The sequence below is a fragment of the Triturus cristatus genome, chromosome 12, assembly GCF_964204655.1.
Source record: "Triturus cristatus chromosome 12, aTriCri1.1, whole genome shotgun sequence".
Taxonomy (NCBI): Eukaryota; Metazoa; Chordata; class Amphibia; order Caudata; family Salamandridae; genus Triturus; species Triturus cristatus.
Genome location: NC_140595.1, coordinates 92,203,266 through 92,429,310, shown reverse-complemented (window position 1 = coordinate 92,429,310; position 226,045 = coordinate 92,203,266). Strand labels below are relative to the sequence as shown.

Sequence of the window (226,045 nt, the reverse complement as noted above, 5' to 3'; positions counted from 1 at the left end):
TGTCCCCGACCGGGACTATGCTTGGGGGGGGGGGGGTTGGGGGGGTGTCGGAAGGCGCCTCCTCTCCCACCCCGGCCGTCCCCAGACTTACCTGTGTTGCCTCCCTCTTGTGTCCTACAGTCCCCGGAGAACCGAAGAGGAGCCACTCCGACCTTACCGGAAGAGAAAGAAGACCGCTGGCCATTTCAGACGTGGGCTTCCCCGGCGGAGGAGAGACACGCCCCATATGACGACAGAGCACCGGATTGGCCAACCATCCAGAGAAAGGACACGAACACGGAAGACGAAGAGAGAGCGGAGAGGAGGAGAAGCAACGGAGCAGGAGGACGGAGACCGGAGCATCGAGAGCCGGGAGCCGAAGAAGCCGAGAGAGAGCCAGGAGGCGAGGACCGCGCTGCGCCCTGCCAGGGACCCGGAAGTTCCTGGCTACAACAGGTACGGAGTCGTATCCTGGGTCCCAGAAAGCGGGTTTGCGCTAAAGCGGGGGACACCTCCTGGTAGCCCGCGGACAGTTCATCCACGGCTACCACCCTGTTGGGCTACTGTTTGGTGTGGGGACTTTTGGTACACGCACGCTCCTTCCTTTTTTTTTGCGGTGTCCCTCACATACCCTGCCCCAAGACTGGCAGATCAATTCTTGAAACCTGAGAGCGCTTTCTTTTTTTTTGTTCTATGTGCCGAGCCTACCTCCCCCACCGGTGACGTAACCAGGGAAAACGGGAGGGAACCTTGAGGACCGAGAACGGAGGCGAAAGACCAGGACACTAACGATCCAGCAACCCCTGGAGGACTGACCAAAAGCTCAGAACCCCTGTCAAGCCTTTACATTAAAAACAAGTCACTCTAACACCACAGGTCTAACGTCCTTATTTACGCTGCCCGGGGAGGGAGAACCCCACAACTTATCAAGTCTTACCATGATTGAATGTCTCTCAGAACGATAAGCTGTTGGATGTCCTATCGTTATTGCTTCCAAGTTCTTTCAGCATCAGGGACCCAGCGTCAAGTGGACTGTGCATAGCAGAAAATATCTACAAAGATGTCACCCATTTGCACACCTCCCATTGAGAACGGAAAGTCAGGCAAGGCGGCATCTTATTGTAGGGATAGGGGGAGGGGGAAAATGTATAGCACCAGCACCTCAACTGGTTCAGAAAGGAAGAGGGCCTCATAGTGCAATAGGATCATTGTTCTTTTGTTCATTGCCATGGAGGACGGACTACTTTACATCTCAAAAGTACACCACATCATCACAAATTAATTCTACATCTCATAGATGCAATGAAAACAGAAAACAATTCTTTGTTGGTTTTCCGCTGCGGCTGGATTTTTTAAATGTTTTAGCCATGAATGAAAATGCAAGCTAGGCCTATTGGCTTTGAAAATGCTTGTTCTGACTGCTGAGTCAGTGAACTAGCTTTATTGCTTTTAATTTCAAAACATCTCAGAAATGGACAGGTAAATGCTCCGATATGCGTACTGTAAATAAATGCAGGGAGGCTATTTTGTAAATCATTTTTTCTGTCCACCTCCTTCCATACACAGGCCACTCAATCCACTTCACAACCAAGTAGTTTTTACATCTGCTGGTGAGGCTTCCCACTACTAGGCCAGTGACCTTCAACACCAAGAAATATAAACCCTGGACTTCCTTCCTGACCAGCCTTAGATGAACCGTTAAATAGCCAATGAGAACCTAGGTATATCTTACTATGACAGTCCTAGCATGAGCAGATTTGGCATTAAATTAATCATATTTATAAAACCATGCTTGTATTCTTTCTTTTTTTTTCCAGTCAGGATACTGGGGTTATATAGGTGAACCAATGGTAACTTGTCAAATGTAGAAACAGGAGCCAAGAGTTTTAGTCTCAGCTTTTGCATTGGACTACTTTGTATGTCCCCGACTAAATCACACCAGCCTCCAGTTCCTCCCTTCCCTTCTTTGTCAGAATTGAGAGGAACACAGGAATGCAGATGATGAAGGGATACATGGCCCATTGCTTCCTTCTTCCACCCTGCTGGACTTGGATGTCCGGGGCAGGCCAGCATATGGCAGTATGTCACGTCATCGCCATCCTCCATACTTCTCCCAGACGATAGATTTGTATTGCAGGTTTCCAGATCTCATCGCCACACTGCAGAGTCCACACACTGCTCTGTGTATTCACCATCCTACAGGGTCTCTTGTTCACATTGGGATCTCAAGCTATTAACGACACATGGTCAGCTGGTGGGGAGATGGAAGAGCGAGTGAGGGGGGGGGGGCATTTCACAATGGGATCTCTTTGTGAAGAGATGGAACATCTCATCCTCTTGTTCTTCTTGCGTGGGCAGCTTCGATCAGAGCTTTCAAATGTTGCCTTCAAAGTCTTATAATTTGGTGCAATCTTGCAAGTCCGATGTGTCCCTGTCAGAGCTTAAATATTTCATCCTCCCGGTCCTTCAGAGTGGCAGTTAATGTGGTTCTCGTTAGAGGTACGGGACCCAGCAAGGAGCGCTGCTGTGTGTGGGGAGAGACTGAGTGGCTGGTCCGAGGGCGCTGTGAGCTGGATGCGCTGCATGATCCGACAATAGTCTCGCCTATACCTCTGCAGGGAGAAGAAGAAAATGTATGGTTTCAAATCTTGTAACTTATGGCAATTTTGCGCATACAAGAAAAATAATCAAAATTCATTGTTTTCAAATGCTCCAAAGCATTTCACTGGAAAGCCTCATAACTATACACTGTATTTTATGGCTGTCATTCCGTAAGGTTAGAGAGTAAATCAATGAAAACTTTGGATGTGTGACAACTACTATTGCTATGTAGCATACATGGCTTAGTAAGTCATAAGTAGGTGAAAGCTAATGTGACCAAGAGAAAAAGACCCCCACTGGTTTACTTGTCGAATTTGGATCAGGAGACAGGAGTTCCAATCACACCTTTTCCATTTAACCCCATTCTGTTCCCCTGGCAAAACTACATCAGTTTCCTGTTACTCATTTCCCTGCTCTGTCAAAACCAAAAGTTTTTGGGAGTAACACCATATGTAGCTCTATAATAATGACCTTTTGATTCATTGCGTGATGAGAAATTTCCAAACATAATGGCCCAATGGTACCCTTGCTGTTACTAAAACCTTATATGAAGACAATTCACTCGCTGACCAAGACCATTCCTGTAGAAATAACATATTCACCACCTCTACACCGACAACTCACACCCAGGTACATCACTCATTACCCCTCTATTTGTTTTTAAACCAGCCACATACATTCACAGTATACCCATATGTGTGAATGTGTTTGGTCATGCAGCAGAAGCTGCTGGTGAATCAAGTGTTGGGTAGTTGCTTTCAAAGCAGCAGGCCCATCGCCACATTTAAGCCCGCACACAGCAGACACCTGGCTACGGTGGGGTAGCAGGGAGACAAAGCAAGACTTGGAGTCTGATGCTACGGTGGGTTCTCCTCAAGGAGTCCAGGACTAGCCGCAAGCTTTTGCAGAAACAGTCTGGTGACAAAACAGACTGTGCATATGTTCTATGTAGGACGCCAGAACCAGGATGGCTCGGCTCTGGAATATTCACAACCGAAGACAGTGTGTTTGACTTTTAGAAGCAAGCCTTCATATTGGCTGGGAGCCAGCACAATCTACAGTTGAGAGCAACCATGTCACAAAAACAAAGACACCAGTCACATACAGGGCACCTTATGCACCACGTCAAAACATTAAATACTCTTGTTACATGACACTGCATCTCTACTAGTACAACTCCCTGTAACCTTGTTGGATAGAGCACCACAGGGTGCCAGAATGTGATGTCTAACTTAAGTATGGTAAGTCACACATTCAGATACTCCAAGAACCCAATAAACACACAACGAAAGTACCAATATCTTTAACTAAGTCAGGCAAAGGGATGACAAAATGTCAATGCCTTGAGTGCATCAAGGAATGCAGTACGCTAGGCAAGAGGTAGTCTCCAATATGACAGACTACAAATCAGTACACCATATATAGCAAGAAAGGCAGCCTGCTGATCAACGAAGACATTTTATTCCTGTTGACCATAGAGAAACTCTGCTCTTTGGTCAATATAAATCGTGGGATTCATTTTTAAGAACTGCTAGACAAGCAGCACAGAAAAAGAGGTGTAACACCCCTGTCCCCAAAACAAGAATGTGAGATTTTAATGCAGTCACCACCAAAAAGGCATGGAAGAAGCCAGAGGGTGTGTAGCAACTCTCACCCAAAATAGATCTATTGGGGATAAAGCAGACCGATCCAAAACAAGTTTCTCAACCCAGGAGAAAAGTAAGTCATTGATGTTTTATTCTCGATAGGAGGCTAGTAAACCAAATGGAGCATCCTGAAATACATTTTTATATCAAGCATACATCTTTTCATGAAGACATTATACCTGTAAAGATGGCCACTGGTTTACAAGTGAGAAACCTTTGACTTTGGACACTATACTCTAGAAATAGATAAACATTGTTGTGTAAGTGGCTTTAGTCACTAACCATGACTGAAAGAAGATCTCATGTGTAAGATCATCTATCATTATTACAAAAAAGGATACACACTATACCAAACAATAAAATATAAAAATGGTGACATATGTGTCATTTTAGTCTAAAAGCCCCTTCACTCATTGGTTTTTATAGACAAACTAAAACCCTATACTAACTAATCTATACTGTACTTCTTAATTAGATGTTTGGGATTATATTAGTAACCATTAACAACTCAGACAAAGCAAGGCACTTTAGTGACTATCACACAATCTAACCCATCATACCCTGGAAATTGTAGGTACACAGGTAAATCCACTAAGATTGGTTATTAGAGGTCTTCGTGGGAATGGCTCAACCTCTATCATTAAAATAATCCATTCTCTCAGGTCCTTGGCTCAAGATACTGCACCTAATTCAGAGAAAACTGTGCTAGTGAAAGCTGCAGGCTTTCTCGGTAACCCTTTGGAATCATTCCAAGCAGCATCCCGAGGATACACATAGCAGCCCCTTGGCCAACCTTCACACCCTTCTGCAGACTCCAAAAGACTTGGGTTTATAAAGAGGATTCGTTCCACTCCCACATCTGATAAGACAACATACACACTTATAATTGGTCTACTTCAAATTTAGATTCTGATCAAATTAAAAATCAAGAAACAGATACCCATTTTATGTTCTTACCTAGACATACTCTAAACTGTGGTTATAGGAACAGACCAATTCTACCCAGAAAGAAAGAATGAGGCAAGAAGACCTCTCTTTAAATCTTTCTTTTCCTCATTAACTGTATAGCTTTTCACCTAATGTAAATTACAAGATGCTTTTTTGTTCTGACATACATGCTTCTGAAATGAATCTAAACATTGGCTGAGGTCCCAGACTCTTCGCCATCCAAGTGACCTTGGAAGGCAGCCAGGTCCTTGCAGCCAAAAGACAATCTTCTGAAGCGCTGCCAATACTGGGGCTCTGTTCTAACATCAGAAAGTATTAGAATATTAGCATTGTAGGTTAATGCGCTCCAGACCACACAAGCAACAGTTCTACAAATTAGAACTATATGCATAAAATCAAACTTGTAAAGACAGACGTTAAAGCTGTAGTAGCATCAACAAGCGAATTAACAAAGTTCACAACAGGTGTACTAGCCAGGGAGATGATATATTTTACATCTCAAGCCTAGGCCAAGGCTAGAGCGGAAATCTGAATAAAAAACTTGAATTGCAAAGTTTTAATTGAAGCTAGAAAAGGCGAGAAGTTCCACTGAAATACAACACTTTACAGTTTGGATTTTCTACACCATAATTTTAAGAACCACTCGAGCTAACCACACCACTCCAATAGGCTTTAATGGAATAGTCATGGCTTACTGCACTGGCACGAGTCATAACCTGCAAGCTGTAGCTCAGAGGGGAGGCTAATATGCCTTTGAGTGCTTGATTGCAAATGGTGGAGTCCAAGAGCAGTCATATAAGTGCCCCTTAAGCCCATTTTCATTTTCCAACTGCAATGCCCATCAGAGTTGGGTAGTTAAAACGCTAACCTCTGCTGATTCTTCAAGGAAGCCTGAGAAAATGGCCTAGGTCAGCAGTCTGCGAAGATGGCCGTCGATGGCAGCCTGAGAACTAGGCCCTGTGTGGCAGCATGATCAGCCAGCTCGTGTCAGTACTGCAAGTGGCTGGCACTGGTCGAAAATGTGAATGGTTGGCAACAGAGACGAACGTGTGAATTTCATATGGGTGGAAGTGAGAGCCAATAGGAGAAGACTGTGGGTGTGGGCAGTGTAAGAAACAACTGGTGGAGACTGAAGTGCCTGAGCATTATTAAAAGCCATCACTTGATGGTTGTATGACAACTTGTGAGTATCAGTGGGCAGTGAAAGAATCTGCCACTGGCGAGGATTCAAAGGAACTTGCTGCTGAACAGTAACTGAAGCAGACACTTTTGGTCATTGCATGGAGCTTATCATCACAGTGGTGAGCAGGTCTTGAGTTGGGACTGTGGTCGGCTCTGTGTACAGGAATTAGTGATCTAATACAAAAGATAGGCACTGAAGCCAAGTGCACATCAGCCACAGGCCAGTACTCCGAAAAGCTCCCAATGGTGGGCAGTTTGAGAAGCTCATATTGCAGTCCTGTGTGAGAGGCTGCCAATTATTGGCAATGTAGCATGATTCCTGTGGTAGGAAGTGGAACGCTCACTCTACTAAGACAGACATTGGCCTCCAATGCACTCACTTCAGCATCTGTTACTGTTAATAAATCCAACCTTGCGATCAAAGTCCACCTAGTTTTAGCTAAATTTTAATTCGAACACTGGAACTGAGCTTGGTTACATAAGTCTTCAGGCTGTGTGCCAAATCAGCAATCTCTTCATTCACTTTCGCACCCGATTCCTCTATGCAACTCATTTTAATACATTCATATATCCTTTGTAACACTCCAAAACGCCTCTATATAATTCCCGGAACGTCAGACAACATCCCACAACTCTATTTGTATCCCCAGACATGACATCAGCATTGTCCCTCTCCACCTTCCATTTTCACTCATCTGTGGCTTTTTCACTCAACTATAAAGCACAAGGACTCCAAACAACCTACTTAGACTCCTCTACTAGCAATCGGGGGGGGAGGGGGAGGCAAGGAATAGATGAACTGGATTGGTGGAGGAGGGGTCAACATGAAACTCCCCAGAGGAGCCTGTATTTCAGGGGGGAAGCAGCACAAAATGAATCGAGCAGACAGCACATACACTCATGGAGTGCTAAAGGAAAAAGAAAAAAAGTAGCTCCCTAAGAGTGTGCAATGGAAGGATACGTCACTTAAAATATTGGTTCAAAAAAGCTGAGGTCCATGGGACCAAAAAATACAAGAAGATGAAGGAAAAACACTGAATAAGAAGCAAGCAAATGAGAGTGACAAGAAAGCTGCCCAATGGTAATCACGGGGCTGGCACTAAGTCCGCTCTAAGTGTTGATATGATCCAAAAGAGGTCTTTCAACGACAGACTGCTAAAAGCGGTCTGTAGGCAAGACATAATGCTGATTCTATATTAACGGTAGCAAGTGCAAATGTACCCGTGTGCAGTGGCGACTCCTCCGCTAAAGCGGAAAGTCAGACAACATCCACTAAAGCGGAGGAGCGTCACCTCACTACTCAAAAGAAAAACTAAAATGATAATAACGTATCATTATTATCATTTTAGTTTTCAGTGACTCTAGGGCTGGGCTGGTGAGAGCACGGAGGAGTGGTTTGCACTCCTAAGTGCGCAGGACTGCTTGGCCACCCCTCTTGGGCCGACCAAACAGTCATGCGCACTCTGCATCTTCTCCACCAGGCTTGCTTTACACAGCCTGGTGAGGAACATGCAAAGGCTCCCTGTCCTGGTCTGAGCGCCGTGGTTCAGAACTCAGACCAATCACAACACTGCACTGCAGGCTCAGGGGAGCCTGGGAGACCGGAGACTTCCTCCTGTGGGACCAGAGAAAGGAAGAAGAGGACGGAGGAGAGGCAGCGGCCAGCCGTCAAAGGTAAGTAGTTTTTTCGGTACTTTTTTTTTTTTCATCCACAAACCACCACTTGGGTCCGAAAGCAGCAGCTATTGCCTGTGTGTTTTACTTTTGAATGCATAAGTGTACACCAGTTAATCTACAGATGTACATACTTAAACATTTGAGTACTCTGGGTCAGTTTCCCAGGAATATACTTCCTAAAAGAAAGGATAATTACTGTATTTAAATAATTAAAAAATGCAGCAAAGCAAAAGTAAAAAGCAGCACCAATGGGCACAAGCCGTTTCAAGAAATCTAGTCAAAGAGAAAGGTCAAACACAACTGTAGTGCAAGAGAGTAGATCGATGTGCCGCGTGCACCGTTAACCAGCATAGTGAGAGAATTCTTGAACTGGACAAGGAGGCCCGGAGGCCAGTCACTCAAAGTGATGAGCCCTTCAAAAGGACTAGGAGTATGTGGTATAAGATAGTTCAGCATGCTGACAGATTTCAAAAGACCTAGAGGCAAGAGTCCATAATCACTGGTTGCAGGAATCGAAAAGGCAGAAGAGACAGGTGGGCGATTACCCAGTTCACAAAGATGTCCAAACAGAGTAGGGGACAGATGGCCAAATCAGCCTGAATGCGGAGAGACGACAAACAGGGTCAGAAGGTGTGGCTCCCACCTTGTATGCATAAGTATGGAACAACACTTGGAGGCAGAGCACAATACAACCCAGTATGCAGGCAGATAGAACAGGACCTGAAGGCAGGAGTATGGTCGCTCACCGGAATACAGATCGCTCTAAGGAGACGAGGACACATGATTCTGAAACCCAGGAGGGAGAGAGAAAGAGAGAGAAGAGAGAGACAGATAGGAGAGAGAGAGAGAGAGAGAGAGAGAGAGAGAGAGAGAGAGACAGACAGAGACAGAGAGAGAGAATGAATCCTGTCAGCATTGGTAGACATGCATCATTGTTGTCTAGTATGCAGTCAGATGCAAAAGCACCCGGAAACAGGAGGCCCATAAACTAGTAGAGCGATAGACTCAAGTGAACAAGGAGATGGATGTCTTAACATTCAGGTTGCAGCGAGATCTAGGCTCCAAGGAGCTTCCTAAAAGTAGCATCAGTGTTCATTATGCTGAGAGATTTAACAATACTATGAAGCAGGATACCCTTGCACTATGTATGTTGAGATAGCCAGCAGCACTTGAAGCAAAGGTCCCCATCACAAATACGCACACAGATCCAGCTGGACTACCCGGTAGCAGGTATCAGCAGGCAGAGAGATCTGACTGCTATACCCGACTTAGAGGCCCATTTAAGTCCTTGTGACTCCCCCGAGTATAATGCCCAATAGACGAGCACGTTTTAGGACCAGGCAGCACGAACGACTCTCAACCAGTATTCAGAGAACCAACAGGACAAGGAAAGATCAAAGTCCATTGTGGAGAAATGTCATTAGTACATAGAGATCTCTATTAGAATCGTTCTATATTAACATTTTCATGAAATGTACTCCTACTCTAAACCTGTATCCTTGCACTACAGCAAAGTCTTCTGAGGCGGACAGAGAGCCAAATTATTGGTGACTCGAGGAGCGTTCCAGGGCTTAATTGTAAGGTGATAGAAGGAACGTAGAACAAAGCATTTTGTACATATTTATCAAAACAATATCTTTTCAGGCTTGGAGTGACCCATAAATTATGCCTTTGGGCAGGCCCCGAGCCGAACCACCCTTCATCAGCACTTCTCCACTGGGCCTAGCCTGCACCAAAAATCTCAGCGCACCCAAAGCACATTCTCTGACCCTTTTGTTTATTTATTATTTTTTCACATCTTTTTCTGGGACCTCGCACTCGCAGTGCAAGTTTCAATCACATGATACAGCAGTAAGGCGCAAGCTTCCCCAAGCAAACTTGCATCATACCTTGGTACCACAAAGCAGAAGCTTGCACAGTACCCCACAGGAGAGTCGTGCTGGGTCTTTCAGAAATACAGCAGTACCATTGGTTCAAATTTTTTATTTAATGACAGTGGGGATTCATTCAGTTCCTCTCCACTAGTGCCTGGAGGTCAGAATGTCCCTACCATGAACACTTAGAACTTTTTATTTTTTGCTTTTCGGGACGTGCACACTGAGTTCCAAAGTTCTGTAATGACCACTGCAACATTTTCCCACCTTGTTGCAGCTAGCCAATCGGAATGTAAGGTATCTCTGTAACGGGGTACCCCATCAATGATGTAATTTGAGATGGCATGAATGAAGTCATCAATGATGTCAATTAACATGGCATGAGTGATGTAATATGTGAGGTTACAAGAAATGTATGGGTGGGGTGCATTCAACACTGTCTGCCAACACACCCTACGCACATGCCTTCACGACGCTGGGATCCACGACAAAGCCCTGGACTGGACCACCTCCTTTCTCACCGGCAGAACCCAGATAGTCCGCCTTCCCCAATTCCGATCGGAAGCCACCAAGATAACCTGCGGCGTCCCCAAAGGATCATCCCTCAGCCCGACCCTTTTTAACATCTACATGGCACCGCTCGCCAACATCGTCCGATCGCACGACCTCAACATTATCTCATACGCCGACGACACCCAGCTGAACCCTGGGGTTCATCCTGGACTCAACCCTATCAATGACCCAGCAAGTCAACGCCGTCTCCTCCTCCTGCTTCAACACCCTCCGTATTCTTCGCAAGATCTACAGATGGATCCCCACCGGAACCAGGACAGTCATCAAAGCCCTGGTCAGCAGCAGGCTGGACTACGGCAACACCCTCTACGCGGGAACCACGGCCAAACTCCAGAGAAGACTCCAACGCATACAGAACGCCTCCGCACGCCTTATCCTAGACATCCCCCACCACAGTCACATCACTGCCCACCTCAGAGACCTGCACTAGCTCCCCGTCAACATGAGGATCACCTTCAAGCTCCTCACCCACGCTCACAAAGCACTCCACAACACTGGACCAACATACCTCAACAAACGACTCACCTTCTACACCCCGAACCGCCAGCTTCGCTCTGCTGACCTCGCCCTCGCCACCGTTCCACGCATCCACCGAACGACCACCGGAGGTAGATCATTCTCCCACCTTGCCGCCAAGACATGGAACACCCTCCCCATCCACCTGCGACAGACCCAGGACTTGCTGACCTTCAGGAGACTTCTCAAGACCTGGTTGTTCGAACAGCAGCAGCACCCCCACCCCTCCTCAGCGCCTTGAGACCCTCACGGGTGATTAGTGTGCTCTACAAATGAATGATTGATTGAGTAAACTATAACCGGTGAATTGAAGTGTTTTATTTGTTTTTTTTAAATGTGTTTTTATATAGTTACAATGCCTAACAAGAACCTCACCTTTTTTTTTTCTTTCAAAATACTTTATAGATTTTCACAATGTCAGACAGAAAGCCTGTAACAGGGTTAGCATGAGATATCTAAGGCAAAGTTAAACAATTATTGTCAAAAAGTGAGGGTAAGGAGGAGGAGCCTAGCGCGCAACCAAGATGGGCGCGTAGGTGCGAGGCTCCCGAGGACCTCCGCAACCTCCTACGTTTATCCTGTCTTCATCCTGCATCGGTTGAGGGGACTGTGTCGGTGAGCCTGAGCCGAGGTGGTACCCGTTTCCCGTTTTCGAATCGGACCTCGGGTGCCGGAGTGAGCACCGATTGAAGTTTGCGGCCTACTTCTCTCCTGACCCCGGATTCGCGTTTGGGGGCGACCCAGTGGCAAAGTGAACAACAACGGCGGGCTGGGCCTGGCGAGTCGTGTACCCCACACTTTCACTTTCACTTACGCGCCCCCTTGCCGTTTTCGCAAGTGGGATCGCGGCGCTCTTTGTGTTGGGGTGGCCTCGCTGGGAGACCCTGCCTGCCTGCTGTGGCCCGCTCTGCCGTCCTGGGGTGGCCCCCCGGAGCTCGTGGCCTTGATTGCTTGCTCTCCACTGCGTGGCTGGTGCGGGTGTGCGACCCGCGACGATGGCCACGAAACAGGATGGGGATCGGTCGAAGGCCAAGTCGACCCGGCGTGGCGCCGCACATCAGGCCAACATCATGGACCGCTACACCCTCCCGAAGGGGTCTCCCGGCGGACCGCACAAATCCTCTGAGTGCCCCCCGGATGCCCCGGATTTGCCCACGGATCTGACTCTGCAAGACGTCATGGGCGCCATTGCTGAGATGAAGGCCTCGGTGGGCCAGCAGTTCGACACTTTAGCGCACAAAATCGACGCGGTCCTCGATGTCAACCTTGTGAGAGCTGCTCTCTCTAAGACTAACGACCGGGTCGATTCTTTGGCCCACACCGCGTCGGGCCTCACGACTGAGGTGGCGGCCCTTCAAACGGAGGTGCACCAGCTCCGTCAGGCGAGTGCGCTCATGGATCGGCGCCTGGAGGACTCCGAGAGCCGGGCCCGGAGGAATAATATCCGCATCATCGGAGTACCCGAGGGACGGGAGGAGTCGGCGGCGGATCTCTTTGTGGAGGACCTGATAACTACCCATCTCCAGCCTCGGGGACGGAGTAAATTCTTTGCCGTGGAGAGGGCCCATAGAGTTCCCGGGGGAAGACCGAAGGTCGGAGCCCCTCCGCGGCCTCTTATTGCCCGTATTTTTAACTTTCGGGAAAGGGATGCGATTTTGCAAGCATCCAGACTGCAAGGGCCGATTAAGCTGGAGAACATGGAGGTGAACTTTTATCCTGACTTCACCCAAGCGGTCCAGAAGCAGAGACTGAGCTTCCTGGGCGTCAAGCGGCAGCTTCGGGGCATAAACTTAAAATACGCCATGCTCTTCCCGGCCAGGCTGCGGGTGGAGGTGGATGGTCGCACTCACTTTTTTGACCGTCCTGAAACGGTCGGGGACTGGCTGGACACTTTGTCTGGGGGTCATGATCGGGATGGCGGGGGGGGGGAGGCTGCGGGAGGAGACGGCCCACTGGACCGGGTCTGAGGTGCTGATGCTGGGACTCACTCCGGACGACGATGCTGCCACTTTCGGCCAAGCTTAGGGTCTTTCGTTTGCTGTACTCGTCTTCCCTCCTTTGGAGGCGGTGCGGGGTCTTGAGGGGGTACTCTTTCCTCCTCTAGGGGGGTCTAACTAGTTCCAATTATATAGGGGCGACAGGCACACTGCAAGTTGGGGGGGCTGTCTGGGCTCATGCAGGGGTGCAGGGAGGGGGGAGTTTTGTTGGGGCGGTTGGGTTGGGGTGGGGTATTGTTCACTTGTACCACAAGGCAAAAGTATTGTTGAACTATTCCTAAAGTGCTCTCGGGGGGACGATTGATCGCTTTCGGCTATGATGGGGGGTAGGGGACTGAGTCTTTTGTCCTGGAATGTTAATGGACTGGGGGACAGGATAAAACGGGGTGTGGTCCTGCAGTTCCTGAAACGAATTTCACCTGACATAGTTTTTCTGCAGGAGACACACCTCATTGGCAACTCCTTTCGTGCTATGAATCGACGGGGCTACCGCCTTCTGGCCCATTCGGGCTTCACGTCTGGTTCAAGGGGTGTGGGCATCATGGCCAAGACCTCGCTCCCGTTGGAAGTTGATGAGGTGCTCCATGAAGACAGGGGACGTTACACGGTTCTGGTGGGTAGAATGGAGGGCAGAGTGATTGTTTTTGTTTCTGTCTATGTCCCGCCAGGGTTGCAGACGACCACCTTTGCGGATCTGGGGCGCCTCCTCCTTGGCCTTCCGGAGGGGATTCTAGTGGTTGGGGGGGGATTTTAACGCTGTGGTTTCCGGAACTGAGGACCGTCACCCCCCTAGGGATCTCCCCCGTGCCCAAGCGGGGTTGTCTGGCCTCTTGGATACCTTGGGGCTGGTGGATTGTTGGCGTTTGAAACATCCTACGCAGATACAGTACACCTTTCATTCCGGGGCCCATGGCAGTCTCTCAAGGCTAGATTATGTCCTGGTGCCGGCGGCGCATGCGGGGAGGATCGGGGAGGTGCGCCATTTGGCGCGGGGTATTTCAGACCACTCCCCGCTCTTGTTGCACTTCGACATTCTCCCGAGGGGAGAGGGTAGGGTGGTCCCGATTAATCCCTGGTACCTGCGTGACCCCACCATTCGCACAGAGTTGGTTAAGTCCCTTAAGCGATATTTTGACGATAATGTGGGGTCTGTGTCATCGGCGGTCTCTCTGTGGGAGGCGTTCAAGACGGTACTTCGGGGGGAGGCCCTGTCCCTTATTTCCCATTCCCGGAGGCGCGAGCGGGAGGAGGTGACCCGTGTTGAAACTGAGATAACCGAGTTGGAGGGTGACCTAGAATGTGGGGTGACGGATGACAAATTACATGTTCTCCGACTCAAGCAGGCGGCCTATAAGGCCCTCGTCACGGAGGCGGCCAGGGGCCTCAGTAGAGAGCAACAGGGGAGACTGTATTATGTGGGTGATAAGGCTGAGAAATTGATTGCGTGGCTGGATAAAAAGGAGAGAGCGAGTCGAGTTGTCCCGTCGATTGAGAAACTGGATGGTGTGTGTGTCACTGAACCGGAAGAAATTGTTGATTGCTTCGCAGAATATTTCCGTGGGGTGTATTCCCCGGTGTCCTCCCGCTCGGAAGAGGATTCCCATCCCCTGCTTAGGGATATCGCGCTGCCTTCCCTTTCGGAGGAGGACAGAGTGTCGTTGGACGCCGCCCCAACCTCTGAGGAAATTGCCCTCGCCATACGTTCGGTCGCTTCCGGCAAGGCCATGGGTCCTAATGGTCTTCCCATCGAATTGTACAAGCTGCGACCGGATACGCTGGCGCCGCATCTCCGTGCTATGTTCCTCGCGGCCCGTTCGGCGGGTTCCCTCCCGCTAGACCAGCGTCTGGCTACTATCGTGGTTATTCATAAGGAGGGGAGGCCGCGGGACCGGGTCACGTCCTACCGGCCTATTTCGCTGCTGAATGCGGAACCCAAAATTCTCGCCAAGGTGTTGGCCAATCGGCTGGTTGGCGTGGTGTGCGATTTGATTCACCAGGATCAGTCCGGCTTTATCCCTCATCGCAACACTGCGCTTAACCTGCGGCGCTTGCATGGGGTGCTCGCGCGTGTCCCGTTCATACGGGAGCCGGCCATTTTGGCGTCCCTGGACGCCACTATGGCGTTTGACACACTTGAGTGGCCATATATTTGGGCGACACTGGCGAAGTTTGGGTTTGGCCCGGGATTCATCGGTTGGGTGAAATTGTTGTATTCTGGACCGCTGGCGCAGGTGGAGTGTCGGCTCCGTTTGAGCTGGGCAGGGGCACGCGGCAGGGCTGCCCGTTATCACCGCTCCTCTTCGCGCTTGCCTTGGAGCCCCTGGCGGAGTGGCTGCGGTGGCATCCTTCTATCCGTGGTCTCCGATGGACCCCCGAGTATGAGGACCGCGTATCTCTTTACGCTGATGATATTCTTTTGTACCTGGCATCCCCACGTAAATCACTGATAGTACTGGTTGATGTATTGCACTCATTTGGCCTCAACTCCGGCCTTGTCATCAATTGGGCTAAATCGTGTGTGTATGTCCTCTCTGGGGAGGTTCCTATCCTTCCGCGGGGTTGTCCTATCCAGTTCGCCCCGCGGGGATTTAGGTACCTGGGTGTCTTCATTACCCTGGACGCGGAGGCCCGATACAAACAGAACTTGCTTCCCCCCCTCCAGCGCCTGAAGGAGGATGCCGCGCGTTAGAGGAGCTTGCCGCTCTCGCCGCTCGGCCGGGCTGCATTGTTTAAGATGATGTCGCTGCCACGTTTCCTGTACGCTTTACAGAATACAATGGACGTTGTCCCGGCGCGCTACTTTCGCGAGGTGGAGAGTTTGCAGCGCCGCCTGTTCTGGGAGGGCAGACCGCGCATCGCCCTGGCGAAGCTGATGCTCCCGTGGTACGACGGGGGGGTTGCCCTCCCAGATATCAAGCGATATTACTGGGCCTCCCAGCTGGCTGCGATAAATCACGGCCTTTACGGGCCCGCTCTAAACCCGGCCTTTGAGATGGATAAAATGTTACTGCCGGGTGGTGACTATAATCGGGCGCTTTATTCTAGCTCGCATGACGCACGTCTGACGGGCCCCACGCGGGTCATGGTACGAGTGTGGCACGCGGCTAACGTGGCGATGGGGTGGAAGGATCGTTTAACCCGGGCGACGCCACTATACGCATCTGAGCGGCTGGACTCCCTGTGGACCTCGAAGGGCTTTGAGAAGTGGGACATGATAGGCATCAGCAGGGTGGGCGACCTCTGGACGAGGGGGGGATTCAAAACGTTCGATGTGCTGCAGACGGAATTCCAGTTGCAGGACAGGGAGTACTTTCGAGATATGCAGATCCGTCATGCGTTGTGCTCCGTATTTCCGGACGTTGCCTCCATCCCGGAGTACTCCCCTCTGAAGGATAGAGTGCTAGATGGGCATGTACCGGACGGCACGATTTCATTAATTTACAAAAAACTCATCAATGATCGCTCGGGACTGCTGACTAGCCTTCGTGAGGCGTGGGGGGCTGATGGATTGGAGCTGGATGACGAGGACTGGATGTCTGCGGTGGCCTCCCCGAAAGAGGTGGCCATACCGGCTCCCCTTCGCTTCGTCCAGCTCAAGATACTCCACAGGGTCTATGTTACGGGGCCGAGTCTGATGCGTATGGGCTATGCTGTGGACGGGTTGTGTAAGCGTGGGTGTGGTTCTTTGGGGACCTTTCTCCATATTTTGTGGGAATGCCCGGAGGTGGCGCGATTCTGGCGTGGTGTGCATGAGGTTTTGCAGGCAGTCACGCATGTGCCGCTGCTGCCCGAGGCGAGGAGATGTCTTCTGAATGTGTGGGAGCCAACCGACTACTCAGTGCCGCAGACGTGGTGGGTGACTCTGGGATATATGGTGGCCAAACGTGACATTGCGCAACTGTGGGGTTCCCAGAGGTCACCGACTGTCTCGGCGTGGAAGGACAACATGGATTGGTGTATGTTTCGGGAAAAGGTGGTGTATGTTGCGAGAGGTAAGCCTGGGAAATGGGTGAAAGTGTGGGGCCCCTGGAACGCCTACCGTGGGGGAATCTGTACCCCGCCGCTGATGCCTGATCCGTCACCGGCCCCGTCTCCTTAGCCTGTTGGTCTTCCTGGTTCTGGGCATGGAGTCCACTTTGTCCCCGTCCCGACCTATCCCCCCCCCCCCCCCTCGATATTCCTATGGATCGGTAGGGTCCCCCCCCCTAGGGGAGCACATGCTGTTGTTTCCGATTGTGGGTTGCCTTGTGGACTTGTTTTTTGTCGTTATTTATATAAAAATGAAACCGTTGTGTGGGGTCCGGATGGTGTGGCTGCCAACGCTTCTTTCAACTCCTGTGATCTCTCTTCTGCCGCAGCGTGTGTTCTACTGTTTGTATTATATGCTCCTCCTGTTTTCTAGCGGCCGGCCTGAAGGTTGTAGGCCCATCTTTGTATATCTTTTGGATTCTGTAATAAACGGTTTAAAAAAAAAAAAAAAAGTGAGGGTAATGTGCCTATATGGGTAACATGGGACTAAACCAACAACATTGGTGGTAGAGGCACTCGCTGAAATATAATTCAAATGGAAGAACAATGTTTTACTCGTTATGCTGTTCTTTAAGATAGCGTGCTGTGGAGTGGCATCAAACAGTCATGGATCCCTAAAAATGCAAAACTCCAATTATAGGGCCTATGGGGCCCTGGTCTCCACGCACATTTGCTCACAGGTGAAAACCTTGGGAAAATTCTCGTAATAGTAAACAGACTGTTCTTAATTTAAACAAACTCAATCCAACTTGTGGTGAAAAATAAATGAAATGTCAATTCAATCTGTCATTAGTTGTCGCAATTTATTCATTGCAAAAATGTTAATTAGATATCCATCCTTTTCTTCATACAAATCCAAATCTTTAAGAAGTTAGCTTTGTAAATGCCCAATGCATTTCGAGCCAAAAGGCTCTTCTTCGGGTGCTTGGTATCTAGTAAAGTTTCCTTGCAAATCTGACGCTTTTACATCCTGTATCAATGCATATATTTCTGAAGCTTGTTCTGTTGTATAAGCTAAAGTACTCGCTCTGTTGTCTGTCAAACTTGAAATGGTGTCGAATGACATGATTGGGTGCTCTCTTACCGATTGACTGTAAGAACTAGAACAACAAAATTGGTGGTAGAGGCACTCGCTGAAATATAATTCAAATGGAAGAACAATGTTTTACTCGTTATGCTGTTCTTTAAGATAGCGTGCTGTGGAGTGGCATCCAACAGTCATGGATCCCTAAAAATGGAAAACTCCAATTTTGCAATGAATAAATTGCGACAACTAATGACAGATTGAATTGACATTTCATTTATTTTTCACCACAAGTTGGATTGAGTTTGTTTAAATTAAGAACAGTCTGTTTACTATTACGAGAATTTTCCCAAGGTTTTCACCTGTGAGCAAATGTGCGTGGAGACCAGGGCCCCATAGGCCCTATAATTGGAGTTTAACATGAGACTAACCCAAGTGATCAATAGTAAAAGAAGAAAGTTTTTCCAGTGAATTTCAGGTTTTTAAAAATCCTATTAATCCAACTTTCGCACGGATCGTAGTTTTTTGCCATGCGCGCTGTGAGGCAGCAGTTTACGTCAGTCAAGCACAAACTAGCAGAGGAAGGACACTAATAAAGCAATTAATCTGCAATGGGTCCATTCTCCATCAAGGGCAAAAAACATGAAGAAAAACTGAAACTGGTGCGCGCTAATAAGATGCAAGTAAATGAGAGTAACAATGAAGCCAATCAACGATAGGTAATGGTTGGGCTCAAAGCCCTTTTTAGGTTAAATTTAAGAAACAAAAGTTTTCACAAGTGAGAGCGAATGCGCTGTAACAAACGAGACCGAAAAAGTAACTGTGTAATTTGGTCCAATATATTATTGTTGTTGAGGGGTTCTGGTGACATCATCAACTATCAAGACAAACACCGAGTGGCTGAAAGTCACCTGAACCCCAAGATGGCAATACAGGACCAATTTACATGTTGCCACTTATTTCTTTTTATATTATATTTTTTAAAGTGCTTTTCTTCAATGTGCAGCTATCAACAGGACTGGAATTCAAAGGTTTTACCTGTTATCAGTGCATTTTGATAAAGCAATGGGAAACAGTGTGGATCTGTGGATTTATGCGATTTTGTGGCTGCAGCTTTTATTTTCTAATTATGTATCGATGAAATTTGAAAAATAATTTGCTGCCGTTTTTTTGCACAGATGAATAAAAACAGTGCAGACGATGCTTTTGGATCTGCTGAAAATTGGCAGAGCGAGTTCAAAGAGATGTTGAAGGCCTCTGTGGAAGAAGGTGCATCTGAAGATATGCATAACATTGCTAAAATGTATGATGGCAGACGCAGAGTCCTTCAAATAACGTGCACTTCACCACAACGGGCCAATGAAAAGAGGTGATCAGGATAAGGCAAGCCAAAGATTTGCATCTGCTGAAGGTGCTACATGAGGTAGGAAGGAAACCCAAAACCGAAAGAATTACAGTTGCATAAACTACAAATTGGTAACACTTCAAAAGAAACAAACAATTTTACGTGATAATCAAAGAAGGAAAATATATCCATTCGATTAGACTGTACTCACCTGCTAGACAAACAAGTGGGCTGTCAAAGTAACCTAAATTCTGAGCGGCGATTCAAAGTACAAGGGGAGCGCCTATTTCTGCTGGACATCAGGCAGGGATCAAAACAAGGAAAAAGCTGGAAAAATTAGCATCTTAGCCTTGCCACAGTTTAACTTGAGCAAATTTGTGCTCGGCCACAACTGCTACACTAGAGGCACAAAAGCTTAAATGAGTACTCTCAGTCTCTGATAACAGACAATAATTGTGTGTCTTCATTGTATAACATTAGGAAAATGACTTGAATAACAAGGAACAATGTTAAGATTAAAAAGGGTCGAGCTAAGAAAGGACTTGAGGGACCCACAAAAGGAAGAGGTTGAAGTACATAAGACAGGAATGATTCAAGCGAGGACAGAGCTTGGCCCTGAATGCCTCCTTCAAGCAGGTAACGGGAAAGAATGTCATGGGACAAAGTGCCAAAATCTGCATAAGAGACACTAATGCAGCTACTTAAGTGAGGTGGATAACTTGAGGTATCACTGGTGGAAGCCCAACATGTAGATACCCAAAGGTTTCCATTGGCTGGTATTGTACAGTCTGTGGATTTTCCCAGTAGAGGGAGGCTTATGATGGGCCACAGTTTCGATAGCCAATTTGGTCTTGTGAGGGTTTTAATTAGGGCATTGTATTTAAACTAATTTTAGTGAATGAGATTAAGTGCCTTGAAGACGACACATATGGATATCATGGCGACAGAAGAAGTTACATTTCAAGAACTGCATTCTTTATCAAGATGGCTGGGAAAAATGAGACCTTGCGGTCAATAAAGAGAGGAATGTCTACGTTACAACAGGTTTAAAGCTACCCAATCCTAACCAGGGACCTGCTCCATATTAAGTAAGGTCATGCCCCTTCCTTGGAAGATCCCTTATCCTTATAAAGAAAAATCCCTTCCCCTTTCTATGTACAGCCCTCCTGCTCATAAGGTAAACCCCTGCCCCTTCCTACGCAGAGCCCTGCTATTTATCAAGCAAGCCCTGCCACTTCTGGTACAGATCAAAGTACGATTCCTAAGCAGAGCTCTGTCCATCCTAAACTTATTATAAGCAATTTGATTTGACTTTACGACTAACATACAGTGCCCCAGATGTGGGAATATTCTCCCTCTCCTGAAACACTCAGAAGATAATTGGTTATGCAATGGTATTCAGGGTTTGTGTTTAAACTCACAGGACATCGCAGTCTTGAAGCTTCTTCACCGCTGCAGTCTTGGACACACTGATTTTGGAATCCAGGTTCTTTAGGAAGTCAGTGGCGGACAAATCCTGGGGCCGAGTGGCTCCATCTTGTGTCTTCCCTGCTGGATCGCAGGCCGCCTTCTTCCCCTCATCCGTCAGTCCTTCTGTGGCTGCTTCTATTCCCTCTGGGTCTCTCAGTAACTCTGTCGCTTCCTCCTCTGGGCTTAACCCATTGGACAGCTGTTTAGGTTCAGTCAATACTGGGATATACAAAATTTTCTTTAAGAATATGGAGTCGTTCGTGTATAAACGGTTGGCTCGTTTAATTTGCTCAGTCTACAAAGAGAAACATAAAACAGCCTGTTAAGTCTTCAGTCAATTATTTATTGATTCAGCTACAAGTGAATATAAACAATTAGCACCCAACAGCCACAGGATCCTCAGCCACAGTATGCCTGATATTAATGTACGTTGGACGTTTACTACTCTCCTTCTGTTTAAAGCAATCCTAAAACTACTACTCAGGACCGTCCAAATCTGGGGTTCAGCTTGCTCTGTGAAAACACAAATTTCTCAATCCCAATGCAGATTTTTAACGTTATTTTGACATTTTGAAAATTACCGCAAGATTTTAGACATTTTCCAAATGTGTTGTAATGGAAATTCGAAGGAGTCCCAAGCTGGGCTGGAAGTGTTCACAGCATAGGCGAGTCTTTGCAGGAGTGCCACCACAACGAGTCCCTCAAGTCACAGCAATCACCCCACCCACCAAGCCTGTGTTCTGTTCACGATAGCTGAATGTGCTTGTGTGATCTTTGGGATATAAACTGCTAAGGGGCTTGCTGTCCACTGAAGGTGTGTGTGTCGGGAAAGGGATGCAGAGGAGAGGAGATCAAACCAGAAAAGCTGACAACAGATGTTTATTGTGGCGAACAGAGATCTTGAAATGAAACTGCCAGTGGAGAGCTAAGGAGAAGTCCTCATGTTTGGGGCCGCGACTAACATCTTTCAATTCGCTTGATTTAGAGACATTCAGAAATGTTAAAAATAAAAACTGTGAATGCATTTTTATGTAGTTTTTACTGCTTTTGACATGAAATTGTGGAATTTATTTATGGAGAATTGAAAACAAATTCTGCATATTTCTACAGGCGTTGGGCGGCTTCTGGCCCTTTCATGTGTCACATACATATAGGGTAATAGCCATTTATATACACTGTCAACTTGCCAATGCTGCCATACAGTAGTCCCGGCCCACTTCCTGCAGACACAAATCCAGGACATGAGAAGCATAAAAAAAAAAAAAAAAAAAAAAAATCGAACACCAAATCATTTCTAACATCTCAAGTAAAGAAGACTAAAAAACCAAGAAGAATGTTGACAAAATTAGACCAAAGTACGACCATAGTGGTTTCCACGGCCAGACATGCACAGATTTTAAGAATTCTGAGACACTTTTGACAGACATGTTAAGAATAAAGGCCGGGTAGCCAAGTCACACCAAGAACAGAACTTGTATATCTGAATAAAACAACTGTACATAATGGATTTAACACTAGACCCGAAATGTCATCATAATCCTGTTGCCAAGAGCACAATGTGTTTTCATACAATTTTGTTTTCTGCATGGCAGCTAATGTATGGTTTCGAGATAGGAGCCATTAAGGGAGGAGAGCTCTAAAAATAAAGGTATGATCTTAGACTCCAATGTGTTAAAGATAAACTGTGCAAGGAGGTGGCAATTTAACTATGCAACTCAAGTTGTGAAGAAATGTTAATTCGCACACAGCCAGAGAAAAATAAACGAGCAGGATAGATTTTCTTGAAATCTAAGAGAAGCAACGGAGAGATTTATAAGATGTAACGGTACGTTTGAAGCAGAGCGTACTAAGGTACAATAAATGGTATTCAATAGACATGCGGCATGTGTGGTCTATCCTCCACTGCTCACTGACAACAACAACTCCACTGCTCACTGACCACAGCTCCTCCACAACTTACTGACCTGATCTCCCCACAACTGACGGACCGCAGCTCCGCCATCACTCACGGTCCATGTCTTGTCTTTGTTCACTGTGAGAAGTTGGCCTGGTATATGATGTCCACTAATTAAAGTGACCACCTTGTACCATGCCAAGCAACCCTTATGGTGTGGTTGTAAGTCAACCTTTTCGGACCAGCTGCCCTAGTGGTAGCGTAGGCTAAGCAGTCTTTTAGGCTAAACTCGTTTAGGCATGTTAAGCAAGCTGTTTTACCATATGTAACCCCTCTTTATACCAATGAAAGGACACCACACAGATATATATTCAAAATATATATGTATTTATTACTCAAAGTATCCCCTCGTTTCTCCATCGAAGGTTTATTGGTGGAACGTGTTGCAGGCAGCGTGGCTATTGGTGAAGATCGCCCCAGCTCGGCCAGCAATTGGTAGGAGGCCAAAGCTCTGATTGGTGGTGGGATCTGCCAGGCTGGGTGGAGTGATTGGGAGAAGGTTCTCACACAGCCCGGCCGCCGGAAAAGAAAGTGAAAGGATATCCGAGGAGGCATCGTTTATGGCAGCCGGAGGGGGCTGGACAGTGGTGATGACGGTTGCATTGTGCCACAAGGAGTTGTTTAGCGACAGGGCCAAAAGTGGCGGTAATTAGGGAAACGCAGAAGTACAACAGCCGCGCTGGCATGGTAGGAATTGTTTCGTTTGAAATTGGACTTTTGGGTAGCAGGTGTGACTGAGGGGTTTATTTCTGGGACTGACTCCCAATTTATGTTAACAGACACTCTTGTGTGGCGCTGAGGGGGAAGTACTTTGGACTGCAGGAACAGTAGTGAAGTAGCAGGAAAGCACCCTGACCGCAGGAGTTGAACTGTCATAGGATGGGTGGCATCGGAGTAGAAGGGGCAGGTCGGAAATCACAAGGGCAGTAGGGCATTATTGAGCCATACAGGTCAGTAGTAGTGCATCAGAGTCTCTATTCCTGCAGTATTTTAATTTGTATAGTGATATCTCTAATTCGCGGTCATAATTCCTCGCTTGTTTTTTTTGGGTGGGTTCCACCCTCCATTCCATGGCTGACCTCAGTACTTGCCAGTGCCGGTCTCTAGTTGAGTGACTTGTGTGATGCAAGTTTTTGACAGCTGGAACATTTCCTCCCTCTACCCTCACATTTTCCCTATTTAGCTTGCATCATAGGGCACCCCACTGCCATCCTTTATATAGTGCTAAGTGCAACGATTTGTGCTCCTGTGCTCATAAAGGAGCACAGGAGCACAAATCGTTAAAACAAGAAAGTATCACAATATACAGAAGTTGCACTTTATATGGATAGGCCCTGGTGGCCGCTCAAACCATGTACTAAAATAGTGGTATAAGTACCACGAACAGGAAAGGGAGTAGGCCTAGGGCCTCTAGAATCGCTGGGCCTACAAGGAGCTAACTTTAGTTAGTGACCAGGAGGTCCACGGGTCGCGTGTGCAGTGAGGAAAGTTACACGCGGGCTCCCATAGGTTTTCAATGGGTGCGTAAATGTTCAAAAGTTACTGCTAGAAGGGTCTTCCGGTTGGACTACGAATTCAAGACTTCAAACCTAGACATTAGAGATGTTACTCTACACTTGTGCACCGGAGTGCCAGCTTTACCTCACCCACAGGAAGCGGGTGCATAGGGCTCGAAGTGCGTCGGGTTTCGTCTATCTGTTCAATGGAGCCTGACGACAAAGATGCTGCAGGCGGTCGGTCCAGAAGAGATGCGGTGGATCCAAGGATGGATCGGAGTTGTAGAAGACCTGTAAGCAGAGGGGACAGTGTTCACAGTCACTAGCCAGTGACCGGCTGTTATGGCAGGGTTTTTGGCTTTATTTAGCAGTGATAATAGATCATTATTCTTGCTCGCATCTAGTATAGGCATTCTTAGCCTGTGTTGGCCCTTTTAAGCCCTTTTTCCAGACCTAGAAGAGGATAGCTGCTTAATATGCCTTTATTCTTGACTTTAACCTGTCTATTGCCTATTGGCTTTGACATATTAGACATATTGGTATGGTTCATGTAGGTATTCTGACAGAGCTAAGGAGCATTTCACCCCTTTCAGGCCTACAGGCCTAGAGCTAGAGAGACTCCATCTTGATGGAAGCAGAGAGGCTTTTTAGGGCAAAAGCAATGTTTATAGTTATAACTGTTGTTCGCCCTAAGCGGACCGGAGAGAACCGGCCAGAGCTGAATCTAATCAGGAATTGTTCCCGGGCTCAGGTCTCTAGACGAAACAAGCAGACTGGTCACTGTGGGAGCGTCTAGCGCAAGGAGCCTGGTGCATGGGATTGGTGGGAAGAAGCTGCTGGCTGGAACTTTCCATGAGGAAACAGCATTCTATATCAGTGAAGTGCAGAGGCGGAGTCAGTCAGTCAGTCAGAGGGCAGTCGAGGAGAGAGTCCAGCAGAGAGGAGAGCAGTGGAGTGGAGTTGGCAGAGAGAGAGAGAGAGAGAGTTCAATCTGGAGAAGAGCTGAGTTGAATAGTGAGCTGGAACTGAAGGAAGCAGTCAGAAGCAGTTGCTTATCAGGAGGAGGTGTGAATAGCTGGAGTCTGAAGTAATGCCTTTTAGAAGGGACGGAGGAGAGATCGTGGACTAACCTATGGGAGCAGATGGAGTTAATTGGACATTGGCGCAGAGACAGAGTGAATAAGCTAGTGGAATGAACAGTGATCAGAGCGGCAGGAACCATTAAGATTGAAGCTGGAAGGTGGAGACAGTTCGTGGGGGAGAGGAGTCCAGTGCAAAGCGATCAGCGCAGAGGTGTACCCAAGAGTGCAGGAGAGAGAGAGAGCATGAGATGAGCCAAGGCACAGACGAGAGAGGAACCCAGATGACAGCTAGAACAAGATTTCACACTAATCAGGTGATAGCGCTTTCATCACATTAGCTACACTTAATCTTTTCCCTTTCAGCGGAGTGTTCCTGTTATGTGTAATCCTTCTCTTTTAAGTAGTGTGTTCTACCTATAGCCTTTGTTAGATTTGTATTAATGTTTATATTACTGTAATAAATGACCCCCAGTTTATAACAAACTGGTGTGTAGCCCCTATTCTTGTTCACTGAAGGTAAATGAAGCTCCTAGGTGAGCACTAGGCGCGTGAATGGATGAGTAATCCCAATCAGGTAAGTGGTGATCACATAAATAGGGAGTGAGTGGACCTTTGATGCCAAGAGCAGGTAATACACAATAATCTGGACCCACATTCAAAGTTATTATTGTAGTTTCATCCCGAGTAGACAGCTGAGATAATATCCCAATATATATATATATATATGTATAGGTGTTCATAGGAATGTGGTCGTCGTTGATATGCGGCGTTAATGAGAGCACTGGGGGGTCGAACCAGTGTGGATACCCACAAGATTGTGGCTTGAGTAAATGAGAGCACTAGGTAGTGGAACTAGTGTGTAAGTTTCGCAGGATCGCGAACGGTTTGGAAAAGGGAGCATTGGGTTCTGCAGGCCCGTGTGTAGCAGATCTGCCCTAGGGTAGAACGGTCTGGGTCAGGGTGGCCGCGAGACCAACTGATGTGAATAAGTGTGGTGTAGGGTATGGATATCCCTAGTAATCAGTGAGTATTCTTAGTATCCCTATAGATTTAGTGGTGTTCTTAATAATATGAGCTTGTATATTGCGAGTTCCCTATCCTCAGGTAGGTACCAAGGTGCCTGGATATAGAGGAGTCCTGAGGACGGAAGGTGAGTACGTTTTGGCTGGGTCACAGGGGCCCCTGGGGGCTGATCCCATCTAAACAGAAAATCCAGCCATTACACCGGCGTGGCACTAGGTAGGTACCAGGCGATGTCGGGTGCAAACAGGTGAAGAGGTGTAGCTTGTCTCTGCAGCCACGTGGTCCCTGAAGGTCGACGACGTCCAGGAGTCGGTTCACGAGCTGTCCCACGCAGGCTCTTGCCGTCGGCGGTGTCGGCGACTCAGAAGAAGCAAACAAGCCTTGGCAAAAGCAGGAGTCGCAGGAATCGAAGAAAGCTGTTAGCTCTGACCAGCAAGGTCAGAGGGGCTGCTCCTTTGGAGGGAAGCAGGGGCCAGTCTGGAGCAACCAGACCAGCGTCGTAGTTTTCAAAAAGGGGACCGGGCAGGCGCGTCGAGTCGCAAAAGGCAGGGGGGCCACACGCAGATCGTGGAGATGCTGGAGGGCTCACCTTTGGTGCAGATGCTGCTCGGATGTTGGGCTTCTCAGGACCCAAAGCACAACTCGGAGGGAGCCTCTGTTGTCGCGCTTGCAGCTTGTCGAGTGTCTTCCAAGATGGCTGGCTCCACGTGTCTCGGTGCCTCCACGGGTTCCTTCTTTGCAGGGACTGTGGATCGGGCTGTGAGAGGTCTGGAGGTCCAGTTCTTGTCGGTCTCTTCTGGGGTCGGGCTCCGGCGGGAGGCGGCGGCAAACCAGACGTCGATTCGCTGGTTGGTGCTTGCGTTAGCAAGATGGTCACTCCCTGACCATAGGGGAGAATTCCTTCAGTCTTCTGTGCAGCAGAACGTCGAAGTTCCCGTCTTCTTCTTAGTGTTAAGTTGATTCCAGGATGTCTGAAGTCTTAGGACACAGCTCCTACCTTTAAGCGGATTCTAGGGGCCGGACTACCTGCTAGGTCCCTCCCTAAGGGTGGGACCAGGAAGGGGGGTGGTTACACCCCCAATCCTTTGTCCAGCTCGCCCCAGGTCTGGGGCTGGTGTGCCCCAGGACCGGTTTGAACTGGCATATGCACCGAGGCTCCTTGTGAGCCTCAGGCATGTCTGATTCTATTCAAGCCCTACCTGACCAATACACAAAATCCTGTCTGGGGTGGTGCTCGCACCTCCCCTGGCAGGAAACCCTTTGTCCACGTCTCCCAAGCTGGAAGGACTCCCAGCAGCAGGAGGGCAGACTTGTGTCTGTGGTGGCAACGTCCATTTTGTGGAGCTGAGGCTATGTCTGATTTTACCCGGGTTTCAGGTTCTGTACATGTCGTGTCCCTCTAGGAGGGTGGAATGCTAGCCCCGTCGCCAGAATTGGCGAGGGGTTAGTATTCCAATTCGTATGACACCTTACTCGACATGTTTTGATAAAGCCAAACCAAAGATAGCATTTAACCGCGAGGTTCATAATGCACTTAAGAGTATATGGTATGGTGATATCTGGAAACGGTAGAAGGAAGTTGTTCCGACCACTGCAGACAGGCTCAGCTCATGCCGGAGCACCATCTCACATGAAACCAAGCACTCTGCCTTCAGGATTGTTAAGGTCTGCCATAGGAGTGACTTATAGGTTAACATGTGTCCCATTTAAGGTTAGGTATAGGCATACTACACCTAAGTAAGAGGTGGATACACCAACTTACCCCAGCTGAGTGATCAGCCAGTTGTGTCAAATTGGAAGGCCAGACCAGGGGTGGCATAATACATGCTGCAGCCCCGGGGAGGCCTAGGGTACACCTATGCCCTGGGTACCTAGGGTACACTGTACAGGGTCCAATAAGGTGATCCTTACCAATTGTGTATGTACCTAGGGTACATAGAGTCCATTTTAAAGAGAGAGCAGACAGGCTGAGATCCTGAATGGCAGGATCTCAGGCCAACTAAGTCGAAAAACCAGCTAGACACTAGGCAAAAAGTTGGGGGTAACCATAGTCAGATATCCACCTTCCTACATTCACTCCCAGGAGTTCCACCACCACTCACTGCTAAGAACACCACCACTGCTCTCTGACCACAGCTCGTGCCATTTACTGATCACAACTCCTGTGCCACTCACTTACAACAACTGATGTGCCACTCACTGACCAGAGCTCCCCCATCTCTCACTGACCAAAGCTCCCCATCTCTCCCCTCTCACTGACCAAAGCTCCCCATCTCTCCCCTCTCACCAGACCACAGCTCCCCCCACCTCTCACCAGACCACAGCTCCCCCCACCTCTCACCAGACCACAGCTCCCCCACCACTCAATGACCATACCTCCCCCACGGCTCACTGACCGCAGTACCTCTGCCGCTCAATGACCGCAGCAGTATCTCTGCCGCTCACTGACCGCAGTATCTCTGCCGCTCACTGACCGCAGTATCTCTGCCGCTCACTGACCGCAGTATCTCTGCCGCTCACTGACCGCAGTATCTCTGCCGCTCACTGACCGCAGTACCTCTTTCCCTCACTGACCACAGCTCCTCCACTGCTCACTGACCAGAGCTTCACCACAATTTACTGACCTGAGCTCCCCACCACTCACGTACCACAGCTCCTCCACCGCTCACAGTCCAGGTCTTCTCACTGTTCACTCCCAAGAGTTCCACCACCATTCACTGCCAAGAACACCGCCACTGCTCTCTGACCACAGCTCTTGCACGATTTATTGATCACAACTCCTGCGCCACTCACTGACCACAACTCCTGCCCCACTCACTGACCACAACTCCTGCCCCACTCACTGACCACAGCTGCCCCGACCCTCACTGACCACAGCTACCCCGCCCCTCACTGGCCGCAGCTCCCCTGCCCCTCACTGGCCGCAGCTCCCCCACCCCTCACTGGCCGCAGCTCCCCCACCCCTCACTGGCCGCAGCTCCCCCACCGCTCACTGGCCGCAGCTCCCCCACCGCTCATTGGCCGCAGCTCCCCCACCGCTCACTGGCCGCAGCTCCCCCACCGCTCACTGGCCGCAGCTCCCCCAACGCTCACTGGCCGCAGCTCCCCCAACGCTCACTGGCCGCAGCTCCCCCACCGCTCACTGGCCACAGTTCCTCCACTGCTCACAGCTCCTCCTCCCCTCAATGACCACAGCTCCCCCACCCCTCACTGACCAAAGGCCCCCCACCCCTCACTGACCGCAGCTCCCCCACCCCTCACTGGCTGCAGCTCCCCCACCGCAGCTCCCCCACCACTCACTGGCCGCAGCTCCCCCACCGCTCACTGGCCGCAGCTCCCCCACCGCTCACTGGCCGCAGCTCCCCCACCGCTCACTGGCCGCAGCTCCCCCACCGCTCACTGGCCGCAGCTCCCCCACCGCTCACAGCTCCTCCACCTCTCACTGACCGCCGCTCCCCCATCTCTCACAGCTCCTCCACCACTCACTGACAACAGCTCACCAACAAATGCTTCTACATCACTGACAACAGCTCCTTCACCGCTTTGACTAAAGCTACTCAACGAATGAGTAGCCAAAGTTCACCCACCGCAGACGGTTGCGCACCTCTACCATTCACTTACTAGTGCTTCTCCAACCAGACCCGGCCCAGTGCTCTCCACCACTCCCTTCACACAGCTCCTCAGCCACTCGTTGCACACAGCTACTATATATGCCACTCTCTCTCCTGACAGTTCCTCCTCCGCTTACTGAGCAGAGCTCCTCTACAACTCACTGTTCCTCTCTCTCTTTAACCACTATGTTTGGCATTTTGGAACAGTGCTGAAGAATCCAAGAAGGGGTTTCAGCAGGAATGGAATAGGGTGAGCAAGTTCGTATTTCAAGTTCTGGGTTTTGCACACAACCCGTGCTGAGATAGGGATGGTTTATGTATAATGATCTTAAAGTGCCTGGCTAGAAATGGCCATCATAAGAACACAGTTAGAACCTTCACGAGTCTCGGGGTAGGCTGGCCTGGTGTGAAAGGAACCGTATGTTACCTCTTTACAGACGCCCATTGCCAACGGCAGATAAATCACATGTCAACCTTGTGCCTTTAATTGGTAGAGGGAGGCAAACCGTGGCAGACCTTTTTGCCTGTAAATATCTGCAGTTACAAAAATCTGGATGTCTGACTCGCCTTTCAGAGTCACAAACCTATGGCGAGTGGTTTCGGGTTGCGCCCGTGTACGGCTTCTGCAAGATACTTACGGCTACTGCGTCAGGCCCGTGTGTCTGAATGGCTTTTGTGGCTGCGTGACTGCGTCAGTAGGTCGGTCGGTCAGTCAGTCACAGTTAGGCCTGGGCCTCTGAAATTCACAGACACACGCACTGTAGCCTCAGCAAATACAGACACTGGCAAAGGCAATAGGTTTGACATTTTTAGTCAGTGCAATTGGCTTTACTAATTTGTGCTTCTATAGTAGTGCACAATCGTGCTCAAAAGAATCTGAATATTTTGATGCTACACAAAAACAAGCATTTGTACAGCCAATTGGTCTGGGTTCAATGTGCTGAAGCATGCAGCTCTGGCACATTAAAGCGAGACACACCTATAATTTGGACTTTGAAGCGACTGCATGTGCCATATACTTGCATGCAATGCCACGTATGGCCTTACAAACACAATTATTGCGGAACATAACCACCATGCTTAGCTTGCTAATTACACTATTAATCTCCACACTGTCCGAGCATTAACCGGACAAGTCAAGGACTTTGTCTCTGTCCAGAACTCACATGTTGCCCATGCAAATGCCGGTGACATTTGAGACCAACGTCAAGCCCACTGACCTGGTTCAACAGGTGATTAGACCGGTCTTTATCCTTCCAATGGCCCCAGTCATCTTTCCCTATTTGGATTTACTTCCTCAGGGTGACCTGAGCTCGACTCCACACAAGTCAGCAGTATTTGTGCAACAGTGGAAATCTCGCAATGATCAAGTCTGAACAACAATAAAAGAGGGAACTGGTGGATACAATTCTGCCAACAGTACTAAAAATCCTGGGGAATGCCCAAAATATTCACAGAAGCTTTAACCTGAGAACTAAGTATAAGGAAATTCAAATATTAAAACAAAATTCAATGCTTCACAGAAAATAAAAAACATCTAAGAAGCTGCAGTAATAATGAACACCAGCACTCAAAAGAAAATAAAACTGCAAAAAGTTCAGATTCAGAATTTGACATGTTCCTATAATGCCTTAAAAGAACCTCTTTGAGATAATAAATCGCACAACGTTTCTCATTTCCTGGCCTAGTCTCGAGCCCTGTTTATCTCAAAGTGATTAAGAAGCATGTGGGTGGTGCAACAAATTCAATTACATTTTCATTTAATTAAGCCAGTAAATCCCATCCAGGCCAATTTTTTTTATTTTTACCTATACCACCGCTAGATCGATGAGCAAAGACCCACAGCTTATCATAGAAACAAGCATAGGTGATCGGACGGGCACCCACGCCCACCCTCAGAAGAGGGCACTGACCAGCAGTCTTCATAATGGCTAACCACAGAAATGCTTCAAAAGCCACAGCACAGGTCAGGTGGAAAACTGTGAGGCTCTGTTTTGTCACATAGTATGTGCACAGATATAAAGTGCTATGCCATACAGAAATTGTGCTTTGCACACGCTTATCAATGATTAGTTAATTAAACACTTGATCAATTTTCCATTCTACTCCAGTGAGATTGGGAGCTCTCTTTGCTTCTTTCCTTCAGAAGTGCTATGAACCCGGGAACAGTAGTAACCAATTCCCTTCGGAGGCAAGTTAAATAAGCAAAGAGCCTAGGTTGTCTTTCTGGGGTTGTTTAAATGAACACCAATTGGCAGTTTCGGTCTACATCTACCTTCGAGGGCCAATTGAAAGCTTCTCATCCTTATGCAGCCAACATGAAAATCAAATGTAAACTGCACAACTTTCTGACGCATGTTTGAGCATCAACTGTCAATTGATGATCAAATGGCAACCATCTCCCTTCTGACGAGGCGATTAAAGGGCCAACTGTCTGATTCTTGTCCTGTTCATGGTGTGAGCTTGAGGACAAACTGTTAGTATCGCTTACTTTTGATGACGTGTGTGGTGTGTCTGTGTGTACCCTTCTGATGTATGTGAACCACCAACCAGCTTTTCATAAGCTTGACACAATTGAAACCAACTGCAATCTTCTTATAACTAGGTTTCGTTCAAAGGCAACGGATGGTTAGAAATACTACGGAACACTTTATTTCATAATCTAAACAACGAACTTGGAAACCGTGGGTTTTAGACTCTCAACATAAATTGAACATGGTCCGCAAAGCCTCTACATTCTTCTTTCATTCTCAACAAGAGAAAACCTGCTTGGGAGTATTTCACAAACAGAAACAACAAGGAAATTGTAAAATGCAATAGTAAAAAGGGATTACTTTAGTATTATTTGTATCAAACTTTGGCTATTGGTTGATCTGTGAAATGACTAACCTCTATGCCGATTCAATTTAAGTAAAAAGCTAATGCAATACATATTTTAGGAAAAGATGTCCATCAGTTTCTCACACTTAGGGGGAAAGGTAGTGTACCACATGGCATTTTATATATTAAAAAAAACTTCTACAGTATGTGTGGTGCTGTATTGTTGTTTCTTTATTTACTTGTGACAGTTGACAGGGAATGCCACCCACATACATCATACACGTTCACAGTCAGTTCATACGTGTAATACTACATGCCACCAGCACACAGATCTAGTAGATAACATTTAAGTTTCTGAAACAAGCAAGTGGTCAGTACTCACCGTAACACCATACTTGAGTGCCAGACCCGGCAAGGTGTCCCCGGCTGTGATCTGGTGCTCGACCCTCTTCTGCCGGACCGGGGAGCAGGCTGACTGCATCAGACTACCATAGGAGCGTGTCCGGGAACCTCGGAGGAGCCCGGACCCTCCGGAGGAAGACTGTTCCGAGGGGGTGGCCATCGCTGCCTGGTCGAAGCCGAGACCGCTCGTCTTGACCACTCTAGTCCCTCCTTGGCATCTTCTAGGGCAGAAAGGGCGTTGCATTTAGCACTATATAAAGGATGGCAGTGGGGTGCCCTATGATGCAAGCTAAATAGGGAAAATGTGAGGGTAGAGGGAGGAAATGTTCCAGCTGTCAAAAACTTGCATCACACAAGTCACTCAACTAGAGACCGGCACTGGCAAGTACTGAGGTCAGCCATGGAATGAAGGGTGGAACCCACCCAAAAAAAAAACAAGCGAGGAATTATGACAGCGAATTAGAGATATCACTATACAAATTAAAATACTGCAGGAATAGAGACTCTGATGCACTACTACTGACCTGTATGGCTCAATAATGCCCTACTGCCCTTGTGATTTCCGACCTGCCCCTTCTGCTCCGATGCCACCCATCCTATGACAGTTCAACTCCTGCGGTCAGGGTGCTTTCCTGCTACTTCACTACTGTTCCTGCAGTCCAAAGTACTTCCCCCTCAGCGCCACACGAGAGTGTCTGTTAACATAAATTGGGAGTCAGTCCCAGAAATAAACCCCTCAGTCACACCTGCTACCCAAAAGTCCAATTTCAAACGAAACAATTCCTACCATGCCAGCGCGGCTGTTGTACTTCTGCGTTTCCCTAATTACCGCCACTTTTGGCCCTGTCGCTAAACAACTCCTTGTGGCACAATGCAACCGTTATCACCACTGTCCAGCCCCCTCCGGCTGCCATAAACGATGCCTCCTCGGATATCCTTTCACTTTCTTTTCCGGCGGCCGGGCTGTGTGAGAACCTTCTCCCAATCACTCCACCCAGCCTGGCAGACCCCACCACCAATCAGAGCTTTGGCCTCCTACCAATTGCTGGCCGAGCTGGGGAGATCTTCACCAATAGCCACGCTGCCTGCAACACGTTCCACCAATAAACCTTCGATGGAGAAACGAGGCGTGGCGCAGTTTTCAATAGAGAACTTCATCTCCCAGGGAGACAAGGGAAGGTAGTGGGGACCTACAGAAGGGGTACTCTTAAATATCTGCGGGTTAGTACTTGTATCGGGTGCTAGGAACTAAATAAAGACTGTATCGGATATGCATAGAAAGCGTATCGTGTCGCAGGCCCGAGGTAAGGCCTGGCTGCCATCTTAGAAAACAGTTCATTTCGGTTTATTAGGCCCAGTGCTGCCGTAACCTGAGAGAATTCTTTATAGTTAATAACTTTACAAACTTTAAAGATTAGATTTCAAAAGATTTGCTACTGCAGAGGCTAACACTGAATTATTAGTCACACATGGAGAACGTATAAAAAAAGTATGACGAACACTTTAGTAATTTGCTTACTGTTCCGAAATCATGCAAACTTATTGATTTTTTTAAATTGAAATAAACTTATGAGCTGTGCCTTCAATGGTATCTTCCCGTTCCAGATAGCGGGGGAGGGCACCGTCGCTCCGTTTGTTTTAGTCCCTCTTTCGTTTCTTAGACCGCCGAACACCTCCGTAATTGGCATGCTGGGAGGTGTAGTCGTCAGTGTTATGCGAGTCGTACGTTGAGCTTCCTGGTAAACTGAGCTCTAAGTGGCAGGCGGGGTGAGGAGACCGGCCAGCATTAGCCGTGAGAATAGAAAGAAGAGGCTATGTCTTTTAAAAGAGAGGGAGACGACGGCAGCCAGCTCAATGTGCTGAAGGTATGTTTACCGCCACATAGTCTTGCAGCGGTACAGCCTCTGCCCCAGAGTACACTAGTACTTGTGGTCCAGATTTTTAAATAAACTAACCATAATCATCAGTGTTGGGACACCTTAAAGCTGGGTTTTGGTTCCACGTCATTCTGCGACCGCCACAATATAATTGATTGTGACCTTGCACGTTTGTTTTGTGGATCCGTATTATCTCTTCATCTACTTCATGTTGGTCCTCAATGGTGGATGTTTTTTTAATGAAAAATAGCCGTTTCACGGGCTTAAACATGGTCAGTTGACTCAACGTTGATCACTTGGATGACGTAAAGGTGGCTATTGAGTTTACTTTATGATGGCTGCTTCATTGCTTTGAATACTGCTGCTTCATTGAAATCAAAAGTTGGCTTCCTCCTGCGTTCATCCATCCGTCTTTGACTTAAATATGGTTGTTTTATGGATATAAAAAATAAAAAGACTAACGTTTTATAGACAATAGCTACTAAGATGTATCACAGATGGGGACTATTTTGACTCAAAGAATATAATTTTTTGGTCTGTCCTACCAGCCACCTTTTAGATGTTTGTCGGCAAAGGGTTTTGCGGATTTACTAAAACCTTACAGCAGGCTTCTAGCCCGCCCATTGATTACCATTGGTTGCTTTATTTTCACTCTGTTATTTGCTTGCTTTTTATTCAATGGCTTGCCGTACTCTTCTTGTGTTTCACCTTCCCCTGGCAGCATGCCCTCTTTATCATTGTTGCGATTTGCTGGCTTGTATCCTTCCACATTTAGGACATTACATTTTCTTCGTCTGTATTCACCCCTTGAGAGTGCATTTGTTTTCTATCTACCCCTCGTGTGTCACTTCCACCACGCCCGCCCCCCCAAACAATGCCCTCACACCCCCCTCGCGTTAGGGCAATGTGTAAAGTATTTATGCAGTACTAAAACAGTAATAAGTCAAAATGCAAAACAATAAAAAGCCCAAACCGAATAAGAAAAATTGAGTAAAATTGAATAAACAAAATGACAAAACCCAATAAGGGGAAAGGAAAGATGATTTTTTTTAGGCCAAGAAGCACAATGTGCCAGTGGTACTCGATGGTCGTGGCAGACTAGAACCTAAACATAATTTGAGGCTGACCGCGATGAAGTGCATTACAAAATGGCCAACAGGTGAGGAGCTCCGGCTGGAACTCCCGGCCAGGGATAGCCTTTTTGGCTCAAATCCCCAAATTTTCCACCCCCTTTTGGTCCCTTCTACTCACCTGGTGGTCGCTCGTCTGCAGCGGTCTCCGTTTCTCCTTTGTCTCCCATCTCTGGACGTCGGACGATTTCAGGATCTTTACTCAAACCCGGCGGAGCCGAGCAACATGGCCGTTGCCCGATGGAGCTGCTTCACCAGCTAAAGGGGAGACTGCAGACATGTCCCATCTTTCCTCCGCTACTTGTCTCCCTCCCCCTGTACTCCAGTGAATCGCTGATGGGTCGGCTGACGAACGAGCCAGTCTCGACGGTGATTACCCCTCGCGGAGCTCCCTGGATGGTTGGTGAAGAGCAGGGACGAGGCTCACCTCTCCTGAACATCCCCCGGCCTCTCCGAGCGCGACCGCAGTTTCTTCCCATACTGCCCACCCTCCAGCTTCGCCTCAGATGCGACATCAGGGACACGTGAGTGAAGTGGTAGGGAACCTACTCGGCGCTGCGGCGCGACGCTCCCGGGCTTTTCCGTATCATCCTGAGCCTGGGAGGTGCGCGCCCCCCTCCCAGACTTCGCTGCTGCCTCCCTAACTTCCATCTGGCTTCCCCGGACCTTAGTCTGCGGATCATCTACACCAATGCCCCCATGGTCCAGAGCCTGGGCATGCATCTTATAGCCTCCGGTCGCCTTGGGTTTTGTGGCTGTGTCCCCCCTCCGACTGAACTCTATGTAATCTTGCTCTCTGGGTTTTTTACTTCTGGATTTACGATTTCCATGACTTTTGTGCATCCCGCCATCTTTGGTGATGGTCTCCGTAGATTCCCTTGATCCGGACCCGCCATCTTGTCAGACCTTTGCCCGTCCCTTCTTCCCTCCTGACGACCCTCAAATGCTTTTCTCTCTTTCGCTGGACTGCCTTTACTCCCTCCCCCCTCAGGTTCCTTTCTCTCCACTCACCTATTCTCTGACTTCTATTCTTGTCCCCCTTTTCCTTCTCTGCCTCTTATGATTTTCCATTTACTGTGTAATTTCTGTGCAACAAATATTTTAATTATTATACCTAGTTACTCGCTATGTTGTTCCATATGTAAAGCGCTCTGATACCTCCGGGTCTAGCCAGCGTCATGTAAAACTCTAGATAGATAAATAAATAAGGTCAGGTTGGATACACCAACTAGGTTCCTCCTGGTCAATGATTTTATGTTCTTACATAGCCCTTTGAGTCCCAATCCACCACAAAAATACACTTCAATAGCCCTCCCAGGACCCACGGGTAGGCACTTAGAGGCTCACAGAATGACAGGCAGAGGCCAACAGAAGGGTTCAGTTGCCACTGGTCAGCTCGGCTGTTGCAGACAAGGGCACCTTTAGCTTGTTGTTTCCCTGTAGCTTGAACAGGAGGTCAACCTTAGGATACTTGGATTCCACTTTTTTGTCCAGGGTACAAGAGGTAGAAGATCCAGTCATTCAGGTATCTTCTCAGGTGAGACAGCACGTCCAGTCCCTTTCTGTCAATCCTCAGGGCCAGGAGTGTTTGTAATTGGTGCCTGAAAATGCCATATTTATGCCTGGCATGAGCTACTGGGTTGGAATGACTCCTGGGCATCCCCTAACTAATGGGGTAAAAGTGGCTAGAACCAACCTGTTGTATCGTAGGAAGGAGTTCCAGTAGACCTGGTTAGGTTACAAATGATATACGTTTATTGTTCTTAGATGATAAGTAGGTTTTCCAGTGAAGATGTAGAAAAGGCCCACCAGGAGCAGCTTCTCTGCTGCTCAGCCCAGGATACAACTAACACTCTACCTCACAGCAATCCACACATTCCAATGACATCACCATCCACACCAACATCCTACCCATACCATTCATACTGGCGGAGCGGCAGAGAAACAGGGAAGATGTAAGGTACAAAACCTTAGATATAACACAACCCTACCCACTTTTGGCCAAGATGGCGAAAGTCTCTGGCCACACTAAACATGGGCTCTGTGTGTGTGTGTGTGTGTGTGTGTGTGTGTGTGTGTGTGTGTGTGTGTGTGTGTGTGTGTGTGTGTGTGTGTGTGTGTGTGTGTGTGTGTGTGTGTGTGTGTGTGTGTGTGTGTGTGTGTGTGTGTGTGTGTGTGTGTGTGTGTGTGTGTGTGTGTGTGTGTGTGTGTGTGTGTGTGTGTGTGTGTGTGTGTGTGTGTGTGTGTGTGTGTGTGTGTGTGTGTGTGTGTGTGAAGAGCTTGCTATGGTAATCCTAGTGTACTCCCACATCTAATACCAAAATCTAGTTTGAAGCAGTCGCGGCACCGCTCCACCCCCACAATAAACCCAAAGGCAGAAAAGTCTGGTAGAACAAACCAGTGGTCATCAATAACCAGACAATGGTTACACAAGAATAATTTTACCATCTTGTCCTTTGCCATTCAAGTGTACCCCGAAATGGTATATGTAAGCCCAGAAGACCTGTCAAGCAGGACTTGACACTGTAATGTCAAAAAGGATGCTCGCAGCCCCCACCCTGAATATTCTGTGAGGTTCAGAGGAGTCATTCCTACTCATTCAGGTCAGCATATTGTTTGCTGCTGGAAAGCATTTCACACCTATTCAAATGCTAATCCCTAACTTCCAGCTGGCTTCCCTGGACCTTAGTCTGCGGATCATCTACACCAATGCCCCTGTGGTCCAGAGCCTGGGCATGCATCTTACAGCCTTCCGGTCGCCTTGGGTTTTGTGGCTGTGTCCCCCCTCCGACTGAACTCTATGTAATCTTGCTCTCTGGTTTTTTTACTTCTGGATTTACGATTTCCATGACTTTTGTGCATCCCGCCATCTTTGGTGATGGTCTCCGTCGATTCCCTTGATCCGGACCCGCCATCTTGTCAGACCTTTGCCCGTCCCTTCTTCCCTCCTGACGACCCTCGAATTCTTTTCTCTCTTTCGCTGGACTGCCTTTACTCCCTCCCCCCTCAGGTTCCCTTCTCTCCACTCACCTATTCACGGACTTCTATTCTTGTCCCCCTTTTCCTTCTCTACCTCTTATGATTTTCCATTTACTGTGTAATTTCTGTGCAACAAATATTTTAATTATTATACCTAGTTACTCGCTATGTTGTTCCTTATGTAAAGCGCTCTGATACCTCCGGGTCTAGCCAGTGTCATGTAAAACTCTAGATAGATAAATAAATAAGGTCAGGTAAGATACACCAACTAGGTTCATCCTGGTCAATGATTTTACGTTCTTAAATAGCCCTTCGAGTCCCAATCCACCACAAAAAATACACTTCAATAGCCCTCCCAAGACCCACGGGTAGGCACTTAGAGGCTCACAGAATGACAGGCAGAGGCCAACAGCAGGGTTCAGTTGCCACTGGTCAGCTCGGCTGTTGCAGACAAGGGCACTTTTAGCTTGTTGCTTCCCTGTAGCTTGAACAGGAGGTCAACCTTAGGATTCTTGGATTCCACTTGTTTGTCCAGGGTACAAGAGGTAGAAGATCCAGTCATTCAGGTATCTTCTCAGGTGAGACAGCACGTCCAGTCCCTTTCTGTCAATCCTCAGGGCCAGGAGTGTTTGTAATTGGTGCCTGAAAATGCCATATTTATGCCTGGCATGAGCTACTGGGCGGGAATGACTCCTGGGCATCCCCTAACTAATGGGGTAAAAGTTGCTAGAACCAACCTGTTGTATCGTAGGAAGGTGTTCCAGTAGACCTGGTTAGGTTACAAATGATATAAGTTTATTGTTATGAGATGATAAGTAGGTATTCCAGTGAAGATGTAGAAAAGGCCCACCAGGAGCAGCTTCTCAGCCCAGGATACAACTGACACTCTACCTCACAGCAATCCACACATTTCAATGACATCACCATCCACACCAACATCCTACCCATACCATTCATACTGGCTGAGCGGCAGAGAAACAGGGAAGATGTAAGGTACAAAACCTTAGATATAACACAACCCTACCCACTTTTGGCCAAGATGGCGAAAGTCTCTGGCCACACTAAACATGGGCTCTGAGGGCTGGTGTGTGTGTGTGTGAAGAGCTTACTATGGTAATCCTAGTGTCCTCCCACATCCAATACCACAATCTAGTTTGAAGCAGTCGCGGCACTGCTCCACCCCCACAATAAACCCAAAGGCAGAAGTCTGGTAGAACAAACCAGTGGTCCTCAATAACCAGACAATGGTTACACAAGAATAATTTTACCATCTTGTCCTTTGCCATTCAAGTGTACCCCGAAATGGTATATGTAAGCCCAGCAGACCTGTCAAGCAGGAAAGACACTGTAATGTCAAAAAGGATGCTCAAAGCCCGCTGCTGGAAAGCATTTCACACCTATTCAAATGCTAATCCCTGACTGTGAGAAGTTTGAGAGCAAATTAGCCTCCAGGACCTTCATGCACAGAAAAGGTAACTTTCTAGAAGTTACTTTTTAAAAATATATATTAAAAATCTGAGTTCACAATTGAATTGGATTTTTATTACCTATTAAAAATAGTTGTTTAATTATTTTTGTAGCTGGTCCCATTCCCGAGATACAGTTGGGGGTTTTAATCTATACTCTGGTTTTCTACATAGAACTGCTTGTTGTGCCACAGTAACTAATCACTGTAAGAGCATGTTAACATTCAATTTCTACATTTTCTACTTTTAAATACCATGCACCCAGCCTTGTGAACTAAAAGGCCCACATAGGGGTGACTTATTAATATTTAATCAGAGGTTTTGACCAGTGTTTAAACTGTCACAGTTGGGCTACAATGGTAGGGCGGAAGCCATGTTTTACACTGTCACTGTAGCGGATGGCACAAAAGCTGTTTCCTTTCAGTAGTGACATTTAACTTGTAGACCCTGGGATTTATATGTAAGTTAAATATACCAGCTAGGAATATTCCAATTCAACCATGTGGAAACGGGGAGAACATGCACTTTACTACTGGTAAGCAGGGATTAAAATTAATCTGATTCTAAAGCCTGCAAAAATATAGGTTCTACCAAAAAGGTGAAAAAAAGATGTTACCATGCAGAAAAGGCACATTTCTGTGCTGACCCTATTACATGAACATCTTAGGGGCTTAAAATAGGAACAATATGGGCTGAGAGTGCTGTAAAAAAATACCATGGCATGACCCCCTAACAAGGTAGGCATTTCACTTGTGTCGGTAGAGACCGCCATTAGAATTAATTTATAATCCTTAATTTACCACCCTAAGCATGCTGGACATGAATATTGAATTATAAATATGTGCAGGGTCTAAAATACAGCAACATCTCCCCTGGGAAGATAGTCTCTTGGCTCTTCCATGGCAATCACTGACATTTCAGCTGTGGGCTAGCTGTAACCAGTGGAACAAAAACATATGGTTGTTATTCCCGGCCTGCCAATCTGGCTAACTTGTGTGCCTTCAGGCAAATAAGAACATATTCCTCTGTATACATCTTATACAGTATTTGGTGCATTTAAAGTAAATCTAAAAGTTATTGGTAAGTTTGTGGTAAAAAGATTCTGCACTAACCCTCCTGTATTGAAGTGCCTCCTTCCTAGCCAAAGACAGGCACCTTTTTTACAGCTCATAGATGGGTAAAAAAAGTGAGACTATGGACACAATTCCAGGCAGTTCTAGGCGTCCTGTCGGGAAGCAAGCCATCCGCATAAGAAAGCTGCACATTTGGCATTACGCCCTACCTGACTGCGGATAGCAGAACAAACTACTCAAATGCGAGGCAATGCCACAAAAAATGGGACATTTGGCCACCCTAAGCTGCTTTCAGGATTTGAAGAAGGCCACATCGTTAATGTTAAGGATATTGACTCTTTTGCAACTATCCCGTTTTATTTGCCTAAAAATGGCTATTTCATTCACTTAAAGATTCCCATTTCAGTGGTTTAAACATGTCCTATTCATTTATTTGAAAATGGCTACCTTTATGTCGAGGACTAATTTCTCTTGTTTTTTTAAGCACTTTTTTCCTAGAAGACTGTCTACTCGCACATAATCCTTCTGTTCCAGCAACATACTTGCCATTCAACACCCTTGGAACGGGCTCTGTTTTGGACTTGTCCCAAACATTCCCTTCAGACAATTTAACCACATCTTTTCACAAGCGAAGGACTCTAGAAAAACCTATACAAACCCTTATCTAAGTTTATTTACACATATCCAGTCTCCTTGTTCAAACACCTAATTCAACTGTGTTCTCCTAACAGTCTCATCACATCATGCTGTTTTATTTTTCTCTCCACAGTCACTTTTCTGCAGCCAAATAAGCTTCAAAACCCCCACCCCCATTTGCCCTGCCCCTCACCATTTACTTTATATGTCATTTCACCAGTCACTATTTTGGGAGTTTCTGAATGCCCACACCAGCTTGTTAATAGCCACTTTCCTAACAGTAACTTAATTCACTGCCAATTGAATACTTTCTTTAATATACTATTCCACCTTTCTACCAATCTTTTCCCTTCCTCATTATAGATTGAGAACCAGGTGTGATGAAACCCACGGTTTGCTAACATGTCATTTCATTGGAATAGAGCTAGACTCCATTTCACAAGAGTACGTACACCCACACATACAAATAACTCCCAAAACTATTCTTTAGGGACAGCAATCTGGTGATACACTGAAGACTGTTTGCTGGATTAAAAATGGATGCTCCCATCTAAACAGCTAGCATCTTGTTTATGGTTTAATAATTTCCCCCTTTGGATGCTATATTTAAGACCTTTTTTTAAAGAGTGTAGGAATGTTTCTAAGTCGTCCAACTTTTCTATTCGTAAATTGAAGGAATTTGAGGATGTGCTTCTGAAAACAAGTTGGGTGCCACAGATTACCTTTGTCCTCCTGGGCTGTTAGAATATTGTCATACAACAGCAATTCATACAACAGCAATACCTATAATAAGAGAACAAGTGTAGCGGTCTTTAGAAGATAGTTTTGGTTCCAGATGAATAGAGAAAGGAAGTAAAACCTCTTATTAAAGAAGAGGAATTTAGAATGCAGCAATGTAGCAAATTATAGGCCAATTATGGTGCTGCTGTATATTCGTAAATTCACCAATTAGATTGCGGCTTAGCAATTTTCTGCTATTTAGAGCTTCTAAACCCTTGGAAACTAGAATCCGGGGCAGGGAGAGGCACATAAACCGCTCTTGCCTTAGCTATTGGAGAAATCAGATCTATCACTGACCAAGGAGACACCCCAGTCGTGCTGCTTCTTGATTTTCTGAAGCTTTTGACACGGTGTATCATAAAATCTTAATTAAAAGTATAGAAAGCTCCAGAACTAAAGGGCAGGTTTTATCATGGTTAGTTTCTTGCTTTAAGACAGGGCCAGGTAGAAGTCCTATCTCCCAACTGCTCTCACGAACAAAGCATTTCATGTGGATTACCACGGAAATAGAGTTGTCACCCGTCCTCTTCAATATTGATATCCAACCCCTGATTGATCTGATTAAGGTTCACAGGTGCACTGTGGTTTCATATTCGTGCGATACTGTGAGAAAGTGGGTTTCTGTTGCAGTAACCCCCCCCCCCCTTTTTGCCTAATAGCTGATGCACTTTTCCTTGCTGTGCCCTGGGCTCCTGCCAATCAGGTGCCCAGGGCCTGTGTTCCTTCCCTAAAATACAAACTCCCAATTGGCAAACCCTGGCCACATGTCAGCCCCTAGTAAATGGTACCCTAGGTACCCAGGGCCTTGTGACCAGGGAAGGCCTCTAAGGGCTGCAGCACTCATTGTGCCATCCTTCGAGGCCCTGTGCCCTTACACACACACACTGCCTTTGCAGGCTGAGTGTCTGGGTGCAGGACAAAACAAAGAGTCGACATGGCACACATCTCTGTGTGCCATGCCCATCACCTACACTGCCAAGGCATATGTCAGCCACCCCTCTGGCTGGGTGCCTTATTCCTATGGTGTGGGCACAGGAGCAGGAGCCCTGTGCCCCTACAGTACCCAGGTCCATTCCTGGGCACTGTAAGTACAGTGCTGCCATGTACGAGTACATGGTGCTGAGAGCTCGTCAAACACGAGCTCCACAGCACCATAATGGCAACACTGAAGACTGGGAAGTTTGGTATCAAACTTCTCAGCACATTAAACCCACACTGATGCCAGTGTGGGATTTAATGTACTGAGCACCCCAGAGGGCATCTTAGAGATGCCCCCTTACAGCTAACCTACAATCCACGTCTGCTCTGAGGCTGCCCAGGCTGCCACACAGCAGACACGTTGCTGGACCCCTGGGTGGGAGAGCTCCTGCTCTCCCGGGCCTGCAACAATGCACATCCTGGGTGAGGTGAGAAATCTCCTCCCCCAGGACGAGCAAAGGGAAGCTTCAAAGGCATGCCGCCATTTGGAGTTTCCCCAGGCCACTGCAACCCCCCACTCTGGCGGGAAGCTTGGCCGGAAACCCCATACAAGGACAGGGGATGTGCCAGCCTGCCCACCCCACCCCTTAGGTGGGGGAGGCGAGGTGAAGCACATCTCCGGGCTCTCGCCATCTTGAAGATGGGAGGCCCTACCCTATCAGGATTAGGCTACTGCCCCCCTCCCACAGGAGAGAGGCAGGATAGGGGGTGTACCCACCCCAGGACAAGGACCCATTGGTCCCTGGCCTTCACCTACCTGTAACGCCCCTAAATCTAGTATTTAGGGGCACCCTGAACCTTCCTTCCTCAGATTCCAGATAGAAAACTACAAGAAGAGCAAGAAGAACAAGGACCTGCCCTGCAGCTGCTAAAAAGAGAAGAAGACACCAACTGCTTTGGCCCCAGCCCTACCGGCCTGTCGACTCTCGAACCTGCACCAGCGCGGCATCTCTCGTGGCCAGCAACCTCACCAACCCCGGAGGACCTGGCTACCTTTTGTCTCTAAGCCCATGGGACTCCCATGAGTAGAGGCTCTACTCAAGAAACCTATTTTTAACCCCTGGCAGCAGCCCGGAACCGCGGACCCAACACACTCTGCACCAGCCAAGCCTGGCCAGTGCCGGAGTGGACAAAGACCCTGAGGACGACCCCACGGCGACTGTGACCCCGAGTCCGGCACCCAAGGACCCCCCTCGACATTCCGGAAGAAGCCTGCAGCCTCAGAACAGAGTGCCACCCCAACCGCGATCAACAAGAGGGTAAGATTTCCGACATCAAAAGGCACCCCTGCACCCGGCGCCCTGCGGCCCCCTGTGCCCAATCCCGGGGTACCCACCTAACCTACAACTACCCAACTTACCTCTCGAAGTGGTGGTGGCACCTGAAGCATCCTCGTCCCCGAGCTTGCAGCCTTTTTCCAAACCGGAACATTTCCATTGATTTCCATTGAGCGCCCGAAGGCTCAAAAGCACCCTGCACCCAGCCGCCCGAGTGGCCCTGGCAGTGCACTCTCTACACTAACTTACTTCCCCACTTGCCCTGAGTAAGTGACCAGGAGCCCAGCTCCCACAGCCGCGTGGCTTGCCAGACAGCAGCCACCAACCAAGGCCCCCCTATCCCTCATAGGATAACATTGGGCCTAACTCTCTCTGCACCCGGCCGTCCTGAAACCGCTGAGGGTGAACCAACTGTACCTACCTGACACTGGGGGACCCCTGAGTCTATGCCCGGAATTTCAACTCTGCCAGTCGTGTACTTACCCTTAAACCGCTAACTTCATTTTCCTCATAGGGTAACATTGACTGGCTTTTTCTTCAAAAATCTTCTAAGTGTGAACTTTTCAAAACTGCAAATATTCACCAAAAATCAGCCAAGTGACAAAAACGAATTTACTCACCTGCTCCTAGGTGAGCTCCCAGTGCTGGATCTTGGTGCCCAGCCCTGACTCTGAAAAGTGTCCACAACTATACTTACCTCTAACTCATTTTTCTCACATAGGAAACCATTGTCTGCTTTTCTGTGAAATTTCTTCTAAGTGTCTATTTTTGCAAATTTGAAATATTCTTTTAAAATCGTACCATTTCTGCAAACGAAATTACTTACCTGTTTTTGATAAGGACCCCAGTCCTGGGTCTAGGTACCCAGTCCTGGATTACTAAAGTAACGATAAAGTACTCTACCTGCAATTTGAATTTCTTGCCATAGAGATCCATTGAATGTTTTCTTTGAAATATTTTCTAAGTGCTAACTTTTGAAATAGCTAAATATTATTTAAAAATCATTAGTTATTAAGTCGACTTTCATCACTTGATTCTGAATACTGACCCAGAGCTGGATCTAGGAGCCAGACCTGGAATTCCAAAAGTAATCTGAAATACAATTTATTACAAATAACCTGAATTTACCATTGAGCTCAATGCATTGTTATGTTTAGGAAATAGGATTGTTTATTGCAACCAACTGTAACTGTTTACAAAAATGTATTGCTTAAGACAAAAGTATTTATATCCAACCTCTCATTCTGAGAAAGTATATTTTTATCCCCTTTGTGGTTCTAAAAATAAAACGAGCATATATTTTATATATATAAACCATTGGCCTGGAGTTCAGTTATTGAGTGTGTGAAACCATTTGCTGACTGAGTGTGTACAATAAATGCTTTACACTGTCCTCTGGTACTGCCTTACTGCTCGACCAAGCTACCACTTTTGAGAGTAAGGTCATACCTAACTTTGACCTCTATCAGCCTCTGGGGGACTGTGGACTCTGTACACCCTGTACCTATTAGGGAACAGTATATACAGAGCCACTTTCTCACATTGGTGGATCAGCGGTGGGATACAAACTTGCATTTATTGGACTACTTGGTTACCATCTGATCACACGACAGAACTCTTAAAAATTGCCTTTAGAATTCTGATTGGTTTTTCCAAAATTACTAAAAGTCTTGCTAGGGCCTTGCTTAAGTCCCATTAGAATTTTAGAAAAATAAAAGTCACTATAGTCAGGGTAGAGGGTTAGAACTGTCAGGTTAGAATGTCTCAAACAAACCCAGCGATTAGTGACAATAATAACATGGACCTGGTGGAGGAGCTCGACCTCACACCTTACTTACACTTGTCTTTCAAGGAATTGAGGTCCTTATGTAAACTCAAAAAATTACAAATGGGTCTGCATCCAACCAAACAAGGGCTCCAGGAGCTCCTGGCTGAGTATGCTAAAGACCACCCATCTGAACATGGTGATGGCCAGTCAGATGAGGAAAGGGAAACAGGGGAGGTGGACAACAACCTCCCCCTACTATTCCCTAGGGAGGAGATGGCACCCATACCCTCCAACTTAAGAATTAGCATCTGGGCACCTAGAGACCACACATTTGGCTCTGGTCCCAGAGACAACACTGGGGGACCCCCCAGTGAAGAGGACAGCCTTGTGAGGCTGGCCAAAAGATTAGATCTAGAGTCCAGGCTCCTGGCTCTAGAAAAGGAAAGGAGAGAGATGGGTTTAGCACCCATCAATGGTGGCAGCAATAATAAAAACAAGGATAGGGAGGAAACTTCTGACCCTAAAATCCCAAAAGGGATTGTCGCTAAATTTGAGGAAGGTGATGATATCACCAAATGGTTCACAGCCTTTGAGAGGGCTTGTGATATCAGGAAAGTAAAGAAACCTCTCTGGGGGGCACTCCTGTGGGAACTGTTCTCTGGTAACTGCAGAGACAGGCTTCTGACCCTCTCTGCGCCAGAAGCAGGATCCTATGACCTCATGAAGAAAGCTCTGATTGAGGGATTTGGATTCACCACTGAGGAGTATAGAATTAGATTCAGGGGGGCTCACAAAACCCAGACCCAGTCCTGGATTGATTTTGTAGATTTCTCAGTGAAGACACTGGATGGTTGGTTAGCTGGACATGGTGTGCAGGATTTTACTGGATTGTACAATTTATTCATGAAGGAACATATTTTGAGTAACTGCACAAATGAAAAGTTGCATCAGCATTTGGTAGACCTAGGTCTAAAATCACCCCAAGAATTGGGAAAAAAGGCAGACCACTGGGTCAAGACTAGGGTGACTAGGACGTCCACTGGGAGGGACCAAAACCAAGGGGTCCCAAAGCCTCCCCAGAAGAAAGAGAGTGAACCCCTTGTGGATAAAAGAAAGGAGTCCCAGGTAGCCCCCCAAAAACCTGACCAGGAGGGTGGGCCCAAAGACACCTCACAAACTAAACCAGGGTACCAAGGTAAGAATTGGGATCCCAACAGAATATGGTGTTTCAACTGTCAGAAGGCTGGACACCACACCCAGGACTCTAGCTGTCCTAAAAATAAGGTTCCTAGTACAGCTCCAGGGGTGACTAGTGTAGCCCCAGGGGTTGCCAGTGTAGCCTGGGAGGGAGGGTCCTCAGATGAGGAAGTCCTCCTAGCTTTCAACTGGGTAATGGGCCCAAGAAGCAAGCTGGAGATCCCAGAAGGAAGTAGACACTTCCACCACCTACTGGTGAATGGAATCCCAGCCACTGCCCTGAGAGATACCTGTGCCAGTCACACTGTGGTACATGACAGGTTGGTATTCCCCCACCAATATGTCCCAGGGGAAACAAGAAGGGTAAGAACTGTCCCAGGGGGAGTCACTGTTAGGCCTGTGGCTATAGTGCCCCTAACCACAGCTGGGTCCCTTAGATGGAGAAAAGTGATAGTCAGTAAAAACCTCCCCCTTGATTGTCTCTTGGGGAATGATCACTTAGATGTGGAACTGAGACAAAGAGAGGTGCTGGCCCAATGCCAGGCCTCGCCCAAAGAACCTGTGGGGGCTCAACCTGCAGTCAGTGCAGCTGAGTCCCAAAAGGTTGTGAAGAAACAGGGTAGGAAAGGTGGGCAACTGTTAGCCACAGTTCCAGAGAGCCAGGGAGATTCTATCCCAGTAAGGGAAAACTCCCACAATGGCACTGGTAAAGCCCCCCCTAGCCAACCACAAGACCTGACTAGTCAGGCAACTGTCCAGCCTGAATTAGTGGCTCCTCAGGTGGCAGAACAAAGGGTGGAGAAGGGGTGTTCCCTACCAAGAGTAGGGACCCCCTATCCTCAAACAGACCAACAGCCAGGACCCAAAGAGAACTATAAAATAGCCCCCTCACTTGCCAGTCAGGAGCTAAAGGTGTGGTTCTGGGCACTGACAGCTGTCAGCAGCCTCTGCTGGGTGTTAGCCTTCATGGCAGCCCTAACCTTGGCATGGTGGCCTAACCCCCTGCCAAATAGCAAGTCAGGCCCCCTGACCTTTTTGGTCATGGTGGGGTTGCTCAAGCTGTGGGTAGCCTCTGTGGGTAAGCTGGGCCTAGCCCTGGCTAAGTTAGAAACTACCGAGGTATACGCCTCTAAACCCAAAATAGAAAGATGGGACAAGGACAGTAAAAGACAAGGAGAGGAGCCTTGGGAGTTAGGTCCTGAAAATAATAAGACAGGCCTGCTCCCCAAAGGGACTGACCTAGGCAGAAGGATGTAAGGCAGAGTAGGCCTTGCAACTTTCAAACCACTTCCCCAACTCTTCCTCGCCTGAAAGACTGGGTAGACTCACCCAGCTTTGGCAGAAATCTCCTGGCCTTTGGGCTGGGGGGGGGCTTGTGTGAGAAAGTGGGTTTCTGTTGCAGTAACCCCCCCCCCCTTTTTGCCTAATAGCTGATGCACTTTTCCTTGCTGTGCCCTGGGCTCCTGCCAATCAGGTGCCCAGGGCCTGTGTTCCTTCCCTAAAATACAAACTCCCAATTGGCAAACCCTGGCCACATGTCAGCCCCTAGTAAATGGTACCCTAGGTACCCAGGGCCTTGTGACCAGGGAAGGCCTCTAAGGGCTGCAGCACTCATTGTGCCATCCTTAGAGGCCCTGTGCCCTTACACACACACACTGCCTTTGCAGGCTGAGTGTCTGGGTGCAGGACAAAACAAAGAGACGACATGGCACACATCTCTGTGTGCCATGCCCATCACCTACACTGCCAAGGCATATGTCAGCCACCCCTCTGGCTGGGTGCCTTATTCCTATGGTGTGGGCACAGGAGCAGGAGCCCTGTGCCCCTACAGTACCCAGGTCCATTCCTGGGCACTGTAAGTACAGTGCTGCCATGTACGAGGACATGGTGCTGAGAGCTCGTCAAACACGAGCTCCACAGCACCATAATGGCAACACTGAAGACTGGGAAGTTTGGTATCAAACTTCTCAGCACATTAAACCCACACTGATGCCAGTGTGGCATTTAATGTACTGAGCACCCCAGAGGGCATCTTAGAGATGCCCCCTTACAGCTAACCTACAATCCAAGTCTGCTCTGAGGCTGCCACACAGCAGACACGTTGCTGGACCCCTGGGTGGGAGAGCTCCTGCTCTCCCGGGCCTGCAACAATGCACATCCTGGGTGAGGTGAGAAATCTCCTCCCCCAGGACGAGCAAAGGGAAGCTTCAAAGGCATGCCGCCATTTGGAGTTTCCCCAGGCCACTGCAACCCCCCACTCTGGCGGGAAGCTTGACCGGAAACCCCATACAAGGACAGGGGATGTGCCAGCCTGCCCACCCCACCCCTCAGGAGGGGGAGGCGAGGTGAAGCACATCTCCGGGCTCTCGCCATCTTGAAGATGGGAGGCCCTACCCTATCAGGATTAGGCTACTGCCCCCCTCCCACAGGAGAGAGGCAGGATAGGGGGTGTACCCACCCCAGGACAAGGACCCATTGGTCCCTGGCCTTCACCTACCTGTAACGCCCCTAAATCTAGTATTTAGGGGCACCCTGAACCTTCCTTCCTCAGATTCCTGATAGAAAACTACAAGAAGAGCAAGAAGAACAAGGACCTGCCCTGCAGCTCCTAAAAAGAGAAGAAGTCACCAACTGCTTTGGCCCCAGCCCTACCGGCCTGTCGACTCTCGAACCTGCACCAGCGCGGCATCTCTCATGGCCAGCAACCCCGGAGGACCTGGCTACCTTTTGTCTCTAAGCCCCTGGGACTCCCATGAGTAGAGGCTCTACTCAAGAAACCTATTTTTAACCCCTGGCAGCAGTCCGGAACCGCGGACCCAACACACTCTGCACCAGCCAAGCCTGGCCAGTGCCGGAGTGGACAAAGACCCTGAGGACGACCCCACGGCGACTGTGACCCCGAGTCCGGCACCCAAGGACCCCCCTCAACATTCCGGAAGAAGCCTGCAGCCTCAGAACAGAGTGCCACCCCAACCGCGATCAACAAGAGGGTAAGATTTCCGACATCAAAAGGCACCCCTGCACCCGGCGCCCTGCAGCCCCCTGTACCCAATCCCGGGGTACCCACCTAACCTACAACTACCCAACTTACCTCTCGAAGTGGTGGTGGCACCTGAAGCATCCTCGTCCCCGAGCTTGCAGCCTTTTTCCCAACCGGAACATTTCCATTGATTTCCATTGAGCGCCCGAAGGCTCAAAAGCACCCTGCACCCAGCTGCCCGAGTGGCCCTGGCAGTGCACTCTCTACACTAACTTACTTCCCCACTTGCCCTGAGTAAGTGACCAGGAGCCCAGCTCCCACAGCCGCGTGGCTTGCCAGACAGCAGCCACCAACCAAGGCCCCCCTATCCCTCATAGGATAACATTGGGCCTAACTCTCTCTGCACCCAGCCGTCCTGAAACCGCTGAGGGTGAATCAACTGTACCTACCTGACACTGGGGGACCCCTGAGTCTATGCCCGGAATTTCAACTCTGCCAGTCGTGTACTTACCCTTAAACCGCTAACTTCATTTTCCTCATAGGGTAACATTGACTGGCTTTTTCTTCAAAAATCTTCTAAGTGTGAACTTTTCAAAACTGCAAATATTCACCAAAAATCAGCCAAGTGACAAAAACGAATTTACTCACCTGCTCCTAGGTGAGCTCCCAGTGCTGGATCTTGGTGCCCAGCCCTGACTCTGAAAAGTGTCCACAACTATACTTACCTCTAACTCATTTTTCTCCCATAGGAAACCATTGTCTGCTTTTCTGTGAAATTTCTTCTAAGTGTCTATTTTTGCAAATTTGAAATATTCTTTTAAAATCGTACCATTTCTGCAAACGAAATTACTTACCTGTTTTTGATAAGGACCCCAGTCCTGGGTCTAGGTACCCAGTCCTGGATTACTAAAGTAACGATAAAGTACTCTACCTGCAATTTGAATTTCTTGCCATAGAGATCCATTGAATGTTTTCTTTGAAATATTTTCTAAGTGCTAACTTTTGAAATAGCTAAATATTATTTAAAAATCATTAGTTATTAAGTCGACTTTCATCACTTGATTCTGAATACTGACCCAGAGCTGGATCTAGGAGCCAGACCTGGAATTCCAAAAGTAATCTGAAATACAATTTATTACAAATAACCTGAATTTACCATTGAGCTCAATGCATTGTTATGTTTAGGAAATAGGATTGTTTATTGGAACCAACTGTAACTGTTTACAAAAATTTATTGCTTAAGACAAAAGTATTTATATCCAACCTCTCATTCTGAGAAAGTATATTTTTATCCCCTTTGTGGTTCTAAAAATAAAACGAGCATATATTTTATATATATAAACCATTGGCCTGGAGTTCAGTTATTGAGTGTGTGAAACCATTTGCTGACTGAGTGTGTACAATAAATGCTTTACACTGTCCTCTGGTACTGCCTTACTGCTCGACCAAGCTACCACTTTTGAGAGTAAGGTCATACCTAACTTTGACCTCTATCAGCCTCTGGGGGACTGTGGACTCTGTACACCCTGTACCTATTAGGGAACAGTATATACAGAGCCACTTTCTCACAGATACTCATTCAGTTTTTCAGCTTCAGCAACTTTCCCTTGGCTGAGAACTACCTAAGAGCCTTTTGGCAGCTCAAAATTCGATGTCACAAAATGTTCTCCAACTAAATGCACACAAGCCAAAGCTACTATTGGTGAGACGTTGTCCAGAAAGATGGGCTGGAGCTCTTTGGCTTACGGCGTTGGGAGCTGCACCCCTATCCGTAACATTTGTAAAATCTTGGTGGGTTAATTTGAGCTCAAAATTATCCATTCTCCATTAGTTCAAGGCATTGACTTATCGATGCTTGTATTAACTGAAAACCCTGAGCAAGGCATTTTGCATTGGTGAACATCAGGAGGCAGATCCTGTTGCCGCTGCTGCTATTGAGGCTCTGAGCGCGGAGCCGGTGCTGTGTGCTGTTACCAGGGCCCAGCTCAGGCTGCCTTGTCCTACATCATCTAGGGTCAACGCTGATTGAAAAGAACAAGCAGACAATTTAAATGTTGCTATAGACCTATGTCAAAATTATAGTCCCATGCAATTGAAATGTGATTTGTACTAATAGGGCTAATAGTACTAGGAGTTCCTACCTGAAGTCGGTTATTACTCTAACATTACCATCAAAGGTCCATTGTCTGTCATTGCAGATACACTGCTTACCTAGATATTTACACTTTATCGGATTACTTTGCGTTTATAAATAAATATTGTATAATATGCAGGCCTATTTAGAATAAGTAAATCTTGATAACAGAATCATTTTTCTTGCCGGTGTCTTCCTTTTCTGCATTACATCAATGCCATCATTCTAATTTTATCATAGATCACAGGAATAATAAAGATTAATTCCAAAGGGTATTTGTGGCACCATTGAGGCGAAAAAATAGTAAGTCTTCCTCTGATTTGATTTTTGTTTATCCATCCTGCTAGAGTCACGTTCATGTTGTTGGTTCATAATTGAGCAGTCTAGGCTTCAGAGGGTTATACAGGCTCTCCTCCTTTCGCCAGTACAAGCTGCCTTGTCCAGCAGCTGCGAGCCTGGGCAAGGGCAAGGGGCTCGCGGAAGCCACCACACTCGCGGCTCGATCTGCTGGCAACCTGTGACCCATAGCGGCCACCTTGGCACGGAATCCGACATGCCTCAGGTACCAGCACTCTCCTAACCTCAGCAAGCCACGGGCAGGGGGGGAAAGAAGGAGTGCCCTGATGACCCAGGAGCATTTTGGGGAGCAACAAGGCAGAAACCAACGCAGCCGGTGAGTGTTGGCAAATTGAGGTTAGTTGAAGGTGGAGGTGGTGCAGTGGTGATTAGCCCCACTGCCCTTCGGAGAGCCCCAAGTCTGTGAAAGTGACCCAGCTATGCTGGGTTCGGCTTGCGGTCGGGCAAGCTCCCCCACCCCCTCTGCATCGAGGCAAATACCCCACAAGGGGGGTGAGGTGGCGCTAGGGAAGGGCGTCAATTAAGCTCATAGTAGTACATTAGCAGCCACTGAAAAAATGCTTGAATGTCAACGGCAAAATGCAAGGATTTACAAAACCACAAGCTTACTCCAGCCAGCTTTTGCTAGCCTCTGTTAGGCTTGCAACTGCTATCAGCTACCAGCCACTCAGTTTCACCGACACACACTCACCCATTGGGGTGAGTCATACCACTGGAAAATACACAGGCAAAGTTTTTAATATCTCATAATCTCTCAACCCTTGCATCCCCCTCTAATCCTGACAAGAGAAAAAAGAGCTTATTAGCACGTCCTTACGCCTTAATCCTCCGTAACAACACCTCTCGGCAATTAGGCCACACATAGACCTCAGGGTAACTTTGAGGCTAAGGCGAATTAGGTCAGGGAAGGTTAGGGGACCGATCCCCCTTCAGGTCTGCAAAGAAAAGACGCAAAAGACAAAATATATCACCAGTACTATTACAAACAACAAACGAACCACTTCTTAACATAACTGAAATATAACCTATGAACCAGCCTGGAAGAAGTGCAACCGAAACTCACAACTCGAAAGCAATATCATTGGAAAATCTTCATCCTGCACTTTTCATCCAAAAATATACACAAAGTTACATTTTTTTGAAGGATGCGGGCTCCGCTCTCTTCTCCAGCAATGAAGGACTTGGCAGTCTGAGGACACCATTGCTACCGGAGGTAGTAGCAATCCCTACTAGAATGGGCCCCGGGAACCTCTGTTACCTAAAGACCTCTTGATGTCAGTGTGCACTTCTCGAGGAGCAGGTCAACTGCGGGAGAAGGGGCTCTTTCTTCCGAACAGGCTCCCCCTTGGACCAAGCAAGAGGGGCTAAATGAAGTATCCAAGGGTGAACCAACTGACTCAGACCATGGGCAGTCATTAGGTCTGGCTTATTGTCCTCTTTACCCAGCAGCAGCAGACCCACATGGTGAAGCCAAAGGGAGCAATCATATGGGCCCTAGTAACCCAGAGGGGAGTTGTAACTCTCATCCAACTGAATCGCAGATCCCAACCCAGGAGGCACACAAGTAGACTATAAAACTTGACCGACCCACAAGCAAGCAAACTCATTCATCTCCCACCAGCAACGGAAGAGACAATTCAGACCTAGAGGACCCCGGAAGGGGTTCAAGGGTCATGCAAAGACTTCTCGTACCTTGGAACTCAGGAATGGGAGGAGTTGCTTGCATCATATACGCAAAGTATCTCCAAGGTTCCCGCCCAGGCTGCTGGCCACAGTGCCCTGTAATTGCACCAGGACCCGAATATGTACCAAAAGTAAACAGTGTTTGGCTATCTGTCCTGAATACTGTACAGCTGTCAGTTGAAGCACTGCAATACCAATCTAATAAAATGGACATCTAGCTGTCATTGCTCAACACGCTGGCTGTCTTCATCTCCGACATAAATGAAAAGCTCAGCAACCTAAACTCACTCATTAAGGGTGCCCAAACAGATACTTTGTTGGCGCAAACAAGCTGCTCTTGTACCCTGATTGGGGACAAACTGTCCACACTTCTCACAATGTTCAGTGATTTTCTTACAGACCTCAAACAGCCTTTACAAGGAAGGCAGCTTCATACTTCAACAACCCCTATCACGGAAACACACGACGTGCAACAAAACAATAGGCCAACATCTTCTCCTGAGACCAATTCAAACCACAACACCTGCAGACCTCCCAAAAGGGCTCCACAAGGTCCTCCAGTCGGGCAGGCAGCAGCCACAACACTGGAGACTTCCTTAATACAAAATAACAATGCCCGTAATAGATGGAAGCAAAGAAGGAAATCAAAATAATTATTTATTACTCATCCCGCCGCCCCAAGAATCGTCTGCAACATCCAGAGTGCGAACAGGCACATTCTGCCAGAGGACCACACAGCAAACATACGACAACCTAGCATCGTTGGAAGACCCTGAAGACACAAAAGTAATAACTTTCAGGCCAGAGTATAAAAGTAAAGGCAAATAGGGAAAACATACTATGGTTACTAGCACTAATACCGAATCTAGCTGACCTAAGGTCAACTGACCTTATATTGATAGAATTTGTTTGCACCCAAAACCCTTCTGAGAGCGAAGTAACCAATGCTTTTTGGAGTACAAATGCTATTGTCCACTCAGTGCTGATGGAATGGTCGACTTTCAAATGATGGGGAATTAAGGCCCCCCCCCCCCCCTAATACGAGCCAGACTATTGTTCACTCTTTCTGCTTTCAGATCAAACTAGGACGGACGCTTGGCCACAAAAATCTACCTACTCTATGCTCAAGAGGGCACTGGGAATTCACCTTTGAAGTGGGCTGTACCTAAAGAACAACATAGGCCAAATGCAAATATATCCAGGCCCTCCTCTCACGACTCGAGATGGCTCTCACGGACATAAACTGCACCCCGAGAGCCCATGACAGAACTTAGACAACGGTGCACCCATCAAGGCCAGGCAAGGCTCCCTACGTCCTTGTTCCTGGAACATAAATGGCCTCGCTAGTAAAACATTAGACCCGGATTTCCATCAATATATGCTATCTTTTGACATCATCCTTTTACAGGACACGTGGCTTCATGAATTTCTTTGTGCCATCTAGCAAAGAAGCAGAGGACGGTCATCTACTGGGCGAATTGGCAATTTACATCTCCGCGACAAGCTTAGGCTCAGCAAAGGTTTTGCAATCCAAGTCTCTGGCAATTAACACCATCAAAATCTCAATTCAGAACTATAAAGGTACCGAACAAGTGGTAATCATGAACGTTTACATCCACCCAAAAAACAGATCAAAGGCCTCAAGGTTGCTCGTGTAGGAGATTTTGAGCCTTATGGAGGAAGAGGAAACCTCCAACTTGGTGGTCTTGGGTGATTTCAACTTACATCTCCTTGGTCCCCCTCTCCAGATGAGCTTGCATTTGCCCATTTCCCTACATTGGGATTTGCCAGTCCAGGGTACCAACAGACACAGCAAACCAAATAAAACCGGCAGAAAACTCTTGGACGACCTAGAACATTTGCGTTTTTGAGCCCTCGCGGCAGGTTCATTGGGGACAACCTGCCAGGAGCATCCTTTTATTCAACTACAAGTAGCTCGACTTTGCATTATACCTTCATGACTCTGTCACTACTTCACAGGGTCCACTCTTACTATCTAGGGGTAAAGGCAGATATTGCAGCTAGATGTGGCCTTCCCTGCACTCGACCTCCCAGTAGAGGCACCTGGCTCTGTGCATATTGTCAACTAAAAGAGAATCAAATTCTCTTCATCTACTATAAATGACCTGTCAGCAAAGGCGAAGGAATTGTTACAACAATTAAAGGCAACACCCATCAGTGCTCTAAAAACAGGGGAGAGTTTCGCTAAAGGGCTCGTAGACAGTTTTGCTCTACCAATGAAAACATGGCCCCACACAAATCACACCGGGCAACAGGGCAGCATACAACTGATGCAACTAAAATCACTTCAAAGGGCAGCAGAGGAGAGGATGTGGCCTCGCGGCTAGAGCTTTCAACCTTGAATCTGGGGACCTGGGTTAGAGTTTCGGCAGAAACGCTCAGCATTCTCTGATTCTGGGCAAATCACTTAATCTCCCCGTGCCTATCAAAATGAATGTGTCCATCTGTATCGCAACTGGTGCTCATGTAAAGCACTCTGATACCTTCGGATCGAGTTCGCACTATATAAAAACTCCCTGGTATTGGGCTAAAAGAAGGATTGATTCCGCAGAAGAATATAAATAGGTGGGAACAATCATTGTCAAAAATTGATCATTCATCCCCCAGAAGGAGGCAATAAAGCAGAAGAGTTTGGCACTGACCATAATATTTAACAATCTTAAGAGGAAACTGGCGGGACCAACACACTCTTCTTACGGTGGCGCAAGTGAAGCTGCTGCCACCATAACACATGGAAGTGAAGCACTGAGAGGAAGGGATGTCACCATAATGGACAGTTCAATGACTAGAGCGTACAGACTAATTTTCAACCTCCCGAACGACACCTCTCCAGCACAAATCGGGCTCGGATATGGCCTGCAAAGACCGACTCCGATCAGACGTGGGGGGGGGGTTCTACATAACTTGTTGGAAAAAGATCAGGAAGGCAGACTCAAACACCTGAACTATCACCTTTGGCATGAGCTGCAGAACAGGGACTCCTCAGCTGCCAGAGATTACCTTTGAATTGTTATTATTCACTGGGATAACACACATTTGGGCAATCCTCACCAGCCATGTAGTCATTAAAAAAACTGTCCAGAAAATCAATAAAAACTCTCTCATGCCTGGATGATTCTAAACTATTACAGCACAGCGGCACCTCAATAATACTTCCATGCAGGGTATACCAACATAGTCAAGGAGAAATGTTCAAAGTATCGTTTAGGTTTACCTCCTTATCAATTACTATTTGTGTATTATTTGTATTTTATTGTCTGTTCAGATTTTGCAAAGGTTTTAAGTAACTGAGAAAATTTAACAAACTTGTACCTTAAAACTAAACAAGGCATTGTTTTTTGTACCTAGAATTCTGCAGCAACGGGTCATCATTTCATGTATTCTGTTGAGAATTGATTATTGCAATATGCCATGTTTAGCGAAGCCAGATTCTGCTTTAATACTACTGCAACGTATTCAAAATTGTGCAGTGGTAGTTCTGCTTGGACTTAGGATAAGATATTGAAGATCAAAGAAGAAACTGAGTAATGTCGTTCTCTGGGTGGGCGTGGGTCTTGCCCACGGGCTGTTGGGCCGCAGACGCCTTATAGTTCTTGTTTTGCTAGGTTTATGGGGTGGGGGGGGGATCCCTTGGTGTGAATTCTGGGGGCTCCCTGTTGGGGTTCCGCTGCTTTTTACACCGCAACAGATGCTCCTTGTTTCTGGTAGTATCGGGTGGGGGGATATCCGTGCGGATGTGTTGTTGTTTTTTCTTGTTTCTTTGGGTTTTTTATGTATGCAGACAGTGGTGCTTCTTTTTAGCAGCTCTTTTAGCGGGTATTGCAACCCCCATAACACCCGGTGCTGAAAGCTCCCTCGGGGACCTCATGGTGGTATCATGGAATGTTCGGGGGTTACTGAATAAGGTGAAACATGGAGCCATCTTGCGACAGGCGAAGAGGTATGGGGCAGACATCCTGCTTTTACAAGAAACCCACTTGATGGGTACGAAGGCCACGTGCCTAGCTCGCTTTGGGTTTTGTCACGTCTACCACTCAGGGTTTACGAGAGGCTCTAGGGGAGCGGCGATATTTGTACATCGTAGAGTTCAGTTTACGTGCATTGCACATAGGGCAGACCCTGGATGCAGAATTCTATTCATCACGGGCACGATCTGTGGCGAACAGATAACTATTGGTAGCGTTTATGCCCCTCCCCCACTAGGAACCACCTTTATAGAAAAGTTACTGGGGGTCTGGGGCTCCCGACAGGTTTGACCCTGCTGGGTGTACACTGGAATGATACAATGGGGGCCGCTGGCCCGCCAGCAGGTTGGTAACATCCCTCAATCATCGGTTTCAACCAAACTGTATACCCTGACCAACAATGGACTGGGCAGACATATGGCACGAATTCCACCCTACTGAGCGCGACTACACATACTTGTCGACGGTTCATGGGTCCCAGTCCCGCCTGGATTATTTTTTTGTCCCCAAGGTTTTTCTTCACAGATTCTCTCAGGTACAGCATCGACCCCGGGGTCTGTCCGATCATTATCCGGTCACAATGCAATTCCATACGTCCTCCCGCAGGCCTCTGTTCCGCTGGAGAATGTCCTTGTGGGACCTCCGCAGCCCGGCCTATCGCGATATGCTCAATACAGCGATTACTACTTATTTAGCAGAAAACAGCCCCTCGACTCACTCAAACATTACCCTCTGGGAGGCGCTCAAGCCAGCCGTCCGGGGTTATGAAATTAGCTATCGCACACAGGAGAAACGTACACGTTGTGCACAGCTCGACACCCTAAAAATGCGCCAGGCGGACTTGGCTTCCCAACTCCGTACCAATCCCTGCCCCATTAATCGTCGCAATCCGGTCCTCGCTCAACAGGCATTGCGCCAATATCTGCTAAGCGAAGCCAAAGAGATCTGGGAGGCTTCGCAACATCGGATATATCAGTGGGGGGAGATAAGTCCAGTACAATGCTACACAGATTGTGCCAGGTAAACAGTGCCCCGGCCGTCATGCCCACTATTTGAGGCTCAGACGGGTCCTTGCATACATCGCCGGCGGGGGTAGCCGAAGAATTTGCAAATCACTTTACTTCACTCTATGCCCGGAAGAAGCAGATCTCTGCGGAACTCATAGCGGAATTCCTTGTGGATATTCCACCTCGTAGGCTCTCAGACTCCGTCCGGGAGTGCCTGAAGCTTCCAATTACATTGGAGGAATTAACTGGCGCCCTCAACGCGATCCAGCTGGGACGTGCCCCGGGTCCCAATGGGTTCCCCATTCAATTTCTTCGCTCTCATATGCCTCTCTTGGGGCCACATCTGCTGGCGACCATTGCAGAAGCTTCGGACATGGCAAGGCTTCCGAGGGACTGGCGTCACGTGGAGATCGTGCATTTTCTCAAACCTGGCCGGCCCCCCGAAGACCCGTCTTCCTATCGTCCCATCTCCCTGATAAATTTCGAACCTAAACTGTTAGGGAAAGTTTTGGCCGACCGCCTTCGGGGTGTATTACCGACTTGATTCACCCTGACCAGTCGGGCTTCATGCCGCAGATGGTCACTAGACATAACATCAGAAGAGTTCATAATGCTATCGCGGCAGCCCCCACGTTATGCCGTCCAGCTGCCCTATTGCTAGCCGATATCGATAAAGCATTCGACTCGCTGAGCTGGGTCTACCTTTTTCAGCTGCTCGAAGCTATCAACTTTGGACCCCGGTTCCTGTCATACGTACACCTGCTATACGGCATTGGTTCGAATCGCGGGACACCGCTCTCGCCCCTTCCCGATACAGAGGGGTACATGCCAGGGATGCCCACTGTCTCCATTGCTGTTCGCTCTGGCGGTCGAGCCCCTGGCGGACTGGGTCAGGAGTGACCCAGTGCTCAGGGGATTCGAGTGGTCCCGCTCACGATCAGATCGTATTGCATTATATGCCGATGACGTCCTTTTCTTCATGACGGACCCATGGTATTCTGGCCCTCGTATATTGGAGATTCTCAGGGTGTCTGGCGGCACCACCGGCCTCCACGGCAATCCTGCTAAATCTATCCTGTTCCCAGTATGTGGACACCAAGTTTGTGAATCGTGGGCTGTACAATTATCCCGGGCCTCAGAGGGTTTTAAATATTTAGGGATCTTTATCTCCCCGTGCCCCAAGATTTCATGGACACAACATCACCCCACTGTTGACCAGCCTCAAAAACGAAATGACGATATGGTCTGCTCTTCATTACCCAAATGCTCAGCCATTTTTAAAATGGTTTCTCTGCCTCGGATCTTATATCGCCTCCAAAATGTCCCTTATCCTATCCCTCGCACGTGGTTTGCCCAGGTAAATGCCATACAAAATAATTTTCTATGGGGCGGGGGAGCTGTTCGCGTGGTGCTCCACACCTGCGCTCAGTCTACGTATTGTGGGGGGATCGCGGCTGCAGACATTTACTCATACTACGTTGCATCACACATCCTCGTAATCAAAGAACTTTGGTATAATTCTGCCACCAATGCGGCCTATGCTATCGAACAGGACGCAATGGAACAGGTCCCCCTGCTTCATTTACTATACAGCTACACAAGGCTAGATCATTTACCGTCTGCTAGTAGACAAGTTATCCAGTTATGGAGGGCCAGGACCAGACAAATGGGATGGAAGGGGCGATTTACTAGACAGACCCCCTTGTGGCATGGTACGTACCTGAGAACTGCTGACACGTTGAGAGGGTTCCGAGGTTCGGACCTGGTGGGGATCTCTACCCTGGGTGGTGTTGTGAAGGGCACGACCTTAAAATCATTCCAGCAACTACAGACCGACATCGGCCTCCACAAATCGCAATTTTATAAATTTTTACAGCTCCGACACGCACTCTCTCCCCAGATCCGCAATATGGAGGCCCTCCCTGAGTTTCAACCCCTTGAGGGTTGCCTGTTGATGGGGGACCCTGGACTGCACAAAATCAGGCAAATATACCAAACGTTAACGACACACACCTCCACCATTCTGGACAATACCCGGCTAGCCTGGACGGCAGACATTCCCGAATTGACGGATGACGATTGGGCGGAAGCGATCGCAAGTCCGCGGGGCGCGGCTGTCTCCACCCGTTACAGGCTCATCCAATTAAAATACTTACATAGAGTTTACTACACGAGGGTTCGACTGTGGCGAATGGGGGTCATTCAGTCCCCTGAGTGTCTGCGGTGTGGCAGAGAGGATGGATCATTCTACCATACGGTGTGGGCTTGCACAGCTCTACATCCCTTCTAGAACAGACTTAGGATGTGTCTCAATGAGGTGCTGGGGTGGATGCTCCCACTGGACCCACGGCTGTTTTTGTTACATTCCACTGACAACATTGGGGGGAATAGATACAAACCGCACCTACTGTTCCTCACCCTTACTATAGCCAAACGGGACATAGCGCAGGGATGGAAGGCATCATCTCCTCCGACTATAGGTAAATGGAAGTCTGAATTGGATAGGTGTATGGGAGCTGAGATTGCTGTATTTGAGGCTAGGGGCTGCCCACGGAAACATCGCAAAGTATGGGCGCGATGGGCAGCTTATCGTGGAATTGACTTGCCCCCCGTCCCTGAGGATGACCCCTGAGTTGCTCTCTCTGCTCTTTGCCATGTGTCCCCCAAGGTTGTATCGATGGACTGCTTTATTATTTCACTGGGTTGTATACTGTGAATCTGCTGAATCATGTATTATATTTAGACACCGGTCCACTGTCTGCATATTTAGATTATTATTTTACCTGCATGTTCTGCAGGGTTTGTTTCCTTTCATAGAAATGGTTATTGATGCACACATTGTTTAACTGCTTCATTGTGCCATTGAGGGGCTGCGGCCCAATGTATCGAAAAATGACCAAATAAAATTTGTTATTAAAAAAAAAAAGAAGAAGAAACAGAGGAGGGTAAGGAATCACCTGTTCAATGTATGCCATGAAGCCAGTATAATGAATGTTCTACATACCAAACAAGCAGTCTTCAGCACCACCCGACATCCTCCAGCTGAAACACCAGCAAACATACACGATGCAGATCTGTACATTCCCCACTTCCAAGAAACAACTTTTCCTAGGCAAGTTGTTGAACATTATTTGCGCGTGGCTCATCAGTACTACATCATTTCTTTCGTCAGTAATAACAAGCCCCACATTTTTCACTCCAACCATCAATCAGACATGGACGTATCTGTTAGAACCCCCCACATCCAGTAAGTCTCATTCTTTCAGGGCCAAACGTACCCTTCAGAAGTGGGCAGGGAGAAGGCTACCACACCTGAACCCCATACTGTACCTTGATAATTAGTCCTGATGTGTGGAGCGGACGAGGGCGCTTCTCATTCTTGATTTTGTTGCTGTTTACTTTGGCACAGTGCCGATGGGTCCCCTTGCCAGGAGAGGCGTATTATTTCCCCCCCCCCAGTGAATTTACATTGGCAGTGAAGGTTCCTTTCAAGGAGGTAGGGCAGCTTAACTTGGTAATACTGGGATGGAATGCACAGGTATTGAAGTGATGGCTGTGTTCAAAACACAGATATGTGGCCATATCTATCATGGACTTGATTTTGTTATTTTTTTCTTGCAGAAAAGACGAGTTGCTGATCTGCTGGCAAGCTTTATACCAGAGGACGAGGCAATTCTACTGAAAAACGGGAGGTAAGTTTCCTAATTCTTATTGGGTCAAACCCAAAATTATTATGAGAATAGAAAGCATGACCAAACCTTTAAGATTCAGACCTACTCTAAATACAAAAAAATTATTTGCCACGCTTGATATTGTTGGGTTGCAGCTTTACAGTTATTGCCTGGATAGAGACAGTGGCACATGTCATGACATTGGGCTACCATGAACCAGTTCATGTTCTCGGTGACAGAGATGTATTTCTTGAGAGAACTAGGAATCAATTTCATGTCCTATGGTCTATACGCCCTGTCCCATAGTGTCATAAATTGTGTTTTTTGGGATAGAGTACAGTGTCACGGCCTCTTAGATTTAATGTCAAATGTCCAATTACTAAGCGATTAGATTGCCATTTTCCATAGCCTTAGGAACAATGTGGCACAATGACCAATGTCTATCCTAAAGAATACACGTCCTAGCTTAAAGTCCTACTCTCAGGGATAGAGGGATATATACATAACATCCATAGTAGCAGGCAACATATTTTGATAACCCTATATAGAATTGTTTTCAATCCATGCTAAGTGTCTTTGGACCCTGAATGTCTGGAGGATTAAAGAAGTAGATCATTCATAGGATGGACAAACTCCAGCTATGCCCATGACCTTGATGCGCTTACGACTAATCATGGAGTGAACACAACACTATCCTCTGGTTATTAAATTACACACTTATCATTGTATATACAATTTGGTGTTGCTTAAGATCTTCAAATATCTCTCTAAAAAGGAGAACTACTATCATCTTTTTTGATTTTACCAGTATGTTATCTATAATTATCCCTAAAGAAGCAGGAGAGCAATCCCGCAAAACACATGTTCGCTGTCCTTAAATGATAACTATTTGAAGAACCAACGTCTGAACTTGTGAACACAACGTTATGCAGCATATGTGATCCAACCTGGAGAACGTCCGCCAAAACAATATACATTTGTGTGATATAGATAGGCTTTCCTGTTTTCAGTTTCTATTTCTGGTAAATTCTGGTGGGTTTTTTTTCCAGTGTTTTCAAGTGATTTCAATACCTTAAAAAAACAGTCGTTATCAGTGGTTACACATTTTCGCGCCACTTAAAACAACAGAAAAAGTGTTTTTTCGGTGCTTATGGAACATTTCTCTTTTAATATTGCTTGCTTTCTGCACTGATAGAACATGGTATATAGACAGTGCACGTTTAGTGTATATGAGGTCCAATTAGATTTTTGCAAATTAAACTTATTGTAGTACACCATACAATACTTTTTCAGCGAGTCTTTGGTCATGTGTGCTCGCTCATTCCTTCCCATGTAACTTTCTGTGAAAAGGCCCTCTGAACATTGCCACTTGAGAAGGGCAATGCCAAAACAGCCAGTACACAATTTGTTAACTCTGGCGACTGACATAGCTTTCCATGGCAATACTGGTGAACTTGAAAATTGTGATTCTCAGGGCAGGTTCTACAACATTTGCATTGAGCTGGGCGCTTATGCACTCTTATTGAAGCGGTCAAAAATGAAGCAGCACTGTTGAAACTACGGAGGAAATTCCCCTTTACTGAAGGGATCTAGAACTTGCACAGAGTAGCACAGTGAGATTTCATTGACTATAAATGCCATTGGTGGTGAAGGAACATTTCTATGCATCATTGCAAGCCATTTCTCATACATTGTAAAATAAATGTTCCTGAATTGCTCAACATTGCTTTGCTTACCAAGTGGCAAGCACTCTAACATGGTACATGTTGCAGTGCCAAAGTCACTAAAGGTGTCACCCAGCCTACTCTCAAGGGGATGTTTCACATCTACACCAATTATGCTGAACACTTGGCAGACACGGGTTTTTCAGACTCTAGTTTTTTTTTATTATGTCCACTACAGAAGTTATGTTTTCCTGTAAAAATCTAATAATGCAATAGAGTGTAATTTTTTCACATCATTATCAATATGCCACCAAAGATCTCACATTTCTTGCCTTTGGCATTATCACTCACCAAAAATTCTGCAAACGGTTGCCACATGGATATTATAGCATTCCTAGCCCCTTCGACTGAGAACCATCAGCTGAAGGACACAGTTGGGGGGACTCTTTCTTTGATGCCACACAAAGAACGAAATGATAAATATTTGCATTTTAGTTCCTGCACATAAGAAACAGTGCACCAGAATATTTGGAAAAATCAATAGCATCCCTCATTAACTCTGAAGATTGCAAAGATGCTTTCAGCATACCATCTAACAAGTGGCAAGGATCTCCTACAGGGAATCACTTCAGCTCGGCTATCAATTTTGACAGGTCATCACACAACTTTTTCATATACGTAGCTGAATCACTGCAAATACAAACAATATCACTCCAATCTTTGTTGAACTCGGAAATAACCTTTTTTGCAGAGCATTCAAAGTGACACTGCGTTCCATGTTTTCCAAAAGTCTGGTGTCATGTTTTCACCACTATCCCAGATGCTTGGTGATAGCGCTTTTTATACATATACTTGTCACTATACCTTGCATTGAATGTTTAAAGCCTGAAGTGTTGGCAATTCACTTACTATCAATACTGACCCACTAGAAACTGTGGGCTGATGTATTAAGGGTTTTTACCCATTCTCTGTGGGTAAATGTGATGACACATATTAGGAAAGATTCTTATGAAACCAGCCATTTTATCAGTAAAAGAATCAAACGCAGTCAAAATATCAACTATGATTTTGATATATCCTGATTCTCTAAGTTAATAAAATAATTAAACAAGACCTAAACATGCTTCTGAACCCTGCATCTTTAGACCAAAGACCACAAAAAGGAAGAAGAAACAATATTTTAGTGGCATCCCTAAACAACAAAACTCAACCAGAATAATGTTAGACGAGTCTTATTTACTGCTAGCTTGTATAACAAAGTTACATTGTATTGGCCCCTTCTGGAAGAAAAAAAATGACTTTCACTCTCTTTTTCCTTTCTTTGAATGGCATTTAGTTTGGGGTTGTGCAGGTGTTTTTCAGTGTTTATATGTTTTCCTTGGTGAGGGCTATTTCTCTTTCAGTGGGGTTTTATCAGCTATTATAGGTTTAAACCTAAAACCCCACAGCCTAGATATAGACCTATTGGTCTGTAAGAAGAAACTTTTATGAGATTGTGAGAAAGTACCATCTTTCTTGCATGGTATGCCCCCACTTTTTGCTGAATTGCTGATGTACTTTGACGGAGTGTGCCCTGGGCTCCTGCCAATCAGGTACCCAGGGCCTGTGTTCCTTCCCTTAAACTGCATTGAAGCCTAAACCCAATTGGCATCTCTGGCCACATGTCAGCCCCTGGTAAATGGTACCCTAAGGGCTGCAGCACTTGATTGTGCCACCCTTAGAGGCCCTGTACCCTGACACACACACACTGCCTTTGCAGGCTGTGTGCCTTGGTGCAGAGCAAAACAAAACAGAGAGTTGACATGGCACACATCCCTGTGTGCCATGCCCACTACACACACTGCCCTGGCATACCTCAGTCACCCCTCTAGTTGGGTGCCCTATGCCAGTGGTGTGGGTACAGGTGCATGAGCCCTGTACCCCGGTCCATTCCTGGGCACTGTAAGTGCAGTGCTGCCATTAAGAGTATATGGTGCTGGGAGGTCGTCATCACAAACTCCACAGCACCATGATGGCTGCACTGAAGACTGAGAAGTTTGATATCAAACTTCTCAGCACATTAAACCCACACTGATGCCAGTGTGGGATTTAATGTAAGATGCACGACAGAGGGCAACTTAGAGTTGGCCCCTGAACCTAACCTACAATCCACGTCCTGTCTGAGAGGCTGCCTAGGCTGCCACACAGCAGACATGTTGCTGGACCCCTGGGTAGAGAGCCATCCGCTTTCCTGGGCCTGCAACAATGCACATCCTGGGTGAGGTGCTAGGTCTCCTCCCCCAGGATGGGCAGGGGAAGCTTCAAAGGCATGCCGCCTTGGTGAGCTTCTCCAGGCCACTTGCTGTACTCAGCAACTGGACCCCACCGGTTCTGACCCCCACTCTGGCTGGAAGACTGGCGGGAAATCCCAAGGGAGGAAAGGGGGTGTGCCAGCCTCTGCCAACCCCACCCCTTCCGGTGGAGGAGGCGAGGTGAAGCACATCTCCGGCCTCTCGCCATCTTGAAGATGGGGAACCCTGCCCAATCCTGACTAGGCTCCTGCCCCCCTCCAGAGTGGCAGAATAGGGGGTGGACCCACCACAGGGAAGGGACCCATTGGTCCCTGCCCTATACCTACCTGTAACGCCCCTAAATTTAGTATTATGGGGCACCCTGAACCTTCCTTCCTCAGATCCCAAATCTAAAACAAGCAAGAAGAACAAGAATAAAGAAAACCTGTCGTGCAGCTGCTAACAAGAGGACGACACCAACTGACTTGGCCCCAGCCCTACAGGCTTGTCGACCCTCGAACATGCTTCTGCTGAAACCCGGCGTCTCCAGTGGTCAGCAACCTCAAAAACCCCGGAGGACCTGACTACCTTGTGATTCTAAAAAGACTGGGACTCCCAAGAGCAGTGGTTCTGCTCAAAGCAAGTAACAAGCCCCTGGTGCCAACCAGAAACCACGACTCCTGCACACTCTGCACCCGCCAAGCCTGGCCTGTGCTGGAGTGGACAAAGACCCGAGGACGTCCCCCCGTCGACTGTGACCAAGAATCCAGCACCCAAGTACCCACCTTGACGCTCCTGACGACGCCTGCAGCCTCAGAACCAGGGACCCTCCAACCGCGACCAGCTGAGGGTAAGATTTCCAGACGCGAAAAGACACCCCTGCACCCGGCCCCCTGCGGCCCCCTGTGGCCAGCTCCTGGGTGCCTACCTAACCTACAACTTCCCAACTTACCTCTCGAAGTGGTGGTCGCACCTGAAGAATCTTCGTCCCGGAGCTTGCAGCCTTTGTTCGTTATGTAGCTTCTCCATTGGAATCCATTGAGCTCCCGACGGCTCAAAAGCACCCTGCACCCAGCCGCCCGAGTGCCCCTGGGAGTGCAACCTCTGTCCTATTTTTCTTCCCCACTTGCCCTGAGAAAGTGACCTGGAGCCCAGCTCCCACAGCCGCGTGGCCTGCCTGCTAGCGGTCACCAACCAAAGGCCCCCTGCCCGCCATAGGCTAACATTGGGCCTAACTCTCTCTGCACCCAGCTGCCCCTGTGCAGCTGAGGGTGTAACAACTGTACCTACCTGACCCTGGGAGACCCCCGAGTCTATGCCTAGAACCTTAACTCTGCCAGTCGAGTACTTACCCAAAAGCCAATAACTTACTTTTTCTCCATAGGGTAACATTGACTGGTTTCACTTGGAAATTCTTCGAAGTGTCGAGTTTTGAAACTTTAAAATATTCACTAACAATCAGCCGATCAACAAAAACAAAATTACTCACCTGCTATCAGGAGAGATCCCAGTGCTGGATCTTGGTGCCCAGCACTGACCCTGAAAAGTAATTACAACCGTACTTACCGATAACTTGATTTTCCTCCATAGGATAACATTGCCTGGTTTTTGCCAGAAATTCTTCTAAGTGTCGATTTTTGAAACTTACAAATATTCTTTAAAAATCGCCTGTGTAAGAAAAACGATTTCTTTCAACTGTTTACAGGAAATGCACCAGGGTTGAATCCTGGATCCAATCCCGAGTAAGAAAATCATACGTAAAGTAACTGAAATTGCATTTACTTAAAAAGTCCCATTGAGCTCAATGTTATAATTGTGTTTGAATTGTGTTGCCTATTGCAACAACTGTATCTATTGCGTTCAAAAGTCTATTGCCTATTGAAAGTATTTAACTAAAGCATCTCATTCCGAGAAAGTATATTTTGATACCTATTGTTGGTTCTTAAATAAAACAACTATATATTTTTATATACAAATCATTGGCCTAGAGCTCAGTTCTTGAAGTGTGTGAGACCATTTGCTGACTGAGTGTGTACAACAAATGCTTTACACTGTCCTCTGATACTGCCTTACTGCTCGACCAAGCTACCACTTTACAGAGTAAGGTTATAATCTAACTTCAGCCTCTGCCAAACCTCTGGGGACTGTGGACTCTGTACACACTGTACCTATTTGGGGAAAGTATATACAGAGCCTTTTTCTTACAGAGATGGATTACCAACTATAGAATTTCATTCAGTTCTGTGATCACCACATTTGGATTTTTTTTTCTTCCAATTCTGGACCATTATTTGGTCCAATTGCACTAATCTGACTTACTCCTAACTAGTTTGTTTTTATTGAAACAATACATATGCAAACATATTGTTAAAAAGTTTAAGATTGATGTTAATTGTGGTCGCCACAAATGTATCATTTTTATGCATTTTATATAGTTCAAAGATTACTGATGGTTCAGAGTAAAATCAGTGGGGCATCCGCTATACAGCTAGGCCCCACCAACACTTCCGTTATACCCTTGTACACTTTTCTGTAAGGTCTAAAGTAGCCTGTCACTCGCTACCCTGAGAGTCAAGTTCGGAAATTGCTATACTTGGACCAGCTTGTAGAGCCATAGTAGTACTGCTCCCGAGAAACGGGAGGCAAATGATGTCAACCACCATGGTTGGGGGCAAGTAACCCTTGTCTATCCTGTGACCCCACGAAATGAGGTGATCTGTATCACATGCTCCGTGTCACATTTCACGCCGTAAAGAATACTGTGGTATATAGGAGTCCTGAGGATTTTGTCACTGACAATAGTCAAATAACAAAGGCTCAATATGGATACCCAACACATCTGAGGTTCCACCGTAATTGAACTAGCTCTTTAAATCAAAGTATGGTACAGGTGATTTCGGGAAGTTGGTCTAGTGATCATGCTGTTAGGCATTTGTGGATGTTATGCTGTAGTAAGACATGGTAGATTTCACTGCACTGTTGATATAGTGAAGTTCACTACATTATTTTTTTTCCTTTGCCTTTATTCCCCCAGATATGCCTGCACTGTATGCTTTCACCGTCCAGTCTTTGACACCCTAGATATGCTGACCGTTCACCGGAGTGGCAAGAAGCATGTCACCAGTAAGTTTGCAACTTCACCAGTAATTGTGCCGCAGAACAGGCTGCATAATGCTAGTCACCAGCATGTGTGCCTCAGGAGAATGGCTGAATAGTCTGCCCGAGAAGTGTGCCCCTAACCCTGGTTAGTCATAGGTAGATAAATAGTTATTCTCCATCAGTTCTAAGGTCCATCACCAGCTAAGCCCTCATTTTGAGTGGTTGCTGCTAAAACAGTTCAGTTCCCCAAATCTGCTTATTGTATTTCCGCAGTTCATATGGGCTGATTCCGCATCTTTTGCACTATGTGTGGTATAACTAATGCTCACTATGTTTACTGTTCTTTTTCCAAATGTAGGTTATCTGCCACCAACATTTTAGCGGTGGTGATATCACTGTGTTTGTGTCGTGTTGCTGCATCACTATTCTAAACTTTAATTCATGTTAGGTTTGCTTGGATAGTGCAAGATGGGGCTATCTCTGCCAACCATTTGTTACTCCGTTTCTGCTTCTACCCGGTGGTCCCACTTTATGCGCTTCACTCTGCCCTGCCCCCCTGCATGCTGAAGATGCGACGCCATGGTGCCATGCCTGGGTTCTGTTTCACGTTCAAAGGCTGCTTCATTTACCCCTGTCCACATTGCTCTGCATGTCTTTGTCCCCTCTTCTTTTTTTCTTTCCTTTTTTTATTTTTTAGTTTTATTGTTGCATTGAATGACAGTAAATTATCGCTTGCAGGTTCTTTTTTGTTATCCTGTCTCTTTGCCTTTAGTCATCCAGTCACGTCCATCATGCATTACCCTCTAAGTTGTCCCTGCCTCTTGTTCCACACCCCTTCTCCATGGACTGACAGCAGGAACAGGCTTTTTCTCTTTGATTCCCCTATCTCTCTTCATCTTACCCCTAACCAGTGCTCTTCAAATAGGCTACCCCTGTCGCAAACTACAGTCACTTTGTTGTGTCACTATTCGCACTCTGTTTTTATTCTGTTCAGCCCTAAATCACTGCATCCATCCTCCACCACCCACATCCTCATAGGGTGTCACTGTCCCTTCCTGCAGAACATTTCACAGTGTTGTTTGAATGGGCAGTGATTGCTTTTTTCTGGTGGGCACCTCCACCTGTCAGATGATATGCTCAGGGCCTTCCCTTTTCACACCCTCACTCCTCCCATCTCTTTGTAATCAGCGGTTTAAACCCCTGGAGAAATTTACCAACTTGAATCTGTTTGCATATATATATATATATATATATATATATATATATATATATATATATATATTTTCTTTGCAGAAACCCCACTTTTATAGATTGATAACTACAAGCAGAAGTTTATTGTGCAAACCTACCCCTGTCCTTTTCCCTCTCCATAGGTGCATTCGTGCTGACCCCAGCCCTTGGGGTTCTTCTGACAGGTATCACGAGACCAGTCAATCTGACGGCTAATATTTGAGGTGATCCAGCTCTGCTGGACAGGTTGCACTCCGCCTGCCTCGCAAGCAGTCTCGCAAGCAGCTGCACTGCGCTTCTCTCCATGGCCTTGGCAGCTGGCACTCTGCCTGCCGTGTAAGCAGCTGCATTTCGCTTCTCGCCCTGCAGCTGGCAGTCTGCCTGCCGCGTAAGCAGCTGCATTGCGCTTCTCGCCCTGCAGCTGGTACTCCGCCTGCCTCGCATGCAGCTGCACTGCGCTTCTCTTCCTGGCCTAGCAGCTGGTACTCCTTCTGCCTCGGGAGCAGCTGCACTGCACTGCGCTTCTCTCCCTGGCAGCTGGCACTCCGTCTGCCCCGCAAGCAGTGGCACTGCGCTTCTCTCCCTGGCAGCTGGTACTCCGCCTGCCTCACAAGCAGTGGCACTGCACTTACCGCCCTAGCCTTGCCAACTGGCACTTTGCCTGCCGCCCAAGCAGCTGCATTACGCTTCTCGCTCTGGCAGCTGGCACTGCTCTTCTCTCCCTGGCCTTGGCAGCTGGCACTCCGCCTGCCTCGCAAGCAGCTGCACTGCACATCTCTCCCTGGCCTTGGCAGCTGGCACTCCGCCTGCCTCGCAAGCAGCTGCACTGCACATCTCTCCCTGGCCTTGGCAGCTGGTGCTCTGCCTGCCTCGCAAGCAGCTGCACTGTGCTTCTCTCCCTGGCCTTGGTAGCTGGTACTCCTCCTGCCTCGCAAGCAGTGGTACTGCACTTCTCACCCTAGCCTTGGAAGCTGGCACTCCGCCTGCCTCGCAAGCAGCTGGACTGCGCTTCTCTCCCAGGCCTTGCCAGCTGGTGCTCCGCCTGCCTCGCAAGCAGCTGCACTGTGCTTCTCTCCCTGGCCTTGGTAGCTGGTACTCCTCCTGCCTCGCAAGCAGTGGTACTGCACTTCTCGCCCTAGCCTTGGAAGCTGGCGCTCCGCCTGCCTCGCAAGCACCTGCACTGCGCTTCTCTCCCTGGCCTTGCCAGCTGGTGCTCCGCCTTCCTCGCAAGCAGCTGCACTGTGCTTCTCTCCCTGGCCTTGGCAGCTGGTACTCCTCCTGCCTCGCAAGCAGTAGTACTGCACTTCTCACCCTAGCCTTGGAAGCTGGCGCTCCGCCTGCTTTGCAAGCAGCTGCATTGCGCTTCTCGCCCCGGCAGCTGGTGGTACTCCTGCATCACAAGCAGCTGCACTGCGCTTCTCTCCCTGGCCTTGGCAGCTGGTACTCCTCCTGCATCACAAGCAGCTGCACTTCGCTTCTCTCCCTGGCCTTGGCAGCTGGTACCCCGCCTGCCTCGCAAGCCGCTGCACTGCGCTTCTCTCCCTGGCCTTGGCAGCTGGTACTCCTCCTGCATCACAAGCAGCTGCACTGCGCTTCTCTCCCTGGCCTTGCCAGGTGGTCCTCTCCACTTGTCTCCAAGGCAGTGGAACATGGCGTGCTTCTTTGATCCAGCACCAATGGCTCATGACGTTTTACTCCTTCGACAGACTTGTGGATATGGCACCGTTTCTTTTGCCAGTAAGAACATGCCACAGTGCGCCATTCCTCCCTGGGCTGAGATATATCACTTGGCTTCCTTCACCAGCGTTGGCCTTTGACACTCCACTCCCCACCGCACACTCGCACATGGCTATGCTCTTCCCACAACATTCCCCCTCTCCCAAGACACCATAAGTCCCACCTTCCAGCTACGGTGCATTGCTTGAGCCTCTCTGATGATATTTTCTTGCCAGGTTTACAGAAACACTATGGAAAGAAGCGAGAACTAGCGAATGAGATACAGAAACGAAGGCATGAAGACTTCGTGAGAGCTGAGGAGACCGGCCAGAAGGTGGGACATGGATGCTGTTAATGAAGCTAAGGTTCCTACCTCATTCTAGGCAATGGGACACATTCTGTCCATAAGGAAAAAATATATAGTTATATTTTATGGTTTTTATAGAGTGCACGGCTTCTGGTATGAGTGTTCTGCTGCTAAGGTCCGGTACCCAACCGTCAAGAGCGGAAGGAAATGTTGAATCTCAGAATTTGCACTGTATAGAGAATCGTGATTTTATTAAAGACAAGTAGGCTAGCATTATGCATGCATGAACCGTTGGCTGCTTGGAAGTGGCAATAAAAGGTTTATGCATGCATAATGCTAGCCTCTTGTCTTGCCATAAAAGTAGAAGGCCTGGTTGAACAGCCAAGTTTTTAGATCTCTTTTTAATGCAATCTAAACAACTATATGGCCCAGGGCCACTCGATGTTAAGAGACACTGTTCCTGTCCAGTAAAAGCATCACCTGCTTGTGCTTTCACACAAAAACTGTGCTGTGGATGTCAGTGTTTCTAAATGATGCTGACATTGAAGCACTTCATGATGAAAGTGTTATACTGTTTGACCCTAACATTGTCTCTCAGGTAAATATAAGGGACAGGATGACTGATGCAAAAGTTTAATTAATGCCATTGTATCCTTCCACTCCTGTTTTGTAATTTCAATTCTTTTTGCGCTTGGGCACAATCTAGCAGTCCTGCTAATCTCAAAACTTGTATATCTTATTTTTTCTACAGCCTGATACAGGACCAGCCCCTTTGCTAGCCCAGACCAGGAAAATCACCCACCACGCTTTGCTGAAAGCTGCTCCCTACACCAGCTGCTCCGGGAGGAACAGGTAGAGTCCTTGTAAGTTCTAAACCTTGTGTGGTTCCAGAAAAAGAGTCAATGGATGTTAAAAGGTTAAAGCTAGACTATTTAGGTCAATAGAACATGTTTAAAGGCCACATGGCCTTGATAGAATGGAGTCCTGCAGGCACCATCACTGGTCCAGTGGAGCATGACCAGTGGGCCAGGAGACCAGGGGGCACTGGACCAGGGGAGAATGACCACTATGACCAGAGTACAAAGTCTCTTGGATAGGGGTTTGGCTAGTGCTTGAATTAGAGTACATTGTTTGGACAGGGACACATGTCGACTAGGGTTCACATGCTTGGGGTGGGAAGGGGGCCATAGACGCAGGCTCATGGGGCGCAGACAAAGGCTTGGTGGGGAGCAGGAAAGACTGGCTTTAGGGGGGACGGTGACACTAGGAAGCAATGGATGCAGATAAGGAGAAGGCGAAAACAAACCAGTTGATCGGACACTGTTCCGTAGGACACCGCCCACATTCCTGCATATTCGGGATTCGCGCAGAGCAACGAGACTGTCCGCTCTGAGGCTATACCGCTGGAAGATGTGTTATACATACACCCTGAACTAGCAAAGGGGCATCAAATGTCACTTAAAAGTTAACTCTCTGTGAACAAGACCTAACCAAAAGTAAATTGGGCCCTTCTAATTAGGTACCTCCTTTCGCCTGGGAAAGAGCAGATTTCAATCTCACAGTGGAAGCCAGAGATAAAATACTAGTAGCTTTATCAGTTGGCTGTATAACCAGATGTCCCCTTTAAGGCAGGTATTCCATCATGTTCTTTTCCACTAAAGATATTGCACAAGAAACACCCAGCCTGTCTGGACAAGCCTGGGGAATCCACATTTGTTCCCTGCTGATCCGAGGATCGACAGCCTGTGTTGCTTTTCTGCTTTTGCGTCTCTGCCTGTTAACATGGAAAGAAACCAGCTGCTTCTTACTGGGAAGTCTGGAAATTCCCTTCTTCAATATATACCCTCTTGCCTTAAGTTGCATCCCAAATTCTTCCTGCTGGCAATCACATTGACCTGACTTGAGAACTGCAAACTATCACCCTTGAAATGTACTTTCCTTTTACCATGTGGGGCCTTCCGCCTACTCCTTTTTTGTGGAAAAGTCTGGCAAGATGTGTTCTTCTTAGCCAGGGTTTTGAACTGGTAGGCCGGTTGATTGGCCCTACTTTTGAATCAGCGCCCTCCATTTTAAATGAAACCTGGGCCCTTTGACCCAACGTGTTATAATTGTGTAGGTCTCTGAAGCTATGCTCTTCCTGCACACAGGGATGTCAAATCAGGAACAAGATGAATTCTGGAAACAAGCCTCAACATGAGAGGAAGCTCTGCTGCCGTGACCTGCTGTAGATGAAGCGTAAGCTGTACTCGCCGTTGGGGAAAGATGTGCTGCCGGCCTTGATGACAAGAGCAAGGCCTTGTAGACCAAAGCCTAGTTGGAGACTGTCCAGCATTCAAGCTGCCCAGCAACCAGAACTGTGAGGCCCAGCTAGTCTCAAACAGATTGAAGAGGTTTGCTTGGATCTGTGGGACCCTTTACTAGGACTGTTCCTGTGATTCACATGCACCACTGAGACCCGTCCCATCCTTTACTCCGTGGGAGCCCTTATTCCCCATTTCACGGCCAGGCCAGTCTACTATGTAGAGTTATTTGTTGTTTTCACACTAGGCCTTCGTGTAGTGCCTTTAGGGTGAGGCAGGTAGCCTCCATTCTGAGCTATTCGTGGCATCTCCACCACTTACTTATTTGTCTAGATTGTGGTTTAAACCTGCATCTGGGGCCTATTCTTCAATCTCTGCTCCCCAATTGTTGGCTTGAACGGATGGATCAATTTGGGGAGTGAAGTCTATTTTTGAGGTTCTGGTGCAGCCAGTGGTTTCGAAGAAGTATTGTGTGTCAGATCTTCCATTTGTCACCGGTGTCCCAGGGCTACCAGTAGTGCTATACTCTGTTTGGACGACCAAGGTTTCAGTTGGCACTTGCTCCTACAAAGGTAGCGAGGTTGATGAGTTAGCTCTTGTGAATAGAGGCAGGAGTTAGAAACACATTTACAACATAACACAGTAACTCCTATTCAGGGTCTTCTAGCCAGTGCTGGGTCTTCAATGGAAAAAAACAGTAAACAAGAAGGAAACATACAAATATGACCTAAGCAAAAAAACAAAAGGTGCAAGCACCTCCTGGAGCAGAGATAAAACTCCCAGCTTTTGATATAGTAATTACTCAATTAGATTTCAGAAACACAAAGTGATATTATCTGGAGAACCATATAGGCTAGAAAGATGGTTCAACCGTTTTTGAATGGGGACATCTGCTCCAACTTTCTAAACCAGACCCTCCATGACTGGTGTGAATGTTTGAAGCCTTTGGGTCCCTCTGGGACCAGGAAGGCGCAGATATGGCCACATTTTGTTTATGTGGCAGGCTCATACGGTAGATGCAGGATAGATCTGTGAGGCTCCCAATACATGCATTGCTTGTATGTGGCCTTTTGTCTTCTTCCTGGCCAGCTGAGTTGCAGGGATATCCCTACTGGTGTATTTTTTTCCTCCATTGTTAATCATCTTGCAGGGCTGGACATATTGCAGCCCGTCCCGTGCCAGGACCGCTCCTCTCCTTACAGGTCCTATCTGGCTTCTCAGGTCCTCTAGTTCACAGGATTATGGTCTTCCCGCAATTCATATTTGTTCCCAGGGCTTCCTCAATATCCAGACTGACTAAAGGGGGGGTGCAACATTTTCTAACTTGGGAGCACAAGTAAAAAGCAAATTTCTGCTTTGTTTTAAACGTAAATTTCTTTTTCTAGTTCAACCATATCAGTCCTTCATTTTTGCTGGATGCTGTACCAGACAGTCCAAGGTCAGACCAAGATGAGCTGGTCTAGTAGACGGCGGATGACTTTAAAGCCTAACCCTAGAGAAGGCACTACAACTAGGTAACAGCTGTCAGTACGAAGGCTTGGTGTAAGTTTTTTTTTGTAGCAGCTAAATCTTACAAAGAAGAAAGGTGTGGGAATGGCCCTTCACCTGCCTCCCATCAAGTATGACAGGTTTCGGGAAGGAACAACATGTAGTCTGTTGCGGTTACCTCAGACAAGGGTAGTCTGTGTAACTATCATTTTGTGAAAACCTAGCCACAGAGTCCATGGACACCACCATTCATTTATTTTTCGTAAAGCCTGCATACCCAAAACGCACCTGTAAACTGCAGCAACTTGAATGTCAAGAACGAAAGTTGTGTAGCAATCTAGGGGCATTTAAGTGAGAGTCAATGGGTAGCTTTCTTTGTGGGTACAGGTAAAAAGACCTGTGTCCCTAAAACGCTATTCTGCTGACAGCAGTGCTGGTCACCTCTTTGCCTTGATAAAGGGGCAGTAGCTTTCCTCAGCCGGGTTTGTGTGGTTCTTTTTGCGTACCCACTGTCATTAGAGCATGACTTTGCAGACAAATAACACAAAAAAAATATGGAGTACCTTCAATGGACTTGAAGAGCGTCAAGATTTGGGTAGGAAAACCCATGATTTGCCTGAAAAGAGGTGACAAACCTTTCTCAGTCTATACAAAGAACTTTTGTCCCAATGCCCAGTTCCTGCAACCCAGAAATTTTGACCAGTTTGTAGTTTGCCAGTTTCATAACTTTTTTCACATACGTCAACGGTGGGATGAAACTTGAAATTTTACAAGGATGAAAAGGAGTTGCCGATTTGACTTTGGATGCTTTGAGAGGTAAAATTAGGAGGAGTGTTGAGACAAGTTATTTTCTCTCACTGTGTTTGCGTGACATTTTCTTCAAACATCTCATTAGGATGATGATATTTTCAGTGTCTGCTGCCCTCAAGTTCCTGACCCATGCATACAAAGCCCTACACAACCGCGGACCCACCTACTTGAACCACCGCCTGCACTTCCATCAGCCCAACAGACACCTCTGCTCCGCATCCCTTTCTCTAACCCTCAACACCCACATCCGACGTAGCAGATGCGAAGGTCACTCCTTCTCCTACCTAGCAGCAAAGACATGGCACGCTCTACCCTTTAATCTGCGGACCTCCCCATCTCTTTCAGAGCTCCTCAAGACCCGACTATTCGGCTAACCAACTGGACCCTGCCAGCGCCTGGATACCCTCACGAGTGACAAGAAGTGCTCTACAGATTGATTAATTGAGGGGGGAATCAGAATAATGGTGAATGGTAACTCCCAATGCTGCCTTTAAAAGTCCCAGCAGTCCCACGTACTGATTGAAGAGAACAGAAGCTACATTTGGTTTCCAGGGAATGTTGCTGGTCTTTTTCAAAGGATGCCATATGGTGTTACATGAGCATTAGAGGAAGTCATTGAAGAGCGGTGAGTGGAAGGGAAGATCACCTCTTCCTGCACCTCTTAACTGTGCATGCCTCGGGTCTGCCATACCACCACACCATTCTTGGAGCTGTGCAATGTGTCCAATACTAGCCAATGAGGAAACCCATAGGAGCTGTTGCTTCTAAACTCGCTTTGCCACCTGGACAAAAGTTATGTGATTTTGTTTAAATAGTTTAACATCAAATTGTAAATAATGTGTGATGCAATGGTTTAATGTAAAAAATGTATTTTAAACCCTACTTGATGTACGCTTTGTAGAATCGCTTCACAACCACTATAGTGGTAGAGCACATTTGCACTCCCCAGATTGGTTTGTAGTTTATAAATGCATATACATGTGTAACACCTACTTGTCTGAAGAGACCAACATTTTGTTTCAGGACAGAAGCAAAAAACCAGGGTGAGGAACAGCCTGAGACTTTCGTGATTCCATTGGTAACCTGCGAGCCTGGTCACTCCAACCAGTTGGAGAGAAAACCTTGGGAGCCTGCTGAGAGAGATACACTGGAGAAATCAGCTGTAAAAGAGACAACCTCCAGTCCTGCTGCCGAAGAGAGGACATGTACGCTCCCACTTCCTGTAGGAACAGTAGGTCCATCAGGTACAAACTGTGAAATCAACAAATGTAATTGTGCCTCATGCAGCAACTTGTGTGATGTTCAATAGGCTTGACTTGTCCAAGGAGGAAAACATAAACTTCACTTAATTAGAATAGTGTACAATACAGAATAGCACCAACCAGGAAGCCAGGCACTCCAACGTAGCAACCTTTAATATAAGATTTTGACAGGTTTCACTGTCTTTGAATATTGGGGAGGTGTTTTGTTTGTAAGCACTCACGTTTTTCTACCACCATCGTGCAGGATCGTGAAAAGAGAGAGTGTGTTTCCAGATGCAAGTAAGACTTGAGTGCTGCTTCCCAGTCGCATATTGTAAGTCGCAGGTTTGGGTAACTTGTATCTGTACCCGTGGATGAAGAACAATTAGTCAAATTAAAGCAAACACTCTTTTCCCAACTCCTTGCGTATTTAATTTGGCCCACATCCTTCCCTCTCTCTCAAAATATGCCCTCTTTTATGTGGTTGCAAACACTTGAATACAGCCACTAAAACCCTATCACTCGAAGAAAGTGTACACATCACTCAGCCCCACCCTCTTCAACGCATACATAATCCTTTGGCCAACGTCATCCACCACACACATCAACATCCTCTTGTATGCCGACAACATAAACTCATGCTCTTACTCTTGGACAAGACCGCCAACACAAGAATCAAGTTCACCGCCTGCATGATCAAAGTCGCCAACTGTATGATCCCCAACTGTCTCCAGCTCACCACGACAATACAGAAATCGTGACCTTCGGCAAGATCACCTCGCCAAAGGATGCAGCGGGGGGGGGGGGGTGACTAACTCCGACCCACACCCGGCAGCCGCTCCGGGAATCTCGAAATAATCATTGACCGCAAACTTGACAAGACCGTACAAGTCAATGTCGTCACTGCATCCTGTATCAACAACCTGAAGATGTTGAGGGAGAGCTTCAAATGGCTTCCAAGCAACTCCAGAGAAAATGTCACTCTCTGCCTAGTCATCAGCAAGTTCTCCTACAGGAACACCCTCGATGCCGGGATCACCAAGCAACACACCAGAAGACTACAAACCATCCCGAACTTGCCAGCCAGACTCCTCCTCAACCTCCTCCACAGAACTCGCATCATAACAGACCACATGGAGCGCCACTGGCTCCGATAACTCACCCGAGTTCATCTGAAACTCTTCACACACACACACACACATTCAAGACACTATAAAACTTAAGCCCCACCTACCTGAACAGTCACATCTCTTTCCACCAACCACCCAGACACCTCCGCTCCACAAGATTCCTACTTACCCTAATCCTATGCATACACCGAACCACATTAGGACGACACATGTTCTTGTACATCGCTCAAAGTGTTGAACGGCCTCCCACTCCACATCAGAGCAGCCTTCTCTCTTCTTAAATTCTGCAAGAAGCTAAAGACCTGGCTTATCAATCATATAAGGTAAATTGTCAACAAGGGGAGAATTTATGGAGTTATTTTAAAATAAAACAGGTTGGTGTCAAAAAGAGTTAATCTACCAAGTACAAACAAGTGTACACAAACTGGATTTCAAGAGGAAAAACTTATGTTGTGTTTAATTTGAATCAAAATCACAGCTGTAAGGTTCTTTGAGCTCACATAATTTATGGTCCCTGAGGATGGTTTCACGTACATGTGAGACAAAAGACTGAAACGTCAACGCCTGCTCCACTTCTCACACAGTAATCATTGGATCACCGAATCAACTGATGTGTACTAAGGACTGATTCCATTTATTAAGAGAGAGGACTTTACATACATTGATCTATGATGTTCAAAGGAGGACTTTAATTTTATTGTACATGATTAATGTATGTTGGGTTACGCATTCTCAAAGAACCCTACAACTGACTTTGATTCAAGTAAAAAAACAACATAAGTATTTCCTTTTGAAATCCTGTTTGTCCTTTTTTTAATTGAGTTATAGGATTAATTATTTGACTTGATATGTCTTTAATTTAGCTCTTTTTTTGACACCAACTTATTTTGGTTTTTGACCAAATAACTCCATAGATTAATCCCTTGTTGACAATCTACCTTATATGATATTGATACCCTGGCTCGCAAGTGGTTATTGGGTTGCCCATCGCGTAGCACTGGCTTGTCAATTAAACAACCTGCCTGAGGCAGGGCTACATATACACACACCTGCTCACCGCCAGCATACCCTTAAGGGCAATAGTGCACTTTACATATACACATAACAAAGTGCATGACCAAATTCATCAATACATTCCTCGGCCAGAAACATATGGATCTTATCCACTGGTCAATTCTAGCGCCTAGGACACTTGATTTTGTATTCAGCTTTCACTGCCCCCGCTCAGAGCTCATATTCACTTCAAGGGCTTCCCACACTCATAGATTGTAAATCGTTCTCATTTGCTACTGTGAGGCAAAAATCTACTCTTACCGTCAATAAGAAAAGACCACGCAAACAGCTTTTCTAAGAGAACCAAGTGGTTCGGCAAAGACTGGAGTTGACCTGAAGTAACCCATACAGGATAATATTAGCTTATAGGGCTCAATCTGAGTCTGTAAGCCCTTGCACCTCCTGGGAAAATCCTTGAGTTCTCTTCCTCATGACCTTGAGATAGTCCAATCCCTGAAGAGAGCAGCTTGGCTGTGTACTTTACAGTTCACCAGTATTGTGGCCAAGGAATCGCAGTAGTAAACCACAGGACACCTCGCAGTGATCTCTGACTGCTGCAAGACCCTAAGAAATTACCTCACAGAGACAACGCAGTTAAGGCAGAACATGCTCCCATAAAACAGAATATAAATTGGCTGTTTAACTTACTAACCACCCCAAGCCTTTCTGTGCTGCGTCCAGAGTCAGTGACCTCTGCTGTCCTATTGAGCTCAGGATATTTGTCGCCTTTTCTCCCCCACTCCCTACCTGTAGGGTCCTCTAAAAACACACAGTGATACTGTCTGTCCTCTCTTTCTCACCTTCGAAGCCTGCTGTACATGACCCCTCCGGTAACCTGAGGTGACCTCCTATCAATACATCAAGGAGAAGCCCTGCACAGCCCTGGTTTCTTAAATCAGTAATTACGGAGTTACCAATGCACTCCAGCAGCAGAGGATATTCAAAATTATGCCTCGCTCTGCAAATGTCGCAGCCAAAACTCTAATCGAGCGGACCATTGCACATTCCCACATTCCACGTAGACTAGAGCTACAAGTGCACAGAAAGAGAGACACACCAGCTGCAAGACACCACCCACATATACACACATCATCCATCACGAGAGAGCCTTAAAGGAAGCCTCCTGAGCTCAGCCACCACTTCTCGACACCACTGCCGACGAACAAAGATTCATGGGTGTGAACACTCTATACTTGTTCCCTTAAATGTATTTTAGTTAAAAAATGTACTAGTTGTTATCACCATTCCCTACCCTAAAATAAATACATCGCCTCAGAATGTGTCCACCTCAACTCACAAGGGTCTCTGTGTTGCACATTAAAGTTTCATTTTTTAGGTCGCGCCTGGGCAGCGAGGCATGTTGTATTCAGGTATGGACTTGAAGCTCCAACCATCTTTTCAATTTGCTCCTGTTACTGTCCGTTCTAAATGGTTGCTTTTGATTCATGAATAGGCTTAGAGGTCCATTCTTAGTAACGCCTTGTTTGCATTTGTAACCTCCCATAAGGACTGTAATTTTTACTTGCGTTGCTACATGCTCTGTTTTATCTACGGTCTGTAAGCACTATTTTCTTTAATGATTTTCCCCTAAGCTCTATTGTAAACAGGGCTGTAATTCCTGCTCTTATCTTGCCACATTTGCTGTGCATTCAAAGACCTAGGTCGGTATCTTCTCCCTTGTTTCTTGAAATTGCTTTTCCAGCAGTACATTTCAACAGGAAATGTTACATCGTTTTCCTCAACCTGCACGGAGGTTAATCTCAAAACGAGTCCCTCTCTTCAGAAAAATAATAAGTCATAAATCAGGCCTGAGCGCATTTTAACACCCAGGACTCATCTCTTCTTCTTGTGAATGAAGTACCAGCATTCCACAGTGACAAGAATACAGGGCAAAGCACAGGACAAGGGTGTGCTGTGTTCCGCAAGCTGCAGCATTTTACAGCACAACACACTGTCCGAGGATCCGCGACAGAGACCTGTATTTGGGGCTTTATGAAAAACAGAACTGTCCAGAAAAAAACAGGACCAAGCAGCCTCCAAGCTGGTTAGAACATTTGCAGCGAGGTCACGTGATGTGTGCTGTAATGTTGTGTCATTCGGAACATATTTCCTGGAAGTGCTTTGGCCAAGAAATCTAAATTTTAATCCAATTCTAAAGGTCGCGCTCATTCATGCATAAAGGGAGGTTTGTGTAGGCATCTATTCCCGCCTATTCTACTCCTCCCTTCCCCTCCCCCACCCCCGCAACATAACAAAATACAGTGGACTAAAGGCTGTATAGTTTGATCGAATCGCCGACTACTATAGGACAGAGACGAACGCTTTGTTATTTAATACAAATATTATTGAAATTGACACATGAGCTTATATAGTAGCAATTACAACATGTCCGCCACATGCTCTTGATTTTCAGCCCACTCCAATTTCTGCCATTTCTCCAATATTGCTCAGATCTGTGAACATGACAGCTTCGAGACTATGGGACGCACCAATGAACTCTTTTCCCCAGCCCACGTTCACTCATTCTATCCACCACGGGCGCTACACGTCAACCGTGAGCTTCAACCTTCAGTTCCTCTCAGAGCAGCAGGAAGCATTGTTCTCAGAATCCCGAGATTGTAGGTGGGCCTTTGTGAACACAGAGGGCTTTGGTCTAGGACTGCAGATGTTAGTATGCTAGGTGTGTAACACAGGACCTCACCCACCATTGCCTCCATTACCACATGGAAGGCTGAGATACAGCAAACGATAAGAACCATAACACAAATTGCAAGTCATCTTGCAAATACGAGTTTAGTGAGCAGCACCGATAGTCTGTGGGATGGCATAGGTGGCCTGCCAACAAATTCCCTTAAGCGCACCTGATCTGATGCAGTGGAATGGTTGCAAGGGAACCTTGTGAGGCAGTAGCAAATGGAAATAGCATGTTCTTTGCAGGAGGCATCTTAATCCTCTGTGATACCTTAGCATGAGTGGAAACAGCCACTAGATAAAACTCCCATCTCTGCCCAGCAGGAACATTAACCACCAAAGTCACCTTTACATTTTTCTTGTCGCCTGACAACCTCTGGACACACAAGGACATGTTCTTTGCAGCAGACATCTTAATCCTCTGCGCAACTTTAGCATGGGTGGAAACAGCCACTAGATAAAACTTCCATCTCTCTCCCACAGAAACATTTAATCGACAAAGTTACCTTTACATTTGCTCCGTCCCCCACACCTAGTCTCTCAAATAAAATTAGTTTGTTCTGCTCGCCGGCCTTGAAATCTTAAGAGCTCAACCCAGGGACCCTCTGAGCAGGCAGCATGCAAGGAAATAGGCAACTTGCACAGCACGCCTTCCTAGCTATATGTAAGTCACAGATGGTTTACATTTTAGTATTTACAACATGCTGTTAACATGCTTTTCTGGCACAATCATTCAAGAGGTACTTGGCACGGTCATTTCTTTTTTTTTTTTTTTGAAACCGTTTATTGCAATCTCAAATATATACAGGTATGGGCCTACAACCTTCCGGCCGGCCGCTAAAGTGACAGAAGCAAATGACATACATACAATGAGGCACTTGGCTTTGCAGAGACGCTAAAGCAGGAGGTATCAACAACGTGGGCCACATGACTCTGAGCCCACAATACGGTTTCGTTTTATACAACACAACAACATAAAACCACACCCGCAAGGCAACCCGCAATCGAAAGTAACAACACGTGCTCCTCAAGTGGGGGACCCCAACCATCCACAGAAATCCAGAGAGGGGAAGGGGAACAGATCCGGGACTGGGAGAACACTGTGCCCGGGGCTGAGGGAGGGGGTCAACTAGGGGGATGGAGCTGGTGAAGCGGGAGGCAACAACGGCGGCTCGCAAATACCCCCGCGGTAGGCGTTCCAGGGGCCCCATACCTTCACCCATGCACCAGGCTTACCCCGCGCCACATACACCACCTTTTCTCGGAACATGCACCAATCCATGTGTTCTTTCCAGGCCGACACCGCCGGGGGCCTCTGGGATCCTGTTATGGCAGGGTTTTTGGCTTTATTTAGCAGTGATAATAGATCATTATTCTTGCTCGCATCTAGTATAGGCATTCTTAGCCTGTGTTGGCCCTTTTAAGCCCTTTTTCCAGACCTAGAAGAGGATAGCTGCTTAATATGCCTTTATTCTTGACTTTAACCTGTCTATTGCCTATTGGCTTTGACATATTAGACATATTGGTATGGTTCATGTAGGTATTCTGACAGAGCTAAGGAGCATTTCACCCCTTTCAGGCCTACAGGCCTAGAGCTAGAGGGACTCCATCTTGATGAAGCTGAGAGGCTTTTCAGGGCAAAGGCAAAGTTTATAGTTAAGGCTGTTTTTCACTTGGAGAGAACCGGTCTGGGCCAGCCCTTATCGGTAGGCTGTATTATTCTCTGTGTAGAAGACACAACAAAAGCCTGGCCAGCTGGGAAAGTGTCCTTGATGCGAGGTGATGCAGAGACCCGGTGGGCGGCGGGCTGATGGCTGGAACTTTCCATGGGGAAACAGCATTCTATATTTGTGAAGTGCAGAGGCGGAGTCAGTGAGTCAGTCAGAGGGCAGTCGAGGAGAGAGTCCAGCAGAGAGAGAGAGTTCAATCTGGAGAAGAGCTGAGTTGAATATTGAGCTGGAACTGAAGGAAGCAGTCAGAAGCAGTTGCTTATCAGGAAGAGGTGTGAATAGCTGGAGTCTGAAGTAATGCCTTTTAGAAGGGACGGAGGAGAGATCGTGGACTAACCTATGGGAGCAGATGGAGTTAATTGGACATTGGCGCAGAGACAGAGTGAATAAGCTAGTGGAATGAACAGTGATCAGAGCGGCAGGAACCATTAAGATTGAAGCTGGAAGGTGGAGACAGTTCGTGTGGGGGAGAGGAGTCCAGAGACAGAGCGATCAGCGCAGAGGTGTACCCAAGAGTGCAGGAGAGAGAGAGCATGAGATGAGCCAAGGCACAGACGAGAGAGGAACCCAGATGACAGCTAGAACAAGATTTCACACTAATCAGGTGATAGCGCTTTCATCACATTAGCTACACTTAATCTTTTCCCTTTCAGCGGAGTGTTCCTGTTATGTGTAATCCTTCTCTTTTAAGTAGTGTGTTCTACCTATAGCCTTTGTTAGATTTGTATTAATGTTTATATTACTGTAATAAATGACCCCCAGTTTATAACAAACTGGTGTGTAGCCCCTATTCTTGTTCACTGAAGGTAAATGAAGCTCCTAGGTGAGCACTAGGCGCGTGAATGGATGAGTAATCCCAATCAGGTAAGTGGTGATCACATAAATAGGGAGTGAGTGGACCTTTGATGCCAAGAGCAGGTAATACACAATAATCTGGACCCACATTCAAAGTTATTATTGTAGTTTCATCCCGAGTAGACAGCTGAGATAATATCCCAATATATATATATATATGTATAGGTGTTCATAGGAATGTGGTCGTCGTTGATATGCGGCGTTAATGAGAGCGCTGGGGAGGATTACCAGCGTGTAGGACTGCCGGATTGCAGCCCGTGTATAAGTGAGAGCGGCGGGAGGGATACCGCCGTGTAGGTTTCGCAGGATCGCGAACGATTTGGAAAAGGGAGCATTGGGTTCTGCAGGCCCGTGTGTAGCAGATCTGCCCTAGGGTAGAACGGTCTGGGTCAGGGCGACCGCGAGACCAACTGATGTGAATAAGTGTGGTGTAGGGTATGGATATCCCTAGTAATCAGTGAGTATTCTTAGTATCCCTATAGATTTAGTGGTGTTCTTAATAATATGAGCTTGTATATTGCGAGTTCCCTATCCTCAGGTAGGTACCAGGTGCCTGGATATAGAGGAGTCCTGAGGACGGAAGGTGAGTACGTTTTGGCTGGGTCACAGGGGCCCCTGGGGGCTGATCCCATCTAAACAGAAAATCCAGCCATTACAGATCCCCACAGTTGAGCAATGTCACGTTTAGCTATCATATATCCCAGAGTCACCCATCGCGTCTGCGGAACCGAGTAATCGGTCGGTTCCCACACATTCAGCAAGCATCTCCTCGCTTCAGGCAACAGCGCGACATGCGTAACCGCTCGCAGGACCTCATGCACACCACGCCAGAATCGCTCCACCCTGGCACGGTCATTTCTTGAGATCCAACAAAGGGGCAGTACACTATCTCCGGACCATTTTTTCACTTGTGTTTCTAATTCTAGGCAGCCGGCGACAGCACTCTCACAAAACCAAGAGGAAGAAACAAGAGAGAGCAGCACAGCCGGCAGTAGAAGGAGACGCGGAGAGGGCGCGAGTGATGGCGCACTACCTGCAGCTAAGAAGGTACGCGCAAAGGCCTGTAGCATCAAGCAAGGTCAACCTTTAGGTACGCTACAGAGTGGAGTTTCTGGAGGTGACACCATCCCTTTTCAGGATGAGAAAGTAGTTAGAATCAAGAATGAGTGTTTGTACAGCATAGCCTCCCATCCCACAAACTGAACATCCAGCCTCAGTCTAGAGCCTGGGGTGGGATTTTCAGTTTTTTTAGCTTGATCCTGGAAAAGATGTGATGTATTAGTGAACATCATTTTTGACTTGGGGCTCTTGATGAAAGGCACAAACATTTGGTCTACGCTCATACGCGTTAACAAAATCAAGTATGGCCTCCTACCTCTGCCCAGAGTATCTTGTGTTAACAGAGTTATGTTTTAGGTAGGATCTTCTCTAGGCAGTTCCTACCTTTCTCTTTCCGGGTAGTTTTACAGATCTAGAATTGCCCGTGTTGGTCATTGGGGAACGTTTTGCTACAGTGGTGTGCATTACAAAGAATCATACTTGTCGTGTTCATCGTTGAGTGAGAATGGAAGCTGCTGGGAAGGCCCATGCTTCTCATGCCATGCTGATAAAGAACCCCAGTTCCCATCCAGTCTGCCCTGTATCTATAAACTATCAGTTCTATCCTTTTTATTCTACCCATTTCCTCCAGGTGAAGACCCCTGGTCCATCCAACATGTCCTTTATCTGTTAATTAAAGTTGCCAGACAATAAAATTGTAATTGTCTTTATAGCACCAGCATTCGTGCCGCAGCCTCTAGACATGTATGGACTAAGACATGTATCTGGGAAAAAATCAAACCTCCACCAACACTAACCCTTATAGGCAACATTGATTTAAGGCAATTTCTCTTTCTGAGTGCATACACCCTATCCCGCACCCCCACCCTTTATATTCCTTTCCTCAACCTCTTTGTTTACTCTCTCTGCTTATATCTTCTACTCTTTCCACTTTGATGCTTTTGAACCCGGTCGCTCTGTCCTAGCTTCCGTTTAGCATTAATGACCTTTCATCTACTATGTACTTATCTGTTCGACCATGTGCTGTTGTTTTGACGATTCTCAAGTCTCCAATAAAAATATTTTGAAATGTTTTTAAAAAAAAAAAAAAAGCTAAGAGACCTATCAACTCTACAGTTTTTCTACAGGTAGCTCGCCCTGGGTCCATCCAGGCAGCCATTTTAGAACTAAGGACTTACCGGCCGAAGCATTTTGGCCAACTCCAACCCATTCCTACCACTGTTGGCCCTACTTGAACTGCTGCACTGTCAGTGAAAGTTTTCTTTGCAGTACCTTTAAAAACAGATGAACTTTAACTAAATATTAGAATATTTTACTAGTGTAACCATACATTGGCATGGAAGTAATCAGAGTCACAGGTCTTAAAACATATGAAAAGAAGATGTGCTTGTGGAGATGTATCCTTTGATGCCTAGAAGGAAGCGAGAGCCCAGTTTTCAGGCTGTTTCCAACTCTTAGAAGAGGAGTATGATCTGGAATAGGGCATGTGGTCTGTGGTGGCCACCGCTCCCTCTAATGTCCCTGATGTCCCTTCCTTCACAGCTCCGGCTGGATCCAGGACGGCACCGGCAGATGGGTCAAGGATGAAGGCGTGGAATTTGACTCCGATGAAGAGGAGCCTCCTCCGTTGCAGGCGCCTTGAGGCCCCCCCAGATCCCCTGCAGGCGGCCTTCAACCTGGGCTATGCCGTGCGCCTTGTAAGGCAGAAACTGTACTATGAGCACCCTGAGGCCGCGGTGACCTCTGGAAACTTAAATCTGGCGCCCGGGAACTTTGACTCATCATGGCTACCCCAAGCGAACCCCAGAAACCACAGGTTCAGTTTTAGGGAAATCCGAAAAACCTTATTGTGACACTGTCTTTTTTCTGCCACCTATTCTATACAGCAGACATATTAAGACTGATTTTAAAGACAACAAGAGCTTGCTGATTCCCGTGGTGGGGAACTTGTAAGTCTGCTATAGACACACTGGGACCCCTAAATGCCCATCCGGTCACCGAAGACCCATCCAGGAACCACGGGAGCCCAAATCTTGCCACCCTGCACGACCACCCTCTGAACCGTTCCACCATCTCCCCACCCAGAGCCACGCTTACCACTCTGAACTGGGAAGCGGAGAGAGCGTTAATAACACTCATGGACTGAAACACCCTGTGAGCTGCGGTGTGTGGGCCATTCTACGAATATTTGCAAGGATAAGATTGCATGGGTTTAATAAATATATTTTTTTAGGGATAGTCCAAGGAGCGAACACAGCAGAAAATAAAAGGTTAATTTCTGTTCATGCTTTGTTCTTTTTGAACCCTGTAAAAAGGAGTAGCGATGGTAGTCCTGGTTCAACAGATATTTTAAATAATTAATCAAAATGTGCCCCGAAGAAGCTTCACTGCGCACCCTTTGACATCCACCCAGCGATATCACAAAGTTGACCCCTAACTCTTCTTTTATTCCTTTGATCTTCCCTCTTGTAGTAGGACATAACAGTGACACCCCAGGCAGGAGCTAGCAAGGGCAGTGCCAGGTATGAGAGCCACGCGGCCTGTATTTCCCAGCCTGAACAACATGTTTATCTCCATGGCATTAAAAACGAGCATTGGCACAGCCAAATTGTCTTGCCTTGTCATGCCTGGTTTGTTTTTTTATTTTTTTGCAAATATATGCAATAGACATTAAAAGTTTAAAAATAAAGGCAAACATGCCTCTGTTTACATGTGGCATGCATAGATTTGGAAAAAGCGAGTTCAAATTGCCAAAATAACTACAAAAACAATGTTACTAAAGCAGACCGTAATGGAGGGGTTGAAATACTAAGTGCCATTCTTTTTAAGTGGATGTGTACATGTGCAAGAACAAAGTATCATTTTCAGTGAATAGTCAATGGCTTAAAAGTGGGCCAACCAATTGCCCACCTGCTTTAGACTGGTGCAGCTGGAAGCAAATCATGAAAGACATCTGAACATGACAAATGGGTGAAGATGGCTGGCTGAAAGACCCCGTACGCATTTCAGGTCAAAGTTTGTTTGAAAACATGGAGCGGATGATGAGAGATCGAACTTTCTCTTGGTCAAACTTAAAAATTGTGTGAAGCGGTGAAATCCATTATTTTTCCCCATTCAAAATCTATATCCGCAAACACATGAAGAAATAACTGAAAGGTATTTATTTGAGAGCTGTCTAAATTAGTTCTAAATGGTTATTAAAGCAAACAGAGGTATAACGGACACGTTTCACGGAGTACTCAGAATTTTACACCAATTCTTTTCCAAATTCCACCTAGAGCAAACAACTGTTTAACCCTGGCCAGTCCGGATTGTCGTAAATGTACCCTGGCAACCCAACTGACACCTGTAATAACGTAGGAATAGCACTTTTCCGGCCTGCCATTAGGTGGCAGCAGTGACCGGGTCTTGAACGTAGGCGACAGCGCGCTGAGCAGAACCATGTGCGTGAAGGCGTAGTCTTCGTTTTAACTGTTTCCCTAATCAATGACAATAAATTGCGTTATTTGAGTCCCAGCGTGACGCGGGCAGTAATAGGGCCGAGCTGGTGCTGCGAGTCCCTCCACACTTCTGTGTAAAATAGTAATTTTACAGGGCCGAATCCCATCTTTAGGCAATTTTCACAGGGACCCTCTCAACCATTTTAAAAAGATATATTTTACATATTAACCTTGCCCCAAAAATTTGGGAAGCTCACTGTGTAAAAAAAACAACAAAAAAACAGCTTGTCTAATAAGCTTTTTAGTAAAGGGTGCCATGATGTGCCCTTGAGTGTGAAGCCCCTGCGTAGTAAGCCCACTAAACATACACATCCGTGAAGTCTACTGCACGGGGTCTAGGGGGCAGGCAACGGGACGAAGATGACTTTTACTGCCAGGGTGGTGCCCGGTGTGGGTAGGGAGCCTGAACTCCACTCTCCCAAGCACCAGTGGTCGGTGTGAGAAGCTCACAGCGGGTGGTCATTCGAGAGTCTCCTAATGGTGGGAACTAGTCGGGTCTAGGGCTTTTGGTGGGTGTGTGAGGTTTGCACTAACCAGGAGTAGGTGGACTTTGCACTAACGACACCTGCGTGGATTTGCACTGATAGGAATTATGCGGAGGCTGCACTGTTGCAAGTGTGAGAGGCTTGTTTTAGTGGCAAGCGAGGGCCTTGCACTGGTGGAAAGTGTGAGTATCGGCACTGCTGGACGGTGTAAGAATGCGGTCTGAGTTTTGCCCTGGTGATTAGTACGAGGAGTGGCCTGATGGACAGGAGGCGGAACTTGCACTGGTGAGAAGTGTTTCCAGTGGAAAGTGAGGAAAGCTTGCGTTGGTGGGGACCGTAAGTAAACTTCTTGCTAGTGGGTAGGATGAGAATGTTGTATTGGTGCCCAATGTGCGAAGCTGGCACTTTGCGCAGATATCACGGGTCATAGTGTGAAGAGCTTGTATTGCTGATCTGTATGAGGGTTTATACTGATGTCTGAGGAGCTAACAGCATGCGCCAAGATTTTATACTGGTGGGCAGTTTCAGGGACTTGCAGAGGCGAGTTGTGCGAAGAGCTTACACTGATGAGTGGGGTCAGGTGCTTGCAATGGTGGACTGTGCAAAGACCTTACACAGATGGGCGGTGTGAGGCGCTTGCAATGGTGGGTTGTTTGAAGAGCGTACACAGATGGGCGGTGTGAGGCGCTTGCAATGGTGGGTTGTTTGAAGAGCGTACACAGATGGGCGGTGTGAGGCGCTTGCAATGGTGGGTTGTTTGAAGAGCTTACACTGATGAGTGGGGTCAGGTGCTTGCAATGGTGGACTGTGCAAAGACCTTACACAGATGGGCGGTGTGAGGCGCTTGCAATGGTGGGTTGTTTGAAGAGCGTACACAGATGGGCGGTGTGAGGCGCTTGCAATGGTGGGTTGTTTGAAGAGCGTACACAGATGGGCGGTGTGAGGCGCTTGCAATGGTGGGTTGTTTGAAGAGCTTACACTGATGAGCGGTGTCAGGTGCTTGCAATGGTGGGCTGTGCAAAGACCTTACACAGATGGGCGGTGTGAGGCGCTTGCAATAGCGGGTTGTGCGAAGATCTTACACTGTTGAACGGTGTCAGGTGCTTGCAATCATGGGTTATGTGAAGAGCTTACACTGATGGGTGGTGGCAGGCACTTGCAGTGGTGAGTTGTGTGAAGAGCTTACACTGATGGGTGGTAGTGGTAGGCGCTTGCAGTGGTGAGTTGCGTGGAGAGTTTACACTGATGGACGGTGACTGGTGCTTGCAATGGTGGTTATGAGAGAGAGCTTACACTGATGGGTGGTGTCAGGTGGGCTGTGCCAAGATTTTACACTGATAGGCAGTGTCAGGCACTTGATATGGTGGGTTGTGCAAAGATCTTACAGGAATGGGAGTTGTGAGGCGCTTGCAACGGTGGGTTGTGCAAAAAACTCACACGGATAGGCAGTATCAGGCGCATGCAATGGTGGGTTATGTGAAGATCTTACACTGTTGGGCGGTGCCAGGCTTGAAATGGTGGGTTGCGCAAAGATCTTACACTGATGGGCGGGTTCAGGCGCTTGCACTGGTGGGTTGCGTGAAGATCTTACACTGACGGGCGATGTCAGGCGCTTGCAATGGTGGGTTGTGTGAAGAGTTTACACTGATGAGCGGTGTCAGGGACTTGCAGTGAGTATTGTGCGAAGACTTTAGACTGATGGGACAGTCAACTCCTTTTATGCATGAACAAACAATATGAGCATACAGAGATGACACTATTACAGTTGTAAGGATATACGTCGTCGGGCCAGGGTACATCTGAGAGAGAGAGACATGCACATTACTGATCTCAGCTTTCCAGGGGGAGATTTGGGGGTGGGGAAGGGAGTGGAAACGTACTACTGTTTTGCTCAACTTGATGGATGCTACAGAATGAATTCAATAACAGCACTCACTATCACTGAAAACCACGAGTCAATAGGCTGCATTAAATGCAGCTTTTACCCACAGTGCTATTTGAGTGAGCTAAATTGCTTTCTGCTAGGGCTTCCTAAGAAATTCTGCCCCGAAACCCATGAAAACTTGCCTCTCTCTTTGTTCAGTCGATCCTGTTTGAAAACCAGGACGCGCTAAATTTACTGGAATGCGCCAGGGCAGATGGTGAAAAACTGTGACTTACCAGCAAATCCGGGATTCACTGCAGGGTCAACCATTCAAAAGAAGCAAAAACATTGACCACCTGTGACTGGTTCTCAGGAGAGGAGATACTTTTAAAAGCAGGATTAAAAAAGTGCATACTTTGCACTTCACATGGGAAAATTGAGAAATTAAGCCAGGCACAAAAAAGAATATGAAAGTAAGGACAAAATCTGTCCAGTTTTATGCATTAGTCTTTCCAAGTAGTGACAGGCAACGGTAAAGATTTTGGGGTGGTGTGTGGAAGTCGCTAAAACCGTTTCAGTCATCCAAACTTGATATCCTCGAGACGCATTAGTAGGAAACCTATTTTGAGAAAGACGACATCGGATCCACAACACTCTTCCAAGATGTCCGCCCTCCCCCCATGCCATGGGACAGGTGCCAGCCAGTTGAGTCTAACGAGCAGAATATAGAGCACTTCCCAGGCCCAGCTTACATATTAATAGCTTAAAAGGGCAACACAAGCTTTTCGTCTTTGCACTACTAGTTCGCTCCCTGGGGTGTTAACACCCCACACTGTTGTTAAGTCTTACATTTTATGTCACAGAATTCGCTATATGTCAAAAATCTTAAATTCTAAAATTGCAAAGTGGATTGCAACGTATCACTAAAATCAACCGCCTAAGGAAATCTAAATGCAACCACACATTGCTAAATCAAGAATTTCACAACATTATAATAGACAAACAATCACCTTAATTGACAGTTTAACTGCAATAAAAAGGACAATCGACGACATACAATGTTCAACGTCCAAGGGAAATTGCAAAGTGCTTTGCTTTTTAAAGTTCAAACAGCAAACTCATGAAATTGAACATCAAGTTCCAACACTGATTGCGCAGTGGATGTTATGAGGCTGTTAAAATACTTGGAACTAGATGGGTTCTAGTCATTAAAACTGAGAATAAACTACTTATAAAATAAATGGTGAATTGCTAAGTGCATATATTCAAGGCATTCCAACAGACAGCGGATGTACGGATATTGTAATTGCATTTATATAGTGCTTACTATCACTGACTAGGCATCAAAACGCTTTTTTTGGCAAGTAGCATGCTACTTTGGAACCCAAAAAGGGTTAGTGGTGAATTAGTATAGGTAAATATGAAATTCGTTTGAGCGGTAGACATGTTAGTCTGTTATTAGGATTGAAAAGGATAGTGGAGGGATACAAGAGGGAAGGGTTTGCATCTATATAGCGCTTGTTACCCCTGATGAGGTGTTGAAGCGCTTTTTGGTGGGTAGCGCGCTAATCCGGAACACAAACAGGGTTAGTGGGGAGTTAGTATAGAGGAATATGAAATTAATTTGAGGGGTGGACATGTTAGTCTGTTATTTGGATTGAAAAGGAATAGTGGAGGGATAGAACAGATTGAATTTTGTGATTGAAAATTTCTTGTGGATTGCTTAATGATAAATGACAAATCAGTGATTCTCCAGCGGTGTGCAAGATACTTAAAATTACTGTTTGGATTAATGACCTTGTGTTGGATTGTAGATCAGTTGGTTATATGGTATCCTCAAATGGCTTACCACCTGCAGCTTTACCAAAGGAGAATTCCAAAGTGAATATCTTTAAAACATAAACAATGACAGTAGACAATCCAGGGAAATGAAGGACCACTGTCGATTGCAAAGTATATACCCTCAAGCCATTAAGAAAGATTGTTTACCTAATAAAATAAAGGACCAATTGCAAAGTGGACATTTTGATGGCAATAAAGCGAATCCTCAATTACTTGAAAACAGGCCACATTACAAAGTGGATTGCTTAACGGCGAAAACATGGACATGCCATTACCTGCAGAAATCAATGTCCAATTGGGGATTGAAAGTCAGAGGTGTCATGACATTAAAATGTAAACTCCGGTGACACTTCTGGAAATCCATCCAGACTGCAGGTTAGAGGCAGATCATTTCAGGTCGTTATAAAGCACAATCATTGAAATTGAAGGCACGACCAGATTGCACAGTGGGTTTTTTCATCTAGTAAAAAAGGACTACGGACAACCCACGGATTTGCAAGGCGCATTGACTTATTGTAAAGCACATCGTTACAACCAGTGAAAACGATGGTTATTGACTTCTGGAAATCTAGCTTTTTTGGTCCCGCTTCCTCAGGTCTTTGAAGGTCCAATCAAGGGACTCCTTGCTTCCCTAGAACCGACATAGTGTGACTTATCTCAGGCCCACTGGGATCCAAATATAGGTCTATTTAATAAACATGTACCACTTACAGAACAACGCATACAATAAATCGTCAAGCAGCACTGGATAGCTCTAGGGTCCTTATCTGCTGGGAAAGGAGCAGCATGGATCGGTCTGGTATCCTTATTTTCAGGGAAAGGATCAACAAGATGGGCATAGACCAGTGATAAAGTACGGCCCGGTGGCTGCCTGCGGCCCTCCTGACCTTCACATGCAGCCCCCGGGTTAACAGCAGCACTGGGCTGCTGTTCACTTCAGAGAGCACTAACATTCAGAGAGATGTTTAATAAATGGGGAAGCTTTTATTTACAAGCTAACTGAAGTAAAGCAAAAGAATCTAATAAAGTATTCTGCAACCTTTAACCACCCACAAAGCCCAACTCCCATCCTGCTAGCATGAGTGCAGCCCTCGGGCCCACCACAGACCATAGTTTGTAGCCCCTCGGAAAATGTTTGTGAGTATGGCACAGACGGTACTGGGATATAAGCAGACCTGAGAAATGGGAAAAACAGATGGCGGCCTAAGTTGACATCCAGAGGTAATGGGTTTTGCTGGATAAGTATGGTGGTCAAGAGCTTACAGGCCCTGGCAGACTGGAAAGGGCTATCAAATCTGGTTGGCTTCATCTGTCATCACATCCTTTAAGCTATGAACTTGCAGGTCATTCATTGTTCAAGAAGAGGCGGGCAACAGATCGCGAATAGTAACTTGATTAGGTTTTCTTTGAGAGAAAGGATCCTTTTTAGGACAGAGTGGAAGCCTTTTAACCAATGTGAGCCAGGAGTCTTCATCACAGTACCTGGAAATGAACAAGCATCCTGCGGCTTTTCTAATATTCTCTTTATTTACAGTAGGAATTAAAAGACATGGTGTTCTAATTCCAGGTTAAAAATTGACCTGAGAGTCCCAAGTTGTAGAGGAGGGAGAACAAAGGGCCCCACGACAGAGGCAAGTTGGTAAGGGAAAAGGGTAGGATTTAAATAATCCTGGATGCTGGAACACCAGGCGGAGGTGGGGTCTGTGGGTGTAGGAGGAAGTCAATGAGATTGGCAGCTCTTATGTTTTCTTCTGCTTGCGACCTGGAAAAAAAACAGAAAAAGGTTTTGGAGTGAGGATGACAGAGTCCTGTATGACAAAGATTCCTTGGTGGTGGATAGTGTAGGTGTGGATGTATATATGTATACATATGTATATTTATGTGTGTGTGTATATGTATGTGTATGTATATATCTACATCTCAGAAGCTCAGCCCGGGCCCCGTCAGATCCCATTTCAGAGAACAGAGTAGAATAAACACTCCCAACAAGCTTGTCTCACGTAAGTAGCGTACACATTAGGCAAGTTAACATACCTTATTATTCATCAGCATAACCTAAGGTCAGATATCCTCTTAAGTGTAGTTCCACCACGACAAGGTAACAGCACTATACGATCATGCATCAATAAATGAACGCATGCTCACGTGTCTCGTTGTTTCTGGTGATGGCCACAGAGGCACGGGCGCGTGGTCCCTGCTGCGTGAAGTGGTAGCCGAAGCGAATGATGGACGGGCAGTTCTCCAACATCGATGCCATCTCCATCTCCACCGAGTCACCCAGATTTTGGCGCTGGAATGAAAGACAAATGCCACGGTCAAGCAGGCGATACCATTGGGTGCCCCCGGGGTACAGGTGCCAAAACCAAAAAGAAAAGCATGGAGCTTTAATGCTTCCATCTTTAACAGAAAGTCAAAATACTGCTGTTTCACCCAGTCCCCAAAGCTTTCACCGATTTACTCTGGAGAAGATCTCAAAGTGGAATACCTGGTGTCAAATTAGAATTGGTTTGTGATGGAACTTCCACAAAAAAACTATCCACCTTCATCTGTTTTTAACCCATTTGATAAAGGGAGAGGAAGGCTTTTGAACCAATGGCTGAGTGTCCACTGCCCTTCTGTTGGATTCACCAGTGGGTGGTAGCAACACCAATGAAAATGGTGACAGACAAGCCACCTAATTGAGCCAACATTGGCAGCCAGGTTTGCAGAAACCCCTCTCCATGGAAGACCTTTGGGCGAGGCATGGCTACTTTTCAAACAAAGCCCTCAAGTGTTCATGGTGGACTGGAAGAAAACTCCTTGCACTTCAGGGACTCTTGTAACGTGGGTACAATTCAATACACAGGCACAGTGGAGTTGTTGTAGGAGTTCTTCTACCGAGTGGGATCCCGCAATCGTAGTGGAAGCCTCCACGGAACAAAAAAAACTCCTGCCTCTAGGGTGAACTTGTGTTAATACAGCAGATATTCTGTTTTTTAGGCGGGGAGGATAGCTCCCACTATGGTGGATTGAACTTCTGCTTCAAATGGCCTCAATGTGGCCATTCGTGGCAAACATTCAAGGAAATATAAATGGGGACTCATGATTGGCAGAGGCGTTGAAGACGTCTGATGGGCCTCATAGCACACGGAGAAACACCATTTTAAGGGAGACAGTCTTTACAACAAAACTATTACAACGCATGCCATTACATCGCATGTTGTTGCAACGCAAAAGGTGTGCAGCAGTGGGTAGAAGGTGTTTGATTTAACTCCAACACCTTCCCTACTGTTGCACACACTGGAGTTGGAATAGAAAATGAATCTATTCCAACTTCCAGCGTCCCCCCCGACAGAAAGTCAGAGTAAAAGTTTGCGTTGCAACAGCATGCGATGTAATGGCATGCGTTGTAACGTCACATACTCCCATTTTAAGGCTCAAGTGTCTCCAAGTTTAGAAAGGTTTGTATGTCAAGACATCATCGTCTATGTACTGCAAAAATATCATATCACCTACCATTTTATAGTCTAGGTAAGTACATATTTATTTTAACAACACAACTACTTAGCATGATGGTTGTCTGCTTCACCTGGCTTCATTTATTTCACAATATTTTACTTTCCCAAATGTAGAAGTGAACATATGGGACTCTAAATTGCCTGCAGTAAGGAGCACTCACTACAAGTGCCTACGTGATACGGCTAATGGGCAATATACTGTGTCCCAATGGTACATTTTGGAGACAGCGACTTTGTGATGAGAAGTGAAGAAGGCACAGTCCCCTTGAGACAAAGAATGTCGCACAAGGTCCTGGTGGTGCAGTGTGCTGGGGGGTCCGTAGCGTGCTGTGCCCTCGACATCCATAGATATCTTATTTTAGGGTCCTGAATCATGATGATTTTTGCGGCATCAGTCACGCACACATGGTGATGCTGCATCTACGCGGCATAGTGACCTAGCAAGGTTATGCTCTTGCATAATCTGGATATATGAACTGCAAAGGGTTGTCATGCTGAGGCAGTTTGAAGGCGGCATATAGTAAAGTAGGCTCAGTGTCTGGCGCAGTAAAGCACCCGTGATGTGGTGTTAGGATGGTGGTGTGTTATAGGGCAGTGAAAACAAGAAGCTCTTTGGTGTCCCAGTATCGCAGTGTTCGGCTCTCATCTTTGGTAGTCCATTCTGAGGTCCGACAGAGCTGAGCTCTCGTGTCTTTGATGAAAGATATAAAGATGGTGCAATACAATGATGGCGCAGTGTCTTGACAATGCAATACCCTAGTGATAAAGTGACCTGGTGCCCTAGAGTTAGGATGGTACAGAGCCTAGGAGTGAAGTGTCCAGGTGATGCTGTGAATGAATGGCATAGGCCTCAGGGCCCTTGTGTGAAACTTACAGGCCCCCAGTAACAAACCCCACAGTGCCTGCTCTTGCTGGCAGTGTTGAATTATTTGATAAAAGCTGTCGTCATAGTGCAGCCTCTGAATGGTGCAGTACCATAGTGTCACAGAGGTAGGAGGCCAGAGCATCGTGATGTCATACTACTTTCTCCCTTCCTTCTGCAATTTCTTGTGAGCAGTACCCTGGTTCAGCAGCGTTAGGATACGTAAGAGTTCCGGAGTTGTTAGGAGCATTATCCCGTTGCATGCTTACCCTTATAGGTCCTGTACCCAGCAGCACGATGAGTAGCCCCAATACCTGGTTGTCCACTTTGAGCTCCAGCAGGGTTATGTTGTCCTTCATCGCCTTGATGACGGCCATCATGCCAGCGCTGGTGATGAAGTTTGATTCAATGTTGAGGCTCTGCAGGGTCTTGTTCTCTTTTAGCATTTCTGCCGCCGCCTGCGAACACCGCAGAAAATAAGGATTCACATTAAAAAGAAGTTAAAGAAGCCAATGATGACCCCCAACATGTAAGCCCTACAACAAATCAATCATTTTAGATCCAGCCACAAGGCCCCAGAACATACAGAGATGCATAAAAGGAGAGTAGAAAGGACAACAATCTCAGATTGGGATCCTTAAAACCCTCACCGTCATGAGGCCCTCCTCAAAACTCATAAGCTTGCGAATCCTAATAGCAGCATTGGAATCGCCAGGGTTTCCAGGATACAAGCAAATATTTAGAGTTTGTCAAAACACCAGATGGGTAGTTTCAACTCCATGCATCATTATGTCCTCATAAGGGAGGAGGATGTTTTATATCTGTGTCCTATGCTAGGTGTCTGCTCAGCCTGTTCGAGTGATGATTCGCAAATGGAATGAGGTGCGTGGAGTCTGTGGAATGAGGGCAGAGAGAGTCATTTGGGTCTGAACGTGGAGCAGGTAAGTTCTTGCTCTTGTAGAGGTGTCCTAGCTACAGCCTACATACTTTTTTCCCCTGGGGCATATGTGGAACTTGACATTCTAAAGAAGTATTCTATGTGAACTTGTGTGTCCTGTCTCATTACCACAAACGTACTTGGATTACTACAGACGGTGCTTAATTTTAGCAGATAGTGGCAGGTGGGGCCAACCGGCACTTTTGTGGGGGGGCTGGGACTTATTTTTAATTGTCACTATTAAGTGCCATTTAACGACACAAAGTAGGTGTTCTAGGTGTGCTTGACATATGTATGGTAAATTCACCAGTGACGTCAGCATAATGGAATAGGTATGGATTGTGGTAGTATGATCAGTCCTGACAAAAGCCACAAGCATTTGGAAACATAAGTGGTAGAAACATGTTCACCCTAAGAGGAAGTAGGGGTAACTAGTGCCCCGTAATTTCTTTTACTTTTACCATTTTTAATCATACCAGCTGGTGCCTAAATGAAAATGTTAGGGCAGGACCAACACAAAAACTAACTAGCAGACTGCGACAAGTGTGACAATTTAGACACTGGCGTAATGAAAGTTGAGGGGGGCCCCTCCAGAATCAATCAGGAGCTTTCGGCCAGAGTACTGTGCTGAGGGGCCCCCCTGGAGCTTGGACCTCCCCGCACTGTGGGGGCCACGGAGGTCAGTGTTACCCCACTGAATTTAGACTATTCCAGGCCCCCAAAGCTTTAAAAAATGGCTTGGGCAGCAGGTATTAGTTGTTTTTAATGTATACTGAATTAATAAACAATTGCTGTTCTGCTCATCTCTAAATTATAGAAACAGCGCCACCATGTGGCAGCGGTCATAAGTGCCAGTGTTGACAATTTAGTGCCAAGCACCAGAAACCACCAGCTCAAATTAAGCACTGGCTACCAGGCAGGTATTTTTTAATGAGTAACCTTACTCTCAATCACTACTATATTCCTTTTCCAACAAAGTGCTCCCGTGCATCTCACAGAATGTAGCATGTCCCATTCCTCAACGGAACTCTATGATGAAGCATGCCACCAAAGGGTATCCCTGGTGGGTGTAAGTTCTTTAAAGCAAAAGGATTATTTTCCCCTTAGGTCGACGGAATGGTTCTTAAATTGATCCAATCTAGTTCGGCTCCATAGTTTGTGTAAATTACAGATAAATATGGGCGTGGCCAGCAGCATGGCGGACTAGACGTGTCCAACCGGAGCTACGTGTGCCTGCCAATGATCCTGTTGAAAACCTGGGCTCAAAATTGACATCCTGGCCCGCAATAGCGTGGGTGGAGTGTGCGGACAATACGCAACAATGGCGAAGATTCCTGACTGCGGAAAATCGCTGTAACGCGGTTGATAGATAGAAAGGCTGTGCGGAGGACTTGGGGACAGGATGGTGACGCTGGTGATCGTGCAGACTTCGGTGAGGCGGTGCACCCTGGCTGAGGGACACTCATCGGGGGCGCCTCACCAAGCACGGAGATAGTGATTTGGTGAACCCTGGGGGTCGGTTCCGGGCGGGGCGGTTTTGGGTGTAACGAGCAGCGCTGGAGGGCCGGGGCTGTGCGCGCCGCCTCCTGCCCCCAACATTGCCACTGTGGGAAAAGCGGCTGCGGGATTCTCTCTGCATAAACATCCCATTTCCCGGCAGTGTCACCGAAGACTGCCCGTGCGGACCCAGATCAGGAGGCGGTGGCCCTGTGGCGTCAGGTCATCCGCGATGTGGTTGGTCAGCGCTGGGCCTCCCGCGACTGTCGTGTTCGCACTGGGGGCCTGGAGCGGCAGGGCAGGCTCTCCGGATCCATCACCCGGTGAGCCCACCAGGGAGTGAGAGCCTGGCAGGATTGGTGTACGCGAGGCCGGGGAGGCAAGTGAGGCCCGTGCTGGATCCTGAGGCGACCCGCAGGGAAGCGAGTGGATCGAAGGGACCTTCCGGGAAGAAGTCGGGCCTGAGTATGCCCCGAGACGGAGACAAACGATCACAAGGAGCGGTAAGGAGGTCCGGCGGGGGGACTGGAGGGTGCAACCCCAAAGGGTGTGGAGGCAGTCTGGAAAGAACTTGGAGCGCCCCCCACCCCTGCCCATTGTGCTCTCGCTTCATGCTCGGAGCAGCGGGGTGAACATATACCCGAGGGCCCAGCCATTGTAGCACTGAACACTTTGAACCTTGCCGTTGATGTGTGGTGGTTCTCCTGTGCCCATGGGGCGGCACCCCTAGTTGAGTGACCTGGTACCGGGACAGCACCGGGGGGCCCCCAGCGAGCGCCACCGTGAACTGCATTGAGAGGGGGCCCCTCCCAAAGACTGAGAAGAGTCCTGAGTCACCCGGGCTGCTGCGTGAGACTGTGGGGGACATCTGCGAACGGTCAGACGGCGGGCAGTCGCCGCTACGGACCAACAGTGGTTGGGCACCCCGTCATCAAGGGGACACACGGGCTCCCGGTGTGTGAAGATACGTACGCCCAAGAGATCACGGATAGAGCAGGGAAGACATCTCCCAGGTGCAGTGCAAGTGGGCACACATGAGGACACCGGCTGGATTCACGGCCCGACACCAGCACGCCCACTCAAAGTGCAAAAACTACGGGCCGCCGGCAGCCCCACGGTCCATGCAGGTTCTGCGGTCTTGCCGGAACGCCCAGTAATAGTCCTTGATGGCACGAGACAAGGACCCAAAACCGCAGCGTCAGGGGAAGATGGACAAGTTTGCCAAAATCCTGCCTGCGTCGTAACCCCCCGACTCCGCGGACGCACCGGACAAAAATGCTGCAGGCGATTCAGTCCTCCAGGGAGGCACTGGAAGGTAAAATTGACGCAATTAAAATTGATGTTAACCTGCTCCGTCAAGACCTGCCGAACGTCTCTGAAAAAGTCACACACGCTGAGCAGCGCATATTGGAGGTTGAAGACACTGCACACACACTCCGGGGAGAAGTCACGGCCTTGACAGCGACCATGAAGGATGTACTATGGAGAGTTGACGATGCTGAAAATCGAGCCCGGAGAAACAACCTCCGCTTTCTTGGCTTTCCGGAGACCGTGGAGGGGTCGGACGCTGGTGCCTACCTGCGTAAGTGGCTGCTGGACGTACTCCCTGGTGCACAGTTTTCACCCTGATTTGTAATCGAAAGAGCGCACAGAATACCGGGGACCCAACCACCACCAGGGGCCCCAGCACGTCCGCTGATTTCAAGGTTTCTTAACTACCAAGACAGGGACCTCATCCTCCGGGAAATCAGAAGCAAGGGGGAAATACGGCTGGACAATACCAAAATAATGGTGTTCCCGGATTACTCACTAGAGGTGCAAAAGCAGCGCAAGACATTCAACTCCGTGAAAGATAAACTACGGCAGTTACAAATCACATATATGCTACTCTTCCCTGCTAAACTCAAAGTGATCTATCAGTCCAAAACACAGTTCTTCAACACCCCAGAGGAGACCTGGCACTAGCTAGAGGAATGCCCTGCGGGGAGCCAGGCACCACCTCCCCAGAAAGTCCCGCCGGCAGGCAGACACAGACCGAGATCACAGCGCCTCAAATGGAGGAGCCCTGCGACCGCGCAGAGCGAACAACTTAGGGCGATGCCATATCAGAGCAGGAGGATGGCGGGGTCGACGCCGAGGGCCTCAGACTCGGAAAGTATGCATCACACGGACAGACTAAGCACGAACCCGCGGATGAGGTTGGGGTTCTTATTCAGTTATTTGGCAAAATACCAGGAATGTACGTTTATTGAGACTGCAGAGACAGAGACGGAGGGACTAGGGAAATAATCATTCCAATGGGAAGGGCACAGCACGATACCCTGACGACGACACATAGTCAAGGCACCTATTCGGTCCTCTCCTGGAACGTAAATGGGATGGGCAATAAGGTAAAGAGAGGACTGGTATAAGCCTATTTCAGAAGACTGAAGCCCGATGTCATCTTTTTGCAGGAGACGCACCTGAAGGGCACACAATGTGGGTTTCTAGGCAGAGGGGCATACAAGACTCTAGCCTACGCGGGGTTCTCCACCGGGGCGAGAGGGGTGGCCATCCTAATCAGGAAAAGGCCGTCATTCAGAACAGAGCGCACTTGGCTAGACCCTAATGGTACATACGCTGCGGTTAAGGGTGTATGGGATAGACGTAGCTTTACTCTCATCAGTGTATATGCACCCCCTAGGTTGCAAAGACAAACACTAGAAAAGCTCGCTGCTGGGGCTCCACCACTCACATTAATGGGGGTGACTTTAATGATGTAATGGACCCTACATTGGACCATACGACAAACCCAGTGGGAGGCCCCAAAGAGACACAACTTAAGCGGTTCGCAGATACACTGACATTAACTGACATATGGCGCAGGCATCACCCCCAGACCAAAGCTTACTCCTTTTACTCAGGAGCCCACAAAGCCTTCTCGAGGCTAGACTATTTACTAGCCCCAGCAGGTGACATAGGGAAGGTTAACAAGGTAGACTACCTGGCTAGAGGTCTCTCGAACCATTCACCCATAGTACACAACGCCTGGCTGGGGAATGGAAGCTCAACCCATGGGAACTAAGGGACCCCAAGGTTGCCCAAGAGATTAGGGTAGACTCAAAACTATTTTCGTGAAAATGTGAGGTCAGTAGACTCCGCCATTACATTATGGGAAGCATACAAACCCGTCCTGCGGGATAGAGCCCAGAACGTTATAGTGTATAAAAAACGGAAAGAAGGTGAAGAGATCACAGGGCTGGAATCCCAACTCTTACAGATCGAAACACAGACCATCACGAGCGATGACCCTGATCTGTTGCGTAGATTACAAGTTGTCCACAGGGAATACTTTGCACTGGCTAAAAAAGATGTGCAACACACTATACACGCCATGCATCGGCGTCTATACGACGCTGGAGATAAAACGGGGCGACTGCTTGCGTGGCTGAGTAAAAAAGAGCTGGATAGTAGATGGGTAACCCAGATACAGACAGAGGGTGGTCAAGCCCATACCACTCCCGTTGAAATAGCTAACGCCTTTGCTGGGTACTATGAGGCCTATGCGCAATTCTCGCTGGCAGAGCCGGCACAAATAAAGGCATATCTTCAGAAAATACAGTTCCCCAAACTAGTGGCAAGCGAATCACTGACATTGGACGAGAAGATAATGAATGAGGAAATCACAGAAGCCATTGGGGAGTTGAAAACTGGGAAGGTCTCGGGTCTGAATGGGCTCCCCCCCGAATTCTTCAAACAAAACGGAACATTATTTAGTCCTCACCTTCTTCAGCTATACCTGCAGGCGGTGGGTGGTCTCCCCAAGGACCTACGGACAGCCACGATTGTGGTAATCCCTAAGAAGGATAGGCCTTCGCAGAAGTGTAGCTCGTACCCACCCATCTCTTATTAATATGGAAACTAAAGTACTGGCCAGAATACTAGCCAACAGGCTTACCACGGTAATATCCGGTCTCATACACCTGTCAGGCTTTATGCCGAGGAGGTCGACGAGACTCAACCTCCGGAGGTTACACAATTGGCTGGAGGTGGTAACTACTTGATGCTGAGAAAGCATTTGACACCGTCCTCTGGCCCTTCCTTATGTACGTGCTGGAGGAATACGGATTTGGCCCTACTTTCAGGAAATGGATCGCCATTCTCTTCGAGAGACCCCTGGTTAGAACAAGAGTTAATGGTGTAGTGTTGCGGGAATTTTCGATTGGACGGGGTGCCCCCTGTCCCCTCTCCTCTTTACTCTGGTGTTAGAGCCTCTCGCATGTGTCATCCGAGCACATCGATGTATCACAGGATTCCGGAGGGGAGAGAATGAGACCTCGGACGAGCGCATCTCGCTGTATGCCGACGACAGACTACTGTACGTTACAGACCCTGAGATGACGCTCTCAAATATCATGGCCAGTTGTGAAGAATATGGCACGCATGCGGGGTACAAAATCAACTGGGAGAAATCGTGCCTTTATCCAGTCAGTTGGGGAGGGGGGGGCATTGGTCACATTAGCCAGCTTCAGATAGCCCCCAATGTCATACAATATCTAGGGGTTTATGCTACGACGGATAAAGTAGAGGCGCTCAATCGGAATCTTTATAGGGTGCTCAAGGAGTTTACCTCTGACGTAGAAAGATGGAACTCCTTGCCATTGACGTAGCTGGGGAGGGCGGCGCTTTACAAAATGATAGTGCTCCCAAAATTCTTATATGTTCTTCAGAACATTGATACCAGACGGGATAGTCGTTAAAATTGATGAGAATAGCACTGGCGACATTGCAACGCAACCAATAGAATGGCGGTATTTCCCTGCCTGATATTAGAGCGTACTACTGGGCCGCTCACCTAATTGTAGTAAATGAATGGGAACATGCAGCGGGTGACCACCCCACATACGCACTGGAACGCACACAGTTTGCTAGACGGCAACATACACACTACCTCTATGGTGGGAAAAGCTCTGCAAAACTCCTAATAGCCACGCAAATCGTGATCGCGGCATGGGAAAAAGCGGAACGGCAAATGAAGTGGGATAAACGAGTGACCAGGGAAACTCCACTTTGGGTGGGGTGGCTTAAAGAAATCGCGAAGCTAAGAGGATTCGGGAAGTGAGACCTACTGGGCATCTCACAAATTAAAGATATAATATTCCATTAAGTGCTGGTTACATTTTCCCACCTCCAGATAGCGTACGACATGCACCAGACACAATACTATAAATACTTGCAGCTAGCACATGCGTGGAGGGCACAGCATATCGACACAGGTGACCTCCCCGAATAGGCCCCGTTAGAGGGACGACTCCTAATGGGTGAGAATGGGGAAAAGGCAGTCTCCTGGACATACAGAACCATTATCAACACAAACCAGACTCCCTGCTGAAATTGAGGGCGAAGTGGGAGGCGGACATAGGTGAGATTGAAGACCCGGATTGGGAAATAGCGCTTATGCATCCCCGAGAGGTGGCCATCAGGTCCTGCCTAAGACTAATTCAATTCAAATACCTGCACAGAGCATATTATGATAGAGCCCGGCTGCACCATATGGGGAGGGCTGACACGCCTCGCTGCTTGATATGCAACAGGGCTGAGGGTGCATACTTCCACACGGTATGGGAATGTCCACACATCCAAACGTAGTGGGTGACTTTGCTGAAAGAGTTAGAAGATATTTTAGAGGCGAAGATACCCCTGGATCCCCAGTTTGTTTTGTTGGGCATACACACGGAGGATGACCCCCCCAGACCAAAGTTAACACTACTTAATTTAGGATTAGTGGTGGCCAAACGCGACCTGGCACAAACATGGGGGGGCCACACTGAATCCATCATTGGGAGAAAGGGAATGGACAAGTATATGTCAGGAGAGAAGACGACTAATATAGCACAGGGCTGCCCTAAAATGTTCCAGAAAATATGGAAGCCGTGGATAACGCACTACAGTCTCCTGATCAATGACTCACACTGATACCCGAGGCGGGGTGGTGGCCGGATGGGGAGGGGAGGAGGGAGGCGCGTGCTATCAATTAAGAAAGTCCATTTATTGATGACATGTGTACTACTGCTGTTGAACGATGCTGTTGATGTACTACCAAAGACAATCATGTTCTCCGGACACCCATACTGTTTCTGTACTGTAATTAAGAAAATGCCAATAAAAACATTCCCAAAAAAAAGAATTACAGATAAATATATACAAACATGCTTTAAGTATACCAATCCTCGGAATAAGCGTTCGCGTTCAAGAGAGAATGTAAGTGCTTCTGAGCAACTGACTGTAATGAGAAGTTTTGAAATAAAATAGCAATCTCTTTTTCAAAGAAAGGGTTACATGCAAGATTCTATGTTCTAGGAAGATGGTAGGTGCAAAACTAGTAAAAAAAACAAAAATAATAAAGGTTGAGAAACAAATCAACAAGACTGGAAAGGCTGGGGAGTCCTTATATGGAAAACGAGGCAATCTGAAATGGCACAGTAGCTCTTACCATTGACGAAGAGGGTAGTATGAGTGAGCAATATGGTACTAATAAGAAAATGGGCAACTTAAGTGGCTATGGCTTTTTATAATGGGATTATATGGGCAGAGTGTCCAATGATTGAATATGCATGAGCTGTAGATTTCAGATTGGGTTTGGTGTGCTGTGGTTGGCAGGGCTGGTAGCCTGTGCTGTCTTATGAGACATCAGACTCCTGTGCATGAATTACACATCCTGGAGATGGCTCAGGGCACACTGTTCTGTAATTACAACACACACTCCTTCCAAGAGCAGCACTGCCTTACAATCCTGCATTGCTCTGTTGGCCATGACAAAACATTCAACTAGCACCAATCAATGACCCCCAGGGCTGTGATATAGGAGAGAAAGCACAACTTGAGCTTCACTCCTGAAAAACTCACACCTAGTAGCCATTCATCTGGACTTTTCCTTCATTAGTACATTGTTACAGCTTGAGTAGGGCTCCTGGCAAGCTTGTTAGTGACCAGGCCATTAATTTTTGTTTAAGAGAATTAAAACATACACAAATATAGTCTGTAGGGAGGGAAGAATGCTCACTTTAGCGACTGGATCATTACTCCGTGTTGCTACCAGACTCAGCTTCTTGACATGAGTGTTGGTCTTCATGGCTTCACAGATGTCTTTCAACAAAGGGATGGGTATGTCCTGCAGAGGAAAATAAGAAGGTGCACGAGAGTGAGTGTCATGTGCATAGATATTAGTGTATTTGTCATCAGTTGTCACACTCTGGCTCTGAGGTCATTCAGTATCTTCTTAACCCAGTTGTGCGATAGTGCATAGGGTTGGCCAATAATACACCTGCCAATACACACAGACTGCCCTTTTATCCAACAACCTGGATTTGGCTGTAAATGCACAGCATGCAGAAGTGAAGACCTCCCAGTACCCAAATGATAGACAGTGGGGTCCATCAACAACCCTGAGGTTAAACACTCAATATCCGATGAGCAGACGAAGCCTGCGCCTTCTAACGGACAATGATAACGAGAAGTGCATGTATTACAATCCAGCGTCAACGCCACAGTTAGCAAAAATCACGAGTTTTTCTCCAGAATGGGTATTCATTCAGGTTCTGGAATACCCAAGATCTTTTTCCCAAGCGAGTCACAGATTCCGGGTCTTTTCCTACTTTGCCTGGTGCAATTCTGCACTTGGCAAAACGTGTATTCATGCAGGCTGGTAACTCCACAAAAACAATGCAGCATTGCCAATTTGTACAACTTGAATTGATGGCCTATCACGCACAATCCCAGTAAATCTACTGTGCCCTTACCCCTCTATATGGGCTCCAGGCTGGCTACTTGCCTTTACGAGGTGAGACCAGAGGCCTCTACTATGTGGCATTTCAATCTGCGCAAACTCCAGAGTGAGAAGGGCTGTTAAGTATTCAGTGGTGATGTAGGAAATGAAAGCATCCAGTGAGCCTTTCTGCAGACACCTCCACGCTACTGATGAATATTTTACGCCGTTTACTGGACTGGTTTACCAGAACCACTGTTAGTACTACAATTTATTGGGCATAAATTTGGCCAAGATTATCTAGAGTGGATAGCTGGATGGAATCCTTTTGGACTGTGATTGCCATTGCGTTACACTACATACAGATACGGACCGGAGAACATTGGGCTGGAATATTTATTGGGAGAAAACAGGCACACATTTTCACTAGGTAAACTGGACGGGGTTAGACCCTCGTAATGTTGGACAGAGATTTGGGACCTAATTTACATTTGGATTCTAGATCATCCTTCTATGCTTGTGCAAAGGAAACACCTAGGCATCCACTGAGCAGGAGGAATGTCCGCTACATGTAAACATTCCCACCCCAGAGGAGCACAGCGCAATGGTATTGTCACCATACATCTTGTGCTAGTCCATTGTGTTTCCTGCCACAACCTCTGCATGAGATAGTTACTTTCAAATCTGCCGCCACAAATGTGCACATTTCAAATGCAGCCCCAAGATGAGTTACGGTTTTTCAGAACGCTTATTACAAGAGTCCCTGATCTACAAAATGATTACCTATGTATAGGAGTAATTTTGAAGCTTGAAGAATTTTCTCGATTCCCTTGGTTTGCATTATTCACTGGTAGAAGGGTCCGGAATTGTTGTTATTTTTTTATGTATGGGCGTTGTTATTGTCGCCATGTCCATCCTTCCATGATGTCTGACAAATGCCCCAGAATCCTCTGCAAGTGGTCACCATCTTCAGATTCTTTTTTTCGCTGTGGGGGTCTGGAAGCACCATCAAGAGCATTTGCTCCTAGCATTTCAGGGACATTCCAGACTTTCTGTGCTGATTGCTATGGTTTATAATGTACAGAGATTGCATCACTGCAAATGGTGTCAGAAACACATGCCTAAATTCAGTGGCCAGTCCAATGCCAATCCAAAGGCATTCCTGATGTTGAGGACTGATAGGGCTCCGCTATTGGAAAGGGTTGCACCCCAGAATACCAACTGCAAACATATTGTACTATAAAAGTATCTTAGCCAAAATATCGACTACCAAATATCTGTTCGATAAGTATGTGTAGGAAAAGTGCGATTTACCATTCATAACTCCACTAATTTATACCTTGTAGCTATGTATATAGATGAGGTACATGTGTTGGACTTAAGTAGAGTAAATCTGTACTTACCTTACATATGCTTATTTTCACAATATTTTTGTACCATATTTTCAATCATTTCAATGTTATGGAGTCGATATCCTTGTAGTATACCTCCCCCGTCCTCATGAAAAGGGCAGGGGAGTTTGGCAGATAGACACATTTTTGGGTTCTATCCAAATATCCACTCAGGATGGTCCTGCCCAGATCTCTGCCCATCATAATGTGGTCAGTATTCAGTACAGACTATTCATCAAACTCGACCACTGGAAAACTGCTTAAAATATGAATGCTTTAAGAACATAACGTACCTTCATTGCTATTAACGCATATTGTATTTCTTTTTCAGAATAGCTCTGACTCCAAAGAATAATTGTTGATAGCTATGTGGCTAAAAGACAAATGCTTGCGCTCACAAACATGAGGGGTGATACCATGAAACTGGTCTCAAGATGCTTGTTTCTGGTCCAGGGAGGACCTGGCTTGGTAGTTCAGGCCAGAATGCTCCCAGGAGGAGCAGGGTCAAGACTGATTTTTATATGGCTGGGTCTAAACTGGGTGACATGGTGAGCAAAAGAACAATGGATTAAACCCAGATCTCTTGACTGGGAGTGAATGTTTGAGTTGCTCCGCATTCCGTCCATCATTTGTGTGTCTTTTGCGCTCACAAACAGGCCACCAAGGAGCAGGCGAAAACAGCAAACATGCCTCTGTACACAAACACAATAAAAGCCACACTACATGTAAATACGTTGCAAATTACAAATCTGCCTCGTTTATTAAAAAAAAGGAATGCAAGCAATTCTGGGATTAAAGCAAACAAGACTATACTATATACCTGTACTCTGAAAAGGAAAATACCCACTGACAAGTTTCACACTCTTCAGAATATTTTAGGGAGCTTTCTAAACATAATTTATGGACAATAAAGATGGGAGAAAGATGTGAAAGAATGGGCGATAGCAGAAGAAGTCAGGCTACAGTGGTGCAGGGTAGATGAAAATGCAGAAGAGTACCCGTCAAAATGGAGGGAGGCCATAGTGAGTTTCGAGACTGCAGTGGGAGGGTGAGATCCGGTGGACTCCATATCCGAATAGGAAGGTGCACAAAACGACAGCGAGGTTTTAGTTAAAGGGGAACAGGCAATAGCAGCACTACCCGTACGGAATACAGAGCCTGAAAAACAAGGGATCTCGTGGGGAGGAAAATGGCTACTCTGACAACGGCGTGGGAGGGGGTGGGATGGCTACAAAGTTTGGCAATAGGAGAACCAAGAATATTCATTAAAAGTAGCTCCATAGTTAAGGAAGAAGAGAAAGGAGGCTGTTCAGAGTATGTTAGACAGTCTGCAAGTGTAATCCTGCCTGCAACACTAAGAAATCCCAGCTTCCTTGACAACCATCTTTTTACGGGATAGTGCACCCACCTAAACGACATGTTCACTTCTGTCAAAATTGTGATGCCTTCACGTTGGCCATTTCACTGCAGAGGGTCTGCATATCTTTCTTTTTCGGATCCGAACATCCAGTAGCGATACACATAAAAAATGATTAAGTTGCAAGGAATTTGTTTTCTCCCTGTGCCTGGGGTGCATAGAACATTTATCTGCCTGGATCCACCTTGCCTTGCAGACCTGGGAGGGAAATATAAGCGGCAGAAGATCCGCCCTGAAAACAGTGCACCATCCACTCCCTTGGCTCAGCAACTCAGAGGCAGATGGGCCACCTTGTCATAGGTTTCCGGCAGTGAAACCTGCTGATGCTCCACAATCGGAAAGACAGGGGTCTCGCCACTTCTAACGGCTGAAGGGAAACCACAAGTTTGGTGGAGCAGGATTCCCTTTCCACCAAACTCTAAAAGGCCCTAGCAATGCCAGGCAACAGATTGCTATTAGTCTAGGAATGTAAATTCCAAAACTGGTGATCCATTTATGAAGCAATGAAGGCATCCTGAGCTCGGTTCACTGAGAAATGAGCCAGCGATATGATTAATTCATGGAAATGGAGAGATGCTGTAAATGTTTGTACGGGGAAACATCACGTGATACAAGAAATTTGTAACTCCAAGGAAAATATACAGTGCCACCCCATCCCCCATAGCAACCAAAAGAAAAGCCATTTTACTGGGATATTGTTGAGGTTCACTTCTTCCAAGTCCTTGTCGTTGCTCTTGATCTTCTTCAGGGTTTCTTCTACGTTGGTAGGATTTGGAGGCTCGTCGGGCACCTGTTTGTATGTGTCTGGTTGCACGACGCCTGATATGAAACAAATCATAAACAAATCCGGAAAATTACATTTCATTCAGTGTGAAGCCAATATGGCAGATTTCAGCAGCAAAGATCAATGCAGCAGTACTACCCATACCACAAGGTCTGAAACCTGACCAGAACACTTTTAGGTCTAGGTTTTGACAGTGCACATGTCACACAGGCCCACTGCTAACAATATACAAAGAGTGGGCATTAGGTCCGCCTCTTTCAACCATTGGCTTTCTCCAACAAGCCTCTCTCTCCATTGGCTTGGGACTTTGTAAGCCCAGTGGAGTATTCATCTCTCTACCAATGCTACTGGCTATTTGGGTGAATCCTTCCGCCTCCACTTATGTGACTGCTTTGAAACTATAGTCCTCTATATCCTCTCCTCCTGGCTTCGATTATGTATGTATGTATGTATGTGTCTCGCTTAAGCGTGCAAATCCAGCACGCATTAACACATTAAATCTAGTCTGAATCGCATAACCATTGCCAGTTTTTTAATCCTCTAATACAGTGTTTCCCAAACTGTGGGTATTGAGCCACTTTTTGGTGGGTCGGTAAAGTACGAGCAATAACTAAAGATGCCTACAAATGATGTGTTTATCTTGCCATATTTGCCTGTTTCAACAACAGAAGTCAAATGTCAGGCTATGTCTTCTGACAAGGTGCTGCTTATTCTTCAGTATGGAATTGGTGTTTACTATTCCTTCTCCTACTACAAAGTGAGAGGACGTTTAGTGAATTATATGACAATCTTTGCAACACACAACAAAATGTAAGTACCTGTAAATGAATTGTATGCATTTAGCAGTTAGGGAAGGAAAAATGAAGTACATTTAAAAAAATGTTTGTAGTGTGCTGGAAACAGAGATTTTAATCGGCTCAAAACAAATAGACACTTGAACTGTTGATGCACAAATGATAAAATTCACAGAAACTCAATTTCTACACATTATCATTTGAGAGATGTGTGCTATGTACTGTTATCAGTAAAGCTGTATGACTGTGCAAAGTTAGTAGTCATTTCAATGGAAATGAGCTGTCTGTAAATGACAATGTGAACCACTCAATGCCTTAGTTACATTACAAAAAATCACCCCTCCTCATGTTCATTGAAGGTAGGTGGGTCAAGAAAATCTGTCATTCCAAGAAGTGGGTCGTGGTCCTAAAATGTTTGGGAATACCTGCGCCCTATTGGATTCCGGGACAACAGTTTCTTGTTTCGTGTAAAAGATTGTACTTATAACAGATTTTACGGATTCAGGATTCCACATTTCATATCACTTGAATTTCACTCAGTTATCGCTATGGTAACGTTTTTCCAATGCAAGTGATGTTTGCAGCATAATCAAACGTTTACTTGTGCATCATTTATTAGGTAAATGTTTCATTAATTCAGAAAAACAGGAATCATACTGCAGGAAATTATTCCACAACTGTCTTGTGTAAATAAAATGTTGCAGAAGTGCTCACACATATATTGTTTGTAAAAGAAAAAGGGCAGAAAAACAAGTAACAAAAGCACTCACTTGTTTCAATTTTGTAATTCCTGACAATTATATGGATGTTAGAGCTGCAAAATGGATTGTTTGAAAGTTTTTACGCTTACAAATTTAAGAGTAACAATTTTGCCTAATTCACAAAATTGGCAAAAAATGTAAGACAAACGTTAGTAGGGAGAGTCAACATTCCCCATCTTGTGAAGATCTAATCTTATAGGTGCTCTCAACCTACACTATAACGGTTTGGGGGCCCAAAATCAGCGGTCCCGTCTCGTACTTCCTTCAATCTCTACATGGATCCTCTAGAAAGCATTCTAGTTGGCATCACAAGCCCATTCATCAATATTTAGATGGCATGCAGCCCTTTCTTGGCATGTTACCTCTGGAAGACACTGCTCCCCGACTCCGGTGTCTAATTCGTAGCCACTTTCTATCTCATCCTACATTCCACAAAAGTGAATTTCTGCTCCTGTACCCAAGCAGTTATCAAACATAGGTCCAATCATGGTCAAATCTACTGACCTAACCCCATTCCTCCTGCCAGAAATGTTGGTTTTATATTTCATGTCACTCTGCAATTGAAATTGCGAAGTATTGATACATGCCACAGAGAACTACAATTAAATGTTGATGCCCCGTTGAAACCACTTCCTATTTGCAATTCAGTGTGCGTCGCTAAACCCATTTTGCAAGTCAGAAAGGTTTTTCAAACTTGCAAAATGGGATTAATTCCTACCTAAAAGTCATTTTTCTATCACAAACACTGAGATCTATCAACTTGCAAGGCTTGCAATCACAATGTGGCTTTGTCCATGGGGTCCTAAAACAAGAGTCCTCTGTGCCTCACTCAAGATTCGGAAATTAATTCCAGAAAACAGTCCAGTCAGCATTTAACTACTCAGCTTGCCTTTCACAGTCAGTGCTCATAAACACCATCCCAATTTTGTCTGCACCTTCTATACTTCACCCCCTACTGTTCATTGTTCAAATGGTATGAGCTCTGTTCCAAATGTTATTATTCCTTCTTTGGAAAGCGCTACGAAGCCCCTCGTTAGTTAGGTCGGTGATGTTAAAATTCCTGTACAGGAATATAAAATAAATGGGCTAGCACACATACTGTGAGCTGGTTCCAGATAGTTCAGCAGCACAAATACATCAGATATGCGAGGAATACAGGGGACCATCAGTGGGCATTGCATCCCAAGACCAGTGCAGTCTTAATGCATGGGCACACTGGGCATTTACCCGTGGGCCCCACAAACATAGGGGTCCCATGTAGACCAAAATTTAGCACAAATTATCCATTAAACATTTTTATTCCTGTGAGTGGTTGGGCAGGCAGGGCCCAGTGCACTGCGTTGCCCGGGGGCCTATAATGCTGTTCAGACGGCCCTGCCCAGGACATATACTGAGTTGAGCTGACGAATCGATATACATGTTCGGCCAGTACTATGAACCTGTGGATCCCCGCCCCTTCCTCCTACATACATACTGTTGATGCCTTCCTTGTTCATGATTATCCCGGATGTCATGGCGTCGTAGTATTGCTTGTTGCTCATCAGAGTGTACATGCCGAGGATAGCTGTAGAGAGACAGAGACCCATCATTAGAAACACATCCTGCTGAGGGCTGAAAGCACACACAGGAGGGCATAGCGCAGGTGGGGGCAAACATCACACATAGTATTCAAGGAGCAGGACATAACAAGAGTCATACACGGAGAGTCTACGCAAGTGGCAATCCAAAGAATACATTCTTATGTTATGTCGATTTGTATGGCGCAGCTTATCACCCGTGTGGGTAACCAGGCGCTGGAGCAGGAATGTATGCCCGATGGTGCTCGTGGTTGAACATTACAAATAGGTCCTCATTATAAGAAGCCTGGAAGTCCCCATTAAGCTATTATCAAGATTTACCGGCCAAATCAGGATTACAAGTTTGTGAAAAGACCAAACTCACTGCATACCTGCCAACTTGAAGAACAATCTCACCGTGTGAGGGGAGGACCTTGAGCCTTGAAGGGGGCTAGGCCTCGTACTGAGAAGTGCCTAAGAGGCACTTTTGAACACCACCCTGCCCCCAAGCCACCTCCTCACAAAAAAACTTGCTTAGGCTAGTGCCCTTGTCCTAGGGTGTTGTCACACTCCTTAATGGACGTGGGCAGTTCAAAGCCTCCGAAAACGAGCTGGAAAACCACTATTTACAGTAGTTTTCAGCTTGTTTTCCCTGCCAATGTGTGATATCTGCTCCTCACCGGGAGACGTGTGATGGGAGCTGATATTGGGTGTCACACGGTGGAACCGTGTGAATGGGCAGGTATGTCACTGTTTTTTCCCCTGTGGACAAAAATTTGGAGAAATCAGCACAGGTAAAAGGAGCCTGAATGGTGAAAATGTAGCCATAAATGCATGTGCACCAATTTCCAAGGTTATTTCGTATTTCTCAGGATCCAAATTGTAATATGGTGGAATTACGCCACCCACCCCATCAAGGTACCCTACCACTGTGTGTTGTGAATCTTTAACTAGGTAATATTGCAACAGGAAACCCGTGACTCTCATACCGATGGCCATGGTGTTCATGAAGTAAAGGCTGTGGCAGGACAACCATAGTGACTTAGCGAGGCAAGGCCCAGTGTGGATGACGCTCATTTCTGTGCTTCGTGGAAGAACCTGCACAGAAATTCTGAACCTGTGCAAACACCTCAAGAAGTATTTTTGGTGGCGATTAAATAAACATAGGCCCTCATTCCGAGTTGAAAGGTATAGGGGTTAGCATGAGATAAATCCACCCCCAGAACACAGAAATTACAAGTTAAACACCAAGAAATGTGGAATTACTCTGTGCAACCGATTCTTCGGGTCTAAAAAACACATGGAATTTCCAGTCCTGTAGGGTTTAGGGCACACATTACTGCTTAATCTGAGCAGGTCGGTGGAGTATAGGAAGGAATCAGAGCCACATGCGGTATTACTGCACAGTAAACCAGTTCTGGTTCTCCCACACCTGTGTGTGGAAAAACTGCCCCACTTGAAATCAAGCGGAGCAGAATTCCATGAGGTAATCCAGCTCTGTGTGACTTGAAATAAGGGCCACAGAGGACATCCTGTCCTTTCCCTACACAAAGCTTACACTTCCTCAGGCAATGAGGTGTGACAGGCAGAATGCTGTAGTTCGGTAGTAAATTATTGACTTCATGTTATTTTAGTGCCGAACTGCAAGAAACAACATGAGCGCGTGACTCGTGTATGGATGGGCAGTGCCTTTTTTGAGCCAGTGGATGCTGGTCGAGCCACCACCACCACTGTTTTTGGGTTCCGGCACGAATTTTCTATCATCAGACTTTGACCTAGAGCAAGATGTAGAAAAACACAAAAGGGAGGGAAAGAAGGGAACGACTGAAAAAGTGTGAAACAGAAAGAAAGCAGGGTTGGATAAGAACCTAAAAGAGTGAAATCTGGGGGCAGGCAGTGTGTGGCATAACGGCCAGAGCGGTCCACCTCAAAGCTGGGGACCATGTTCGTGTCTCGGCAGTGATGCTGAACATCCTGTGATTCTGGGCAAATCCCTTAATCTCCCGGTGCCTAACAAAATTAATGTGCCCCTCTGTAACGTAACTGGTGTTCATGTAAAGCGCATGAACACCGGTCGAGTTCTGCTATATGAAACTCCCCCCCCCCCCCCCCCCCAAAAAAAAAAGTGGTGGATGAAAGAGGATTGAGGTGGGATCAAGACTGCCCAGCCTTGGCATTTGGCAGCCACGCCATCCACGCCATCCTATGGCTCGAACTGTGTGGTTCTGAGCAAGGTTTTGGGCCCTGTCACATTCTTTTGCAACTTAAGCACTGTGGATGCGTTAAGCATACATGCTGTACTTACACTTTCAGCAACATTTATTGCTTTCCTGCACTGCCTCATGCTCTAAAGAGATATTCTTCAATGATGAGAACATGGGCATCATCTGACTATGATTCTATATCTGAAGAGAAGCAATTTTAGACCATAGGATACAATAGGAAAGCAGCAACCACATAACCTACCCTTCTGTTTGCTCTGCACAGGAGAACATATTGCGGCCTGCCTTAAAACAGATGCCCCGCCTCATTATGCCACCTTGTCCTTACAGGCCTGCCCCTATGCTCGAAAACAGGTGATATGTTTTTCCAAAACACCACAGTCCAGTGACTCTTGCATGCAAAGTCTACCCAAATTATTTCCAAAAAAAGAGGTGTTTTTAACCCTCCACTCAAAGAAACAGTAGTAAGGACATTGTATAGTGACGTACAGAGGCATTCCATAACGTATAAATGGTTGCGGAGAACCCTGATGTGAGGTTTAAGCTGTGTTTTTTCATGACTGAAAACTAATGTTCAATATGAGAGCCTTCTAAGTCAGACACCCCAATGTAACATTTCAATGTGTGGCATTAAGTGGGAGACAATGCAAAGATCTTAGGGTGACCATGATGTTTTACTTACATGTCTTAGTTTCCAGAAAGAGGTGCACAGCTGAGTGGAGCGCAGTTGTCAAAGGACGCAGCATGAGCAGCATATATGATTTTCAAGCAACCAACATAATATAGCAAGACCTAAAATGTATTCAGGAAACTAAACTAACACAGCTTTACCACCATCAAGATGGGACAGAAACCAGGTGGGGTGAAAGAGACAATGCACCAAGGAAAAAAAGAGTTGAAATAGAGTGTTCATTTTGTTTTGACATAACTTGTGGTGGATTCAACCAAGAGTCCCGTAGAAATCCAAGAGACCGTGCATACCATCAGTCAGACAATTCCTTTTGTCCCAGAGTACCCATCCACTGAACAAGATGGCCCCTCTGTCAGAGGAGAACAAGACCAACTCTTTGTCAGGGCTTAGTTTCAAATTGGCCGAATCACAGAAGATTAAAAAGCGGCAATCCCAGAGTATCTAACATCAACATCATATGACACCTGACAGTACATCTGTAATGCCCTGGAACTTCCCATAGAGCTGCCCATAACACTTTTATATTCGCCACTCCATTGTTTATTCCTAATTTTCTCTCCCCATTCATGTACAGCAAATCACTCTCTCTTGTATCGTTCTACTTGGTAATATGATGTTTTTTATTTTTCAGTGCTTATTTTTTTCCAGTCCCTTGATGGCACTAGGAATTTTGATTAGAATGGAGGGTGCATACCGACGTAGGGCTCGATTAACAGTTTGGCAGACAGGGTACTCCGTTGCAGCAGCGACTGAGTACCCTGTCCACCAAACTCTAGGTCCGCCCCCCCAATTTTGGAGTCGGTCGGATGGCTTTAAAAAAAACATTTTAACTGTTTGTCACCACCAGGTGGTAAGGGGTCATAAATATTAAACAATTAACCCCGCACCATGGAAGAAAACAGTCATGGTGTTGGGGCCATTCGTTTTTACGTTTCCAAACACAAACTCTAGCTTTGGCTCCGTGTTTGGTGTAAGCGTCCATCACCAATGACGGATGCAAATAAACCTTTGAATAGCTTTGTATGAACCGTCGTGTTGGGCAGTCCATACAGACCCATAGAGCAGGGCCAGTGTTGAACTCTAAATTTGGCAGGCGAAGTAAAGGCAGAGTGGCCGGAGTAAAGTCCTCTACAACCCAGACTGCCTTTACTCCATCCGTCAACCTCTAAATCAGTTTTTTGTACGGATTCAATAGGTTTGCAATACAACAGGCAACCACAGAGCCTATAACCTGGTCACTAATGTTTCAACATAGGGTCAACATTGATTTTGCAATGATACATTCTGAGCTCCTGCAATTAAAAACACTAATAATGGTTCCCCTATGGTTACAATTACTATGCTAATTTCGATAAATACTATTCATGAAATGGTGAGCTTTTCTTAAATGGATACACACAATGAACACTGATAGAGGCCAGTGTCAAGAAACTCACCCACACAACAATGATCAGGGGTGCCGACGACTATATTGGTATCCCGCTCAGTTCCATTCAACCACAACCACCAACACTAAGAAACTGGCAATTTGGAAAAGGAGTCCCTTTTAAATGGGAAGCACAATATGAAGGTAATCATGGGACAGTGAAGGCTAAGATAGGGACAGTGAGAATCCTAGAGTTGGTTTTATTTACCATTTAAGCGCCTAATGAAGTGAAAGAAGAGCTCTTTGCCTACTCTGCACTGTCATCTCCAGTTTTGCAAGAAAGGATCTTTTAATTGATGATGATTTTAACACCTCATTAAACTTTGAATAGACTGATCTACAGTATCTGTATTTTTCTCACATCTAGAGAAAGCACAATACCACTGATAGGGATTACACATTTTATTCTGAAGTGCATTGGTCATACCGGAGAATGGCTTTCTTTCTCATAAGTATCTCAATAGCCACAGCAATCCTGAATTGTAAAATTAGTACTAAATTTAGTCTCATACCTCCCCAGTGATACTAACACTAAAATTCCTCCCACCAGAGACAAAACTGAGACTTACAATGGCAAATTTACAATTCCGCATTTAGAGATCCAATTGTATTGTATATGAAATAACTCAATTAATTCGATTTTTTTTTAAAGAAAATACAGAGTAGGAAGTCACATGGGAGTTAGGCTGGGATTTAGCTAAGATGTTAATCAGGAGCAAACAGATGTTCACATTCCTGTGACTAAGGAAAGAGGAGAAAGACAGTGGAGATAGTCAGATACATCAACTATAACAGCAACACAAACTCCGTTGTTCCAGGTGCACTTATGAAGGTTTACGAGAAGCTAGGGGAGATTCCGAACAAATTCCAATCACCAAAGCAGCATAAACAATAATCTTCACCAACCAAGCAAAAATACTACCAGCCTGGTGAAAAAATTGATAGGTACTGGTGCATTCAATAAATAAACCTAGGGCTAGGAACCGTATTAAAAGTAAAGATGATGGCACACTGCATAAGTCAAAGTCATACACTATCAGTCTTTTCAGGTTGAGCCTCGACAACGCATGAGCTGTCTTTCTAGACATGCTGTATCTACTCTCTGGGCTTTCTGCACGCCCATTGCTTTTTATTGGTTCCTTCCTCCGCCTTTTGAAATTCCATTAGTTTCTTTGGTAAATAGCTTACACTATTCCTACCTTTTGCCTGTTTTGCTCCCGCCCTGGAGATATGGATCCTTTCACTATTGGCCGTATGTTGAGTTTCAGTTCACTACTTTTTTATTTATTTACCCTTCGTTGCAACTTTGGATATCATCCATCTGAATTTGGCGCTCTGAATCCTGTCTCGTTGGAGCAGTCCCATGTGAGCTGCTCAACTCAGTCTGTGTGTTCTTAATTTAAATGACTGTTTTATTAAGTTACATTTGCCGTACTTACGGCTTTCACTCCATTTTTTCATTTGTGTGACCATTAACACCATAACTTTCTCGTTGGTAGTCCGACAGCATATTGCTTTTCTTTTGGGGTGTGGGCTGCTACTACTATCGGCATCTCTGCTCTATCCCCTTTGTTAGTGTGGTTCCTTTTGGGATTTTTATGTTGCTACTAATCCCCTGGGTTGCAGGCAGTCGGACTGTACACCGGAGTCCCCATTCAAACCAAGGCACCACCAGTTGTGGTCACAGCAGACCATTTCAACGTCTCCTTACTCTGGTTCTTGTCTCCAAAAATACAGCCGCCATTCATCAGGCACTTACAGCACCTTCCCCGGACAAACCACCCCAACCCCCACTGAGAGCATACCCTGCTTTCCCAGCCCCAGCGGTGCCCCTCCCTACAAACCGCGCTAAGCTCCTCCTTCTAAGCTTCACAGGGGCCCAGGACGTGGCAGAGAAAACAGTTTGTGGAGACCAATAGGTTTCTAAACCTGTTCTAAGTGTGCTTGTCTGCTAAGAAATAGATTCTGTTAAAATTATATTCGGTAGGTAATCTTTTTTTATGGAAAATCTTTTGTTTCAAACATATGGCTGTCACTTTTAGTTACCAGCAATCACACCGGATTGACAAGTCTAGACCTATAGGCTTTGCCAGTGCTTGTTAATTGTGCAGCTCGGCACCCTTCTGTAATGGCATCTGGTTTCTCTGTAGCGTCAAATTTGTCTGTTGCTTGTATTCTGTATTTTATTGGCTTGCTGTTTCTGCATAGGGAACACACAGCATATGGTACAATGAAATCAAATCAGGTTGTTTGAACACATGCACTTTATGGGTTTTGCACCCTAAAGTGCACGTGGAACCTCAGAGCTGCCACTACTGCTCTTAAAACTATGCAGGAAAGAGAAACTCTTTCTCCTAACATCAGAAAGGTGTATGGGCTAGCATTGTTTACTGCCAAGTGCTTTTGCGGGTGGTATAAAAAGCCAAATGTGCCATAGTATTTTGTTTTCAAAAGTAGAGGCGGTTATCCTTTTGAATATCTACATGTGCGGCTTCATAGTTCCTACGAAGTCACTCGTGTGTGATTCCATCGGTCAGTTCTAGCTTAAATTAACTGCAGATTGCATTCTGGGACTTGCAGGTCACATTTTACACATACGAATCCTGACCTGCAAAGTGCTGATAGTTAAAATGCCATGACATGCTGAAGGTGTCTCACATGTGACACTGGACCACTCGGCGGGACGTATACTATGATCACATGGATTTTGTCATTGACCTTTTTAATCTGCACCTCATCATTGCTCCAATAGTTGTTCCATTTCTTATTAAACAAACAGCATAAATGTTGGCAAATCTGTTTCATTCCTTTTTTCATAAGTTATACATGGATCAGAATTTGTCTGTGCTAAAATAATATTACACACCTGAATCGTTTTATAAACAGCGGTGTCATAAGTTTATTGCATTTGTTCTTCCATTTTGCCATATTCTGGCAGCAAAATCTGATCGCAAAAATCACCAATGAGCTATTTCATATTAGAACGTTGGAAGCTCCATTGAAAACAATGGAGTAGCTCCGGGCTTGTAACGGCTGGTATAAGCCCAGGGCTCCAACTTTCCAATGCTTCTTTGCGGCTGTGAACAAAGGCTTCAGGGAGCCTGAGGGGATTTCAATCCCCTTGCGCTCCCTGAAGCCTTTGTTTAATTTGTTAGAACATTCTGCCCTCTAGTGGCAGAATGCTCTAATAGCCTTATAGCCCTTCGTAGCAGGGCTATACCAGCCATTAAAGTCCCGCTGCCTTGTTAAAAGTCCCTCGCCTTCGGCTCGGGCCTTTAATAGCCAGCATAGCCCGCTACGGCGGGCTATAAGATGCAAAAGTGGTACACATAAGCCTGACAATGCTTCAATCCCTGGCAGCACAGCGCCCAGGGTAATGTTCTGCATGGCTAAACACTTATAAGGTCCCAAAGGCGAGACCTATTGGCTATGCCAATGCTTGTTTATGATTGCTTTTCAGCTCTATATGCCTCTCAGGGTTGTGAGTTTAACACTTATCTTGCTGATTTCAAATTTCCTCGCATCGATCTCGATCCATTAGCCCAGCTGGAAGAGCCCACTGTAGCATCAAAAGAAAGGGAAGCCATTCAAAGGAAAAGTTCCCTTCTTTGTTTTCTTCTGTGTATTTTTTTTTCTTTGTTTCTATGTTTAAAACCAATACAAAGACACTGTTAGGAAAAAAGGTAAGGGAAGCCATTTAAATGCTGCCCTATATCAAAGGATTGTGGCCTACTGGCTTTATAGTATCCTTCTAAAACGTTTTCTGTAATCAAATTGTTGATTCCTTATTTAAAATGGTAACTATTTTCTGCAAACAAGAGAGGTATTTGAGAAGATGATGGCATCTATGCTCGCTCTTTTATCAAAACAAGATCAGACAAGGTGAGGCTCATCCAGAGCAATAGCCATATTAAATATAGATGTAAATATTTTTGGGAAGAATCTTTGTTGCTTACCTTAATCTGATTAAGCCAACATTTGTTACCCACCTATATGTCAGGTTGTGTAAAGACTAGACAAACCTGGAATAATGTAAGTAAGCTTGGCTCTAGGCTTAATTGATATTCCTGAGAAAACTCAAACGAACCACCTTGCACAAGATGCAAAAACGACATTCAATAAGGGCAAGAGGAAATATTTAACAAAGTTACTAGAAAAGACAAAATCAGGATTGGCAGGCTGTAACAAGCTGGAGGGGGGGACGCATCAAACATCTTAATTTGCCGTGGCGTAAAATTCATGACACTGGTGGACAACTTCCTACAGAAAGCGGACAAAGAATACATGATTGGGGTTGGTACAGGACTGGAAATTTTATAACAATTGTAAATATTTCAAACTTTTTTTATCGGAAACCCTTTGCTTTCAAATTTTGATTGTCATAAATTATTTATTGCGTGCTTCATGGTTGTGATAAACCAAATAAAGTTGTTTTTTTTGACTGACTGCAAGGATGAAAGTTAATGGCAAAGTATCAGCCAAGCTAGGTCTTACAAGGGACTAGACACCATAAACTAGCCCTATTTGCAGATGATGTACTTTGCTTAATAAAACTACCAGAGATTATTGTTAGACAGGTAGCAGAGGCCTGGGAACTCACGGTCACTCAGGTACTACGCAGGGCTCCTAATGCCAGACTGCTACCCATTTGGTGATTGCGACATTTTCTGCAGATATATTTTCTGATGGATCTGACGTAGTGGACAGAGGGTGGTTGTACAATTGCTGGGGATCTTTATCGCAACAATAAGTTTATAACTATGGGCGATGCACATGTTTTATTTCAGGTAGTACTGGACAGTTTTTGCAATACGCCAAGTTGTCCGGAACGGCTGAGGAATCTGGATAGATTTTCCTAGGGAACACATGGAGTCATAGACACTGATATGGTTACTGGACTCACGATTCAATAGGGGCTTGATACCCCAAATTAATAAAGTGTTAAGAGCTGACTGGCGTGCAGAGATGACAGTGGTGAGGGGAGGTGGACCGCAGTTTTGCACGTTCTGCTCACGGATGGGGGCTGGAGGATGGCTTGCACCCAGGTCAGGAACGTGGCTAGTAATGCCCACTTTAAGCTCACTCAACTTTATTATTTGCATCGTACTTACCCTACGCCACAATGGCTGCACAGACTTTTTGCCTCTCGTTCGAGGGCATTCTGTAGATACGGTAAGACCCCGGAAGCTTTCCTGCATATTGCATGGGATTTTCATACTTTGAAGAGGATCTTGGAGCTGGTGGTGCAAATACCCAGGGAGGATACACACATCCACATAGACTTCTCAATTTAACATTGTCTACTGGGAGTCCTTCCACATCCCAAGAGAGAAATAAATAAGGGTTCTTGTTGGGGTTGGTCCTGGTGAAGAGACGCCTGGCCATACACTGTGCACAGTGTAGGCCTACGGACATACATAAGTGGCGGGTGATCTCAGAGAGTGGGCAGTAGTGGAGGAATGAAAGCTAATCTTGATGCACACTGATGAACATGCAGAGAGGAACTTAGAAATCTGGGGGAAATGGTGGATCACTTGGGGAGGGTCAATCTACCAGGGGTGGGATCACCTCATGTCTCCCAGGCCGCTGCCCCAGAGGGGCCGCAGATGGATGCGACACTGACAGGAGAACTCTCTGGGAGATGGGGAGGTACCCGCAGACATGATGACAGTGAGGCTGCGGACTCCCTGAGGTACATTGTGGCTGTAGTTGCATGCCCCCCCACCCCACTTGGCCGGGGATGGGCATTGCAAGGCGCAAGCCTGCGGTGTAACTGTGTAGTGGGGGCTTTGGCTGCCTTTCCCCTGACCCCGCACGCTGCATTGTGGGATTTGGTTCTGTGTATTTGTGACTGACTGTACTGAGCTGCTGATAATTTTCAAATATGTTCTCTTTATTTGTTATGTTTGACACGTTGTCCTTCGTACGAATGTTAGAAGATAAATTGTGTGATTAATGGAGTGGAGCTGGGGCAGAGGGAAATACATGATGTAGAGTACGCAGGGCTATTCCTAATGGGTGGGACCAGATTAGAAGACAATGTGGCACTGGGGGTGTGGACCACCCTCACTGGATATGATGCTCTGCTGGGGCTAGACCCTGCCTGGGGTGAGAAACTACAATGAAATAGGACTTGGGTCTAATGCCTAGATTAGCTTAAGGACACTGCACCGCCAGTGAAGGTGAAGGCGGTAGGACCAGTCGGTATTCACAGTAGACGGTCTTACAATAGAATGTTTTGAAGTGTAGACTGTATGGTACATGTTTGTATTGGTTAAGTTTTGGTCATGCGTGAAAACCTTAGACATGGAATTGTAAAAGGTCTCATGTCTCCGCTTACTGCTCCTTTGGGTATTCTGACCAAAATGTCAATAAAAAGAAATTTTAAAAAACAAAAAATAAAACTACCAGAGAGCTTGCTACCTGACCTGATACTAGAATGCCATTGTTATTCTGACATCACTGGGATCAGAAATAATTATGACAAGCCCATGGGCTTGAGTGCATCGGGTACTACTGCAATTAAAAAAGCAGTCACTACTCATAGCTGGATTTGTTGAACCCAAACGTTTTAAGATGAGGACAATACATACCAGAGACAATCTAACAGCAGCGGATCAAACAATGATCACGTATACTCCATTGAAGACATTTGTAAGACGTGAATCAACAGGGAATGCCGCTGTTACTATGCCGATTGTGGTTGGTAAATAAAACTTTTGTAATATGTTGTCAATGTTACATAACTACATATCTTGCATTCTAGCCGGGGATAACGACCCCTTTTCCATTTAACTGTTGGATATCATTAGACCCCAATATGTTATATAAGTGTTGAATGAGTTTTGAATTTGATTGAGTTTCATAATAGGGGTGCTCATGCTCTGAAACAACCTTGCATGTTTACTTATTTATTTACTTACATTTTGTATCTCTCAGCATCACCAAGGTGGCATGGGTGCACTTTGCCGATAATCACACAGTTGATATAAATGTCCGCTACACTGAACAAGGTGTCACACTGAAAACTAAGATAATAAATGAACTATAGAAAAAAGAATCATAATGCATTCCTACAAGAAAAATGGGAGGAGCAAAGAGCGAAGTAGAGGGTCTACAACAAAGCTTCTCAATGTCTTCAGATACATTTCGAGGCACCCCACAATGAGCGTGCACGGCCCTTCTAAATGCATTTTATTCATCTAAAAGGAAAAGACGAAAATCACTTCAGGCTTTTCCTCCAGGTCCATATTAGATGGCAGTTCAGACAGGAGTGCTGACTTCTCCATCCACTGGAGGTGCGAGCATGTGCCCCCAATATCAGTCGAAAAGAGAATGTCATTCACCTCAATGGCGGCTATTTCAGTTTGTTCCCAGATGATGAAGCTAGCCACTTTGGTGGGTGATGGGATCTCATCTCTTTATCTTTAAGACTCCACTTAACATCTAGTTCACTAAGTTGTTGTTTTTGGGTCATATATATTAACAGACCTACAGTTTTTTCTTGTATTGGCTATTTCAGTTTCGCATTTTTCACTTACGTCTGGCTAATAAAACGTTAACGGAATACAGTAACCGGCATGTGTTTGTTACTGACATGCAATGATCTTCTAATAATCATCAATTGGCAAAGTAAGCTCGGAATGGGCTGAATGTTAAACAAAATATAGAACTTTCAACATAGGAGTTGTCTTACTTGTAGCGATGTTGAGAAAAAGAATAGCCACAACTAAAGAAGCTTTGGCAATAATAAGTAATTGGTACAGTGCTTCATCAGGCACAGTGAAGAGCTTAACAATAAAACATTCATCTTTACACACAATAAGGCACAAGAGAACCAACCAGAGGTGAAGTTTTTTAATCATCATTAGACACAATAAGGCATAAGAGAACCAACCAGAGAGGTGAAGTTTTTTAATCATCATTAGACACAATAAGGCATAAGAGAACCAACCAGAGGTGAAGTTTTTTAATCATCATTAGGCACAATAAGGCATAAGAGAACCAACCAGAGAGGTGAAGTTTTTTAATCATCATTAGACACAATAAGGCATAAGAGAACCAACCAGAGGTGAAGTTTTTTAATCATCATTACACACAATAAGGCATAAGAGAACCAACCAGAGGTGAAGTTTTTTAATCATCATTAGACACAATAAGGCATAAGAGAACCAACCAGAGGTGAAGTTTTTTAATCATCATTACACACAATAAGGCACAAGAGAACCAACCAGAGGTGAAGTTTTTTAATCATCATTACACACAATAAGGCATAAGAGAACCAACCAGAGGTGAAGTTTTTTAATCATCATTAGACACAATAAGGCATAAGAGAACCAACCAGAGGTGAAGTTTTTTAATCATCATTAGGCACAATAAGGCATAAGAGAACCAACCAGAGGTGAAGTTTTTTAATCATCATTAGGCACAATAAGGCATAAGAGAACCAACCAGAGAGGTGAAGTTTTTTAATCATCATTAGACACAATAAGGCATAAGAGAACCAACCAGAGGTGAGGTTTTTTAATCATCATTAGACACAATAAGGCATAAGACAACCAACCAGAGAGGTGAAGTTTTTTAATCCTCATTAGACACAATAAGGCATAAGGGAACCAACCAGAGAGGTGCATTTTTTTAAATGATCCAGCAAAAGGATTGCAACAGGAATACATAACTAAATAGAGAAAGCTGCAAGATGGTTTTACTATATTACTGGATGGGAGAAATAATCTATTAGTTTATGTCTCAGCCGAGTGCACTAAAACAGGAGCAGAACTTGGCTCGAGACAATATCGAGAAATGTGAAGTGATTTTGGGCAAGGGTGGTATGGATTTAATAGATGAACAGGAAAACAACTAGCTAGAGTAATAATTGAACCACTATTTTAATAGCAATTAACAATCCAATTGAATGCTAACGTTTTTTATAAATATTGAGGAAAAGTAACTGTTAGAGCCTTACCCTTTATCTGCCTGACTATCAAAAGGCTAATTAACATAAGCATCTGATAGCTCACAATCAGTAATTAGCCTTAAATAGATGGGAACAGGTGTGAAGTGTGTTAATAAACTGTTTTTTTCCATGCATTTTTTCCATGCATCCTTTTATCTGCCATAAATGCACACAACTCACCCCTTGATTTCTACAACTTATGTCTGACATTAGTTTTTATTTAAAATCAGTTTTCATACACCAAGAGGTAACCTTTGGTGCATGGGGAATTTATACATTATATATTACCATGACTTTCACCAAAAAACAAACAAATTCTGGGAAAGCATGAAAAAGAGAGTCAACTCTACTTTACTTACATAGCGGGACAGCCAAAATAGATGGAATAGTCTGAGATACTCAGAGTAACACACAGAAGCTTTATTAATTTTGTACTGTCCAGTTGAGAAAGTGTATTATAAACATTTGTGTATGGAATAAGGTAATAGTCAGTCCAGTGGATTTCAAATGAATTAGACCAGCAAAAATGACAGGAGAGGACCTATTCAGAGGTAACATATTTCCTTATTGAAATTGACTTTGAAACATATTGAGTCCAGTTTAAGGCAATGTGAAGCTCTAGAAACACATGATGCATCCCTTAAAGACAGGTATATCGGGAACATATCCCAAGAATGGCTTACAGGGATGTGATCATCAAAGAATAGATACCATCACACACATTTAAAATAATATAGTGAGGCAACATTATTTATATTAATTACCACAAATGGTTTCTCCCTTCAAAGGATTTGTGAACACGAATCACAAATAAATGTGGAAAATTATTTGGCAATGGTGTTGTCCGATGCTCTTCCCCACTTATTTTTGCAAAGAATAACTCTAACAGTGAATGGTTGCAGTATTATCAGGTAAAATCTCCAGATTTGATAAGAACCTTTCACTTTATTGAGAGCAAGGGGCATGGCACACTAGGAAACGGCCTAGTGGTGTTCCAGATTCATAGTAGCAAACTATCAGTCCCATCCAAACTCCAACCAGTGTGGGAAAGGTACCGAAAGAGGAAGACAACATTTTAATAGGCATTGGCACAGTCAATAGGGCTCGCCTATGCAAGAGCTATTGGCTTTTCCAATATCATTTAGCCATGTTGTACAACAGTGTGGCGAATGCGCAACTTATTTCAGTTACCTATAATGGTGAATTCCAAGGGCTTTTAGAATTTAAAATGTAAAGTACATTTTTACCTAATTATAAGGTCACTTTAAACTTTCTTTTGTTCTGTGAATTTCTGTGTTCTTTTTTAATGTTGAGTAATATATTATTACCATACCTAATGCAAGGGGGTGTCATTTTGAGTAATGCAGACATTCTGGCTTTGCCAAAGGGTCAGAATATTAACATATAAAAAGCAGACCTATTAGCTTTGCCCAAAGAGCCCACAATAATTTATCAATGACCGTAATTCAATATTTTAAATAAAGCAAACATTTAATCAAAACAACTATTGTGTTTAAGTCGATCTTTAACACTCTTCAGGCCACATAATGTGGAAATTTGACCAACCACAAGAGGTCCCAGGACTGCAGCTGGTGAGCATACAGCTTGGAGTAATTTGAAAAGGATGGGAAGCTATCCTGGGGTCATCCATTCAATGACCAAGGAGACTTACTGTATTTTCTAAACATTCCTGCAGGCTGCTGTGCTCCTGCAGCCTGCATCCCCTCAACAACAATTATAATGATATAGTTCATGGTGCCCCTGCCCCTCCCAGGGGCACCATAAGAAGTATAATATTGAACTCAAAGCCCACGCTGGGCATTATATGGAGCCCCTGGTCAAGAGCAGTGATTATCTAATGAGCAGCATTGCTGCTTCTTTAATGAAGCAGTGAGGCCACAACTCCCGGGCTACCAATTGTTTGTTGCCCGGCACAGCTTTTTAATAATATATATATATCTATTGTCAGCGCAGGGAGCCTGCACCCGCACGACTGAGGCGGCTACCACACTGCCAGCACAATCAGTGCTGGCGTGGGAGCAGACACCTTTCTGCTCCCTGCCCAAATTTAAATAATATGTGCTTGGTGTCCAGGGGATTGGGTCCCAGGACCCATTCTAACAGCGACACCAGCGAGGAGATAGGGGCCCGCGGGGGCAGATCAAATTTCGAGCAGGAGGCTCCACACATGGCGTCTCCTCAAATTTTGATCAAAATTTAAACTGTGCCTGCCCTACCCAGGGGAAAAGGGAGCCCGCCCTTTTTTTTTGTGGTACATTTCAATGGGGGAAAAAATTATTCTGGCCCTAGGGCCAAGGCATAGGAGAGAGGTAAGGGTATGTCGACCTAGCCTCCCTATATGATGATTTGTATTCAGGACACGGGAACCGAGTCACCTAGTGCTAAAATGGCTGCCGCAACATTTTTGTTGATGTTGGCGGCAGCCAATCCGATCTTCTCTTTTGATCTGCCGATACCACTGTACTACAGCGGCCCAAAATATCTATACATTTTTTACTTACCGCTCAAAAACTACTGAACGTATTTACACCAAATCTCAAAAAGCACGCTTTCTCAATATCATCAGAGGTTAAGGTTTTGTTTTCTGCCAAATTTGGTGTAATTCGGTCCAGCCGTTCAGGCTGGTGCTCTGTTTAAAATTCCTATGGGAAATTGCATGGGGAAACACGCTTTGGGATGACACCTTTTTCCCTGTAACTGCCTGACAGAACACCCCGAAACTTTCCAGGAAGGAGCAGAGGTGGATGAAGCTTTTTAGGGACAGTTTTGTGAAATGGCACTATGTATGCTAACCTTGATGAGATTGTGGTTGTTTATATTTGGGAATGATATGAAGGTATCACGATCTTTAATAGTCACTAATAGAATACCATACCAACAAATAGATATAGATTTACTGTAGATTTCTTTAGGCTTTCAGGCAACATTAAGAAACACAAATGGCAGCAATGGTCAACTTTCATATGCAAAAGGGATTTTTGTGCTAAAAGTTGATGCAAATGGAGTGTAAACATCATCGCATCGAATCACATAGTGCCACATACCCGCTAATCCATTCAAAGGGGGGCAAAACGGGATGAGAACAGAGAATTCCATGCAAAGCAAGATCTATTAAAATAAGACCTGGTTTTCCTAGGAATCCCAGTGCCAAATGAAACCAGGCGTAAACAATAAGCATGCAACATATTGTATGCCTGCACTGGGAACGGCTCACTATTGAAAGGGGGATGAGCTGTTTGGAGCCTCTGGTCTGCCTTTCACTTTGTAGGAGTCACCCCGGATACCTTATAAAAGGGTGGTAAAAAAGGAGGGGGAGAGCCTCTATAAACCCTATAGAGCCTGGACTAAACAACTAGAAAACAACAACAAAAACAAGGTTCTACCAGGATAAATCAAAGGAAATCTAATATGAGGTAGACTTATTATTTGTCGCCTCAATGATGCAAAGGGAATAATTCTTTATTGTTCTTATAGACTATGTTTAAATTGTAATGGAGGCATTGTTGTACTGCAGAAAAAGAAGACACCAGCAGCAAAGGTATTTTCTTATAAAAATGTACATATTCTGATTAGGCCTGCCTACTTTACAATATACATCAATTCAACATAATTTAAGAAAGCGTAAACATCCAGATAAGCGGTGTATCCGCAATGACGGACCGAAAACCTTTGTTGGTGGTGTCTTAAGAATGGCCAGCACCAGGTAGGAACGGCTAATTATGAGAGACCAGCTAATACAATACACAACTCAATTGCATAGAACTATAACTTTAATATAAGTCTATGAAAACATTTGAATGATGTGCTTGCTCTTCTCATTAGGCGTTGATGCTGGATAATGTAGGATGACGTGTTTCGGCCCTTTGCTTTGTGGCTTTTTCTGCAGTACAACAATGCCTCCATTACAATTTAAACAGAGTAGAAGAACAATGAAGATTCGATCCCAAGGTGTGTCCTTTGGACCATTGAGGTGACAAATAATAAATCTACCTATTATTTGATTTCCATTGATTTATCCTGCTAAAGCCTTGTTTTTATTGTTGTTTACCTTACAAAAGGGGGCAGATATCGCCCAGCCAGCAGGTGACACACAGCAATTGCGCCCACCTTTTGGGGGGATGCTTGGGGCGCGGTTCCCTGGGACTCCCTTCCCCCCATCCAACGGGCGACAAGGGGGGCACACTCTTTGTGCCTTCTCCAAATCGTGAATAACCAGTGTACCTCCTAACAGTCTTTTTTAACAAATTTTATTGAGTTATCTCAAAAACATAGGCACAAAAACGTACCCAAAGAAGGCTGCAAGTGGACAGATTGAATTCAAACTTAGTACTTAGCAGGATATTACAGTTCCATAGTGCATCAACAATAATCTGCAAGCAAAGGAGAAAAGGAACCAGTGTACCTCCTAACAGTCTCTTAGCCTACACTCTTGTCTGTAATATGGCACAAAGCAAATGGATTACTTAATTTGCTTGAGGCCAAGTCTATATGCTAAGAGCATTCCCCTTAGGATAACATTTAACACTGGCACAATCTGTGCAATAGAAAGGCCGCACAAGCATCTGCATCCATTTCTGTAATACCAAAGAGCCTCAGGGGACACAAAAAACAGGTTTTAAGGTTTCCTGGACCCAGTGAAAATATATAAAATACATAACGGTACTTATTTCTCTCGTCTACAAGGAACCCCATCCTGGCTCATTGGACACTGGTGCAAAGGTTTCTTGGTGGTCGTTCCAGGCTCCCCTACAAAGGCACCACAGTTCGGCTATTTAGGAGCCCTTCTATCGTCGATGGGTGCCTATGTTTAATTTTACAGGCCCCTGGCGCCTCTTCCCGACTCAAATGACAATAGTGCTCGTCCCTATTAGCCATGGGAACCACTCCTGGCTGTAGGACGCCACTGCTTGTCCCCCCCCCCATGCTCTGGGACCAACTCTAGGCTCTGAATTCACTAGTGCAACTCTTTCCAGGCCCAGGGAGTTCAAAGCATACAGTGCCACATCTCTGTTGGCCCCCGGGAGCCACTCATGACCAGGGTGGGACTGGGCATAGTGGGTCCTGGGCGTTTTCCCAGTGGGCCGTAAGGGTGGGGGCCGGTTTTGTTACTGGGGGCAGGTTTTGCTACAGAGCTGCAATATTGGCCCCTTGTACCAAAAGCAGGAGCGGTGCAGCGGGGCGGTGCTTCTCACTAGCATCCCCCCCTTACCAGGGCCGGTCGAGCAGATTGCCAGGGCTGGTTGCTGTTCCCAGTCCAGCCCTGCTCATGACTTGGTGCAAGTGTATACGTCTAAGGGCCTGGGATTTCCCTTCAGTCTCTACAGAACCACGACGCAGGTCTCATCATGCAGGAAAGAGGACACCAGGCTCGATGGTGCTGATTTTAGCAGTCCTGGCCCAGTGCCCCTGGCACTGCATGAGCTGCTGACCTTAGGGAATTAGAAAGAGCTGGGCGCCCTCTCGCACAGTCTGGGGAGAGGTGTGTAGTCACAGTCCGATGAGTGAAGGGAGAGTGAATACGGTGAGCGGTACACCCAGCCAAGTGGAGGTTGCTTGCATCGAGGGAGAGGCACCCAAAGTGATCCTAACAATTATGCTACTCTGGCTCTGTCCGAGCAGGCAGGCTCAAGTCTGGTTTCAGAGCAGGATGGTTGCTATGACCCAAGCATGTCCCCTTTACCTGGGGATCTGATCAAGAAGGAATGCTTACTAGGGGAAATGTCGGGATTCTGAGCATGACTTGGAGTAAAGAACGCCAGATGTCTGTCTGCAACAAGACTTGCGTGGACAAGAACTCAACATGAGTTACATATGTACAATTACTGACTGTCTCCCCACTGCATGTTTAAATCAAAACGTATCACAATGAACTTGATCTCAACCTGACAAGAGCGCACTACACCATACGATTCCTTGGGCACTAGAAAGCAATGTTAAACAGCTCTCGATGTGCACCAGAACTCAATGCACCAGTGTAGGAAAGTGGGATCTGCTTTCATGTTTACGCCCACTTTTTGCCTGGTGCTATGCTGTTGCCGACTAGTCTCACTGGGTCCTGCTAATCAGGACCCCAGTCTCTGTGCTTTCTCCCCTAAATTGGTATGTTAAGTACTTAGGTACATCCCAGATTGCACACTGGTGTACCCTTATCAGTCCCCAGTATATGGTACTGAGGTACCCAGGGCATAGGTACACCAGGGGTTTGCCATGGGCTGAAGCATGTATTATGCCACCTATGAGAGACCACTCAAACTGTAACTACAGGCCTGCCATTGCAGCCTGTGTAAGCTGGTACTAGTACCACTTACGAAATATATAGGTTTCCCTATATCTAAGGTCACTGCACTTAAAATCTATAAGTCACCCCTAAAGTAGGCCTTCGAATCCTGAAGGCAGGGTGCTCGGTTCTAAGTGTGAGGGTGCCCCTGCATGAGCAGGACACCCCTACAGCTTTCGGAGTCCATTCTCCCGAGCTGTAAGTGCATCAGCCAATATGATAGATAAAGTGGCCATGCGTCATTACGCGATGACTATCTCTAAACTGGCTGTAACGAACCCTATCATGTTTGGTTTTAAACATGTTAGAATCATACCCCCACACCATAAACGGTGTGGGAGGTATGATTCCATGCACTGTAAAGCTCCTCTGGGAGGCCCTCAGTGCTCCCGGTACCAGTCTTCTAGACCCGGACAACACAACATGGCTGCTGCCGACCAGAGACATGATTCTGTCCTGCTGCTGAGCCGAGCAAGGGAAGGCAGAACAATAGGTATCCTGTCACAGGGAGGTGTGACCACCTCCCAGACAGGGTTTAGTGTATTGGGGCCAGGTGGGAGCGCTTGCCAGCACCACTCAATCTGCTTGAAGGGCACACTTGGTGCCCTCCTTGCATAGTCCAGCTCAAACCAGCTCAGGAAGCCGATGGCTCCCACTCTGGCGCAAAACTGAACAAAAGACATGGGAGTATCCTCCCCACTGTCCGACCCCTAACCTGGGAGGGAACCCTGAAAAGTCCCAACCCTTTCCTTAGGGTACTTAAGGGCTTACCAAAGGGTGGGTCCCTAGATTCATCGTGGGACAAGATTCATTTCAAGACACCACTTCTTCTTCGACCTTCTGGGCACTCTGGATTTCGCTGGACTTCGCTCTGGGCATCAAGACTGCAACTGGGAAGACTCTTGCTGCTCCTGATCTTGTCGCCCTGCTTGTCTGCTGCTACGTCCATGCCGGTGCTCCATACAGGAACCTTCAAAGGCCTGTGGGCTCCCTTGAAGTGAAGAAGTCACTTCCCTGCATCTGCAGGCACAGCAACTAAGCTTACCGGTCTGCTGATCCTGGGCTCCCACGGACTCCGAAAAGCTCAGCAACACAGGTGGTGGTTCTTCACATCCATCGAGGCCTGCCCTGTCCTCTCACCAAGTTTGAGGCCAGTATCCCTCGTCGGAACTGCAGGAACTGAACCCCTGTGCACCACATCAACTTGCAGTTATAATGGCTTGTTGCCTTCCTTCCACCAAGATCTTCGGGCTTCACGTAGTCCCATCCTCAAGCATCTCCTGTGACCAAGATCTTCATCCTCACAGCATCACTTGCACCATGGGCCTGCATCTTTGGTAAGCTGCTGGAGGTTCTCTTGCTACTCCAGTGCCTCCGGCCTGTGGGTCCTCCTGAGGGTCTCCTTTGATTTCTATGGCTCCCCTGATTGCTTGGGGTCTGCCCTGACTCCCCTGCTTGTGGTGAGTCACCAGGACCTTTCTGGTCCCGACACTGTACCTTCTTCGCTTACCACGCTGGTTGCAGTTGCAAAGGCTTGTTGGTGCTTCTGACAGACACCAGCCCCTCAACTCTCGACATCTGACGTGGCACAGCTCGTGCCCGGCTCCTGGTCTTCCACAGCGTCATCTGGTCCACACAGCTGCAGTTTCAAGGTCACCATCAACTCTCCTGCAACACTCGACTTCAGTGGGCATTCGTCTTCTGGGCCTCCTGGGCACTTCCAAGTGGCATAGACACTGTCTCCTCTGCTTGCAGGTACTTCTCATTCTGAAACCACCTTTGGGTTTCATCGTACACTTTCACTCTCTCCAGCAGCGGCATTTTCCTTAAGTCCTTCATTGAGTTTAACAGTTGTTTCCGACGCCATTTCACACCTAAGCACCTGGCTTCCCTGGTGTAGGTATCCTGGTTCCTAGGGTATCCATTGGTGGGGTGGCTCTCCAACCTTCTATCTTCCACGGGGTTTCTTCACGGTCCACTGGGAAGGGTCCTTCTTCTTTAAAATTGCAATCACAACTTACCCATTGACTTGTATTGAGCCCGCTGTCGTGTTCCCACTCTGCAAACGGCCTCCCTCTGTGCGGTTCCTGGTTACTTGCCTCGGGTGGTTCCTTGGGTCCCCGGCACTTCTACGTCTTCTGGGTATAGTCTTGACTCAAATCGTGGTTCGCATACCACTATTTTAGTATATGGTTTGCCCCCCTCGGTGACCACTGTGTATTTCGTGCTACTTACATGTTTCTATTGAAAAGTACTGTGTGCATTGTGTATATCTCCGGCTAGGAGAAATCTGTATGTGTTAGTGTCTTATAATAAATACATATTTTTATAAATACCATGTGTGGTTCTTTTCCACTTAATCTATATCAATAAGATTATGTTCTGGTAAAAGAAGCTGGTTTACACTCCTTCTGGACTAAGCCTCTCCACAGCTACCACTTAGAGAGCTTTCTAAGGCTGTCTAAGACCACTAAAATCACCCTTAGGGTTGTCTGGATTTGTGCAAGGTGCCCACTTACATAAGTGTACACCATATACCAAGCTAGCTTCTCACAACCAGACCATAACATTTACCAGAACTCAACATTGACCTGAACACTAGTCGTCAAGGTGCACCAGAGCTCAATGAACACTGCACTGCTCCCTAGTCCTCAACCTGCACCACAACAGGGTTTCAGAAGTCAGTGTGTACCAGGATTTGACGAGTACCACCTATCTACAATCACCAGAGCACAACGTACACCTGAGCTCTATGCAAAGTAGTACTTATCGGGTACTATAATGCATTGTTTGCGAGATGAGTGAGCACCACATCCAAACATGCAACAGATCCCAACATACACCACAACGTATTGTTCACCAGACTTGAATCTGCAGCAGAACCCAAAAAGAACCAGAACTTAAAATGCACTGGAATTTAACCAACAACGTTTAAAACTTGAGTAATTACAATCCCCTGCAGAGATACCCATTCTGTTAAAGGTGACTGAAAAGAACTGCATTCACATACAGTCTGTTCTATCCCTTTTAAATCAAGCTTTTAGGATCACTTGATCACCTTCTCAGGGTTGAATGGGATTCTAGATGTGATCTGACCAGAGTTGGTTGTGCATTCAACATCAGTGGCTACTTTATTCTGTATAAATTAATCAATAATAATGCATTTCAAATTTACGGCTCGTAAACCATATTTAACAAGTATTAACGTTCGAAAGTGTTTTGTGTTTGCAAAGCAAGTACTGAGCAAATTTACAGGGTTTGTGACTGCAGAAAACTTCTTTACAATGTAACAAAGCTCTTGTATCAGTTGGAAAGTATTACTTCCCTCTTATTTGTGAGTTGCAAACTGAAGTATCAATGGTTGTGACGTCAACTGGGGTGGGAAGATATTGATCAGTCACCCACCCACGAATTGGGGTGGTAACCAATTCGTAAAGAGGAAGCTATCCCCCAGGCACTACTTCGCTCTGGGAATCATGCCAGATGGCCTCTGCGGTGCAGCAGACAGTCCTCAAAGGGACAATAATATATCTCCTCCCCGGATGTCTTCCCTACCTTCCAGCACTTTCTTTAAAGCTTCATCTATCCCTGAGGTGGACAGGAACTGCCTTAAAGAAACTTAAGATGCGAATGCAGGAGTGAAGACTGCTATCCATCGCAGTGCCCAATCTCTGCATTTGCATTCATTCACAAGGGGCTACAAAATGCATTATTTCTCTTTAATATCCCTTAGGCATGAGAACTTGCACCTCCTGCAAACATACATTTTGTGATGAGTCTGATCAGTTCTTCGGCTGTATTGCCAAGTGGATGTTAATTTTCAAACAAGTTGGTGTACAATTTGCACATTCTACTTCGCCTATTACCATTAGTACAGTGGGCCCATAATCATATCATTTTATTTATTTTTATTGGAAAAAGTACATAACATTGGAGGTGACCAATCATCATGTACATTCAATAAACAGAAAAACATTAGTGGAGAAAAAAAACTTTCCATTTATCTGCTGGTTTACATTAGTTTTGGAATAAAGTAAAAAGGAAAAGTTAAATTCAGGACATTTTTGTAACCATCCTGCATTTTGAACCGTGGAGGTGCTCATGGGCTGGCACTCCTACACCCTGCATTTTCAACTGTGGAGGCCCTCATGGGTTGCCACTCCTACACCCCGCATTTTGAGCCGCGGAGGCCCTCATGGGTTGCCAATCCTACACCCTGCATTTTGAACTGTGGAGGCCCTCATGGGTTGCCACTCCTGCACCCTGAATTTTGAACTATGGAGGCCCTCACGAGTTGCCACTGCTACACCCTGCATTTTGAACTGTGGAGGCCCTCATGGGTTGGCGTTCCTACACCCTGCACCTTGAACCGTGGAGGCCCTCATGAGTTGGCACTCCTACACACTGCATTTTGAACTGTGGAGGCCCTTGTGGGTTGCCACTCATACACCCTGCGTTTTGAACCGTGGAGGTACCCATTGGTTGCCACTCCTGCACCCTGCATTTTGAACCATGGATCCCTCGTGGGTTGCCACTCCTACACCCTGCATTTTGAACCATGGATCCCTCGTGGGTTGCCACTCCTACACCCTGCATTTTGAACCTTGGAGGCACTCGTGGTTTGCCATACCTGCACCCTGCCTTTTGAACCGTGGAAGTCCTCGTGGGTTGCCACTCCTGCACCTTGCATTTTTTACATATATGCATGCCTAACACCATGCAGATAGAAATCAGGTGCTCATTTTTTATCTGAGTGGTTTCAGTTAGTTCTAGGAAAGTCTTTAATCGATGTGTTTATCGGTTTGTATGATGTGAAGTTAACCGAGCTTAAATCTAATAAGTGTACATTGGTGCCCAAGTAAGTTGTAATCAATTTTGGAAGATATTTACTATGGGTTTGTGTGCCACAGTGTATGGGTGCGTGTGCCACATAGCCTTCACTATTTGTATCGGGATTGGGTAGTTCGGTGTTCAATGTCTCAGCAGGTCTCTATCTATGCCACACAATGTAAGTAAGGATTATGCTGCAATGTTGTGTTATATTTCTGCCAAATGTATGGGAAGGGTCTACGGCATGGATGTACATTTATAGTGATATTTCTGTAGCACAAATACAGCTGTGACACAAAAACAGTGGGCTTTGGCATGAGAGGACATTTACAAAAGGCAGGTAACAGGTGGGTTTTTATTTTTTGGGATGAAGGTACTTTTTGAAGAGATGTGACTTCAGTTCCTTTCTGAACTGGGGGGTAGGATTAGTTCTGATATAAGGGGGCAGCACAACATCTTGGGTGCATAGAGGGAGATGTCCTGCCTTATGTTTTTTCCATTGTGCATTTCTTTATTTTCAGTCTGGAGAAGTCATGGTTTGGGGTTATATATGCTTGAGGTGGTTACTTGCTGGTCAGCCAGGTATGTGCGGGGTGTTGTTTCTGATGCCATTGCAGGTTAAGTAACTGGTCTTAAAATGATGCGGGCCAGGAAAAGGGTAATGTAGTTCAGTTCAGCAATGAGCTGATGTAGCCAATCACGTTTGAGCATAGATGCTGCATGTGGTAGAGTGAAGGATGCCTTTCATGAGGACAAATAAGGTGTCAGGGAGGCTTATGTGCAGATGGTTGTCGCCATTCAAGTGGGAGAGGATCAGGGCGTGCATTGCTGCTCTGAAGTTGGCTTCTTATCTGAACAAATGTAATTTTTAGTTTTAAGGAGAGCTGCTACTATGCTGGCATGGTTTTCTTGGCTATGTGTTCTTTGAAGAAGAGGTTTGGGTCAATGGTGAATCTAAGTGAGTATGTATTGGCTACCCGCTGGTTATATAGGTTCATGATGGAAAGCCAAGGTTGTAACTATTGTTGCTTGATGTTATCGCCAAACAGGAAGAATTCGTTCTTTGTGGGTTTGAGCTTTAGGTAGGTGCTTGACTTCCAATTCTGGATTTGTTTGAGGGAAGTTGTGAGTCACTGCATATCATTGGAAATGGATAGTTTGAGGTAAAGTTAAGGATTGTTGGCATAGGGAATATAGTGGATCCATAGGGTACTTTGCAGGAGACGTGGAAGTTCTGGAACTATGGGTCTCTATCAGGTTGAGAAGGTGGTGGTTGATGATGTAGCATATGACGGAGGAGTGTCAGATAAATGCATGCATTTTCCCACGGTCTGTATTAGTGCACGGTCATCTACTAGATCAAAGGCTGCAGAAATGGCCCAGATTTCACAATGAATGAGGGTAGAGTTTCATCTTCATGGAAGGTGGCCTTGAGTGAAGTTAAGGATGTTGAGGAGTTTGGCAGGAGAGATGAGATCGAAGGCTGTCAACTGAAATGGGGAGCAGTAGGCGAATGGAGCAAGTGTATTTCTGATTCATATTATCAATGTGGGACCCAATGTTATCAATCTGCCCAATGAACAGGTCATGGATGACTCTGACCTCATTGACTCACTAGTGGACTGACTGAACTGGGTAAGGCTGATACCAGCCTTGCTCAGTTCTGTACTTCTATTTGCCCTTCTGATGATGATCGCCTGCAGAAGGTGGCTTTACTTGGGGATTAGGACCAGCGTGCAGAGCACGGACCAATTTCCTATACAGAATCATCCTATCAAAAGAATGATGCATTATGGGAAATTGGTCCGTTTCCATTTTTCTCTTTCTGGGTATGAACGTTTTCTTTCTGACGGTTGTTGGGTGTACCATGGTTGTGAGAATTTTGCTTTGAGGGTGATGTGCTCAATGGTACACTGATTTCTACTTTGTTTTTCATGATTGTGTTGCACACATGGAGGAGTGTTTTGATATTTGATGCCAGCTAGTGAGAGTTTGACAAGTGGCTGATTTCTTTTTGGAGGTCATCCATGGCAGAATTTGGAGTGAGTGAAATGTTTATTTTTACATTATGGCTGTCCTCAAAGCACAAATATGGTGTGCTGGAAGAAGGGGTTGTTACTCTGTTGGTGTGATGCTCGACTGTGCTGTTGGTTTGACAGTGCTCTGCTAACTGTATGTGTTCTGTACGTGCATATTAGTGTGTAAGGGTTGTATCTAACTTGTGCTCTCTGACGATACCCATTTAAATGAAGAAATTACACTCCTATCTCAAATTAGGGCCACAAACAAAATCTGTTCCCCAACTCCAAATGATCATGCAAACTTTCAATTTGATTCCCACAAATCTATAGAAGCCGGGAGTTGGATCCAGAGAGAACTCCAGAATTCACTATATTAAAAAGTCTAAATATTTCAGACAGAGCCCATATAATATCCAGCAAGCCACAATGGGCTCAGAGACAGACCTTGACCAAGAATGGATCACTAAATAAAGGCAACATAAAATATTTAAGGAATCTACACTTGCGCCCAGTTAAGGCTTCAATTTCCTTTAAACCATATGAATCATTGATTTATCCTTTTCTGGACATGTCCTTAGCATCAATGTTTAGCAGTCTCAACACTTCCAGACCTTTAAGGTAGACAACCACAAACTCCCTTGTAGAACTCTTTTTTCTACTTAATCACTAAAGTAAGCCGTGATTTCAGAGTGAACAATCACAGTGTATGGCACCTTTGTAAAGAACTTTCATGAAAACATGAACACTGACAGAAATTTAGAGTCCTCCTCAAGACTCATTTCCATCCTCTCCAAAGTCAATCTTCAAGGTCTTCCTAACTCTTTTAAATTCTCGGGTTCAAACCATGTAAAGCCCAACGCAACATCAGTGTGTAGGGATTAGAGCCCAGTGCAACATCAATGTGTAAGGATTAGAGCCCAATGCATCATCAGTGTCTAGGGATTAGAGCCCAACGCAACATCAGTGTGTAGGGATTAGAGCCCAACGCAACATCAGTGTGTAGGGATTAGAGCCCAACGCAACATCAGTGTGTAGGGATTAGAGCCCAGTGCAACATCAGTGTGTAGGGATTAGAGCCCAATGCATCATCAGTGTCTAGGAATTAGAGCCCAACGCAACATCAGTGTGTAGGGATTAGAGCCCAGTGCAACATCAGTGTGTAGGGATTAGAGCCCAATGCATCATCAGTGTCTAGGGATTAGAGTCCAAAGCAACATTAGTGTATAGGGATTAGAGCCCAACGCAACATCAGTGTGTAGGGATTAGAGCCCAACGCAACATAAGTATGTAGGGATTAGAGCCCAATGCAACATCAGTGTATAGGGATTAGAGCCCAATGCTAGAGCCCAATGCAACATCAGTGTTTAGGGATTAGAGCCCAATCAGTGTATAGGGATTAGAGCACAATGCAACATCAGTGTGTAGGGATGGTTAGTTCAAAGTGCTCGGAAAGCAGAAGAATGTAACATCCAACAACATTTATTGCAAACCAGAACCCAGCCTGAACCCGAATTTATTATGCTCTAGAACACAGTGTGTAACACTTTGTTTGCCCAGAATTCCATGGGCACCATATCTCTGTTTAAAAACACCATGGATGGCAAATTATCACCAAACTCTCAGGTTCGCGCATGATTTTGCCACCCCACAGCCAAGCACTTTTATCAAAAAGCTTTCTAAAAGCGTTCTATCGATGGGAGTATGTGGAGTGCCCATTTTAACTTAATCTCACCTACGATAGTCTCTATTGTTTACAATTTAGTCTATACACTATTAAAAATGCCACCTGGAAGATTGCTACTCTTCAAATCAATGCATATTTCTGAATCCACTTATATAAAAACATTACAATTTACGTTTGTAGGACCAAATATAATGCTCCTTCGTGTGATGTGGAACACACTTAATTGTGAAATTCTGACAGCCAGAAAAAAACAAAGCTCTCCTAAAATGTCCTGCGTGGATAAACAGGCAAGACAATGAGCCACTGAGAAATGCTCTCCCTGGTGAGAGTGCACCCAATATTCCCGTTCGCCAAAATTCTTCATACAAAAAATTCAACATGCAGCAAAATTCAGGCGTAATTGAGAGTTTGGCAGATGGAACAAACGTGGTGAAATAAGTGTATTAAAGCAGATGGCACTTGCAACACTGCGGATGAAATATCCACCACGTTTGAGACCGAGGATCCCGTCCGCCAAGTTCTAGATAAGCGCACAGTCTGGACTGGAACACTGGACTGCACTAAAAGTCAACTGGTAAAAGAACTAAGCAAAGCTTAGAAATCTGTGTGCACCAGAACATACATATATAAGGCCTCAAGATGTACCAGAACGCAATGTGCTTAATGAATCAAGGTGCACCAATTCAGATATGTAAACTGGTATAAGAGCAGAGCGTAGAGCTAAACTCAGTCAAAACAACAATACTTGAGGAGGGTTATCTTAGTTGGTTGGATCCTAATATACCCACAATTGTTGTCTTAAACTCAGTCATGACAGTAGTCTGCAGACTGGCATGTGGCTGATTACTTATGACCATGCCCATTGGCAATATGAGGCACAATTGAACCAAATTATGTGTCAGAATTGATTACATTATGTGGTAAGAAAAGACATATTGTGCAGCACAGCCTGCCTCATACATTTTCACTTTTTTGTCACTTTAACACATTTTAAAATAGTCTGGGCAAAAGTATGTGTTTAACAATTAAATGCAGAAATAAGCAACTGAACGGCAACCATTTAACCTCTGTAAACTGTTTACAACTGTCCAATACACCATGTAGCCTTCTGTAAATTGTGAGAAGATTGTGGACCATGTGGCAAGCGTGATAAATCCACATTTGTGCATAAAATGCCACACAATCGCATAACACTTGCCTATGACTCAAAACATTTGAAACGTATTGGCCCAACATGGATTTCTTCTATATTGACTATGCCCCTCCTCTTGTAGGTCATCCAGTTACTCAAGCTAGCTGTCATTCAGTCCTTATCCATAATTCTTTCCCTATCCCCAATGCTCACTGTGCCTGCCCCGGAGTACCTGCGATATCGCACATCTCTGCGTCGGTGGCGTTGGCCAAGGCCTCCTCCAGCTCGGGCTCCAGGGTGATCTGCTCCTCTTTCGGGATCTCCCTCTTCGCCTGCTTCGGAATAAAGGGCTTCCCTGAAGAGAAGACAAAGAGGTCTTAATCGATGAAATCCCATAGGAGACCCAGAGAATTCAACACAATTCAAAGCTTCATGGTGATAAAGTTCTCCTCTCCCTCTCTGCAATAAAGGGTTTTCCTGAATAGGCGACATTGAGGTATCAATCCTCTAGGTAGGACACTTACAGGATTCAACACAAAACAATGCTTCAGAGTGGTAAAGTTATGTGAGATTTACTTATTGAGCATCTAAAAACCATGGTATTGTGGCTCTATGTCTACATTATGTTAATGTAACAAATCCTGACTTATTTTGGTGTTTTAGCTGGCATTACTAGATCTTCTTTCAGCCACTTGGTCTTGCCTTTCAACTTGGCTAATGCTTTTGCTGATGGCACACAGCATTAGCAATTTGAAAAATGAAAAATGAAATGGGTTTTTCCTGATTCCATTCCAATAAATTGAACACCAATAATAAATGTCATCCTGCAGCAGTAAATTCTGAAAATATAAAAAGTGTGTCAAAATGCCTTATTTAGACAATAGTGTGGCCAGCAGCAAATTGCAGCTGCCAGACCCACAAAAACAAAAATAAAATAAAAAAATAGTAAATTATAAAGAAAAACAGAACGTGATGTGAAAGGGTGTGGAGCAATGGTGTCAGGGAAGGGTGGTACAAGTGCACACCATGGACCATATGATCAAGGGGGAAAGAGAGGGGCGAGGGAGCAACAGAGGAACTGGGGGCGAGTGTTAATAAAACAAAAGTTGAGTAGCAAGGGGATAGGAGTGGCAAAGGAAAGAGCAGGTATATTTGATGGGGTGTGGGGATGTGAGGGGGAAGCAGCACATAGTAGATAGAAAATGAAAACTCATTCTTTCCCATGGAGTTCTGAAAGAAAAAGAAAAAAAAATAGTCCTCTTATGTGGATCCGTGGAAGGATACAAGTCATCCAATCAATACAATGGTGAAGAAGTTATGCTGTAGGGGAGGGCCAAACAAGAAGCTGAAGGCAATCTTTGTTTGGTAACCTTCTCTTCATTGTTTCTCTGCATTTTACCCCTGCTGTTTGTTTTGCGGTTTGTTTTTCGGTGCCGCTCCTGCTGTTTTTCCTGCTCCTTTCCCCCCCGACAGCCCCTCCCATCTCCCACGACTACTTATGGAGGCCGCAGCGAGAGCTTCAAAGGCAAGGCCGTCTGCGTCCATCCGCGCCCATCCGCGCCCAGCGCCAGGAACCCTGGCCCTGCCACCACCTGAAGATACACTGCCTCCAAGCTCCAAGCCCTCGACCCAGGACTTAGCGACAACAGCTGCTACTGCACCACTCCCCACTCGACGATCTGATCTTTTTTGTGCCTTCACTGCCTCTCCTCTTGTAACAACATAGCTCCAGCAGGCAGGGCAATCTCCACCACGCATACCTTGCCCACTCCAGACCATCTCCACTGCCTCCTGCTCAACACACGATCCCTTGTCAAGCACGCTACCAAGATCTGGGACACTATCACCTCCTTCCCCCCGATGTCATCTTCCTCACTGACACTTGGATCAACCCTGCATCCACACCCGACATTGCCTCAGCCACCCCCCACCCACGGCTACAAGATCTTACACCAAGACCGCATCAACAAGCATGGAGGTGGAACCGCCATCATCCACAAGGAGACCATTCACTGCACCACCAGCACAGACTATGTCACTACGATCACAGAACACCTCAATTTCCATCTCCGAACTGACAGCAAAACCACCATCAGAGGCACCCTCGTCTACAGACCTCCAGGATCGTGCCCCAGTTTCTGCAACGCCATTCCGATTTCATCACTCCGCTCGCCATTGACTCCGTCAACTACATCTTCCTCTGTGACCTCAATTTTCACATCAACGACCCCAACAGCACCAACACCGCCAACTTCCTCAAAAGCATGAGCAACATCGGCCTCACCCAACTGGTCACCAACCCCACGCACATCGCAGGACACACCCGGCCCCATCTGCACAGCCAGCAACGGACTCAAGTACAGCCATGTCACCAAGCTCAACTGGACCGACCAAGTCAACATCCACTTCACCATCGTGGGACCCCCTCAACACCACCGCACAGGACCTCACTCCGTAGCTAGAACAAGATCTCAGAGAGCCAATGGACTGATGCCCTCAACACCTCCTGTCCTCTCCCCACAACCAACCTAGAACAAGTAGTCAAGAAATTCTCCACCTGGATCACAGACTGCACCAACAGAGTCACCCCAGCAAACCCACGAGGTCTGTAAAGCAAACCAGCTGGTACACTACGGAACTAAGAACCACGAGGCGCACCTGCAAATGACTCGTAAGGAAATGGTGCACCAGGATGGTGCCCACAGATGGAACAATATTCAAAACAGCTCTCAGCCTATACCACAAACTCCTGCGAAAGGAAGTGTCCTGGTTTACCGCATCGAAGCAAGCTCTAACCACAGCAAGGAACTCTGCAACATCGTTGGAGAGTTCTCCAGCCCCACAGCCCCTGAAAATGTCATCACCCCTTCTCAGGAACTCTGCAACTCCCTAGCGGATTTCTTTCAGGACAAGATCTCCGCCACCTACACAAACTTCAAACCCCAACCCACCGACATACTCAACCACCTCACCTCCAAGTACAAGGAACACGGCCACCTGCTCACCATCTGGGACCAGCTCACCATGCAAGGCACCACAACCATCATGAACTCTGTCCACTCAGGAGCACCCAAGGAACCTTGCCCCCACCACATCTTAAACCTCGGAAGCAAGACTATCAGCAGCGAGCTCACTGCCATCCTCAATGCATCCATCAACACGGCCACCTTGCCCGAAGAATGGAAACGCGCAGAAGTCAAGCGCCTACTCAAGAAACCACCTGCCGACCCCAACGAACCCAAGAACTACCACCCTATCTCACTGCTGCCCTTACCTGACAAAGTCCCTGAGAAGGCCATCAACCGCCAAATCAGAGAACACCTGGAGAACAACAAATAGCTGGACACCTCCCAATCTGGATTCCACACCAACCACAGCACCGAAACCACCTCGATTGCAGCCACAGGCAACATCAGATCTCTCCTCGAACCAAGGAAAAATAGCATCACTGATCCTCCTCGACCTCTTGGCAGCATTCTACACAGTATCACACTATACCCTGATCAAAAGGCTTCATAACATCGGAATCCAAGGAGACGCCCTCAAGTGGATCGCCTCCTTCCTCACCCAGAAGAACCAAGAGAATCTGCCTTCCTCCCTTCACCTCAGAACCCAAGAACACCATCTGCTGCATCCCTTAAGGTTCATCCCTCAGCCCAACCCTGTTCAACAACTACATGACTCCCTTGGCCAACGTCGTCAGATCGCATGAACTGAGCATCAAATCCTACGCAAACGATACCCAGCTCATCCTCTCTCTAACAGAAGACCCCTACGCCACACTGACCAGTTTCCGCAGGTGCATGACGAACATTACCGACTAGATGAGAGACAACTGCGTACAACTCAACACAGACAAGACAGAAATGCTGATTCTTATGGAACAACGTCTCCCCATGGAACGATGCCTGGTTGCCTCCCGAACTAGGGCCCTCACCCACTCCAACCGACCATGCATGCAAACCCGGCATCATCCTGGACAGTAAGCTCAGCATGAAAAGGCAGATCAACGCAGTATCATCTTCCTGCTTCTTCAACCTTCGCATGCTCCTCAAAATTTTCAAGTGGCTCCCCTTCAACAACAGACGCACTGTCACACAAGCCCTGGTCACCAGCTGACTGGACTACGACAACGCACTATACATAGGAATTGCCTCACACCTCCTCAAGAGACTGCAAACAACACAGAACTCAGCGGCCAGACTCATTCTCGACCTCCCCAAACAGACCCACATCACCCCCCACCCCAAGAAGCTTCACTGGCTCCCCACTCAGAAGAGATGCCAGTTCAAGGTGTTGATCCACACCTACAAAGCCCTCCCCAACCAGGCACCAGCGTACATCAACCACAGACTGAACTTCCACCTTCCCTCCAGACACCCGGGCTCTGCCTCTCTTAGCCTCGCCCAAACCCTCACATCCACCGCAACAATGGAGGACGCTCCTTCTCCTACCTCGCTGAGAAGTCCTGGAACGACCTCCCACTTCACCTACGGACCTCATCCTCTCTGCTGGAATTCAGAAAAGGCCTCAAGACCTGGCTGTTCAACTGGACCTCCAGCAGCAGCTCCTCAAGCGCCTGGATAACCTCACAGGTGATTAGCCACGCTTTTGACTGATTGAAGGAAAGCCATCAAATAAGCAAGCAAGTAAATCGGACAAACAAACCCAACTAATGGGGGCCATAAGCCTATGTAGTGTACACAACAGGTCTTCAACAACCTGTCTGTAGGCGAGCTCTAAAAATGGGCAGTTATACACTAAGTCATTCACTCAATTACACATCTTCATTCATTCTCCCTCCCACCGCCACACCCACATTCACACACTTCGTCTAGTATTCGCATATTCTCACACACTTTTGCTTTCTACCTTCACTCACTTACGCAATGCCTCAGAGAGATATTGTATCACACTCAAGTCAAGTCAAGTCAAAAGATTTGTATAGCGCGCTACATACCCAGAGGGTCTCAAGGCGCTTGTAGAAGGGTGGGGAGTTATTTGTCGAATATCCACGTTTTGAGTTGCTTTCTGAATGCTAGGTGGTTCTGAGTAAGGCGAAGGTGAGTGGGAAGTGAGTTCCAAGTTTTAGCTGCTAGGTAGGAGAAGGATCTGCCTCCCATGGTGGTCTTGTTGATGCGAGGTACATTGGCAAGGGCTTGGTTGGAGGATCGTAGCTGGTGGGAGGGGGTGTAGAAGGATAGTCGCGTGTTGAGGCATTCGGGTCCGATTTCGTAGAGTGCTTTGTGTGCGTGGGTTAGGAGCCGGAAAGTGATCCTCTTATTGACGGGGAGCCAGTGGAGGTTTTTCAGGTGATCAGAGATGTGTTCTTTACGCTGGATGTCTAGTATGAGCCTGGCTGAGGCGTTCTGGATGCGTTGTAGTTTTTTCTGGAGTTTTGCGGTGGTGCCGGCGTAGAGGGTGTTTCCGTAGTCCAGTCAGCTCGTGACCAGAGCGTGGATGACTGTTTTTCTAGTTTCGGTAGGGATCCAGCGAAATGTTTTTTTGAGCATGCGAAGAATGTTGAAGCAAGATGAAGAAACGGCGTTGACTTGTCTGTTCATCGAGAGTGAGGAATCCAGGATGACGCCCAGATTCCGTGCGTGGTCCGTCGGGATGGGTGCTATTCCAAGGGCCTCTGGCCACCAAGAGTCGTCCCAGGCGGAGGGGGAGGTACCTAAGATGAGGACTTCTGTTTTGTCTGAGTTCAGTTTCAGACGGCTGTGCTTCATCCATTCGGCTACTTCTTTCATTCCTTCGTGTAGGTTGGTTTTGGCCGTGTTAGGGTCTCTGGTGAGTGATAGGATCAGTTGAGTGTCGTCGGCGTAGGAGATGATGTTGAGGTTGTGTTGACGTACAATGGCCGCGAGGGGGCTCATGTAAACATTGAAGAGGGTGGGACTGAGTGAGGACCCTTGAGGTACGCCGCAGATGACTTCAGTGGCCTCTGACTTGAATGGTGGGAGGCGGACTCTCTGGGTTCTTCCGGAGAGGAACGAGGTGATCCATTCCAGTGCTTTTCCTTGGATTCCGATGTTTTTGAGGCGCTTTAGAAGGGTGCTATGGCAGACTGTGTCGAAGGCTGCGGAGAGGTCGAGGAGGATGAGGGCGACTGTGTCTCCATTGTCCAGTAGAGTTCGAATGTCGTCTGTTGCTGCGATGAGGGCGGTTTCGGTGCTGTGCTTGGCTCGGAAGCCGGACTGTGAGGAGTCGAGGGATTTGTTGGTTTCGAGGAATGCGGCGAGCTGGTTGTTGACAGCTTTCTCGATGACTTTGGCCGGGAATGGAAGGAGTGAGATAGGGCGATAGTTTTTGAGTTCGGTGGGGTCAGCTGTGGGTTTCTTCAGGAGGGCGCTGAGTTCGGCATGTTTCCAGCTTTCCGGGAAGGTTGCGGAGTTGAGGGAGCAGTTGATGACGTCTCGGAGGTGCGGTGCAATAATGGAGTCTGCTTTGTTAAAGATGTGGTGAGGGCAGGGGTCTGTGGGGGATCCTGAGTGGATAGAGTTCATCAGATGGATGGTGTCCTCAGTGGAAATTGGCTTCCAGTCGTTGAGGATGTTCGGGGGGGGTGGGGGACCTGCAGGGGATTGGGAGGCTTGGACTTCTGGTTGGTTGTCGAAGCTGTTGTGGATGTCTGCAATTTTGTTGTGGAAGAATGAGGCTAGGGAGTTTCAGAGGGCTTGAGAGGGGGTGATGTCGTTGGAGTTGGCTGAGGGGTTGGTAAATTCCTTGACGATGTTGAATAGTTCCTTGCTGTTGTGGGCGTTGTTATCTAGACGGTCCTTGAAGGCTGCTTTCTTGGCAATTCGGATTAGTTGGTGGTGAATGCGGGTGGCGTTTTTGAAGGCGTCCTTGGTGCTGGTGGTTGGGTCTTTTTTCCAGGCCTTCTCGGGGGAGCGACAGAGTTTCTTGGATTTCTTAAGATCATCGTTGAACCAGGAGGCCTTCTTGCTGCCTAGTTTGATTTGTCGTTTTTTCAGTGGTGCTAGGATGTCGGCGCTGTTGGATAACCATTGGGTGAGGTTGGTGGCTGCTTGGTCTGGGTTTGAGGAGTGGACGGGGGGCTTTTGAAGAAGCGATGAGGAGATCTGGTTGATGGTGATTTTGTTCCAGTTTCTTTGCAGAATGTGTTGGGGGTGGTTGTTGGATGTGGGCTTGTTGTAGGTGAAGTGAACGCAGCTCATGCACTCAGGCCCACAGACACTGAGTTGCCTCATTCTTTTATACATTCCTTTACTCCCACTCCTTCAGACACCCCCATACTCACTAACACACTCACTCACTCATTCGCTCACACACCACACATCCTCCTTCATGCTTGTACAGCCAGCCTCATGCCCTCCCCCTTGCTTGTTCGGTCAATTACACTTTCCTGATACATCACAAACTCCTACAGCCTCCCTTTCACACACACAAACACCTGACTCCTGTTTTCACTGCCTCAATGAACTGCTTCCTCACGCGTGCACACACATTTTCAGACACCTCCCTAATAGTGGTGTAGCTAGACCTATTGCTGCCCAGGGCGATCCCTCAGTTTGCCGCCCGGTGCAGGTAAGAGAGGGAGGGTGGGGTGGCGGTTGACAGACGACTTGTTCTGGGGGGCGGTAGTCAACAGATGGCTTGGTCACCTACGCCATCCCCAAAAAGAGTGCCGCCTGGGGCGAACCGCCCCTCCTCCATCTACGCCACTGCTCCCTGACACGCTCCACAACCGGTCTCAATTTCTAACACACTTTCTCTCTCAGATTACTTCATTCTCATATTCCCTCACACTGCCTCAAAGCATACATTCTTGCCCATTTACAAACTTCTCTCCTCCACTCAGGTGACTTCTTTCTCTTCTCACACAGACACCCCTATCATGGGGTGGGGGCAGGGAAGAGGAGGGCTGTACTTGCCAATAGGTGAGACCCTCACTTATGAAGAGCCCGCAATTTCGAACACTTCATCCCACAGGTGGAACTGACACAAATATAATTTTAAATATCTCGAAATCGTTTCAAATGGTGTGTACAATTATCGAAAAATTTGAAGTGTTAGAGACGTTTTATGGCATGGACAAAGTGGGCACTTGCCCACTGACTCCCCCCCCCCCCCCCCCCCACTTACCATGGGGCCCCTGAAAATGTGAACTTTCATCCTATCACACACGTCTATGTTTCCATCTCAACCTTTAACAGACTATTCAATATTGTGTGGCATCGTGGGGCTTGAATTATCAGAAAATGGGTAAAAAAAATACAAAGTAGTTCCGAAAAGGGACCCCCAAAGTATGTCTTGCCCAGGACCCCCAAAATCCTTAAGATCATAAGATGACACTGAGAAGTGTGCGTAATTATTAAAAAAAATGCACAGAATTCTTTGACAAGCGTGCACTTTTTTTGTTAAAGACAGTGTACACAATTCCCAAGTGAATACAAGAACCAGCCCGTGTCCTGTGGAGTGTTTTGGTGATAAACCTCTGTGTGGGTCGGAGTGTGGGGGGAGGGTGGGGTTAATGATAGGTTTTTAAATCCAACTGCTGCAAAAACAGAGGAGTGTCTCCTGCGAGCTTTCTTTAGCCGGGCGTGGGGGCTGCTGACAGAGCCCACCTGTTCCATCGATCGAGGAGCGCCTGGTCGCCGACAGTGGGGGGGGGGCGCCAACCGGAGGGGGGCTCTGCTTGGCAACGGGGCGGGGAAATAGGCCTGGAGTTCAATGATCTGTCAGGGAACGAACGGGATGTCAAAATGGCTGCCCTGCCTATGTGTAAGGGGAAGAGCAGAATGAAGCGCCCAAGAAATCCAATCTGTTTGTGGATGGACAGACTGTATGAGCCTGGGGAGCACATCTGCCTAGAAATGCTAAATGGATCTGGAAATCACATCTGCCTAGACAGACTAAATGGGCCAGGGGACCACATCTGTTTGGAAAGAGTGAATGGGCCTGGGGACCACATCTGTTTGGAAAGAGTGAATGGGCCTGGGGACCACATCTGACTGAAGGCGGGATGGGCCTGGGGTCCACATCTGCATAGACAGGCTGAATGGGCCTGGGGGCCACATCTGTTTGGAAAGAGTGAATGGGCCTGGGGACCACATCTGTTTGGAAAGAGTGAATGGGCCTGTGGACCACATCTGACTGAAGGCGGGATGGGCCTGGGGTCTACATCTGCATAGACAGGCTGAATGGGCCTGGGGGCCACATCTGTTTTGAAAGAGTGAATGGGCCTGGGGACCACATCTGTTTGGAAAGAGTGAATGGGCCTGTGGACCACATCTGATCTGACTGAAGGCGGAATGGGTCTGGGGTTCACATCTGCATAGGCAGGCGGAATGGGCCTGGGGTCCACATTTGCATAGACAGGCTGAATGGGCCTGGGGGCCACATCTGTTTGGAAAGAGTGAATGAGCCTGGGGACTACATCTGTTTGGAAAGACGGAATGGGCCGGAGAAACATACCTGCTTGAGCACTGCACACTGTGTGGGCAGTAGTACTATTTACCGTGAGGAAATGGGCAAAGTGGGTCAGCCTGTGGGCCCTTATCTGGAGGAAGATTTGAAAGCGTACAACTGCCTGAGGCTCGTGATAGTAAGGCAGTGGACAGACCTGTCGGGCATAAATTCAATGCACATAACATATTGGATCATAGCTACACAGAAATGGGCAGTTGAGAGGGGGCATGGCTGTAATCTGTAATACATGGGGTGTGGTGTCATAGCTAGAAGGAAATGGGCAGACGAAATGGCCGTAGGGGTCCTTGTCAACACTGTAAGGGGCAGAAGTAGGTTTGTGTATCCACGGAAAGGGCAGACCTAATGGGTGTGGCGTCCTCATCTTAAGTGAAAGAGAGTGGATGACAAGGGTCCCTTCCTGCAGAGGAATAGTCAGACTGGATGGGACATGCTTCCTTATCCGCGGTAAAATGGGTATATTGGAGAGGCCTAAAAGTCCTTGACCGGAAGTGCATTGGGCAGGAAGCTTGTGGAGCAAAAGTAGGCAGAAAATGGTTGAATGCATGGGCGGAGTGATCTTTCTGCAGAAACAAGTGAGAAGGGGTTGAATGGGTGGGACGTGGAGACCTTTCTGCAGAAACAGGTGAGAAGGACCTCCACGCGCTCCTGTTCTGACCGCAATTAATTGACTTTAAACCTGGATCTCTGCCCAGTGAGTTTCCACATTTATTCTACAGGCACCGCCTAGGGCCCCTATAGGACCTCGCACGAACCCGCACGTGGCTGTGCTCAGCCCGTGGCCGTGAAGACACGTCCCTCGAACGGACGGTGCACGACGCATGACTTCTCACCGAGCCGAATGCGGGTCTCTGCCTCTTTACACCCGGCTATAAATACCCTCACACCTTCTGCGCGCGCGGCGGCGGCACGGGCTCGGTGACGCGACCCAGAATAGAGCGCTAAAGATCACCTCAAAGGTTAGGCTGTGAAGAGGTTGGGTGACGCGGCAGGGCACAAACAGGCCCAGGTGCTTGCAGGAGGCTTTTATGTCCCCACAGCCAAATACTCTTGCTTTTTAATTTTTGGTTCTCATTAAACAGGGTTCTCTGAAGCCCTGCGGCTGCTCCAGAGCAGAGGCAGAGAATGTTTTAATTAGCAATTAAGAAGTCAAGGGTGCAAATTAGTTATATTTTAGGGGCCATTTCTTCTGAACTGAGATAACAAAATTAGCATCTCAGAGAGCAAGCAAAATCGGTGTGTTTTCTTTCTGAAATAGGTAGACGAGTGTCGTGCTATATTCCGATTAGATGTATTTGTTAGTTTCTAGATGTAAGAAATAAATGAAGGTACCAGATTTGGGACCTGTGATGAACTGTGAGGTCATCACAGTGTACAAAACTGCTTCAGCACCGACATAACAGCCTGCTTATCACGCCTGCCTCTAACGTGCCTGTTTAGCTCCCAAGCACGCCTGGCAAAATCCGACTGTTCCGCGCCCTACAATAACAGCTGACGGACAGGATTAATTCGAGACATGACAGGGGCCTGACAGCCACCAGGGAGGGGTGGTACAATGTATCTGGTGCAACACCCGGAACAGTTTTTCAACGACTCTTTAAGTAAGCCCAATGTCTGACTTTTCTTCTGCTCTTACACTTTGTAGAATTCTGGTCCCCCCTGTCTCTTTGCTTCTGCCTTCTGTTTTTTGACTGTATTCTGGACTTTGTCTTTGCTGGTTTTATGACTCTGGGCACTTTACCACTGCTGTCCGGTGCTGATGTGCAAGAGCTCCCTATGTAAAAGGTACCTGGTTTGTCCGTGATTGGCATATTTAATTTACTTAAAGTCCCTAGTAAAGTGCACTATGCGTGCCCAGGGCCTGTAAATTAAATGCTACTAGTGGGCCTGCAGCACGGATTGTGCCAACCATATTAGTTGCCCTGTGAACGTGTCTCAGGCCTGCGACTGCAGAGTCGGTGTGTGCTGTTTTAAACTTCTGTTTCGACAAGGCAAGTGCACCAACTTGCCAGGCCCAAAACTTCCCTTTTATTACATGTAAATCACTCCTTAGGTGGGCTCAAGGCAGCCCCATGGGCAGGGTGCAGTGCATTTAAAAGGTAGGACATGTACCGGTGTGTTTTACATCGGGGCTGGGCGGAGCCCGCGGAGTTGCACTCTGCAGAATTCTGCGGAGTCACCAAAAAACTCTGCTGAATTCCGCTGAGTTCTGCCCTTGGGCAGAGTATACTATGCCGCTCGGCCAGTGTCACAGGAACAGCCAAGGTAGGCTGACCCAGCATTGTGAAGTAAATGGTAATACCCTGATGTGGCGTCAGTTAGACCTTACAGAATACTTAAAGCAGTTCCCCTCCAGCACGGTTTTGTTTCATTAAAACATTACGTGCCAGGCCAGTGCCCTGTTAGGGCAAGGCTGAAGGCGAAATATGTGGGCTTCGTGCCAGCTGCATCAGAGCTATGAGGGCAAGGCACCTGTTCACATGGGTTGGTGAAGTACACATGTTTTGGCTGCACTTTTTATTTTTTTAATAGTCACGTTTATTGATTGTTAAAACAAACCACAAATTTACATTGGCCGCAAAATCAAGCACAGTGTCTGGATAGTGTACAGCGGCAAGGAAGATGACAGAGACTTGTAAATCATTCATAAAAATAGAGTCTTGCGTGAGGTTATCACGATACACATGAACACACACACCGCTCAGGAAAATAGATTGAACCATTTACCCCAAATCTTTCCGAATAGTTCAGGGCAGCCCCAGGATTCAAAGAGGGGTTCCTCTTGAGTTCTGCACCAATCTACACCCCGTCTCCACAGGTAGGGGACTTGGCCTGAGAACAGAGTGCCGCAATGTCATGTTTCGCCACCGCTGTCCCAAGGAAGTACTTGTCGGCCCGAGAGCTATCCAAGCCATCAAAAACACCTAGAATCAGACGTAATGGGTCGTGGGGAACCGTCCATCCCAGGGTCTGTGTAAGTTCCAGTTCCACACCCGACCAGAATGGTGCAAAGACAGGGCATTGCCAGATCATGTGGTAAAAGTCAGTTGACTGTACTTTTAAGCAGTTTCCACTCTCCCTAGGGCTCACCTGACATCTCAGTATGGGCTCAGCCACTATCTCGAATTCTCAATGCCGTAACCAACAGGAGCCATGGCCATACCATCTTGGTAAAGCTCTCACCCCTTACTCGTTCTTTCAATCTGCGTCCGCCCACAACAATGCAGATAGGACACAGGCACACAAGCAAAGCTTTCCTATTGGCTAGGTGTGTGTGTGTCATCCGTCTTACTCACCAGCTTCAACCATCTACTCTCATGGACTCTGATTTGTTTTTTGTTTTCAGGTGCTAGGAGCGAATTGGTCTGAGTCAGCTCTTACAGAGCCAATAACATTCAATACTCCTCTTCGTTAGGGATAGGAGGAGAGTTTGAAGTTTCCATTGTACTTTGAGCCAATCAGTAGTAGCCGGTTCACATAACCATCCCACAATGAATCAGGGGCCAGGCCCTTCTCACACGCAGCCACTCTGTGAGTGACCAGAGCGGAGTGGCACATAACTAACAGCAGTGCAGCTGCGGCCTAAGGGTGGCAGGCCAGTCTGCAACTTAATATAAATACATATGGATTTTATGTGCACTATAACTATTGATTAAGCAAATCAAACTTGCGGCCGTTCAATAGTGACTCTCTGGTCCCTCCTGCCCCACTGCATGAGCAGTGCATGCATGCCTATCAGCAGATGGAACTAACTCTTCACCACCCTGAAATAAACAACCGCCAAATCTCGTGCCAGACTGGATGAGCGAAAGCGACTGCAACACGTTCCAACTTTGCAACGTTACTAAAGGCTACATGTATTTCCAGTCAGTTGCGTTAGGTGTAACGGAAAAGAACATCAGAAATCTATAGGTCCTGTTTGATTGAACGGCCTTCTTCATTCCAGAAGTGAACGTCGTGCTGGTGCGCACGCACGCATTCTCTTTAAATGCTGACTTTAATAGGACTGAACGGCAGGCGGCAGCGCACTGGTAAACGCCGCTTCTCTGTAGGACGGCAGAACTTTTTTGCCGAACTCCACGCTCGAAGCAAAGCGGAGGGCAGAATAGCAAAACTCTGCAATCTCTGGCAGCAGAGCGGAGTCCAACGCCCACCCCTATTTTACATGCCCTAATAGTAAAATACTGCTAAATTCGTAATTCACTATTTATTGCAAGGCCAATCTCTCCAATAGGGTTACACGGAGATTGCCTTAAAATATCTTTTCAGTGTAATTTCCCATCAGGAGCAGATAGAGATATCGAATTTGGGGTCTCTGAACTCACAATTTAAAATGCATCTTTTTATGAGTTGGTGTTTAAATTGCATGTTTGAATATGACACTTTCAGAAAGTGAGCATTTTCCTGCTCAATAAATCTGTGCCTCTGCCTGTCAGTGGAATCCACGTCTGGGTTGGATGACAGTTGGGCTTTTGTTCATTCACTCTAGACAGACACAGAAAGGGTGCTGAGGAGTGCCTTGCATATCCTGATGGCCCATCACAAGGCTGATGGGCTTTACTGAGCTAGAGTGGTGGGCGGAGTTATCAGCGACACCTGAATAGGGCTGTGCCTGTCCTCACACAAAGCTGTCTCACCCCCTGTAGTATTGCGGGAGCCAGGGCAGGGAAAGGCAGGGTCTTGTGCACTACAAAGACTTACCTTTGAAGTTTGCCAACTTCAAAGGCAGAAACTGGTATAAGTACTGGAGCTGTGACACCATAACTTCAGAACACTGCTGGACTGAGGACATTCTACCAGAAAGAAGAGTTGGAGAAACTGTCAGGAGGGCCTGCTACTTTGCTGTTTGATTTGCTGTGTTGGCCTGCTGCTTCTGTCCTGGGAGTAAAAGGACTGGACTTTGCTTTCTATACCCTCCTTTCCAAGGTTCGCCAAGGGCTTGAGTTGAGATTGCCTCCTGTTAAGAAGTCTCGGGCGATCAAAGACTCCACCTGTCAGCGCCTGAGCTCTTCTGCTGAGAGTCCTGACTTGCCAAGTGGTGCCAAATCCAGTTCCTGGGCCCTTGGAAGTAGAATCTGGTGATCTAAGAAGAAAATCCACGCAGACTCCCAGCAGCTGTTTTATAAACACACAGCGTCCCAAGATCAACACATGGACGCAGCCTGTTCCAAAGTGTGCTTCACGTTCAGCACATTGCCCACGGCTTCACAAAAGGCCCCAGCTTGCCATCGCAGTGCATCAGAAAAATCGTCGCAGCTTGACTGCTGAGCCCTGTGTCACCGACATCCGTGGCACCAGCTCCGACCAGCCCCTATTTGCGGCTGAGAAAATGACACAGCGCCTGTTTCACTACTGCATCGAAACAGCTGGTCCGGATTTTCGATGCATCGTCCATAGGCACCGATTCTTCATCGACACCACACTGCAGTAAGGAACCGAGGCTGCCTACCAGCAAGGATTCTACGCATCACCTTCCCTGTCAGAAAGGAACCGACGCATCACCTCCCCTGCTTAGCAGTAAGGAATCGACGCATCACCTCCTCTGACAGTAAGAAAACGACGCATCACCTCTTCTGCCAGTAATGAATCGATACATCACCTCCTCTGTGTAGTAAGGTACTGAAGTATCTCGGTGTTTTCTGGCGCCTCACCTCCCATGTAGCCTGCGTCGTCGTTTTCGACGCATCTAAGGTGCTTTGTCGTAAAACACCCGCATCTACTGATTTCTATGGATTAAGACTTATTGAACCTTTTAAAATTGATATCTTGACTTGAGTATGTTGGGTGGGTGTCGTTTTGGTTTTGTTTTACTCAGATAAATATTAACTATTTTTCTAAACTGGGGTGGAGTCCTTTTGTAGTGTTTTCACTGTGTTACTGTGTGTGTTTACGTCACACATTGCCTCTGGGATAAACCTGACTGCTCTGTGCCAAGCAACCAAGGGAGGCGAGCAGGGGTTATCTTAGCCGTGTAACTTATTTACCCTGACTAGAGGGAGGGTCCCTACTTGGACAGGTGTGCATACCGATTGCCAACTAGATACCCCATTTCTAACAGACATCAAAATACCGTACCCTTTCAGCACTTCATAGGGGAGTTGGGACAACGCAAACAATGCTTATAGGGGACTGCTTTGCCATATCTGGTATCACCCGCTGTAATTAGGGCATAGTGAGATGTGCACAGGAGACCAGATGGCAGACTTGCAGATTTCCACTGAAGGAATGAATGTGAAAAGCGGATGTTGCTTAAACCACAAGAGAATTAACCTTATTTTGTAGCCATTCACTATTATAAATAAGGCAAATAAAATGCAGTGTAAAATTATTTTGGAGGGTATTTTAGCTGAAAGAATTGCCTTTACTCCCGAAGGCCTAATTTTTTAGACCACGTGGTAAATATGCAACAAAAGTCCCAGGATAATGGGGCACTGAGAAGTGCAACAGAAGGAAAACTCAATAGGGCAGATGAAAATTGATACAAAAAATAGGGATTAACTGGAGTTTTGCACTATGGCCGACATCTTAAGTGTTATTTATTTTTACATTTTAAAGTGCTCGTGATTGCCGACAGGCATTCAGCGCTCGCAAGATTGATTGTACAATAAGAACTCAACACAATCAGCCTTGAAAAAAATGCACGTTTTTGGCTGGTTTCTAAATCCAGAAAATAATGGTTTCAGATCAAAGGTGAAGCAGAGGTTTATTCCAGTTTTTGGCTGTCATGTAAGGAAAGGAGCAAACACCCAGCCCACCTTGGTTATGGTTGGGACCTGACGGTAGTAGGCCAACGCCAAACACAGCGCACTGGCATGACAGTAGTGGTGCAATAGCTAGAACAGAACAGGGATATAATCATTAAGAGCCCTGAAACAAAATTCACAGGGTCTTATAGAATTCATACCTCACAGGCAGCTAATGTAAAGTCTTGAGATGATGCAACAATGCCGGGGAGACTTAAAAGTAGTCGTGCAGCACTAGTTAGAATAATTTGGAGACCCAGCTTCTGTTTGATGGAAGACCCCAACTGAGAGTGTTTTAGTATTCCAACCACTCTGCAATTATGGCTTGGAAAAATTGAATGATGAGCCACCCAATATCAAAACATAGGTTTCATCTCAGCTCAGCCTCAGGACAGCCTGTGTGCAACAGCTTTTAATTTTGTGCAAAATCCAGTGGCGTGCACAGACCCGGGCCATCCAATCTAAGGATGATCTGGATGTAATTCGTGCAGCGCAGCATATACAAGATCGTTTGTATTTCCTGATCAAGGCTGCCAACAGTTCTAAATTTGTAGAAGAATAAATGGCAGTACCCCAAGTTTTGCTCAGAAGACCGCAGCTGGTGCTATCAAATGTTAGGGTGCCTTATACCAATGCTGCGTAGTCTTGATTCCACCTCATGTCTCTTTCATCCATCACCATACAATCCCTGCCACTACGCTCACTTTCTCATGTTTTTTATTCACCCTTGATTTCTTTGTCACAGTTTTTCCATCTTTCTCTCCTTCCTTCTTGCACACTTTTGGTGTTTTTCTCCATCTTGAAATAAGTGCACGTCCTCAAAATGAGTGCCAGTGGCCCCCTCTCGCAACCGCCAGCTCAAATTAAGCACTGGCTGCCAACGGAGCAACATACAAATTAAATAGGGTTGGGCAGAGGGCGGATCTCGTTGGAAGACTGTGAAGCAGTACGTCTAAAGAGTGACTGTGAGAAACCAGTAAGACTGTTTAACTGTGTATTTTAACACTTGGTCTTTTACAGCAATCTCTGCAAGTTTAGTAAATGAGGTATTATGGCGCACTGCGTTAAAGGCAACAGATAAATCCAATAAAAAATCCAGTTAGGAGGTTAATAATTCAAACAACCCATCTGGTTAAGGATTTTCAGCTTGCTGCAAAAAAAATTGACATTTATTATTTTCAGATATCCTGGAAATATTACCAGAAAGTCCCAAGAGTAAGTATTTTACTCAATTATACCTTAGGCAAACAACAAAGTAGGAGATAGATGTATTGCATAACCTAACACTTGACAAAGAACCAAAGTGTACTTACGGGAATGTCGCTATTACAATGTCATAAGGTGGCAGGAACTCACTGAGACTTGGTGGAATCAGAAGAATGTTTACTACATATACAGGAAATATATATTAAAAATATATTGAAATACAAATGAAATGTATATTACACAGTGGTATTCGCCACCGTGTCGTTGTGGATAGGTCAGAGTTTCCACAGGTAGAGTATTTTTTGCTTCATTATTAACGTTGGCACCGATTAACGAATCTGCACAGAACTTTCCCAAAAAAGTTCACTAAACCCTCAAATGCTGGCCACAAAAAAGGGGGGTCCCAAAATGTTGATTTTTCATGCTAATTTCCATAGGAAGCTCTGCTCTGTGATACACAAAAACAGCTGACTAGAATTAAACCAAATATGGCAAACCGTTTGAGCTTTACTCGGGAAACAGTCATTACAACGTGGCTGTTTCCCCGCATGTTGTTACAACGCATGCGATGTAACAACGTGTAGCCATTACTACGCATGCCATTACATGGCATGCGCTTTTACAACGCATGCGATGTAATGGCGATCGTTGTGAGGAAACTGAGGCTCTTCTGTTTCCTCACAATGCAGGAACCAGGAGAGTGGAACCATGAGGAGAGAGAGGTAAGGGGGATTGGCCAGGGGTGGGGGTTACTTTTTTATGGTTTAGGGTATTGTCGAGGTAGTGTTGTGGTGTTTGTGTAGGGTAGTGTTTTAGGGTTTAGGGTAGTGTTGTGGTGTTTGTGTAGTGTTGGGTAATGTTTTAGGGTTTAGGGTAGTGTCCGGGGGTCGTGCAGGGTAGTTCTTGAGTGTAGGGACCGGACTGGGGGGAGGGGGAGGGGGAGGGTCGTGCTTGGGGGTAGTGCTTTAGGGTAGTGTTGTGGTGTTTGTGTAGTGTAGGGTAGTGGTTTAAGTTTTAGGGTAGTGTCGGGGGGTCGTGCAAGGTAGTATTTGAGTGTAGGGAATGGACTGGGGTAAGGGGGAGGGTCGTGCTGGGGGTAGTGTTTTAGGGTTTAGGGTAGTGTTGTGGTGTTTGTGTAGTGTTGGGTAATGTTTTAGGGTTTAGGGTAGTGTCCTGGAGTCGTGCTGGGTAGTGTAAATGTAGGGAGACGACAGGGGGTCGGGGTAGGGTCGTGCAGGGGTACTACATTAGGGTTTAGGGTAGAGCAGGGTAGAGTCACTTACCTTTTAAACTTTGACCATGAGTATACCTTTACCACGCATGCCTTTGCATTGTAATGGCACACATGGTAAAGGCATAGTCGTGGTAAAAGTTTGCAATGTAATGGCATGTCGTTGTCATTGACATCGCGTAGTAATACCCGCATTGTAATGGAACGCGTGGTATTGGTAGGCGATGTAATGAGACATATACCTTTACATAGAAAACTTGCTTTTTGAAATTTGGTGTAAATTAATACATTTTAATCAAAAAGAAGGAACCGGGAGCTTTTGGTGAGGTCCTGCACAATGCTCCTGGAAGGTATGTAAATCAAAAGAGTGTGCAGTTCCTAACAGTTGTTGGAGTCAACAGGTCTCTTATGGATTGCCCTCACACACCCAGAAGGATGTCATGCTTCATCATTGGGCTGTGCTCCTCGTCGGGCCGGCGCTGCAATGCCCGACGGGCTCCCGCGAAGGGGCTCTTTGCCGGAGATCTTTTAAGAGACAGCTGTTTAGTGCGTGAGGGTGAGTGGTCGAGGTAGTGCGTAAGTGTGAGTAGTGGATTAAAATAGGTTTAGTACTGCCCTGGAGGGAACTAATTTTATTCGTGGAGTATACTAACCTAGATAAAATATGTAAGCCCTGTTTAGAATATCAATGATCCCACAGGGTCTAGTATGTGTGTGCGGTCGACATGTTTTTTGCCCTCTGCCCCTAACGGGTCAATCGGCAATTCTTCAGGACGAGTGTTTACAGAAGTCAATACTCCTAAACTTTAACACTACCGCAAGGCCGGCGCCGAGTACCGTGATTGTCACCAGGGTTGTTTTGAGAAGATCCAGGGTGGAAGACCCAGATAGTTGAGACCCCGGTGATGGGGTCGCAGGCGGACGGGGTAGCCGTGCGAGCACTACGTTGCTCACTATGAGGGGCGGGCGCGCTCCTACCCTTGCCCAGGCTCCCGTGTGGGATCATTGATATTCTAAACAGGGCTTACACATTTTATTTAGGTTAGTACACCGCATAAATAAAATGAGTTCCCTCCAGGGCAGTACTAAGCCTATTTTAATCCACTACTCACACTTACACACTACTTCGACCACTCGCCCTCATGCACCAAACGGCTGTCTCTTAAAAGATTTCCGGCAAAGAGCCCCTTCGCGGGAGCCCATTGGGCATAGCTGCGCCGGCCTGACGAGGAGCACAGCCCAATGATGAAGCATGACATCCTTCTGGGTGTGTGAGGGCAATCCATAAGAGACCTGTTCACTCCCACCACTGTTAGAAACTGCACACTCTTGATTTGTAAATTCATTCAGCCATTTTCAAGAAAATAGAGTTTAAAGAGAGGCTTGGGTTGGGCATAAAGAGGTGAACGCTTAGAAAAATTAGGTATATTAGGGTGGGAGGTCTTGCAGGAGTCCCAGAGTACCAAATAATAGGAGCTTCTGATTGGCCAAGGGACCATTTTCTCCTCAGCAATTTCAATACTACAGTACTGTCCCCGGTACCGTGGTAATGAGAAATCTGATTGGTTGGGTACAGCTAAGAAGAAATTGTTGTGGCCGCCATTATAGGGCTCGGGGTCTCAGTACTTGGGTCCTTAAAAAGGTTTCTTTTAAAAGAATCTATGGGTGCAGGGTAGGGATATTCTGACCCCAAAGACTTGTGGGAGGGACCTAGAGGAATCTCCAAGGGATTAAAATAAAAAATAAAAACATTCCAGGCCATGGGTACTGCAGTACTCTCGTAGGAACCAACGGGCCCTCCTGTGAGGTACCACAGTAGTCCAACGGGAGCTGCTGCTGGAGCTTCCACCCCACGCCACAGCAGTACCGTCTATGCTTCCCAGAGGAAGGCTGCAGGGTATTGTCGTGCAGTGGTATTGAAGCTTGTGTGGTGAGCAATGTTCCCTCTAATTTCTTTTCCTCTGTGTGCAGCAGAGTAAGGTCTCTGTGCACTGCAGACAAGTGTATGTGCGCCAAGAACCCGACGGTGCGTGTAGACCAAAGCTTTAAGTGGAATGAAAAAACTAGGGGGTCTCTCAAAGGGGCGTGACCAATGCAATTAAGGGCGTGGCTTAAAAGCAATTTACGCTAAAAACTGTGCTTAGCATAGTGTGCCACCCGACTGATATTTTGTTTCTTCTGTCATTGAGAAATCTGAACTAATCTTTCGTAGCGGCCTGAAAACGTGGCTATACAAACTCTAGTCCGGTATCTTCTCACTCCTGCTGATGTGCTTTTAGCGCAGGGACACACCTTTTGGGGTAGCCAGGTGCTCTACAAATGAACTATTACTATTAATATTATTATTGCATCCAGATATGTAATACAAGTAACATTACACCTATAAGAAGCCAGGACTATTGGCTTTGTCAATGGTTGTTTGTTGCATAAAGTTGAATAGAATATTGAAAATGCTTCCGTTCTTGTGATAGAGGGTAATTAAATCCAAATGGTCGCACACTGCTGACCTACCTGCGTGTTACCCCAAAGAACTGTGGTCCCTGTAGTCAGCGTCGGCGGATACACCTATGCTCGTGTCGTGAGTGCAAGTGTGAATAGCGTTAGCCATCCCTGGACACGTGTTTCGAGGTAGTTGCCTCTCGTCAGCAGGGAGTAGGAAAGAGTGTAGGGTTGCAGTGTAAGCTGCTAAAATCATTATCAGGTAAAGTACCTCTCGTAGCAACGCAGGTGCGTAACCTGAGTCCGTCGACTCCCCGGCTCAGAGTGTGCGACCATTTTGTTTAGTTATTTAGTGGCTCCCTGAGCCCCGACAGCCGACGGGCTGTAGGTTACGCACCTGCGTCGCTACGAGAGGTACCAGACCTGATATGATTTTAGCAGCCTACACATGCAACCCCACACTCTTCCTACTCCCTGCTGACGAGCGGCAACTACCGCGAAACACGTGTCCAGGGATGGCTAACGCTACTCTGACTTGCACGCACCACTGAGCATAGGCGTACCCGCCGACGCTGACTACAGGGACCACAGTTCTTCGGGGTAACACGCTAGTGGGTGGAGCAGTGTGCGACCATTTTGTTTAGTTATTTAGTGGCTCCCTGAGCCCCGACAGCCGACGGGCTGTAGGTTACGCACCTGCGTCGCTACGAGAGGTACCAGACCTGATATGATTTTAGCAGCCTACACATGCAACCCCACACTCTTCCTACTCCCTGCTGACGAGCGGCAACTACCGCGAAACACGTGTCCAGGGATGGCTAACGCTACTCTGACTTGCACGCACCACTGAGCATAGGCGTACCCGCCGACGCTGACTACAGGGACCACAGTTCTTCGGGGTAACACGCTAGTGGGTGGAGCAGTGTGCGACCATTTTGTTTAGTTATTTAGTGGCTCCCTGAGCCCCGACAGCCGACGGGCTGTAGGTTACGCACCTGCGTCGCTACGAGAGGTACCAGACCTGATATGATTTTAGCAGCCTACACATGCAACCCCACACTCTTCCTACTCCCTGCTGACGAGCGGCAACTACCGCGAAACACGTGTCCAGGGATGGCTAACGCTACTCTGACTTGCACGCACCACTGAGCATAGGCGTACCCGCCGACGCTGACTACAGGGACCACAGTTCTTCGGGGTAACACGCTAGTGGGTGGAGCAGTGTGCGACCATTTTGTTTAGTTATTTAGTGGCTCCCTGAGCCCCGACAGCCGACGGGCTGTAGGTTACGCACCTGCGTCGCTACGAGAGGTACCAGACCTGATATGATTTTAGCAGCCTACACATGCAACCCCACACTCTTCCTACTCCCTGCTGACGAGCGGCAACTACCGCGAAACACGTGTCCAGGGATGGCTAACGCTACTCTGACTTGCACGCACCACTGAGCATAGGCGTACCCGCCGACGCTGACTACAGGGACCACAGTTCTTCGGGGTAACACGCTAGTGGGTGGAGCAATGTGCGACCATTTTGTTTAGTTATTTAGTGGCTCCCTGAGCCCCGACAGCCGACGGGCTGTAGGTTACGCACCTGCGTCGCTACGAGAGGTACCAGACCTGATATGATTTTAGCAGCCTACACATGCAACCCCACACTCTTCCTACTCCCTGCTGACGAGCGGCAACTACCGCGAAACACGTGTCCAGGGATGGCTAACGCTACTCTGACTTGCACGCACCACTGAGCATAGGCGTACCCGCCGACGCTGACTACAGGGACCACAGTTCTTCGGGGTAACACGCTAGTGGGTGGAGCAGTGTGCGACCATTTTGTTTAGTTATTTAGTGGCTCCCTGAGCCCCGACAGCCGACGGGCTGTAGGTTACGCACCTGCGTCGCTACGAGAGGTACCAGACCGGATATGATTTTAGCAGCCTACACATGCAACCCCACACTCTTCCTACTCCCTGCTGACGAGCGGCAACTACCGCGAAACACGTGTCCAGGGATGGCTAACGCTACTCTGACTTGCACGCACCACTGAGCATAGGCGTACCCGCCGACGCTGACTACAGGGACCACAGTTCTTCGGGGTAACACGCTAGTGGGTGGAGCAGTGTGCGACCATTTTGTTTAGTTATTTAGTGGCTCCCTGAGCCCCGACAGCCGACGGGCTGTAGGTTACGCACCTGCGTCGCTACGAGAGGTACCAGACCTGATATGATTTTAGCAGCCTACACATGCAACCCCACACTCTTCCTACTCCCTGCTGACGAGCGGCAACTACCGCGAAAAACGTGTCCAGGGATGGCTAACGCTACTCTGACTTGCACGCACCACTGAGCATAGGCGTACCCGCCGACGCTGACTACAGGGACCACAGTTCTTCGGGGTAACACGCTAGTGGGTGGAGCAGTGTGCGACCATTTTGTTTACTTGTGATAGAGGGGTTGGCTTAATGCTCGAGTTGCCGACTTAGGAGATGGGTTTTGAGTCTCGGGTCAGCTTAACATCCTGTGATTCTCAACAAATCAATTAATCGCCCCATGCACACCCAAAACACAAAATATATTAATAAATAATGTAAAGCGCTCCAATACGTTTGGGTTGAGTTCGCACTATATAAAACTTACTGCATTTATTTTCTAAATGCGGGGCTGATCGTTTGCCTTTTGAAATAATTTATGTTAAATACAGCCCACGACGGACGCTGTAATTAACATCAATTCTTTCAAACCCCCACAATCAGCCCAGCAGCCGTGCTGCATTAAGAAAAGAAATGCAGCAAGTCTACAAACACAACATGTACTTTCAGGATCACCTGATAGCACACGTTGTGCTTTTTAAACTTGATGCATTTATTTTCTAACAGCGCGGATGCGGGGTTGATTGGGGGCCTTTTGAAAGTATTTATGTTAATCACAGTGACCGTCAAGGGCTGCATTTAACATAAATACTTTCAAAAGCCAAACAATCAGCCCCACAGCTGCACTCTATTTAGAAAGGAAATGCAGCAAGTTTAAAAGCACGAACGTGTGCTTTCAGATGATTCTGAAAGCACACCTTGTGTTTGTAGACTTGCTGCATTCCTTTTCTAAATAGAGCACGGCTGTGAGGCTGATTATTTGCCTTTTGAAAGTATTCATGTTAAATGCAGCCCTTGATGGGCGCTGTGATGAACATAAATACTTTCAAAAGGCCCACGATCAGCCCCGGAGCTGCGCTCGAGTTAGAAAAAAAGGCAGCAAGTGCAGGAGCATTTTCTTCCTTTTGGAGCACAAACGTTCTCCTGGGATGTGCTGTGTGCGCACTTCACACACAGCACTGCGCACACCTTACAGGGTACAGTGGTGGTGAGTATCAGGGTATAACTGTACCTGAAAAAATGAATAAACAAGCATTGGCATAGCCAATAGGTCTCGCCTTTGGGACCTTATAAGTGTTTAGCAATGCAACAGTTGCATAACTAAATACTTATAAGGTCCCAAAAGCGAGACCTATTGGCTATGCAAAGTGAAAGTGATCGCGAGCACATCAAACATCAAAGCGGGCCGTGCGGCCGCGAAACCGAAAGTAATCACTGTAAAGCGCGGCGCGTGCGCCCGCGCACATGCACTGTAGCTCTAGGCTGGCCTGGTAGCACTTTTTGGAGCCCTCTCAATAAGTCTCGCCAGACCAGTGCATGCGCTGGGTCAGGCGAGACCTAAAAAGGAGCCTAGTTGAGGGATGGGAGAGCAGCTAAGGACATGCACAGTAGCGGTTGGGCATTGCTGGGTAGTTTGGTGCAGAGCCTTGCCAGAAGATAGGCCCTACGGCCAACCGCACTGCTATGCACAGCCGAAGGCTATGTACATTAGGGGAAGTTGGTCGGGATTGGGTGTAAGGCCTTGGAACAACACCACCTCCGCAGCCAAACCGCCAATCTGTGCAGATGAAGGCTGTGCACAGCGGAGGCGTTTGCCCAACCCATGGGCGATTTGAGCATAGGGCCTGGAAGGATGCCATGTGCAGCGGGGGCATTTGTTGAAAGTTACCCTTGGAATTTGGATGTATGAATAGTTTGATTTTTATCAAATAGCCCCAAAAATTAACTAAAAAACAAAGGTTAAAGTGGCACTTTGATTAGGTGTTGAAATGAGACAAAAGGTAAAAACTAAAGTTTTAAAAAAACACTGAAATTCACAAGTTATGGTTTGCTGAGCTAATTATAACTTTCACCCCACAATGCACTGCTTTTGACTTCACATATTACATCACATATGACTTTTTAAATGACATCATTGATGACATCACCGATCACATCACTGAAGACACCATCAAGTCACTGTGACAGTATCCTACAAGGTTTGTGGCCTGAATTCAACACACAATACCATTTTCTGAATTTTAGTTTAAACAGTGTTATTATGTGAAAGGAGGTTTGCTGTATCAATTGTATTAATCATGCTGGAAGTATTAGGTATTGTATGCCATGTAAGACAAAAATCTTTTGCTTGTTTTCTTGTTTGGGGTAGATTGTATAATGGTAGGGTCTTTTTGGGCAATGGAATTGATAAGGATGTGGGATGAGGAAACTAATCTGCTGCTCACTTAACATCTGTGGGCTGAATGATCCTGGGAAAAGAAGGGTTCTGTCCAGAATTATATACTCAAGTTCATGGGATCTTTTATTCCTGCAGGAGACACATATTGCATGGGCAAATAGGGCATGGCTCAGCTCTTTAGGGCTTGAGCTACTGGCCTGCACCACGCAGACGGTTAATGTTAAGGGTGTCGCGGTTCTTGCTAAAAAAGGATTAATTAAAATAAAGAAGTATAAAGCTGATAACTTGGGACGTTGGGTAATGATAGAGGCGCTGGTTTCGCAGCAAGTTATTACATTATGTTCTGTATATGCTCCAAATACGGATGATCCAGACGTTTTTCAATTGATAAACACAGAATTATCTTCTTTCCCACATCCCATGATTATATGTGGCGACTTAAATATTCATCTTCCTTCACAGGTGAATTTAAGGGTAGCCAAGGTGTATACTGGCAGGAAGCCGCGAGGATTTAGGAGTCTGCAGGCGCTTGTCCAGGATCAAGGGTTATATGATGTATGGGCAGAACTTAACGCTGGTCAGGATGGTTTTACGTATTTCTCTGCCCCACATGCGAAAATAGCACGGCTTGATTACTTTTTGGTTTCTGGCGATGTTTTACCGAGGGCTTCAATCAGGATCCTTCCCAAAATTATATCAGATCACAATCCGGTAGTCTTGGAGTTCGAATTCTCGGGCTTAATGGTCAGGTCTAAAAAATGGACATTTGATAGAAAGCTCCTGCTTAGTGAGGATTATTGTATTTGGATGGCAAAATGGATCCCCGAATTTGTCCAGACGAATATAGGGTCGGCAAGGATAGATATTGTATGGGATGCGCTGAAGGCAGGGATAAGAGGTGAGACTCTAAGATTTGCTGCAAGGAAGCGTAAGATAGAGCGCCTAAAGGTTCTAGACGACTTAGGGACTCTTTCTCGGCTGGAGCAAAAATTGGTGCAAGAGATAAAGACCGGTGGGGGGGTAAGGGAGGTTCAAGCAGAGGTGGCAGCCTGTCGGGCGAAAATCTATCAGGGCTATGCAGATGTGGCGGCTGCTAGCTATTAAATACATAGGAGAGAGCTTTATGAGTATGGGGAAAAGGTGGGTAAGGTGCTTGCCAATAGATTACGCCAAAGGGAGGTGGACTCTAGGATTGATAAGATTAAGGATCTTGAGGGAAATATGGTGGAGACTCCTTCCCTGGTCCAGGACGCTTTTAAAAAATACTATGAAAAATTATATACATCCGAATCAGTCGCAAGTGCTGAGAGGTATTTAGCAGGACTGGCCTGTGTGGGGGTAAAGGAACAGGATAAAGGGGCACTAACGGAGGAGCTGTCTGCAGAAGAGATTGAAAAGGCAATGAGGTCATTAGCAGTAGGGAAGGCTATGGGATCAGATTCGATCCCCCTGGAGTTTTATGTAAAATTTAAGAGGGAACTAGAGAGGATAATGACTTTAGTCTTTCAATCAGCATTTGTTGGGATTCCTCCGGCCTCTTGGTCGGAAACTATAATAGTAGTTTTTTAAAAAAAAGGGAAAGGATCCTCAGGAGCTCTCCTCGTATAGACCGATCTCGTTAATCAATGCCGATAATAAGATCTACTCGAAGTGTTTGGCAACGAGATTGGGAGACGTGATTAGCCCCCTTGTTTCATTACAACAACATGGTTTTATAGCTGGGAGGGGGACCACGGATCATGTTAGGCGACTTATTACGATATTTGACTGGGCTCAGGCAACAAACGCCTCCGTGGGGGTGGCCCTGTTGGATGCTGAAAAAGCATTCGACAGGGTCTCTTGGGAGTTTCTATGGGCCGTAATGAGATGGAAGTCGTTTCCTAGTAGATATATAAGGGCAATACAGTCAATGTATTTAACTCCGAGAGCAAGGGTTCGATTAGGAGGGGAGGAGACACAGACTTTTTTGATCAGTAGAGGCACACGTCAGGGCTGCCCCTGTTCACCGGTCCTGTTTGCTCTGTTTATTGATCCTCTCATTGCAAGGCTAGAGTCGGACCCGGTTATTTTACCAGTAATTTCAGGCCTATACTCAGTTAAAGTTCTAGCATATGCTGACGATCTTGCGGTATTGTCATCAGATATGAGCAGTGCTATGCCTAGAATCGAGACTATTACTGGAGATTTTGGAATAGTATCCGGTTATAAACTAAATTTGGGGAAGACTCAAGTATTACATTCAGAAGCTGGGTATCCAGTGGACTTAGGGGTGGGCGTGGCCACAGAAGCTATGTATTTGGGTGTAATTGTTTCATCTAAAATTCAAAACATTCCGGGTATTAATGTAGAGCCGATACTTGCCTCCTCAGATAAAATCTTGGAGAGAATTAATCGGCTGCATCTTTCCTTATATGGAAGGGCTAATGTTTTGAAAATGTCTATCTTTCCCAAATTGTTGTATTTGTTTAGGGCTATCCCTATCCTTTTTCCAAAAGAGTTATTTGACAGAATAGAACGGATGTGTTCACGATTTCTCTGGGGATACCACCGCTCTAGAAGGGCAATTAAATGGCTTTACTTGCCATTGGAACGTGGAGGTCTGGCTATCCCACATTTTTATTTGTATTATTCAGTCACACTGTTTCAATTAATGGGTGTCTTGATTTGGGGTAGGATGACGGTGTTGGACTCTGCTTTCTCCCCATCTATTTATGAGTGGTGTTTGGGAAATTCAGCACAAGGGTTACTTTTAAAAGTATTAGAGCCAAGCTACTACAAAAAGACTAGGTTTAAAATCATTCAGGCGGCCTATGTAGTTTGGAAGAGATTTTGCAAACTGTTTTCTATTCCTTGTATTACATGGTATACACCGTTAGATTCGTCAGTTTTATCCTATGTGGTGTTTCAGGACTCTGTTATGCGTAGGTGGTCGCACCTGGGTATTAGGTTAGTTGGTGATTTGCTAGAGCAGGGCGGGATCGTATCTTTTTCAACCCTACAAAGCAGATTCGGGGTCGGAAAGGCGGATTTCTTTAAGTATCTGCAACTAAGAAGTGCTTTACAGGCCGCAATTGTGGGGGGAAAATGCTACCCATTACAAATCCATGTCTTGGATTTAATAAAAGGTAAATGCAAAATAGGGCAATTATATGTAGAGCTTATGTTAATACAAACGGACGACTTAGGAAGACAGGAGGCAATATGGGAGGAGAAATTGCCGATAGTTAATTTGGACTTACAATTAGTAATGCGAACGGCTAGCTCTATCTTGCTTTCTGGTAGTCTCAGAAGTCAATCATATATGGCCACGTTTAATTTATATTATACGCCAGGAAGAATAGCAAAATGGAAGGCTGGTAAGGGGGCTAATTGTTCAAGGTGTGGACTCTACGCAGCAGACTCATTACATATGTTTTATTCCTGTCCTGCCTTACAGCCACTCTTGTTGGATATCGAACGGTTTTTGTCACAATCTCTGGGAATACAAATATCTATCACAGCCTCTCTGGTTTTGTTCGGAATAGAATTCAGCACAGATATGGGTAGGCAGACGATATCGGATAGAGGATTTAAATTTATTTGTATGTCAGTCTTGCGGTCTTGCATAACATCCCAGTGGTTGGATTCTGAGCCACCTGTCTTCACAAGCTGGAGAGCAAAACTTATTGCTATATATAACATGGAATGGGCATTATATAAATTGAAAGGGATCGCAAAGAAAAAGCTGGGGGCGGCTATTTGGGAACCGATCAGAACTTGGATACAGCAATGATACGATATGATGCATTTAATAACGCTCTCTTTGGTTTGATTATACTGTTTTTATTCTGTTTCTATGTATGGGTTATGTTTATTTATTTATTTGTTACAAATAATGGTCTGTAAATAATGAATTGCGCTGCTGAATCGAGAAAATAAAAAAATTAAAAAAAAAAAAAAGAAATTCACAAGTTATGGTTTGCTGAGCTAATTATAACTTTCACCCCACAATGCACTGCTTTTGACTTCACATATTACATCACATATGACTTTTTAAATGACATCATTGATGACATCACCGATCACATCACTGAAGACACCATCAAGTCACTGTGACAGTATCCTACAAGGTTTGTGGCCTGAATTCAACACACAATACCATTTTCTGAATTTTAGTTCACCAATCGTGATAATATGAAAAACCTTTGACAACATTCTGGACACATGTTGTCCAGTCACTCACATTTGGTGGATGTTACCTTCTTGTTACTGGTATTCACCCACCTAACAAACAAAATGCCCCTATAAACGTTAATGGAGTCACCCACAGTTTTTACACCTCTCAGAAAAAAAAGAGTTTGTACTCTAACCACCTTAATGGGATTACCGATTTAAAGACTTTAAATAACTCATGATTTTAAGTAAGAGGCTAACGTGTGCATTTGCCACCAAAAAGATACCTTCTGCCAAGCCAATGGACAACCCTTGGTAGAATCCACTACAAAAATTCCTGAGATGGGCGCGATGGCATACAACTTTAGAGCCATGCTTAAAACCCCAGTGGGAGATAAAACACCTATAAGTGGACACTCCTACATTCCTCATCATTCAAAAATCTGCAATGCCCCCCCCCCGATCTTCACTGAAGTACTGGAAATAAAGATCCATACCTCATAAATGTCCTTGTTACATAGAATTTGTCTATAGCACTGTATTACAAATATTCAATACGGGCATGTGCCCAGACATCCACCGGTGAGTAATATATTGTCAACAGAAGATTTAGACTTACTTACAGGTGTTGTTGCAACAGACTTTGGTTTTAAGTGACTTTGGAACGTATCTCAGCAACCCCCATCAGGCGTGCCCAGCCTCTATCTTGTTTAACATCGAGTACGACTTGCACCCCAAACATCAGCACAACCACACGTGCCTCCAGTGTTTAAGCTATTTCCATGCTATGCACACATATGTGTATGCACTGTAACTCTAGGCAGCATATGACTATGGTGTTATTAATGATGTCACCAGTGATGTAATCAATAATGTCATTTGAGATGTCATTAGTGATGTCATCAATAACGTCATTTAATATCAGGACTGCGAAGTAGCGCTCCCTACCTCGCTTCTCGCCTGTGAAGGGCACCAGGTCTTCACGCTCCTCGGCCTCCAGGGCCTGCTTCTCCAAGTGCTGCATTAGCGAGTCGCGATCCAGGGGTCCTGTCGGAGTCTTCTTGGTCTGATCTCTCTGCCGCATGCCAGCCGGAAGGAGGATGTTCTGGAATAAGAACAATACTGAATCTTCATAAACTTACCTCCGCACAGGGGTGAGTAAGAAGTGTGCCCCAAGTACACAAGTACAATGCTGATATAGCACGGGCAGCTGCAGCACACGGTTCAGGCATGCACAGAGACCAGGTACAGTAGTGGAACAGCAGTGCAAGGATTATTCAGAGAGAGCAGGCAAAGCATGGACAATAGCAGCACACACTTCTTTCTACAGAAGAACAGGTTCAGTACTGGACACAGTCGAAGTGCAGGAAATGGACAGGACACACTTCATACATATATACAGGACATGTATAACACTAGCACTGCAAGCTTCATTTATAGCTCGAGATTATGTGCAGCACACGCGACACCAAGGCATCCCTCAGGGATCAATGGACAGCAGGGTAAATATTGGAAGCTTCATTTATAGAGCTGGAGGAAATGAAGCACTGGCAACTTCAGTACCTGCCTACTGTGTACAGATGACAAGTACAGCACTGGACCGAAGCAGTGCAAGCTTCATTCATAGAGTAAGAACTTCTGCGGCGCCAGGCAGGAGAAGTGAAGTATCCTTCGCAGAGAAAGAACAGGTGCAGCACCAATGAGCAATGCAGGTCTCACGGAAATAGAAGCAGAGCAAGCTTCATTTATACAGAACTGCTAGGGAACGAATAGCAGCAGCACAAGCTTCATTCACAGATAAAGAACAAGTGCACCACTGGCAACATCTGTGCATTCTTATAGAGAAAATGTAAGAAGGCACTGAACAGAAGCAGTGTAAGCTACACTCTTGGTGAGAGTACTTCTGGGGCAATGGAATGCAGCAGTGCCAGCATACTACATAAAGAAGCAGCAGTACAAGCTTCCTTCATTCAGAATGAACACGTACAGCACTGGACCGAAGCAGTGCAAGCTTCATTCATAGAGTAAGAACTTCTGCGGCGCCAGGCAGGAGAAGTGAAGTATCCTTCGCAGAGAAAGAACAGGTGCAGCACCAATGAGCAATGCACGTCTCACGGAAATAGAAGCAGGGCAAGCTTCATTTATACAGAACTGCTAGGGAACGAATAGCAGCAGCACAAGCTTCATTCACAGATAAAGAACAAGTGCACCACTGGCAACATCTGTGCATGCTTCATTCTTATAGAGAAAAAGTAAGGCAATGGACAGCAGCCGAGCTAGCATCCTGCATAAAGACGCAGCAGTGCAAGCTTCCTTCATTCAGAAAGAACAAGTGCAGCACTGGCAACACCAGAGCATGATTGATGCATAATCTGAGTAAAAGCACTGACAGAAATAGTGCAAACTTAATTCAGAGAAGGTGGAGAGAAAATGGTACAGAGACAGATGGTATTAATGCAAGCTTCCTCTGTGGAGAAAGAACAGACGGAGCACTGCTGCAAAGGGAACTGGTGCAGCTCTGGATAAATAATGCAGTGCAGGCTTCAATCATAGAAATAGAAGAGGCATAGCACTGGCAAAAGCCGTGCAAGTTTCATTCTTAGAGGTCATTGGTACAGCACTGATAACAAGCATTGGCAAAGTCAGAAGGTCTAGCTATAATGCCCTTTAGTTGCTGCTACTGCTTTTTGTCGATGCTCTGCAGCTTTGTCAATTATCTAAATTCTTTTCAACAATGCTGTCGAGCACTGGCAAAAAAAAGAGAAAATAAGCTCAATTATGCAGCTACTGCTCTTGGCGTGGTCATTCTGTATCGAATTTGTGCTGGCATATGTCTGCGCGTGTGTTGCTTTGCATGTATGCGCCTACAGCACGGCACTATTTTCTTTGTATTTTAGTTAATGATCTAAGATTTTTAATGCCACTTGGATCGAAAAATGAAGGGAAAAAAAATTATTTGCACTCAAGCACTTTATGTATAGTAGAGTGGCCTGGCAGGACAAGGCATCTGCAAGGTAGACGAGCTTGTTGGGGGTAGAAATAACAGGATGAGGTGGAGAAAATGGAGGTGCACAAAAGCATTTTATGCAAAGTGAAGAGGTCCGGAAGCAACCGGTAGCTGCCAGAAGCTCTAGGCTGGCCTGGTAGCACTTTTTGGAGCCCTCTCAATAAGTCTCGCCAGACCAGCGCATGCGCTGGGTCTGGCGAGACCTAAAAACTGTTCCCTAAATGCAAGCAGTGGAACAATACAAGGCAGCCAATCAAATAGGGTCTATGATCCAGGGGAGGGACAAACACAAGAAGAGCGAGGCAACCAATGAATAAGAAGCAAGCGAGAGAGTGACAACAAAGACAACCAATATAAGCAATGGGCAGGTTCTAAGCCCATGGTACACTTATGTTATGGTCCAAAAAGCCTTCGCCTAGAGACAGGTAGGCCTGCCAGCGGTGCCAATGACAGTACCAAACCAGCTACTAACCATCACACCCTACAAGTGTAACAATTCAGACTATTCCAGGCCCCCAAAGCAATATGATTAGCAAGAGTGGCAGGTAATAGTCATTTTTAACGTATATTGAATTAGTAAACAAGTATTGTTGTGATCACTCTAAATCAGACAAAGAGAACACCATGTGGCAGACTGTCTTAAGGGCCAGTGTTGCCAATTAAGTGCCGGTGCTGAGCACCGGAAACGACCAGCTCAAATTAAGCACTGAACAGAGGACAGGCACAACAAGAACTGCAGTGCGAGCAGTATGCGAACACAGAGTAATATTTCAGCATTGCCTAGCAGCCTCAGTTCAAAGTTCATTCACTGTGACAGAAGAGGCCCAGCTCTGCCAATATCATTGCATACTACTTCATGCCTACAAAGCGAACAGGTACTACCCTGGACAGTAGGTGTGCAAGCTTCATTGATTAAGAGAGAGAACACATTCATCACTAACAGCAGAGGTTCCACTGATAGGACTGAATATGTTCTCTCGCGATTATTGGAACTTGCACAATTGTTTTGTAAGTGTGTAGAGAAAAAGCATAACCCTTGACAAGGGCATGCAAGTTTCATTCTTATGCAGAGAACTGCTATGGCTATGTGAATGCAGGGGCACATTCCGTTCACAAACATGTGAATGCATTTTCAGCATGAGCAAAAGTAATGTAAGTTTCACTCCTACAGGGTAACAGCATTAGTCATACAGTAAACAAGCATTTGCAATGCAATAGGTCTCGCATTTAAACCAAAACTTTAAAAAGGCATGGTCATTTTAGCTCAAACTCGCGTAAATGTGAGACCTATTGCATTGCAAAGGATTGTTTTGGTAGGCACGGGGAGATTAAGTGATTTGCCCAGAATCACAGGATGTGGAGTCGACCCCGAGGCTCCAACCTTGGTTTCCCAGCTCCAAAGTCGGCAGTCTAGCCGTGAGACCATATTTAGGCTGCCAAGAGAGCTCGAAGTCTTTACAAATGCTCAATAATAAAAACAAATAATATATTAGGGAGCTGTTGAAGCCAGATATAACAGGGGCGTTGGGGGGGGGGGGCTTGTCATCAATCAAACTCAAGTATGCATCTTGTCAATTTACTCACCACCTCCTTGGCTCGAACACTGAAGTCCCCCTTGGGGCTGCTCTTCCTGAAGAGTTCATCTTTACTGCTGTTGTCCAGGGCTACTCCCAGGGCCTTGTTTCTTGTCTTCACTGTTTTGACACTAGCTTTGAAGAGCAGGGTGATGTCCACGGCAATATCTGCCTCTTTAAGGACCGCAGAACAAAAAGTTTCCCTGACTACGAGAGTCGCGTATCCCCTGCCACACTCACTAGTTCCACTTCCAGTCATCAATGGGCACGTTGGATTGAGTCTTGAACGTCACCATTCTACGACGGCGCAAAGGCGTTTGTAAACTGCTGAACATTACACTGAGTGACGGTGGCTATACCGGGCGTCGAAAGCAGGCGGCCATCTTAAAAATGTAACAGCGACGTAGCTGTGAGCAGAAATTCAGTTTAAATATGTAAATGTTACTAAAAAGTATCTAAGGATCTTTAAGGGTATCCGGTTTTCATAAAATGTTAATTTGAAAAGAGTAAGAAAAATGATTGGCCAACTGCGGACCTAATGTATTTATCACGCCGTCACTTATTATCAATCTTGGTGCTTTACCTTTTTCGCCTGCCCCAATAACAAATGAGTTTATAAACTGCGAACAAAATACGTTCTGATAACAGTAAGTTTGTGGTGTTGTATGAGGAAGAGGCTTTCTAGCGTCCGCTTTCAAGTAAGGTTTTTGCCCACATTTAATATGGCAGCAGGCGTGTAGAGACCACGCCCCTACGCTAACGCCGGATAATGAACCTCCCCCATGCGCTAAAGCCACATTGAAGAGTTTTGCCCACAACTGACATGGCCATCACCATTAGATACGCCCCCAGGCCCGGTAGGCTGAAGTTGCTCTTCTGGGCTCCAGCGTTTCCTGTTGACAGTGGTGGTAACATCTTGTACTGCAGCGAGCTCTTCGGGGCGATGGGCGCGGAGAGTAGTGCTCTACGAGGCTGCACCCTGCAGGAACCCTCCTGGACGTTGCCCTCCGGCCTCTCCATCCACCCGGCACTTCTGCGGGACGGGCGGGCGATTATGCACTGTTTTCATCTACCAGCCCGACAATCAGAACAAGGTTCACAAGGCAGCACAGGTACCGAGGGCGTGGGGGGGGGGGGGGGTGTTCAGACTGATATTTAAGCACGAGATTTTAAATCGCAGCCTATCCCAGAGAAATTTAAGATTATGGTTACCCTGGACCCCTACATAGGGAGACTTTGAGTGCATGATTTGACAGAAGAATATTTTCTCGTAGCTGATAGATGGGAGAACACCCTACAAGGGCCTGTTAGAGGAGACCAGAGAAATTGAATCACAAGCGTAAGTAAATTACAGGAGTCAGATTGTATATGGTGTAGTAGATCCAGTTGTGCCATGTAGAATTTAATTTGTACATTAGATCATATACAGGTAGCAGAAAATAAGGTGAATTCTGCTGCTGAAATGAATATATCATCCAATTTCCAGGGTGAAGCTTGAATGAACTGAAATAGTCTCGCTAGCGCGTCTTACAGCGCGTTCACAAGCAAACTACTGCCTAGAGCCTAATTAACACGGGACATGCAAGCAAGCGCGTACACCAAGCAAGTGCGTACACCAACTCAAATCCACCAAGAGCCTGCGCGTGCCCATCTCCTGTCCCACTTCCGAGGCAAGTCAGCAACAATAGATCTCGCTGGCAGACAGCAGCGCTTCGCGCTGCGTTCGCCAGGCGAGACCTAAAAAGACATGTGCAAGCTTCATTTACAAAGGGCAAATGGGTACAAAACTGCCACAGCAGTGCAAGCTTCATTCGCAAACAGGCAACGGGTACTTTACTGACAACATCAGTGTAAGCTTCATTCACGATGGGCGAACGGGTACAGCACTGGCAACAGCAGTGCAAGCTTCATTTGCAAAGAGGGTAAGGGTACTGCAGTGTCAACAGCAGTGCAAGCTTCATGCACAAAGGGGGAACTGGTACTGCACTGGCAACAGCAGTGCAAGGTTCATTCCAATGAGGGAACGGGTACAGGTCTGGCAACAGCAGTGCACGCTTCATTCACAATGGGGGGAAACGGGTACAGTACTGGCAACGGCAGTGCAAGCTTCATTCATAAAGAGGGACAAGCTTCATTCACTAAGAGGGAATGGGTACAGCACTGGCAACAGCAGTGCAAGCTTCATTCAGAAAGAGGGAACAAAAACAGCAGTGCAAGCTTCATTCGCAAAGAGGGTAAGGGTACCTCACTGGCAACAGTAGTGCAAGCTTCATTCACAAAGAGGCAACTGGTTCTATACTGGCAACAGCAGTGCAAAGTTCATTCACAATGGGGGAATGGGTACAGTACTAGCAACAGCAGTGCAAGCTTCATTCCAAAGAGGGAACGGATACTGCACTAGCAACAGCATTGCAAGCTTCATTCACAAATAGGGACAAGATGTATTTACAAAGAGGGAATGGGTACAGCACTGGCAACAGCAGTGCAAGCTTAATCAACAAAGACAGAACGGGCACAGCACTAGCAACAGCAGTGCAGCACTGGCAACAACAGTGCAAGCTTCAATCACAAAGAGCGAACGGGTACAACACTGGCAATAGCAGTGCGAGCTTTTTGCATTGACAGAGAACAGGTACTGCATTGGACAGCATCAGCAGTTATGCTAATTTCCTGTCCTAGTCTCTATCGCCTCCGGTCTCAATCTACCCTAGTGGAGTCTAATGTAATCCAAGATGATGTACAGACAGTGGTTTATCTCTTAATTCTCACCTTTTTAACCTACATTAATATCCAATTTACAGGGTGAGTTGTGCTATATAAAATGTATATGCATAAAAATGTAGAGCAGTCACAGAGCAAGGAAAGGCAGTCCAAGCTTCCAACGGATAGATTTGCACAAAGGCAGACTGTAGAAGGCTGCGAAAGACAGGTCCCAGAAACATACCTCAGGGTCCATCTCTTGCAGCTCCATGTCAAGCTGGGCGAGATCTTCCGGAGACATGGCATTGAGGATTTCATCTTCGTCAATGTCCCGATACTTCTCCAGCTCCTTCTGGTAAGACATGTCTGCGGCGGTGTGGAGGCACCCTCTCTCTGGGTCACCAGCGAAGAGGTAGGCCTAGGACCATGAAAAGAGGTATATGAAGGACTGGACACAGACAATGCAGCTGCTGTATTCAGAGGGAAAGAGTTATGCAAGAGACAATGTACTACACATGTTTAAGATGGCTACTCACCCCTGAAATACAATTTTAAGAATGAATGTTTCATCACAGCCAACAGCGCTCCTACCGGGACCGTGGACCCGTGGGAAATGGTGGGTGCGTGGGCTGAGCACGTCGGCAAACAATCTTCGCCTTGCCCAGAATTCTAAATAACGCACTCTCAGGACACGGTACGGCTATACTGCCAATAATCCATTTAATTCAGCTCCACATAACAAGTTTCAGCTGCCCAAACACATTATGTGGAGCTGAATTAAATGGATTATTGGCAGTATATCCCTACCGTGTCCTGAGAGTGCGTTGTTTGGAATTCTAAGCATGGCGAATAAATATATATATATTTTTTTTTTAGTTTATATATGAAACTATTCCAAGAGGTACGTGAATATATTTTGAATCCCCGCAAATAAATAGTTGGTCCTTACAACTTGTTTTTTTTTGTCACAGATAAAATGCTAATATGCGTTTTGTGAATTTAACTAGGAATGGATCCTTGCATAACTCAAGTTTATGAGTTAGCCCTGGCTTCTTCACTACTAGAGAAGACACTTTTTAATAAATGAGCTAACATTTTGTTGAAATGTTAATTCACATCGGGTATCCTACCACACTACTTATAATAGTATTATTGTAACTTTGTCCTCTTGCCCACGAAAGAATATTGAATATTTTTCTTGTGGACCCTCACACACCCTATTGGTGCCATGCTTCATCGTCGGGTTTAAACTTTACACAAAGAAAAAGGTGTTCGTTAAGAAATGTAGCTGTGTATAAACACCAACTCTGATAAATTGAGGCAGTTATACACTACATGAATTGCACACCACTATAGCCTTAAGAGTCCGCTGTAGCGGGCTCTACCAGCCATTAAAGGCCCACTATAGCATTAAAGACCCGAGGCGAAGGCCTTTAACAAAGGAGCGGACCTTTATTGGCCAGTAGAGCCCGCTAAGGAGGGCTCTATGGCTATTAAAACATTCCGCCTCAAGAGGGCAGAATGTTCTAATTAGTAGAACAAAGACCGCACGGAGCCCGAGGGGGTTTAAATCCCCTCAGGCTCCATGAGGCATTTGTTCACAGCAACAGCTGTGAACAAGCATTGGAATGTTGATGCTTCAAGCTTCTACCGGCCATTAAAAGCCCAGAGCACTCCAATGTCTTCAATGGAGCACTCAACACTCCAATGTTCTATTAAAGGTTACATCAGTGGACCCTACAGTGCAGCTCACAAAGCATTGCTCGCCTGGTCACGATGTTTTTTTTGTCCGTTTTACACAGGGCAAGCATTTCTTTTCTTATAAATAGGAGGCTGAAGCGGCTGTCGTGATTGGTTCTCCTCTCACAACTACTCTCCCACTATCCATTGGTTCTGTGACTGTCTGGAAGAGATCCCAGGGTCTAAGGCATCAAAGCTGCATAATTTTTAATGGTCGGTTTTCATTTCTTAAAGGGAGCTGTACGCATTTCGCGGAAGTGCCCTCTTGAGTCAGAAGGTGGCAGCCATCAAATGACTGCTGTTCAGCAGAGCATCTTGAGAGAGGATGAAACAAAGACAAACAGGATGTCTCTGCTCCTCCTGTCTTTCAGCTGTCAGCACTAGATCTCCCACAACGCCTGGGTCTTGCCAGTGCTGCCTTCTCCCTTGTAAGTAGACCTGGCAGTAGAATGCAGGGTGGAAGATCTACCACAGAATGTCTGACCCCAGTGAAGTGACTTTACTCAATGCGCCATTACCAAACCAGGCAGAACCAGGCAAGGACTGTATGCTGTGCTAAAAAGAGCGTTAGAAAGTTTGTGAAGTGTGTATACGAGCCACTCAATTGAATACCGCAAAGCCTGCTGTCTGGGGCATTACTGAAAACTGCACAAATGTGATAATTGAGACATTGTGCAATTGGCATGGTGCGTTGGGTTAAAATAAATACTGATTGTGTTGTGAAAGTGTTCACAGTGAACTGCCAGCAAAGATATAGACAAATGTAAAGTAAATGGATTTTTATAAAAAAAGAATACAAAAGTGCGCTACCTGGGCATTGCTGAAAATGGCTAGCTAACTGGACAAATAATGGAAACTACAAGGGGTCCAAATTGGGGCATAATGGAAAACTTTTAACTGGAACTGTGGAAAACTCCTGGTATAATGACTGGTTCCTCAGCTAACTTTTTTATTTTGCACTCTTGATTTTCTACAAACTTGTACAGACTTTGAACAAAATCTGAAGAACGCTGAACACACACGTTACTAGATGGTAGAACACAGTCTCAGATATAAAACAAGCATTAGAAATGCAATAATTCTCGCATTGTTTTGAGTTAGAGCTATTGGCATAGCTCAACAGCTACCGGACAGAAATTGCCACTTTGCAGGTGCGGAACAGAGCATTGCTCTGGGAAACGGCCTCAAAGCCTAAAACGATGTTAAAAGCCTACAAAATAAAAAGGCAGATCAGGATGACCAGGAGGAACCGTGGACGTATTGGGATGGCCAACGCAAGCAAACAATGAGTGAAATCGCCTGGGTGGGACCCAAGCATGCAAAGGCAGGAAAATCAGACCCAATGCACCAATAATAACCCTGTATGTCTAAATGGCACAACAACGAACAAATGGCAATTCATGGGCATGCCAAAAGCCGATAGAGGAGATAACAACAGATCTTGCAGACTTAGGCTCGACCTTAAAAAGAAGTGAGAATAACCAATCTCATCATATAACGACCATGAAAATTACATGGTTCGACCCTAAAAAACCTTTTTGAGATCTTTGCCCTCTCAGAACAACAGAGATGTGCGTAACTCAAACTGTGAATGGACTTAGACAAATTGTGGAATGTCTTGTCCTTTTGGAAATTGTGATAAAATAAATAAGCTTTTTCGGCGCTGAAGAAGCCCATAACTGGGCAAAACGCGTTGGCTGTGTGGAATTGCTCTCTTACGGTCAAGAAGACCTTGAATAAAAGAAGCACAACAAAGGAACAGACCTCTCGACTCATCTTTTCTTGTTATCAATAAAGCAATGCTTTAACTTATGCTCCTTTGAAGTTGCCTCTCAACCTTTACTTGAATATATCGATACAAACTTTGACCAGTATCTGAACCACTACGAAATATATTGCATTGATATGCTGTAAAAGGATTGAAACATGAATCAGTATGGGGCTGATACAAACAACCTACCTTGACGAGGAGAGAGGCGGCTGGGCTCTGTGGTGAGGCCCCGGGGGAACGAGGCTCCTGAGGGTCGCGAGGGTCCTGTCCTGCAGCGCCTGATGCAGACGTGATCAGCGGTCCCTAGCGGACTACACTACCCAGAATTCAGAGCAAGGCACTTCCGCCCGATAGCGCGCCCGGAGGCGCAGAAATACCGCGAGGCTCCCTTGCAGAGCGGGGGCTGATACAAACAACCTACCTTGACGAGGAGAGAGGCGGCTGGGCTCTGTGGTGAGGCCCCGGGGGAACGAGGCTCCTGAGGGTCGCGAGGGTCCTGTCCTGCAGCGCCTGATGCAGACGTGATCAGCGGTCCCTAGCGGACTACACTACCCAGAATTCAGAGCAGGGCACTTCCGCCCGATAGCGCGCCCGGAGGCGCAGAAATACCGCGAGGCTCCCTTGCAGAGCGGGGGCTGATGCAAACAACCTACCTTGACGAGGAGAGAGGCGGCTGGGCTCTGTGGTGAGGCCCCGGGGGAACGAGGCTCCTGAGGGTCGGGAGGGTCCTGTCCTGCAGCGCCTGATGCGGACGTGATCAGCGGTCCCTAGCGGACTACACTACCCAGAATTCAGAGCAGGGCACTTCCGCCCGAAAGCGCGCCCGGAGGCGCAGAAATACCGCGAGGCTCCCTTGCAGAGCGGGGGCTGATACTAACAACCTACCTTGACGAGGAGAGAGGCGGCTGGGCTCTGTGGTGAGGCCCCGGGGGAACGAGGCTCCTGAGGGTCGCGAGGGTCCTGTCCTGCAGCGCCTGATGCGGACGTGATCAGCGGTCCCTAGCGGACTACACTACCCAGAATTCAGAGCAGGGCACTTCCGCCCGATAGCGCGCCCGGAGGCGCAGAAATACCGCGAGGCTCCCCCCGCATCGCGGGATGCGCGCGGGCGGCGCCGGGCTGAGCCCGGGCAGAGGGCGGGCCGTCTGTGGCCGTCAGGGGCAGACAGAGGCAGGGCTGGGCAACCCCCCTTAACTTCGCTGGCCCGGGGGCATCTGGCTGAGAAACAACTACTGGCTACCCGCATCGACATCCATTATGGGAAAAAAGACTTCAGCAGCACCCAGAAGACCGGGTAAGCCCAAACAACATGCAGCACCTACTACTCCATTGCCAAGCCTAACGGCCATAGATAAAATGTTGCAGAAAACAATAGGGGTCGTTGCCATGGCTATTCAGAACACTGAAAGACGCCTCTCGCTCCCACCAAGCCTGCCCTTGTTTATGCACCATGATAACTCCTTTGAAAAATCCCTCGATTCTTTACTTGCTACATCCTATGCGGGGCTTCCGGGCACAGCCACCAAAGAGAACCACACAAATGGAAATATAGTATCTTACGACCACCTGCCCACGGACACTAGGCTATCGTCAACTCCCACTATGTTAGAGCCAAGCCCAAATAGGGACCTGGATTTTCTGCCATCTCCAGTTGATAATTTGATTCACACAGAAGGGATTGACTTACGCCATGACTCTGATGCTTTGGACTCAGGTGGGGATAAAAGCACTAGCGGACTAATGCAAACAAGGGGCCAGAAAGCAAAGAGGCAAAAAGCTAAGAATAAACGGAAAAATATTGAGCCTGTACAAAATAAACAGAAGGGTGGGAATAGCCAACCACGGAGGTCTGTTGCCCCCGTAGTACTAGATAAGGCTAAAGAGGTCGGCCTACCTAGCAGGATGGATTCCTCTATTATAGAAATCAACACAGTGTCAGGGGCTCAGGGATTTTGGGGGAGACTGGAGACACTGATATCTACTCTCTTGGGTCCTCTGAATTTACATGTATCAAACATAGAAAAAAGAATGAGAGTGCTGACTGATCATGTTTCTAAACTAAGTTCAGGGCGCCATCAAGAAATCTTGCCCTCTTTAGGGGCAACTACCACCACTGATGATGTCCAAATAAATCAGCCCAAAATGTTTAATAGAACTAATAATAGTGTCCCCTTGTTGCCCCCAATACCAGGCACAAGTAAAAGCCTACCATCTGTGGAGCATCGTGCCAAACGGGCACCCAAACCAACACTCCCCAAGGTTGCCACCCCCATAGCGACGGCTCAAACTGTCTCTAAAAGTAATACGGCATATTTTGGTCAAACCAATACTGATGTCCTACCTGATTCATCCCCTCCCTCACCTAAGCCGGACCAATCTATTTTAACAACTGCTAAGCAAATTCCGGCCCGTATCAGTTTACCCCCAGAGTGCGGACCTTACGTCCTGGTTTTAGCTAATGTCCCTAAGCTAAGGAAAGATCAAGAGGAAAATTTTGCTAGCCTAAAAAACAGAACTCTCCATTGGCTATCTAGACATTGTCAATTTCCGATGGATGGCGCTGGAGAGATTATTCATACCCAAAGAGTGGGGTGGGTGGGCCCCTTAAGGAAAAAGTTTGAAGGGGACTGTATAATTATAAACTTTAAGTCCCCTCTATGGGCTCAATGCACGTTAGCAAAAGCCCCACAGCCCTCCCATTGGGAATACAACACTACACTTCTCCCTCTTGGGTATTTTTACAGGCACTTAATAGATCCTAATCCTAGTCTTGGGACTCATTTTTTGGGACACCGCCAGGACATTAATACTGATTTTAGAATTAACAATCGATGTTACCACCAGGGCCAACATCCTGATACTAGAAATGGCCTTTCATTGGGTAACGTGACTGCACTACCTGCACACCAAATGTCATATCCCCCTTTCTTAGTCGCACCCCAGCACATTCCCAGGGAGAGGCCCTATGCAGTGACCAATCAAAATATTTACCCGGATGAGCATGAGAGGAGGTACCTGTATAATGTTCCAACATATAATCGATTCAAACATGCCTTTTCAAACTTAGAGGAACTGGACTGACTGGGGGATAGTGATAGGAATATTGAACGTGTAGAGGCAGCCGATGTAACTGAGGAACTTTTAGATTCTACAAAAACTGTTATACCTCAACCCATGGCCGTACAGCCTGCCACGGTTGAATTCCCAGTTGCATGTGAGGACGTAACAACAATCCTGCAAATCAACCCCAGGCAGATTACCAGGGACATGCATTTAAGTAGCCCAAGTGGCTGTGACTTGTCAATCCTTAGCTGGAACGTTGCAGGCATAGAATCTAGACTGTCCGACCCTCAGTGGGTCCAGCTATTGGATGGCAAAGGTATCATCATGTTCCAAGAGATCTGGGCCGTAGGGAACGTGCACCTAGAGGGTTATCATTGTTTTAGTGTGTTTGCCTCTAAGCCTGCCTTTGGTCGTGCAATGGGAGGACTTTTTATTGGGATCAGGATATTGGCGGGTGGTACTTTTAAGGATTTATCATTCGGGAACCCAAATATTCAGGTTCTTGAATACAAGCGAAAGACCAAGATTTATTTAATTAATTTTTACAATAATGATTTTAATTCAATACCAAATAGGAACTATATAGCACTTTCTAATTTATTGGTACACCTTGAAACAAACATGAATATAGGTATAGACGAGAAGTCAGGGATTCTCATTGGGGGTGACTTCAATGCGAAGATTCCAGGAAAGCATCGATTAGAGGATAAAAGCTGCCCAGATTCAGCAGACCGTAGAGGTATTGAGCTTGTTAAGATATTGAATGAACACATCCTTAGTAATGTAATGGAAGCAAGCCAATCCCCAAGGATGATCTGTGCCCCCACGCATAGAGGGAGAGATTCACGTTCGACGATTGATTTTATTTTCACATCCCCCTACCTAACAGATCGTGTTACCCACTCAAATGTGGTTGAGACATTATATGGAGACCATAACCCCCTTATAGTCACTTTGTACTTGGGCCCTAGCCCAGTATATGCTAAATTTAATGGCGCAAGAGATATTACGCCATCAGGTGATGGTCTCCGTCTAAAATGGAGGGGAATTGACTGTGAAGCCCTACTTGATCGTGTAAAAAATGATCACATAGTATTAATAAATTCTTGCTCATCACCCGACGGGGATTGCCACAGAATAGTCACCGATTTTGGTAAACTATGCGTGGCAATCAAAAATTATTTGTTAGTCCCATTACCCACAAAGGCGAAAGAGCCAAAAAGGTTCGACTCTGCCTGTTCTATGGCAAATAGGGAACTACGCAGGGTATTAACCATTAACCCAAGGAATATAGTGGAGGTACAATCAGCTAGGAAATTTTATAAACAAAAAATAGCTGAAAGAAAGGCGGCACTCCTGATGGAACAGTGGGAGTCCCTGGTCGTTAGCGCCAATATGAAGAGCAGTGGGCCATTTTGGACAGCAGTTAGGAAAATGCGCGACATGGGTAAACATTTATCCCCAATTGGCTGCAATATAACCAGTAGCACTTGGGAAGCCCACTTTTCCAATATATATGCTGCTCCCTTTGAAGAAATAATCACCCCAGATCTGGGACAGTTGCGAGACCTGCGGATTGATCATTACGAGGTGGTGACAGCCGTCAGAGAGAGCCTTGGCAACAAGGCCCCTGGACCAGACGGTCTTCCCATAGACATCATAAAGCATAGTCCAGACCTATGGGCACCAATTTTACATAATGTTTTTAACAGTTTGTCAAGAGCGCCCATCCCGAAGACGTGGTCTTGTAGCATTATTGTCCCAATTTATAAAAAGGGAGATAGGTCAGATCCAGCTAACTACCGCCCAATCTCGCTTTTGGACAACACTTTAAAAATACTTGGGCGAGTTATTTACAACAGGGTGGTAGAGTGGGCGGAAGATTCTGACCTACTGGATCCATGTCAGATGGGATTCAGGAGTGGGGTGGGCACGGTCGAGCAATGTTTGAATTTAAAATTAATAATTGATAAGTATACCGTCGCTCGATCGTCCCCTATATACCTCGCCTTCATGGATCTTTCATCTGCGTTTGACCTGGTAAACAGATCAAAACTGTGGTCCATGCTTCTCAATTATGGACTGGACGAGCCTTTAGTGCACTTCCTGGCGTATCTCCATACTGACCTCAGGGCTCAAGTTAGAATTGGGTCGGGGGTGAAGTTTCCGGAGCCATCAAATTTGGCAGGGGGGTTAGACAGGGGTGCGTTTTAGCACCCCTGTTGTTTATTATTTACATCAATGGCATAGCAAAGGTTTTAAAACAAGTAACTAGAGATGTCCCAATTGTCCAGGGGCATCCTTTGCCAGTTCTACTATACGCAGATGATGCGGTCCTTATGGCCCGCACCCCTAACGCCCTCCGTTTGCTTGTGGAAAACTTTGTACATCATATGGAGGGACTAGACCTGCGTGTGAATTTTAAAAAATCTTTTGTTATGTCATGCGGACCTGGTAAACGGAAACTTAACACCATCCATATCGGGTCTGATAAACTTGATTCTGTAAATTCTTTTATATACCTTGGGGTGGCTTTCGCTGCGAACAACTCATGGAGTGCGCATTTCGCACAAGCCACGAGTAAGTTCTCGAAGGCCATCAACTCAATATTGAGTCTCCCACGCCCTAAAAAATTAGGTGCAACCAGTGCTATTTAAAAAATTTTTAGATTGCAGTGTATTCCTGTTGCCACTTACGGGGCTGAAGTTTGGGCCCCTGCTAAAAACCCCAGCATCCAACGAGAAGAGACACGTTTCTGTAGGAAAGTATTGGGTGCCCCAATTTCGTCCCCTGAACTTATTTGTCACAAAGAGTTGAACCTCCCTTATATCAGCGACTTTATTAGAAGTAGACCAGCCCTATTCTGGTTGAGAATCTGGAGGAACAACGCAGCCTCTTTAACACAAGATATAATTAAAGATTGTCTTCAATGTGACCACGGTCTCTCAATCCCATGGCTTGCTGGAGTCTTAAAATTACTAAGTGCCGTGAACAAAGGAGATCTCTTCTCAGATCCCTCCAGAATCGGATGTCAAGATAAGGTAGAGGTTAAACAAGCACTATATGCACTCTTTGAAACCGAAAGGATGGAAAGGGAAATTTCCAAATCAACTGTTGTCAGATACATGGAGAATGACCTGCCCAGGCATCCCCTCCCACTTTATCTTACTCTTCCTATGTCCAGTTGGGAGAGGTCTCTGTTATTTCGATTAAGGGCAGGCTCCATAAAATTCCTGTTGGGCTTCCCCTTGGGTTATAATTACACCACAGAACGTAACCCCTGCCCATGTGATGGTACCAGTAAACAGAATGATCTGCATTTTTTATTTTTCTGTAAATTTTATTTAAAATACATTAACTGGTTTTTAACACCCTATTTTAGAAAACAAAGACCCCTCTCCCTGGAGGAGTCCCGCTTGATGTTACTCTCCCTGGATACAGAGGAACTGACCTTTCGTACTAGTACCTTTTTAAGACTAATAATTCGTGTACGTAATATGATGGAAAACCCCTGAAAGATTGCTGTTTTAGTTCCCTTTTTAATTTTTAAAGCTATTGTATTTTGTACATTGTAATAATGAACTATTTTTATGTCTGTACTTTTATGAATTAATATCAAAAAGGGGAAACAGTTCCTCTCTATGGGCCTGGGTAGAGAGTTACAATGACTTACTACACTATTACAAATGGTATCTGGGGGGATCTGCAAATCCAGATCGTAATGCCCTCACACACCTGTTAGGGTGTCATGCTTCATCATTGGGCGCTCCTCGTCGGACCGGCGCTGCAATGTCCGACGGGCCTGGTGGCATCTTTATCGGAGATCTTTTGATCTGTGAACGCCGTATGGTGAGTGCGGTGTGTGGGGCTATAGGAGAAACATTGTTTAGTGAAGGTGTAGATTGTGATTATTAAAAAAGGCCCCTAACCTTTTTGGTTCACTTTATTAAATGTTCAAGGAAGGGACTTTGTTAAAAACAGTGAGGCTACGTGTGATAATTAAAGGTATTCAAGTAGCCATTGGTGGACTAAGTCAGGTCAACATGTTTCGTGTCAAGTGCTTCAAAGTAAAGCGACACTTCTTCAGGACCAGAATGACATGACCGCTTAGTTAACAGTCATGGGAGGTGAGCTCCCTTTCTGAGAGATAGAATCCTCAATTTGGGGTTCTCATAAAGGCATTCTTCCTCCTCAAGGTAGGATGTGGAGCCTCAGAGATGAGGGAAGACGACCCGACCAATTGAGCGGGTGTACCTGAAAAAGACGTGGGCTCGTCTTAGAACCTACTCGTCTCCAAGGTGAGATGGAGACGAGTAGGTTCTAAGACGAGCCCACGTCTTTTTCAGGTACACCCGCTCAATTGGTCGGGTCGTCTTCCCTCATCTCTGAGGCTCCACATCCTACCTTGAGGAGGAAGAATGCCTTTATGAGAACCCCAAATTGAGGATTCTATCTCTCAGAAAGAGAGCTCACCTCCCATGACTGTTAACTAAGCGGTCATGTCATTCTGGTCCTGAAGAAGTGTCGCTTTACTTTGAAGCACTTGACACGAAACATGTTGACCTGACTTAGTCCACCAATGGCTACTTGAATACCTTTAATTATCACACGTAGCCTCACTGTTTTTAACAAAGTCCCTTCCTTGAACATTTAATAAAGTGAACCAAAAAGGTTAGGGGCCTTTTTTTAATAATCACAATCTACACCTTCACTAAACAATGTTTCTCCTATAGCCCCACACACCGCACTCACCATACGGCGTTCACAGATCAAAAGATCTCCGATAAAGATGCCACCAGGCCCGTCGGACATTGCAGCGCCGGTCCGACGAGGAGCGCCCAATGATGAAGCATGACACCCTAACAGGTGTGTGAGGGCATTACGATCTGGATTTGCAGATCCCCCCAGATACCATTTGTAATAGTGTAGTAAGTCATTGTAACTCTCTACCCAGGCCCATAGAGAGGAACTGTTTCCCCTTTTTGATATTAATCTACTTGCCTTGGAGCATGGAAACAGGACCTCGATAAATAACTAGCTCTGATGTCCCCCCTTTGATTATACGTGTACTTTTATGAATTCAAGTAATTTGAATAAAGGTCTTTTGATTGATTGATTGAATCAGTATGTAATGAACACAGTATGCATAAACAATGCACCTACATTTACAGGAATCAACATTTTGGGGAGTCATTTAGTGGCACATCGTGCATTTAAATCATAATATTGTCCAGTGATAGTGACCAAAATTAGATTGTATCTAAAGACAAATTTACCAACGGCATGGGTTTTTTTTTAAAGAAATATTTGAAAAATAGTTGGAAATTCTGAATTGCAAGAATTTTTGGGAATGGAAATCTGTTCGGACTGCAATGATTTTATGACTATTCTGGATCGTAGCTGCCTCTTTTCTACTATAAATACTTTGGGACATCAGTAACACAAAAGTTTGTATTGCAGTTCATTAGGCCAGTAGCATTAGTAAAAACAGTGGGGGATTTAAATGTAATTTAACAAGGAGGTCACAGTCACTTTACCACCATGTATCTTTTGGATTTTTAGGCCCCGGTTATAAGTGCACCTAAACAAATGACGCCCAATCTCAATATGGAGGGGACCGAGAGGAAAAAAGTGGGCTATCTACATTCATATCCTCCCTCACATAATACAATTCAGAAAAAAAGGTGAATGAGGCATACACAGGCCACCATAGGAAGATTGCCCAATTCTGGGAGACCCCATGGATCCTGGCAATAACTTACATTAGTCAAAGTGGGACCTTTAACCAAACCACTTGAAAATCACTTCATAAATTTGAAAGGTATGGCCTCACACACCCCCTGCGTGTCATGCTTCATCCTTGGCCATCCTACCACGCCAGCGCATTCTCTAGTGGCGGGTCGGCTTCAACAATGAGATAACTGGGAGCCTATATAGAGGAGGGTTGGGATCCACACACAACGCAAAGATTAAAAATCCCAGGAACCCTCCCTATAAAATACCTTTATTTGATTATGAGGGTGATTTAAAAAAATAGATCGATGCATGGGAGTCATCCTCACTCCCGCAACTCTTAGGTGATTATAAGTGGCCAGAATAACACGGACCATTAGACAAATAGCTGTTTTCAAGGGAATCAGAAATCTATTGCATAGATTTGGTACGTGCCTTTGTATTTCATAATAAGGAAAGAGTTGAGGCATAAGGATTTTTTATGCCACTGCTTATGTTCACTATCAATGTGCAAATAATTAGAACTCATTACTATTTATGACGGTAGGTTATCACCATGTTGGTTTAATAAAGTCATACATATTAAATGTTGGTGTATTTTGATTTTTATCGGATTTACTGTACTCTGCCATGTAATTTAGGGTCAGATGCACAAAACACAGGTCGCAAATTGTAGTTGTATGACCAGTGTGAGTTTTGAGAATTGACACTTGTACAAATAGCTCGGTTCACAAAATTCTGAAATGTAGTGAGTCCCAATCGCACCACCCGGCATCAATATCATGAGGCAGGTTGCGAATTTCATCTCTCTAGGATTGGTGGCCATCACAGGGATGGAGACCTGCTGTGGTGGTCCAAGGCGGCCACTTCCCTTTTGGATCTGGCGCACCATCCCATGTTGAGAGCTGCTAAAATGTCAGTGTTTTTGCGAATGGATTTCGGGAGCAAACATTAATAAATTCCAGAACGAATCGCTTTGCTACACTGCTAAAATATTCAAAGTATTTGCAATCAAATCACTGCTTTGCACATCTGGCTTTTAGTTTTTGATATTGTTCCAGCCACTACAAAATAAATAACATTTGCAAACATTTGTCGACTTAAAAGTGATTTTCTCTTGAGCATCTTTGAACAAAATTGAATCAGGTCAGATTTGAAGACATTATTACTTGTATTAAAATGTTTAATTAGTGCCCAGACGTCTTCTTTTGAGGATAGCCCAATTTACTGGAAAGGGGTCAAATATGAGACATCACACTGACTGCACCATCATATACACTTGGAAAATGTAATTTAAGGGACATCTCCAAAGCTCAAAGAAATGATCTTTTAAGAAACAGGACACTGCTTACAACCAGCAACAGGAAGGAAAAAGTCATATAAAATAGATCGCGCTGCTCGAGACAGCTTAGACATAGTGACACAGTCACGCCTGGCCTGAGAGCGCAGACACAGAGACCAAGGCACCTAATGAGGTTCATTTTAGTTACATCTTGCTGCACGAGGCATGCCTAGACACAACGAAGGCTAGACACAATGGAGAAATCACACTCCACGAGACGGCTACAGACAAGCGAAGGGTCATGTTAGAGACATTACACAACAAGAGACATGCCAAGACCTAGGTCATGGCTCATGCTGGAGACATCACATTACCTGAGATAGACCTAAACACAAGGGAAATACACACAAAGTGTGCGTTATTTGACAATAGGAAAGCTTGTGTGGCTGAGCAGCAGCTACAGAGATTGCTGTGTAACCAGCAGGTCTCAAGCTAGACTGCAGGCTTGGCTGTCCCAATGATGCAGTCTCTCAATATGGAAGAATGAGCGTGGCCACACGTTACCCATAATAAGGGTGAAACCGGTCCTAGGTTGCTAGTGTTCTGGTTCAGGGAGGACATGGCCGGCGCCTGAGCTGCCCACTCAGAAGCTGGGGATCTGGGTTTGAGTCTCAGCATCGGTGCAACATCCTGTGATTCTGGGTAAATCCCTTAATCTTCCCCATGCCCATGGACAGGGCCTGGATACGCTCACGGGTGATAAGCTGCTATATGAACCTACAAACTTTTAACTTTAACTTGGCAGTTTGTGCTGGACTGTTCCCATTGGAGCGGGGTGAAGACTGATTTGCATATGGCTGGGTCCAAGGTGAGGTGGCATGGTGGGCAGAAAACACATGGACTGGGATGCGGCCCGAGTAATTACCAGTGATTGAGATTAATTCAAGCATTCCACCCACCACCTTGTTGTTGCACATGTTGACAACTAGCAAACTAGAACCGAGGAGCACTGGTAGAGCTGGGTGTAGGCCTCGCACCGACCATGCATGCCCTTGCTGCACGTGGGTCCAAGTACTGTGGGTCAGGACGGAGGTGCATTGGCAGAGCAATGTACTGTCTGTATACAGAAACGAAGATAGATGCTTCAGGCCAGGACTGAGTCACATGGGTGGAGCTGTGTATGGGCCCTGGTAGCGGAATAACAGGTCACGACTGAGGTGCTGAGGCGGGAGTACGCCCAAATGGGAGATCAGCAAGGCTGACTGTAGATCAGAACTGAGGTACATCAGTGAGAAAATGTTTATAAAAAAGACTTGAGGCCCATTAACAGAGCTGTGTCTAGGCCTGGGTACTGTAATCGCAGGTTAAGCTGCTAGTCTGGATTGAGATGCCAGGGACAGGAGTGTCGGGCCCCTACTACCACCACCACCACAGAGAGTAGTAGTGGCAGATCGGGATAGAGGCCCCTAGGTGGAGCTTTGTGGCATTTTCATATATGCCAACATTTTAGAAGAGTAAAGTGTGGGATTTTTTTTAATAACTGGAAGACTATATTTCCCCCATTGATTTATATTGAAGCAAAGCCGGCAGGCAGCTCAAATAAAGCCAGTTTTAACTTTAAAAGTCGGGAGTCTTCCGCCCTAATCGGGTCTCTTGACATGCATGAATTTTAAATGCCCGCAGTGAGCCTGGGTGGTGCCCCCAGCTGCACCAGCCTCTGAGCAGGGCGTCGCCCTTATCTGCTTCCACACATGCCAAGTGCGGGCCTTACCCCCTCCTCTCAGGCCCTGGGCTTAAAGGGGTCACCCACAGGTCACACCGCCTGAAAAATGGGCATTTATGATGTCTGGGTGGAACATCTCCTTGAGTCTATGAGTAGCGACGCGCTTATAGCGCCATCTAAGTAGACGTACATCCATTTCATCACATTACTTATATTTCTTCATACATGTATTTACTTGCGTGCATCCACGTATGTACATATTTAGCTACTTCTAAATTAGTAACGCACCTTGCTTCCCAAGCCACTCCATGCAATTAAGCAGGCACACTATATACATTATCAGAAGTTTAAAAAAACAACAGCAAAACACGCACTGCCTCCATTTAATATTCCACCCCTATAGAATATCTGAATTGTCCATTCTTGTTTCTATCCACCGAAACCATGCATTTTAGAGCAAGATGATAGATGAATGGGTTAACGCACCAGCTGTAGAACTGTTTGCATAAACTTAAACCCTGTCACAGCTGGCTTGACCGTTCATCCTTCCGAGGTCGATGAAATGAAGACCGTTGAGCCTGGCTATAATAACACTTTGGAGCAAATGTATAAAGAAATAGCACAAGAGAGCAGCGCCGAGTCCTGGTTACTGATATGGGCTGTGTTGCTTCTCTTCCCCCGTACCGCAGCTCTTTAGGGCTGCCTAGCGCCACACAAACATCTTAGCACCATAGTGCCACGGTGTGCGTGTGTTGTCCAGCATAGGTTTTGTACTGTGAGGATACCATGACAGTCACAGTTCTGTCTCTATGCCGTACAGTGTAGAAAACATGAAATATTTGAAATATTAGACATTCAATATTTAAAATATTAGAAGAAATGAAAACATTTCGTCGATTTTTCGCTTGCCTGAAGTTGGCATTTATTTCTGATGCCAAGCTAGATCTGAAAACCTTTATTGACTGGCTTTGCCTCCCAATCCATAGGTGGCAGCGTAGGAACGACCATGCAACTCCCCCATGGAATGCCTCCTGGACAGTATTTGTGTTACAAAAAGGGCAATTTTCCACCCCCAAAAAGTTTTGCGTTGGTAGTTAATACCATAGCAAGCCTCTGTGATGCTTTGCGTCATTCTGCGTGACTTTTCGGTGACGCAGACTGGACCCATTCGTGTTAAAGTTGCAAAACTCTGTGCAATTTGTGGTGTGTTCTATTAAACGGGTAACTGAAGAACTTTTTCCACTTGTTCGTTTCTACGTAAAATTTCTGTAGACTGCACACACACACTGCTTTTTAAATTTCACGTAACACCCTAACGGCAGTTATACGAATGGCCCCTAAGGTTTACACGTCACAATAATATCACCGTGAGTTCCATACATTGCCCTCTGGTGGCACGATTCACAACAGCATTTGTACATTTCAAGTAAGTGTCCAAGTTCATACCCATAGAACTGAGAAACACGTGATTTCACATTTGAAAATGGATTTGCTCACATATAAAATTCACCCAGGGCGAAGGAATTTTCTGGGGAGCAAATCTTCCCATCCGAGTGCATTTTAGGGCGTTCTAATTTTTTTTTTTTTTTGCAGTTTTATATAGCGCGAACTCGACCCGAAGGTATCGGAGGACTTTACTTGAGCACCAGTTGCGTTACAGACGGACACATTCATTTTTAGGCCCGGGGAGATTAAGTGATTTGCCCAGAATCACAGGATGTTGAGCGTCCCAGCAGAGACTCGAACCTCAGCTTCAAAGTCGGCCGCCCTAGCCATTAAGCCACATCCTCTCCCTAGAGGTTAGAGACCCCAGCTAAAGAAGGCCACGCCCACAAACTAGCCTGTTTACACGTGTAAATGGCTTTGTGCAAATAATTTAATACTCCGAAAAAGTCTGAATATTTGCTCTAAACAAAGATGAGCATAAAAACAACTATTACGTTGTAAAAGACATTGCTGCATGCTGACAAAATTCTTCAGCGTGAGACTGTGGAAACATTAGCTTAGAATTTGTCACAGACTTCCAAAACGCTGGACATTGGCGCAAAACATGCCCAAAGGCTTACTGGGGCTCATTTTTCGACCCCAGAAGTGTGGGGACTTCTTTAAACCGCGCCGCCCCAGCTGTCCTGCAGGAGCCGCCATGCTCGCCCGGCTGGCACCCCGGGCTGGCACCCCGGGCTATTTCCAGGGACAGGGCGAGATCTGCAGAGTCAGCGCTTTCTCGAGCCGCCGAGAGCGACATTAATACCGCTGCGATGGAGCGCGTGTGTCAAACCCATCACTGGCCTGCCGGGGGCCTCTCTCCTGGGCGGCCACCCCAAACTCCTCGACGTGAGCACACCTGGGCAGTTCAGGACACTCACACGGCGCCTAAACCACTTGTATCCACCTTCTGTGGTAAAAAGTGGGTTGGTCTGGCAGGAATTAGAACCACAGATGTGTGGGTTACTCTCTCTTCTCTGTAGTGGGTGTTAAAGCCCAGCGCTCTCTTAGTGTCACAGCTCGCCCCGCTCACCCTCCTTGATAAAAATGTGTTTCTTTAATTATTTCATTGTTGTGTGTAGGCGACATGTTACATTTGAGTTTATCCAGTGGTTTTGGTATAGTCAACCACTGAAGACCATGATTTGAACTTTTGGTGCAAGTGCATAGTGAAATGTAAAAAAATTGGAAATGTGACTGGGGCGGTGGGATTCTTCTAGGACCCAGAACCCATGATTGAGCCCTCTGAGGGGTTCTCGCAAACACAAGATGATGGGCTGAGTGCTGAAACTTTTCAACCACTCGCCCCCAGTCACAGACCTAGGTTTAATCCATCGTTCTTTAGCTCAATTCGCCACGCTAGTTTGGACCCAGCCATATGCAAATCAGTCTTGACCCTATTCCCCTGGGGACAGTCCAGCCCGAACTGCCAGGCTAGGTCCTCCCTGAAACAGAAACAAGCATCCGGGGACCGGTCTCAGGGTATCACCCCTCATCAGCCAGGTCAGCTTGACTCCAGTGATACAGCAAGCAAGGGAGCCACGTCTGGGCATACCCTTGACACTTAGGGCGAACAAAGCAAACACAACAAGATGATGGATGGAGTGCAGAAGCTTTTCAACCACTCACCCCTAGTTGGCACAGCACTCTGGAGGTTCTCAACATGGTGGACATCCTGGTACCAAAGTTTGATCCACCAAAGATTTCAAGCGTCAGCTTTGTCTAAGACACTTTTGAGCTGTTCCAGGTGTCACACGCTGGTATATGCCGTCTTACATTGGTTAGTCCATGGTTTCTCGCGACCCACAACAAAACCAGAGGCATTCTACGCTATTTTCACTCCAGCCCCTTGCCGCTGACATACGGGTGATTCGGACAACTTTTTCTTCAAAGCCTCTTCACCAGGATTTTAGGACAGCGGCCTGGACAACATAACCTTTAACCTTCATTGCCTCAGATGCCAGTGAGGCTGTGGCCTCAAGTTGAAGGAGAGGAGTCCTGGACCACCTACTAATCACTCTTTGGACAGATTTCTGGAGCACTAAAAGGCGGTTGGATGGAGTGGGCTCCTCCTAGAAGAATGCATGGAGGAGGTACTCAGGGGAGGGGGGCCCTCGGTCTTCGCTCCTTGAGCGGCATGTGGGACGATAGGTCGTTTGCAGCCTAGAGAGTGGGCAGTCTCCACCATCTGTCCTCTGCTCCTGCCAAGGTTCTAGAGGTGGAACTGGTGAACCTCATGCTTCATCACAGGCTCCTGGCACAGTTGCCCCAAGGCAGAGGTGGCAATGCCTGGAAAACCCTTCCTCGCACTTCTTCAGAGACTCGCGGGAAGTGGGTCCTGGGTGCAGGCAGGATTTGACCCCCACCCGTCTTTGGGTTCTCCTGTCAAAGGAACCATGACTGAGGAGTGAAGCGCTGAACCATTGACCAATCACTTCTTCCGAGTGGCAGGCAACACTGGTCCAGGCCAGGCAGGTGCGGGTTGTTGTGGAAGCGCTCCTCCTGAAGCCCTTGGGACAGGTACTCCAGGCAGGTGGGGGTGAGGTGTCTAGAATGGTCTCCTTCTGAGGTTCCTGGGGCAGAGGCCTGGTCTTCAGTGAAGATGGGTTAACAAACTCCATCCCTGCTCCTTCAGGGTACTCGGTACTGAGGCACCATGGGTGATAATGAGCACTTGACCCTTGAACTGGGAGGTGGAAGTAAGAGCTATGTCTTACTGGATACTGGAACTGTAGGTAGGATGCAGTTTATATGAGCTAGTCCCTGGTACTGAAAGCGAGTCGCTGGTACTGGGAGCCAGGCCCTTGTACTGCGAGTCAGTTCCTGGTATTTTGAGATTTATCAGGAAATTGAATCCATTGACTGGAGCGGTGCGCTCAGGCTTGGCATTGGATCACAGCGCTGGCACTATGGGCTAAACCCTGGTAATGGAACTCATCCCCTGGTGCTGTCATCTAATCCCTGGTATTAGAACCAACCTCTGGTACTAGGAGTTGCAAAGGCTGCCTTGGTATGGTGGCTAGGCCGAGATACTGTGAGCTATTTTCTGGTTCTGAGTGGTAGCCATGGTGTTGTGTACTAAATCATGGAACTGTTAGTCACTGCTACAAAAACTTAGGCTCCAGCACCTTTAAGCAACTACTAGCTGTGTGGTGCTAGATACTGGTGCTGTATGCTAGGCCTACGCAGTGGGAGCCTGACACGAGCGCTGAGGGTTAGACTCCGTACCGGAAGCAAAATCCTGGTTCAGGATACCAGCCACTGCTTCTATGCGCTACAACAAATGAAAAAAGAGGTTGCGTGCTTATACAACCGAAAAGGGGCGGAGCACAAGTAAACAATGAAATATTAATGCTTCTTCCGCTAAACTTAAACCTACTTTAACACAAAGAAAATACTTGAATATGTTGTATGGAGAGACAAAAAAAAATCCCAATATTATTTCTCTTAATTGTGCAAGCATCATTTCAGGGAGCACATATAAAAAAGTATTAAGACAGTGTACACAATTCTATATTCTTCAACCAAAAAAATAATAAAATAGATAAAGTCCTCAAACCAGAGATTATGAAGCGAGTAAACAATTTTAGGTTAATATTTAAAAATCAAAAATTAAAAGTTCCTTGTACGACGCAAGACTCATTATCTAGTAGCGGTCATTACCATTAATTCAGGTTTATAAGGGAAATTAAATGCACAAGTCCGAGTTTTGAGAAGGTCAAAGTGGGCATATGGTGAATATCTTTTCACCAGAAAGTGTATATTTCTCACTACAAATGTCCTGTGTCATTCTATGGAGCAAATAACTTTTTTCGGGTCTCTATCAGTAATTTTCGGTTGGGTTGAGAGGCAAGTTATCGTAGGTCTAGGTAGTTTCGGTGTCAATTCTTCCTGACAGATATGTCGATGTGTTTCAACCCCGGTCAATTACAGGGTCTGCTCAGGGCATGGACTATTTGTCAGGAGCGGGGCTGTAGGACCTTTATGTATGTTGGCTACTGTTACTTGTGAAGCGTTTACACTGGTTGATTGGAAAGCCAGGAGATGTTTCAAACAAAGGTAAGGCTGTGTTGTAGGAGTTCTAACCTGGTAAGGGGAACTAGACAGACCCTGGAGCAGAGGCTGGTGTGGTGAGGTAGATATACGCAGGTAGTGGAGCTAGGCCCAGATACTGGGACTCACACGCTGGCGTTGTAAGCCAACCATCACGTTGTAGAGAGAGCTGATATCAGGTGTTATCCATCAGCGGTGACCTAGGGGTGCCTGTGAGTAGTATGTATTGGAGGAGTGGTGAGTCGGAGGACTTCATTCTCTATACATCTGTCTATGGCAGCGTTCCCTCCCTGTGAGGTAGGGTATGGATGAAGGCATACCTTACTCAAAGGGATCATCCATTGAGTCTATGGGCACCTACCTCCTTGTTAGAGACACCCTGGAGGCCTTCCTGTAAGCTGTGCGTGGGGGTCCGGGGGGCCTTCCTGTAAGCTGTGCGTGGGGGTCCGGGGGGCCTTCCTGTAAGCTGTGCGTGGGGGTCCGGGTGGTGCTCCTCGTTGGCTGTCTGTCTATGAGTGGGTGCACCTTTATGGTCAGTGTGAGTCTAAGTACGAGGAGCCCAGCTGGCTCGGAGTGACCCGGCAGAGGTTGTACCAAGCTGTCAGAGTCTGCGTATAATGTACCTCCCTGGTGGATACTGCATTGAGAACCAACATCCCAAATGTGTGTGAGGTTACTTCGTCGTAAGTTTGTGTATGGGGGATTTACCTCCCTGTGAGTGGGCTGTGCGTGGTCTGGATGGCAGTCTTTCAGGCTGACTGTCGAGTCTTACCTCCCAGAGATTTTCGACTGAAAACTTACTTCCCTGTGAGCAGTGTGTTGGGGCGGAGAATACCTCCTAGTGAGATGTGTGCAGGGGAGTTTCCAGCAGGGAAGGGAGTATGTCAGTTTACGGGGACCTTTACTCCCTGTTAACGTGTCTGGGGTGGCCGTACGTTCCTTAGTCTATGGGGGAATTACCTCCTCGTGTGTGAGAGGTGGGTGGTGGGTGTCAGTGTGAAAGGGAAGGGGCCATGGAAGGTTACCTCTCACTAGGAGTCTCTCTGGAAGGGTAGGTACGTCTCCACGAGTCTGTCTGTAGTGACTTACCTCACTATGGGGAGGGGGCGAGAAGGGGGGCACTTGAGTGGCTGAGTTGGTCCCCGGGGCTTACCTTCGCGTGAGCTGGGGCTCTGCTGTCCTGAAGGGCGCGGAGGAGACGGATCCGTGGGTCACTCGGAGGTGGTGGGCAGGGAGAGCAGAGGGTGTAGAGTCGAGGGGGCCGCGGGTCCGGTGCCCTGCAGGGTGAGTGAGCAGAGCAGCAGGCTGCTGGGGGCCGGGAGGGCTGCTGCGGGCTGCTGGGGGATGGGGTGACATCAGCATTTTATTATTTTGGCTGCAGCTGGTGAGCAGATCATATGGACGGGTGGAGGGCCGCCTTCGCCCGGAGGGCTGTGGACATCGTGTGGTGAGAACGGGCACAGCACGCGCACGGCCGCGCTCTTGAGCTCTAAAGCTCATGGGTGTCAACCCCAGCTCAAGCGCCTAGAAGCTATGCGGCCTGCACGGCACAAACAATACACTAGTGGCCTGGGATCTTTTAGCAGCCCCACGCTGCCCAACTATCGAAGCCCCACGCCGCCCAACCAACAGAGCCCCACGCCGCCCAACCAACAGAGCCCCACGACGCCCCACTACCAACAGAGCCCCACGCCGCCCAACCAACAGAGCCCCACGCCGCCCAACCAACAGAGCCCCACGACGCCCCACTACCAACAGAGCCCCACGCTGCCCAACTATCGAAGCCCCACGCCGCCCAACCATCAGAGCCCCACGCCGCCCGACTACCAACAGAGCCCCACGCCGCCCAAACATCAGAGCCCCACGCCGCCCGACTACCAACAGAGCCCCACGCTGCCCGACTATCGCAGCCCCACGCCGCCCAACCAACAGAGCCCCACGTCGCCCAACCATCAGAGCCCCACGCTGCCCGACTACCAACAGAGCCCCACGCCGCCCGACTACCAACAGAGCCCCACGCTGCCCAACTATCGCAGCCCCACGCCGCCCAACCATCAGAGCCCCACGCCGCCCGACTATCGCAGCCCCACGCCGCCCAACCAACAGAGCCCCACGTCGCCCAACCAACAGAGCCCCACGCCGCCCGACTACCAACAGAGCCCCACGCTGCCCAACTATCGCAGCCCCACGCCGCCCAACCATCAGAGCCCCACGCCGCCCGACTATCGCAGCCCCACGCTGCCCAACTACCAACAGAGCCCCACGCTGCCCAACTACCAACAGAGCCCCACGCTGCCCGACTATCGCAGCCCCACGCTGCCCAACTACCAACAGAGCCCCACGCTGCCCAACTACCAACAGAGCCCCACGCTGCCCGACTATCGCAGCCCCACGCTGCCCAACTACCAACAGAGCCCCACGCTGCCCAACTACCAACAGAGCCTCACGCTGCCCAACTACCAACAGAGCCCCACGCCGCCCAACCATCAGAGCCCCACGCCGCCAGACTACCAACAGAGCCCCATGCCGCCCGACTACCAACAGAGCCCCACGCCGCCCGATTATCGCAGCCCCACGCCGCCCAACCATCAGAGCCCCACGCCGCCCAACCATCAGAGCCCCACGCCGCCCGACTACCAACAGAGCCCCACGCCGCCCGACTATCGCAGCCCCACGCTGCCCAACTACCAACAGAGCCCCACGCTGCCCAACTACCAACAGAGCCCCACGCTGCCCAACTACAAGAGCCCCACGCCGCCCCACTACCAACAGAGCCCCATGCCGCCCCACTATCGCAGCCCCACGCTGCCCAACTACCAACAGAGCACCACGCTGCCCAACTACCAACAGAGCCCCACGCTGCCCAACTACCAACAGAGCCCCACGCTGCCCAACTACCAACAGAGCCCCACGCTGCCCAACTATCGCAGCCCCACGCTGCCCGACAATCGCAGCCCCACGCTGCCCGACAATCGCAGCCCCACGCTGCCCGACAATCGCAGCCGCACGCTGCCCAACTATCGCAGCCCCACGCTGCCCAACTATCGCAGCCCCACGCTGCCCAACTATCGCAGCCCCACGCTGACCAACTATCGCAGCCCCACGCTGACCAACTATCGCAGCCCCACGCTGACCAACTATCGCAGCCCCACGCTGACCAACTGACCAACTATCGCAGCCCCACGCTGACCAACTATCGCAGCCCCACGCTGACCAACTGACCAACTATCGCAGCCCCACGCTGACCAGCTATCGCAGCCCCACGCTGACCAACTAGGGCTCTGCCCAACTATCAGAGCCCCACATTGATCAACTATCAGAGCCCCACGCTGTCAAACTATCAGTGCCCCCACGCTGTCAAACTATCAGTGCCCCCACGCTGTCAAACTATCAGTGCCCCCACGCTGTCAAACTATCAGTGCCCCCATGCTGTCAAACTATCAGTGCCCCCACGCTGTCCAACTATCAGCGCCCCCACGCTGTCCAACTATCAGAGCCCCCACGCTGTCCAACTATCAGAGCCCCACGCTGACCAACTATCGCAGCCCCACGCTGACCAACTGACCAACTATCGCAGCCCCACGCTGACCAACTATCGCAGCCCCACGCTGACCAACTGACCAACTATCGCAGCCCCACGCTGACCAGCTATCGCAGCCCCACGCTGACCAACTAGGGCTCTGCCCAACTATCAGAGCCCCACATTGATCAACTATCAGAGCCCCACGCTGTCAAACTATCAGTGCCCCCACGCTGTCAAACTATCAGTGCCCCCACGCTGACCAGCTATCGCAGCCCCACGCTGACCAACTAGGGCTCTGCCCAACTATCAGAGCCCCACATTGATCAACTATCAGAGCCCCACGCTGTCAAACTATCAGTGCCCCCACGCTGTCAAACTATCAGTGCCCCCACGCTGTCAAACTATCAGTGCCCCCATGCTGTCAAAATATCAGTGCCCCCACGCTGACCAACTATCGCAGCCCCACGCTGACCAACTGACCAACTATCGCAGCCCCACGCTGACCAACTGACCAACTATCGCAGCCCCACGCTGACCAACTATCGCAGCCCCACGCTGACCAACTGACCAACTATCGCAGCCCCACGCTGACCAGCTATCGCAGCCCCACGCTGACCAACTAGGGCTCTGCCCAACTATCAGAGCCCCACATTGATCAACTATCAGAGCCCCACGCTGTCAAACTATCAGTGCCCCCACGCTGTCAAACTATCAGTGCCCCCACGCTGTCAAACTATCAGTGCCCCCACGCTGTCAAACTATCAGTGCCCCCACGCTGTCAAACTATCAGTGCCCCCACGCTGTCCAACTATCAGCGCCCCCACGCTGTCCAACTATCAGCGCCCCCACGCTGTCCAACTATCAGCGCCCCCACGCTGTCCAACTATCAGAGCCCCCACGCTGTCCAACTATCAGAGCCCCCACGCTGTCCAACTATCAGAGCCCCCACGCTGTCCAACTATCAGAGCCCCCACGCTGTCCAACTATCAGAGCCCCCACGCTGTCCCCAACTATCCCAGCCCCACGCTGTCCCCAACTATCCCAGCCCCACGCTGTCCCCAACTATCCCAGCCCCACGCTGCCCCCAACTATCCCAGCCCCACGCTGCCCCCAACTATCCCAGCCCCACGCTGCCCCCAACTATCCCAGCCCCACGCTGCCCCCAACTATCCCAGCCCCACGCTGCCCCCAACTATCCCAGCCCCACGCTGCCCCCAACTATCCCAGCCCCACGCTGCCCCCAACTATCCCAGCCCCACGCTGCCCCCAACTATCCCAGCCCCACGCTGCCCCCAACTATCCCAGCCCCACGCTGCCCCCAACTATCCCAGCCCCACGCTGCCCCCAACTATCCCAGCCCCACGCTGCCCCCAACTATCGCAGCCCCAAGCTGCCCAACTATCGCAGCCCCACGCTACCCATCAGAGCCCCACGCTACCCAACTATCGCAGCCCCACGCTACCCAACTATCGCAGCCCCACGCTACCCAACTATCGAAGCCCCACGCTGCCCAACTATCGCAGCCCCACGTTGCCCAACTATCGCAGCCCCACGCTGCCCATCAGAGCCCCACGCTACCCAACTATCAGAGCCCCACGCTACCCAACTATCAGAGCCCCACGCTACCCAACTATCAGAGCCCCACGCTACCCAACTATCAGAGCCCCACGCTACCCAACTATCAGAGCCCCACGCTACCCAACTATCAGAGCCCCACGCTACCCAACTATCAGAGCCCCACGCTACCCAACTATCAGAGCCCCACGCTACTCAACTATCGCAGCCCCACGCTGCTCAACTATCGCAGCCCCACCCTGCTCAACTATCGCAGCCCCACGCTGCTCAACTATCGCAGCCCCACGCTGCTCAACTATCGCAGCCCCACGCTGCTCAACTATCGCAGCCCCACCCTGCTCAACTATCGCAGCCCCACCCTGCTCAACTATCGCAGCCCCACCCTGCTCAACTATCGCAGCCCCACCCTGCTCAACTATCGCAGCCCCACCCTGCTCAACTATCGCAGCCCCACCCTGCTCAACTATCGCAGCCCCACCCTGCTCAACTATCGCAGCCCCACCCAACTATCGCAGCCCCACCCAACTATCGCAGCCCCACCCAACTATCGCAGCCCCACCCTGCTCAACTATCGCAGCCCCACCCTGCTCAACTATCGCAGCCCCACCCTGCTCAACTATCGCAGCCCCACGCCGCTCAACTATCGCAGCCCCACGCCGCTCAACTATCGCAGCCCCACGCCGCTCAACTATCGCAGCCCCACGCCGCCCAACTATCAGAGCCCCACGCCGCCCAACTACCAGAGCCTCACGCTACCCAACTATCAGAGCCCCACGCTGCCCAACTATTGCAGCCCCACGCTGCTCAACTATCACAGCCCCACGCTGCTCAACTATCGCAGCCCCACGCTGCTCAACTATCGCAGCCCCACCCTGCTCAACTATCGCAGCCCCACCCTGCTCAACTATCGCAGCCCCACCCTGCTCAACTATCGCAGCCCCACCCTGCTCAACTATCGCAGCCCCACCCTGCTCAACTATCGCAGCCCCACCCTGCTCAACTATCGCAGCCCCACCCTGCTCAACTATCGCAGCCCCACCCTGCTCAACTATCGCTGCCCCACCCTGCTCAACTATCGCAGCCCCACCCTGCTCAACTATCGCAGCCCCACCCTGCTCAACTATCGCAGCCCCACCCCGCTCAACTATCGCAGCCCCACCCCGCTCAACTATCGCAGCCCCACGCCGCCCAACTATCAGAGCCCCACGCCGCCCAACTACCAACAGAGCCCCACGCTGCCCAACTACCAACAGAGCCCCACGCTGCCCAACTACAAGAGCCCCACGCCGCCCCACTACCAACAGAGCCCCACGCCGCCCCACTATCGCAGCCCCACGCTGCCCAACTACCAACAGAGCACCACGCTGCCCAACTACCAACAGAGCCCCACGCTGCCCAACTACCAACAGAGCCCCACGCTGCCCAACTACCAACAGAGCCCCACGCTGCCCAACTATCGCAGCCCCACGCTGCCCGACAATCGCAGCCCCACGCTGCCCGACAATCGCAGCCGCACGCTGCCCAACTATCGCAGCCGCACGCTGCCCAACTATCGCAGCCCCACGCTGCCCAACTATCGCAGCCCCACGCTGCCCAACTATCGCAGCCCCACGCTGCCCAACTATCGCAGCCCCACGCTGCCCAACTATCGCAGCCCCACGCTGCCCAACTATCGCAGCCCCACGCTGACCAACTGACCAACTATCGCAGCCCCACGCTGACCAACTATCGCAGCCCCACGCTGACCAACTATCGCAGCCCCACGCTGACCAACTGACCAACTATCGCAGCCCCACGCTGACCAGCTATCGCAGCCCCAGGCTGACCAACTAGGGCTCTGCCCAACTATCAGAGCCCCACATTGATCAACTATCAGAGCCCCACGCTGTCAAACTATCAGTGCCCCCACGCTGTCAAACTATCAGTGCCCCCACGCTGTCAAACTATCAGTGCCCCCACGCTGTCAAACTATCAGTGCCCCCACGCTGTCAAACTATCAGTGCCCCCACGCTGTCAAACTATCAGTGCCCCCACGCTGTCCAACTATCAGCGCCCCCACGCTGTCCAACTATCAGAGCCCCCACGCTGTCCAACTATCAGAGCCCCCACGCTGTCCAACTATCAGAGCCCCACGCTGTCCAACTATCAGAGCCCCACGCTACCCAACTATCAGAGCCCCACGCTACCCAACTATCAGAGCCCCACGCTACTCAACTATCGCAGCCCCACCCTGCTCAACTATCGCAGCCCCACCCTGCTCAACTATCGCAGCCCCACCCTGCTCAACTATCGCAGCCCCACCCTGCTCAACTATCGCAGCCCCACCCTGCTCAACTATCGCAGCCCCACGCTGCTCAACTATCGCAGCCCCACGCTGCTCAACTATCGCAGCCCCACCCTGCTCAACTATCGCAGCCCCACCCTGCTCAACTATCGCAGCCCCACCCTGCTCAACTATCGCAGCCCCACCCTGCTCAACTATCGCAGCCCCACCCTGCTCAACTATCGCAGCCCCACCCTGCTCAACTATCGCAGCCCCACCCTGCTCAACTATCGCAGCCCCACCCTGCTCAACTATCGCAGCCCCACCCAACTATCGCAGCCCCACCCAACTATCGCAGCCCCACCCTGCTCAACTATCGCAGCCCCACCCTGCTCAACTATCGCAGCCCCACGCCGCTCAACTATCGCAGCCCCACGCCGCTCAACTATCGCAGCCCCACGCCGCTCAACTATCGCAGCCCCACGCCGCCCAACTATCAGAGCCCCACGCCGCCCAACTACCAGAGCCTCACGCTACCCAACTATCAGAGCCCCACGCTGCCCAACTATTGCAGCCCCACGCTGCTCAACTATCACAGCCCCACGCTGCTCAACTATCGCAGCCCCACGCTGCTCAACTATCGCAGCCCCACCCTGCTCAACTATCGCAGCCCCACCCTGCTCAACTATCGCAGCCCCACCCTGCTCAACTATCGCAGCCCCACCCTGCTCAACTATCGCAGCCCCACCCTGCTCAACTATCGCAGCCCCACCCTGCTCAACTATCGCAGCCCCACCCTGCTCCACTATCGCAGCCCCACCCTGCTCCACTATCGCAGCCCCACCCTGCTCAACTATCGCTGCCCCACCCTGCTCAACTATCGCAGCCCCACCCTGCTCAACTATCGCAGCCCCACCCTGCTCAACTATCGCAGCCCCACCCCGCTCAACTATCGCAGCCCCACCCCGCTCAACTATCGCAGCCCCACGCCGCCCAACTATCAGAGCCCCACGCCGCCCAACTACCAACAGAGCCCCACGCTGCCCAACTACCAACAGAGCCCCACGCTGCCCAACTACAAGAGCCCCACGCCGCCCCACTACCAACAGAGCCCCACGCCGCCCCACTATCGCAGCCCCACGCTGCCCAACTACCAACAGAGCACCACGCTGCCCAACTACCAACAGAGCCCCACGCTGCCCAACTACCAACAGAGCCCCACGCTGCCCAACTACCAACAGAGCCCCACGCTGCCCAACTATCGCAGCCCCACGCTGCCCGACAATCGCAGCCCCACGCTGCCCGACAATCGCAGCCGCACGCTGCCCAACTATCGCAGCCGCACGCTGCCCAACTATCGCAGCCCCACGCTGCCCAACTATCGCAGCCCCACGCTGCCCAACTATCGCAGCCCCACGCTGCCCAACTATCGCAGCCCCACGCTGCCCAACTATCGCAGCCCCACGCTGCCCAACTATCGCAGCCCCACGCTGCCCAACTATCGCAGCCCCACGCTGCCCAACTATCGCAGCCCCACGCTGACCAACTGACCAACTATCGCAGCCCCACGCTGACCAACTATCGCAGCCCCACGCTGACCAACTATCGCAGCCCCACGCTGACCAACTATCGCAGCCCCACGCTGACCAACTGACCAACTATCGCAGCCCCACGCTGACCAGCTATCGCAGCCCCAGGCTGACCAACTAGGGCTCTGCCCAACTATCAGAGCCCCACATTGATCAACTATCAGAGCCCCACGCTGTCAAACTATCAGTGCCCCCACGCTGTCAAACTATCAGTGCCCCCACGCTGTCAAACTATCAGTGCCCCCATGCTGTCAAACTATCAGCGCCCCCACGCTGTCCAACTATCAGCGCCCCCACGCTGTCCAACTATCAGAGCCCCCACGCTGTCCAACTATCAGAGCCCCCACGCTGTCCAACTATCAGAGCCCCACGCTACCCAACTATCAGAGCCCCACGCTACCCAACTATCAGAGCCCCACGCTACCCAACTATCAGAGCCCCACGCTACTCAACTATCGCAGCCCCACGCTGCTCAACTATCGCAGCCCCACCCTGCTCAACTATCGCAGCCCCACCCTGCTCAACTATCGCAGCCCCACGCTGCTCAACTATCGCAGCCCCACCCTGCTCAACTATCGCAGCCCCACCCTGCTCAACTATCGCAGCCCCACCCTACTCAACTATCGCAGCCCCACCCTGCTCAACTATCGCAGCCCCACCCTGCTCAACTATCGCAGCCCCACCCTGCTCAACTGTCGCAGCCCCACCCTGCTCAACTATCGCAGCCCCACCCTGCTCAACTATCGCAGCCCCACCCTGCTCAACTATCGCAGCCCCACCCTGCTCAACTATCGCAGCCCCACCCTGCTCAACTATCGCAGCCCCACCCAACTATCGCAGCCCCACCCTGCTCAACTATCGCAGCCCCACCCTGCTCAACTATCGCAGCCCCACGCCGCTCAACTATCGCAGCCCCACGCCGCTCAACTATCGCAGCCCCACGCCGCTCAACTATCGCAGCCCCACGCCGCTCAACTATCGCAGCCCCACGCCGCCCAACTATCGCAGCCCCACGCCGCCCAACTATCAGAGCCCCACGCCGCCCAACTATCAGAGCCCCACGCCGCCCAACTACCAGAGCCTCACGCTACCCAACTATCAGAGCCCCACGCTGCCCAACTATTGCAGCCCCACGCTGCTCAACTATCACAGCCCCACGCTGCTCAACTATCGCAGCCCCACCCTGCTCAACTATCGCAGCCCCACCCTGCTCAACTATCGCAGCCCCACCCTGCTCAACTATCGCAGCCCCACCCTGCTCAACTATCGCAGCCCCACCCTGCTCAACTATCGCAGCCCCACCCTGCTCAACTATCGCAGCCCCACTCTGCTCAACTATCGCAGCCCCACCCTGCTCAACTATCGCAGCCCCACCCTGCTCAACTATCGCAGCCCCACCCTGCTCAACTATCGCAGCCCCACCCTGCTCAACTATCGCAGCCCCACCCTGCTCAACTATCGCAGCCCCACCCTGCTCAACTATCGCAGCCCCACCCTGCTCAACTATCGCAGCCCCACCCTGCTCAACTATCGCAGCCCCACCCCGCTCAACTATCGCAGCCCCACCCCGCTCAACTATCGCAGCCCCACGCCGCCCAACTATCAGAGCCCCACGCCGCCCAACTACCAGAGCCCCACGCCGCCCAACTACCAGAGCCCCACGCCACCCAACTACCAGAGCCCCACGCCACCCAACTACCAGAGCCCCACACCGCCCAACTACCAGAGCCCCACACCGCCCAACTACCAGAGCCCCACACCGCCCAACTACCAGAGCCCCACACCACCCAACTACCAGAGCCCCACACCACCCAACTACCAGAGCCCCACACCGCCCAACTACCAGAGCCCCACACCGCCCAACTACCAGAGCCCCACACCACCCAACTACCAGAGCCCCACACCACCCAACCACCAGAGCCCCACACCACCCAACTACCAGAGCCCCACACCGCCCAACTATCAGCCAGCCTCATACGAACACCCAAAAAACCGGACTTTACAAGGCCATCAAAAATGCCCACAAGGTATTTAAAATACAGCATTCTGCCCAAGAGTGGCCCAAATCGGTTGCATGTCAGAATATAATTAGCAAAAATAGTGTGTTGTATAAATAAAGTGTTTGAAATACGGCTAACAAAAATACCGTCCCACTGGAGGTCCATTTTAAACTATTAACGCCAATGGAGCGACATCTTGGAAACAAAGGTTAGGCGCAATCTTTTGGTGAGGTGATATCGGTATGATATTCTAGAACAAAGCGGTGTCTAGGAATCCCATCTCAAGAGGATTATTTCAACATATTAATATGAGAGAACACTAAATATAGGCCTTCCGTCACACAATGTATTGGACTAGTATTGCATGCCAGGGAGGTAGCCACCGTTCATTCAACCAAGACCACTAATACTTGATACTTTACCAAAGCCTGCCCTCTTCACAGCCCCTGAAGTCCTCGCAAGGATGTGGACAGCAATGTTATCCAAAATCACGATCCTCTGGAAGTGCATTTTCAAAAACATAGGCATCTCGCTGGGCCTCCTTCCGCCGTTTAAGGCTTTCTAAGTTTGGACACCCCTTCTCAGCTGTGCGTAATTTTAAACAATAATATCAAATTTCAGCAACTTTAATTAAGCTGTGAAAATAAATCAGAAAAGCCAATAATGGGCTGTGCAATATTGGTAACCAAAATGTTATGTTATGTTATGTTATTTTTCATTTATAAGGCGCACAGATGCCACAGCCAAGCGGCGTCCTGTCGCTACAAAGGACGAGCAACACAACCAACAGATGTAACATGCTAACCAAGATCGCTAGACCAAAGGAAACAAGAATGTTTTCACCGCTTTCCTAAAAGGAAGCAAGTCCGGAATGGATCGAACACTGAACGGCAATGTGTTCCAAAGGCTGGCCGCCAAGACACCAAATGAGCGTCCGCCCATTCTGGCTTTTTTAAAGCGAGGGACTGTGGCCAAAAATTGACCGGTTTAACGAAGTGTTCTAGCCGGTGTGTAGTAGGAGATAGTCTGAGACAAAAGAGGAGGGGAAGCCAGTTTCAGAATTTTAAAAACCAGGCACAGTACTTTGAATTTTATCCTCTGCCTAACGGGCAGCCAGTGAAGATCAGAAATGGCGCTCCTAACTGAGCAAAATTTAGGCAGACCTATCAGCATACGAGCAGCCGCGTTTTGTACGCGCTGAAGGCGTGTGAGCTCTGCTTGATTGGTGCCCAATAAGAGTGCACTGGCATAATCCAATCTGGAAAGAATCATGGCCTGCACTATAAGTTGCCTGGTAGAGGCATCGAAGAATTTAAGAATAGGCCTGAGACTCTGAAGAACGCCAAAACAGGTGCCCGCAACTTTCTTTGTGTGGGGGGTGAATGATAGATTGGCGTCAAGCAGAATCCCAAGATTCTTCACCTGGTTGACTGGTGTGGGAGTTGGGCCGAGCTCTAAAGGCCACCAGTCGTCTCCCCAAAGATGGATTTCCTTGCCCAGCACTAAGACTTCTGTTTTTGTGGCATTAAGTTGGAGACGATTGTCGGTCATCCAGCTTGCCACCTCTCTAAGAGCTTGTTGAAAATTAGAGGAATTCAGCGTGGTAGAACCATTAAGAGCCACAGCTAATTGGGTATCATCGGCGTAAGATACCATAGTGAGACCCCATTTATTGGCAACTTCCGTCAATGGTCTCACGTACAAATTGAACAGGGTCGGACTGAGTGCCGAACCCTGCGGAACTCCTTGAGAAATAGGGCGGGGAGAAGACTCGTAAGGGGGAGTACAAACCTTGAAGGTACGCTCGGCCAGAAAAGAGCGAAACCAACCCAAAGCAGTGCCGTTTACTCCCGCTTCTCTCAGCCTCTGGAGCAAGATCGGGTGGGAAACCGTGTCAAAGGCGGCACTGAGATCCAGCAGGATCAGTGCCGCCGTCTGACCAGAGTCTAACATAGTACGAAGATGCTCAACCATAGCCACCAGGGCTGTCTCAGTACTATGGCCTGCTCTAAAGCCATTCTGGGAGGGATAAAGGATACCTGTATTTAAGAGGTGGCCAGATAGGATGTTATTGACATGAGCCTCAGCGATCTTGGAAACCCATGGAAGCAAAGAGATGGGCCGGTAGTGCTCTGGCTTCGCAGGATCTAATGTAGCCTTTTTCAGTACCGGCATAACCATAGCTTGCTTCCATTTTACAGGTACCGACCCAGTACTGAGAGATAGCTTAATGAGACTGAGAAGAAACAGAAGACACAGCTCTGACAGGTCCCTGAATTGTGCGGGTCTCAGAGGGTCCATAGGAGAACCCGACTTGACCCTCACCACCAGGGAGTCGAATTCTTCCTGAGAAGGCGCAGGAAGCACCAGTAATGGACTAGAAAAGTCATTCATAGACGTTACAAGGTTAAGAGAAGAAGCAGGGGGGGGGGAAAGATCTATAAATCGCATCCACTTTTTCAACAAAAAAAAGACGCTAGTTCATCACAATGAGCCTGAGAGCCATTCCCCAACGTAACGGCTTTCCTGCTAGTTAAATCTTTAAGAACCTTAAAGATTAACTTAGTTGGATTTGCACTGTTCCTGAATTCTAAGGAATAGAAGGAGGCACGTGCTTTGCAGATGGCTCGATGGTATGCCTTAATACTGGCTCGATAAACCTGCTTAAGAGTAACGTCATATGCCTTACGCCAGGCTCTTTCTGCCCTTTTACAGGCAACCTTAAGGAGCCTGAGAGATTCGTCATACCAAGGGCTAGAGTGGCCAGGTCTAGTCTTACTCCAGCCCGCTGGAATTAAGGTGTCAAGAGCCCGGATAAACCAATTACAAAAATGGTCATATCCAGAGGTGACATCAATGGGAGGTTCTGGTATGTGTTGTGACAGCAGCAGCTGAAAAGCCTCCAGGTTCAACTTCCTCCAAGGACGTTTAAAAATGACAGATGTAGTATCTCTAGGAGGAGAAGCAGCCAATGTAATCCGAATGTCAATAAGATAATGGTCTGTCCAGATAATTGGTTTCGGTGGCAGTGCTTCCACACAATCTAAATTCGTCAGGAAGGGGTCCAAGGTGTGACCCCCAACATGAGTGGGCCCATGGATTAGCTGATGTAGTCTAAGTGCCTCAAGATCTGTGAGGAAACTACCCACCACCGAAGATAGAGGAGCATCCATATGAATATTAAGATCTCCAATTACACTGAAATTAGCTGATCTAAGGGCTAAGGCAGAGACTACCTCTGGAAGGGCTGACCGAAAGGCGTCGTCGGGACCAGGGGGTCTGTAAATAACCAAGCCCGAAAAAGTGAACTGGGGAGTCAGCGAGATAGCGAAGTGGGCACTTTCACAGCCCACAATGCTCACAGCGTTCCATAGACAAGGATAGCACGTTCTTAAGACCGCTGCGATCCCACCACCTCTCGAGTTACGGTGTAAGGTGTGCATGGTGTAGTCTGCAGGCAAGGCAAGGTTAATTGCCGCCGTGGCATTATCGTGCAGCCAGGTCTCTGTTAAAAACATTATATCCGGCTTTTCATCCGTGAGCACAGTAAAAACATCTAGATGATGACAGACTAGGGATCTTACGTTTAGGTGAAGTATTTTGAAGGTGGACAAGCGAGGGGGGACGAGAGGGCGGGTAGCAGAGTTACTGAGCTGTGCAATTCGAAGGCCCAATACTGGGCTGTGTGAGATCCGCAGACGCAATACTGCGCTGTGCAATTCACAGGCTCAATACTGGGCTGTGTGAGATTTGCAGCCCCAGCACGGGGCCGTGCGAGATTTGCAGCCCCAGCACCGGGCCGTGAGAGATTTGCAGCCCCCTAACACCAGGCCATGCAAGATTCGCAGCCCCCAACACCAGGCCATGCAAGATTCACAGCCCCAACACCAGGCCGTGCAAGACTCGCAGCCCCAACACCAGGCCGTGCAAGACTCGCAGCCCCAACACCAGGCTGTGCAAGAGTCGCAGACAACATTGGGCTGGGCAAGATTTGCAGCCCCAACACCGGGCTGTGCAAGATTCGCAGTCACAAAACTGGGCTGTGCAAGAATCGCATCCCCAACACTGTGCTGTGCAAGATCCGCAGCCCCAACACTGGTCTGTGCAAGATTCGCAGCCCCAACACTGGTCTGTGCAAGATTCGCAGCCCCAACACTGGTCTGTGCAAGATCCGCTGCCCCAACACTGGGCTGTGCAAGATCCGCTGCCCCAACACTGAGCTGTGCTAGATTCGCAGCACCAACGCTGGGCTGTGCTAGAATCGCATCCCCAACACTGGGCTGTGCAAGATTTGCAGCCACAACACTGGGCTGTGCAAGATCCGCAGCCCCAACACTGAGCTGTGCAAGATCCGCAGCCCCAACACTGGGCTGTGCAAGATACGCAGCCCCAACACTGGGCTGTGCAAGATTCGCAGCCCCAACACTGGGCTGTGCTAGATTTGCAGCCCCAACACTGCGCTGTGCTAGATTTGCAGCCCCAACACGGGGCTGTGCTAGATTTGCAGCCCCTACACTGGGCTGTGCAAGATTTGCAGCCCCAACACTGGGCTGTGCAAGATTCGCAGCCCCAACACTGGGTTGTGTAAGATTCGCAGCCCCAACACTGGGCTGTGTAAGATTCGCAGCCCCAACACTGGGCTGTGTAAGATTCGTAGCCCCAACACTGGGCTGTGCAATATACGCAGCCCCAAAACTGGGCTGTGCATAATTCGCAGCCCCAACACTGGGCTGTGCAAGATTTGCAGCCCCAACACTGGGTTGTGTAAGATTCACAGCCCCAACACTGGGCTGTGTAAGATTCGCAGCCCCAACACTGGGCTGTGCAAGATTTGCAGCCCCAACACTGGGTTGTGTAAGATTCACAGGCCCCAACACTGGGCTGTGTAAGATTCACAGGCCCCAACACTGGGCTGTGTAAGATTCGCAGCCCCAACACTGGTCTGTGTAAGATTCGCAGCCCCAACACTGGGCTGTGCAAGATTTACAGGATTGTGAGGCCTAGGTCTGTTTCACTACCAGATTGAACCTGTGTGGTGAAGCTTGACTCCTTTCTCCCCTCAAGTGATGTAATCTCACAGCCAGGAACCGTGAGGATAGCTGCATTCATTATCATAAAGCTTGCAGTTAAATAGTAAAACTGACATTTTTATGTAGAATTTGTCTTAAACACACACATATATACAAAGCCTGCAAATGATAGATAGTCTATGGTCTCTGGTTCATTCTATCAATATGAAACTGAGTCAGATACTGTAGCCGAAGCCATAGCTAAGGTTGTTGTTAGTGTAATAAAGACATTTTTCGAAATCAGCTTAAAAAAACATTGTCAAATGAGATAGGCCTAGCATTGGCTGTCTGCCTTTTAGCTAACCCAGTGCTTGTTTTGTTTCGGTTTCTGTAAAACTTTATCGATGGCTAAAAGCAAAAATATTGTTTGTGTCTTTTAAAAAACACAGGTTGCCCTAGTTGTCTCAGCAGTTAAAAGGCATACTTTGTGTGCCAGTGTGCTGCTTGTGAAACAGGAGAATGCAGTCACTCATGGTTAAGTTAGTCAAGGAGCACACCCACTGCTGTAGTGGGCAGAGGAAAAATGTGAATGAGAAATACAGACCAATGGCTGAAAAGGACAAACATGCCTTTAGTACTGCATTAAGGATCAAGGCATTTTAATATGATTTATCACACTGGGTGAATACCTTTGAGCTTTGCTTCTACTTGCAGTGTCTTCTGTAAGGTAACAACAGGCAATTCAAGGCACAACAAGGGTCACATGCATCAAAGGCAAACTTTTGGTATAAGATAAAACCGAGGAAAAGTACAGAGCACTCAAAAGTCAAAATCATCAAATTTCATGAGTTTGAGAGATTCAAGATCTCTTTATTCCTTTTTCACCCAGTAGTTCATCAGCTGTAGATACGAGGACAAGCATTCATGAATAATACAGGAAAAACAGCCAACAGATGTTTCGGCATACAGCGTATATGCCTTCGACTTCTTCAGGGCTGCAAGTTCGTACTGCACGGAGTATTTTCAGAAGAGGCAACTAATGCCAACAATATTACAGTCACCTATTCTTTCCGGTCTGTCAGCCTCCAGAGTGTTCAGGCGACCTGTCAGAGTACTCCAACCAGCATGTAACGGCACAATGTCTCACGATATTTAGTGTCAAATACATTTGACCATTTTGAGTAAAAAGCAGATACAAAGTACAGGGACAAGATTACCGTGGGCATCCCCTATTAAGACAGGATAATTAGAATGATATTAATAAAAGAAATGCCAGTAAGTTGGAGATGATGCAGAGTAATGTATGGTTTTATTATTAAATAGTCCTTTAGCAATGTATAATTTACTTAAGTTTTGCATGCGATTTATATGGAACATGTCTCCTGAATAAAAATCTGATCCAAAGGACAGACTCTGGAGAGGTTGGGAGTACCAAGTCCAGCGAAGAAGCAGCAAGTGCATTTGTTTCTCGGTATGGACATCTACAATTCAAAAGTTGTGTCCCATCATGGTTCAGAGACACCACAAGGCATGCATGTGTCTTTTAAGAAGAAGGAGAACCTTGCATGGTGCAAGGGATTTGAAGAAGGCTTCTAAAGGAAGACATTTCAAGGAATTGGACTTTAAACCTAACCAACAGAAAAGGATAAAACCTTAGAATTAAGATGGGCAGTCCCTTAACATAAGGACTTTCAAAATCTAGAAGTGAAACAGAAGGAAAAAATATCTGTCTACATGTTGTAGTGAGTGGGACCAAACTATTGGGTTACAGAGAAGGAGGCAATCGGGTGCTCAAAAGTAATTAATGCACATTTACACTGTGTTAATCCGGAACTTGTTTATCAGATTCACCCGAACCATATAAGGCTATTGGGAGCTCATTTTAACAAATGTCAGACGACAGCTAGGCAGTACCTATCCTTAGTGAAAGCGGTGCAGTGACACTTTTGCACAGGTGCCCACTGCATCATAATTATGAATGCTTTGCAATACAAAGTGGACATGGGGGCTCATTTTCTTTGCTAGTGTTAGAGCAGATGTGGTCCTTGGCATAAAATGGGGGGCAGAATGCAATAGCTCATTTTCTTTCCAAAAGAGACAAGACTTGTTTCGAGCTTGAAGTGATGGTCAGACAAAAGGCGGGGAAGGAGTGAAAGAAGAAGTGATAGCCTGCTTCCCAGGGCTACAGCCATCATTAGTGTAGCAGGTGGAGTGCATTGGGGCCCACAGAACCCCAATTATGTGCAGTGGTGTTTTTGGTGAATTATGTTCTTGTTTAATGCTGTTGTTATTTTATAAGTCCCACATTTAGTGTGGATACTGATCTACGGCCCTGAAATGATCTCATGATCCTCGCCCTCTGTGATCATCCCTACTCCTCCCACTCCCCAAATCCTTGCCATATAGTTTTGGTGGGGGGCCACCACTTCAAAACATTTTGCTTTTTTGGGGGGGGGGGGGGGGGGCTCGGCTCAGAGCAAACAAGTTTGAAGACCTCTGCAATATATATAGTGTGAGCAGTCCATAAGAGCCATATATATACTCATAAAAATCACCCCCTGAATGCTCATCTGTAGCAACGGTAAACCTGCTCCAAGAACAGAAAACGTGCCTCACTATTGGTGGATTGACCACTTAAAAATGAAAATCTTCAAAAAATGCACAATTACATGAAATTAAACAACCAAACAATACAGCAGTAAATAACATGGAATGTCCACATTTTATAATAAAATGGAAATCAAAACTAGTTCAGGCGATCAACTGTTCAAATGGAAAAGAAAATGTCCTGCGCTACTCAACAGCCAGAAGGATGTTGCATCCCTACTAAATACAGAAGTAAAAAACACAGTTTTACAATATATATCCAACTGCATCACACCAAGACTCTTCATCATGTCATTTTACAAGTGTACTCACAAAGGCCAGCTGAGCGGGGTGAACCCTATTACTTGGGTTTGACAGCTGCCTTTTGATGTCAACTTACCGGGTTTTAAAGAGGTTGCACCATCATCTGTGCATAAATGTATGCTCTTTGATGACTTCTATACTGATGTTAAGGTCTTCTGTTTTCTTGACAAGAGCTGTAGAAAACGGATACAAACCTGTTCCACATTTGTGCCTACAGCACACCAATGGTCTGGAGTGGTCTAGACAGACGAGCAAAAGCCTCTGGGTCTGGTGTTTGATCCTAGCCACTACCAACTTCTCCCAGTGCCAAAGTCTCTAGTACCACAGCCTTGGTCACTGGAGAAAACAAAGCACAAAACAGACTTCTCCAGTTTTGGAAGCCAAATGTAGCAACATCCTTTCCCAACATTCCTGTAACAAGTAGAGGGGACAATTCATCCAGTAAGCATGTGTCAGAGAAGCAATCCATCGTTTTCTATTTTCAGGCTAGTTCCAATGGAGTTTCAACAAACAAGAACTGGCACCATGTAGCATAATCTTATGTAACCTGGAATGAGTGGAAGAAAGAATACTTTATCAAAAACCTCCAGCACCCATTGACTCATATGGTCTAACCCCATCCAGTGTGCTACCGATATTTAAAATTTCAAAGACAACAGAAAAGATAGAACCAAGAAAGTGTAAGGTCAGTCCACAGGTTTAATTGAACAACTTTACTCACTCTACACACACCCTCAATATCAGAAAAAAAAGTAGGTGAAATAAATGTGTAAAGGAAGAGAAAGTATCTCACGTGCGCACCACCAGAGGAGCTACTGGTTGGTTCTCACCAGCTTGCCCACGTTTATTTCATTATTGATAGCTTTCTCATAAGAAAAAAATGAAGTGTCCAGTGCAAGGAAATACAAACACACAACAAGAGAAATGTGTAATGTGACAACAGGAACACAAAAAATGTACCAACAAAGACAAAGAAGGGGTTAGACTCACAAATATACTTTTTATTCTTAATAGGAGTCTATCCCTCTGTTTAAAACCACAGCATGTTGAATACCTTGTTAATGACGGCCAACATGTTTCATTGCCAATTAGTTTGTGGCAAATTCATCAGGGCAATAGAGGTCAAAGATCACCTCCCTGGACACATAACAATAAAAAGGACTAGTTGGAGCTATGGGCCCACATACCAGCCACCAACCAGTCACAGGGGCGTATAACCTGTTTGCTTTCGCCTCCCCGTTTCAAAAAAGTACGACCGTTGCTAGTGTCTTCCGTATACCTTTACACACGGGCGGTAACTCAACTCAGCATCCAATGGAGGACAGATTGAAGTGGGGCTCTTCAAGTGCCCAAAACTGTGCCACTGAGCCCACTCCTAAGAGAATTTCTAGGGTTCAAATGATGCCCTCCACCTCAGTGTGAATCATGAGCTTAGCAACAGCCCCTTTTCCCAGAGTTGTTTGACAGCACTACAATCAATGTGGTAAAGTCTCCAGATGCAGTGAGAACTCTTCTATCAGCTTCTTTTCAACCCCAACCCGCCTGTCAAGCCCACAGGCAGCGACTCGCTGTATCCCTGTGAAAACCTCTGGTGAAGGACATGGAATGTGCCCGATCACAATTCCTTTTGGCACATTCACTACTAACATTCCAAATTTGTCCTATAGAGTCACGGATATCGTCCCCTTAAATACACAAAAAGAACTCTTCAGTAGCAGTGTTGGAAAGGTGAGAGAGAGGCCCCCAGCCTCCCTCCAATAGAGGGTATTGCATACGGATTATAGGCCACCTACTTTGGCTTGCATCAGGCAAAATGCCACATTCAAAATCAAAACTGATAGAGCCAAGCCAAATAGGACTGAGGATTTGGCATTTTCAAGCCACACTAAATGTGGAATCTCAACTCAGCCCAATTAGGCGCAACCAATGCCTAGAAAGCGAACAATGTTCATTTTCATATTTTTGTGCAGAAGATAGGCTCCCCACACACTCACACAATATGTCAGTGAGTGGATCGAACCTGAACAGCATGTAGCAGTGCCAGCACCCCTGTCCTTGCTCAGCCTACTAACAAGGTATATGCCATGGGACAGTAATTCTGTCCAGGTGCTCCAGGTGCTGTGCATTGGTTGGTTCTAAATGTTTGCTTTCCCCCATACCCACTATCTACACATGCAACAGGACTGCCTTTAAACAGCAGAAGCATTCTA

At 47.1% G+C, this 226,045-nt stretch overlaps 3 protein-coding genes across 10 annotated transcripts; 1 reads left to right on the top strand and 2 right to left on the bottom strand.

Moving 5' to 3' along the window:
• Positions 1 to 1,372: 1,372 nt before the first annotated feature.
• LYSMD1 (LysM domain containing 1) lies at positions 1,373 to 34,250 on the bottom strand. 7 transcript variants are annotated; one of them, XM_085637401.1, is made up of 5 exons: positions 34,037 to 34,250; positions 33,774 to 33,944; positions 33,230 to 33,470; positions 20,813 to 21,156; positions 1,373 to 2,591 (listed from the first exon to the last, which is right to left on the bottom strand). In XM_085637401.1, exons 3-5 carry the CDS (start codon positions 33,407 to 33,409, stop codon positions 2,414 to 2,416), a joined length of 702 nt encoding a protein of 233 aa, XP_085493527.1. In that variant the 5' UTR covers positions 33,410 to 33,470; positions 33,774 to 33,944; positions 34,037 to 34,250; the 3' UTR covers positions 1,373 to 2,413. The 7 variants fall into 7 exon arrangements, with proteins under 7 accessions (XP_085493527.1, XP_085493530.1, XP_085493526.1 ...); XM_085637404.1 differs by lacking the exon at positions 33,774 to 33,944 and having other exon boundaries at positions 34,037 to 34,190; XM_085637400.1 differs by having other exon boundaries at positions 33,230 to 33,944; positions 34,037 to 34,174.
• On the top strand, positions 25,213 to 91,479 carry SCNM1 (sodium channel modifier 1). Of its 2 annotated transcripts, none has more exons than XM_085637397.1 (8): positions 25,213 to 25,707; positions 64,179 to 64,249; positions 71,197 to 71,285; positions 74,444 to 74,541; positions 75,266 to 75,366; positions 80,136 to 80,356; positions 88,739 to 88,859; positions 90,414 to 91,479. In XM_085637397.1, exons 1-8 carry the CDS (start codon positions 25,642 to 25,644, stop codon positions 90,511 to 90,513), a joined length of 867 nt encoding a protein of 288 aa, XP_085493523.1. In that variant the 5' UTR covers positions 25,213 to 25,641; the 3' UTR covers positions 90,514 to 91,479. The 2 variants fall into 2 exon arrangements, with proteins under 2 accessions (XP_085493523.1, XP_085493524.1); XM_085637398.1 differs by lacking the exon at positions 25,213 to 25,707 and adding an exon at positions 34,922 to 35,114.
• Positions 91,480 to 98,068: 6,589 nt separating this feature from the next.
• On the bottom strand, positions 98,069 to 206,413 carry TMOD4 (tropomodulin 4). Its single transcript, XM_085639458.1, has 10 exons — positions 206,120 to 206,413; positions 184,361 to 184,534; positions 177,784 to 177,940; positions 147,295 to 147,417; positions 117,721 to 117,810; positions 114,596 to 114,726; positions 110,398 to 110,505; positions 101,236 to 101,379; positions 98,708 to 98,852; positions 98,069 to 98,324 (listed from the first exon to the last, which is right to left on the bottom strand). The coding sequence occupies exons 2-10, from the start codon at positions 184,478 to 184,480 to the stop codon at positions 98,302 to 98,304; spliced, it is 1,041 nt and encodes a 346-aa protein (XP_085495584.1). The 5' UTR covers positions 184,481 to 184,534; positions 206,120 to 206,413; the 3' UTR covers positions 98,069 to 98,301.
• Positions 206,414 to 226,045: the final 19,632 nt, after the last annotated feature.

What these genes read in the sequence shown, in the direction of transcription:
- SCNM1 (XM_085637397.1), top strand. Translation starts at nt 25,642, where the DNA reads ATGAGCCAAGGCACAGACGAGAGAGGAACCCAGATGACAGCTAGAACA. An exon ending in TGGCAAGAAGCATGTCACCA is followed by an intron (nt 71,286 to 74,443) that starts GTAAGTTTGCAA and finishes TTTTCTTGCCAG; the next exon opens with GTTTACAGAAACACTATGGA. An exon ending in CTGAGGAGACCGGCCAGAAG is followed by an intron (nt 74,542 to 75,265) that starts GTGGGACATGGA and finishes TTTTTTCTACAG; the next exon opens with CCTGATACAGGACCAGCCCC.
- TMOD4 (XM_085639458.1), bottom strand. Translation starts at nt 184,480, where the DNA reads ATGTCTTACCAGAAGGAGCTGGAGAAGTATCGGGACATTGACGAAGAT. An exon ending in TGAACCTCAACAATATCCCA is followed by an intron (nt 110,506 to 114,595) that starts GTAAAATGGCTT and finishes TTTCCTCTGCAG; the next exon opens with GACATACCCATCCCTTTGTT. An exon ending in GTAATGATCCAGTCGCTAAA is followed by an intron (nt 101,380 to 110,397) that starts GTGAGCATTCTT and finishes CGGTGTTCGCAG; the next exon opens with GCGGCGGCAGAAATGCTAAA.
- LYSMD1 (XM_085637399.1), bottom strand. Translation starts at nt 33,493, where the DNA reads ATGCAACGCCCTTTCTGCCCTAGAAGATGCCAAGGAGGGACTAGAGTG. An exon ending in CACTCAAGTATGGTGTTACG is followed by an intron (nt 21,157 to 33,229) that starts GTGAGTACTGAC and finishes TTCTCTTTGTAG; the next exon opens with ACTGAGCAAATTAAACGAGC. An exon ending in CTTCAAGACTGCGATGTCCT is followed by an intron (nt 2,592 to 20,812) that starts GTGAGTTTAAAC and finishes TTCTCCCTGCAG; the next exon opens with AGGTATAGGCGAGACTATTG.